General features: G+C 30.8%; 2 protein-coding genes across 2 annotated transcripts; one reads left to right on the top strand and one right to left on the bottom strand.

The window, feature by feature from the left end:
* Nucleotides 1–189,059: 189,059 nt before the first annotated feature.
* Nucleotides 189,060–189,971, top strand: LOC136221555 (glyoxylase I 4). The gene is made up of 2 exons (XM_066008930.1): nt 189,060–189,369; nt 189,448–189,971. The coding sequence occupies exons 1-2, from the start codon at nt 189,215–189,217 to the stop codon at nt 189,803–189,805; spliced, it is 513 nt and encodes a 170-aa protein (XP_065865002.1). The 5' UTR covers nt 189,060–189,214; the 3' UTR covers nt 189,806–189,971.
* Nucleotides 189,972–248,623: 58,652 nt separating this feature from the next.
* On the bottom strand, nt 248,624–249,129 carry LOC136223605 (uncharacterized). The gene has a single exon (XM_066011705.1). The coding sequence runs from the start codon at nt 248,961–248,963 to the stop codon at nt 248,760–248,762; it is 204 nt and encodes a 67-aa protein (XP_065867777.1). The 5' UTR covers nt 248,964–249,129; the 3' UTR covers nt 248,624–248,759.
* Between the last annotated feature and the right edge of the window lie 39,229 nt (nt 249,130–288,358).

Raw genomic sequence — 288,358 nt, 5'->3', positions numbered from 1 at the left:
TTTTTACTAATAAAATATATAATATAATATATAATATATTAATTTTAATTATATTATTATATTTATCTATAAAAAGATTATTTTATCTCTATTATATCTAAGAGTTCTACAGAATTTAAATTAATCCCTAAAATCTCTCTAATTCTCTGCATATCTATATCTAAGAGTTCTACAGAATTTAAATTAATCCCTAAAATCTCTCTAATTCTCTACATATCTATATATAATATAAAACACTAACGATGGAGCTGAGGTGTCACTTCCTCCTTTTTTACTGATAAAAAACATAATATAATATATAATATTTTAATTTTAATTATATTATTATATTTATCTATAAAAAGATTATTTTATCCGTACTATATCTAAGAGTTCTACGTAATTTAAATTAATACCTAAAATCTCTCTAATTCTCTGCATATCTATATCTAAAAGTTCTATATAATTTAAATTAATCCCTAAAATCTCTCTAATTCTCTACATATCTATATATAATATAAAACACTAACGATGGAGCTGAGGTGTCACTTTCTCCTTTTTTACTGATAAAAAACATAATATAATATATAATATTTTTATTGTAATTATATTATTATATTTATCTATAAAAAGATTATTTTATCCGTACTATATCTAAGAGTTCTACAAAATTTAAATTAATCCCTAAAATCTCTCAAATTCTCTACATATCTATATATATAATATAAAACACTAACGATGGAGCTGAGGTGTCACTTCCTCCTTTTTTACTGATAAAAAACATAATATAATATATAATATTTTAATTTTAATTATATTATTATATTTATCTATAAAAAGATTATTTTATCCGTACTATATCTAAGAGTTCTACATAATTTAAATTAATACCTAAACTCTCTCTAATTCTCTGCATATCTATATCTAAAAGTTCTACATAATTTAAATTAATCCCTAAAATCTCTCTAATTCTCTACATATCTATATATAATATAAAACACTAACGATGGAGCTGAGGTGTCACTTCCTCCTTTTTTACTGATAAAAAACATAATATAATATATAATATTTTAATTATATTATTATATTTATCTATAAAAAGATTATTTTATCCGTACTATATCTAAGAGTTCTACAGAATTTAAATTAATCCCTAAAATCTCTCTAATTCTCTACATATCTATATATAATATAAAACACTAACGATGGAGCTGAGGTGTCACTTCCTCCTTTTTTACTGATAAAAAACATAATATAATATATAATATTTTAATTTTAATTCAATTATTATATTTATCTATAAAAAGATTATTTTATCCGTACTATATCTAAGAGTTCTACAGAATTTAAATTAATCCCTAAAATCTCTCTAATTCTCTGCATATCTATATCTAAAAGTTCTACATAATTTAAATTAATCCCTAAAATCTCTCTAATTCTCTAAATATATATATATATATATATAGATATAAAACAGTAACGATGGAGCCGAGGTGTAACTTCCTCATTTTTTACTAATAAAATATATAATATAATATATAATATATTAATTTTAATTATATTATTATATTTATCTATAAAAAGATTATTTTATCTGTATTATATCTAAGAGTTCTACAGAATTTAAATTAATCCCTAAAATCTCTCTAATTCTCTGCATATCTATATCTAAGAGTTCTACAGAATTTAAATTAATCCCTAAAATCTCTCTAATTCTCTACATATCTATATATAATATAAAACACTAACGATGGAGCTGAGGTGTCACTTCCTCCTTTTTTACTGATAAAAAACATAATATAATATATAATATTTTAATTTTAATTATATTATTATATTTATCTATAAAAAGATTATTTTATCCGTACTATATCTAAGAGTTCTACAAAATTTAAATTAATCCCTAAAATCTCTCTAATTCTCTACATATCTATATATATAATATAAAACACTAACGATGGAGCTGAGGTGTCACTTCCTCATTTTTTACTGATAAAAAAACATAATATAATATATAATATTTTAATTTTAATTATATTATTATATTTATATATAAAAAGATTATTTTATCCGTACTATATCTAAGAGTTCTACATAATTTAAATTAATACCTAAACTCTCTCTAATTCTCTGCATATCTATATCTAAAAGTTCTACCTAATTTAAATTAATCCCTAAAATCTCTCTAATTCTCTACATATCTATATATAATATAAAACACTAACGATGGAGCTGAGGTGTCACTTCCTCCTTTTTTACTGATAAAAAACATAATATAATATATAATATTTTTATTGTAATTATATTATTATATTTATCTATAAAAAGATTATTTTATCCGTACTATATCTAAGAGTTCTACAAAATTTAAATTAATCCCTAAAATCTCTCTAATTCTCTACATATCTATATATATATAATATAAAACACTAACGATGGAGCTGAGGTGTCACTTCCTCCTTTTTTACTGATAAAAAACATAATATAATATATAATATTTTAATTTTAATTATATTATTATATTTATCTATAAATAGAATATTTTATCCGTACTATATCTAAGAGTTCTACATAATTTAAATTAATACCTAAACTCTCTCTAATTCTCTGCATATCTATATCTAAAAGTTCTACATAATTTAAATTAATCCCTAAAATCTCTCTAATTCTCTACATATCTATATATAACATAAAACACTAACGATGGAGCTGAGGTGTCACTTCCTCCTTTTTTACTGATAAAAAACATAATATAATATATAATATTTTAATTTTAATTATATTATTATATTCATCTATAAAAAGATTATTTTATCCGTACTATATCTAAGAGTTCTACAGAATTTAAATTAATCGCTAAAATCTTTCTAATTCTCTACATATCTATATATAATATAAAACACTAACGATGGAGCTGAGGTGTCACTTCCTCCTTTTTTACTTATAAAAAACATAATATAATATATAATATTTTAATTTTAATTATATTATTATATTTATCTATAAAAAGATTATTTTATCCGTACTATATCTAAGAGTTCTACAGAATTTAAATTAATCCCTAAAATCTCTCTAATTCTATACATATCTATATCTATATATAATATAAAACACTAACGATGGAGCTGATGTGTCACTTACTCCTTTTTTATTGATAAAAAACATAATATAATATATAATATTTTTATTGTAATTATATTATTTTATTTATCTATAAAAAGATTATTTTATCCGTACTATATCTAAGAGTTCTACAGAATTTAAATTAATCCCTAAAATCTCTCTAATTCTCTACATATCTATATATATAATATAAAACACTAACGATGGAGCTGGGGTGTCACTTCCTCCTTTTTTACTGATACAAAACATAATATAATATATAATATTTTAATTTTAATTCTATTATTATATTTATCTATAAAAAGATTATTTTATCCGTACTATATCTAAAAGTTCTACAGAATTTAAATTAATCGCTAAAATCTCTCTAATTCTCTGCATATCTATATCTAAAAGTTCTACCTAATTTAAATTAATCCCTAAAATCTCTCTAATTCTCTACATATCTATATATATAATATAAAACACTAACGATGGAGCTGAGGTGTCACTTCCTCCTTTTTTACTGATAAAAAACATAATATAATATATAATATTTTTATTGTAATTATATTATTATATTTATCTATAAAAAGATTATTTTATCCGTACTATATCTAAGAGTTCTACAAAATTTAAATTAATTCCTAAAATCTCTCTAATTCTCTACATATCTATATATATATAATATAAAACACTAACGATGGAGCTGAGTTGTCACTTCCTCCTTTTTTACTGATAAAAAACATAATATAATATATAATATTTTAATTTTAATTATATTATTATATTTATCTATAAAAAGAATATTTTATCCGTACTATATCTAAGAGTTCTACATAATTTAAATTAATACCTAAACTCTCTCTAATTCTCTGCATATCTATATCTAAAAGTTCTACATAATTTAAATTAATCCCTAAAATCTCACTAATTCTCTACATATCTATATATAATATAAAACACTGACGATGGAGCTGAGGTGTCACTTCCTCCTTTTTTACGGATAAAAAACATAATATAAATTATAATATTTTAATTTTAATTATATTATTATATTATTATATTTATCGATAAAAAGATTATTTTATCCGTACTATATCTAAGAGTTCTACAGAATTTAAATTAATCGCAAAAATCTCTCTAATTCTCTACATATCTATATATAATATAAAACATTAACGATGGAGCTGAGGTGTCACTTCCTCCTTTTTTACTTATAAAAAACATAATATAATATATAATATTTTAATTTTAATTATATTATTATATTTATCTATAAAAAGATTATTTTATCCGTACTATATCTAAGAGTTCTACAGAATTTAAATTAATCCCTAAAATCTCTCTAATTCTATACATATCTATATCTAAAAGTTCTACATAATTTAAATTAATCCCTAAAATCTCACTAATTCTCTACATATCTATATATAATATAAAACACTGACGATGGAGCTGAGGTGTCACTTCCTCCTTTTTTACGGATAAAAAACATAATATAAATTATAATATTTTAATTTTAATTATATTATTATATTATTATATTTATCGATAAAAAGATTATTTTATCCGTACTATATCTAAGAGTTCTACAGAATTTAAATTAATCGCAAAAATCTCTCTAATTCTCTACATATCTATATATAATATAAAACATTAACGATGGAGCTGAGGTGTCACTTCCTCCTTTTTTACTTATAAAAAACATAATATAATATATAATATTTTAATTTTAATTATATTATTATATTTATCTATAAAAAGATTATTTTATCCGTACTATATCTAAGAGTTCTACAGAATTTAAATTAATCCCTAAAATCTCTCTAATTCTATACATATCTATATCTATATATAATATAAAACACTAACGATGGAGCTGATGTGTCACTTACTCCTTTTTTATTGATAAAAAATATAATATAATATATAATATTTTTATTGTAATTATATTATTTTATTTATCTATAAAAAGATTATTTTATCCGTACTATATCTAAGAGTTCTACATAATTTAAATTAATCCCTAAAATCTCTATAATTCTCTACATATCTATATATATATATAATATAAAACACTAACGATGGAGCTAGGGGTGTCATTTCCTCCTTTTTTACTGATACAAAACATAATATAATATATAATATTTTAATTTAAATTATATTATTATATTTATCTATAAAAAGATTATTTTATCCGTACTATATCTAAGAGTTCTACATAATTTAAATTAATACCTAAAATCTCTCTAATTCTCTGCATATCTATATCTAAAAGTTCTACATAATTCAATTTAATCCCTAAAATCTCTCTAATTCTCTACATATCTATATATAATATAAAACACTCACGATGGAGCTGAGGTGTCACTTCCTCCTTTTTTACTGATAAAAAACAATATTTTTATTGTAATTATATTATTATATTTATCTATAAAAAGATTATTTTATCCGTACTATATCTAAGAGTTCTACAAAATTTAAATTAATCCCTAAAATCTCTCTAATTCTCTACATATCTATATATATAATATAAAACACTAACGATGGAGCTGAGGTGTCACTTCCTCCTTTTTTACTAATAAAAAACATAATATAATATATAATATTTTAATTTTAATTATATTATTATATTTATATATAAAAAGAATATTTTATCCGTACTATATCTAAGAGTTCTACATAATTTAAATTAATACCTAAACTCTCTCTAATTCTCTGCATATCTATATCTAAAAGTTCTACCTAATTTAAATTAATCCCTAAAATCTCTCTAATTCTCTACATATCTATATATAATATAAAACACTAACGATGGAGCTGAGGTGTCACTTCCTCCTTTTTTACTGATAAAAAACATAATATAATATATAATATTTTTATTGTAATTATATTATTATATTTATCTATAAAAAGATTATTTTATCCGTACTATATCTAAGAGTTCTACAAAATTTAAATTAATCCCTAAAATCTCTCTAATTCTCTACATATCTATATATATAATATAAAACACTAACGATGGAGCTGAGGTGTCACTTCCTCCTTTTTTACTGATAAAAAACATAATATAATATATAATATTTTAATTTTAATTATATTATTATATTTATATATAAAAAGATTATTTTATCCGTACTATATCTAAGAGTTCTACATAATTTAAATTAATACCTAAACTCTCTCTAATTCTCTGCATATCTATATCTAAAAGTTCTACCTAATTTAAATTAATCCCTAAAATCTCTCTAATTCTCTACATATCTATATATAATATAAAACACTAACGATGGAGCTGAGGTGTCACTTCCTCCTTTTTTACTGATAAAAAACATAATATAATATATAATATTTTTATTGTAATTATATTATTATATTTATCTATAAAAAGATTATTTTATCCGTACTATATCTAAGAGTTCTACATAATTTAAATTAATACCTAAACTCTCTCTAATTCTCTGCATATCTATATCTAAAAGTTCTACATAATTTAATTTAATCCCTAAAATCTCTCTAATTCTCTACATATCTATATATAATATAAAACACTCACGATGGAGCTGAGGTGTCACTTCCTCCTTTTTTACTGATAAAAAACAATATTTTTATTGTAATTATATTATTATATTTATCTATAAAAAGATTATTTTATCCGTACTATATCTAAGAGTTCTACAAAATTTAAATTAATCCCTAAAATCTCTATAATTCTCTACATATCTATATATATAATATAAAACACTAACGATGGAGCTGAGGTGTCACTTCCTCCTTTTTTACTAATAAAAAACATAATATAATATATAATATTTTAATTTTAATTATATTATTATATTTATATATAAAAAGAATATTTTATCCGTACTATATCTAAGAGTTCTACATAATTTAAATTAATACCTAAACTCTCTCTAATTCTCTGCATATCTATATCTAAAAGTTCTACCTAATTTAAATTAATCCCTAAAATCTCTCTAATTCTCTACATATCTATATATAATATAAAACACTAACGATGGAGCTGAGGTGTCACTTCCTCCTTTTTTACTGATAAAAAACATAATATAATATATAATATTTTTATTGTAATTATATTATTATATTTATCTATAAAAAGATTATTTTATCCGTACTATATCTAAGAGTTCTACAAAATTTAAATTAATCCCTAAAATCTCTCTAATTCTCTACATATCTATATATATAATATAAAACACTAACGATGGAGCTGAGGTGTCACTTCCTCCTTTTTTACTGATAAAAAACATAATATAATATATAATATTTTAATTTTAATTATATTATTATATTTATATATAAAAAGATTATTTTATCCGTACTATATCTAAGAGTTCTACATAATTTAAATTAATACCTAAACTCTCTCTAATTCTCTGCATATCTATATCTAAAAGTTCTACCTAATTTAAATTAATCCCTAAAATCTCTCTAATTCTCTACATATCTATATATAATATAAAACACTAACGATGGAGCTGAGGTGTCACTTCCTCCTTTTTTACTGATAAAAAACATAATATAATATATAATATTTTTATTGTAATTATATTATTATATTTATCTATAAAAAGATTATTTTATCCGTACTATATCTAAGAGTTCTACAAAATTTAAATTAATCCCTAAAATCTCTCTAATTCTATACATATCTATATATATATAATATAAAACACTAACGATGGAGCTGAGGTGTCACTTCCTCCTTTTTTACTGATAAAAAACATAATATAATATATAATATTTTAATTTTAATTATATTATTATATTTATCTATAAAAAGAATATTTTATCCGTACTATATCGAAGAGTTCTACATAATTTAAATTAATACCTAAACTCTCTCTAATTCTCTGCATATCTATATCTAAAAGTTCTACCTAATTTAAATTAATCCCTAAAATCTCTCTAATTCTCTACATATCTATATATAATATAAAACACTAACGATGGAGCTGAGGTGTCACTTCCTCCTTTTTTACTGATAAAAAACATAATATAATATATAATATTTTAATTTTAATTATATTACTATATTTATCTATAAAAAGATTATTTTATCCGTACTATATCTAAGAGTTCTACAGAATTTAAATTAATCCCTAAAATCTCTCTAATTCTCTACATATCTATATATAATATAAAACACTAACGATGGAGCTGAGGTGTCACTTACTCCTTTTTTACTGATAAAAAACATAATATAATATATAATATTTTAATTTTAATTATATTATTATATTTATCTATAAAAAGAATATTTTATCCGTACTATATCTAAGAGTTCTACATAATTTAAATTAATACCTAAACTCTCTCTAATTCTCTGCATATCTATATCTAAAAGTTCTACATAATTTAAATTAATCCCTAAAATCTCACTAATTCTCTACATATCTATATATAATATAAAACACTAACGATGGAGCTGAGGTGTCACTTCCTCCTTTTTTACGGATAAAAAACATAATATAAATTATAATATTTTAATTTTAATTATATTATTATATTATTATATTTATCTATAAAAAGATTATTTTATCCGTACTATATCTAAGAGTTCTACAGAATTTAAATTAATCCCTAAAATCTCTCTAATTCTCTACATATCTATATATAATATAAAACACTAACGATGGAGCTGAGGTGTCACTTCCTCCTTTTTTACTTATAAAAACATAATATAATATATAATATTTTAATTTTAATTATATTATTATATTTATCTATAAAAAGATTATTTTATCCGTACTATATCTAAGAGTTCTACAGAATTTAAATTAATCCCTAAAATCTCTCTAATTCTATACATATCTATATCTATATATAATATAAAACACTAACGATGGAGCTGATGTGTCACTTACTCCTTTTTTATTGATAAAAAATATAATATAATATATAATATTTTTATTGTAATTATATTATTTTATTTATCAATAAAAAGATTATTTTATCCGTACTATATCTAAGAGTTCTACATAATTTAAATTAATCCCTAAAATCTCTCTAATTCTCTACATATCTATATATATATAATATAAAACACTAACGATGGAGCTAGGGGTGTCATTTCCTCCTTTTTTACTGATACAAAACATAATATAATATATAATATTTTAATTTATATTATATTATTATATTTATCTATAAAAGATTATTTTATCCGTATTATATCTAAGAGTTCTACATAATTTAAATTAATACCTAAAATCTCTCTAATTCTCTGCATATCTATATCTAAAAGTTCTACATAATTTAATTTAATCCCTAAAATCTCTCTAATTCTCTACATATCTATATATAATATAAAACACTCACGATGGAGCTGAGGTGTCACTTCCTCCTTTTTTACTGATAAAAAACAATATTTTTATTGTAATTATATTATTATATTTATCTATAAAAAGATTATTTTATCCGTACTATATCTAAGAGTTCTACAAAATTTAAATTAATCCCTAAAATCTCTCTAATTCTCTACATATCTATATATATAATATAAAACACTAACGATGGAGCTGAGGTGTCACTTCCTCCTTTTTTACTAATAAAAAACATAATATAATATATAATATTTTAATTTTAATTATATTATTATATTTATATATAAAAAGAATATTTTATCCGTACTATATCTAAGAGTTCTACATAATTTAAATTAATACCTAAACTCTCTCTAATTCTCTGCATATCTATATCTAAAAGTTCTACATAATTTAAATTAATCCCTAAAATCTCTCTAATTCTCTACATATCTATATATAATATAAAACACTAACGATGGAGCTGAGGTGTCACTTACTCCTTTTTTATTGATAAAAAACATAATAAAATATATAATATTTTTATTGTAATTATATTATTTTATTTATCTATAAAAAGATTATTTTATCCGTACTATATCTAAGAGTTCTACAGAATTTAAATTAATCCCTAAAATCTCTCTAATTCTCTACATATCTATATATATAATATAAAACACTAACGATTGAGCTGGGGTGTCACTTCCTCCTTTTTTACTGATAAAAAACATAATATAATATATAATATTTTAATTTTAATTATATTATTATATTTATCTATAAAAAGATTATTTTATCCGTACTATATCTAAGAGTTCTACATAATTTAAATTAATACCTAAACTCTCTCTAATTCTCTGCATATCTATATCTAAAAGTTCTACATAATTTAAATTAATCCCTAAAATCTCTCTAATTCTCTACATATCTATATATAATATAAAACACTAACGATGGAGCTGAGGTGTCACTTCCTCCTTTTTTACTGATAAAAAACATAATATAATATATAATATTTTAATTTTAATTATATTATTATATTATTATATTTATCTATAAAAAGATTATTTTATCCGTACTATATCTAAGAGTTCTACAGAATTTAAATTAATCCCTAAAATCTCTCTAATTCTCTACATATCTATATATAATATAAAACACTAACGATGGAGCTGAGGTGTCACTTCCTCCTTTTTTACTGATAAAAAACATAATATAATATATAATATTTTAATTTTAATTATATTATTATATTTATCTATAAAAAGATTATTTTATCCGTACTATATCTAAGAGTTCTACATAATTTAAATTAATAACTAAAATCTCTCTAATTCTCTGCATATCTATATCTAAGAGTTCTACAGAATTTAAATTAATCCCTAAAATCTCTCTAATTCTCTACATATCTATATATAATATAAAACACTAACGATGGAGCTGAGGTGTCACTTCCTCCTTTTTTACTGATAAAAAACATAATATAATATATAATATTTTAATTTTAATTATATTATTATATTTATCTATAAAAAGATTATTTTATCTGTATTATATCTAAGAGTTCTACAGAATTTAAATTAATCCCTAAAATCTCTCTAATTCTCTGCATATCTATATCTAAGAGTTCTACAAAATTTAAATTAATCCCTAAAATCTCTCAAATTCTCTACATATCTATATATATAATATAAAACACTAACGATGGAGCTGAGGTGTCACTTCCTCCTTTTTTACTGATAAAAAACATAATATAATATATAATATTTTAATTTTAATTATATTATTATATTTATCTATAAAAAGATTATTTTATCCGTACTATATCTAAGAGTTCTACATAATTTAAATTAATACCTAAAATCTCTCTAATTCTCTGCATATCTATATCTAAAAGTTCTATATAATTTAAATTAATCCCTAAAATCTCTCTAATTCTCTACATATCTATATATAATATAAAACACTAACGATGGAGCTGAGGTGTCACTTTCTCCTTTTTTACTGATAAAAAACATAATATAATATATAATATTTTTATTGTAATTATATTATTATATTTATCTATAAAAAGATTATTTTATCCGTACTATATCTAAGAGTTCTACAAAATTTAAATTAATCCCTAAAATCTCTCAAATTCTCTACATATCTATATATATAATATAAAACACTAACGATGGAGCTGAGGTGTCACTTCCTCCTTTTTTACTGATAAAAAACATAATATAATATATAATATTTTAATTTTAATTATATTATTATATTTATCTATAAAAAGATTATTTTATCCGTACTATATCTAAGAGTTCTACAGAATTTAAATTAATACCTAAAATCTCTCTAATTCTCTGCATATCTATATCTAAAAGTTCTACATAATTTAAATTAATCCCTAAAATCTCTCTAATTCTCTAAATATATATATATATATAGATATAAAACAGTAACGATGGAGCTGAGGTGTAACTTCCTCATTTTTTACTAATAAAATATATAATATAATATATAATATATTAATTTTAATTATATTATTATATTTATCTATAAAAAGATTATTTTATCTCTATTATATCTAAGAGTTCTACAGAATTTAAATTAATCCCTAAAATCTCTCTAATTCTCTGCATATCTATATCTAAGAGTTCTACAGAATTTAAATTAATCCCTAAAATCTCTCTAATTCTCTACATATCTATATATAATATAAAACACTAACGATGGAGCTGAGGTGTCACTTCCTCCTTTTTTACTGATAAAAAACATAATATAATATATAATATTTTAATTTTAATTATATTATTATATTTATCTATAAAAAGATTATTTTATCCGTACTATATCTAAGAGTTCTACGTAATTTAAATTAATACCTAAAATCTCTCTAATTCTCTGCATATCTATATCTAAAAGTTCTATATAATTTAAATTAATCCCTAAAATCTCTCTAATTCTCTACATATCTATATATAATATAAAACACTAACGATGGAGCTGAGGTGTCACTTTCTCCTTTTTTACTGATAAAAAACATAATATAATATATAATATTTTTATTGTAATTATATTATTATATTTATCTATAAAAAGATTATTTTATCCGTACTATATCTAAGAGTTCTACAAAATTTAAATTAATCCCTAAAATCTCTCAAATTCTCTACATATCTATATATATAATATAAAACACTAACGATGGAGCTGAGGTGTCACTTCCTCCTTTTTTACTGATAAAAAACATAATATAATATATAATATTTTAATTTTAATTATATTATTATATTTATCTATAAAAAGATTATTTTATCCGTACTATATCTAAGAGTTCTACATAATTTAAATTAATACCTAAACTCTCTCTAATTCTCTGCATATCTATATCTAAAAGTTCTACATAATTTAAATTAATCCCTAAAATCTCTCTAATTCTCTACATATCTATATATAATATAAAACACTAACGATGGAGCTGAGGTGTCACTTCCTCCTTTTTTACTGATAAAAAACATAATATAATATATAATATTTTAATTATATTATTATATTTATCTATAAAAAGATTATTTTATCCGTACTATATCTAAGAGTTCTACAGAATTTAAATTAATCCCTAAAATCTCTCTAATTCTCTACATATCTATATATAATATAAAACACTAACGATGGAGCTGAGGTGTCACTTCCTCCTTTTTTACTGATAAAAAACATAATATAATATATAATATTTTAATTTTAATTCAATTATTATATTTATCTATAAAAAGATTATTTTATCCGTACTATATCTAAGAGTTCTACAGAATTTAAATTAATCCCTAAAATCTCTCTAATTCTCTGCATATCTATATCTAAAAGTTCTACATAATTTAAATTAATCCCTAAAATCTCTCTAATTCTCTAAATATATATATATATATATATAGATATAAAACAGTAACGATGGAGCCGAGGTGTAACTTCCTCATTTTTTACTAATAAAATATATAATATAATATATAATATATTAATTTTAATTATATTATTATATTTATCTATAAAAAGATTATTTTATCTGTATTATATCTAAGAGTTCTACAGAATTTAAATTAATCCCTAAAATCTCTCTAATTCTCTGCATATCTATATCTAAGAGTTCTACAGAATTTAAATTAATCCCTAAAATCTCTCTAATTCTCTACATATCTATATATAATATAAAACACTAACGATGGAGCTGAGGTGTCACTTCCTCCTTTTTTACTGATAAAAAACATAATATAATATATAATATTTTAATTTTAATTATATTATTATATTTATCTATAAAAAGATTATTTTATCCGTACTATATCTAAGAGTTCTACAAAATTTAAATTAATCCCTAAAATCTCTCTAATTCTCTACATATCTATATATATAATATAAAACACTAACGATGGAGCTGAGGTGTCACTTCCTCCTTTTTTACTGATAAAAAAACATAATATAATATATAATATTTTAATTTTAATTATATTATTATATTTATATATAAAAAGATTATTTTATCCGTACTATATCTAAGAGTTCTACATAATTTAAATTAATACCTAAACTCTCTCTAATTCTCTGCATATCTATATCTAAAAGTTCTACCTAATTTAAATTAATCCCTAAAATCTCTCTAATTCTCTACATATCTATATATAATATAAAACACTAACGATGGAGCTGAGGTGTCACTTCCTCCTTTTTTACTGATAAAAAACATAATATAATATATAATATTTTTATTGTAATTATATTATTATATTTATCTATAAAAAGATTATTTTATCCGTACTATATCTAAGAGTTCTACAAAATTTAAATTAATCCCTAAAATCTCTCTAATTCTCTACATATCTATATATATATAATATAAAACACTAACGATGGAGCTGAGGTGTCACTTCCTCCTTTTTTACTGATAAAAAACATAATATAATATATAATATTTTAATTTTAATTATATTATTATATTTATCTATAAATAGAATATTTTATCCGTACTATATCTAAGAGTTCTACATAATTTAAATTAATACCTAAACTCTCTCTAATTCTCTGCATATCTATATCTAAAAGTTCTACATAATTTAAATTAATCCCTAAAATCTCTCTAATTCTCTACATATCTATATATAACATAAAACACTAACGATGGAGCTGAGGTGTCACTTCCTCCTTTTTTACTGATAAAAAACATAATATAATATATAATATTTTAATTTTAATTATATTATTATATTCATCTATAAAAAGATTATTTTATCCGTACTATATCTAAGAGTTCTACAGAATTTAAATTAATCGCTAAAATCTTTCTAATTCTCTACATATCTATATATAATATAAAACACTAACGATGGAACTGAGGTGTCACTTCCTCCTTTTTTACTTATAAAAAACATAATATAATATATAATATTTTAATTTTAATTATATTATTATATTTATCTATAAAAAGATTATTTTATCCGTACTATATCTAAGAGTTCTACAGAATTTAAATTAATCCCTAAAATCTCTCTAATTCTATACATATCTATATCTATATATAATATAAAACACTAACGATGGAGCTGATGTGTCACTTACTCCTTTTTTATTGATAAAAAACATAATATAATATATAATATTTTTATTGTAATTATATTATTTTATTTATCTATAAAAAGATTATTTTATCCGTACTATATCTAAGAGTTCTACAGAATTTAAATTAATCCCTAAAATCTCTCTAATTCTCTACATATCTATATATATAATATAAAACACTAACGATGGAGCTGGGGTGTCACTTCCTCCTTTTTTACTGATACAAAACATAATATAATATATAATATTTTAATTTTAATTCTATTATTATATTTATCTATAAAAAGATTATTTTATCCGTACTATATCTAAAAGTTCTACAGAATTTAAATTAATCGCTAAAATCTCTCTAATTCTCTGCATATCTATATCTAAAAGTTCTACCTAATTTAAATTAATCCCTAAAATCTCTCTAATTCTCTACATATCTATATATATAATATAAAACACTAACGATGGAGCTGAGGTGTCACTTCCTCCTTTTTTACTGATAAAAAACATAATATAATATATAATATTTTTATTGTAATTATATTATTATATTTATCTATAAAAAGATTATTTTATCCGTACTATATCTAAGAGTTCTACAAAATTTAAATTAATTCCTAAAATCTCTCTAATTCTCTACATATCTATATATATATAATATAAAACACTAACGATGGAGCTGAGTTGTCACTTACTCCTTTTTTACTGATAAAAAACATAATATAATATATAATATTTTAATTTTAATTATATTATTATATTTATCTATAAAAAGAATATTTTATCCGTACTATATCTAAGAGTTCTACATAATTTAAATTAATACCTAAACTCTCTCTAATTCTCTGCATATCTATATCTAAAAGTTCTACATAATTTAAATTAATCCCTAAAATCTCACTAATTCTCTACATATCTATATATAATATAAAACACTAACGATGGAGCTGAGGTGTCACTTCCTCCTTTTTTACGGATAAAAAACATAATATAAATTATAATATTTTAATTTTAATTATATTATTATATTATTATATTTATCGATAAAAAGATTATTTTATCCGTACTATATCTAAGAGTTCTACAGAATTTAAATTAATCGCAAAAATCTCTCTAATTCTCTACATATCTATATATAATATAAAACATTAACGATGGAGCTGAGGTGTCACTTCCTCCTTTTTTACTTATAAAAAACATAATATAATATATAATATTTTAATTTTAATTATATTATTATATTTATCTATAAAAAGATTATTTTATCCGTACTATATCTAAGAGTTCTACAGAATTTAAATTAATCCCTAAAATCTCTCTAATTCTATACATATCTATATCTATATATAATATAAAACACTAACGATGGAGCTGATGTGTCACTTACTCCTTTTTTATTGATAAAAAATATAATATAATATATAATATTTTTATTGTAATTATATTATTTTATTTATCTATAAAAAGATTATTTTATCCGTACTATATCTAAGAGTTCTACAGAATTTAAATTAATCCCTAAAATCTCTCTAATTCTCTACATATCTATATATATATAATATAAAACACTAACGATGGAGCTAGGGGTGTCATTTCCTCCTTTTTTACTGATAAAAAACATAATATAATATATAATATTTTTATTGTAATTATATTATTATATTTATCTATAAAAAGATTATTTTATCCGTACTATATCTAAGAGTTCTACAGAATTTAAATTAATCCATAAAATCTCTCTAATTCTCTACATATCTAAATATAATATAAAACACTAACGATGGAGCTGAGGTGTCACTTCCTCCTTTTTTACTGATAAAAAACATAATATAATATATAATATTTTAATTTTAATTATATTATTATATTTATCTATAAAAAGATTATTTTATCCGTACTATATCTAAGAGTTCTACAGAATTTAAATTAATCCATAAAATCTCTCTAATTCTCTACATATCTAAATATAATATAAAACACTAACGATGGAGCTGAGGTGTCACTTCCTCCTTTTTTACTGATAAAAAACATAATATAATATATAATATTTTAATTTTAATTATATTATTATATTTATCTATAAAAAGATTATTTTATCCGTATTATATCTAAGAGTTCTACATAATTTAAATTAATACCTAAAATCTCTCTAATTCTCTGCATATCTATATCTAAAAGTTCTACATAATTTAAATTAATCCCTAAAATCTCTCTAATTCTCTACATATCTATATATAATATAAAACACTAACGATGGAGCTGAGGTGTCACTTCCTCCTTTTTTACTGATAAAAAACATAATATAATATATAATATTTTTATTGTAATTATATTATTATATTTATCTATAAAAAGATTATTTTATCCGTACTATATCTAAGAGTTCTACAAAATTTAAATTAATTCCTAAAATCTCTCTAATTCACTACATATCTATATATATATAATATAAAACACTAACGATGGAGCTGAGGTGTCACTTGCTCCTTTTTTACTGATAAAAAACATAATATAATATATAATATTTTAATTTTAATTATATTATTATATTTATCTATAAAAAGAATATTTTATCCGTACTATATCTAAGAGTTCTACATAATTTAAATTAATACCTAAACTCTCTCTAATTCTCTGCATATCTATATCTAAAAGTTCTACATAATTTAAATTAATCCCTAAAATCTCACTAATTCTCTACATATCTATATATAATATAAAACACTAACGATGGAGCTGAGGTGTCACTTCCTCCTTTTTTACGGATAAAAAACATAATATAAATTATAATATTTTAATTTTAATTATATTATTATATTATTATATTTATCTATAAAAAGATTATTTTATCCGTACTATATCTAAGAGTTCTACAGAATTTAAATTAATCGCAAAAATCTCTCTAATTCTCTACATATCTATATATAATATAAAACACTAACGATGGAGCTGAGGTGTCACTTCCTCCTTTTTTACTTATAAAAAACATAATATAATATATAATATTTTAATTTTAATTATATTATTATATTTATCTATAAAAAGATTATTTTATCCGTACTATATCTAAGAGTTCTACAGAATTTAAATTAATACCTAAAATCTCTCTAATTCTATACATATCTATATCTATATATAATATAAAACACTAACGATGGAGCTGAGGTGTCACTTACTCCTTTTTTATTGATAAAAAATATAATATAATATATAATATTATTATTGTAATTATATTATTTTATTTATCTATAAAAAGATTATTTTATCCGTACTATATCTAAGAGTTCTACAGAATTTAAATTAATCCCTAAAATCTCTCTAATTCTCTACATATCTATATATATATAATATAAAACACTAACGATGGAGCTAGGGGTGTCATTTCCTCCTTTTTTACTGATACAAAACATAATATAATATATAATATTTTAATTTAAATTATATTATTATATTTATCTATAAAAAGATTATTTTATCCGTACTATATCTAAGAGTTCTACATAATTTAAATTAATACCTAAAATCTCTCTAATTCTCTGCATATCTATATCTAAAAGTTCTACATAATTTAATTTAATCCCTAAAATCTCTCTAATTCTCTACATATCTATATATAATATAAAACACTCACGATGGAGCTGAGGTGTCACTTCCTCCTTTTTTACTGATAAAAAACAATATTTTTATTGTAATTATATTATTATATTTATCTATAAAAAGATTATTTTATCCGTACTATATCTAAGAGTTCTACAGAATTTAAATTAATCCCTAAAATCTCTCTAATTCTCTACATATCTATATATATAATATAAAACACTAACGATGGAGCTGGGGTGTCACTTCCTCCTTTTTTACTGATACAAAACATAATATAATATATAATATTTTAATTTTAATTATATTATTATATTTATCTATAAAAAGATTATTTTATCCGTACTATATCTAAGAGTTCTACAAAATTTAAATTAATCCCTAAAATCTCTCTAATTCTCTACATATCTATATATATAATATAAAACACTAACGATGGAGCTGAGGTGTCACTTCCTCCTTTTTTACTGATAAAAAAACATAATATAATATATAATATTTTAATTTTAATTATATTATTATATTTATATATAAAAAGATTATTTTATCCGTACTATATCTAAGAGTTCTACATAATTTAAATTAATACCTAAACTCTCTCTAATTCTCTGCATATCTATATCTAAAAGTTCTACCTAATTTAAATTAATCCCTAAAATCTCTCTAATTCTCTACATATCTATATATAATATAAAACACTAACGATGGAGCTGAGGTGTCACTTCCTCCTTTTTTACTGATAAAAAACATAATATAATATATAATATTTTTATTGTAATTATATTATTATATTTATCTATAAAAAGATTATTTTATCCGTACTATATCTAAGAGTTCTACAAAATTTAAATTAATCCCTAAAATCTCTCTAATTCTCTACATATCTATATATATATAATATAAAACACTAACGATGGAGCTGAGGTGTCACTTCCTCCTTTTTTACTGATAAAAAACATAATATAATATATAATATTTTAATTTTAATTATATTATTATATTTATCTATAAATAGAATATTTTATCCGTACTATATCTAAGAGTTCTACATAATTTAAATTAATACCTAAACTCTCTCTAATTCTCTGCATATCTATATCTAAAAGTTCTACATAATTTAAATTAATCCCTAAAATCTCTCTAATTCTCTACATATCTATATATAACATAAAACACTAACGATGGAGCTGAGGTGTCACTTCCTCCTTTTTTACTGATAAAAAACATAATATAATATATAATATTTTAATTTTAATTATATTATTATATTCATCTATAAAAAGATTATTTTATCCGTACTATATCTAAGAGTTCTACAGAATTTAAATTAATCGCTAAAATCTTTCTAATTCTCTACATATCTATATATAATATAAAACACTAACGATGGAGCTGAGGTGTCACTTCCTCCTTTTTTACTTATAAAAAACATAATATAATATATAATATTTTAATTTTAATTATATTATTATATTTATCTATAAAAAGATTATTTTATCCGTACTATATCTAAGAGTTCTACAGAATTTAAATTAATCCCTAAAATCTCTCTAATTCTATACATATCTATATCTATATATAATATAAAACACTAACGATGGAGCTGATGTGTCACTTACTCCTTTTTTATTGATAAAAAACATAATATAATATATAATATTTTTATTGTAATTATATTATTTTATTTATCTATAAAAAGATTATTTTATCCGTACTATATCTAAGAGTTCTACATAATTTAAATTAATACCTAAACTCTCTCTAATTCTCTGCATATCTATATCTAAAAGTTCTACATAATTTAAATTAATCCCTAAAATCTCTCTAATTCTCTACATATCTATATATATAATATAAAACACTAACGATGGAGCTGGGGTGTCACTTCCTCCTTTTTTACTGATACAAAACATAATATAATATATAATATTTTAATTTTAATTATATTATTATATTTATCTATAAAAAGATTATTTTATCCGTACTATATCTAAGAGTTCTACAAAATTTAAATTAATCCCTAAAATCTCTCTAATTCTCTACATATCTATATATATAATATAAAACACTAACGATGGAGCTGAGGTGTCACTTCCTCCTTTTTTACTGATAAAAAAACATAATATAATATATAATATTTTAATTTTAATTATATTATTATATTTATATATAAAAAGATTATTTTATCCGTACTATATCTAAGAGTTCTACATAATTTAAATTAATACCTAAACTCTCTCTAATTCTCTGCATATCTATATCTAAAAGTTCTACCTAATTTAAATTAATCCCTAAAATCTCTCTAATTCTCTACATATCTATATATAATATAAAACACTAACGATGGAGCTGAGGTGTCACTTCCTCCTTTTTTACTGATAAAAAACATAATATAATATATAATATTTTTATTGTAATTATATTATTATATTTATCTATAAAAAGATTATTTTATCCGTACTATATCTAAGAGTTCTACAAAATTTAAATTAATCCCTAAAATCTCTCTAATTCTCTACATATCTATATATATATAATATAAAACACTAACGATGGAGCTGAGGTGTCACTTCCTCCTTTTTTACTGATAAAAAACATAATATAATATATAATATTTTAATTTTAATTATATTATTATATTTATCTATAAATAGAATATTTTATCCGTACTATATCTAAGAGTTCTACATAATTTAAATTAATACCTAAACTCTCTCTAATTCTCTGCATATCTATATCTAAAAGTTCTACATAATTTAAATTAATCCCTAAAATCTCTCTAATTCTCTACATATCTATATATAACATAAAACACTAACGATGGAGCTGAGGTGTCACTTCCTCCTTTTTTACTGATAAAAAACATAATATAATATATAATATTTTAATTTTAATTATATTATTATATTCATCTATAAAAAGATTATTTTATCCGTACTATATCTAAGAGTTCTACAGAATTTAAATTAATCGCTAAAATCTTTCTAATTCTCTACATATCTATATATAATATAAAACACTAACGATGGAGCTGAGGTGTCACTTCCTCCTTTTTTACTTATAAAAAACATAATATAATATATAATATTTTAATTTTAATTATATTATTATATTTATCTATAAAAAGATTATTTTATCCGTACTATATCTAAGAGTTCTACAGAATTTAAATTAATCCCTAAAATCTCTCTAATTCTATACATATCTATATCTATATATAATATAAAACACTAACGATGGAGCTGATGTGTCACTTACTCCTTTTTTATTGATAAAAAACATAATATAATATATAATATTTTTATTGTAATTATATTATTTTATTTATCTATAAAAAGATTATTTTATCCGTACTATATCTAAGAGTTCTACAGAATTTAAATTAATCCCTAAAATCTCTCTAATTCTCTACATATCTATATATATAATATAAAACACTAACGATGGAGCTGGGGTGTCACTTCCTCCTTTTTTACTGATACAAAACATAATATAATATATAATATTTTAATTTTAATTCTATTATTATATTTATCTATAAAAAGATTATTTTATCCGTACTATATCTAAAAGTTCTACAGAATTTAAATTAATCGCTAAAATCTCTCTAATTCTCTGCATATCTATATATAATATAAAACACTAACGATGGAGCTGAGGTGTCACTTCCTCCTTTTTTACTTATAAAAAACATAATATAATATATAATGTTTTAATTTTAATTATATTATTTTATTTATCTATAAAAAGATTATTTTATCCGTACTATATCTAAGAGTTCTACAGAATTTAAATTAATACCTAAAATCTCTCTAATTCTATACATATCTATATCTATATATAATATAAAACACTAACGATGGAGCTGAGGTGTCACTTACTCCTTTTTTATTGATAAAAAATATAATATAATATATAATATTTTTATTGTAATTATATTATTTTATTTATCTATAAAAAGATTATTTTATCCGTACTATATCTAAGAGTTCTACAGAATTTAAATTGATCCCTAAAATCTCTCTAATTCTCTACATATCTATATATATATAATATAAAACACTAACGATTGAGCTGGGGTGTCACTTCCTCCTTTTTTACTGATACAAAACATAATATAATATATAATATTTTAATTTTAATTATATTATTATATTTATCTATAAAAAGATTATTTTATCCGTACTATATCTAAGAGTTCTACATAATTTAAATTAATACCTAAAATCTCTCTAATTCTCTGCATATCTATATCTAAAAGTTCTACATAATTTAATTTAATCCCTAAAATCTCTCTAATTCTCTACATATCTATATATAATATAAAACACTAACGATGGAGCTGAGGTGTCACTTCCTCCTTTTTTACTGATAAAAAACAATATTTTTATTGTAATTATATTATTATATTTATCTATAAAAAGATTATTTTATCCGTACTATATCTAAGAGTTCTACAAAATTTAAATTAATCCCTAAAATCTCTCTAATTCTCTACATATCTATATATATAATATAAAACACTAACGATGGAGCTGAGGTGTCACTTCCTCCTTTTTTACTGATAAAAAAACATAATATAATATATAATATTTTAATTTTAATTATATTATTATATTTATATATAAAAAGATTATTTTATCCGTACTATATCTAAGAGTTCTACATAATTTAAATTAATACCTAAACTCTCTCTAATTCTCTGCATATCTATATCTAAAAGTTCTACCTAATTTAAATTAATCCCTAAAATCTCTCTAATTCTCTACATATCTATATATAATATAAAACACTAACGATGGAGCTGAGGTGTCACTTCCTCCTTTTTTACTGATAAAAAACATAATATAATATATAATATTTTTATTGTAATTATATTATTATATTTATCTATAAAAAGATTATTTTATCCGTACTATATCTAAGAGTTCTACAAAATTTAAATTAATCCCTAAAATCTCTCTAATTCTCTACATATATATATATATATAATATAAAACACTAACGATGGAGCTGAGGTGTCACTTCCTCCTTTTTTACTGATAAAAAACATAATATAATATATAATATTTTAATTTTAATTATATTATTATATTTATCTATAAAAAGAATATTTTATCCGTACTATATCTAAGAGTTCTACATAATTTAAATTAATACCTAAACTCTCTCTAATTCTCTGCATATCTATATCTAAAAGTTCTACCTAATTTAAATTAATCCCTAAAATCTCTCTAATTCTCTACATATCTATATATAATATAAAACACTAACGATGGAGCTGAGGTGTCACTTCCTCCTTTTTTACTGATAAAAAACATAATATAATATATAATATTTTTATTGTAATTATATTATTATATTTATCTATAAAAAAGATTATTTTATCCGTACTATATCTAAGAGTTCTACAGAATTTAAATTAATCGCTAAAATCTCTCTAATTCTCTACATATCTATATATAATATAAAACACTAACGATGGAGCTGAGGTGTCACTTCCTCCTTTTTTACTTATAAAAAACATAATATAATATATAATATTTTAATTTTAATTATATTATTATATTTATCTATAAAAAGATTATTTTATCCGTACTATATCTAAGAGTTCTACAGAATTTAAATTAATACCTAAAATCTCTCTAATTCTATACATATCTATATCTATATATAATATAAAACACTAACGATGGAGCTGAGGTGTCACTTACTCCTTTTTTATTGATAAAAAATATAATATAATATATAATATTTTTATTGTAATTATATTATTTTATTTATCTATAAAAAGATTATTTTATCCGTACTATATCTAAGAGTTCTACAGAATTTAAATTGATCCCTAAAATCTCTCTAATTCTCTACATATCTATATATATATAATATAAAACACTAACGATTGAGCTGGGGTGTCACTTCCTCCTTTTTTACTGATACAAAACATAATATAATATATAATATTTTAATTTTAATTATATTATTATATTTATCTATAAAAAGATTATTTTATCCGTACTATATCTAAGAGTTCTACATAATTTAAATTAATACCTAAAATCTCTCTAATTCTCTGCATATCTATATCTAAAAGTTCTACATAATTTAATTTAATCCCTAAAATCTCTCTAATTCTCTACATATCTATATATAATATAAAACACTAACGATGGAGCTGAGGTGTCACTTCCTCCTTTTTTACTGATAAAAAACAATATTTTTATTGTAATTATATTATTATATTTATCTATAAAAAGATTATTTTATCCGTACTATATCTAAGAGTTCTACAAAATTTAAATTAATCCCTAAAATCTCTCTAATTCTCTACATATCTATATATATAATATAAAACACTAACGATGGAGCTGAGGTGTCACTTCCTCCTTTTTTACTGATAAAAAAACATAATATAATATATAATATTTTAATTTTAATTATATTATTATATTTATATATAAAAAGATTATTTTATCCGTACTATATCTAAGAGTTCTACATAATTTAAATTAATACCTAAACTCTCTCTAATTCTCTGCATATCTATATCTAAAAGTTCTACCTAATTTAAATTAATCCCTAAAATCTCTCTAATTCTCTACATATCTATATATAATATAAAACACTAACGATGGAGCTGAGGTGTCACTTCCTCCTTTTTTACTGATAAAAAACATAATATAATATATAATATTTTTATTGTAATTATATTATTATATTTATCTATAAAAAGATTATTTTATCCGTACTATATCTAAGAGTTCTACAAAATTTAAATTAATCCCTAAAATCTCTCTAATTCTCTACATATATATATATATATAATATAAAACACTAACGATGGAGCTGAGGTGTCACTTCCTCCTTTTTTACTGATAAAAAACATAATATAATATATAATATTTTAATTTTAATTATATTATTATATTTATCTATAAAAAGAATATTTTATCCGTACTATATCTAAGAGTTCTACATAATTTAAATTAATACCTAAACTCTCTCTAATTCTCTGCATATCTATATCTAAAAGTTCTACCTAATTTAAATTAATCCCTAAAATCTCTCTAATTCTCTACATATCTATATATAATATAAAACACTAACGATGGAGCTGAGGTGTCACTTCCTCCTTTTTTACTGATAAAAAACATAATATAATATATAATATTTTTATTGTAATTATATTATTATATTTATCTATAAAAAAGATTATTTTATCCGTACTATATCTAAGAGTTCTACAGAATTTAAATTAATCGCTAAAATCTCTCTAATTCTCTACATATCTATATATAATATAAAACACTAACGATGGAGCTGAGGTGTCACTTCCTCCTTTTTTACTTATAAAAAACATAATATAATATATAATATTTTAATTTTAATTATATTATTATATTTATCTATAAAAAGATTATTTTATCCGTACTATATCTAAGAGTTCTACAGAATTTAAATTAATCCCTAAAATCTCTCTAATTCTATACATATCTATATCTATATATAATATAAAACACTAACGATGGAGCTGATGTGTCACTTACTCCTTTTTTATTGATAAAAAACATAATATAATATATAATATTTTTATTGTAATTATATTATTTTATTTATCTATAAAAAGATTATTTTATCCGTACTATATCTAAGAGTTCTACAGAATTTAAATTAATCCCTAAAATCTCTCTAATTCTCTACATATCTATATATATAATATAAAACACTAACGATGGAGCTGGGGTGTCACTTCCTCCTTTTTTACTGATACAAAACATAATATAATATATAATATTTTAATTTTAATTCTATTATTATATTTATCTATAAAAAGATTATTTTATCCGTACTATATCTAAAAGTTCTACAGAATTTAAATTAATCGCTAAAATCTCTCTAATTCTCTGCATATCTATATATAATATAAAACACTAACGATGGAGCTGAGGTGTCACTTCCTCCTTTTTTACTTATAAAAAACATAATATAATATATAATGTTTTAATTTTAATTATATTATTATATTTATCTATAAAAAGATTATTTTATCCGTACTATATCTAAGAGTTCTACAGAATTTAAATTAATCCCTAAAATCTCTCTAATTCTATACATATCTATATCTATATATAATATAAAACACTAACGATGGAGCTGAGGTGTCACTTACTCCTTTTTTATTGATAAAAAACATAATAAAATATATAATATTTTTATTGTAATTATATTATTTTATTTATCTATAAAAAGATTATTTTATCCGTACTATATCTAAGAGTTCTACAGAATTTAAATTAATCCCTAAAATCTCTCTAATTCTCTACATATCTATATATATAATATAAAACACTAACGATGGAGCTGGGGTGTCACTTCCTCCTTTTTTACTGATACAAAACATAATATAATATATAATATTTTAATTTTAATTCTATTATTATATTTATCTATAAAAAGATTATTTTATCCGTACTATATCTAAAAGTTCTACAGAATTTAAATTAATCGCTAAAATCTCTCTAATTCTCTGCATATCTATATATAATATAAAACACTAACGATGGAGCTGAGGTGTCACTTCCTCCTTTTTTACTTATAAAAAACATAATATAATATATAATGTTTTAATTTTAATTATATTATTATATTTATCTATAAAAAGATTATTTTATCCGTACTATATCTAAGAGTTCTACAGAATTTAAATTAATCCCTAAAATCTCTCTAATTCTATACATATCTATATCTATATATAATATAAAACACTAACGATGGAGCTGAGGTGTCACTTACTCCTTTTTTATTGATAAAAAACATAATAAAATATATAATATTTTTATTGTAATTATATTATTTTATTTATCTATAAAAATATTATTTTATCCGTACTATATCTAAGAGTTCTACAGAATTTAAATTAATCCCTAAAATCTCTCTAATTCTCTACATATCTATATATATAATATAAAACACTAACGATGGAGCTGGGGTGTCACTTCCTCCTTTTTTACTGATACAAAACATAATATAATATATAATATTTTAATTTTAATTATATTATTATATTTATCTATAAAAAGATTATTTTATCCGTACTATATCTAAGAGTTCTACATAATTTAAATTAATACCTAAAATCTCTCTAATTCTCTGCATATCTATATCTAAAAGTTCTACATAATTTAATTTAATCCCTAAAATCTCTCTAATTCTCTACATATCTATATATAATATAAAACACTAACGATGGAGCTGAGGTGTCACTTCCTCCTTTTTTACTGATAAAAAACAATATTTTTATTGTAATTATATTATTATATTTATCTATAAAAAGATTATTTTATCCGTACTATATCTAAGAGTTCTACAAAATTTAAATTAATCCCTAAAATCTCTCTAATTCTCTACATATCTATATATATAATATAAAACACTAACGATGGAGCTGAGGTGTCACTTCCTCCTTTTTTACTGATAAAAAAACATAATATAATATATAATATTTTAATTTTAATTATATTATTATATTTATATATAAAAAGATTATTTTATCCGTACTATATCTAAGAGTTCTACATAATTTAAATTAATACCTAAACTCTCTCTAATTCTCTGCATATCTATATCTAAAAGTTCTACCTAATTTAAATTAATCCCTAAAATCTCTCTAATTCTCTACATATCTATATATAATATAAAACACTAACGATGGAGCTGAGGTGTCACTTCCTCCTTTTTTACTGATAAAAAACATAATATAATATATAATATTTTTATTGTAATTATATTATTATATTTATCTATAAAAAGATTATTTTATCCGTACTATATCTAAGAGTTCTACAAAATTTAAATTAATCCCTAAAATCTCTCTAATTCTCTACATATATATATATATATAATATAAAACACTAACGATGGAGCTGAGGTGTCACTTCCTCCTTTTTTGCTGATAAAAAACATAATATAATATATAATATTTTAATTTTAATTATATTATTATATTTATCTATAAAAAGAATATTTTATCCGTACTATATCTAAGAGTTCTACATAATTTAAATTAATACCTAAACTCTCTCTAATTCTCTGCATATCTATATCTAAAAGTTCTACATAATTTAAATTAATCCCTAAAATCTCTCTAATTCTCTACATATCTATATATAATATAAAACACTAACGATGGAGCTGAGGTGTCACTTCCTCCTTTTTTACTGATAAAAAACATAATATAATATATAATATTTTAATTTTAATTATATTATTACATTTATCTATAAAAAGATTATTTTATCCGTACTATATCTAAGAGTTCTACAGAATTTAAATTAATCGCTAAAATCTCTCTAATTCTCTACATATCTATATATAATATAAAACACTAACGATGGAGCTGAGGTGTCACTTCCTCCTTTTTTACTTATAAAAAACATAATATAATATATAATATTTTAATTTTAATTATATTATTATATTTATCTATAAAAAGATTATTTTATCCGTACTATATCTAAGAGTTCTACAAAATTTAAATTAATCCCTAAAATCTCTCTAATTCTCTACATATCTATATATATAATATAAAACACTAACGATGGAGCTGAGGTGTCACTTCCTCCTTTTTTACTGATAAAAAAACATAATATAATATATAATATTTTAATTTTAATTATATTATTATATTTATATATAAAAAGATTATTTTATCCGTACTATATCTAAGAGTTCTACATAATTTAAATTAATACCTAAACTCTCTCTAATTCTCTGCATATCTATATCTAAAAGTTCTACCTAATTTAAATTAATCCCTAAAATCTCTCTAATTCTCTACATATCTATATATAATATAAAACACTAACGATGGAGCTGAGGTGTCACTTCCTCCTTTTTTACTGATAAAAAACATAATATAATATATAATATTTTTATTGTAATTATATTATTATATTTATCTATAAAAAGATTATTTTATCCGTACTATATCTAAGAGTTCTACAAAATTTAAATTAATCCCTAAAATCTCTCTAATTCTCTACATATATATATATATATAATATAAAACATTAACGATGGAGCTGAGGTGTCACTTCCTCCTTTTTTGCTGATAAAAAACATAATATAATATATAATATTTTAATTTTAATTATATTATTATATTTATCTATAAAAAGATTATTTTATCCGTACTATATCTAAGAGTTCTACAGAATTTAAATTAATCGCTAAAATCTCTCTAATTCTCTACATATCTATATATAATATAAAACACTAACGATGGAGCTGAGGTGTCACTTCCTCCTTTTTTACTTATAAAAAACATAATATAATATATAATATTTTAATTTTAATTATATTATTATATTTATCTATAAAAAGATTATTTTATCCGTACTATATCTAAGAGTTCTACAAAATTTAAATTAATCCCTAAAATCTCTCTAATTCTCTACATATCTATATATATAATATAAAACACTAACGATGGAGCTGAGGTGTCACTTCCTCCTTTTTTACTGATAAAAAAACATAATATAATATATAATATTTTAATTTTAATTATATTATTATATTTATATATAAAAAGATTATTTTATCCGTACTATATCTAAGAGTTCTACATAATTTAAATTAATACCTAAACTCTCTCTAATTCTCTGCATATCTATATCTAAAAGTTCTACCTAATTTAAATTAATCCCTAAAATCTCTCTAATTCTCTACATATCTATATATAATATAAAACACTAACGATGGAGCTGAGGTGTCACTTCCTCCTTTTTTACTGATAAAAAACATAATATAATATATAATATTTTTATTGTAATTATATTATTATATTTATCTATAAAAAGATTATTTTATCCGTACTATATCTAAGAGTTCTACAAAATTTAAATTAATCCCTAAAATCTCTCTAATTCTCTACATATATATATATATATAATATAAAACATTAACGATGGAGCTGAGGTGTCACTTCCTCCTTTTTTGCTGATAAAAAACATAATATAATATATAATATTTTAATTTTAATTATATTATTATATTTATCTATAAAAAGAATATTTTATCCGTACTATATCTAAGAGTTCTACATAATTTAAATTAATACCTAAACTCTCTCTAATTCTCTGCATATCTATCTAAAAGTTCTACATAATTTAAATTAATCCCTAAAATCTCTCTAATTCTCTACATATCTATATATAATATAAAACACTAACGATGGAGCTGAGGTGTCACTTCCTCCTTTTTTACTGATAAAAAACATAATATAATATATAATATTTTAATTTTAATTATATTATTATATTTAACTATAAAAAGATTATTTTATCCGTACTATATCTAAGAGTTCTACAGAATTTAAATTAATCGCTAAAATCTCTCTAATTCTCTACATATCTTTATATAATATAAAACACTAACGATGGAGCTGAGGTGTCACTTCCTCCTTTTTTACTTATAAAAAACATAATATAATATATAATATTTTAATTTTAATTATATTATTATATTTATCTATAAAAAGATTATTTTATCCGTACTATATCTAAGAGTTCTACAGAATTTAAATTAATCCCTAAAATCTCTCTAATTCTATACATATCTATATCTATATATAATATAAAACACTAACGATGGAGCTGATGTGTCACTTACTCCTTTTTTATTGATAAAAAACATAATATAATATATAATATTTTTATTGTAATTATATTATTTTATTTATCTATAAAAAGATTATTTTATCCGTACTATATCTAAGAGTTCTACAGAATTTAAATTAATCCCTAAAATCTCTCTAATTCTCTACATATCTATATATAATATAAAACACTAACGATGGAGCTGAGGTGTCACTTCCTCCTTTTTTACTGATAAAAAACATAATATAATATATAATATTTTAATTTAAATTATATTATTATATTTATCTATAAAAAGATTATTTTATCCGTACTATATCTAAGAGTTCTACATAATTTAAATTAATACCTAAAATCTCTCTAATTCTCTGCATATCTATATCTAAAAGTTCTACATAATTTAATTTAATCCCTAAAATCTCTCTAATTCTCTACATATCTATATATAATATAAAACACTCACGATGGAGCTGAGGTGTCACTTCCTCCTTTTTTACTGATAAAAAACAATATTTTTATTGTAATTATATTATTATATTTATCTATAAAAAGATTATTTTATCCGTACTATATCTAAGAGTTCTACAAAATTTAAATTAATCCCTAAAATCTCTCTAATTCTCTACATATCTATATATATAATATAAAACACTAACGATGGAGCTGAGGTGTCACTTCCTCCTTTTTTACTAATAAAAAACATAATATAATATATAATATTTTAATTTTAATTATATTATTATATTTATATATAAAAAGAATATTTTATCCGTACTATATCTAAGAGTTCTACATAATTTAAATTAATACCTAAACTCTCTCTAATTCTCTGCATATCTATATCTAAAAGTTCTACCTAATTTAAATTAATCCCTAAAATCTCTCTAATTCTCTACATATCTATATATAATATAAAACACTAACGATGGAGCTGAGGTGTCACTTCCTCCTTTTTTACTGATAAAAAACATAATATAATATATAATATTTTAATTTTAATTATATTATTATATTTATCTATAAAAAGAATATTTTATCCGTACTATATCTAAGAGTTCTACATAATTTAAATTAATACCTAAACTCTCTCTAATTCTCTGCATATCTATATCTAAAAGTTCTACATAATTTAAATTAATCCCTAAAATCTCTCTAATTCTCTACATATCTATATATAATATAAAACACTAACGATGGAGCTGAGGTGTCACTTACTCCTTTTTTATTGATAAAAAACATAATAAAATATATAATATTTTTATTGTAATTATATTATTTTATTTATCTATAAAAAGATTATTTTATCCGTACTATATCTAAGAGTTCTACAGAATTTAAATTAATCCCTAAAATCTCTCTAATTCTCTACATATCTATATATATAATATAAAACACTAACGATTGAGCTGGGGTGTCACTTCCTCCTTTTTTACTGATAAAAAACATAATATAATATATAATATTTTAATTTTAATTATATTATTATATTTATCTATAAAAAGATTATTTTATCCGTACTATATCTAAGAGTTCTACATAATTTAAATTAATACCTAAACTCTCTCTAATTCTCTGCATATCTATATCTAAAAGTTCTACATAATTTAAATTAATCCCTAAAATCTCTCTAATTCTCTACATATCTATATATAATATAAAACACTAACGATGGAGCTGAGGTGTCACTTCCTCCTTTTTTACTGATAAAAAACATAATATAATATATAATATTTTAATTTTAATTATATTATTATATTATTATATTTATCTATAAAAAGATTATTTTATCCGTACTATATCTAAGAGTTCTACAGAATTTAAATTAATCCCTAAAATCTCTCTAATTCTCTACATATCTATATATAATATAAAACACTAACGATGGAGCTGAGGTGTCACTTCCTCCTTTTTTACTGATAAAAAACATAATATAATATATAATATTTTAATTTTAATTATATTATTATATTTATCTATAAAAAGATTATTTTATCCGTACTATATCTAAGAGTTCTACATAATTTAAATTAATAACTAAAATCTCTCTAATTCTCTGCATATCTATATCTAAGAGTTCTACAGAATTTAAATTAATCCCTAAAATCTCTCTAATTCTCTACATATCTATATATAATATAAAACACTAACGATGGAGCTGAGGTGTCACTTCCTCCTTTTTTACTGATAAAAAACATAATATAATATATAATATTTTAATTTTAATTATATTATTATATTTATCGATAAAAAGATTATTTTATCTGTATTATATCTAAGAGTTCTACAGAATTTAAATTAATCCCTAAAATCTCTCTAATTCTCTGCATATCTATATCTAAGAGTTCTACAAAATTTAAATTAATCCCTAAAATCTCTCAAATTCTCTACATATCTATATATATAATATAAAACACTAACGATGGAGCTGAGGTGTCACTTCCTCCTTTTTTACTGATAAAAAACATAATATAATATATAATATTTTAATTTTAATTATATTATTATATTTATCTATAAAAAGATTATTTTATCCGTACTATATCTAAGAGTTCTACATAATTTAAATTAATACCTAAAATCTCTCTAATTCTCTGCATATCTATATCTAAAAGTTCTATATAATTTAAATTAATCCCTAAAATCTCTCTAATTCTCTACATATCTATATATAATATAAAACACTAACGATGGAGCTGAGGTGTCACTTTCTCCTTTTTTACTGATAAAAAACATAATATAATATATAATATTTTTATTGTAATTATATTATTATATTTATCTATAAAAAGATTATTTTATCCGTACTATATCTAAGAGTTCTACAAAATTTAAATTAATCCCTAAAATCTCTCTAATTCTCTACATATCTATATATATATAATATAAAACACTAACGATGGAGCTGAGGTGTCACTTCCTCCTTTTTTACTGATAAAAAACATAATATAATATATAATATTTTAATTTTAATTATATTATTATATTTATCTATAAAAAGAATATTTTATCCGTACTATATCTAAGAGTTCTACATAATTTAAATTAATACCTAAACTCTCTCTAATTCTCTGCATATCTATATCTAAAAGTTCTACATAATTTAAATTAATCCCTAAAATCTCTCTAATTCTCTACATATCTATATATAATATAAAACACTAACGATGGAGCTGAGGTGTCACTTCCTCCTTTTTTACTGATAAAAAACATAATATAATATATAATATTTTTATTGTAATTATATTATTATATTTATCTATAAAAAGATTATTTTATCTGTACTATATCTAAGAGTTCTACAAAATTTAAATTAATCCCTAAAATCTCTCTAATTCTCTACATATCTATATATATATAATATAAAACACTAACGATGGAGCTGAGGTGTCACTTCCTCCTTTTTTACTGATAAAAAACATAATATAATATATAATATTTTAATTTTAATTATATTATTATATTTATCTATAAAAAGAATATTTTATCCGTACTATATCTAAGAGTTCTACATAATTTAAATTAATACCTAAACTCTCTCTAATTCTCTGCATATCTATATCTAAAAGTTCTACATAATTTAAATTAATCCCTAAAATCTCTCTAATTCTCTACATATCTATATATAATATAAAACACTAACGATGAAGCTGAGGTGTCACTTCCTCCTTTTTTACTGATAAAAAACATAATATAATATATAATATTTTTATTGTAATTATATTATTATATTTATCTATAAAAAGATTATTTTATCCGTACTATATCTAAGAGTTCTACAAAATTTAAATTAATCCCTAAAATCTCTCTAATTCTCTACATATCTATATATATATAATATAAAACACTAACGATGGAGCTGAGGTGTCACTTCCTCCTTTTTTACTGATAAAAAACATAATATAATATATAATATTTTAATTTTAATTATATTATTATATTTATCTATAAAAAGAATATTTTATCCGTACTATATCTAAGAGTTCTACATAATTTAAATTAATACCTAAACTCTTTCTAATTCTCTGCATATCTATATCTAAAAGTTCTACATAATTTAAATTAATCCCTAAAATCTCTCTAATTCTCTACATATCTATATATAATATAAAACACTAACGATGGAGCTGAGGTGTCACTTACTCCTTTTTTATTGATAAAAAACATAATAAAATATATAATATTTTTATTGTAATTATATTATTTTATTTATCTATAAAAAGATTATTTTATCCGTACTATATCTAAGAGTTCTACAGAATTTAAATTAATCCCTAAAATCTCTCTAATTCTCTACATATCTATATATATAATATAAAACACTAACGATTGAGCTGGGGTGTCACTTCCTCCTTTTTTACTGATACAAAACATAATATAATATATAATATTTTAATTTTAATTATATTATTATATTTATCTATAAAAAGATTATTTTATCCGTACTATATCTAAGAGTTCTACATAATTTAAATTAATACCTAAAATCTCTCTAATTCTCTGCATATCTATATCTAAAAGTTCTACATAATTTAATTTAATCCCTGAAATCTCTCTAATTCTCTACATATCTATATATAATATAAAACACTAACGATGGAGCTGAGGTGTCACTTCCTCCTTTTTTACTGATAAAAAACAATATTTTTATTGTAATTATATTATTATATTTATCTATAAAAAGATTATTTTATCCGTACTATATCTAAGAGTTCTACAAAATTTAAATTAATCCCTAAAATCTCTCTAATTCTCTACATATCTATATATATAATATAAAACACTAACGATGGAGCTGAGGTGTCACTTCCTCCTTTTTTACTGATAAAAAAACATAATATAATATATAATATTTTTATTGTAATTATATTATTATATTTATCTATAAAAAGATTATTTTATCCGTACTATATCTAAGAGTTCTACAAAATTTAAATTAATCCCTAAAATCTCTCTAATTCTCTACATATCTATATATATAATATAAAACACTAACGATGGAGCTGAGGTGTCACTTCCTCCTTTTTTACTGATAAAAAAACATAATATAATATATAATATTTTAATTTAAATTATATTATTATATTTATCTATAAAAAGATTATTTTATCCGTACTATATCTAAGAGTTCTACATAATTTAAATTAATACCTAAAATCTCTCTAATTCTCTGCATATCTATATCTAAAAGTTCTACATAATTTAATTTAATCCCTAAAATCTCTCTAATTCTCTACATATCTATATATAATATAAAACACTCACGATGGAGCTGAGGTGTCACTTCCTCCTTTTTTACTGATAAAAAACAATATTTTTATTGTAATTATATTATTATATTTATCTATAAAAAGATTATTTTATCCGTACTATATCTAAGAGTTCTACAAAATTTAAATTAATCCCTAAAATCTCTCTAATTCTCTACATATCTATATATATAATATAAAACACTAACGATGGAGCTGAGGTGTCACTTCCTCCTTTTTTACTAATAAAAAACATAATATAATATATAATATTTTAATTTTAATTATATTATTATATTTATATATAAAAAGAATATTTTATCCGTACTATATCTAAGAGTTCTACATAATTTAAATTAATACCTAAACTCTCTCTAATTCTCTGCATATCTATATCTAAAAGTTCTACCTAATTTAAATTAATCCCTAAAATCTCTCTAATTCTCTACATATCTATATATAATATAAAACACTAACGATGGAGCTGAGGTGTCACTTCCTCCTTTTTTACTGATAAAAAACATAATATAATATATAATATTTTTATTGTAATTATATTATTATATTTATCTATAAAAAGATTATTTTATCCGTACTATATCTAAGAGTTCTACAAAATTTAAATTAATCCCTAAAATCTCTCTAATTCTCTACATATCTATATATATAATATAAAACACTAACGATGGAGCTGAGGTGTCACTTCCTCCTTTTTTACTGATAAAAAACATAATATAATATATAATATTTTAATTTTAATTATATTATTTTATTTATATATAAAAAGATTATTTTATCCGTACTATATCTAAGAGTTCTACATAATTTAAATTAATACCTAAACTCTCTCTAATTCTCTGCATATCTATATCTAAAAGTTCTACCTAATTTAAATTAATCCCTAAAATCTCTCTAATTCTCTACATATCTATATATAATATAAAACACTAACGATGGAGAGTTTAGATAAATATATTATTATTATATTTATCTATAAAAAGATTATTTTATCCGTACTATATCTAAGAGTTCTACAAAATTTAAATTAATCCCTAAAATCTCTCTAATTCTCTACATATCTATATATATAATATAAAACACTAACGATGGAGCTGAGGTGTCACTTCCTCCTTTTTTACTGATAAAAAACATAATATAATATATAATATTTTAATTTTAATTATATTATTATATTTATATATAAAAAGATTATTTTATCCGTACTATATCTAAGAGTTCTACATAATTTAAATTAATACCTAAACTCTCTCTAATTCTCTGCATATCTATATCTAAAAGTTCTACCTAATTTAAATTAATCCCTAAAATCTCTCTAATTCTCTACATATCTATATATAATATAAAACACTAACGATGGAGCTGAGGTGTCACTTCCTCCTTTTTTACTGATAAAAAACATAATATAATATATAATATTTTTATTGTAATTATATTATTATATTTATCTATAAAAAGATTATTTTATCCGTACTATATCTAAGAGTTCTACAAAATTTAAATTAATCCCTAAAATCTCTTTAATTCTATACATATCTATATATATATAATATAAAACACTAACGATGGAGCTGAGGTGTCACTTCCTCCTTTTTTACTGATAAAAAACATAATATAATATATAATATTTTAATTTTAATTATATTATTATATTTATCTATAAAAAGAATATTTTATCCGTACTATATCGAAGAGTTCTACATAATTTAAATTAATACCTAAACTCTCTCTAATTCTCTGCATATCTATATCTAAAAGTTCTACCTAATTTAAATTAATCCCTAAAATCTCTCTAATTCTCTACATATCTATATATAATATAAAACACTAACGATGGAGCTGAGGTGTCACTTCCTCCTTTTTTACTGATAAAAAACATAATATAATATATAATATTTTAATTTTAATTATATTACTATATTTATCTATAAAAAGATTATTTTATCCGTACTATATCTAAGAGTTCTACAGAATTTAAATTAATCCCTAAAATCTCTCTAATTCTCTACATATCTATATATATATAATATAAAACACTAACGATGGAGCTGAGGTGTCACTTCCTCCTTTTTTACTGATAAAAAACATAATATAATATATAATATTTTAATTTTAATTATATTATTATATTTATCTATAAAAAGAATATTTTATCCGTACTATATCTAAGAGTTCTACATAATTTAAATTAATACCTAAACTCTTTCTAATTCTCTGCATATCTATATCTAAAAGTTCTACATAATTTAAATTAATCCCTAAAATCTCTCTAATTCTCTACATATCTATATATAATATAAAACACTAACGATGGAGCTGAGGTGTCACTTACTCCTTTTTTATTGATAAAAAACATAATAAAATATATAATATTTTTATTGTAATTATATTATTTTATTTATCTATAAAAAGATTATTTTATCCGTACTATATCTAAGAGTTCTACAGAATTTAAATTAATCCCTAAAATCTCTCTAATTCTCTACATATCTATATATATAATATAAAACACTAACGATTGAGCTGGGGTGTCACTTCCTCCTTTTTTACTGATACAAAACATAATATAATATATAATATTTTAATTTTAATTATATTATTATATTTATCTATAAAAAGATTATTTTATCCGTACTATATCTAAGAGTTCTACATAATTTAAATTAATACCTAAAATCTCTCTAATTCTCTGCATATCTATATCTAAAAGTTCTACATAATTTAATTTAATCCCTGAAATCTCTCTAATTCTCTACATATCTATATATAATATAAAACACTAACGATGGAGCTGAGGTGTCACTTCCTCCTTTTTTACTGATAAAAAACAATATTTTTATTGTAATTATATTATTATATTTATCTATAAAAAGATTATTTTATCCGTACTATATCTAAGAGTTCTACAAAATTTAAATTAATCCCTAAAATCTCTCTAATTCTCTACATATCTATATATATAATATAAAACACTAACGATGGAGCTGAGGTGTCACTTCCTCCTTTTTTACTGATAAAAAAACATAATATAATATATAATATTTTAATTTTAATTATATTATTATATTTATATATAAAAAGATTATTTTATCCGTACTATATCTAAGAGTTCTACAAAATTTAAATTAATCCCTAAAATCTCTCTAATTCTCTACATATCTATATATATAATATAAAACACTAACGATGGAGCTGAGGTGTCACTTCCTCCTTTTTTACTGATAAAAAAACATAATATAATATATAATATTTTAATTTAAATTATATTATTATATTTATCTATAAAAAGAATATTTTATCCGTACTATATCTAAGAGTTCTACATAATTTAAATTAATAACTAAACTCTTTCTAATTCTCTGCATATCTATATCTAAAAGTTCTACATAATTTAAATTAATCCCTAAAATCTCTCTAATTCTCTACATATCTATATATAATATAAAACACTAACGATGGAGCTGAGGTGTCACTTACTCCTTTTTTATTGATAAAAAACATAATAAAATATATAATATTTTTATTGTAATTATATTATTTTATTTATCTATAAAAAGATTATTTTATCCGTACTATATCTAAGAGTTCTACAGAATTTAAATTAATCCCTAAAATCTCTCTAATTCTCTACATATCTATATATATAATATAAAACACTAACGATTGAGCTGGGGTGTCACTTCCTCCTTTTTTACTGATACAAAACATAATATAATATATAATATTTTAATTTTAATTATATTATTATATTTATCTATAAAAAGATTATTTTATCCGTACTATATCTAAGAGTTCTACATAATTTAAATTAATACCTAAAATCTCTCTAATTCTCTGCATATCTATATCTAAAAGTTCTACATAATTTAATTTAATCCCTGAAATCTCTCTAATTCTCTACATATCTATATATAATATAAAACACTAACGATGGAGCTGAGGTGTCACTTCCTCCTTTTTTACTGATAAAAAACAATATTTTTATTGTAATTATATTATTATATTTATCTATAAAAAGATTATTTTATCCGTACTATATCTAAGAGTTCTACAAAATTTAAATTAATCCCTAAAATCTCTCTAATTCTCTACATATCTATATATATAATATAAAACACTAACGATGGAGCTGAGGTGTCACTTCCTCCTTTTTTACTGATAAAAAAACATAATATAATATATAATATTTTAATTTTAATTATATTATTATATTTATATATAAAAAGATTATTTTATCCGTACTATATCTAAGAGTTCTACAAAATTTAAATTAATCCCTAAAATCTCTCTAATTCTCTACATATCTATATATATAATATAAAACACTAACGATGGAGCTGAGGTGTCACTTCCTCCTTTTTTACTGATAAAAAAACATAATATAATATATAATATTTTAATTTAAATTATATTATTATATTTATCTATAAAAAGATTATTTTATCCGTACTATATCTAAGAGTTCTACATAATTTAAATTAATACCTAAAATCTCTCTAATTCTCTGCATATCTATATCTAAAAGTTCTACATAATTTAATTTAATCCCTAAAATCTCTCTAATTCTCTACATATCTATATATAATATAAAACACTCACGATGGAGCTGAGGTGTCACTTCCTCCTTTTTTACTGATAAAAAACAATATTTTTATTGTAATTATATTATTATATTTATCTATAAAAAGATTATTTTATCCGTACTATATCTAAGAGTTCTACAAAATTTAAATTAATCCCTAAAATCTCTCTAATTCTCTACATATCTATATATATAATATAAAACACTAACGATGGAGCTGAGGTGTCACTTCCTCCTTTTTTACTAATAAAAAACATAATATAATATATAATATTTTAATTTTAATTATATTATTATATTTATATATAAAAAGAATATTTTATCCGTACTATATCTAAGAGTTCTACATAATTTAAATTAATACCTAAACTCTCTCTAATTCTCTGCATATCTATATCTAAAAGTTCTACCTAATTTAAATTAATCCTTAAAATCTCTCTAATTCTCTACATATCTATATATAATATAAAACACTAACGATGGAGCTGAGGTGTCACTTCCTCCTTTTTTACTGATAAAAAACATAATATAATATATAATATTTTTATTGTAATTATATTATTATATTTATCTATAAAAAGATTATTTTATCCGTACTATATCTAAGAGTTCTACATAATTTAAATTAATACCTAAACTCTCTCTAATTCTCTGCATATCTATATCTAAAAGTTCTACATAATTTAAATTAATCCCTAAAATCTCTCTAATTCTCTACATATCTATATATAATATAAAACACTAACGATGGAGCTGAGGTGTCACTTCCTCCTTTTTTACTGATAAAAAACATAATATAATATATAATATTTTTATTGTAATTATATTATTATATTTATCTATAAAAAGATTATTTTATCCGTACTATATCTAAGAGTTCTACATAATTTAAATTAATACCTAAACTCTCTCTAATTCTCTGCATATCTATATCTAAAAGTTCTACATAATTTAAATTAATCCCTAAAATCTCTCTAATTCTCTACATATCTATATATAATATAAAACACTAACGATGGAGCTGAGGTGTCACTTACTCCTTTTTTATTGATAAAAAACATAATAAAATATATAATATTTTTATTGTAATTATATTATTTTATTTATCTATAAAAAGATTATTTTATCCGTACTATATCTAAGAGTTCTACAGAATTTAAATTAATCCCTAAAATCTCTCTAATTCTCTACATATCTATATATATAATATAAAACACTAACGATTGAGCTGGGGTGTCACTTCCTCCTTTTTTACTGATACAAAACATAATATAATATATAATATTTTAATTTTAATTATATTATTATATTTATCTATAAAAAGATTATTTTATCCGTACTATATCTAAGAGTTCTACATAATTTAAATTAATACCTAAAATCTCTCTAATTCTCTGCATATCTATATCTAAAAGTTCTACATAATTTAATTTAATCCCTGAAATCTCTCTAATTCTCTACATATCTATATATAATATAAAACACTAACGATGGAGCTGAGGTGTCACTTCCTCCTTTTTTACTGATAAAAAACAATATTTTTATTGTAATTATATTATTATATTTATCTATAAAAAGATTATTTTATCCGTACTATATCTAAGAGTTCTACAAAATTTAAATTAATCCCTAAAATCTCTCTAATTCTCTACATATCTATATATATAATATAAAACACTAACGATGGAGCTGAGGTGTCACTTCCTCCTTTTTTACTGATAAAAAAACATAATATAATATATAATATTTTTATTGTAATTATATTATTATATTTATCTATAAAAAGATTATTTTATCCGTACTATATCTAAGAGTTCTACAAAATTTAAATTAATCCCTAAAATCTCTCTAATTCTCTACATATCTATATATATAATATAAAACACTAACGATGGAGCTGAGGTGTCACTTCCTCCTTTTTTACTGATAAAAAAACATAATATAATATATAATATTTTAATTTAAATTATATTATTATATTTATCTATAAAAAGATTATTTTATCCGTACTATATCTAAGAGTTCTACATAATTTAAATTAATACCTAAAATCTCTCTAATTCTCTGCATATCTATATCTAAAAGTTCTACATAATTTAATTTAATCCCTAAAATCTCTCTAATTCTCTACATATCTATATATAATATAAAACACTCACGATGGAGCTGAGGTGTCACTTCCTCCTTTTTTACTGATAAAAAACAATATTTTTATTGTAATTATATTATTATATTTATCTATAAAAAGATTATTTTATCCGTACTATATCTAAGAGTTCTACAAAATTTAAATTAATCCCTAAAATCTCTCTAATTCTCTACATATCTATATATATAATATAAAACACTAACGATGGAGCTGAGGTGTCACTTCCTCCTTTTTTACTAATAAAAAACATAATATAATATATAATATTTTAATTTTAATTATATTATTATATTTATATATAAAAAGAATATTTTATCCGTACTATATCTAAGAGTTCTACATAATTTAAATTAATACCTAAACTCTCTCTAATTCTCTGCATATCTATATCTAAAAGTTCTACCTAATTTAAATTAATCCCTAAAATCTCTCTAATTCTCTACATATCTATATATAATATAAAACACTAACGATGGAGCTGAGGTGTCACTTCCTCCTTTTTTACTGATAAAAAACATAATATAATATATAATATTTTTATTGTAATTATATTATTATATTTATCTATAAAAAGATTATTTTATCCGTACTATATCTAAGAGTTCTACATAATTTAAATTAATACCTAAAATCTCTCTAATTCTCTGCATATCTATATCTAAAAGTTCTACATAATTTAATTTAATCCCTGAAATCTCTCTAATTCTCTACATATCTATATATAATATAAAACACTAACGATGGAGCTGAGGTGTCACTTCCTCCTTTTTTACTGATAAAAAACAATATTTTTATTGTAATTATATTATTATATTTATCTATAAAAAGATTATTTTATCCGTACTATATCTAAGAGTTCTACAAAATTTAAATTAATCCCTAAAATCTCTCTAATTCTCTACATATCTATATATATAATATAAAACACTAACGATGGAGCTGAGGTGTCACTTCCTCCTTTTTTACTGATAAAAAAACATAATATAATATATAATATTTTTATTGTAATTATATTATTATATTTATCTATAAAAAGATTATTTTATCCGTACTATATCTAAGAGTTCTACAAAATTTAAATTAATCCCTAAAATCTCTCTAATTCTCTACATATCTATATATATAATATAAAACACTAACGATGGAGCTGAGGTGTCACTTCCTCCTTTTTTACTGATAAAAAAACATAATATAATATATAATATTTTAATTTAAATTATATTATTATATTTATCTATAAAAAGATTATTTTATCCGTACTATATCTAAGAGTTCTACATAATTTAAATTAATACCTAAAATCTCTCTAATTCTCTGCATATCTATATCTAAAAGTTCTACATAATTTAATTTAATCCCTAAAATCTCTCTAATTCTCTACATATCTATATATAATATAAAACACTCACGATGGAGCTGAGGTGTCACTTCCTCCTTTTTTACTGATAAAAAACAATATTTTTATTGTAATTATATTATTATATTTATCTATAAAAAGATTATTTTATCCGTACTATATCTAAGAGTTCTACAAAATTTAAATTAATCCCTAAAATCTCTCTAATTCTCTACATATCTATATATATAATATAAAACACTAACGATGGAGCTGAGGTGTCACTTCCTCCTTTTTTACTAATAAAAAACATAATATAATATATAATATTTTAATTTTAATTATATTATTATATTTATATATAAAAAGAATATTTTATCCGTACTATATCTAAGAGTTCTACATAATTTAAATTAATACCTAAACTCTCTCTAATTCTCTGCATATCTATATCTAAAAGTTCTACCTAATTTAAATTAATCCCTAAAATCTCTCTAATTCTCTACATATCTATATATAATATAAAACACTAACGATGGAGCTGAGGTGTCACTTCCTCCTTTTTTACTGATAAAAAACATAATATAATATATAATATTTTTATTGTAATTATATTATTATATTTATCTATAAAAAGATTATTTTATCCGTACTATATCTAAGAGTTCTACAAAATTTAAATTAATCCCTAAAATCTCTCTAATTCTCTACATATCTATATATATAATATAAAACACTAACGATGGAGCTGAGGTGTCACTTCCTCCTTTTTTACTGATAAAAAACATAATATAATATATAATATTTTAATTTTAATTATATTATTTTATTTATATATAAAAAGATTATTTTATCCGTACTATATCTAAGAGTTCTACATAATTTAAATTAATACCTAAACTCTCTCTAATTCTCTGCATATCTATATCTAAAAGTTCTACCTAATTTAAATTAATCCCTAAAATCTCTCTAATTCTCTACATATCTATATATAATATAAAACACTAACGATGGAGAGTTTAGATAAATATATTATTATTATATTTATCTATAAAAAGATTATTTTATCCGTACTATATCTAAGAGTTCTACAAAATTTAAATTAATCCCTAAAATCTCTCTAATTCTCTACATATCTATATATATAATATAAAACACTAACGATGGAGCTGAGGTGTCACTTCCTCCTTTTTTACTGATAAAAAACATAATATAATATATAATATTTTAATTTTAATTATATTATTATATTTATATATAAAAAGATTATTTTATCCGTACTATATCTAAGAGTTCTACATAATTTAAATTAATACCTAAACTCTCTCTAATTCTCTGCATATCTATATCTAAAAGTTCTACCTAATTTAAATTAATCCCTAAAATCTCTCTAATTCTCTACATATCTATATATAATATAAAACACTAACGATGGAGCTGAGGTGTCACTTCCTCCTTTTTTACTGATAAAAAACATAATATAATATATAATATTTTTATTGTAATTATATTATTATATTTATCTATAAAAAGATTATTTTATCCGTACTATATCTAAGAGTTCTACAAAATTTAAATTAATCCCTAAAATCTCTTTAATTCTATACATATCTATATATATATAATATAAAACACTAACGATGGAGCTGAGGTGTCACTTCCTCCTTTTTTACTGATAAAAAACATAATATAATATATAATATTTTAATTTTAATTATATTATTATATTTATCTATAAAAAGAATATTTTATCCGTACTATATCGAAGAGTTCTACATAATTTAAATTAATACCTAAACTCTCTCTAATTCTCTGCATATCTATATCTAAAAGTTCTACCTAATTTAAATTAATCCCTAAAATCTCTCTAATTCTCTACATATCTATATATAATATAAAACACTAACGATGGAGCTGAGGTGTCACTTCCTCCTTTTTTACTGATAAAAAACATAATATAATATATAATATTTTAATTTTAATTATATTACTATATTTATCTATAAAAAGATTATTTTATCCGTACTATATCTAAGAGTTCTACAGAATTTAAATTAATCCCTAAAATCTCTCTAATTCTCTACATATCTATATATAATATAAAACACTAACGATGGAGCTGAGGTGTCACTTACTCCTTTTTTACTGATAAAAAACATAATATAATATATAATATTTTAATTTTAATTATATTATTATATTTATCTATAAAAAGAATATTTTATCCGTACTATATCTAAGAGTTCTACATAATTTAAATTAATACCTAAACTCTCTCTAATTCTCTGCATATCTATATCTAAAAGTTCTACATAATTTAAATTAATCCCTAAAATCTCACTAATTCTCTACATATCTATATATAATATAAAACACTAACGATGGAGCTGAGGTGTCACTTCCTCCTTTTTTACGGATAAAAAACATAATATAAATTATAATATTTTAATTTTAATTATATTATTATATTATTATATTTATCTATAAAAAGATTATTTTATCCGTACTATATCTAAGAGTTCTACATAATTTAAATTAATAACTAAAATCTCTCTAATTCTCTGCATATCTATATCTAAGAGTTCTACAGAATTTAAATTAATCCCTAAAATCTCTCTAATTCTCTACATATCTATATATAATATAAAACACTAACGATGGAGCTGAGGTGTCACTTCCTCCTTTTTTACTGATAAAAAACATAATATAATATATAATATTTTAATTTTAATTATATTATTATATTTATCGATAAAAAGATTATTTTATCTGTATTATATCTAAGAGTTCTACAGAATTTAAATTAATCCCTAAAATCTCTCTAATTCTCTGCATATCTATATCTAAGAGTTCTACAAAATTTAAATTAATCCCTAAAATCTCTCAAATTCTCTACATATCTATATATATAATATAAAACACTAACGATGGAGCTGAGGTGTCACTTCCTCCTTTTTTACTGATAAAAAACATAATATAATATATAATATTTTAATTTTAATTATATTATTATATTTATCTATAAAAAGATTATTTTATCCGTACTATATCTAAGAGTTCTACATAATTTAAATTAATACCTAAAATCTCTCTAATTCTCTGCATATCTATATCTAAAAGTTCTATATAATTTAAATTAATCCCTAAAATCTCTCTAATTCTCTACATATCTATATATAATATAAAACACTAACGATGGAGCTGAGGTGTCACTTTCTCCTTTTTTACTGATAAAAAACATAATATAATATATAATATTTTTATTGTAATTATATTATTATATTTATCTATAAAAAGATTATTTTATCCGTACTATATCTAAGAGTTCTACAAAATTTAAATTAATCCCTAAAATCTCTCAAATTCTCTACATATCTATATATATAATATAAAACACTAACGATGGAGCTGAGGTGTCACTTCCTCCTTTTTTACTGATAAAAAACATAATATAATATATAATATTTTAATTTTAATTATATTATTATATTTATCTATAAAAAGATTATTTTATCCGTACTATATCTAAGAGTTCTACAGAATTTAAATTAATACCTAAAATCTCTCTAATTCTCTGCATATCTATATCTAAAAGTTCTACATAATTTAAATTAATCCCTAAAATCTCTCTAATTCTCTAAATATATATATTGATATAAAACAGTAACGATGGAGCTCAGGTGTAACTTCCTCATTTTTTACTAATAAAATATATAATATAATATATAATATATTAATTTTAATTATATTATTAAATTTATCTATAAAAAGATTATTTTATCTCTATTATATCTAAGAGTTCTATAGAATTTAAATTAATCCCTAAAATCTCTCTAATTCTCTGCATATCTATATCTAAGAGTTCTACAGAATTTAAATTAATCCCTAAAATCTCTCTAATTCTCTACATATCTATATATAATATAAAACACTAACGATGGAGCTGAGGTGTCACTTCCTCCTTTTTTACTGATAAAAAACATAATATAATATATAATATTTTAATTTTAATTATATTATTATATTTATCTATAAAAAGATTATTTTATCCGTACTATATCTAAGAGTTCTACGTAATTTAAATTAATACCTAAAATCTCTCTAATTCTCTGCATATCTATATCTAAAAGTTCTATATAATTTAAATTAATCCCTAAAATCTCTCTAATTCTCTACATATCTATATATAATATAAAACACTAACGATGGAGCTGAGGTGTCACTTCCTCCTTTTTTACTGATAAAAAACATAATATAATATATAATATTTTAATTTTAATTATATTATTATATTTATCTATAAAAAGATTATTTTATCCGTACTATATCTAAGAGTTCTACAGAATTTAAATTAATACCTAAAATCTCTCTAATTCTCTGCATATCTATATCTAAAAGTTCTACATAATTTAAATTAATCCCTAAAATCTCTCTAATTCTCTAAATATATATATTGATATAAAACAGTAACGATGGAGCTCAGGTGTAACTTCCTCATTTTTTACTAATAAAATATATAATATAATATATAATATATTAATTTTAATTATATTATTAAATTTATCTATAAAAAGATTATTTTATCTCTATTATATCTAAGAGTTCTATAGAATTTAAATTAATCCCTAAAATCTCTCTAATTCTCTGCATATCTATATCTAAGAGTTCTACAGAATTTAAATTAATCCCTAAAATCTCTCTAATTCTCTACATATCTATATATAATATAAAACACTAACGATGGAGCTGAGGTGTCACTTCCTCCTTTTTTACTGATAAAAAACATAATATAATATATAATATTTTAATTTTAATTATATTATTATATTTATCTATAAAAAGATTATTTTATCCGTACTATATCTAAGAGTTCTACGTAATTTAAATTAATACCTAAAATCTCTCTAATTCTCTGCATATCTATATCTAAAAGTTCTATATAATTTAAATTAATCCCTAAAATCTCTCTAATTCTCTACATATCTATATATAATATAAAACACTAACGATGGAGCTGAGGTGTCACTTTCTCCTTTTTTACTGATAAAAAACATAATATAATATATAATATTTTTATTGTAATTATATTATTATATTTATCTATAAAAAGATTATTTTATCCGTACTATATCTAAGAGTTCTACAAAATTTAAATTAATCCCTAAAATCTCTCAAATTCTCTACATATCTATATATATAATATAAAACACTAACGATGGAGCTGAGGTGTCACTTCCTCCTTTTTTACTGATAAAAAACATAATATAATATATAATATTTTAATTTTAATTATATTATTATATTTATCTATAAAAAGATTATTTTATCCGTACTATATCTAAGAGTTCTACATAATTTAAATTAATACCTAAACTCTCTCTAATTCTCTGCATATCTATATCTAAAAGTTCTACATAATTTAAATTAATCCCTAAAATCTCTCTAATTCTCTACATATCTATATATAATATAAAACACTAACGATGGAGCTGAGGTGTCACTTCCTCCTTTTTTACTGATAAAAAACATAATATAATATATAATATTTTAATTATATTATTATATTTATCTATAAAAAGATTATTTTATCCGTACTATATCTAAGAGTTCTACAGAATTTAAATTAATCCCTAAAATCTCTCTAATTCTCTACATATCTATATATAATATAAAACACTAACGATGGAGCTGAGGTGTCAATTCCTCCTTTTTTACTGATAAAAAACATAATATAATATATAATATTTTAATTTTAATTCAATTATTATATTTATCTATAAAAAGATTATTTTATCCGTACTATATCTAAGAATTCTACAGAATTTAAATTAATCCCTAAAATCTCTCTAATTCTCTGCATATCTATATCTAAAAGTTCTACATAATTTAAATTAATCCCTAAAATCTCTCTAATTCTCTAAATATATATATATATATATATATAGATATAAAACAGTAACGATGGAGCCGAGGTGTAACTTCCTCATTTTTTACTAATAAAATATATAATATAATATATAATATATTAATTTTAATTATATTATTATATTTATCTATAAAAAGATTATTTTATCTCTATTATATCTAAGAGTTCTACAGAATTTAAATTAATCCCTAAAATCTCTCTAATTCTCTGCATATCTATATCTAAGAGTTCTACAGAATTTAAATTAATCCCTAAAATCTCTCTAATTCTCTACATATCTATATATAATATAAAACACTAACGATGGAGCTGAGGTGTCACTTCCTCCTTTTTTACTGATAAAAAACATAATATAATATATAATATTTTTATTGTAATTATATTATTATATTTATCTATAAAAAAGATTATTTTATCCGTACTATATCTAAGAGTTCTACAGAATTTAAATTAATCCCTAAAATCTCTCTAATTCTCTACATATCTATATATAATATAAAACACTAACGATGGAGCTGAGGTGTCACTTCCTCCTTTTTTACTGATAAAAAACATAATATAATATATAATATTTTTATTGTAATTATATTATTATATTTATCTATAAAAAGATTATTTTATCCGTACTATATCTAAGAGTTCTACAAAATTTAAATTAATTCCTAAAATCTCTCTAATTCTCTACATATCTATATATATATAATATAAAACACTAACGATGGAGCTGAGTTGTCACTTACTCCTTTTTTACTGATAAAAAACATAATATAATATATAATATTTTAATTTTAATTATATTATTATATTTATCTATAAAAAGAATATTTTATCCGTACTATATCTAAGAGTTCTACATAATTTAAATTAATACCTAAACTCTCTCTAATTCTCTGCATATCAATATCTAAAAGTTCTACATAATTTAAATTAATCCCTAAAATCTCACTAATTCTCTACATATCTATATATAATATAAAACACTAACGATGGAGCTGAGGTGTCACTTCCTCCTTTTTTACGGATAAAAAACATAATATAAATTATAATATTTTAATTTTAATTATATTATTATATTATTATATTTATCGATAAAAAGATTATTTTATCCGTACTATATCTAAGAGTTCTACAGAATTTAAATTAATCGCAAAAATCTCTCTAATTCTCTACATATCTATATATAATATAAAACATTAACGATGGAGCTGAGGTGTCACTTCCTCCTTTTTTACTTATAAAAAACATAATATAATATATAATATTTTAATTTTAATTATATTATTATATTTATCTATAAAAAGATTATTTTATCCGTACTATATCTAAGAGTTCTACAGAATTTAAATTAATCCCTAAAATCTCTCTAATTCTATACATATCTATATCTATATATAATATAAAACACTAACGATGGAGCTGATGTGTCACTTACTCCTTTTTTATTGATAAAAAATATAATATAATATATAATATTTTTATTGTAATTATATTATTTTATTTATCTATAAAAAGATTATTTTATCCGTACTATATCTAAAAGTTCTACAGAATTTAAATTAATCCCTAAAATCTCTCTAATTCTCTACATATCTATATATATATAATATAAAACACTAACGATGGAGCTAGGGGTGTCATTTCCTCCTTTTTTACTGATAAAAAACATAATATAATATATAATATTTTTATTGTAATTATATTATTATATTTATCTATAAAAAGATTATTTTATCCGTACTATATCTAAGAGTTCTACAGAATTTAAATTAATCCATAAAATCTCTCTAATTCTCTACATATCTAAATATAATATAAAACACTAACGATGGAGCTGAGGTGTCACTTCCTCCTTTTTTACTGATAAAAAACATAATATAATATATAATATTTTAATTTTAATTATATTATTATATTTATCTATAAAAAGATTATTTTATCCGTACTATATCTAAGAGTTCTACAGAATTTAAATTAATCCATAAAATCTCTCTAATTCTCTACATATCTAAATATAATATAAAACACTAACGATGGAGCTGAGGTGTCACTTCCTCCTTTTTTACTGATAAAAAACATAATATAATATATAATATTTTAATTTTAATTATATTATTATATTTATCTATAAAAAGATTATTTTATCCGTATTATATCTAAGAGTTCTACATAATTTAAATTAATACCTAAAATCTCTCTAATTCTCTGCATATCTATATCTAAAAGTTCTACATAATTTAAATTAATCCCTAAAATCTCTCTAATTCTCTACATATCTATATATAATATAAAACACTAACGATGGAGCTGAGGTGTCACTTCCTCCTTTTTTACTGATAAAAAACATAATATAATATATAATATTTTTATTGTAATTATATTATTATATTTATCTATAAAAAGATTATTTTATCCGTACTATATCTAAGAGTTCTACAAAATTTAAATTAATTCCTAAAATCTCTCTAATTCTCTACATATCTATATATATATAATATAAAACACTAACGATGGAGCTGAGGTGTCACTTGCTCCTTTTTTACTGATAAAAAACATAATATAATATATAATATTTTAATTTTAATTATATTATTATATTTATCTATAAAAAGAATATTTTATCCGTACTATATCTAAGAGTTCTACATAATTTAAATTAATACCTAAACTCTCTCTAATTCTCTGCATATCTATATCTAAAAGTTCTACATAATTTAAATTAATCCCTAAAATCTCACTAATTCTCTACATATCTATATATAATATAAAACACTAACGATGGAGCTGAGGTGTCACTTCCTCCTTTTTTACGGATAAAAAACATAATATAAATTATAATATTTTAATTTTAATTATATTATTATATTATTATATTTATCTATAAAAAGATTATTTTATCCGTACTATATCTAAGAGTTCTACAGAATTTAAATTAATCGCAAAAATCTCTCTAATTCTCTACATATCTATATATAATATAAAACACTAACGATGGAGCTGAGGTGTCACTTCCTCCTTTTTTACTTATAAAAAACATAATATAATATATAATATTTTAATTTTAATTATATTATTATATTTATCTATAAAAAGATTATTTTATCCGTACTATATCTAAGAGTTCTACAGAATTTAAATTAATACCTAAAATCTCTCTAATTCTATACATATCTATATCTATATATAATATAAAACACTAACGATGGAGCTGAGGTGTCACTTACTCCTTTTTTATTGATAAAAAATATAATATAATATATAATATTTTTATTGTAATTATATTATTTTATTTATCTATAAAAAGATTATTTTATCCGTACTATATCTAAGAGTTCTACAGAATTTAAATTAATCCCTAAAATCTCTCTAATTCTCTACATATCTATATATATATAATATAAAACACTAACGATGGAGCTAGGGGTGTCATTTCCTCCTTTTTTACTGATACAAAACATAATATAATATATAATATTTTAATTTAAATTATATTATTATATTTATCTATAAAAAGATTATTTTATCCGTACTATATCTAAGAGTTCTACATAATTTAAATTAATACCTAAAATCTCTCTAATTCTCTGCATATCTATATCTAAAAGTTCTACATAATTTAATTTAATCCCTAAAATCTCTCTAATTCTCTACATATCTATATATAATATAAAACACTCACGATGGAGCTGAGGTGTCACTTCCTCCTTTTTTACTGATAAAAAACAATATTTTTATTGTAATTATATTATTATATTTATCTATAAAAAGATTATTTTATCCGTACTATATCTAAGAGTTCTACAGAATTTAAATTAATCCCTAAAATCTCTCTAATTCTCTACATATCTATATATATAATATAAAACACTAACGATGGAGCTGGGGTGTCACTTCCTCCTTTTTTACTGATACAAAACATAATATAATATATAATATTTTAATTTTAATTATATTATTATATTTATCTATAAAAAGATTATTTTATCCGTACTATATCTAAGAGTTCTACAAAATTTAAATTAATCCCTAAAATCTCTCTAATTCTCTACATATCTATATATATAATATAAAACACTAACGATGGAGCTGAGGTGTCACTTCCTCCTTTTTTACTGATAAAAAAACATAATATAATATATAATATTTTAATTTTAATTATATTATTATATTTATATATAAAAAGATTATTTTATCCGTACTATATCTAAGAGTTCTACATAATTTAAATTAATACCTAAACTCTCTCTAATTCTCTGCATATCTATATCTAAAAGTTCTACCTAATTTAAATTAATCCCTAAAATCTCTCTAATTCTCTACATATCTATATATAATATAAAACACTAACGATGGAGCTGAGGTGTCACTTCCTCCTTTTTTACTGATAAAAAACATAATATAATATATAATATTTTTATTGTAATTATATTATTATATTTATCTATAAAAAGATTATTTTATCCGTACTATATCTAAGAGTTCTACAAAATTTAAATTAATCCCTAAAATCTCTCTAATTCTCTACATATCTATATATATATAATATAAAACACTAACGATGGAGCTGAGGTGTCACTTCCTCCTTTTTTACTGATAAAAAACATAATATAATATATAATATTTTAATTTTAATTATATTATTATATTTATCTATAAATAGAATATTTTATCCGTACTATATCTAAGAGTTCTACATAATTTAAATTAATACCTAAACTCTCTCTAATTCTCTGCATATCTATATCTAAAAGTTCTACATAATTTAAATTAATCCCTAAAATCTCTCTAATTCTCTACATATCTATATATAACATAAAACACTAACGATGGAGCTGAGGTGTCACTTCCTCCTTTTTTACTGATAAAAAACATAATATAATATATAATATTTTAATTTTAATTATATTATTATATTCATCTATAAAAAGATTATTTTATCCGTACTATATCTAAAAGTTCTACAGAATTTAAATTAATCGCTAAAATCTTTCTAATTCTCTACATATCTATATATATAATATAAAACACTAACGATGGAGCTGAGGTGTCACTTCCTCCTTTTTTACTGATAAAAAACATAATATAATATATAATATTTTAATTTTAATTATATTATTATATTTATCTATAAAAAGAATATTTTATCCGTACTATATCTAAGAGTTCTACATAATTTAAATTAATACCTAAATTCTCTCTAATTCTCTGCATATCTATATCTAAAAGTTCTACATAATTTAAATTAATCCCTAAAATCTCTCTAATTCTCTACATATCTATATATAATATAAAACACTAACGATGGAGCTGAGGTGTCACTTCCTCCTTTTTTACTGATAAAAAACATAATATAATATATAATATTTTAATTTTAATTATATTATTATATTATTATATTTATCTATAAAAAGATTATTTTATCCGTACTATATCTAAGAGTTCTACAGAATTTAAATTAATCGCTAAAATCTCTCTAATTCTCTACATATCTATATATAATATAAAACACTAACGATGGAGCTGAGGTGTCACTTCCTCCTTTTTTACTTATAAAAAACATAATATAATATATAATATTTTAATTTTAATTATATTATTATATTTATATATAAAAAGATTATTTTATCCGTACTATATCTAAGAGTTCTACATAATTTAAATTAATACCTAAACTCTCTCTAATTCTCTGCATATCTATATCTAAAAGTTCTACCTAATTTAAATTAATCCCTAAAATCTCTCTAATTCTCTACATATCTATATATAATATAAAACACTAACGATGGAGCTGAGGTGTCACTTCCTCCTTTTTTACTGATAAAAAACATAATATAATATATAATATTTTTATTGTAATTATATTATTATATTTATCTATAAAAAGATTATTTTATCCGTACTATATCTAAGAGTTCTACAAAATTTAAATTAATCCCTAAAATCTCTCTAATTCTCTACATATCTATATATATATAATATAAAACACTAACGATGGAGCTGAGGTGTCACTTCCTCCTTTTTTACTGATAAAAAACATAATATAATATATAATATTTTAATTTTAATTATATTATTATATTTATCTATAAAAAGAATATTTTATCCGTACTATATCTAAGAGTTCTACATAATTTAAATTAATACCTAAACTCTCTCTAATTCTCTGCATATCTATATCTAAAAGTTCTACATAATTTAAATTAATCCCTAAAATCTCTCTAATTCTCTACATATCTATATATAATATAAAACACTAACGATGGAGCTGAGGTGTCACTTCCTCCTTTTTTACTGATAAAAAACATAATATAATATATAATATTTTTATTGTAATTATATTATTATATTTATCTATAAAAAGATTATTTTATCCGTACTATATCTAAGAGTTCTACAAAATTTAAATTAATCCCTAAAATCTCTCTAATTCTCTACATATCTATATATATATAATATAAAACACTAACGATGGAGCTGAGGTGTCACTTCCTCCTTTTTATATCTATATATATATAATATAAAACACTAACGATGGAGCTGAGGTGTCACTTCCTCCTTTTTTACTGATAAAAAACATAATATAATATATAATATTTTAATTTTAATTATATTATTATATTTATCTATAAAAAGAATATTTTATCCGTACTATATCTAAGAGTTCTACATAATTTAAATTAATACCTAAACTCTCTCTAATTCTCTGCATATCTATATCTAAAAGTTCTACATAATTTAAATTAATCCCTAAAATCTCTCTAATTCTCTACATATCTATATATAATATAAAACACTAACGATGGAGCTGAGGTGTCACTTCCTCCTTTTTTACTGATAAAAAACATAATATAATATATAATATTTTAATTTTAATTATATTATTATATTTATCTATAAAAAGAATATTTTATCCGTACTATATCTAAGAGTTCTACATAATTTAAATTAATACCTAAACTCTCTCTAATTCTCTGCATATCTATATCTAAAAGTTCTACATAATTTAAATTAATCCCTAAAATCTCTCTAATTCTCTACATATCTATATATAATATAAAACACTAACGATGGAGCTGAGGTGTCACTTCCTCCTTTTTTACTGATAAAAAACATAATATAATATATAATATTTTTATTGTAATTATATTATTATATTTATCTATAAAAAGATTATTTTATCCGTACTATATCTAAGAGTTCTACAGAATTTAAATTAATCCCTAAAATCTCTCTAATTCTCTACATATCTATATATATATAATATAAAACACTAACGATGGAGCTGAGGTGTCACTTCCTCCTTTTTTACTGATAAAAAACATAATATAATATATAATATTTTAATTTTAATTATATTATTATATTTATCTATAAAAAGAATATTTTATCCGTACTATATCTAAGAGTTCTACATAATTTAAATTAATACCTAAACTCTCTCTAATTCTCTGCATATCTATATCTAAAAGTTCTACATAATTTAAATTAATCCCTAAAATCTCTCTAATTCTCTACATATCTATATATAATATAAAACACTAACGATGGAGCTGAGGTGTCACTTCCTCCTTTTTTACTGATAAAAAACATAATATAATATATAATATTTTAATTTTAATTATATTATTATATTATTATATTTATCTATAAAAAGATTATTTTATCCGTACTATATCTAAGAGTTCTACAAAATTTAAATTAATCGCTAAAATCTCTCTAATTCTCTACATATCTATATATAATATAAAACACTAACGATGGAGCTGAGGTGTCACTTCCTCCTTTTTTACTTATAAAAAACATAATATAATATATAATATTTTAATTTTAATTATATTATTATATTTATATATAAAAAGATTATTTTATCCGTACTATATCTAAGAGTTCTACATAATTTAAATTAATACCTAAACTCTCTCTAATTCTCTGCATATCTATATCTAAAAGTTCTACATAATTTAAATTAATCCCTAAAATCTCTCTAATTCTCTACATATCTATATATAATATAAAACACTAACGATGGAGCTGAGGTGTCACTTCCTCCTTTTTTACTGATAAAAAACATAATATAATATATAATATTTTTATTGTAATTATATTATTATATTTATCTATAAAAAGATTATTTTATCCGTACTATATCTAAGAGTTCTACAGAATTTAAATTAATCCCTAAAATCTCTCTAATTCTCTACATATCTATATATATATAATATAAAACACTAACGATGGAGCTGAGGTGTCACTTCCTCCTTTTTTACTGATAAAAAACATAATATAATATATAATATTTTAATTTTAATTATATTATTATATTTATCTATAAAAAGAATATTTTATCCGTACTATATCTAAGAGTTCTACATAATTTAAATTAATACCTAAACTCTTTCTAATTCTCTGCATATCTATATCTAAAAGTTCTACATAATTTAAATTAATCCCTAAAATCTCTCTAATTCTCTACATATCTATATATAATATAAAACACTAACGATGGAGCTGAGGTGTCACTTACTCCTTTTTTATTGATAAAAAACATAATAAAATATATAATATTTTTATTGTAATTATATTATTTTATTTATCTATAAAAAGATTATTTTATCCGTACTATATCTAAGAGTTCTACAGAATTTAAATTAATCCCTAAAATCTCTCTAATTCTCTACATATCTATATATATAATATAAAACACTAACGATTGAGCTGGGGTGTCACTTCCTCCTTTTTTACTGATACAAAACATAATATAATATATAATATTTTAATTTTAATTATATTATTATATTTATATATAAAAAGATTATTTTATCCGTACTATATCTAAGAGTTCTACATAATTTAAATTAATACCTAAACTCTCTCTAATTCTCTGCATATCTATATCTAAAAGTTCTACCTAATTTAAATTAATCCCTAAAATCTCTCTAATTCTCTACATATCTATATATAATATAAAACACTAACGATGGAGCTGAGGTGTCACTTTCTCCTTTTTTACTGATAAAAAACATAATATAATATATAATATTTTTATTGTAATTATATTATTATATTTATCTATAAAAAGATTATTTTATCCGTACTATATCTAAGAGTTCTACAAAATTTAAATTAATCCCTAAAATCTCTCAAATTCTCTACATATCTATATATATAATATAAAACACTAACGATGGAGCTGAGGTGTCACTTCCTCCTTTTTTACTGATAAAAAACATAATATAATATATAATATTTTAATTTTAATTATATTATTATATTTATCTATAAAAAGAATATTTTATCCGTACTATATCTAAGAGTTCTACATAATTTAAATTAATACCTAAACTCTCTCTAATTCTCTGCATATCTATATCTAAAAGTTCTACATAATTTAAATTAATCCCTAAAATCTCTCTAATTCTCTACATATCTATATATAATATAAAACACTAACGATGGAGCTGAGGTGTCACTTCCTCCTTTTTTACTGATAAAAAACATAATATAATATATAATATTTTAATTTTAATTATATTATTATATTATTATATTTATCTATAAAAAGATTATTTTATCCGTACTATATCTAAGAGTTCTACAAAATTTAAATTAATCGCTAAAATCTCTCTAATTCTCTACATATCTATATATAATATAAAACACTAACGATGGAGCTGAGGTGTCACTTCCTCCTTTTTTACTTATAAAAAACATAATATAATATATAATATTTTAATTTTAATTATATTATTATATTTATATATAAAAAGATTATTTTATCCGTACTATATCTAAGAGTTCTACATAATTTAAATTAATACCTAAACTCTCTCTAATTCTCTGCATATCTATATCTAAAAGTTCTACCTAATTTAAATTAATCCCTAAAATCTCTCTAATTCTCTACATATCTATATATAATATAAAACACTAACGATGGAGCTGAGGTGTCACTTCCTCCTTTTTTACTGATAAAAAACATAATATAATATATAATATTTTTATTGTAATTATATTATTATATTTATCTATAAAAAGATTATTTTATCCGTACTATATCTAAGAGTTCTACAAAATTTAAATTAATCCCTAAAATCTCTCTAATTCTCTACATATCTATATATATATAATATAAAACACTAACGATGGAGCTGAGGTGTCACTTCCTCCTTTTTTACTGATAAAAAACATAATATAATATATAATATTTTAATTTTAATTATATTATTATATTTATCTATAAAAAGAATATTTTATCCGTACTATATCTAAGAGTTCTACATAATTTAAATTAATACCTAAACTCTCTCTAATTCTCTGCATATCTATATCTAAAAGTTCTACATAATTTAAATTAATCCCTAAAATCTCTCTAATTCTCTACATATCTATATATAATATAAAACACTAACGATGGAGCTGAGGTGTCACTTCCTCCTTTTTTACTGATAAAAAACATAATATAATATATAATATTTTTATTGTAATTATATTATTATATTTATCTATAAAAAGATTATTTTATCCGTACTATATCTAAGAGTTCTACAAAATTTAAATTAATACCTAAACTCTCTCTAATTCTCTACATATCTATATATATATAATATAAAACACTAACGATGGAGCTGAGGTGTCACTTCCTCCTTTTTTACTGATAAAAAACATAATATAATATATAATATTTTAATTTTAATTATATTATTATATTTATCTATAAAAAGAATATTTTATCCGTACTATATCTAAGAGTTCTACATAATTTAAATTAATACCTAAACTCTCTCTAATTCTCTGCATATCTATATCTAAAAGTTCTACATAATTTAAATTAATCCCTAAAATCTCTCTAATTCTCTACATATCTATATATAATATAAAACACTAACGATGGAGCTGAGGTGTCACTTCCTCCTTTTTTACTGATAAAAAACATAATATAATATATAATATTTTAATTTTAATTATATTATTATATTATTATATTTATCTATAAAAAGATTATTTTATCCGTACTATATCTAAGAGTTCTACAAAATTTAAATTAATCGCTAAAATCTCTCTAATTCTCTACATATCTATATATAATATAAAACACTAACGATGGAGCTGAGGTGTCACTTCCTCCTTTTTTACTTATAAAAAACATAATATAATATATAATATTTTAATTTTAATTATATTATTATATTTATATATAAAAAGATTATTTTATCCGTACTATATCTAAGAGTTCTACATAATTTAAATTAATACCTAAACTCTCTCTAATTCTCTGCATATCTATATCTAAAAGTTCTACCTAATTTAAATTAATCCCTAAAATCTCTCTAATTCTCTACATATCTATATATAATATAAAACACTAACGATGGAGCTGAGGTGTCACTTCCTCCTTTTTTACTGATAAAAAACATAATATAATATATAATATTTTTATTGTAATTATATTATTATATTTATCTATAAAAAGATTATTTTATCCGTACTATATCTAAGAGTTCTACAAAATTTAAATTAATCCCTAAAATCTCTCTAATTCTCTACATATCTATATATATATAATATAAAACACTAACGATGGAGCTGAGGTGTCACTTCCTCCTTTTTTACTGATAAAAAACATAATATAATATATAATATTTTAATTTTAATTATATTATTATATTTATCTATAAAAAGAATATTTTATCCGTACTATATCTAAGAGTTCTACATAATTTAAATTAATACCTAAACTCTCTCTAATTCTCTGCATATCTATATCTAAAAGTTCTACATAATTTAAATTAATCCCTAAAATCTCTCTAATTCTCTACATATCTATATATAATATAAAACACTAACGATGGAGCTGAGGTGTCACTTCCTCCTTTTTTACTGATAAAAAACATAATATAATATATAATATTTTTATTGTAATTATATTATTATATTTATCTATAAAAAGATTATTTTATCCGTACTATATCTAAGAGTTCTACAGAATTTAAATTAATCCCTAAAATCTCTCTAATTCTCTACATATCTATATATAATATAAAACACTAACGATGGAGCTGAGGTGTCACTTCCTCCTTTTTTACTGATAAAAAACATAATATAATATATAATATTTTTATTGTAATTATATTATTATATTTATCTATAAAAAGATTATTTTATCCGTACTATATCTAAGAGTTCTACAAAATTTAAATTAATCCCTAAAATCTCTCTAATTCTCTACATATCTATATATATATAATATAAAACACTAACGATGGAGCTGAGGTGTCACTTCCTCCTTTTTTACTGATAAAAAACATAATATAATATATAATATTTTAATTTTAATTCAATTATTATATTTATCTATAAAAAGATTATTTTATCCGTACTATATCTAAGAGTTCTACATAATTTAAATTAATACCTAAACTCTCTCTAATTCTCTGCATATCTATATCTAAAAGTTCTACCTAATTTAAATTAATCCCTAAAATCTCTCTAATTCTCTACATATCTATATATAATATAAAACACTAACGATGGAGCTGAGGTGTCACTTCCTCCTTTTTTACTGATAAAAAACATAATATAATATATAATATTTTTATTGTAATTATATTATTATATTTATCTATAAAAAGATTATTTTATCCGTACTATATCTAAGAGTTCTACAAAATTTAAATTAATCCCTAAAATCTCTCTAATTCTCTACATATCTATATATATATAATATAAAACACTAACGATGGAGCTGAGGTGTCACTTCCTCCTTTTTTACTGATAAAAAACATAATATAATATATAATATTTTAATTTTAATTATATTATTATATTTATCTATAAAAAGAATATTTTATCCGTACTATATCTAAGAGTTCTACATAATTTAAATTAATACCTAAACTCTCTCTAATTCTCTGCATATCTATATCTAAAAGTTCTACATAATTTAAATTAATCCCTAAAATCTCTCTAATTCTCTACATATCTATATATAATATAAAACACTAACGATGGAGCTGAGGTGTCACTTCCTCCTTTTTTACTGATAAAAAACATAATATAATATATAATATTTTTATTGTAATTATATTATTATATTTATCTATAAAAAGATTATTTTATCCGTACTATATCTAAGAGTTCTACAAAATTTAAATTAATCCCTAAAATCTCTCTAATTCTCTACATATCTATATATATATAATATAAAACACTAACGATGGAGCTGAGGTGTCACTTCCTCCTTTTTTACTGATAAAAAACATAATATAATATATAATATTTTAATTTTAATTATATTATTATATTTATCTATAAAAAGAATATTTTATCCGTACTATATCTAAGAGTTCTACATAATTTAAATTAATACCTAAACTCTTTCTAATTCTCTGCATATCTATATCTAAAAGTTCTACATAATTTAAATTAATCCCTAAAATCTCTCTAATTCTCTACATATCTATATATAATATAAAACACTAACGATGGAGCTGAGGTGTCACTTACTCCTTTTTTATTGATAAAAAACATAATAAAATATATAATATTTTTATTGTAATTATATTATTTTATTTATCTATAAAAAGATTATTTTATCCGTACTATATCTAAGAGTTCTACAGAATTTAAATTAATCCCTAAAATCTCTCTAATTCTCTACATATCTATATATATAATATAAAACACTAACGATTGAGCTGGGGTGTCACTTCCTCCTTTTTTACTGATACAAAACATAATATAATATATAATATTTTAATTTTAATTATATTATTATATTTATATATAAAAAGATTATTTTATCCGTACTATATCTAAGAGTTCTACATAATTTAAATTAATACCTAAACTCTCTCTAATTCTCTGCATATCTATATCTAAAAGTTCTACCTAATTTAAATTAATCCCTAAAATCTCTCTAATTCTCTACATATCTATATATAATATAAAACACTAACGATGGAGCTGAGGTGTCACTTTCTCCTTTTTTACTGATAAAAAACATAATATAATATATAATATTTTTATTGTAATTATATTATTATATTTATCTATAAAAAGATTATTTTATCCGTACTATATCTAAGAGTTCTACAAAATTTAAATTAATCGCTAAAATCTCTCTAATTCTCTACATATCTATATATAATATAAAACACTAACGATGGAGCTGAGGTGTCACTTCCTCCTTTTTTACTTATAAAAAACATAATATAATATATAATATTTTAATTTTAATTATATTATTATATTTATATATAAAAAGATTATTTTATCCGTACTATATCTAAGAGTTCTACATAATTTAAATTAATACCTAAACTCTCTCTAATTCTCTGCATATCTATATCTAAAAGTTCTACCTAATTTAAATTAATCCCTAAAATCTCTCTAATTCTCTACATATCTATATATAATATAAAACACTAACGATGGAGCTGAGGTGTCACTTCCTCCTTTTTTACTGATAAAAAACATAATATAATATATAATATTTTTATTGTAATTATATTATTATATTTATCTATAAAAAGATTATTTTATCCGTACTATATCTAAGAGTTCTACAAAATTTAAATTAATCCCTAAAATCTCTCTAATTCTCTACATATCTATATATATATAATATAAAACACTAACGATGGAGCTGAGGTGTCACTTCCTCCTTTTTTACTGATAAAAAACATAATATAATATATAATATTTTAATTTTAATTATATTATTATATTTATCTATAAAAAGAATATTTTATCCGTACTATATCTAAGAGTTCTACATAATTTAAATTAATACCTAAACTCTCTCTAATTCTCTGCATATCTATATCTAAAAGTTCTACATAATTTAAATTAATCCCTAAAATCTCTCTAATTCTCTACATATCTATATATAATATAAAACACTAACGATGGAGCTGAGGTGTCACTTCCTCCTTTTTTACTGATAAAAAACATAATATAATATATAATATTTTTATTGTAATTATATTATTATATTTATCTATAAAAATATTATTTTATCCGTACTATATCTAAGAGTTCTACAAAATTTAAATTAATCCCTAAAATCTCTCTAATTCTCTACATATCTATATATATATAATATAAAACACTAACGATGGAGCTGAGGTGTCACTTCCTCCTTTTTTACTGATAAAAAACATAATATAATATATAATATTTTAATTTTAATTATATTATTATATTTATCTATAAAAAGAATATTTTATCCGTACTATATCTAAGAGTTCTACATAATTTAAATTAATACCTAAACTCTTTCTAATTCTCTGCATATCTATATCTAAAAGTTCTACATAATTTAAATTAATCCCTAAAATCTCTCTAATTCTCTACATATCTATATATAATATAAAACACTAACGATGGAGCTGAGGTGTCACTTACTCCTTTTTTATTGATAAAAAACATAATAAAATATATAATATTTTTATTGTAATTATATTATTTTATTTATCTATAAAAAGATTATTTTATCCGTACTATATCTAAGAGTTCTACAGAATTTAAATTAATCCCTAAAATCTCTCTAATTCTCTACATATCTATATATATAATATAAAACACTAACGATTGAGCTGGGGTGTCACTTCCTCCTTTTTTACTGATACAAAACATAATATAATATATAATATTTTAATTTTAATTATATTATTATATTTATATATAAAAAGATTATTTTATCCGTACTATATCTAAGAGTTCTACATAATTTAAATTAATACCTAAACTCTCTCTAATTCTCTGCATATCTATATCTAAAAGTTCTACCTAATTTAAATTAATCCCTAAAATCTCTCTAATTCTCTACATATCTATATATAATATAAAACACTAACGATGGAGCTGAGGTGTCACTTTCTCCTTTTTTACTGATAAAAAACATAATATAATATATAATATTTTTATTGTAATTATATTATTATATTTATCTATAAAAAGATTATTTTATCCGTACTATATCTAAGAGTTCTACAAAATTTAAATTAATCGCTAAAATCTCTCTAATTCTCTACATATCTATATATAATATAAAACACTAACGATGGAGCTGAGGTGTCACTTCCTCCTTTTTTACTTATAAAAAACATAATATAATATATAATATTTTAATTTTAATTATATTATTATATTTATATATAAAAAGATTATTTTATCCGTACTATATCTAAGAGTTCTACATAATTTAAATTAATACCTAAACTCTCTCTAATTCTCTGCATATCTATATCTAAAAGTTCTACCTAATTTAAATTAATCCCTAAAATCTCTCTAATTCTCTACATATCTATATATAATATAAAACACTAACGATGGAGCTGAGGTGTCACTTCCTCCTTTTTTACTGATAAAAAACATAATATAATATATAATATTTTTATTGTAATTATATTATTATATTTATCTATAAAAAGATTATTTTATCCGTACTATATCTAAGAGTTCTACAAAATTTAAATTAATCCCTAAAATCTCTCTAATTCTCTACATATCTATATATATATAATATAAAACACTAACGATGGAGCTGAGGTGTCACTTCCTCCTTTTTTACTGATAAAAAACATAATATAATATATAATATTTTAATTTTAATTATATTATTATATTTATCTATAAAAAGAATATTTTATCCGTACTATATCTAAGAGTTCTACATAATTTAAATTAATACCTAAACTCTCTCTAATTCTCTGCATATCTATATCTAAAAGTTCTACATAATTTAAATTAATCCCTAAAATCTCTCTAATTCTCTACATATCTATATATAATATAAAACACTAACGATGGAGCTGAGGTGTCACTTCCTCCTTTTTTACTGATAAAAAACATAATATAATATATAATATTTTTATTGTAATTATATTATTATATTTATCTATAAAAATATTATTTTATCCGTACTATATCTAAGAGTTCTACAAAATTTAAATTAATCCCTAAAATCTCTCTAATTCTCTACATATCTATATATATATAATATAAAACACTAACGATGGAGCTGAGGTGTCACTTCCTCCTTTTTTACTGATAAAAAACATAATATAATATATAATATTTTAATTTTAATTATATTATTATATTTATCTATAAAAAGAATATTTTATCCGTACTATATCTAAGAGTTCTACATAATTTAAATTAATACCTAAACTCTTTCTAATTCTCTGCATATCTATATCTAAAAGTTCTACATAATTTAAATTAATCCCTAAAATCTCTCTAATTCTCTACATATCTATATATAATATAAAACACTAACGATGGAGCTGAGGTGTCACTTACTCCTTTTTTATTGATAAAAAACATAATAAAATATATAATATTTTTATTGTAATTATATTATTTTATTTATCTATAAAAAGATTATTTTATCCGTACTATATCTAAGAGTTCTACAGAATTTAAATTAATCCCTAAAATCTCTCTAATTCTCTACATATCTATATATATAATATAAAACACTAACGATTGAGCTGGGGTGTCACTTCCTCCTTTTTTACTGATACAAAACATAATATAATATATAATATTTTAATTTTAATTATATTATTATATTTATCTATAAAAAGATTATTTTATCCGTACTATATCTAAGAGTTCTACATAATTTAAATTAATACCTAAAATCTCTCTAATTCTCTGCATATCTATATCTAAAAGTTCTACATAATTTAATTTAATCCCTAAAATCTCTCTAATTCTCTACATATCTATATATAATATAAAACACTAACGATGGAGCTGAGGTGTCACTTCCTCCTTTTTTACTGATAAAAAACAATATTTTTATTGTAATTATATTATTATATTTATCTATAAAAAAGATTATTTTATCCGTACTATATCTAAGAGTTCTACAGAATTTAAATTAATCCCTAAAATCTCTCTAATTCTCTACATATCTATATATAATATAAAACACTAACGATGGAGCTGAGGTGTCACTTCCTCCTTTTTTACTGATAAAAAACATAATATAATATATAATATTTTAATTTTAATTATATTATTATATTTATCTATAAAAAGATTATTTTATCCGTACTATATCTAAGAGTTCTACATAATTTAAATTAATACCTAAAATCTCTCTAATTCTCTGCATATCTATATCTAAAAGTTCTATATAATTTAAATTAATCCCTAAAATCTCTCTAATTCTCTACATATCTATATATAATATAAAACACTAACGATGGAGCTGAGGTGTCACTTTCTCCTTTTTTACTGATAAAAAACATAATATAATATATAATATTTTTATTGTAATTATATTATTATATTTATCTATAAAAATATTATTTTATCCGTACTATATCTAAGAGTTCTACAAAATTTAAATTAATCCCTAAAATCTCTCTAATTCTCTACATATCTATATATATATAATATAAAACACTAACGATGGAGCTGAGGTGTCACTTCCTCCTTTTTTACTGATAAAAAACATAATATAATATATAATATTTTAATTTTAATTATATTATTATATTTATCTATAAAAAGAATATTTTATCCGTACTATATCTAAGAGTTCTACATAATTTAAATTAATACCTAAACTCTTTCTAATTCTCTGCATATCTATATCTAAAAGTTCTACATAATTTAAATTAATCCCTAAAATCTCTCTAATTCTCTACATATCTATATATAATATAAAACACTAACGATGGAGCTGAGGTGTCACTTACTCCTTTTTTATTGATAAAAAACATAATAAAATATATAATATTTTTATTGTAATTATATTATTTTATTTATCTATAAAAAGATTATTTTATCCGTACTATATCTAAGAGTTCTACAGAATTTAAATTAATCCCTAAAATCTCTCTAATTCTCTACATATCTATATATATAATATAAAACACTAACGATTGAGCTGGGGTGTCACTTCCTCCTTTTTTACTGATACAAAACATAATATAATATATAATATTTTAATTTTAATTATATTATTATATTTATCTATAAAAAGATTATTTTATCCGTACTATATCTAAGAGTTCTACATAATTTAAATTAATACCTAAAATCTCTCTAATTCTCTGCATATCTATATCTAAAAGTTCTACATAATTTAATTTAATCCCTAAAATCTCTCTAATTCTCTACATATCTATATATAATATAAAACACTAACGATGGAGCTGAGGTGTCACTTCCTCCTTTTTTACTGATAAAAAACAATATTTTTATTGTAATTATATTATTATATTTATCTATAAAAAGATTATTTTATCCGTACTATATCTAAGAGTTCTACAAAATTTAAATTAATCCCTAAAATCTCTCTAATTCTCTACATATCTATATATATAATATAAAACACTAACGATGGAGCTGAGGTGTCACTTCCTCCTTTTTTACTGATAAAAAAACATAATATAATATATAATATTTTAATTTTAATTATATTATTATATTTATATATAAAAAGATTATTTTATCCGTACTATATCTAAGAGTTCTACATAATTTAAATTAATACCTAAACTCTCTCTAATTCTCTGCATATCTATATCTAAAAGTTCTACCTAATTTAAATTAATCCCTAAAATCTCTCTAATTCTCTACATATCTATATATAATATAAAACACTAACGATGGAGCTGAGGTGTCACTTCCTCCTTTTTTACTGATAAAAAACATAATATAATATATAATATTTTAATTTTAATTATATTACTATATTTATCTATAAAAAGATTATTTTATCCGTACTATATCTAAGAGTTCTACAGAATTTAAATTAATCCCTAAAATCTCTCTAATTCTCTACATATCTATATATAATATAAAACACTAACGATGGAGCTGAGGTGTCACTTTCTCCTTTTTTACTGATAAAAAACATAATATAATATATAATATTTTAATTTTAATTCTATTATTATATTTATCTATAAAAAGATTATTTTATCCGTACTATATCTAAGAGTTCTACAGAATTTAAATTAATACCTAAAATCTCTCTAATTCTCTGCATATCTATATCTAAAAGTTCTACATAATTTAAATTAATCCCTAAAATCTCTCTAATTCTCTACATATCTATATATAATATAAAACACTAACGATGGAGCTGAGGTGTCACTTCCTCCTTTTTTACTGATAAAAAACATAATATAATATATAATATTTTTATTGTAATTATATTATTATATTTATCTATAAAAAAGATTATTTTATCCGTACTATATCTAAGAGTTCTACAAAATTTAAATTAATCACTAAAATCTCTCTAATTCTCTACATATCTATATATAATATAAAACACTAACGATGGAGCTGAGGTGTAACTTCCTCCTTTTTTACTGATAAAAAAAATAATATAATATATAATATTTTAATTTTAATTATATTATTATATTTATCTATAAAAAGATTATTTTATCCGTACTATATCTAAGACTTCTACATAATTTAAATTAATACCTAAAATCTCTCTAATTCTCTGCATATCTATATCTAAAAGTTCTATATAATTTAAATTAATCCCTAAAATCTCTCTAATTCTCTACATATCTATATATAATATAAAACACTAACGATGGAGCTGAGGTGTCACTTTCTCCTTTTTTACTGATAAAAAACATAATATAATATATAATATTTTTATTGTAATTATATTATTATATTTATCTATAAAAAGATTATTTTATCCGTACTATATCTAAGAGTTCTACAAAATTTAAATTAATCCCTAAAATCTCTCAAATTCTCTACATATCTATATATATAATATAAAACACTAACGATGGAGCTGAGGTGTCACTTCCTCCTTTTTTACTGATAAAAAACATAATATAATATATAATATTTTAATTTTAATTATATTATTATATTTATCTATAAAAAGATTATTTTATCCGTACTATATCTAAGAGTTCTACATAATTTAAATTAATACCTAAACTCTCTCTAATTCTCTGCATATCTATATCTAAAAGTTCTACATAATTTAAATTAATCCCTAAAATCTCTCTAATTCTCTACATATCTATATATAATATAAAACACTAACGATGGAGCTGAGGTGTCACTTCCTCCTTTTTTACTGATAAAAAACATAATATAATATATAATATTTTAATTATATTATTATATTTATCTATAAAAAGATTATTTTATCCGTACTATATCTAAGAGTTCTACAGAATTTAAATTAATCCCTAAAATCTCTCTAATTCTCTACATATCTATATATAATATAAAACACTAACGATGGAGCTGAGGTGTCACTTCCTCCTTTTTTACTGATAAAAAACATAATATAATATATAATATTTTAATTATATTATTATATTTATCTATAAAAAGATTATTTTATCCGTACTATATCTAAGAGTTCTACAAAATTTAAATTAATCCCTAAAATCTCTCTAATTCTCTACATATCTATATATAATATAAAACACTAACGATGGAGCTGAGGTGTCACTTCCTCCTTTTTTACTGATAAAAAACATAATATAATATATAATATTTTAATTTTAATTCAATTATTATATTTATCTATAAAAAGATTATTTTATCCGTACTATATCTAAGAGTTGTACAGAATTTAAATTAATCCCTAAAATCTCTCTAATTCTCTACATATCTATATATAATATAAAACACTAACGATGGAGCTGAGGTGTCACTTCCTCCTTTTTTACTGATAAAAAACATAATATAATATATAATATTTTAATTTTAATTATATTATTATATTTATCTATAAAAAGATTATTTTATCCGTACTATATCTAAGAGTTCTACATAATTTAAATTAATACCTAAAATCTCTCTAATTCTCTGCATATCTATATCTAAAAGTTCTACATAATTTAAATTAATCCCTAAAATCTCTCTAATTCTCTACATATCTATATATAATATAAAACACTAACGATGGAGCTGAGGTGTCACTTCCTCCTTTTTTACTGATAAAAAACATAATATAATATATAATATTTTTATTGTAATTATATTATTATATTTATCTATAAAAAGATTATTTTATCCGTACTATATCTAAGAGTTCTACAAAATTTAAATTAATCCCTAAAATCTCTCAAATTCTCTACATATCTATATATATAATATAAAACACTAACGATGGAGCTGAGGTGTCACTTCCTCCTTTTTTACTGATAAAAAACATAATATAATATATAATATTTTAATTTTAATTATATTATTATATTTATCTATAAAAAGATTATTTTATCCGTACTATATCTAAGAGTTCTACATAATTTAAATTAATACCTAAACTCTCTCTAATTCTCTGCATATCTATATCTAAAAGTTCTACATAATTTAAATTAATCCCTAAAATCTCTCTAATTCTCTACATATCTATATATAATATAAAACACTAACGATGGAGCTGAGGTGTCACTTCCTCCTTTTTTACTGATAAAAAACATAATATAATATATAATATTTTAATTATATTATTATATTTATCTATAAAAAGATTATTTTATCCGTACTATATCTAAGAGTTCTACAGAATTTAAATTAATCCCTAAAATCTCTCTAATTCTCTACATATCTATATATAATATAAAACACTAACGATGGAGCTGAGGTGTCACTTCCTCCTTTTTTACTGATAAAAAACATAATATAATATATAATATTTTAATTATATTATTATATTTATCTATAAAAAGATTATTTTATCCGTACTATATCTAAGAGTTCTACAAAATTTAAATTAATCCCTAAAATCTCTCTAATTCTCTACATATCTATATATAATATAAAACACTAACGATGGAGCTGAGGTGTCACTTCCTCCTTTTTTACTGATAAAAAACATAATATAATATATAATATTTTAATTTTAATTCAATTATTATATTTATCTATAAAAAGATTATTTTATCCGTACTATATCTAAGAGTTCTACAGAATTTAAATTAATCCCTAAAATCTCTCTAATTCTCTGCATATCTATATCTAAAAGTTCTACATAATTTAAATTAATCCCTAAAATCTCTCTAATTCTCTAAATATATATATATATATATATATATATAAAACCGTAACGATGGAGCCGAGGTGTAACTTCCTCATTTTTTACTAATAAAATATATAATATAATATATAATATATTAATTTTAATTATATTATTATATTTATCTATAAAAAGATTATTTTATCTGTATTATATCTAAGAGTTCTACAGAATTTAAATTAATCTCTAAAATCTCTCTAATTCTCTGCATATCTATATCTAAGAGTTGTACAGAATTTAAATTAATCCCTAAAATCTCTCTAATTCTCTACATATCTATATATAATATAAAACACTAACGATGGAGCTGAGGTGTCACTTCCTCCTTTTTTACTGATAAAAAACATAATATAATATATAATATTTTAATTTTAATTATATTATTATATTTATCTATAAAAAGATTATTTTATCCGTACTATATCTAAGAGTTCTACATAATTTAAATTAATACCTAAAATCTCTCTAATTCTCTGCATATCTATATCTAAAAGTTCTACATAATTTAAATTAATCCCTAAAATCTCTCTAATTCTCTACATATCTATATATAATATAAAACACTAACGATGGAGCTGAGGTGTCACTTCCTCCTTTTTTACTGATAAAAAACATAATATAATATATAATATTTTTATTGTAATTATATTATTATATTTATCTATAAAAAAGATTATTTTATCCGTACTATATCTAAGAGTTCTACAAAATTTAAATTAATCACTAAAATCTCTCTAATTCTCTACATATCTATATATAATATAAAACACTAACGATGGAGCTGAGGTGTAACTTCCTCCTTTTTTACTGATAAAAAAAATAATATAATATATAATATTTTAATTTTAATTATATTATTATATTTATCTATAAAAAGATTATTTTATCCGTACTATATCTAAGACTTCTACATAATTTAAATTAATACCTAAAATCTCTCTAATTCTCTGCATATCTATATCTAAAAGTTCTATATAATTTAAATTAATCCCTAAAATCTCTCTACTCTACATATCTATATATAATATAAAACACTAACGATGGAGCTGAGGTGTCACTTTCTCCTTTTTTACTGATAAAAAACATAATATAATATATAATATTTTTATTGTAATTATATTATTATATTTATCTATAAAAAGATTATTTTATCCGTACTATATCTAAGAGTTCTACAAAATTTAAATTAATCCCTAAAATCTCTCAAATTCTCTACATATCTATATATATAATATAAAACACTAACGATGGAGCTGAGGTGTCACTTCCTCCTTTTTTACTGATAAAAAACATAATATAATATATAATATTTTAATTTTAATTATATTATTATATTTATCTATAAAAAGATTATTTTATCCGTACTATATCTAAGAGTTCTACATAATTTAAATTAATACCTAAACTCTCTCTAATTCTCTGCATATCTATATCTAAAAGTTCTACATAATTTAAATTAATCCCTAAAATCTCTCTAATTCTCTACATATCTATATATAATATAAAACACTAACGATGGAGCTGAGGTGTCACTTCCTCCTTTTTTACTGATAAAAAACATAATATAATATATAATATTTTAATTATATTATTATATTTATCTATAAAAAGATTATTTTATCCGTACTATATCTAAGAGTTCTACAGAATTTAAATTAATCCCTAAAATCTCTCTAATTCTCTACATATCTATATATAATATAAAACACTAACGATGGAGCTGAGGTGTCACTTCCTCCTTTTTTACTGATAAAAAACATAATATAATATATAATATTTTAATTATATTATTATATTTATCTATAAAAAGATTATTTTATCCGTACTATATCTAAGAGTTCTACAAAATTTAAATTAATCCCTAAAATCTCTCTAATTCTCTACATATCTATATATAATATAAAACACTAACGATGGAGCTGAGGTGTCACTTCCTCCTTTTTTACTGATAAAAAACATAATATAATATATAATATTTTAATTTTAATTCAATTATTATATTTATCTATAAAAAGATTATTTTATCCGTACTATATCTAAGAGTTCTACAGAATTTAAATTAATCCCTAAAATCTCTCTAATTCTCTGCATATCTATATCTAAAAGTTCTACATAATTTAAATTAATCCCTAAAATCTCTCTAATTCTCTAAATATATATATATATATATATATATATAAAACCGTAACGATGGAGCCGAGGTGTAACTTCCTCATTTTTTACTAATAAAATATATAATATAATATATAATATATTAATTTTAATTATATTATTATATTTATCTATAAAAAGATTATTTTATCTGTATTATATCTAAGAGTTCTACAGAATTTAAATTAATCTCTAAAATCTCTCTAATTCTCTGCATATCTATATCTAAGAGTTCTACAGAATTTAAATTAATCCCTAAAATCTCTCTAATTCTCTACATATCTATATATAATATAAAACACTAACGATGGAGCTGAGGTGTCACTTCCTCCTTTTTTACTGATAAAAAACATAATATAATATATAATATTTTAATTTTAATTATATTATTATATTTATCTATAAAAAGATTATTTTATCCGTACTATATCTAAGAGTTCTACATAATTTAAATTAATACCTAAAATCTCTCTAATTCTCTGCATATCTATATCTAAAAGTTCTTCATAATTTAAATTAATCCCTAAAATCTCTCTAATTCTCTACATATCTATATATAATATAAAACACTAACGATGGAGCTGAGGTGTCACTTCCTCCTTTTTTACTGATAAAAAACATAATATAATATATAATATTTTTATTGTAATTATATTATTATATTTATCTATAAAAAGATTATTTTATCCGTACTATATCTAAGAGTTCTACAAAATTTAAATTAATCCCTAAAATCTCTCAAATTCTCTACATATCTATATATATAATATAAAACACTAACGATGGAGCTGAGGTGTCACTTCCTCCTTTTTTACTGATAAAAAACATATTATAATATATAATATTTTAATTTTAATTATATTATTATATTTATCTATAAAAAGAATATTTTATCCGTACTATATCTAAGAGTTCTACATAATTTAAATTAATACCTAAACTCTCTCTAATTCTCTGCATATCTATATCTAAAAGTTCTACATAATTTAAATTAATCCCTAAAATCTCTCTAATTCTCTACATATCTATATATAATATAAAACACTAACGATGGAGCTGAGGTGTCACTTCCTCCTTTTTTACTGATAAAAAACATAATATAATATATAATATTTTAATTTTAATTATATTATTATATTTATCTATAAAAAGATTATTTTATCCGTACTATATCTAAGAGTTCTACAGAATTTAAATTAATCGCTAAAATCTCTCTAATTCTCTGCATATCTATATCTAAAAGTTCTACATAATTTAAATTAATCCCTAAAATCTCTCTAATTCTCTACATATCTATATATAATATAAAACACTAACGATGGAGCTGAGGTGTCACTTCCTCCTTTTTTACTGATAAAAAACATAATATAATATATAATATTTTAATTTTAATTATATTATTATATTTATCTATAAAAAGATTATTTTATCCGTACTATATCTAAGAGTTCTACAGAATTTAAATTAATCGCTAAAATCTCTCTAATTCTCTACATATCTATATATAATATAAAACACTAACGATGGAGCTGGGGTGTCACTTCCTCCTTTTTTACTGATACAAAACATAATATAATATATAATATTTTAATTTTAATTATATTATTATATTTATCTATAAAAAGATTATTTTATCCGTACTATATCTAAGAGTTCTACATAATTTAAATTAATACCTAAAATCTCTCTAATTCTCTGCATATCTATATCTAAAAGTTCTACATAATTTAAATTAATCCCTAAAATCTCTCTAATTCTCTACATATCTATATATAATATAAAACACTAACGATGGAGCTGAGGTGTCACTTCCTCCTTTTTTACTGATAAAAAACATAATATAATATATAATATTTTAATTTTAATTATATTATTATATTTATCTATAAAAAGATTATTTTATCCGTACTATATCTAAGAGTTCTACAGAATTTAAATTAATCGCTAAAATCTCTCTAATTCTCTGCATATCTATATCTAAAAGTTCTACATAATTTAAATTAATCCCTAAAATCTCTCTAATTCTCTACATATCTATATATAATATAAAACACTAACGATGGAGCTGAGGTGTCACTTCCTCCTTTTTTACTGATAAAAAACATAATATAATATATAATATTTTAATTTTAATTATATTATTATATTTATCTATAAAAAGATTATTTTATCCGTACTATATCTAAGAGTTCTACAGAATTTAAATTAATCGCTAAAATCTCTCTAATTCTCTACATATCTATATATAATATAAAACACTAACGATGGAGCTGGGGTGTCACTTCCTCCATTTTTACTGATACAAAACATAATATAATATATAATATTTTAATTTTAATTATATTATTATATTTATCTATAAAAAGATTATTTTATCCGTACTATATCTAAGAGTTCTACATAATTTAAATTAATACCTAAAATCTCTCTAATTCTCTGCATATCTATATCTAAAAGTTCTACATAATTTAATTTAATCCCTAAAATCTCTCTAATTCTCTACATATCTATATATAATATAAAACACTAACGATGGAGCTGAGGTGTCACTTCCTCCTTTTTTACTGATAAAAAACAATATTTTTATTGTAATTATATTATTATATTTATCTATAAAAAGATTATTTTATCCGTACTATATCTAAGAGTTCTACAAAATTTAAATTAATCCCTAAAATCTCTCTAATTCTCTACATATCTATATATATAATATAAATCACTAACGATGGAGCTGAGGTGTCACTTCCTCCTTTTTTACTGATAAAAAACATAATATAATATATAATATTTTAATTTTAATTATATTATTATATTTATATATAAAAAGATTATTTTATCCGTACTATATCTAAGAGTTCTACATAATTTAAATTAATACCTAAAATCTCTCTAATTCTCTGCATATCTATATCTAAAAGTTCTACATAATTTAAATTAATCCCTAAAATCTCTCTAATTCTCTACATATCTATATATAATATAAAACACTAACGATGGAGCTGAGGTGTCACTTCCTCCTTTTTTACTGATAAAAAACATAATATAATATATAATATTTTTATTGTAATTATATTATTATATTTATCTATAAAAAGATTATTTTATCCGTACTATATCTAAGAGTTCTACAAAATTTAAATTAATTCCTAAAATCTCTCTAATTCTCTACATATCTATATATATATAATATAAAACACTAACGATGGAGCTGAGGTGTCACTTCCTCCTTTTTTACTGATAAAAAACATAATATAATATATAATATTTTAATTTTAATTATATTATTATATTTATCTATAAAAAGAATATTTTATCCGTACTATATCTAAGAGTTCTACATAATTTAAATTAATACCTAAACTCTCTCTAATTCTCTGCATATCTATATCTAAAAGTTCTACATAATTTAAATTAATCCCTAAAATCTCACTAATTCTCTACATATCTATATATAATATAAAACACTAACGATGGAGCTGAGGTGTCACTTCCTCCTTTTTTACTGATAAAAAACATAATATAATATATAATATTTTAATTTTAATTATATTATTATATTTATCTATAAAAAGAATATTTTATCCGTACTATATCTAAGAGTTCTACATAATTTAAATTAATACCTAAACTCTCTCTAATTCTCTGCATATCTATATCTAAAAGTTCTACATAATTTAAATTAATCCCTAAAATTTCTCTAATTCTCTACATATCTATATATAATATAAAACACTAACGATGGAGCTGAGGTGTCACTTCCTCCTTTTTTACTGATAAAAAACATAATATAATATATAATATTTTAATTTTAATTATATTATTATATTTATCTATAAAAAGATTATTTTATCCGTACTATATCTAAGAGTTCTACAGAATTTAAATTAATCGCTAAAATCTCTCTAATTCTCTACATATCTATATATAATATAAAACACTAACGATGGAGCTGGGGTGTCACTTCCTCCTTTTTTACTGATACAAAACATAATATAATATATAATATTTTAATTTTAATTATATTATTATATTTATCTATAAAAAGATTATTTTATCCGTACTATATCTAAGAGTTCTACATAATTTAAATTAATACCTAAAATCTCTCTAATTCTCTGCATATCTATATCTAAAAGTTCTACATAATTTAATTTAATCCCTAAAATCTCTCTAATTCTCTACATATCTATATATAATATAAAACACTAACGATGGAGCTGAGGTGTCACTTCCTCCTTTTTTACTGATAAAAAACAATATTTTTATTGTAATTATATTATTATATTTATCTATAAAAAGATTATTTTATCCGTACTATATCTAAGAGTTCTACAAAATTTAAATTAATCCCTAAAATCTCTCTAATTCTCTACATATCTATATATATAATATAAATCACTAACGATGGAGCTGAGGTGTCACTTCCTCCTTTTTTACTGATAAAAAACATAATATAATATATAATATTTTAATTTTAATTCTATTATTATATTTATCTATAAAAAGATTATTTTATCCGTACTATATCTAAGAGTTCTACAGAATTTAAATTAATACCTAAAATCTCTCTAATTCTCTGCATATCTATATCTAAAAGTTCTACATAATTTAAATTAATCCCTAAAATCTCTCTAATTCTCTACATATCTATATATAATATAAAACACTAACGATGGAGCTGAGGTGTCACTTCCTCCTTTTTTACTGATAAAAAACATAATATAATATATAATATTTTTATTGTAATTATATTATTATATTTATCTATAAAAAAGATTATTTTATCCGTACTATATCTAAGAGTTCTACAGAATTTAAATTAATCCCTAAAATCTCTCTAATTCTCTACATATCTATATATAATATAAAACACTAACGATGGAGCTGAGGTGTCACTTCCTCCTTTTTTACTGATAAAAAACATAATATAATATATAATATTTTAATTTTAATTATATTATTATATTTATCTATAAAAAGATTATTTTATCCGTACTATATCTAAGAGTTCTACATAATTTAAATTAATACCTAAAATCTCTCTAATTCTCTGCATATCTATATCTAAAAGTTCTATATAATTTAAATTAATCCCTAAAATCTCTCTAATTCTCTACATATCTATATATAATATAAAACACTAACGATGGAGCTGAGGTGTCACTTTCTCCTTTTTTACTGATAAAAAACATAATATAATATATAATATTTTTATTCTAATTATATTATTATATTTATCTATAAAAAGATTATTTTATCCGTACTATATCTAAGAGTTCTACAAAATTTAAATTAATCCCTAAAATCTCTCAAATTCTCTACATATCTATATATATAATATAAAACACTAACGATGGAGCTGAGGTGTCACTTCCTCCTTTTTTACTGATAAAAAACATAATATAATATATAATATTTTAATTTTAATTATATTATTATATTTATCTATAAAAAGATTATTTTATCCGTACTATATCTAAGAGTTCTACATAATTTAAATTAATACCTAAACTCTCTCTAATTCTCTGCATATCTATATCTAAAAGTTCTACATAATTTAAATTAATCCCTAAAATCTCTCTAATTCTCTACATATCTATATATAATATAAAACACTAACGATGGAGCTGAGGTGTCACTTCCTCCTTTTTTACTGATAAAAAACATAATATAATATATAATATTTTAATTATATTATTATATTTATCTATAAAAAGATTATTTTATCCGTACTATATCTAAGAGTTCTACAGAATTTAAATTAATCCCTAAAATCTCTCTAATTCTCTACATATCTATATATAATATAAAACACTAACGATGGAGCTGGGGTGTCACTTCCTCCTTTTTTACTGATACAAAACATAATATAATATATAATATTTTAATTTTAATTCAATTATTATATTTATCTATAAAAAGATTATTTTATCCGTACTATATCTAAGAGTTCTACAGAATTTAAATTAATCCCTAAAATCTCTCTAATTCTCTGCATATCTATATCTAAAAGTTCTACATAATTTAAATTAATCCCTAAAATCTCTCTAATTCTCTAAATATATATATATATATATATATATATATATATAGATATAAAACACTAACGATGGAGCTGAGGTGTCACTTCCTCCTTTTTTACTGATAAAAAACATAATATAATATATAATATTTTAATTTTAATTATATTATTATATTTATCTATAAAAAGATTATTTTATCCGTACTATATCTAAGAGTTCTACATAATTTAAATTAATACCTAAACTCTCTCTAATTCTCTGCATATCTATATCTAAAAGTTCTACATAATTTAAATTAATCCCTAAAATCTCTCTAATTCTCTACATATCTATATATAATATAAAACACTAACGATGGAGCTGAGGTGTCACTTCCTCCTTTTTTACTGATAAAAAACATAATATAATATATAATATTTTTATTGTAATTATATTATTATATTTATCTATAAAAAAGATTATTTTATCCGTACTATATCTAAGAGTTCTACAGAATTTAAATTAATCCCTAAAATCTCTCTAATTCTCTACATATCTATATATAATATAAAACACTAACGATGGAGCTGAGGTGTCACTTCCTCCTTTTTTACTGATAAAAAACATAATATAATATATAATATTTTTATTGTAATTATATTATTATATTTATCTATAAAAAGATTATTTTATCCGTACTATATCTAAGAGTTCTACATAATTTAAATTAATACCTAAAATCTCTCTAATTCTCTGCATATCTATATCTAAAAGTTCTATATAATTTAAATTAATCCCTAAAATCTCTCTAATTCTCTACATATCTATATATAATATAAAACACTAACGATGGAGCTGAGGTGTCACTTTCTCCTTTTTTACTGATAAAAAACATAATATAATATATAATATTTTTATTCTAATTATATTATTATATTTATCTATAAAAAGATTATTTTATCCGTACTATATCTAAGAGTTCTACAAAATTTAAATTAATCCCTAAAATCTCTCAAATTCTCTACATATCTATATATATAATATAAAACACTAACGATGGAGCTGAGGTGTCACTTCCTCCTTTTTTACTGATAAAAAACATAATATAATATATAATATTTTAATTTTAATTATATTATTATATTTATCTATAAAAAGATTATTTTATCCGTACTATATCTAAGAGTTCTACATAATTTAAATTAATACCTAAACTCTCTCTAATTCTCTGCATATCTATATCTAAAAGTTCTACATAATTTAAATTAATCCCTAAAATCTCTCTAATTCTCTACATATCTATATATAATATAAAACACTAACGATGGAGCTGAGGTGTCACTTCCTCCTTTTTTACTGATAAAAAACAATATTTTTATTGTAATTATATTATTATATTTATCTATAAAAAGATTATTTTATCCGTACTATATCTAAGAGTTCTACAAAATTTAAATTAATCCCTAAAATCTCTCTAATTCTCTACATATCTATATATATAATATAAATCACTAACGATGGAGCTGAGGTGTCACTTCCTCCTTTTTTACTGATAAAAAACATAATATAATATATAATATTTTAATTTTAATTATATTATTATATTTATATATAAAAAGATTATTTTATCCGTACTATATCTAAGAGTTCTACATAATTTAAATTAATACCTAAAATCTCTCTAATTCTCTGCATATCTATATCTAAAAGTTCTACATAATTTAAATTAATCCCTAAAATCTCTCTAATTCTCTACATATCTATATATAATATAAAACACTAACGATGGAGCTGAGGTGTCACTTCCTCCTTTTTTACTGATAAAAAACATAATATAATATATAATATTTTTATTGTAATTATATTATTATATTTATCTATAAAAAGATTATTTTATCCGTACTATATCTAAGAGTTCTACAAAATTTAAATTAATTCCTAAAATCTCTCTAATTCTCTACATATCTATATATATATAATATAAAACACTAACGATGGAGCTGAGGTGTCACTTCCTCCTTTTTTACTGATAAAAAACATAATATAATATATAATATTTTAATTTTAATTATATTATTATATTTATCTATAAAAAGAATATTTTATCCGTACTATATCTAAGAGTTCTACATAATTTAAATTAATACCTAAACTCTCTCTAATTCTCTGCATATCTATATCTAAAAGTTCTACATAATTTAAATTAATCCCTAAAATCTCACTAATTCTCTACATATCTATATATAATATAAAACACTAACGATGGAGCTGAGGTGTCACTTCCTCCTTTTTTACTGATAAAAAACATAATATAATATATAATATTTTAATTTTAATTATATTATTATATTTATCTATAAAAAGAATATTTTATCCGTACTATATCTAAGAGTTCTACATAATTTAAATTAATACCTAAACTCTCTCTAATTCTCTGCATATCTATATCTAAAAGTTCTACATAATTTAAATTAATCCCTAAAATCTCTCTAATTCTCTACATATCTATATATAATATAAAACACTAACGATGGAGCTGAGGTGTCACTTCCTCCTTTTTTACTGATAAAAAATATAATATAATATATAATATTTTAATTTTAATTATATTATTATATTTATCTATAAAAAGATTATTTTATCCGTACTATATCTAAGAGTTCTACAGAATTTAAATTAATCGCTAAAATCTCTCTAATTCTCTACATATCTATATATAATATAAAACACTAACGATGGAGCTGGGGTGTCACTTCCTCCTTTTTTACTGATACAAAACATAATATAATATATAATATTTTAATTTTAATTATATTATTATATTTATCTATAAAAAGATTATTTTATCCGTACTATATCTAAGAGTTCTACATAATTTAAATTAATACCTAAAATCTCTCTAATTCTCTGCATATCTATATCTAAAAGTTCTACATAATTTAATTTAATCCCTAAAATCTCTCTAATTCTCTACATATCTATATATAATATAAAACACTAACGATGGAGCTGAGGTGTCACTTCCTCCTTTTTTACTGATAAAAAACAATATTTTTATTGTAATTATATTATTATATTTATCTATAAAAAGATTATTTTATCCGTACTATATCTAAGAGTTCTACAAAATTTAAATTAATCCCTAAAATCTCTCTAATTCTCTACATATCTATATATATAATATAAATCACTAACGATGGAGCTGAGGTGTCACTTCCTCCTTTTTTACTGATAAAAAACATAATATAATATATAATATTTTAATTTTAATTCTATTATTATATTTATCTATAAAAAGATTATTTTATCCGTACTATATCTAAGAGTTCTGCAGAATTTAAATTAATACCTAAAATCTCTCTAATTCTCTGCATATCTATATCTAAAAGTTCTACATAATTTAAATTAATCCCTAAAATCTCTCTAATTCTCTACATATCTATATATAATATAAAACACTAACGATGGAGCTGAGGTGTCACTTCCTCCTTTTTTACTGATAAAAAACATAATATAATATATAATATTTTTATTGTAATTATATTATTATATTTATCTATAAAAAAGATTATTTTATCCGTACTATATCTAAGAGTTCTACAGAATTTAAATTAATCCCTAAAATCTCTCTAATTCTCTACATATCTATATATAATATAAAACACTAACGATGGAGCTGAGGTGTCACTTCCTCCTTTTTTACTGATAAAAAACATAATATAATATATAATATTTTTATTGTAATTATATTATTATATTTATCTATAAAAAGATTATTTTATCCGTACTATATCTAAGAGTTCTACATAATTTAAATTAATACCTAAAATCTCTCTAATTCTCTGCATATCTATATCTAAAAGTTCTATATAATTTAAATTAATCCCTAAAATCTCTCTAATTCTCTACATATCTATATATAATATAAAACACTAACGATGGAGCTGAGGTGTCACTTTCTCCTTTTTTACTGATAAAAAACATAATATAATATATAATATTTTTATTGTAATTATATTATTATATTTATCTATAAAAAGATTATTTTATCCGTACTATATCTAAGAGTTCTACAAAATTTAAATTAATTCCTAAAATCTCTCTAATTCTCTACATATCTATATATATATAATATAAAACACTAACGATGGAGCTGAGGTGTCACTTCCTCCTTTTTTACTGATAAAAAACATAATATAATATATAATATTTTAATTTTAATTATATTATTATATTTATCTATAAAAAGAATATTTTATCCGTACTATATCTAAGAGTTCTACATAATTTAAATTAATACCTAAACTCTCTCTAATTCTCTGCATATCTATATCTAAAAGTTCTACATAATTTAAATTAATCCCTAAAATCTCACTAATTCTCTACATATCTATATATAATATAAAACACTAACGATGGAGCTGAGGTGTCACTTCCTCCTTTTTTACTGATAAAAAACATAATATAATATATAATATTTTAATTTTAATTATATTATTATATTTATCTATAAAAAGATTATTTTATCCGTACTATATCTAAGAGTTCTACAGAATTTAAATTAATCGCTAAAATCTCTCTAATTCTCTACATATCTATATATAATATAAAACACTAACGATGGAGCTGGGGTGTCACTTCCTCCTTTTTTACTGATACAAAACATAATATAATATATAATATTTTAATTTTAATTATATTATTATATTTATCTATAAAAAGATTATTTTATCCGTACTATATCTAAGAGTTCTACATAATTTAAATTAATACCTAAAATCTCTCTAATTCTCTGCATATCTATATCTAAAAGTTCTACATAATTTAATTTAATCCCTAAAATCTCTCTAATTCTCTACATATCTATATATAATATAAAACACTAACGATGGAGCTGAGGTGTCACTTCCTCCTTTTTTACTGATAAAAAACAATATTTTTATTGTAATTATATTATTATATTCATCTATAAAAAGATTATTTTATCCGTACTATATCTAAGAGTTCTACAAAATTTAAATTAATCCCTAAAATCTCTCTAATTCTCTACATATCTATATATATAATATAAATCACTAACGATGGAGCTGAGGTGTCACTTCCTCCTTTTTTACTGATAAAAAACATAATATAATATATAATATTTTAATTTTAATTATATTATTATATTTATATATAAAAAGATTATTTTATCCGTACTATATCTAAGAGTTCTACATAATTTAAATTAATACCTAAAATCTCTCTAATTCTCTGCATATCTATATCTAAAAGTTCTACATAATTTAAATTAATCCCTAAAATCTCTCTAATTCTCTACATATCTATATATAATATAAAACACTAACGATGGAGCTGAGGTGTCACTTCCTCCTTTTTTACTGATAAAAAACATAATATAATATATAATATTTTTATTGTAATTATATTATTATATTTATCTATAAAAAGATTATTTTATCCGTACTATATCTAAGAGTTCTACAAAATTTAAATTAATTCCTAAAATCTCTCTAATTCTCTACATATCTATATATATATAATATAAAACACTAACGATGGAGCTGAGGTGTCACTTCCTCCTTTTTTACTGATAAAAAACATAATATAATATATAATATTTTAATTTTAATTATATTATTATATTTATCTATAAAAAGAATATTTTATCCGTACTATATCTAAGAGTTCTACATAATTTAAATTAATACCTAAACTCTCTCTAATTCTCTGCATATCTATATCTAAAAGTTCTACATAATTTAAATTAATCCCTAAAATCTCACTAATTCTCTACATATCTATATATAATATAAAACACTAACGATGGAGCTGAGGTGTCACTTCCTCCTTTTTTACTGATAAAAAACATAATATAATATATAATATTTTAATTTTAATTATATTATTATATTTATCTATAAAAAGAATATTTTATCCGTACTATATCTAAGAGTTCTACATAATTTAAATTAATACCTAAACTCTCTCTAATTCTCTGCATATCTATATCTAAAAGTTCTACATAATTTAAATTAATCCCTAAAATCTCTCTAATTCTCTACATATCTATATATAATATAAAACACTAACGATGGAGCTGAGGTGTCACTTCCTCCTTTTTTACTGATAAAAAACATAATATAATATATAATATTTTAATTTTAATTATATTATTATATTTATCTATAAAAAGATTATTTTATCCGTACTATATCTAAGAGTTCTACAGAATTTAAATTAATCGCTAAAATCTCTCTAATTCTCTACATATCTATATATAATATAAAACACTAACGATGGAGCTGGGGTGTCACTTCCTCCTTTTTTACTGATACAAAACATAATATAATATATAATATTTTAATTTTAATTATATTATTATATTTATCTATAAAAAGATTATTTTATCCGTACTATATCTAAGAGTTCTACATAATTTAAATTAATACCTAAAATCTCTCTAATTCTCTGCATATCTATATCTAAAAGTTCTACATAATTTAATTTAATCCCTAAAATCTCTCTAATTCTCTACATATCTATATATAATATAAAACACTAACGATGGAGCTGAGGTGTCACTTCCTCCTTTTTTACTGATAAAAAACAATATTTTTATTGTAATTATATTATTATATTTATCTATAAAAAGATTATTTTATCCGTACTATATCTAAGAGTTCTACAAAATTTAAATTAATCCCTAAAATCTCTCTAATTCTCTACATATCTATATATATAATATAAATCACTAACGATGGAGCTGAGGTGTCACTTCCTCCTTTTTTACTGATAAAAAACATAATATAATATATAATATTTTAATTTTAATTCTATTATTATATTTATCTATAAAAAGATTATTTTATCCGTACTATATCTAAGAGTTCTACAGAATTTAAATTAATACCTAAAATCTCTCTAATTCTCTGCATATCTATATCTAAAAGTTCTACATAATTTAAATTAATCCCTAAAATCTCTCTAATTCTCTACATATCTATATATAATATAAAACACTAACGATGGAGCTGAGGTGTCACTTCCTCCTTTTTTACTGATAAAAAACATAATATAATATATAATATTTTTATTGTAATTATATTATTATATTTATCTATAAAAAAGATTATTTTATCCGTACTATATCTAAGAGTTCTACAGAATTTAAATTAATCCCTAAAATCTCTCTAATTCTCTACATATCTATATATAATATAAAACACTAACGATGGAGCTGAGGTGTCACTTCCTCCTTTTTTACTGATAAAAAACATAATATAATATATAATATTTTAATTTTAATTATATTATTATATTTATCTATAAAAAGATTATTTTATCCGTACTATATCTAAGAGTTCTACATAATTTAAATTAATACCTAAAATCTCTCTAATTCTCTGCATATCTATATCTAAAAGTTCTATATAATTTAAATTAATCCCTAAAATCTCTCTAATTCTCTACATATCTATATATAATATAAAACACTAACGATGGAGCTGAGGTGTCACTTTCTCCTTTTTTACTGATAAAAAACATAATATAATATATAATATTTTTATTCTAATTATATTATTATATTTATCTATAAAAAGATTATTTTATCCGTACTATATCTAAGAGTTCTACAAAATTTAAATTAATCCCTAAAATCTCTCAAATTCTCTACATATCTATATATATAATATAAAACACTAACGATGGAGCTGAGGTGTCACTTCCTCCTTTTTTACTGATAAAAAACATAATATAATATATAATATTTTAATTTTAATTATATTATTATATTTATCTATAAAAAGATTATTTTATCCGTACTATATCTAAGAGTTCTACATAATTTAAATTAATACCTAAACTCTCTCTAATTCTCTGCATATCTATATCTAAAAGTTCTACATAATTTAAATTAATCCCTAAAATCTCTCTAATTCTCTACATATCTATATATAATATAAAACACTAACGATGGAGCTGAGGTGTCACTTCCTCCTTTTTTACTGATAAAAAACATAATATAATATATAATATTTTAATTATATTATTATATTTATCTATAAAAAGATTATTTTATCCGTACTATATCTAAGAGTTCTACAGAATTTAAATTAATCCCTAAAATCTCTCTAATTCTCTACATATCTATATATAATATAAAACACTAACGATGGAGCTGGGGTGTCACTTCCTCCTTTTTTACTGATACAAAACATAATATAATATATAATATTTTAATTTTAATTCAATTATTATATTTATCTATAAAAAGATTATTTTATCCGTACTATATCTAAGAGTTCTACAGAATTTAAATTAATCCCTAAAATCTCTCTAATTCTCTGCATATCTATATCTAAAAGTTCTACATAATTTAAATTAATCCCTAAAATCTCTCTAATTCTCTAAATATATATATATATATATATATATATATATATATATATAGATATAAAACACTAACGATGGAGCTGAGGTGTCACTTCCTCCTTTTTTACTGATAAAAAACATAATATAATATATAATATTTTAATTTTAATTATATTATTATATTTATCTATAAAAAGATTATTTTATCCGTACTATATCTAAGAGTTCTACATAATTTAAATTAATACCTAAACTCTCTCTAATTCTCTGCATATCTATATCTAAAAGTTCTACATAATTTAAATTAATCCCTAAAATCTCTCTAATTCTCTACATATCTATATATAATATAAAACACTAACGATGGAGCTGAGGTGTCACTTCCTCCTTTTTTACTGATAAAAAACATAATATAATATATAATATTTTTATTGTAATTATATTATTATATTTATCTATAAAAAAGATTATTTTATCCGTACTATATCTAAGAGTTCTACAGAATTTAAATTAATCCCTAAAATCTCTCTAATTCTCTACATATCTATATATAATATAAAACACTAACGATGGAGCTGAGGTGTCACTTCCTCCTTTTTTACTGATAAAAAACATAATATAATATATAATATTTTTATTGTAATTATATTATTATATTTATCTATAAAAAGATTATTTTATCCGTACTATATCTAAGAGTTCTACATAATTTAAATTAATACCTAAAATCTCTCTAATTCTCTGCATATCTATATCTAAAAGTTCTATATAATTTAAATTAATCCCTAAAATCTCTCTAATTCTCTACATATCTATATATAATATAAAACACTAACGATGGAGCTGAGGTGTCACTTTCTCCTTTTTTACTGATAAAAAACATAATATAATATATAATATTTTTATTCTAATTATATTATTATATTTATCTATAAAAAGATTATTTTATCCGTACTATATCTAAGAGTTCTACAAAATTTAAATTAATCCCTAAAATCTCTCAAATTCTCTACATATCTATATATATAATATAAAACACTAACGATGGAGCTGAGGTGTCACTTCCTCCTTTTTTACTGATAAAAAACATAATATAATATATAATATTTTAATTTTAATTATATTATTATATTTATCTATAAAAAGATTATTTTATCCGTACTATATCTAAGAGTTCTACATAATTTAAATTAATACCTAAACTCTCTCTAATTCTCTGCATATCTATATCTAAAAGTTCTACATAATTTAAATTAATCCCTAAAATCTCTCTAATTCTCTACATATCTATATATAATATAAAACACTAACGATGGAGCTGAGGTGTCACTTCCTCCTTTTTTACTGATAAAAAACAATATTTTTATTGTAATTATATTATTATATTTATCTATAAAAAGATTATTTTATCCGTACTATATCTAAGAGTTCTACAAAATTTAAATTAATCCCTAAAATCTCTCTAATTCTCTACATATCTATATATATAATATAAATCACTAACGATGGAGCTGAGGTGTCACTTCCTCCTTTTTTACTGATAAAAAACATAATATAATATATAATATTTTAATTTTAATTATATTATTATATTTATATATAAAAAGATTATTTTATCCGTACTATATCTAAGAGTTCTACATAATTTAAATTAATACCTAAAATCTCTCTAATTCTCTGCATATCTATATCTAAAAGTTCTACATAATTTAAATTAATCCCTAAAATCTCTCTAATTCTCTACATATCTATATATAATATAAAACACTAACGATGGAGCTGAGGTGTCACTTCCTCCTTTTTTACTGATAAAAAACATAATATAATATATAATATTTTTATTGTAATTATATTATTATATTTATCTATAAAAAGATTATTTTATCCGTACTATATCTAAGAGTTCTACAAAATTTAAATTAATTCCTAAAATCTCTCTAATTCTCTACATATCTATATATATATAATATAAAACACTAACGATGGAGCTGAGGTGTCACTTCCTCCTTTTTTACTGATAAAAAACATAATATAATATATAATATTTTAATTTTAATTATATTATTATATTTATCTATAAAAAGAATATTTTATCCGTACTATATCTAAGAGTTCTACATAATTTAAATTAATACCTAAACTCTCTCTAATTCTCTGCATATCTATATCTAAAAGTTCTACATAATTTAAATTAATCCCTAAAATCTCTCTAATTCTCTACATATCTATATATAATATAAAACACTAACGATGGAGCTGAGGTGTCACTTCCTCCTTTTTTACTGATAAAAAACATAATATAATATATAATATTTTAATTTTAATTATATTATTATATTTATCTATAAAAAGATTATTTTATCCGTACTATATCTAAGAGTTCTACAGAATTTAAATTAATCGCTAAAATCTCTCTAATTCTCTACATATCTATATATAATATAAAACACTAACGATGGAGCTGGGGTGTCACTTCCTCCTTTTTTACTGATACAAAACATAATATAATATATAATATTTTAATTTTAATTATATTATTATATTTATCTATAAAAAGATTATTTTATCCGTACTATATCTAAGAGTTCTACATAATTTAAATTAATACCTAAAATCTCTCTAATTCTCTGCATATCTATATCTAAAAGTTCTACATAATTTAATTTAATCCCTAAAATCTCTCTAATTCTCTACATATCTATATATAATATAAAACACTAACGATGGAGCTGAGGTGTCACTTCCTCCTTTTTTACTGATAAAAAACAATATTTTTATTGTAATTATATTATTATATTTATCTATAAAAAGATTATTTTATCCGTACTATATCTAAGAGTTCTACAAAATTTAAATTAATCCCTAAAATCTCTCTAATTCTCTACATATCTATATATATAATATAAATCACTAACGATGGAGCTGAGGTGTCACTTCCTCCTTTTTTACTGATAAAAAACATAATATAATATATAATATTTTAATTTTAATTCTATTATTATATTTATCTATAAAAAGATTATTTTATCCGTACTATATCTAAGAGTTCTGCAGAATTTAAATTAATACCTAAAATCTCTCTAATTCTCTGCATATCTATATCTAAAAGTTCTACATAATTTAAATTAATCCCTAAAATCTCTCTAATTCTCTACATATCTATATATAATATAAAACACTAACGATGGAGCTGAGGTGTCACTTCCTCCTTTTTTACTGATAAAAAACATAATATAATATATAATATTTTTATTGTAATTATATTATTATATTTATCTATAAAAAAGATTATTTTATCCGTACTATATCTAAGAGTTCTACAGAATTTAAATTAATCCCTAAAATCTCTCTAATTCTCTACATATCTATATATAATATAAAACACTAACGATGGAGCTGAGGTGTCACTTCCTCCTTTTTTACTGATAAAAAACATAATATAATATATAATATTTTTATTGTAATTATATTATTATATTTATCTATAAAAAGATTATTTTATCCGTACTATATCTAAGAGTTCTACATAATTTAAATTAATACCTAAAATCTCTCTAATTCTCTGCATATCTATATCTAAAAGTTCTATATAATTTAAATTAATCCCTAAAATCTCTCTAATTCTCTACATATCTATATATAATATAAAACACTAACGATGGAGCTGAGGTGTCACTTTCTCCTTTTTTACTGATAAAAAACATAATATAATATATAATATTTTTATTGTAATTATATTATTATATTTATCTATAAAAAGATTATTTTATCCGTACTATATCTAAGAGTTCTACAAAATTTAAATTAATTCCTAAAATCTCTCTAATTCTCTACATATCTATATATATATAATATAAAACACTAACGATGGAGCTGAGGTGTCACTTCCTCCTTTTTTACTGATAAAAAACATAATATAATATATAATATTTTAATTTTAATTATATTATTATATTTATCTATAAAAAGAATATTTTATCCGTACTATATCTAAGAGTTCTACATAATTTAAATTAATACCTAAACTCTCTCTAATTCTCTGCATATCTATATCTAAAAGTTCTACATAATTTAAATTAATCCCTAAAATCTCACTAATTCTCTACATATCTATATATAATATAAAACACTAACGATGGAGCTGAGGTGTCACTTCCTCCTTTTTTACTGATAAAAAACATAATATAATATATAATATTTTAATTTTAATTATATTATTATATTTATCTATAAAAAGAATATTTTATCCGTACTATATCTAAGAGTTCTACATAATTTAAATTAATACCTAAACTCTCTCTAATTCTCTGCATATCTATATCTAAAAGTTCTACATAATTTAAATTAATCCCTAAAATCTCTCTAATTCTCTACATATCTATATATAATATAAAACACTAACGATGGAGCTGAGGTGTCACTTCCTCCTTTTTTACTGATAAAAAACATAATATAATATATAATATTTTAATTTTAATTATATTATTATATTTATCTATAAAAAGATTATTTTATCCGTACTATATCTAAGAGTTCTACAGAATTTAAATTAATCGCTAAAATCTCTCTAATTCTCTACATATCTATATATAATATAAAACACTAACGATGGAGCTGGGGTGTCACTTCCTCCTTTTTTACTGATACAAAACATAATATAATATATAATATTTTAATTTTAATTATATTATTATATTTATCTATAAAAAGATTATTTTATCCGTACTATATCTAAGAGTTCTACATAATTTAAATTAATACCTAAAATCTCTCTAATTCTCTGCATATCTATATCTAAAAGTTCTACATAATTTAATTTAATCCCTAAAATCTCTCTAATTCTCTACATATCTATATATAATATAAAACACTAACGATGGAGCTGAGGTGTCACTTCCTCCTTTTTTACTGATAAAAAACAATATTTTTATTGTAATTATATTATTATATTTATCTATAAAAAGATTATTTTATCCGTACTATATCTAAGAGTTCTACAAAATTTAAATTAATCCCTAAAATCTCTCTAATTCTCTACATATCTATATATATAATATAAATCACTAACGATGGAGCTGAGGTGTCACTTCCTCCTTTTTTACTGATAAAAAACATAATATAATATATAATATTTTAATTTTAATTCTATTATTATATTTATCTATAAAAAGATTATTTTATCCGTACTATATCTAAGAGTTCTACAGAATTTAAATTAATACCTAAAATCTCTCTAATTCTCTGCATATCTATATCTAAAAGTTCTACATAATTTAAATTAATCCCTAAAATCTCTCTAATTCTCTACATATCTATATATAATATAAAACACTAACGATGGAGCTGAGGTGTCACTTCCTCCTTTTTTACTGATAAAAAACATAATATAATATATAATATTTTTATTGTAATTATATTATTATATTTATCTATAAAAAAGATTATTTTATCCGTACTATATCTAAGAGTTCTACAGAATTTAAATTAATCCCTAAAATCTCTCTAATTCTCTACATATCTATATATAATATAAAACACTAACGATGGAGCTGAGGTGTCACTTCCTCCTTTTTTACTGATAAAAAACATAATATAATATATAATATTTTAATTTTAATTATATTATTATATTTATCTATAAAAAGATTATTTTATCCGTACTATATCTAAGAGTTCTACATAATTTAAATTAATACCTAAACTCTCTCTAATTCTCTGCATATCTATATCTAAAAGTTCTACATAATTTAAATTAATCCCTAAAATCTCTCTAATTCTCTACATATCTATATATAATATAAAACACTAACGATGGAGCTGAGGTGTCACTTCCTCCTTTTTTACTGATAAAAAACATAATATAATATATAATATTTTTATTGTAATTATATTATTATATTTATCTATAAAAAGATTATTTTATCCGTACTATATCTAAGAGTTCTACAAAATTTAAATTAATTCCTAAAATCTCTCTAATTCTCTACATATCTATATATATATAATATAAAACACTAACGATGGAGCTGAGGTGTCACTTCCTCCTTTTTTACTGATAAAAAACATAATATAATATATAATATTTTAATTTTAATTATATTATTATATTTATCTATAAAAAGAATATTTTATCCGTACTATATCTAAGAGTTCTACATAATTTAAATTAATACCTAAAATCTCTCTAATTCTCTGCATATCTATATCTAAAAGTTCTACATAATTTAAATTAATCCCTAAAATCTCTCTAATTCTCTACATATCTATATATAATATAAAACACTAACGATGGAGCTGAGGTGTCACTTCCTCCTTTTTTACTGATAAAAAACATAATATAATATATAATATTTTTATTCTAATTATATTATTATATTTATCTATAAAAAGATTATTTTATCCGTACTATATCTAAGAGTTCTACAAAATTTAAATTAATCCCTAAAATCTCTCAAATTCTCTACATATCTATATATATAATATAAAACACTAACGATGGAGCTGAGGTGTCACTTCCTCCTTTTTTACTGATAAAAAACATAATATAATATATAATATTTTAATTTTAATTATATTATTATATTTATCTATAAAAAGATTATTTTATCCGTACTATATCTAAGAGTTCTACATAATTTAAATTAATACCTAAACTCTCTCTAATTCTCTGCATATCTATATCTAAAAGTTCTACATAATTTAAATTAATCCCTAAAATCTCTCTAATTCTCTACATATCTATATATAATATAAAACACTAACGATGGAGCTGAGGTGTCACTTCCTCCTTTTTTACTGATAAAAAACATAATATAATATATAATATTTTTATTGTAATTATATTATTATATTTATCTATAAAAAGATTATTTTATCCGTACTATATCTAAGAGTTCTACAAAATTTAAATTAATTCCTAAAATCTCTCTAATTCTCTACATATCTATATATATATAATATAAAACACTAACGATGGAGCTGAGGTGTCACTTCCTCCTTTTTTACTGATAAAAAACATAATATAATATATAATATTTTAATTTTAATTATATTATTATATTTATCTATAAAAAGAATATTTTATCCGTACTATATCTAAGAGTTCTACATAATTTAAATTAATACCTAAACTCTCTCTAATTCTCTGCATATCTATATCTAAAAGTTCTACATAATTTAAATTAATCCCTAAAATCTCACTAATTCTCTACATATCTATATATAATATAAAACACTAACGATGGAGCTGAGGTGTCACTTCCTCCTTTTTTACTGATAAAAAACATAATATAATATATAATATTTTAATTTTAATTATATTATTATATTTATCTATAAAAAGATTATTTTATCCGTACTATATCTAAGAGTTCTACAGAATTTAAATTAATACCTAAAATCTCTCTAATTCTCTGCATATCTATATCTAAAAGTTCTACATAATTTAAATTAATCCCTAAAATCTCTCTAATTCTCTACATATCTATATATAATATAAAACACTAACGATGGAGCTGAGGTGTCACTTCCTCCTTTTTTACTGATAAAAAACATAATATAATATATAATATTTTTATTCTAATTATATTATTATATTTATCTATAAAAAGATTATTTTATCCGTACTATATCTAAGAGTTCTACAAAATTTAAATTAATCCCTAAAATCTCTCAAATTCTCTACATATCTATATATATAATATAAAACACTAACGATGGAGCTGAGGTGTCACTTCCTCCTTTTTTACTGATAAAAAACATAATATAATATATAATATTTTAATTTTAATTATATTATTATATTTATCTATAAAAAGATTATTTTATCCGTACTATATCTAAGAGTTCTACATAATTTAAATTAATACCTAAACTCTCTCTAATTCTCTGCATATCTATATCTAAAAGTTCTACATAATTTAAATTAATCCCTAAAATCTCTCTAATTCTCTACATATCTATATATAATATAAAACACTAACGATGGAGCTGAGGTGTCACTTCCTCCTTTTTTACTGATAAAAAACATAATATAATATATAATATTTTTATTGTAATTATATTATTATATTTATCTATAAAAAGATTATTTTATCCGTACTATATCTAAGAGTTCTACAAAATTTAAATTAATTCCTAAAATCTCTCTAATTCTCTACATATCTATATATATATAATATAAAACACTAACGATGGAGCTGAGGTGTCACTTCCTCCTTTTTTACTGATAAAAAACATAATATAATATATAATATTTTAATTTTAATTATATTATTATATTTATCTATAAAAAGAATATTTTATCCGTACTATATCTAAGAGTTCTACATAATTTAAATTAATACCTAAACTCTCTCTAATTCTCTGCATATCTATATCTAAAAGTTCTACATAATTTAAATTAATCCCTAAAATCTCACTAATTCTCTACATATCTATATATAATATAAAACACTAACGATGGAGCTGAGGTGTCACTTCCTCCTTTTTTACTGATAAAAAACATAATATAATATATAATATTTTAATTTTAATTATATTATTATATTTATCTATAAAAAGAATATTTTATCCGTACTATATCTAAGAGTTCTACATAATTTAAATTAATACCTAAACTCTCTCTAATTCTCTGCATATCTATATCTAAAAGTTCTACATAATTTAAATTAATCCCTAAAATCTCTCTAATTCTCTACATATCTATATATAATATAAAACACTAACGATGGAGCTGAGGTGTCACTTCCTCCTTTTTTACTGATAAAAAACATAATATAATATATAATATTTTAATTTTAATTATATTATTATATTTATCTATAAAAAGATTATTTTATCCGTACTATATCTAAGAGTTCTACAGAATTTAAATTAATCGCTAAAATCTCTCTAATTCTCTACATATCTATATATAATATAAAACACTAACGATGGAGCTGGGGTGTCACTTCCTCCTTTTTTACTGATAAAAAACATAATATAATATATAATATTTTAATTTTAATTATATTATTATATTTATCTATAAAAAGATTATTTTATCCGTACTATATCTAAGAGTTCTACAGAATTTAAATTAATACCTAAAATCTCTCTAATTCTCTGCATATCTATATCTAAAAGTTCTACATAATTTAAATTAATCCCTAAAATCTCTCTAATTCTCTACATATCTATATATAATATAAAACACTAACGATGGAGCTGAGGTGTCACTTCCTCCTTTTTTACTGATAAAAAACATAATATAATATATAATATTTTTATTGTAATTATATTATTATATTTATCTATAAAAAAGATTATTTTATCCGTACTATATCTAAGAGTTCTACAGAATTTAAATTAATCCCTAAAATCTCTCTAATTCTCTACATATCTATATATAATATAAAACACTAACGATGGAGCTGAGGTGTCACTTCCTCCTTTTTTACTGATAAAAAACATAATATAATATATAATATTTTAATTTTAATTATATTATTATATTTATCTATAAAAAGATTATTTTATCCGTACTATATCTAAGAGTTCTACATAATTTAAATTAATACCTAAAATCTCTCTAATTCTCTGCATATCTATATCTAAAAGTTCTATATAATTTAAATTAATCCCTAAAATCTCTCTAATTCTCTACATATCTATATATAATATAAAACACTAACGATGGAGCTGAGGTGTCACTTTCTCCTTTTTTACTGATAAAAAACATAATATAATATATAATATTTTTATTCTAATTATATTATTATATTTATCTATAAAAAGATTATTTTATCCGTACTATATCTAAGAGTTCTACAAAATTTAAATTAATCCCTAAAATCTCTCAAATTCTCTACATATCTATATATATAATATAAAACACTAACGATGGAGCTGAGGTGTCACTTCCTCCTTTTTTACTGATAAAAAACATAATATAATATATAATATTTTAATTTTAATTATATTATTATATTTATCTATAAAAAGATTATTTTATCCGTACTATATCTAAGAGTTCTACATAATTTAAATTAATACCTAAACTCTCTCTAATTCTCTGCATATCTATATCTAAAAGTTCTACATAATTTAAATTAATCCCTAAAATCTCTCTAATTCTCTACATATCTATATATAATATAAAACACTAACGATGGAGCTGAGGTGTCACTTCCTCCTTTTTTACTGATAAAAAACATAATATAATATATAATATTTTAATTATATTATTATATTTATCTATAAAAAGATTATTTTATCCGTACTATATCTAAGAGTTCTACAGAATTTAAATTAATCCCTAAAATCTCTCTAATTCTCTACATATCTATATATAATATAAAACACTAACGATGGAGCTGGGGTGTCACTTCCTCCTTTTTTACTGATACAAAACATAATATAATATATAATATTTTAATTTTAATTCAATTATTATATTTATCTATAAAAAGATTATTTTATCCGTACTATATCTAAGAGTTCTACAGAATTTAAATTAATCCCTAAAATCTCTCTAATTCTCTGCATATCTATATCTAAAAGTTCTACATAATTTAAATTAATCCCTAAAATCTCTCTAATTCTCTAAATATATATATATATATATATATATATATATAGATATAAAACAGTAACGATGGAGCCGAGGTGTAACTTCCTCATTTTTTACTAATAAAATATATAATATAATATATAATATATTAATTTTAATTATATTATTATATTTATCTATAAAAAGATTATTTTATCTGTATTATATCTAAGAGTTCTACAGAATTTAAATTAATCCCTAAAATCTCTCTAATTCTCTGCATATCTATATCTAAGAGTTCTACAGAATTTAAATTAATCCCTAAAATCTCTCTAATTCTCTACATATCTATATATAATATAAAACACTAACGATGGAGCTGAGGTGTCACTTCCTCCTTTTTTACTGATAAAAAACATAATATAATATATAATATTTTAATTTTAATTATATTATTATATTTATCTATAAAAAGATTATTTTATCCGTACTATATCTAAGAGTTCTACATAATTTAAATTAATACCTAAAATCTCTCTAATTCTCTGCATATCTATATCTAAAAGTTCTTCATAATTTAAATTAATCCCTAAAATCTCTCTAATTCTCTACATATCTATATATAATATAAAACACTAACGATGGAGCTGAGGTGTCACTTCCTCATTTTTTACTGATAAAAAACATAATATAATATATAATATTTTTATTGTAATTATATTATTATATTTATCTATAAAAAGATTATTTTATCCGTACTATATCTAAGAGTTCTACAAAATTTAAATTAATCCCTAAAATCTCTCAAATTCTCTACATATCTATATATATAATATAAGACACTAACGATGGAGCTGAGGTGTCACTTCCTCCTTTTTTACTGATAAAAAACATAATATAATATATAATATTTTAATTTTAATTATATTATTATATTTATCTATAAAAAGAATATTTTATCCGTACTATATCTAAGAGTTCTACATAATTTAAATTAATACCTAAACTCTCTCTAATTCTCTGCATATCTATATCTAAAAGTTCTACATAATTTAAATTAATCTCTAAAATCTCTCTAATTCTCGACATATCTATATATAATATAAAACACTAACGATGGAGCTGAGGTGTCACTTCCTCCTTTTTTACTGATAAAAAACATAATATAATATATAATATTTTAATTTTAATTATATTATTATATTTATCTATAAAAAGATTATTTTATCCGTACTATATCTAAGAGTTCTACAGAATTTAAATTAATCGCTAAAATCTCTCTAATTCTCTACATATCTATATATAATATAAAACACTAACGATGGAGCTGGGGTGTCACTTCCTCCTTTTTTACTGATACAAAACATAATATAATATATAATATTTTAATTTTAATTATATTATTATATTCATCTATAAAAAGATTATTTTATCCGTACTATATCTAAGAGTTCTACATAATTTAAATTAATACCTAAAATCTCTCTAATTCTCTGCATATCTATATCTAAAAGTTCTACATAATTTAATTTAATCCCTAAAATCTCTCTAATTCTCTACATATCTATATATAATATAAAACACTAACGATGGAGCTGAGGTGTCACTTCCTCCTTTTTTACTGATAAAAAACAATATTTTTATTGTAATTATATTATTATATTTATCTATAAAAAGATTATTTTATCCGTACTATATCTAAGAGTTCTACAAAATTTAAATTAATCCCTAAAATCTCTCTAATTCTCTACATATCTATATATATAATATAAATCACTAACGATGGAGCTGAGGTGTCACTTCCTCCTTTTTTACTGATAAAAAACATAATATAATATATAATATTTTAATTTTAATTATATTATTATATTTATATATAAAAAGATTATTTTATCCGTACTATATCTAAGAGTTCTACATAATTTAAATTAATACCTAAACTCTCTCTAATTCTCTGCATATCTATATCTAAAAGTTCTACCTAATTTAAATTAATCCCTAAAATCTCTCTAATTCTCTACATATCTATATATAATATAAAACACTAACGATGGAGCTGAGGTGTCACTTCCTCCTTTTTTACTGATAAAAAACATAATATAATATATAATATTTTAATTTTAATTATATTACTATATTTATCTATAAAAAGATTATTTTATCCGTATTATATCTAAGAGTTCTACAGAATTTAAATTAATCCTTAAAATCTCTCTAATTCTCTACATATCTATATATAATATAAAACACTAACGATGGAGCTGAGGTGTCACTTTCTCCTTTTTTACTGATAAAAAACATAATATAATATATAATATTTTAATTTTAATTCTATTATTATATTTATCTATAAAAAGATTATTTTATCCGTATTATATCTAAGAGTTCTACAGAATTTAAATTAATACCTAAAATCTCTCTAATTCTCTGCATATCTATATCTAAAAGTTCTACATAATTTAAATTAATCCCTAAAATCTCTCTAATTCTCTACATATCTATATATAATATAAAACACTAACGATGGAGCTGAGGTGTCACTTCCTCCTTTTTTACTGATAAAAAACATAATATAATATATAATATTTTTATTGTAATTATATTATTATATTTATCTATAAAAAAGATTATTTTATCCGTACTATATCTAAGAGTTCTACAGAATTTAAATTAATCCCTAAAATCTCTCTAATTCTCTACATATCTATATATAATATAAAACACTAACGATGGAGCTGAGGTGTCACTTCCTCCTTTTTTACTGATAAAAAACATAATATAATATATAATATTTTAATTTTAATTATATTATTATATTTATCTATAAAAAGATTATTTTATCCGTACTATATCTAAGAGTTCTACATAATTTAAATTAATACCTAAAATCTCTCTAATTCTCTGCATATCTATATCTAAAAGTTCTATATAATTTAAATTAATCCCTAAAATCTCTCTAATTCTCTACATATCTATATATAATATAAAACACTAACGATGGAGCTGAGGTGTCACTTTCTCCTTTTTTACTGATAAAAAACATAATATAATATATAATATTTTTATTCTAATTATATTATTATATTTATCTATAAAAAGATTATTTTATCCGTACTATATCTAAGAGTTCTACAAAATTTAAATTAATCCCTAAAATCTCTCAAATTCTCTACATATCTATATATATAATATAAAACACTAACGATGGAGCTGAGGTGTCACTTCCTCCTTTTTTACTGATAAAAAACATAATATAATATATAATATTTTAATTTTAATTATATTATTATATTTATCTATAAAAAGATTATTTTATCCGTACTATATCTAAGAGTTCTACATAATTTAAATTAATACCTAAACTCTCTCTAATTCTCTGCATATCTATATCTAAAAGTTCTACATAATTTAAATTAATCCCTAAAATCTCTCTAATTCTCTACATATCTATATATAATATAAAACACTAACGATGGAGCTGAGGTGTCACTTCCTCCTTTTTTACTAATAAAAAACATAATATAATATATAATATGTTAATTATATTATTATATTTATCTATAAAAAGATTATTTTATCCGTACTATATCTAAGAGTTCTACAGAATTTAAATTAATCCCTAAAATCTCTCTAATTCTCTACATATCTATATATAATATAAAACACTAACGATGGAGCTGGGGTGTCACTTCCTCCTTTTTTACTGATACAAAACATAATATAATATATAATATTTTAATTTTAATTCAATTATTATATTTATCTATAAAAAGATTATTTTATCCGTACTATATCTAAGAGTTCTACAGAATTTAAATTAATCCCTAAAATCTCTCTAATTCTCTGCATATCTATATCTAAAAGTTCTACATAATTTAAATTAATCCCTAAAATCTCTCTAATTCTCTAAATATATATATATATATATATAGATATAAAACAGTAACGATGGAGCCGAGGTGTAACTTCCTCATTTTTTACTAATAAAATATATAATATAATATATAATATTTTAATTTTAATTCAATTATTATATTTATCTATAAAAAGATTATTTTATCCGTACTATATCTAAGAGTTCTACAGAATTTAAATTAATCCCTAAAATCTCTCTAATTCTCTGCATATCTATATCTAAGAGTTCTACAGAATTTAAATTAATCCCTAAAATCTCTCTAATTCTCTACATATCTATATATAATATAAAACACTAACGATGGAGCTGAGGTGTCACTTCCTCCTTTTTTACTGATAAAAAACATAATATAATATATAATATTTTAATTTTAATTATATTATTATATTTATCTATAAAAAGATTATTTTATCCGTACTATATCTAAGAGTTCTACATAATTTAAATTAATACCTAAAATCTCTCTAATTCTCTGCATATCTATATCTAAAAGTTCTTCATAATTTAAATTAATCCCTAAAATCTCTCTAATTCTCTACATATCTATATATAATATAAAACACTAACGATGGAGCTGAGGTGTCACTTCCTCCTTTTTTACTGATAAAAAACATAATATAATATATAATATTTTTATTGTAATTATATTATTATATTTATCTATAAAAAGATTATTTTATCCGTACTATATCTAAGAGTTCTACAAAATTTAAATTAATCCCTAAAATCTCTCTAATTCTCTACATATCTATATATATAATATAAAACACTAACGATGGAGCTGAGGTGTCACTTCCTCCTTTTTTACTGATAAAAAACATAATATAATATATAATATTTTAATTTTAATTATATTATTATATTTATCTATAAAAAGATTATTTTATCCGTACTATATCTAAGAGTTCTACATAATTTAAATTAATACCTAAACTCTCTCTAATTCTCTGCATATCTATATCTAAAAGTTCTACATAATTTAAATTAATCCCTAAAATCTCTCTAATTCTCTACATATCTATATATAATATAAAACACTAACGATGGAGCTGAGGTGTCACTTTCTCCTTTTTTACTGATAAAAAACATAATATAATATATAATATTTTAATTTTAATTATATTATTATATTTATCTATAAAAAGATTATTTTATCCGTACTATATCTAAGAGTTCTACATAATTTAAATTAATCCCTAAAATCTCTCTAATTTTCTACATATCTATATATAATATAAAACACTAACGATGGAGCTGAGGTGTCACTTCCTCCTTTTTTACTAATAAAAAACATAATATAATATATAATATTTTAATTTTAATTCAATTATTATATTTATCTATAAAAAGATTATTTTATCCGTACTATATATAAGAGTTTTACAGAATTTAAATTAATCCCTAAAATCTCTCTAATTCTCTGCATATCTATATCTAAAAGTTCTACATAATTTAAATTAATCCCTAAAATCTCTCTAATTCTCTGAATATATATATATATATATATATAAAACAGTAACGATGGAGCTGAGGTGTAACTTCCTCCTTTTTTACTGATAAAATATATAATATAATATATAATATATTAATTTTAATTATATTATTATATTTATCTATAAAAAGATTATTTTATCCGTATTATATCTAAGAGTTCTACAGAATTTAAATTAATCCCTAAAATCTCTCTAATTCTCTGCATATCTATATATATAATATAAAACAATAACGATGGAGCTGAGGTGTCACTTCCTCATTTTTTACTGATAAAAAATATAATATATAATGTATTAATTTTCATTATATTAGTATATTTATCTACAAAAAAAATTATTTAAATTAAATGTGAAAATAAAATAATAATTTTTAATTTATATAGCACCTTTATATCACTAATTGTAATTATTAGATTATATTTTTGTTAATTTTTATATATTAAGATGAATCCGTACATCGCACGGGTCAAAAACTAGTAAAAAGCTTAAAGATCCCATTGAATACAAGTGATTTTAATGAGTCACCTTCTTTATATATACTCATGGTTCCTTAAGTAAAGTTTTGGCAAATAATCATGAACTGTTGTTAATAATACAATCAGTCCCACTTAAAATTTTTAACCAAATTCCATTTTTGTTTCCTTTTAGAAAGCATTAGAATCACATAAACAAAAATATATTTCTATCCCATAATTTAAAATCTTATTATGGCACACATTAATAATAAGCTTAATGCATAAATTATTTTCAGTTACTAATTAAATCGAATAATTGTAAATTTTACATATATTTACTTTTACCACAAACAAAAATAAATATTTTTTAATAAAAAACATATAATATCAAATAAAAATAAATAAATTGATAAAATTTAAAGGATATATTATATATATTATTTACGATATCATTTGATTCAACCAATCTGAGTCAGCCGGTTGAACCTATTGACCTCTAATTCAATTGGCTAACCAATTCAACTTTCGATCTGATTTTTAAAACATTGATGAAACATGTGTTATGGTATTCAATTCTTTATTGAAGAGGAGAATGTCTATTATCTTAACACTAAACAGAAGCATAAGTTCAGATGTGCCAAAACATCTAGCTTTAATTTACTACATATAATGGTTTCTTCCAACTTTAGATATGAGGCTTTAAATTATCTCAAACTCGCCTTTTATATTACACTTAATCTGTTTCATACACATGTAGTGTATATGATAATCTTGCACCATGATGAAATTGGTTTTATACCCTATGCAATGCAGCTTCTGTTATTCAACATGCTCTCGAATTGTTCAAAAACAGCCACATCCTTTTATTTGTCACCATGTGACAAAACAAGGGTAAACACTCATGTGTGTGGGCTCATTTTCTGTATAACATGCATTGTATCATATAACAGCGAACATTAACAAAAATAAATAAATATTCACACTCGTGTATTAGAAGTATTAGAGGTAGTAACAGTTAGATGGTTTACGAACTTATTCAACCAAACTGTCTCTTGAACTACTGATAAGTACGATACATACTCGACTTCTATGGTGGATAAAGCTACACACATCTATTTCTTGCTACTCCATGAAATGACACCATTCCCAAGCAAGAATATGTAGCTTGATGTGGACTTCCTTTCATCCAAATAAACAAAAGTGTATCCTCTCAGAGTGAGATCTTTGCCTTAATAACATAGAGAATAGTTTGCAGTTGCTTTAAGATATCTTAATATCTTTTTAACAACTGCCCAATGTGCTTATCCTGGATTGAATTGGTATATGCTTATCATCCCAATTACATGATATATATCGTCTTGTACACAATATAACGTACATTAGACTATCAACGACACTAGCATAAGGAACATTTTTTCATTCGTTCTTTTTCTTTTTGTGTTTATGGACACATATCAGTACTAATGGTGATGTCCTTAGTCATCAGGCTATCTATAGGCTTACAATCACACATGTCGAATTGATTGATGACTTTGTTGACATAAGTCTCTTGAGACAGGGCCAACATGTTCTCCGAACGATCTCTTGAAATCTTAACTCTAAGAATATATGCAGCTTTACCCACATCTTTGATCTAAAAACTTGTACTTAGCCAAGCTTTGATCTGGTTCACAAACCTAATGTCATTTTTTGTTATCAGGATGTCATCAATATATAATGATAAAATGTAATTTTTTTTTTGCTTGAGCATTTAGTGTAGATGCAATGGTCTTCTTCAATCAAATTGAAGTCATCGAGATAATCTTATTATGAAATCGAATATACCATTGTCTAGAAGGTCGTTTAAGGCCATAAATTGATTTATCTAACTTGAAAACCTTTTGTTCACAACCTTGTACGATAAAAGCCATAGACTGTTCCATGTAGATTTCTTCGTACAATTCTCCATTGAGAAAAACAGTCTTCACATCCATCTGATGTAGCTCTAGGTCTAAATTTGCTACTGTAGCTAAGGTTAACCTTATAGATGTAAACCTCACAATAGGTGAGAAGGTCTCCTCAAAGTATTTCTCTTCTTGTTGTATATAGCCTTTAGTAATAAGGCGAGCTGTGTACCTTTTGATACTATTATCAGTCATTCGATACACTTTGAGAACCCACTTGCTCTTAATAGCTTTTCTTCCCTCTATCATGGCCGATCTTGAGATTCGGGAGGCCTATGGGCGAAGTAGTAATCCGATCTTGAGATTCGGGAGGCCTATGGGCGAAGTAGTAATGAGGGCCCTAATAAATAAGTACAAATAAAAAATAAAGTAAAAAATCAATCATGTAACATAAAAATTACTTAAAAATGACATATTTTTATTACACTTAACGAGGAATCTAATAAAAAAATCCAATTTTATATATAAAAAACATAAAAAAAACATTTTATGATCGCATTGAATATCCAATTGCTCATACAAAACATTATCTACGAGCATTTCTAAATGCATAATCACTAAAAATAGTATCTACACCAATATGCTCTAACATATTTCTCTTAATATATAAAATTGTTAAACCATTTAAACTTTCTTGTGATGTTGATGATCTCAAATAGTTTTCAATAATTTTAACTTTAATTTTTTTCCAATAGATACAACAGTGACTGGCAAAATCATTTACAACACTTTCATTTTTGAAAAAACATCATCTGTATTAATATTCAAAAAATTATTATAAGAAAATGTAGTCATAAATTTGTGTGTTATGATTATTTAGGCTTCGGAATTATTTATTATCGTTGTGTCTTTTGAGATTTTAATTTCTGTATTTTTTATATAAAATTATGTTATGCCTAAAGGTGTATATCAAATTATTTAAGCCTAGGATTATTTCTGTAACTGTTGCATCTTTTAGGATTTAATTTCTGTATCATTTAAAAAAACTATTTTTTTTGGGCCCCTACATCCATTGGGTCCTAGGCAGGCGCCCCTCATGCCCATGCCAAAGGATGGCCCTGCCCTCTAGTAGTTCAAAGAGTTTCCAAACTTAGTTGGATCTCATAGAGTCCATTTACTATTGCATTGTTGTAATCTATTTGTCTTTTTTGGACAAGCGAGAGCCTCATTGACATTTCTAGGCTTCGCGTCGTCGTTTTGAGTTACTAAAAACCGAACCATTGACATCATGTTGGTCCCGTGTGATTAGTTCCAAAGGGGGGGTTAGGAACTAATGTAACTTTTTCGTTTAATTATGCTGACTTAATCAATTCTTTAAGTTACTTAGCTTAGTTTAGGTCAGCACGGCCGAGAAATGTAAGACAGCTTTAGTCAGATGCTGACTGGAACTGTTTTACTTGTGAGTTGGGAATTAACACTTGAGGTCAGCTTCCAACTCAGCACCAAGATTACTCAGTGTCAGCTTTTACAATTTATATTCTGAGCAACTTAATCAAGCAACACATATATAGATATATTGAGAGAGAGTTGGAAATTACTCAGCACGACTTATCCTGGTTCGGCCTCTCTGCCTACGTCTAGTCCCTAGAGCTCCTCCGGGCTTTTTCAATCCAATACTGAGCTCTTTAAAGGTAGAGCACAAGCTGTTTACAAGGCAATTGAATATGCAAGAGTACCTTCCTCTATTCGTCTACTCAACTCCTACTGAGCGCTATATCCAAACACTCAGATTCTCTACCGCTGAGTACTTAAAACTGAGTACTCATCACAACTCTCTCAATTTTACAATTGATACAAACTTGTTCTTTCTTAGATGATGAACACTTTAGATGATTACAAAATCAATCTAGCTTTTACACAGAATTGGAAATTTGGTGTAAGATCTTTTTCTTGTTTTGAATGTGCTTTTGTATGTTTCTCTTTTTTCTCTTTTTGTTTTAGCAATCGGTAAAGGATCCAAGAATGAACTTGTCCTTTTATAGTTGAGGTCTGAAGCTCTAATGATTTGAATCTGGAATTATCCGTTGGATTCAAATGGCTCTTTCTTGTGTCATTGTTCTGGTCAGCTTCAGATTTGCAGGCCAATCCTGTCGTCTGAAATTAGCAGGCGACAGGCTTGTCTTATTCCCGCAGGTGCATCTTCTAGTGCCAGTTCGTCTTTTAGCTAACGGACAGTTGACTCATGCATCTTGAAATTGACTCTGTGCGTAATTCCAAGACTTCTGTTATTGGTGCAGACAGATGTCAGATCTTGTCTTTTAACAAACGGATCAATCATGTTGTCCTGACGAACACTCAGCTTGACTTCATTGACGTTGCCTTTGTTCTTTGTTTCTGAGTCATATTCTTACTCAGCTTCCGTGGTCAGCTTCGTTTGCAAGCTTTAGTTTGAAGGAAGACTTTTCTGAGTTGCGTTCCACTCAGCGTTTGTTCTGAAGATGACTTTCCTTCTGTTATGCTGAGTTGCACTCCACTCAGCTTGTGCTGTGTTCTCATGCTGACTTCGTCCTGTCTTACTTTTTGTTTCTGTTTGCATTTATACTTATACTCAACATTGAACAAACATATTAGTACAATTAAATCAAAGCACTTAAATTTAATTGCCTCTTAATCATGGATTAACTTAAATCATTTTGTCAAATCAAAATCATGTGGAAAGGTGTTTCAACAAACTCCCCCATTTTGATGTTGGCAAAATATTTAATTATGGAACTCAGCATTGAGATTCCCCATGATTGAAATCCTTTTATACTTCTGAAGTTACTCCCCCGTAAGGGTTGCATCTATTGACTTAACTTAACTCTAAACCTTCTAAGATTTAATCGAGCAAAATTAGGACATGCCTTTACTGACTTAGTTCAATTCTAGACCTTCCAAGATCTAATTCATATGAGCCTAGGCCAGTTTTCAGAAGAGTTCAATGCTTGAAACATATGTTGACTCAGTTTGATACATAGATAGTTTAGGTATCAGAGTTTATGGAAGGATGTATCAGAGCTAATGTGTACTGAGTATGTTCCTTTTTAATTTTGTTTGTTTGTTCATTTAAGACAGATCAGCACAAAGCACAATAAGTAAGTAAGCATCATATAATATTTATCAGTTTGAATGAAAGATGCATAAATATATAGATGGTCAGCTTTAAACAGGATAGAACACGCCAGATAAAATTACAAGTCAAAAAGCTAAAATTAGCCAATCTATTTCTTCCTATTGACTTGAGCTTGGTGAGCAGGATTAACTTTGCCTTTCCCTTTGGCGGTTCCTTATTGCTGACCTTGATTTCCTGAACCAGATGCTCCTCCCATTTTCTACTGAGTTCCAGCAGCTTGCATTTCTTTCTCCCCCGTTTTGCCAGCATCAGATGAAGGGGGAATAAATGTCTCGCGAAGAACAGCACGAGCTAGTTTGGCTGAGTAGGCTTGGAGTTGACTCGTACTCTCCCGAAGACCGTCGAAGACAGCCATGCCATCGTCTAGAGTGGCAGTAAGGATGTTGGTCCCTTGTTTAGTTGCAAGTATAGTTCCAAGGGGGGGGGGGTTAGGAACTGTTTAAACTTTTTTCGCAATTTAGGCAGACTTCTTTTTCTAAAGAAAAAGGTTTGAACAGCGGCGCTGAGTAAACAGCAAGATACTGGCTTAGTCAACAGGTGACTAGGTCAGTTCCTCAGCTTGAGTCAGGAGATAACACTTGGAGTCTATTCCTGAACTCAGACGTTCAACGCGCACAACTCAACTTGACCTCTTTACTTGGTCAGTTTTGATTATTTAAAGCAAGCAATATAAATTAGGAGTTAAGGTTTAGAAATACTTCACTCAGCAGATTTATCCAGGTTCGGCTTCTTCTAAGCCTACGTCCTGTCCCCGAAACACTTCCGAGATTTCGAATCCTCTACTGAGCTCTTTAAAGGTAGAGCCTCAAACCTTTTACAATATGAGCAATTGAGTATGACAAGAGTACCTTCCTCTATACTTCTACTCAATCCTAATCTCTCCGCTGAGTACTTAAAACCGAGTACTCAGCCTCTCCTTTCTATTTCTAGAAATGATAAGTGTTTTTGTCCTAATACAAAGATGTGCTAAGACACTTTAGACGATTTACAATCACTCTAGACTTTTACACAAATATGAAAATGTAGTGTAAGAAATTTGCTTTGCTTCTTGCTTGCAGAACTTGTAGAGATTTGGTCAGCGTAATGGCTTGATCAAGTTCTGTGTATTGTGAAGCATGTGATGGCACTATTTATAGAGACGTCTGGTCATTCGGTCATTTCGAATTTCGAAATAACCGTTGGAGGGAAACGGCTATATGTCGTTGTCATCCTGACTTGCACAGAGCTCTCGGCCAATCATAATCGTGTATCTTCTGTCCTCGGTCAGCACAGTAGATGGTCTCTCCTTTTATGGTAAAGTCAACTGGACAGCATACTGTGTCGTCTGAACTTTGCCAAAAGAGGAAACACTTTGTCTGGAAGTTTTCCTTTGCCAGCTGCTGTCTTGTACGCTTTGTCGAGACTACTCAGCAGCTTCATCTTGAAGTTGTTCCCGAAGGTCTTCTAGATCCTTCCGATTGCTGAGTTGCGTTTTGAACAAAAACGGCAGCGTCTTGACATACGCGGGCCGAGTGTACTGAGTTGTTTGACTTGCGCCTTGGTTTCCGTATTGGGCTTGGGCCTTCCAATCATTATGACTTATAACATTTATACTCAACATTGAACAAACACATTAGTAGAATAAATCAAAGCATTTAAACTTAGTGTGTTTAGGATATGTGTTATAATTTATATTTAAACAATTTTGTCAAATCAAAATTATGTGGAAAGGTATTTCAACAAACTCCCCCATTTTGATGTTGGCAAAACTATTCAGCAAGGCATTCAGTATGAGCTACCCCATGATAGTTGACCTTATATCATTCAGCAAACTCCCCCGTAAGGGTTGCACTACTGACTTAGTTTTAATTGCATCATTTAAGAATTTAAATGAGTGAGTCTAAGGTCAGTTTTTAGGTGTAGGTCAGCTATATTACATATTCTATTTACTCAGTATTAAGCGGAAGTTTTAGATATACAGAGCGCGCTGAGCAAATTATTGTTCAATGAGTTCTTTATCAGAATGTTTCATAAGATCATAGTATGATGTCAAACATGTTATCAGCATATCATTTAGTCAATAAATATTATAAGTGTTAAGTATGGCTGATGAAGATACAAAGTAACTCAGTACTATAAAAGCATATATCATAACTCAGTATTGAAATCAGGAAATAAAGTATGATATATATATTGAGAGAAGTCAGCAAGTACATAGACAAAAGAAGTAAACTAGACAAAATGGGTTACACAGATGTGGCTTAAGCATGCTAGTCTATCTATTTCTTTTTCTTGCCCTGTGACTGACTTCGCTCGTACTGACGTCGCTCATGCTGAGCTCTGGCAGCTTGCGCTTTCTCCCCCGTTTTGTCAACTTCAGGGAGCTTGAACGCATCGGTTAAGACAGCACGAGAAAGTTCTTGTGAAAGCTCTTTTAGTTTGTCAGCACTTTCGTTCACGCCATCAAAAATGGCAACCCCATCAGCTGAGACTTCTACTGGTATATGAAGATCAGCAGCATTGAGCATATTTACACTGAAGGCTTGAGCTTTGGCTTGCCAGATGAGAGCTTCAGAGAGGCCAGCGAAGACTTGGTGGAATGTCTTCAGAAGTGCTGAGTCATAGTGATGTCGTTGAATATTATTATGACGGATATGGTTGAAGGATTGTTGTGCGAGGGACAGCAATTCATTCTGCTTCAACGCGTCAGTATCCATTTCTTGCTTGTTCAGGTTAAGTAGCCTGACAGCTTCACTGATTTGCTCAACTGAGCACTGACTATAGGACACCATTTGCTCATTTGTCTTGAGTTGCTCAGTATGCAGCTGAGCAAAAAGCATCTTCAGTTCTGAGGAAGTGGTGTAGTCAGTGTTCACAGCAGATAACCTCTGGACTTGCTGATGTAGCGAGTTCAGATGTTGAATTGTGGACAGTTGAATCTCTGCCAACTTGGCAAGTGAGTCTTGCTTTTCTTGCTGGGCTTGAAATGATAAGACGATATTCAGCAGGTCCTTGAGTCCCTTAACTTCGTTGAGAAGTAGAGTGACTTGGGAGAGCTGAGTTGTCTCTGGGAATGAGGATCCAGCAGCAGGTGAAGCAGACTGTTGAAGATCTTGGATGAGAGCTTGCACTGAGTCGATGAGCTTCTTGCCGGACTCAGTGGCATCCCTATGTACATCCGTATGACCAGAAGAGAATGGTGTGAGAGGAGTACCCTGGTGAGTGACAGGATGAGTTTGCTCAATCTGCCCTTGAGATGGAGGAATTGTTGTGTGATCGGCAGAGAGATTGGTTGTAGAGGTGTTAACTCGAACACTGTCTGTGCTGACGGCAGAAGGATGGGGAGTCAGCACCATGCTTGAGGAGACAGCATGAGCAGTGGTCGATTCAACCTGACTGGTTGAAGTAGTGGAAGTATGATGCTCGGCATGTTCCTGTTGAGAAGAAACAGAGGCTTGTTTTTCCAACGGCGTTGTAGTAGAGGAAGTTGAGGGCCGTTTGAAAAATTTTAATTGGACGGTAGAAGGATCCTTTGTTGTCTTGGAGAGGACAAGTTCAGGAATAGATGGTGATTGCAAAGGGGGTTCACTGACCATTTTCTCACTGGCCTTAACCAGCTTTCGCCTTCTACGTGGTCGAGAGGTGTGATGAGCAAGTTCTTTTTCCTCAGTATGGGTCTGGTCAGCTTGATCCACTTGCTCAATTCCAGCAGCTAACTCAGTGTCAGTCTGCACAGCTCCACCAGCTAACCCAGTGTTAGCGTCCTCAGCTTCAATTTCGCTGTCATACTCTTCAGACTCCTCAGCGTCATCCTGACCGCTGGTTTCATCGTCTTCTTCTTCTTCTTCAGTATTATCTCCATCAAGTTCTTCCTCAACTTGGGAGATGAAGTGGTCATCTAACTGGACCTCAGGTTCCTCAGCATCAGTACATTGGCATTGAGTGAAATGAGAATCACCCGATACAATAAAATCTGTCGGCATGACGTCGAGAGGTGCCAGTGTTAAAGACTTCTGCTTCTTCTGAGATAGCTCAGCAGCTTCCTCAGTGTCAGGCTCATCTTGCCTGCTTCTCTTCTCAGCTGACTTTCCAGCTGACCTCTGCCTCTTTGCTGGAGACACAGCATTAGGTGCCTCAGCAGATTTTCTCTTGCGAGAAACTGGGGCCTTAGTTCTTCACCCTTTCTTAGGCTCAGCAATAGTCTCCTCAGTCTGATCAGCTTGGCCAGCAGCAGCAGCAGCTTTTCCTTTCTTCAAGGGCTGTCCAAATTTAAGTGCCCTCAGCGAGGCAGCTGTGATTTCGGTTCCTCTGAAAGATTCCTCACCTTCGAGGTCAATCTTGTGGTCGATGAGGATCCTGGTGATGATTGATCCCAACCTCATTGTACCCGTGCTACGTAGGAACCCAGCAACTAAGAAAACTGGCATGTTGATGGGGGTGTACGTCAGTATGTGCCATATGAAGCACTGTTCAAAGTTGGTTGCTGATGTAGTGCAGTTGATCTTTGGGTAAATGAAATAGCTCAGCAGGTAGTGAGCCATCTTCTGATGCTGTCCCATCGAAGATGCTGAGATCTCTCATGAGTGACCCTCAGGTTTGCAGAAGGTATGGACGTAGTCGGTCTTGTCCTGATCTCCTGACTTTCTCAGCCTTACTCCCTCAGTTTTGAGCTGGAGGAGATTTCCTATGTACAGAGGGTTGATGAAGATGGTTTTCCCTTTTACTTCAGCGATCAGGTAGTCGGCGGAGTCACTGGCAACCTTGAGGTTGTGGTAAAATTCCCTCACTAGGTCAGGATATGTCTCATCCCTGACCGAGAACAGCCCAGTCCATTCATTCTTGGAAATCCACTCAGCAAATGGCTGTTCGTTCTGTACAAAGTGCTCCGAAACCCATCTGGAGGGTTCTACCTTCCATTCACGTACATTGTCGAAGACCTTTGAGTAGGTCCTGATCTTAACAGCTTTCCCTTGGCCAGAGGTTTGGCCAGTTTTACCCTTGCTCGATGTAGAGGGGTTTCGTGAAGGTTCATCGGAGCTGGACTTTTGGTGGCCGGCACCGGAGACGTTGAAGGATAGCTTAGTCATTCTTTTAAGATGGAGAGAATAGAGGTATTTGAGAGAGAGAAATTTGAGTAATTTCTTAGCCTTAAGAATTTGTTAAGCGTAAAGAGTAAAAAATGGGGAAATGCCCATAATTTATAGACAAGTTGAACGGTGTGGATCTTAACCAAATCCATGTGTCAGTTTTGCCTTGGGATCATGTACCGACAAGGATCTTGGCATTTATGACACATTACGGCGAATACGTCATCCTAGGTTATACGCGTGCTTGGCATTTATGCTAACGAATTAATCACTCAGTATTTAGAATGTCAAGCGTTTGATATTCTGAGTGGTTAGTGCATTATTTAAGGATGATTTTAAGTTCAGGTTCTAAACTAATTTACTCAGTGTGCAAGTTTACTCAGTATTGTATATTCAGTCAGTTTCAATGAGATACTCAGCAAACAATAAATCATTCAGCATGTAATTCACTCAGCATTCAATATTCATTTAGCACAGGAATTTACTGAAGAGGATTAAACATACCAATTGCTTCTCTCAGTATGCTGAACTGCTCACGTGCCAGTGGCTTCGTGAAGATATCCGCAAGCTGTTCGTCCGTTGGGACAAGGTCAGCTTAATCTCACCCTTGAGTACATGGTCTCTAATGAAGTGATGTCGGATGCTGACATGCTTCATTCTGCTATGTTGTATTGGGTTCTTGGACAGATCAATTGCACTTTTGTTGTCACATTTGACCTCAATTGTCTTCGTTTGAACACCATAATCTTCAAGTTGTTGCTTGATCCATAGGACTTGAGCAACACAGTGACCAGCAGCAATGTACTCAGCTTCAGTGGTGGACAAGGCTACTGACGCCTGCTTTTTGCTGAACCAGGATACAAGACAGCTTCCTAAAAAGTGGCATCCTCTAGAGGTGCTTTTACGTTCCAGCTTATCTCGTCCATAGTCAGCGTCAGTGTATCCGATAAGTGTAAAATCATGAGTATTTGGATACCACAAACCTGCGTTCACTGAGCTTTGCAAGTATCTAAGGATTCTTTTTACAGCAATGTAATGAGATTCCTTAGGGTTAGATTGATATCTAGCACAGTAGCATACTGAAAACTAATGTCCGGTCTACTGGCTGTTAAGTAAAGTAGAGAGCCTATCATACCTCGATATAACTTGCTGTCTACTGACTTACCATTCTCATCAGCGCAGAGGACAGTGTCAGTGCCCATAGGAGTGGATATTGGCTTGCAATTTTCCAAGTCATATTTCTTTAAGATCTCCTTGGCATATTTTGCTTGACTGATGAAGATGCAATTGTTTCCTTGTTTAATTTGAAGACCGAGGAAGAAGTTGAGTTCTCCCATCATAGACATTTCAAACTCAGTCTGCATTTGTTTGCTAAACTCCTTGCACATTGATTCGTTAGTTGCACCAAATATTATATCATCAACATAAATTTGGGCCAGCAGGGTATCTTTACCTTTTTTCTTAATGAATAAGGTTGTATCAGCTTTGCCCCTGACGTAATTTCTAGTCAACAGGAAACTGGTCAGCCTCTCGTACCAAGCACGTGGTGCTTGCTTGAGGCCGTACAGAGCCTTTTTGAGTTTGTAAACATGGTTTGGGAACTTAGGGTCCTCAAAACCTGGAGGTTGATTTACATAAACCTCCTCGTTTATAACTCCATTAAGAAATGCACTTTTGACATCCATTTGGAATAATTTAAAATTCATGTAAGATGCATATGCACATAATATTCTAATTGCCTCCAGCCTTGCCACTGGGGCAAAGGTCTCACCGTAGTCTATACCTTCTTGCTGACTGTAGCCCTGAGCTACAAGCCTTGCTTTGTTCCTGACTACATTTCCTTGTTCGTCCATCTTGTTCCGATGGTCTTTTGACTCTTTGGATGAGGCACTAACTCCCATACATCATTTCTTCGAAATTGATCGAGCTCCTCTTGCATTGCGTTCATCTAGAATTCATCGTACTCAGCTTCAGCAAAATTCTTCGGTTCTTGTACTGAGACGAAAGCAACATTGCTGAGGTACTTCCTGAGTTGATTCCTCGTCATCAGGGTATTCCCAGCAGAATCAAGGATTGCACTTTCGGAGTGCCCTCTAGGAATCCTTATTTCTTTGGGTAGATTCATGTCTTGTGCTGTTCCTGTTTCAACAATCTCTGCAGAAGTAGATGGGTCAGTAAAAGTAATCTTAGGTTCACTCTTACTCTTGGTCAGCCTTTTCGTGAATGACTCAGTAGCTGGTTCTGAGTCAGCGATGGTTACTGAGTTTGGATCATCTTCGGTCAGCGGCTGGTATCTACCTGTAGGGTCAGTTTCATCGAACTCTACATGTATTGACTCTTCTAAAACTTGAGTTCGCTTATTAAAAACTCTGTATGCTTTGCTGTTTGTTGAGTAGCCCAGAAAGATAGTTTCATCAGCTTTTGAATCAAACTTTGCTAAGCTATCTTTGGTATTTAAAATAAAACATCTACAGCCAAAGGCACGGAAGTATCCAATATTGGGCTTTCGTCCTTTCCAAAGTTCATAGGGGGTTTTCTTGAGTATAGGTCTAACTAGAGCCCTATTAAGAATGTAGCATGCTGTGTTAACAGCCTCTCCCCAAAAATACTTTGGAAGCCTATGCTCATCCAACATTGTCCTGGCTATTTCAACCAGAGTTCTGTTCTTCCTTTCTACAACCCCATTTTGCTGAGGTGTTCTAGGAGCGGAAAAATTGTGGTCAATGCCGCTGGCTTCACAGAATTCAACAAACTTTTGGTTTTTGAATTCTCCACCGTTATCACTACGGATATGAGCTAATTTTAGGTCTTTTTCATTTTCAATTTTTCTAACCAAATTTGAAAATGTCTCAAAGGTCTCATCCTTGCTGGTCAGCAAGATAACCCACGTATACCGAGAGAAATCATCTACAATGACCAAGGAAAATCTTCTTCCACCCAGACTCAGCGGCTGGACTGGACCAAAGAGATCCAAGTGTAGTAATTCTAACGGACGTTTAGTTGAGACAATGTTTTTACTGTGAAAAGATTGTTTGGTTTGTTTTCCAGCTTGGCAAGCGTGGCATAATTGATATTTTTGGAATTTAAGTTCAGGCAGTCCCTCAACCAATTGCTTTCTTGCTAGTTTGGCCAGGAGGTCCATGCTTACATGACCAAGTCTCCTGTGCCATAGCCAGGAATTTTCTTCCTTTGTTACTAAGCACACAGTTTTTGAAAACTTTTTCTCTAAGTCTAGCATAAAGACATTATCTATCCGAGGGGCAGTTAAAATTAACTCATTAGTTTTACCCTCGTATATTTTACATCCAGTAGCATCAAATATAACTTTTCTCCCATTGTCACATAGCTGAGCTACGCTGAGTAAGTTAAATTTGAGTCCGCTGACTAGGGAGACAGATTCAATAGTAGGATTACCTTCGATGGTTCCTGAGCCTACTATCTTACCCTTCTTGTTGTCTCCAAAACTTACACTCCCTCCTCGTTTACGTTCAAACGTGATGAACTGAGTTTCATCACCCGTCATATGCCTTGAGCATGCGCTGTCAATATACCACATCTTTGACTTCTCGGCACATCTCAGGCTTACCTGCATTGTAACTAGTTACTTTTAGGTACCCAATTCTTTTTGGGTCCTGACTTGTTAGGTGCAATAGGTATAACATCATATTTTATTTTATGGCGACATACATGGACAGTATGGCCATTCTTTCCACAGAAGTCACAACTGACCTTCTGTTTAGGGTTTTTTACTGACTTGTCAGCACCCCAGTGCTGAGCGTGCCAGCACACTTTAGTAGTGTGTCCTAACTTCCCACAAAAGTCACACTGGACTTTTCGCTGGGGATTCCATCTCTGCTGAGTACCTTGGTACTGAGTTCTCAGAGGAATGTTATTTTTCTTAGGAACCTTTAGTTGGTTTTGGATGGTTGTGACGTCCTTCCTCAGTTTCTTTAAAACTGTTTGGACTTCAGACACATACTCATGCATGATCTTCATGTTGTCATGCAGAGTCGAGTTGTCCTGAAGAAGGTATCTGAGGTCACTCAGTTTGACCTCTTCCACTTCGTCACAGCGCCTGCTGAGTGCTCTAACCTTTTTATTACACTTCTTAACAAGTGTATAGAGGTCACTCAGGGCATTAACCATATCGTTTCTGAGCTGGAGAAGAGAAATTACCTCATTTGATTGCTCTTCATCATCTGATGCGATGGATGGGTCAGCATGCTCAGAGACGCATGGCTCAGCAAGTTCGTCAGCCATAAAGCATATCTTCGCTGACTCGGTGGCCTCAGTTTTTGTTGATGAAGATTCATCACTGTCACTCCAAGTAGCCACCATTGCCTTCTTCCCACTCTTCTTGTCTTTCCTCAGCGTGGGGCAGTTTGACTTAATATGGCCAGCTTGATGGCACTCAAAGCATGTAATGGGCTTTGAGCTGTCCTTTCTGTATTTGCTGTCGCTTGAGTCAGCCTTATACTTATCAAACTTTTTGTAAGGCTTTTTAGAATATTTGTCGTTCTTCCTGAACAGCCTCTTCATCTTTCTTGTGAACATGGCCATCTCCTCATCATCAGTTGAACTCTCGTCAGTGGAGTCAGCCTTCATGACAAGTGACTTCTGCTTCTTGTCATCAGATTTTTCCTTCACCTTAAAGTTTTTCATGGATATCTCATGGGTCAGCAATGAACCGATGAGTTCGTCATATTTGTAGGTGGTTAAATCCTGAGCTTCCTCAACTGTTGTCTTCTTTGCTTGCCAGTCTTTTGGAAGACTCCTGAGTATCTTTTTGACTTGTTCTTCCTCAGTGAAGATTTTCCCAAGTCTCTTGAGCTCATTAATGATGTTGGTGAACCTTGCGTTCATGTCTGAAATGCCCTCATCATTGTTCATATCGAACAGCTCGTAAAGTCTCATCTGCTGATTCACCTTGGATTCTTTTACTTTGTTTGTTCCCTCGTAGGTGACTTCCAGCTTCTTCCAGATCTCTTGTGCCGACTCACAACCTGAGATTTTGTTATATTCTGCAGCATCGAGCGCACAGTGAAGCATATTGATAGCCGAAGCATGGTTTTGAAGCTTCTTAAGATCATCCTCTGTCCATTTGGCCTCAGCTTTTATAACTGTTTGGCCAGCCACAACCTCAACAGGTACAAACGGCCCTTGGACTATAGATAGCCAGGCACTCATGTTTGTAGCCTGAATGAAGTTTTTCATCCTATTCTTCCAGAAGGTATAGTTTGACCCGAAGAATAGGGGAGGCCTAGTAATAGACAGCCCCTCAGGCAGTATTTGAGTTGTTTGGTTTCCAGGGAGAAACCGAGTGCTGTTTTCGCCCATGGTAGGGATCAGCTCAAGGTTGTTAGACCTTTTAAAGTGAGCTTTTAGGCTCTGATACCACTTGTTGGTCCCTTGTTTAGTTGCAAGTATAGTTCCAAGGGGGGGGGGGGGGTTAGGAACTGTTTAAACTTTTTTCGCAATTTAGGCAGACTTCTTTTTCTAAAGAAAAAGGTTTGAACAGCGGCGCTGAGTAAACAGCAAGATACTGGCTTAGTCAACAGGTGACTAGGTCAGTTCCTCAGCTTGAGTCAGAAGATAGCACTTGGAGTCTATTCCTGAACTCAGACGTTCAACGCGCACAACTCAACTTGACCTCTTTACTTGGTCAGTTTTGATTATTTAAAGCAAGCAATATAAATTAGGAGTTAAGGTTTAGAAATACTTCACTCAGCAGATTTATCCAGATTCGGCTTCTTCTAAGCCTACGTCCTGTCCCCGGAACACTTCCGAGATTTCGAATCCTCTACTGAGCTCTTTAAAGGTAGAGCCTCAAACCTTTTACAATATGAGCAATTGAGTATGACAAGAGTACCTTCCTCTATACTTCTACTCAATCCTAATCTCTCCGCTGAGTACTTAAAACCGAGTACTCAGCCTCTCCTTTCTATTTCTAGAAATGATAAGTGTTTTTGTCCTAATACAAAGATGTGCTAAGACACTTTAGACGATTTACAATCACTCTAGACTTTTATACAAATATGAAAATGTAGTGTAAGAAATTTGCTTTGCTTCTTGCTTGCAGAACTTGTAGAGATTTGGTCAGCGTAATGGCTTGATCAAGTTATGTGTATTGTGAAGCATGTGATGGCACTATTTATAGAGACGTCTGGTCATTCGGTCATTTCGAATTTCGAAATAACCATTGGAGGGAAACGGCTATATGTCGTTGTCATCCTGACTTGCACAGAGCTCTCGGCCAATCATAATCGTGTATCTTCTGTCCTCGGTCAGCACAGCAGATGGTCTCTCCTTTTATGGTAAAGTCAACTGGACAACATACTGTGTCGTCTGAACTTTGCCAAAAGAGGAAACACTTTGTCTGGAAGTTTTCCTTTGCCAGCTGCTGTCTTGTACGCTTTGTCGAGACTACTCAGCAGCTTCATCTTGAAGTTGTTCCCGAAGGTCTTCTAGATCCTTCCGATTGCTGAGTTGCATTTTGAACAAAAACGGCAGCGTCTTGACATACGCGGGCCGAGTGTACTGAGTTGTTTGACTTGGGCCTTGGTTTCCGTATTGGGCTTGGGCCTTCCAATCCTTATGACTTATAACATTTATACTCAATATTGAACAAACACATTAGTAGAATAAATCAAAGCATTTAAACTTAGTGTGTTTAGGATATGTGTTATAATTTATATTTAAACAATTTTGTCAAATCAAAATTATGTGGAAAGGTATTTCAACAAAGGATCCTAATGTTAGCACTCAGCATGCTCAAGAGATACTCCTGGGATTTCCCGATCCAAGTTATGGATTCTGACAGCTTGGCATATGATTGATGATACATTTTGAGCAACGCAGAATTGTAGAACTGACGTTGAGCGTTTGTATGCCGGACATGTTTAAGTGTGGCTTGAGAATACTGCAGAATCTCATTGGTTTTTACTTGGTCAGTATCCATTTCTTCTTTACTCAAGTTGAGTAGGCGAATAGCTTCGCTAATTTGCTCAATGGAACACTAGGAGGAGGAGGAGACTAATTCACGAGTCCCGGTCAGCTCAGAATTTAGCTGGGTGAAAAGCTGATTAACCTTAGCAGAGGTTGCATAGATTGAGTTCGCAGCTGACAAGGTGTTGAGTTGGCCCTGGATAGCATTCATATGATGGACCATTGTCAGTTGGAGTTCAGCCAGCTTCACGAAAGATTCTTGCTTGGGTTGTTGAGATTGAAAAGATGTCATGATACTCAGCAAGTCCTTGAGACTCTTGATTTCAGTTAAAAGCTGAGTGACAGAAGAGAGTTGAGTTGGCTCAACATTGACAGACCCAGCAGCATCGACATTAGAGTGATGAATTTCCTGAAGTAATGCTTGAGCTGAGTCAATGATTCTTCGTCCAGACTCAGTAGCATGCATGTAAGCATAAGATTCATCATGATGTGATTCAGACGCCGAAAATGGAATAGCACCGGATGGAGGAGGTGTTTGGTGCTGTCCAGACTTAGATGTGCCAGCTTGGTCAGCAGCTGGGCTTTTATTCAGATCACCAGCAGGAACTGACTGGCTATCATTCTGTGATAAAATATTTGAAAGAGGAGGATCGGCAGAGATATTGACCTGCTCGGAGTCAGTCTGAAGCTGAGTAGTTAAAATTGATCTTGTTTGAAAACTATACAAATACTTTAACATCAGTATTATTTATATATAATTTTATTTTTATAATTTATTTTTCCATTCCTGAAGTAATGCGAGAGTGTACAAGATTAAGAGCCCATTTATTTTAACTACTGTTTGCGGTTGGAAAAAAAATGTTTTTTCAAAAAAGCAGAGGTTCCATTCTTTTATAAAAGGATATTTTTCAGGTGTAAAAGGCAAACATGAGGTAACTAATCAAACACCTAAAACTTTCAACTTTAAAGTGAAAAGACAAACATGAATATAAAAATGGATAACCAAACACCCCCTAAATAGGAAGCAAAGAAGAGTCATAACGAAAGTACATCCGGAGAGAGAAATAATTAAAAGATAATATAAAGAAGATAAAAAAATATTATTTCTAACAAAAGGAAAGGATGTGCATCGTTTAAAATCCTATCTCGAAGATATGAAATTGGAAGAAATTGGGAAATGTCTGTTTATGAAGAGTTCTTATATTAAACACATCGTCTTTCATGTCACTTAGAGGACCCGCAATTCATATTTGGACATATGTATTGTGACTCGATTAATAATTAAGCTAGTGAAACCTCTCATAATATGTGTAAGTTTATATTATACGTAATAATAATATGTATAAAAGATTCTCCATTTGACATAGAGAACCGAGTGCTTCTAATAATTTCCCGTTTAGAAAAGCCAAGGCAATGGTGATTATGAATGAAGTTAAGTTAGAGAATTACTAATTTTGGAATTGATGGGAATACTGCTACTACATTTGATGGAAGAGAATCATTTATTGGGCCATTAGCCTATTATGTTCCCATTAGATATTTGGGTATGGATTAATTCATTGTTGGCCCATTTTATAATAAATCAATGTTATTTTATTAATTTTAATAAAATGATCGATGTCTTTATAAATTCAAAAAAAAAGTCTATGAAAATTATTCATAAATTTGTAAAATTTACCAGTCATTAAAAGTCAAATAAAAAAAAGTCAAATAAAATATACAGTCATCCCCTTTTAAAGCACATTTTAAAGGTTTTTATTGTTTTTTTAAATCCTAATCCAATACACCCATCTAAAAAGTAGAGCACCTTACACGGCATCGGTGACAGTTACGTATAAAAACATTCCAACTAAAAAAAATAATAATATATAATTTATCCTAAAATTTAATTGGTCTCTAAACTTTTAAAATGTTTCAATAACCCTCTCAACTTACATAAAATATTATGTCAGTTCCTTGAATTTACGTAAAATATAATCAATTAATCACTCAATTGTAAAAAAAAAAAGTAAGTTGAATGCATAAAATGTATTGCATGCTTTTAAAAAAAAGTAAAATGATAAAGATTGGAGTATGTGATTCTAATATCAGAGAAAACAAATTTTACCGTTGAACAAATAAGAACTTCATTTTTAATCTATTATGTGAATTATGTAATAAAAATTTAAAACGCGTAAAACACATCTTTCGTATTTTACTTATTTTTTTTACAACCGGTTGATTAATTAATTATATTTTATATAAGTCCATTTAATATTTTATATAAATTAAGGCAAGTTCAAATTCAGTAATATATTAAGGCCTAAATTTTTTGATTGAAGACGCTAGACAAAATGTCCAAATTTCATTCTTACCATAGCAATTTGTAAGCAAAATTGAAGGCGTAGACTGGGGGCTCGGACCCCTCCGACCGCCGGAACCACTTTAATTCTGGATAGTTTCGGCCTTTCTGTTTTAAAAAAAATTATCGGGATATTGAATTAGTCCCTCAAGATCACCCATTTCTGCCATGGCGGAAACAGGTGGATCACCCATTTCTGCCATGGCAAAACGGGTGGTCCGTTCCGCCATGGCAGAAACGGGTGATCCACCCATTTCCGCCTAGGCAGAAGCAGATCCGTTCCTGCCTAAGGGGAATGGTGTGAATCACCCGTTTAGCCCATTTTAGATAAAAAAAAATTACATATTGATTGGATCGGTTAGTTTTTAGAGACAAATTTCAATTAATGTAAATAGGAACGGTAGTCAGGGGCGGAGCCAGGGGGTAGGAGAGGGTCTCCCGATTCTCCAGCCTCCTCAGAAAACCTCAGGGATGGGGTTTTCTCCCTGGCTCCGCCAGGGGCTGCCATGGCTGGAGGCCCTCCAGCCATGGCAGCTGAAGAAGAAGGTAGATAAGAAATTACAAAGCCCCTGATTATTGAAAGAGAAAGTCTTAGGTGGTGTTGACGGCGGCGGCGCTGGAACATAGAAGAAAGGAAACAGTAGGATAAAAGCAAGAGGAAGATGAAGTGTTTTGTTTTCTAAAATAAATTGAAACTCACGGTTTCATAAAATATATACCTAATATTATCCGGCTACCTTTCTTTTTTCACCCTTTTCTTTAATTTATTTTCAATTTAGTGCTATAACAAAAAAAAATTCAATTTGGCCCTTGATTAAAAAGTGTTAAATTGTGTCAATGTTTGCTTTTGATAAAAAAAAGTTTATTTCTTTATAATGACTTAAACCTATATTGGTACTATTTTCGTACAACTTAAATTGATATTTCTCTAAAAATCATAGGCATTTTTTTGATACTTTACCCATTTTTTTTTATTGATTTTATGAATTTTTTCATTAGATATTTGAGTCCCGGCTCATTTTTGCTTCTGGTTCCGTCACTGGATGGAAAGAGTATTTTGGGCCTTTCCATCTGTTTTAAAAACAACCCAAAACGACGTCGTTTTGGGCTGTTTTTAAAACAGATGGAAAGGCCCAAAATGCCCTTTCCATCTACAACTCTTTTTTATTTCCCACTTTATATCTTACGGGGAAGAAAAAAGCCTTTAGGAAAAATTTCTAAATTACTCCTTATTTTTTGGTAGACGGTCAAGCCCCTCGACCTTTAGGTAATGGCTCCGCCACTGACGGTAGTTATTCGATTTCCTCGACATTCTCGGGTTCATTTTTCATAAATCCAATTTTTGGTTTGGGAGAGAGAATATTAAGTTTTTGAATGGAAAAATGAAAAAGGTAAAAATGTCCAAGAGGAGGCGGTGATAAGTAATTTGGGAGTGGTGAATAGTAAAACTTTTTTTTTTTTTTTTAAATGAGAAATCAATATAAAAACTAGCTACTATTAAGACTTAAACTATCACGGGGCGTTTGGTATTCTATGGGAATATAGATAAGGATAAATGTTGGGATATGGATAATGATAAATGGTTGGGATAAGTATAAAAATATGATAGTCGAGAATTATTATTCAATGTTTGGTATGTGGGATAGGGATGGAGATAAAATAATACATTTTACTATTTTAACCTTATTTAAACTATATAACATTAATTTGAGGGATAAGATGGACTTTTCCATCTTATGAAAATCGCAGCAGCTTATCCCACCTCCTTATACCACTCCTCTCATGGGTATAGGATTTGAGGGATAAAAAGCTTATCTCTCATCCGTCTCACTCTTCTATCTCCTAAACAAACACAGAATAACTTATCTCGTGTTTTTTTTATCTCTATCCCACCTTCTATATCCCTTCTAATAAACATTTTAAATTGATTAATTTTTTTTTTTTTTTTAACAAACATGCGAAATACCGAGAATACATTTAGGCCAGTATTTTATTATTGCGTCTGAAATGACCAGAATAGTATGTAAGATCACTAAAAAAAGTTATGGCTATGTAATGTAATGTAGGTAATATATTTGAATAGAAAAGCGAATAAATAAAATGGAAATAAGAGTGTACTCTTTTTCAATTGATGAATGTGACAGTGTCTGTCATAGTGCATGCTGACTAGGATCAAACTCAATATGACTTGTCTTTCTATCTCTCTCACTCCTTTTATATTTCAACTTAGGCTAATTAATTAAATAAGCTTCAACGGTGGATTAGCTACTCTGATTCCTTATATGTCCCTATCCAATCACATCTCTCTCAAAATTTCAACTTACGTTCATATATATTTGATTACTATAATAGCAACGACAAATGTTTCAGACTAATTTAATTCCTACTTCTTTTATTATCAAACAAATAAAACAAAATATTCCTACTACTTTTCTAATATATGATTGTGACAATTTAAATTGATTTTCATAATAGAACTAAACTTAGGTTGTACTTCTTCTTATGCCCATTCATGATATTGACCTTTATAAACATGGCTTTCACTATACTTATTTAAATTATACATTTTCATAGACATTAACTCTAAAGGATTTCTCTTTTAACTGAAAACCAATTTTTTTAATAGTATACAAGTCCAATGAATTATTTGATTCAATGTTAATTAGATGTCATTTAAGTGATTATTCTCTAATACATGATGAATCTAGAATGAAGTGCCAAAGAAAGGATTGGAGGGTCTTGAGCATCCATTGATTACATGAAAATTCAATTAAATTAACATGTAAATCTTTAAATTTTAGGATAAAAGCACTCAAAAAAATATTTCAATTTAATGAACCTACTCAAATATATAACTTCAGTGAACTCAAAATCCAAATTATGTCACTGTTTATGTTTTTTTTAACTATTAACTTTTCCATCATTCTAAAATAATTACTTTGTATTAATTGGAGTATAATTTTTTTTAATGGAAGATGATAAGGACTAACAGTCTTTGAATAAACAAAGGAAGATTAGGAAAAAAAATCCAAATTATTTTCCTAGACAAAGGTTTATAATAAGCAACCTGACGCATGGAGTGATTTACAAAACTAAAAATACAACAACAACAAAGCTTTAGTCCCGAAATGATTCGGGTCGGCTAACATAAACCATCATATAAAATCGTAAAATCAAGTCGTGTCAGCAACACAAATTCACTCCCTCCACTCCGTCCTATCCACTACTATATTTTCCTCAATTCCCAGTAAACGCATATCACTCTCGATCACCCTCCTCCAAGTTTACTTTGGTCTTCCCCTACCCCTCACCACTACATCCCTTTGCCACTCTTCAGTTCTCCTAACCGGCGCATCAAGCGCTCTACGTCTCACATGGCCAAACCACTTTAGTCGGTTTTCTCTCATTTTATTCTCAATAGATGTGACCCCTACTTTTGTCCTAATTATTTCATTACTCACTCGATCCTTTCTCGTATGACCACACATCCATCTCAACATACGCATCTCCGCCACCGACATCTTATGGATATGACAGTGTTTCACTGCCCAACACTCCGTACCATATAACAATACTGGTCTAATTACCGTGCGGTAGAATTTTTCCTTCAATCTATTAGGCATGCCGGGGTCACAAAGGAAACCCGTAGCACTCTTCCACTTCGACCAACCAGCTTTAAGCCTATGAGCAACATCTCCATCTACTTCTCCATCCGTTTGGATCATAGATCCTAAATACCGGAAGCAATCCGAGGCCTGAACAACTCTCCCATCTAGGGTGATTGTCCCTGCCTCCCTACTCCTATGGCCGTTAAACTTACACTCCAAATATTCTGTCTTACTTCGGCTGAACTTAAAGCCTTTAGATTCTAGAGTTTGTCTCCATAGTTCCAACTTCCTCTCCACTCCTTCTTTCGTCTCATCAACCAACACAATATCATCTGCAAACAGCATGCACCATGGTATACCATCTTGAAGTGAACTTGTTAGTTCATCCATAACGATGGCAAAAAGAAATGGGCTTAGTGCGGAACCCTGATGCACTCCAATCGTAATAGGGAACTCTTCAGTCTTCCCAACACTAGTACGTACACTCGTGCATGCTCCCTCATACATGTCCTTTATGATGTCAATATGTTAAGCCCAAAATATACCTAAAATATCATATATAAATACGTTAAATTTACATTGAAATCGTGCTAATTATATTCATTTAGTTTACTTTTACGTCTTTATTTACTTCTTTGATGCAAGGTACCTAATTATTTGGTTAAATCCAAATAGGAGCTAAAACGGAGCAAAAACGAGGGAAAAACCTAAGTTACGTGCCGAAAATACGTATTAATCAAGGACCGACTCAAGGAGACGAGAAGCAGCCGAAAGACGGGGAAGAATGCCCCTGTCGCGACTGAGATTTTCAGAATCTCAGTCGCGACACGCTGATACCAGTCACCTAGAAATCAAAATTTTCAGCCTTCCTCCGTGCCCCCTGTCGCGACTGAGATTTTCAGAATCTCAGTTGAGACAGCGAAGAATTCTGCACAGTTTTCACATGTTTAAATCCAAAAAAAACGCGTCTGTTCGTTTGGATAAAAGCGACCCTTCACCAGCGGACACGACCCTTCAATTACAACCCTTCACCAACTATAAATAAGTGATCCATTTCAGAAATCAATGTTGTTGGTTAAGTTGGAAAAAATTAGAGAAATTAGAGAGTTGTTATTATGTTGAAGAAACTCTGATTCAGAAAGAGTCAGAAAGTTAGATTTCATTTTTGTATAAACAAACTTGATGTACACAAGTTGTTATTAGATTAGTTATAAACACAGTAGTATTAGTTTAGTTTCAAAGGTTGATCAGAGACAAGTTTTCATTCTGGTAGAGGACCGACCGGTCTCTATTCCGAAGATTCAGCGAGAAGAACTAACGGCTGAAGCGCAAAAGGGTCTGACAAACCTACGGAGTTTGAGGGAAAGATTGACAATCCGGATCTCAAAGATTTCGTCAAAATGCTATCCATGTTTCTTCCTCTCTGTTAACTTGTGAAGATTAACAATTCACTAATAATATATTTATTTTATTCAATACATTCTTTCTGTTGTTATTTTGATATTGTTCTGACAAAATGATTTTCAAAATGATAAATTTGTGTTTTTATTAAAACGTTTTATACAATTATATTTACAAAGAAACTTTGTTGAACACTTGAAAGAATTAGTTTTTACGGATGATATGATCGTGACCGCGGCTTATCGGATATAAAATACTAATTTGATTGAGGTAGAAATCTGCTCCGACCCAGAGAGATTTCTACGGTTCAAAGCCATTTAATTGCATAAATTCTTATGTTATTTCATATTCATAATCTTACCAAAGTTATAGTTGCTTTCTTTGCTTAATCGAAAACACATTTTATACCTTTGATTTATTCCAAATACGAAAGCGTTTGTCTTGTAATCAAAATCTTAAGACAGAATCATTCTCTAAGTTCAATATAATATTCTCATCTAATCCTAATTAATCCAAACCAATACAATCAATTAAACGATTTTCTTAAGTTAAACCTAAAGACGTGAATAAAACTGAATTAAAATAAGTTTTAGTTAAAAAGTGTTCCCTGTGGGTTCGATATCTTTTATTACTACAAGCGTATACCGTGCACTTGCGGAAATCGCTCAACACAATATATTTCCGCGAAATGTCTTTCCTTATCAAGGCCCACCAAAGTACTTCCTTTGGTACCTTATCATATGCTTTCTCCAAGTCAATGAAAACCATATGCAAGTCTTTCTTCTTATTTCGATAGTGCTCCATTAATTGTCTCATTAGATGGATGGCTTCCATAGTTGATCTTCCCGGTATAAAGCCAAACTGGTTTTCCGAGATCTTCACCGTCCTCCTTAGCCTTTGTTCGATCACTCGCTCCCAAAGTTTCATAGTGTGACTCATTAATTTGATTCCTCGATAGTTGGCACAATCTTGGACATCGCCTTTGTTCTTACACAAATGGACTAAGATACTTTTCCTCCATTCTGATGGCATCTTATTGTTTCTCCAAATTTTGTTGAAGAACGTCGTCAACCATTCGATTCCTTTCTCTCCCAAACATCTCCAAATCTCAATAGGGATGCCATCAGGTCCTACTGCTTTCTTCAACCTCATCTTATTTAATGCCATTTTGACTTCACCCTTTTGAATTCTCCGCAGGCATTCATGATTTATTATATCATGAGGGATACTTATATCTCCAACATCTTGTCTGCGATCTCCATTAAATAAGTCATCAAAATATGACCTCCATCGTTCCTTGATATCCTTATCTCCAACTAGGACTTTCTAGTCCACATCCTTCACACATTTAACTTTTCCGAGATCTCGCGTCTTCCTATCTCTCATCCGAGCAATTCTATATATGTCTCTTTCCCCTTCTTTCGTATCCAATCTTGTATACAGATCCCGATTCACCTTTGCTCTAGCATCTCATATGACCTTCTTTACTTCCCTTTTAGCCTCTTTGTATTTTTTGTAGTTCTCGTCACTCCTACATTTTTCCAATATTTTATAGGATTCTCGCTTACTTTACTGCTTGTCGTACTTCTTCTGTCCACCAAGATGTGTCCTTACCCGGTGGCATGCTACCTTTAGATTCACCTAAAACTTCCTTCGCTACTTCCCTTATACTATGATCCATCTTAGTCCATATCGAATCTATATCTAAATCCATATTACAAGTTCAAATATCTTTTTTGGTCATCTCATCCACAAATTTTTGTTGATTCTCCCCTTGCAATTTCCACCACTTAATCTTAGTCTCCACTTGTGGTGTTCGTTTCCTTATACATTTCCTACTTCGAAAATTAAGCACCGCTACTCTATGTTGGGTTGTCGTACTCTCACCAGGGATCACCTTACAATCAATATAACTCTTTCTCCAAGCACTCCTTACTAAGAAGAAGTCAATTTGGCTCGCATTACCGCCACTCCGATAAGTCACTAAGTGGGATGTTCTCTTCATAAACCATGTGTTAATGATACTCAAGTCATGTGTTGATGTGAATTCCAAAATATCATTTCTTGCTTCATTCTTATCTCCAAAACCATACCCTCCATGAACACTCTCAAACCCATCTCGCCTAGAACCCACGTGTCCATTAAGATCACCCCTAGTACCATTTTTCATCCCTAGGAACCTGTTGCACCACTTCCTCTAAGTCCTCCCAAAAAACTTGTCTTATAGAGACATCTAATCCTATTTGTGGCGCATATGCACTAATGACATTCACAACCTCATCCCCTATCACTAGCTTAACACTCATAATTCTATCGCTCTTCCTAGACACCGCTACTACATCATCAATATACTCCCGATCAATAAGAATACCTACTCCATTTCTACCCTTATCCTTTCCTGAGTACCAAAGCTTATAACCCCAAGGAGCTACCTCTCTAGCCTTGGCTCCAACCCACTTGGTTTCTTGTAGGCACATTATATTTATTCTCCTCCTCTTCATAACATCTACAATTTCAGCTAATCTTCCTGTAAAAAAACCTATGTTCCATGTCCCAAAGCGTAACCTACTACCATTACCCCTACCCCTACCATTAACGTGGACTAGCTTATTTACCCGCAACCCTTGCATATTTGACACCACGCCCGGGTCCTGGGGTGGCGCGCCGCTTCGGGGCGACGACCTAGCAACCCTTGCACATTTATCACTACACTCAGGTCTAGGAAGTGCAGTGCGTCGCTGAGTAGGGAACGCCCCAACGATATTTATATTGTGGTTCATGTCATAAGATGTGGCTAAGTTTTACGTTGGCCGCCACAAACCTACCGCAACCCTCCTCCTTTGTCCGGGCTTGGAACCGGCTGTAAAGGCCACCAAGTGACCCTCACAGACGGAGTTATTTACAAAACTAAAAATATAAAAAGAAAATGATGAATGTTAACTAAAACTCCAAATATAGTGTGATAGTGTTTATGGATCTAATTCTTATAATTACATCATTTAAGGAACCAAGTGCTTCTAATAATTTGCCTTGTAATAGGAGTTTCGATTGCTTTGTACAAAGAAAAAGGTACTCTATTATGAAGAAATATTAAAAGAGGTACTCTCAGGGGTGGAGCCAGTCCAGAGCCCGGGGGGCAGAAGCCTCCCCGGCCACCAACTCCATCCTTGAGTATCGTTAGTTTTATCTCGTGTAGCCGTCCCTAATATTGGTATATATGTAGTATTATTTCAATAGTTTAAAGTGGTTAAGTTGGTTAAGAGTTTTGTTTTAAGATGAGAGGTCATGGGTTCAAACCACACCAAACTTATTTTTTTATTTTATTTGAACTTTATTTTTTCAATTGGACTCTTTATTGTTTTATTTGAACTTATTTTTATTATATCTATTTTTTTAAGAATTTATTAGCTATAAAAAAATCAACTTCTTACTTTTGAGACTCAATTAACTTAATGTCTAAATTAAATTTTATGAAAAATATAAACAATCTATAGCTAAAAATAAAAAAAAAATGTGAAAATATTATAATTTTTAACCAACATATCAAAACGACAAAGTTTCAGTGTGCTGAAACTTAAAATTTTTTGCCCAGCCCTGGCGGGCTGAATTTCAAAAAATTACTCCTAATAATTAAACTAAAATTAGCCCCCAACTGTCAATTCCCGACTCTGCCACTGGATACTCTATAATTATATTAACCGGGAGCTTCGATTGCTTTGTACAAAGAGGTACTCCAAAGATGTACTCTTTTATGAAGAAATATTAAAATTATATTATTTTGTTTTCATTTTTATAATTTTGAATCATTTGTTTATTAACTAGATGTTCTCTCTTTCTCTAGTTTCTTTCAAATTTATACCACTAACCACTCAATAGAACATATCATCAATATAAAACCAATTTAATAAACTTTCATTCTACTGAAATATTCCCTCCAATAAATAATACTACAACCACTCAATCATATAGGACATACACTAATTAATTTAAGAATATATATTATAACTTTAAAAAAAACCCGCTTGATACATACTAAGCGGTATGAGCATGAAGAGAGTTTATTAAATTCTTCCAAATAGATCATTTCTATTCTGACATTAACCCCCATTGTAAATGCTCTAAGAATGAAGTAGTTTATGCGGAGAGTTTGAAGTAAAAAGAAATGAAGTCAAATCTGCTCTTTTTTATTTTCTCATTTTGCTATTAGTATGTTCTTTGTCTCCAAACTAGTTTTAATCTTATAAACTTCCAATTATGTAGGAGAAATACTCGAGACCTCGAAATCTCAGGAAGTCATTGGTGAGAAAACTAAAGCTTCTAGCTGTAAATGGAAACTTTGTTAGAGTATATATATTATATTATCTTGTTACCTTAAATATATATAGCCTTAGACTCTCCTTCACCGAGACCCATTTCACCCCCACCCCCTCCTTTACAAAACACGCTCTCGGCTTCTCCAAGCCCAAGCCCACCCGACACTACATCCTCCCCTCCTCCACTTGCGGATCATGTTACCTCACCTCAACATTCCCGTCGACCCATTACCCGTAGCCAACGTGGGATTTCCAAACTCAAACGCTTGTTTAACCTTCATACTACCATTAGTAAGTCTCCCTTACCTAAAAATCATGTTTCTGCATTACAATACATAAATTGGAAATTGGCAATGAAAGATAATATAATATATATAATCTAACAAACTTGGTCAAAGTTATCTGTTAACCCTAATATAGTTGAAAGAATGTTATCCTCTTTGGACTTTTGGTCTAACGACTCATTTTGAGCATACTACTGTCTAGATTACTTAAATTCATGAGGATTTGTTTTTTTTTTTTAATACTTGGTTATTTAATATAATGTCCAAGATCCGTCTTTGTTCACATCAAATTGAGAATATTGAATGGTGGTTATTTTTATTGAAGTGAATTATAAAAAAGCAAAAGATAAATTAACAATAAAAAAATATTTTTTTTCATCGTTTAGATGGCGTCTGGACAGTCTAGGCGACGTCGAGGCGGCCTAGCGACTAAAAATCATCTATGATCCAAAAACATGTCTAGAGGAACTAATCGAAGAAAATCAGTGCGAATTTTCGATTTCTAACGTCTAGACGAACCTAAGTAGCATTGGTTTTGAACATTGATTATTATTAGCTTTAAATTGTAGGTTTAGTTTAATCTATATATACACTATTAGTTCGGTTGATTTTATTATAATGGTTAATTTTACTATGGAGTTTACAAGGTGGTTATTATCATAAAATTAATTTTAGTAATAAATAATTTTAGTGATAATTAGAGTAATATAAAAAGTTTGTCCACTCTATCAAAAAAATAAAAAAGAAAAAAAAGTTTGTCGACCAAAGTACAGATGGATATAACCGTTGTTAATTCGTGGTGAAATTTAGAATAAAAAATTATTCAGCAAAGTACTTACAGATATCTGACTTGGTAATACGTCCCTAACCATGTGATGATGAAGAATTTGATGGTTGGTTTTGAGACTAGTAATTTGGTTGCAATATGTATTCTCTAACATAGCACTAAAGTTTGCTATCAATAGTTGGTTTCAGATACTTTGCAACTAGACACTTCGATCAAACGGATCCAGTTGCAAATCCAATCAATAATTTGTATTAGAGTCTGGATTACTGTTCAAATCATCGGTCTCTGATTTGTTCAATACTCGTGTTGTTAATTTTATATATATAAAAAAGGACGTTAGTATGGTGAATTGATGTATTTACTTCTTTTTATTAGTATTATTTCTAGCAATTTTAAATATTTATTTAATTGTAGTTTTTTACTAAAACTTATTCTAGAGAGTTTTTTTTAATATATTTTATTGTTTATTATAATTATTAGTGACTGTGAATGTTAATAAAAAAGATTATGGTTGATAGATTGTTAAAGCACTGAGAGCTTAACGTGTTGAATAGTTTGATTTTCAAGGTTTTGATTTTTCTAAATATACTAGAAGGATACTCATTGCTTCCCTTTGGGAAAAAAACTTGATACATTTAATATATTTAAATTAAACTTAAAAATAGCAAATCTTCATTTAAAAGAAAAATATATAAGTTATTTGATTAATAAGAATAAATTTTAAAGACATAAAACATCCTCACCTTTCGAAGTTATCCAAAAACTGCAACTGTAAACAAATGTTTAAGATTGCTTCACATATTATAAAGAGTCATATAGCTTTAGTAATGTGTGATTTAACACGCCCTCTCATGTCCAATTCATTTGGTCCGTGACGCTAATGTCATTAGGACCCCAATATTGAACCATGACTCTGACAACATGTAAACAAATGTCTAACGCATAAAACAGGTACCTTAGAGAATAAGGATTGCCTCATATATTTAAGGAGCCACGTAGCTCGAATGACCATCTGAATTTCAAAACGTTGAAACTAACTCCCTCAAGTTGCTTACTTGGAGCATGCGATTAAAACATCAAAAAGTTACAACTAAACCCCTAATATCACGCGTTGCCAATCACACACTGCTACGTGACATTTAAGAGGTTATTTGTTCCAAATAAATAAGTTGAGAGGGTTAATTATAATGTTTTGAAATTCATGACCTAGTTGCGGTTTTTAAACAATTTTAAAACATACTAAAAATTATATTTTTAAATTATATAAAAATTAACTTTCAAAAATATATATTTTGAGCAGGTATGTATTATGTATTGAAAATGTTAATCTCTATTGAAGTATTTCACTTTTTTTTGATATACTAAAAGGAAAAGCAGAAGTAGTGGACTTACACACAAGTTGAACTAAAAACTAAGAAGGCTTACACACCAATTGAACCAAAAACTGAGAATGTTACATACGACACCGTCTTATTATTAGGTAGGTAGAGGTATTTAAAATAATTGGAGGGATAAAGGTGTAAATTATTAATGAGGAGAGGAAAGGAAGCCTTTAAAAGGCCATCAAAGATACGTCACCGTTTTGATCCTAGTTAGGTTGGTGCCACAAGCTGAGAGAAATGAGAGGAGGTTATCATGATTGATGACAGGTATATAGGGACAATCCGGGAAAATAAAATCAGAATACAAAGGGTATAAAAGGAAGCAAATTTTAAGGACATAATTGGAAGAAATTGGAAAAATTATGAAATTGGCACTGTTCACTTCGTTCAGCTTTGTATATATAGATAGATAATTTTGTTGGAGTTGCATGTATATTAAGGGTAAATTACACTCATGGTCTCTGAACTTTATCCATTTTTACATTATAGCCACTACACTTCATTTCTTCCCGGTATGGTTACTGAACTTTACACTTTTTTAATATCGGTGGCCACTCAATGCTTCAAAACGACCGTTGACGGCTAAAAATAAAAAATCCAAAGCGTTAATAATATTCTAAGGAACTTTAATTTTTGAAAATTTTCATTTTGAGGTCATTTATGTGTTGTTTGGTTAGGAGAGAGAAAATGAATTTTTAGAGAGAGAAAGCTCCAAAAAATGTGATTTTCGAAAGTAAAAAATGTGGTTTCATGATAAATATCGTCCTGATCAATTTTATTCTTAAATGTTTTCATTTTGAGACCGTTAACGATCGTTAACAGACATTTTGAGAAGTTAGTTAAAATTGAGTGACCATCGATGTTAAAAAGTGTAAAGTTCAATGACCATACGGGAAAGAAATGAAGTTCAGTGGCCATAATGTGAAAATGGATAAAGTTCAGTGGCCATGGGTGTAATTTACCCTGTATATTAATGCACAAGTTCTACCAATCACATTGTCTTACTATACCTAATTAAATTAATTAGTTCTCCATCTACTTCTTGATCTTTTTATTTCGAAAATATTTAAACGGATTAGATATTATTAGAATAATATTTTTTTTTTTGGTAGGTAAAGGAAAGAAAAAAAAAAACAAAAAACCAAAACATTAACTCGGGATTAGCCTGGGAAAGCTAACCCCAACCCGATCCTCAGAAAGCAAGGAATAAAGGAAATCCGAAGGTGACGAGAAGGTAGTGACTCCCAGCATCCTCACCTGTCCCTCAGCAGCAAGGCGGTCAGCAACTTTGTTCTGCTCCCTAAAGACATGCTCAAAGTTGATGGAATCAAATGAAGAACACAACCTTTTGATTCATTTAACTAAATTTTGGTTGCTCAAACATAAGGCCTTCTTTTCAGAGATAATTTTAACTGCTTTAAGGTTATCCGATTCCACCAGAAGATTTTTTAATCCCATATTTTTAGCGAGCCTAAGCCCAGAGAAAATTCCCCAGAGCTCAGCAGAGAAGGAAGATCCCACTCCTAGGTTCTGAGCGAAGCCAGACACCCAATCACCTCCAACGTCTCTCAAGACCCCACTTTCCGCTATCCTACCATTTGACAAACAGGAACCATCAGTATTTAACTTCACAGTTCCTTCCCGGGGTTTGCTCCAGCCCAATAAGTGAACCGCCTTTCTCTGGCAAGTGTTCGGTATACCCTCCTCCTTGAAGCTATTAATAAAGGTATTAATTTTTTTGAGAAAAAAGTAAGTAAATTCGGAAAGATGACTGCCCCTTCTCCAAAGATGTCAGCGTTCCTCCACTGCCAGAGCTGGTGACAAACAACCGCAAAGAGAATAGCACCATGCTCCAGCTCAGGCAAAAGCAAACATTTAACTCCATCTATAAACCAGTCCTGCCCATGATAGTTAAAGAAATTAGTCAGTAAATGGCTCGGAATAATTTCCTTCCACACCTTTTGCTCTTCTCACAATCTCTGAGAGTATGGCAGGTACACTACAAGAAAATATCAGTTTACCTACGACACAATATCGTCGGTAATCATAAGATTTTCATTGGTAATATAAGTTACCGACGACATACAAACGAAACTAATGTCGTAGTCAGATTGCTTGTTGGGAAAATGGTTGCCGACGACAAAATCATTGTCGTTGGCATTAGCGAGAACATGGTTGTTAGTAAGTTGTAAGTGTACAACCATAAGAATCAATTGTTGTTGTTATTGGACACGACATGTGTCGTCGTTAAGTCGTCGTTAATTTTCACATTCAATTTGTCATGAATTTAGAAACATGTGTTGTAGGGAAGTCGTTTGTAATATCATCGTCAAAATGTCGTTGGTAAACTATATATATATATATATATATATATATTATACCTGATAAATCATCAAATTTAAATTTGTATACTATATTAATTTTTCAATAATTCTAGAACTAATAAATAATATCCCGTGCAATAAAATAATTAAAATAATAATTTAAATCATCAAACTAATGAGATAATATATCCAAAATTATTCCAACGTTCTAATAAGGGCTAGAGTTTTGAAAGTGATTACTAAATTATGGCTATATAAATAATATTCCAAAATCACACTAATGCAACAAAAAAAATATACAATGAAGCTAGCAAGAAGACTTTAGAGGTGTAGTTCAAATGCGAAGGATCTTCGATCCTATCATATCATTATAGTTGGCGTTGGGGTTGGGGTTTTCTTCCCATGGCCTGTGTTTTTCTTTCCTTTTCTCTTTTCCTGCATGCTGCTGTAAAGCTCCTAAATACCAAAAAAAAGAAAGAAACAACAGGTCATTCATTATTATGATTAATTTGTTCATTATTACAATTTTCTAACTGTTGGCGTAACTGAGTTTCTTCTACCTGTAGGCATCCATATTTTTCATTCAAATCTTGAACTTATTGCTCTAATTTGAGAAGTATATTCAACAAACGATGGAGGTGCAGAAATCGTGTCGTTGTTATCGCTATATAAACAAGCTATTGATCCACTAATGAACTGTCTACAAATGGTTGAAAAATTAAACATCAAAGCAGAAAAGCACAAACATAAGCTTGGATACCAAAATATAATTGCAAAAAAAAAAAAAAATCAGCAGCATTTCCTAGAATTCAATAAACAAGAAAAATTATCCAAGTCAAGGAAAAAGCAAAGATGAGAATAGCAAAAATAAAATTCTTCAAGGAATTTGTTTATTATAAAGGTACTAAAATAGGTATAAAGTTTTTGGGAAGTACCAATTTAGGCTCCACGTATCAAATAGCACCAAAATAAGATTAACGTTTAAAAAATGTACCAATTTAGGCCTTGATAATTAAACGTCACACGTCATTCATATTATTCCGTTAAGATATTTCAATTGTACATGGAGAGAGAAACCAAAACCTAACAGATTAATATGAATGGCGTGTCACATTTCATTATGAAGCCTAAATTGGTACTCCTTTTTAATCGTTAAACCTGCATTAGGCTCCACTTACAAGTAGCACCAACCAATATAGGTTTATTTTGTACATGGAGCCTAAATTGGTGCTATTTTGTACGTGGAGCCTAAATTAATACTTACCAAAAAAACCGTAAGCCTATTTTGGTACCTTGTCCCCATATCTCGTCACAACTTATATTTCCACAAAATTTCAGATTGTATATGTGAGTTTTTTGGATTATAATACATTAATCATCTTAATGAGAAACGTAGAGCATAGATAGTGTAGTAAATTTTCTTTGGTTTTTAGAATTTAACATCTTTCTTTCTTTAAATTCAATAATAAAGATATTTGATCTAGTACAAAAAAAAAATAAAAAAATCTTAAGAAACAAACTTGAATTCTTACCAAAACTTGTGAGTCAGACAATTGTATCTCTTTCACATTCTGATGTTTATTTCTTTAATATGAAGTCTAATGGTAGCATGAGACCACTAAACCCAGAAACCTGCTTGACAACTTCTTCTTCCATTTCTACAAGCCCTTGACAGAAAGTCTCAATATTGTGTGCCTCACGAAAACCCGAATTCTCTCTGTTCTCTCTGATTCCATCTGTAGATATTGGACCAGGAACATTTGACAGCATCTCGAATCCTTTGCAATCAATGGACACCATGTATGCATCCTGGACAATAGGTAAAACTTCAATAAAAATTAATGCTTCTGATAATAGATAACCAACAAACATGTATACGAAGGCCTGTGACAAAACGAATTATGTTCACTATGGTTCGATCTGAACTACCATCTTGACCTCGTTAGCAGTTAAGGTTTTCTCATATAACTCAACCAGACATCAAAATCAGAAGTATATCATCTTATTAATATGTCACAACCTACTGGTATTAGGAACATGTTATGAAAGGGCATCTTACTCTTGCGTTTACATCCATGTGTATGACACAAAAAAGAACAATGGCTCTATGTCTTACTTCGCTATGATTACTGCCATCGATTAGCTTAGCTGAAAGAGATGCTGCATATGAAATAGTTTTAGATGTTAACTACTTTTTAGATATTAAATTAGTTACAACGTATGTACACTATCGGGCTCAATCAATCGTTTTCAATGATGTCATTCTTACCTAAGGGATCTATTTTCGATCTCTCCATATCTTATAGTTCCACTCCATGAGTTCGTCCATAGCCATCAATCAATGTGCATGAACTGGAAAAATGAATCAGATTTATTGCAACCATGTCATATTCCGTGATGATAACAATTTTAACAATCCCTTAGTCACTAAATTCTCACTCAATAGCACTAGAAAATACAATGCACAATACTTGAATACCTTATATTGAACTTATAAACTCGATTTTTTTCACCTTCAAGTAGCTCGATAAGAATTTCACTTCTTGATGAGGAAATATGACCAGAAGAACTTAATACACCAAAAACTGTATAAGTGGACTCGTTTATCACACTTTGTTCACAGAGTATCACTTCTCGACACTTTTCAGAGCCAACTTAGCCTATAACAAAAATAAAGTAATAGTCAATGTTAACATCCCTTTTTTCCTACGATAAGATTCAGCAATGATATTCTACAGAAAAATAATCATGTGCAGTAAGAAGTCTGATACAATATTTAGATTCTGTCCCAGCAGTTATAAAGATAAGACTTTTGATCATGCTGTAAATACCAGTACATTAAACATAGGTTACTCTATCATTTGAGGATATACTTTCATTTTAATCAATAGTATTTGCAAGCTCTTTTTTCATATTGTTGAAGCATAAGATATAGCAAGAATATATCATTATCTATTTGAATTATCAAAGTTTCAGTCCACGAATAAATACCCCATAAGCAGATTTACAAATCTAGAATTTCATCATTATTAGAAGTTGGGTAAATTTGACAAACCTTTTCATCATTAAGAGCAACAACATCCCCATTCAAAACAACCCTAGCTGGTAACTGGACATCACACCAAATATAGATTAAATAGTTGAATAATACACAATAATGAGTCAAATGCAGCAACAATCTTCTTCACTGACTTAAGTATATTTGCTGGTGGACCTGGAAAGGGACTTCCCACAGACACTGAAGCTCTCTCATCAATGATTGTATTCTACGTGAAAAAAGAAGGAAATCCAAAAGTAATCACTGAACGGCCAATACAAATTCACGATATGAACTTTGTTGGAAGCAAAGATGCAATGTATTTACATCTCATGCATAGTTTATGAAACTGTTCTACTGCATATTAACATCTACTGTTGCATGCTATTTGAGCAAATTTGTCTAAAAGCATATAGAAATAACCCAAAGAAGATTTACTTAACTCATTAATACAATTAAAAGGACACGATAAAAATGAATATCACTGTAAGAAAATGAACACAATAAACAATAAGTCTAGCAAGGATCATACCATTAGAACATTATTAGAAGAGAAAATAGGCAGACATAGTGATTAACTCTGTTTCTTCTCATATTATTTAGTGTCAAAACCATAATGGAAGACAGAAGATGGCATCACTAGAGAGGTAAATTACTTAATTACTACATTATTATTATTATTATTATTATTATTATTATTATTATTATTTCCTTCCATTAGTTAAATTAATTTCATTCAAAGGTAAATAATTAATACGGAAAACAAAATTAAGTATATTAAATTTTTAAATTAATATGCAGGCACCGAACTCCAGTATATTAACACAAAAGTAGAAGAAACACACAAACTTCAGCCATAGCTACAATTATTGAAGTAGAGCCAAAGAATAACAATAAAGATCAAAATGGAAGCTTTTCCTATTTCAGCTTTTCTTCTTAAAAGTAAAAACTATTAAACTGTTCCCAGGAACACAAATTAAGATAATTCAAACAAACACCCAAAAATCATAACCAATAACAACCCAAACATTTTCCCCAATTTAAGCATATCAGTTGAACCCAAAACTATCATTACAACATTATAACAAATACATTACAGCCAAGATTGACCATGAAAATGAAAGCTGAAAATCATGGCCGACAAAGAGAAAAAAGGTGAAAGAAAGAATTTGTACCTGTTGAAGGAAATTAAGGCTAAGGTATAGCAGTGGAAATATAAAAATTTTAGCCTACTTCCTTTTAACCATATGATCCGTTAATCGTTATTTCATATAAAGAGGGATAAGAAGGAATACCTTTCGATGAACAATCTACCGTTGTTAAAGAAGCGCCCACAATTCTTCTCCGAGATTCCAACCACAAAGTTTAATACGGTGAGGCTAAGATGAAATCAACCCTTATGAGATGCAACCAAAATAGATTGCCTCTAATAAACCAACACAAGATCAAAGAGAAAGAGGGATGAATAAGATTAATCAATCGATGGAATGCCGAATTAATTCTTGTCCACGAACTTGGGGAATAGAATTCTTTTTCTCTCTTAATTAAGAAATTTTGAAAATCACTTAAGGGGAGGGATATAGGCTTAGTCGAAATTCATTAGGGGAGGGGTATATATATATTAGCTTGTATCTAAACCCTAGTTAGATAGGAATAGGTTACTTAATAGGAATCCAATTCGGAAAAGGATTCGTAATTATTATCTCACTATATATCTAATATATTTAGGATAATAATAAATAACCTAATTGGATAATAATAGGAGTATATTAATCTAATTAAAACTCCTAACTTAATTATCTCTTAATTAATTTAATTCATAATCCTAATCTAATTAGGATTAATGGAATAAAATTAATTCCTTACTAACATATATAAATTTCGACCCCCTCCTAGTATTTGGGCCTTACTGGGCTTAATTGGGCTTCCATCTATTAATCATATCCATCTCTCTTTTGGTTCCAAGTCTTATGTGTGATCCATTAGGTCCTTACTACTTCTGGCCGTATGCAACCTATTAAACTAATTTCTTCAAGAATTATATTTAATCCCTTGCATAACGGAATGATGTACAGAGTATGTTATTGGCAAGTCCGTAATCATTCCCCCAGAGTCCGTTAAGAAGACAGGTTGATTCTGTCGTTAACCCTTCCGTATTAGTTACGGTATAATACGATCCTTTATCAACTACATCCTTGAACTGAATCTTATGACTATGGGTAATGTCAAGTCACATATAGCGAGACGTTCGTTTTACTTGTTATTGGCCGAGTCAACTCAAAAAGATAGGTTAAGTGAAATTTGTATTTCTACTCTTAAGCTATCACCTTGCAAGGGTTTAGAGTCAAGTCTTCCACAAGCGATCCTTGGATGTATCTCCCATTAATCGGGAGTGATAAATGCTCAATCCAATGTATAACTACCCTGAAATTACTTCCTGTGACACCCAACCTTTGCAGTTCACACCCCAGAGTCATCTCTGTTAAGGATCGTGGGACCACAGGATCAAAGTCTCACATTCAGTAATTCAGGATGACCAATTAACATTCCTTTGAGTCTGAGGATTAGTTATACCTATTAATACCAATGAGATGAACAGTTGACAAGGATGAATCTACCCATCCTGTTATCTCAAGTCGGATCCCCAATCCTAATGAACAACGTTTCACCGGATCTATGTAACTGTCCAGATATCTATATATGTGAAGCTTGTGAGATCAGCTTTCTGTCGGACAGAAGACATTGTTACATACAAGTCTCAACTGTGATATATCAATCATAAATATATCACTTGACTTGGGGTGGTTTTAAGTTTATTAGTTTATTATAAAGTTTTGTCTCACTTCATGCTTGTATGAACACTTTATAATCACTTTAAACAAACTTACAGATTTCCTTTTATTAGACTTTATTTAGTGCTTAAAAGGGATTGCCTTTATATAGTTATAAAACATATATCTCATTAAAACAAATGATATAAAGAACAATTCATTTACAATAAGTTTGTATCCTGCAACAATTGACTATAGGACACAAAACCCCAACATACTCCCACTTGGACTAAAGCCAATTGTTTCTAAAACTTATCCCAGTAGAAGTTAAATGACGATCATGTACTTTCTGGGTTAAAGGCTTTGTCAACGGATCTGCAACGTTGTCCTCTGTAGGTACTCTTTCTATTCTCACATCTCCTCTAGCCACAATCTCTCTAATGATGTGGTATCGCTTTAGGTAGTGCTTGGATGCATTATGAGACCGTGGTTCCTTTGCTTGCGTAATGGCTCCATTGTTATCACAGTACATAGTAATGGGATTGACAATGTCAGGCACCACACCTAGTTCTGTAATGAACTTTCTAATCCAAACTGCTTCCTTTGCTGCTTCCGCATCAGCGATGTACTCTGACTTGGTCGTAGAGAAAGCTACGCTTCCCTGCTTGGAACTTTTCCAACTGACCGTGCCCCCATTTAGGATAAACAGGTATCCTGATTGGGATTTAAAATCATTCTCATCTGTGAGATGACTAGCGTCTGAAAATCCTTGTATTTTCAGATCTCCTTCTCCGTACACTAGAAACATATCTTTAGTTCTTCTCAAGTACTTAAGAATGTTTTTGACGGCAATCCAATGCTCGTCTCCCGGATTCCCTTGGTAACGACTCGTTACAGATAACGCGAACGCTACGTCGGGTCTAGTGCATAGCATAGCATACATAATCGAACCGATCGCGCTGGCGTATGGGACTACAGCCATGCGTCATTTGTCATCATCATTTTTAGGACATTGATGATTGTTTAACTTTACTCCATATACCATGGGTAAGTTACCTCGTTTCGATTCAAGCATGCTAAACTGATTTAGCACATTTTCAATGTATGTAGCCTGTGAAAGACCAAGCAGTCTACACGATCTATCTCTGTAGATCTTTATACCAAGTATATAGGCTGCTTCACCAAGGTCTTTCATTGAGAAGTTACCAGATAACCATATTTTCACTGACTGTAATAGAGCAATGTCATTTCCCATTAACAGTATATCGTCCACATATAGTATGAGAAATGCTATAGAGCTCCCACTTGCTTTCTTGTAAATGCAAGCTTCTTCGCAATTTTGTTCGAAACCAAATTGTTTTATGGTTTCGTCAAAACGCTTGTTCCAGCTTCTAGATGCTTGCTTGAGTCCATAAATGGATCTCTGAAGTTTGCAAACTTTATTTGCATCCTTTGATATGAAACCTTCAGGTTGCATCATGTATACATCCTCAAGCAGGTTTCCGTTTAGGAAAGCTGTTTTCACATCCATTTGCCAAATCTCATAATCAAAATGAGCGGCAATTGCAAGCATGATTCTGATTGATTTGGACATAGCAACGGGAGAGAAGGTTTCATCATAATCAACACCTTGTTTTTGACGATATCCTTTCGCTACCAACCTAGCCTTGTAGGTGCTAACCTTTCCATCCATGTCAGTCTTCTTTTTGAAGATCCATCTGCACCCAATGGGTTTTATCCCTTCGGGTGGATCAACCAAAGTCCAAACTTGGTTAGTATACATGGAATCCATTTCAGAATCCATGGCCTCAAGCCATGCTTTAGAATCTGGACTAGTAAGAGCCTCTTCGTAGTTTTTGGGTTCGTCGTCTAACACGGGAACCTCGTCATTATCTCCCACTAGAAAACCATATCTAACTGGGAGTTCACGAACTCTTCGTGATCTACGAATAGGTGCCACTGGAGTCTCATCTAATGGGACTTCTTCTGGTACCTCGACCGCCTCTGTTGTTTCAGTCGGTGTTTCTTCCTCTTGAACTTCATCGAGTTCAATCACGCTTCCCTTTTGTGTTTCTTCGAGAAACTCTTTCTCTAAGAAGGTTGCGTGTTTGGATACGATTACTTTCTGATCATCTGGATGATAGAAGTAATATCCCATAGTTTCCTTAGGGTATCCGATGAAGAAACATTTATCAGATTTAGAATCTAATTTGTCGGACGCAACGCGTTTGACATATGCTGAACAACCCCATACTCTCATGAAAGAGAACACGGGTTTTCTACCAACGAACAATTCATATGGCGTGGAACTAGCGGATTTAGTTGGTACTCGATTTAGGGTGAAGAGGGCAGTTTCTAAGGCATAGCCCTAGAACGTCTTTGGAAGTAAGGCCATGCTCATCATGGATCGTGCCATATCTAATAGGGTACGGTTTCTCCTCTCGGATACACCATTGTGTTGTGGCGTATAGGGAGGTGTCCATTGTGAGCATATCCCACATTCAGTTAGATAATTCAGAAAATCATCAGAAAGATATTCGCCACCTCGATCAGATCGAAGGGTTTTTATTTTCTTTCCTAATTGATTTTCCACTTCATTCTTGAAGCATTTGAACTTGTCAAAAGCTTCTGATTTGTGCCTCATCAAGTAGATATAACCATAGCGAGTATGGTCATCTATGAAGCTAATGAAGTATCTGAATCCTCCTCTTGCTTGGACTGACATAGGACCACATACATCTGAATGAATGAGTCCTAGAGTGTCTGATACACGCTCACCTTTATTGCTAAAGGGTGTCTTTGTCATTTTACCTTTTAAACATGATTCGCATGTTTCCAATGATTCAGAATCGATTGGATCTATAAGCCCATCTGAATGTAGCTTTTAGTATGCGTCTCTTGTTTATATGACAATCCCACAAGCAAGTTGAATTATATAGCTTATGTCTTTTGGTATCAATTGCGAAAACAGAAATGTAACACATAAATCCCATTTTGTGATATTCCTGAAAAATAGAAAATCCCATCTCTATAAAAATCGCAATGTTTGTTCTTTATCGAAATATAGAACATACCAGATGTTGGAGTACCGGCTTTTTCCCTTCTTGAGGGTAGCTAGGTACACCAAACAGTTTCTTTTCCAATGCCTTTCTTCACCACAGAAGTGGCACTCTCCTTTGGGCTTCTTCACTTCCTTTCCCTTAGTTTTGTTGGGCACGGCTTTCTTACCTTTCTTTATATTGGGCTCAACTGACTTGAGCATATTTGCAAGCTCTTCAAAAGAGGTTTGCAAGTCATTCATCTGATAGTTCATAATGAACTGTGAATAACTCTCTAGGAGGGATTGAAGAATTAAGTCTATGCTCAATTCGTTATCCATCGCAAATCCAATACTAGAAAGTTTGGTAATGTAGCCAATCATCTTGACACAATGTGTCATGACAGATGTGCCCTCTTGCATCCTACTAAGATATAGCATCTTGGATATCTCGTAGCGTTCGCACCTGGTCTGTTTCCCAAACAATTCCTTTAGGTGCATGATGATGGAACAGGCATAGTTGCCTTTGTAATTCCGATGTCATCGATGCAAGTATGATGCATCCGGCATGATCGTCATCAGCCTTGTGCTTCTGATAAGCATCAATTGGGAGCATCATCCTCAGGGATAGGGGGTATCGATGTATCAAATACATACCCTATTTTTTATCGAACTTCAAAACGATTTTGAGGTTACGAAACCAGTCGGTGAAGTTTGAACTATTCAACTTGTTATCGGTAAGTATATTTTGCAGATTGGTGTTAGTCATGATTTTAAGAGTGTTTAATTAAACTTGAGAGTGAGAAAGAGTAAACGTATGTCATTCATTTGCTTTAAAGTATAACAATCTAAAATTATAGGCCTTTTAATTTATTTCAGATTGCTCCCACTATTTTGCCAAATTAATAACCCTCCATATTAATTCGAAGAATTTCACAAATCCTTTAGTGAGCTAGGATCCTAACTCTTGAGATTTCGCCTTGAGTTTACTCAACAAGCTAGTCTCATTCATTAGGTAGATTCATACAATCAATCACATCTTTAATGTGATTCCTAGGTTATTGGGTTACTAACCACATTAGTAACTAATATGCTATTCATATTAATCCCAACCGTTTTGCCCATTAGTTTATGACAACATGAGTTTACTCATCCAATTATCATAATCTAATTTAAGTATTACCCCATATTCATGAAAAATGATTTTCGATAATTCAGGTGTTACCATAAGACCCCGAGCTTGAGTTTACTCAACAACCCAAAGGCCCCCAGTACTGCCGGCTGAATTATAATATTAGGGAGGGGCAACCGATTTTAATAACTTACTTATTTACTTAACTTTTTAATGAGGGATTTTATTTAAGTCTCATAATCTAACTTAGTCTTGATTTGCTTTAGCATACATCAAACATACATACATTCACATACATTGGCGTTATGGACACATTATCTAAATTATTCCGTCGAGCCAAAGACGGAATAAAAGGCCAAACCTAAGGAAATACTAACTATTACATATTTCTATTTAGGTCCTCCGTCTTCTCCATGGCGCCTTGAAATTACATATTAATTTCTATACTACTATAAGAAAACTTCAATTGAATTGAAGGGAATCAGATGAGAGGAGAAATTACAATAGATAGTAGAAAGGCAGGACGCGCATGCCCTATTTCAAAAATACCAAAAGACTAAAAGAGGGTCCAAATATGTCCATAACTCCAAACATGCATAGACTCGATTAAATAAATTTAATTGGTTGATTACATAACCGGCTTATGTAATATTTAGGTTAATCACATTAACTCGTCAAATTAACTTTCATCCAATTTTACTTCTAATCGTTTTGTATCTTTATATTAATCCTTAGATTAATATAACCATATAAAACGTTGATTATGCTCGTCCCATTTATTTTGATTTTAATTCATTTAACACTTTGATTTACATATTTGTAAAAACAAACATTTAAACGAATTATTCATTCGATAATCAAAACAGAAAACTATTAATTTCTGAAACATATATTTACATAAAACGATTTTAAACTTATTTTAAAATCAAGTCGGTATCGGGCCGGGCCCGAGGGCGGGCTGCTGCCGATTGGCAGCAGCCCTTAGGGCACGCGGGGCGCTGCCGCCTTGCGGCAGCGGCGCCCCTGCGCCGCACGCGGCTGCTGCCGCGAGACAGCAGTCGCGTGACAGCGGCCAGTCGCGTCGTGAGGCGCGACTCGGGCTGCTGTCATATATTATATATATATATATATATATATATATATATATATCAGTTCTAAAACAATTTTAAAACGGTTTTCAGAAATAGGATAATCTACAATAGATTTCCGTTTTATCATTTAGAATTAATAAAACTAATTTTATCAACCTAACTATAAAACTAATAGATTTTGTTATAATGATTATCAACCGAAATAATTAAGAACATAAGCATAATCAGTTTTAATTAACAATTAATCAAAACTTTATTTATCTTTAGAATTAATCAATCAATACTATTTGTCAATTAATCCTAACCATAAATATTTATTCAATCCTATTGAAAACTTCTATATTTTCATATATGAAATAACGGATTTAACGATGGCTCTGATACCACTGAAGGAAATTAAGGCTAAGGTATAGCAGCGGAAATATAAAAATTTTAGCCTACTTCCTTTTAACCATAGGATCCGTTAATCGTTATTTCATATAAAGAGGGATAAGAAGGAATACCTTTCGATGAACAATCTACCGTTGTTAAAGAAGCGCCCACAATTCTTCTCCGAGATTCCAACCACAAAGTTTAATATGGTGAGGCTAAGATGAAATCAAACCTTATGAGATGCAACCAAAATAGATTGCCTCTAATAAACCAACACAAGATCAAAGAGAAAGAGGGATGAATAAGATTAATCAATCGATGGAATGCCGAATTAATTCTTGTCCACGAACTTGGGGAATAGAATTCTTTTTCTCTCTTAATTAAGCAATTTCGAAAATCACTTAAGGGGAGGGATATAGGCTTAGTCGAAATTCATTAGGGGAGGGGTATATATATTAGCTTGTATCTAAACCCTAGTTAGATAGGAATAGGTTACTTAATAGGAATCCAATTCGGAAAAGGATTCGTAATTATTATCTCACTATATATCTAATATATTTAGGATAATAATAAATAACCTAATTGGATAATAATAGGAGTATATTAATCTAATTAAAACTCCTAACTTAATTATCTCTTAATTAATTTAATTCATAATCCTAATCTAATTAGGATTAATGGAATAAAATTAATTCCTTACTAACATATATAAATTCCGGCCCCCTCCTAGTATTTGGGCCTTACTGGGCTTAATTGAGCTTCCATCTATTAATCATATTCATCTCTCTTTTGGTTCCAAGTCTTATGTGTGATCCATTAGGTCCTTACTACTTCTGGCCGTATGCAACCTATTAAATTAATTTCTTCAAGAATTATATTTAATCCCTTGCATAACAGAATGATGTACAGAGTATGTTATTGGCAAGTCCGTAATCATTCCCCCAGAGTCCGTTAAGAAGACAGGCTGATTCTGTCGTTAACCCTTCCGTATTAGTTACGGTATAATACGATCCTTTATCAACTACATCCTTGAACTGAATCTTATGACTATGGGTAATGTCAAGTCACATATAGCGAGACGTTCGTTTTACTTGTTATTGGCCGAGTCAACTCAAAAAGATAGGTTAAGTGAAATCTGTATTTCTACTCTTAAGCTATCACCTTGCAAGGGTTTAGAGTCAAGTCTTCCACAAGCGATCCTTGGATGTATCTCCCATTAATCGGGAGTGATAAATGCTCAATCCAATGTATAACTACCCTGAAATTACTTCCTGTGACACCCAACCTTTGCAGTTCACACCCCAGAGTCATCTCTGTTAAGGATCGTGGGACCACAAGATCAAAGTCTCACATTCAGTAATTCAGCCACAAGATCAAAGTCTCACATTCAGTAATTCAGGATGACCAATTAACATTCCTTTGAGTCTGAGGATTAGTTATACCTATTAATACCAATGAGATGAACAGTTGACAAGGATGAATCTACCCATCCTGTTATCTCAAGTCGGATCCCCAATCCTAATGAACAACGTTTCACCGGATCTATGTAACTGTCCAGATATCTATATATGTGAAGCTTGTGAGATCAGCTTTCTGTCGGACAGAAGACATTGTTACATACAAGTCTCAACTGTGATATATCAATCCTAAATATATCACTTGACTTGGGGTGGTTTTAAGTTTATTAGTTTATTATAAAGTTTTGTCTCACTTCATGCTTGTATGAACACTTTATAATCACTTTAAACAAACTTACGGATTTCCTTTTATTAGACTTTATTTAGTGCTTAAAAGGGATTGCCTTTATATAGTTATAAAACATATATCTCATTAAAAAAAATGATATAAAGAACAATTCATTTACAATAAGTTTGTATCCTGCAACAATTGACTATAGGACACAAAACCCCAACACCTATAACTTTTGCAGTTTTGTCGATTTTGCTTGCATTTGGCCTCTAAAGAAAAATGATTTAAACCTTAATCCAGATTAAGGAAGCAAATCAGTTCACAGGGAACTCAAATTACACAAAGCAAAGTAAGTAGAGGATTTAATTTTTACTCACCCAAATAAATCGATCCATGATGCAGTCCTGATATTGGAAGGGTTTGTTGTTAGCTCTTTCTTTTTATGTCGGTCCGCCCATAGTTGCAACTGGTCTTGAAGGGTTCATTGCTTTGTAGGAATATTTTTGGGAAATTAGAGAGAGACCGATTGGGAAATTAGAGGATTGGGATTAGGGTTCCTGGGAAGAGAGAGAGAGAGAGAGAAAGGTACAGGTTTTAGAGAAAGGAAAATAATGGAAAGTAAAGTTTAGGGGGGAAGTTTTAGGGAAATAAGCAGGAATTTTTTTGGTACTCTATTTTTCAGTCGTTGGCAAGTAGTTGGTGTTTGTTGTTTATAATTCAGCCATTAAATAAATGGTATGAAACTTGTTTGTATTTTGTCTCTATTTTAGACGATATAGCATTGACATGCATTTGTCATTGCAATTGCCAACGACATGTGTCATTTGTATTTTCTGTCGTCGGTATGTCGATTGTATTTTCTAAGTATTTTATTTATAGATGTTGCTTGATTAATTTCGTAAGTAAGTCGTTTGTATTTTATTACTAATAACAACGACATGTGTGTCGTTGGTAAAATGTCGTATGTAAACTGATATTTTCTTGTAGTGGTAGTTTCAGCCTGAGCTTTGCATCTACTGCAGGTATCAGCCTCCACTAGAGGGCGTCTTTTCCTTTCCACGTTCGTGAGCATCCTATTTTTAGCCCCAAGCCACAGGAAGCTCCTGATGCGATAGGGAACCTTTAAGGCCCAAATGCTCTTCCAAGCGACTGAAGGAGGAGAATCTAAGTTGATATAGAAAGCCTCAAACGCAGATTTACAGGAGTAGGCTCCGTTACTTGTAAGGGACCAGCAATGACTATCTCCATCACCCTCTTCACTGCTCACTTTAACTCCCCGAATCTTCAGTAGCGTTTCCAGATTAAGGTAAGCTTCAAAGTTCGACCACCTCCACTCTCCCTCTGAATCCACCACATCGGCAATACTCCATTTACGAATCTCCGGAGGCGGCGGAGAAGTACACTCCTCTAATAAAGGCTTCACCCCCAGCCAGGTGTCATTCCAAAAACTAATGGATCTGCCATTACCCACCGACCAACCAATCCCAGAGCAGAACTCAGAGAACAATGCATTGACCCCTTTCCATAAGAAGGAACAACAAGGAACTCTCTCTTTTGGCCCCCCAAAAACCTTATCCTTTCTATATTTACCACATAATAACAGAACCCAAAGAGCCGACGGGGATTGCCACATTCTCCAAAGAATTTTCATCAAAAGAACTTTATTATTGTCTCTGGCTTGTCTAATCCCTAACCCTCCCCTATTTTTAGGTTGGCAGACTTCTTTCCAAGGAACCAGATGGACTTTATTACCATCTTCCGAGTTCCCCCACAGAAAACGACGATTGATCTTATCAAGGCCATTAAGAACAGGTTCCGACAGCTTACAAGCTTGCATTAAGTGATTAGGAGCAGCACAGTTCACAGATTGGATCAATGTAAGCCGGCCCGCTAGAGAAAGGGAATTAGCTTTCCAATTTGCACACTTCTTATTAGTTTTATCAAAGATCTCTTTAAATGAAGCCTTTGAAACCCTATCACTGTGGAGAGGGATCCCAAGATAATTGCCAAAAGCCTTGGTCAGGGGGATGCCTGAAATCTCACTCAACTTCTTACAGACACTTTGGTTCATGTTTTTCGAGCACATCATTCTAGACTTCTGGATGTTAAGCTTTTGACCGGAAGCAGAGCAAAAGTTAGTAAGGATATCCATAATCACACCAATTTGCTCCTCACTTCCATCCACAAAGATCATCACATCATCAGCAAAGAACAGATGAGTGATCGAAGGGAAGAATCTATTGATGGAGACCAGCTGAAGCCTCCCAGAGTTAACAGCATCTTGGATAAGATGAGTGAGTCTTTCCATGGCGATAACAAATAAGAACGGGCTCATGGGATCCCCTTGACGGATTCCCCGGGAAGGAGTAAACTCCTCAGTCATATCCCCATTAATCAAGACTTGAAAGACAGGAGAAGAAATGCAAACCTCAGTTAACTTTCTCCACTTGTCAGGAATCCCAGCTTTCTCCAAACTATCCATAAGAAAACTCCAGTTAATCCGATCATAAGCTTTTTCCAGATCCAGTTTAAGAGCCACAATTCCTCGCTTACCCTTCTTGACCTTCATCGAATGAACCATCTCTTGAGCGATAACAATGTTGTCCATCATCTGTCTTCCCGGGACAAAACTTCCTTGATTCTGGCTAATAATCTCCGGGAGAATACACCGAAGTCTATTAGCCACAAGCTTGGTAACCACTTTGTAAATCACATTACAAAGACTAATAGGTCTCATCTGTAAGAAAGAGGTGTTGAAACACCTTTCCACATGATTTTGATTTGACAAAATTATTTAAGTTAATCCATGATTAAGAGGCAATTAAATTTAAGTGCTTTGATTTAATTGTACTACAGTAATATGTTTGTTCAATGTTGAGTATAAGTATAAATGAAAACAGAATAAAAAAGTAAGACAGAACGAAGTCAGCATGAGAACATAGCACAAGCTGAGTGAAGTGAACTCAGCATGATAGAAGAAAAGTCATCTTCAGAACAAAAACTTAAAGATGAAGCTGACCAAAGAAGCTGAGTGGTACGCAACTCACTATCAAAGAAGAGAAGTCTTCCTTTAAACTAATGCTTACAGACGAAGCTGACCACGGAAGCTGAGTAAGAATATGACTCAGAAACAAAGAACAAAAGCAATGTCAATACAGTCAAGCTGAGTGTTGGTTAGGACAGCGCGAATGATCCGTTTGCTAGAAGACAAGATCCAACAACTGTCTGCACCAATAATAGAAACCTTGGAATTACGCACAGAGTCAATTACGCACAGACGAACTAGCACTAGAAGATGTACCTGCGGGAAGAAGACAAGCCTGACGCCTGCTAATTTCAGACGACAGGATTGGCCTGCAAATCTGAAGCTGACCAGAACAATGACACAATAGATCCGTTTGAATCCAACAGATAATTCCAGATTCAAATCATTAGAGCTTCAGACCTCAACTATAAAAGGACAAGTTCATTCTTGGATCCTTAGCCGATTGCCGAAATACAAAAAGAGAAAAAGAGCATACATACAAAGCATATTCAAACAAGAAAAAGATCTTACACCAAATTTCCATTTCTGTGTAAAAGCTAGATTGATTTTGTAATCATCTAAAGTGTTCTTCATCTAGAAAGAACAAGTTTGTATCAATTGTAAAATTGAGAGAGTTGTGCTGAGTACTCGGTTTTAAGTGCTCAGCGGTAGAGAATCTGAGTGTTTGGTTATAGCGCTCAGTAGGAGTTGAGTAGATGAATAGAGGAAGGTACTCTTGCATATTCAACTGCCTTGTAAACGGTTTGTGCTCTACCTTTAAAGAGCTCAGTATTGGATTGAAAAAGCCCGGATGAATTCTGGGGACTGGACGTAGGCGGAGAGGCCGAACCAGGATAAGTCTGCTGAGTAATTTCTAACTCTCTCTCAATATATATATATATATATATATTTGTATGTGTTGCTTGATTAAATTGCTCAGGATATAAATTGTAAAAATGACACTAAGTAATCGTGGTGCTGAGTTGGAAGCTGACCTCAAGTGTCAATTCCCAACTCATAAGTAAAACAGTTCTAGTCAGCATCTGACTAAAGCTGTCTTACGTCTCTCGGCCGTGCTGACCAAAACAAAGATAAATAACTTAAGGAATTAATTAAGTCAGCATAATTAAGCGAAAAAGTTACATTAGTTCCTAACCCCCCCATTGGAACTAATCACATGGGACCAACAAGTGGTATCAAAGTAGTGTAGCTCACTACTCAAAGATATAACTATCTTGAGCTGATCCCGATAAATGGCTGAGAACAGCACTCGTTTCCTTCCAGGAAATCAAACAACACAGATACTCCCTGAGGGATTATCAATTAGTCGGCCACCCTTGTTTTTCGGATCAAACTATACATTTTGGAAAAATAGGATGAAGAACTTTATTCAAGCTACAAACATGAGTGCGTGGCTTGCAATAGTTCAAGGCCCATACGTGCCTTACAAAATAGTTGACAATGAAAAAGTTGTCAAAAGTGAAACTGAGTGGTCAGAAGATGACCTTAGAAAATTACAAAATAATGCTTCGGCTATCAATATGCTTCACTGTGCTCTAGATGCTGCAGAGTACAATAAAATCTTAGGTTGCGAGTCAGCACAGGAGATATGGAAAAAGCTGGAGGTGACCTATGAAGGCACAAGCAAGGTCAAGGAATCAAAGGTGAACCAACATATGAGACTGTATGAGCTGTTCGAGATGAATGAGAATGAAGATATCTCAGAGATGAACTCAAGGTTCATAAATATTATAAATGAGCTTAAACGACTCGGCAAGAATTTCACAGAAGAAGAGCAGGTGAAGAAAATCTTGAGAAGTCTACCCAAAAGCTGGCAAGCTAAGAAAACAGCTGTGGAAGAAGCTCAGGACTTAACCACGTACAAATACGACGAGCTGATTGGATCTCTGCTGACTCATGAGATCTCTATGAAAAACTTCGAAGCAAAAGAAAAGTCAGAAGATAAGAAGCAAAAATCTCTTGTCATGAAAGCTCACTCAACCGAAGCTGACTCATCAAATGATGAGGAGATGGCCATGTTCACAAGGAAGATGAAGAAGCTGTTCAGAAAGAATGATAAGAACAGCAAAAGGCCATTCAGAAGAAGCGACAAATACAGAGCTGAGTCCAGTGACAGCAGATACAAAAAGGACAGCTCAAAGCCCGTCACATGCTTCGAGTGCCATCAAACTGGGCACATTAAGTCAAGCTGCCCTAACTTAAAGAAAGAAAAGAAGGGAAGCAAAAAGACAATGGTGGCCACATGGAGTGACAGTGATGAGTCTACCTCATCAGAAGCTGATGCAAATGAGACAGCAAATATATGCTTCATGGCCGATGACGCTGTTGACCAATGCCAGTCTGAGCAAGCTGACCTCTTAGATGATACTGACCAAGAGGAACACTCCAATGAGGTAACATCTCTGCTCTTGCTTAGAAATGAAATGGTTAACGCCCTGATGATCTATATACACTGAATAAAAAGTGTAACAAGAAAATAAAGGCACTCAACAGGCGATGTGATGAGATTGAAGAGGTCAAATTGAGTGACCTCCGATATCTTCTCCAAGACAACACCAGACAAGATGAAAATTTAAAAGTCATGCATGGTTTTGTCTCGGAATTCCAATCTGAGTCAAAGAAGCTTAGAAAGGACATCACAACCATACAGAACCAGCTGAGTAAAACATCATTGAGGATGCGGTTCTAGTTGCTCAGAAAAGACGGAACCATGGGCCTAAAAATCAGTATTTTTACATATTCTTATATGTGCATTAAACTGTTATAGTATCCTATATTTTATAATTTATTCTTTCTCGCCATACTTCTTATATTCATTTGCCTAGCTTTTAGTGCTGATATACGCCCAGTGGCTGACGAATGAAAAGTTCCACAGGTGGATCAATTACCTCAAAGATAGGACAATTGATCCCATCACGGGCGGATCCCCTTTCCACAAAGATAAGAAGCACAGACCCTCAGGAGCTTTCAAATGAGCTCAACTCTCTCCTCAAAGACAGGAAAAGGATTGACCACCATCAAAAGCGGGTTAAAATCGTCTCAAACATGAGATCATTACACCCTCAACTTTCTCCTCAAAGATAGGAGAACATTCTCATGGGCGGATCCATCTTTAGATGATCACCATTCGAGAAAGAGTTAAAACATTCCTTGGACGCAAGGACTTTACACTCTCTCACTCCCTTCCCAAAGAAGGGTTCACAAGTCCTACGGGCGGATCGCTTCACCTCAAAGATAGGTAGCAAGTTGATCCCCTAGGCAGCTTTACTTCATCTAGAAGGAATAGAACAGCTTCTAAACCTTCACAAAGGTTCACACATTGGGGTACGGCTGGCCACCTACCCTAAACAATCGGAGAAATCCTAAACCAGATTCTAGAAAATTACTTGCTAAAAGATATAATGCATTAGTAAAAATAGTTCTGAAAAGCAAAGGGTTCATCCAACTAATGAAGCCTCGTCTTCATCTCCAAGTAATGAAGCCTCGTCTTCATCTCCAAATAATGAAGCCTCGTCTTCATCTCCAAATAATGAAGCCTCGTCTTCATCTCCAAATAATGAAGCCTCGTCTTCATCTCCAAGTAATGAAGCCTCGTCTTCATCTCCAAACAATAAAGCCTCGTCTTCATCCAATCAATGAAGCCTCGTCTTTATCCAAACAATGAAGTCTCGTTTTCATCAAAGTAATGAATCCTCATCTTCATCATAGAAATAACAAAGTCTCGCCTCCACAAAATGCACAAAAGTCTCTAAATGGCTGATCATTCTTACTGATCCCTAAGAGCGGGTCATTCTCCTCAATATGGCAGAACTGAAGAAAATAAGTCCCTAAAGGCGAATCATAATCCTATGGGGTAGGAACAAATGGTCCCATAAAGGGCAGGTTATTCCTTTCTAAAGGAAATATAACTCTCAAGAAGCCCCTAGAGGCTAACAATGGATACGGTTGGCCACCTATCCACGAAGAAGCAAAATCCCCTAAAAGCGCATCATTTCCATATATGATCCCCCATCTAGGGCGGGTCCACTTTCCTCCAAGATAGAAAAATAAAACACCATTTAGACAGCCCTAAAGAGCTTTTTATACCTTTAGGGGGGGGGCTTCTGATAACAACCCAAATTATTCTTGAATAAGGAATAAGGGAAAATTAATAGAAATAATGGCAAACCATTATTCCTTCTAAAAGAGATATTTATACATGATTAATGTGGAATTAATGATAATTAATGCAGGGGAGAATATGCAAATAATGAGGAAAAGGAAGGAGTCTCTAGCATTATGCCACGCCACGTGGACCATGGCGAGATACGCCCGATGAGAGCGAGTAGCGGAGACCCGCCATAGCTCTCAAGGAGAGCGTACATACGCCTTGACGGATCAAAGAATACGAAAAGGGATATTCATCTTACTGACAGAATATTATCCCAAGGACCAAAAGGGATATTCACCTTGAGAACACCGCAAGAAGAACCGGATGGCGGATCTCCACGGTTCAGCTCAGTGAGATCCGCTGGCGAACCTATGAGGCGAATCTCCTCTTTCACCTGATTCATCACAGTAACGGCTAACCGCCGACTCGGCCATAAAGACCATTAATGAGCTATCAATTAGCTAACCGCCAGGTTAAAGGTAACCAGTAACCGCCAGCTTAAAGGTAACCAGTAACCGCCATTAATGGAGCATTAATGGAGACCTTCTAGTTGCTGAAGGTTACGACTTCCTAGCTATATATAGCCTACATCCCTAGGCTATCAAGGTACACTTTTACTTACCCTTTGTCAATTCAGTTTGCTCTCTTGTTCTTCCTTACTGACTTTGGCATCGGAGCTTCCCCCGTCGAACCCAACGACGCCCCCACAGAGACGAAAGCTAATCGGAAATTCTCCACGAGTTATCAGGGTTCTATCACAATGCTAAGTATCAAGGTACTGGTCAGCATAAACGGTTCACTCAGTGTGACTGTTGTGGGAAAAGAGGACACACCATTGATGTGTGTTGGTATACTCGGCGGAATGTCCAATGTGACTTCTGCGGAAAGAAAGGCCATACCACTAAGGTATGTTGGCATGCTCAGCACAATCGTGCTGATCAGAAACAAAATCACTCTCAAAGGGTGACCTATTGTGACTTCTGTGGTAAAGCTGGCCACACAATAAATATATGTCGTCACAAATTAAAACATGATGTAGCACCTGTCTATGCTAACCAATGAGGACCCAAAAAGAATTGGGTACCTAAAGATGAATGATTCAAAATGCATGTGAGCCTGAGGTGCGTGGAGAAGTCAAAGCTTTGGTATATTGACAGCGCATGCTCGAGGCACATGACTGATGATGAAATTCAATTCATCACACTTGAGCGTAAACAAGGTGGAAGTGTAAGCTTCGGAGACAATAAAAAGGGTAAGATAGTCGGTTCAGGTACTATCGGAGGTAACCCTACTATTGAGTCAGTCTCCTTAGTCAAAGGTCTCAAATATAACCTATTGAGCGTAGCTCAGCTGTGTGACAGCGGTAGAAGGGTTGTATTTGATGCCACTGAGTGTCATATACTCGAGGGAAAAACAAACAATTTGATTTTAACTGCCCCTCGTGTTGACAATGTGTACATGTTGAGTTTAAAAAAGAATTTTTCAAAAAATATATGCTTAGTGTCAAAGGAGGACAACTCCTAGCTATGGCATAGGAGACTTGGTCATGTAAGCATGGACCTCCTTGCCAAACTAGCAAGAAAGCAATTAGTTGAGGGACTGCCCAAACTTAGATTTGAGAAAGATCAATTATGTAATGCTTGTCAGCAAGGTAAACAAACGAAAAAGTTTTTTCAAAGTAAAAATATCGTCTCAACCAAGCGCCCTTTGGAACTACTACATTTGGACCTTTTCGGAGCTGTCCAGCCACTCAGCTTGGGCGGTAAGAAATTTTCCTTAGTTATTGTAGACGATTTCTCTAGGTATACTTGGATCATCTTGCTGAGTAGCAAGGATGAAACATTTGAGATGTTTTCCATATTAGTCAAAAGACTTGAAACTGACAAAGACCTAAAAGTAGCTCATATCAGAAGTGATAATGGCAGAGAATTCAAAAACCAACAATTTGACGAATTCTGTGAAGTCAGTGGCATTGACCATAATTTTTCTGCTCATAGGACTCCTCAACAAAATGGGTTGTTGAAAGGAAGAACAGAACAATAGTCGAAATTTCTAGGACAATACTGAGTGAAAATAGGCTTCCAAAGTATTTCTGGGGTGAAGCTGTCCACACAGCATGCTATATACTAAATAGGGCTTTAGTTAGACCTATACTCAAGAAAACCCCTTATGAACTTTGGAAAGGATGAAAGCCCAGAATTGGCTACTTTCATGCCTTTGGGTGTAAATGTTTTATACTCAATACAAAAGAAAACCTTGCTAAATTTGATGGTAAAGCTGACGAAACGATCTTTCTTAGGTACTCAACTGATAGTAAAGCATATAGGGTGTATAATAAACGAACTCAGGTTGTAGAAGAGTCTGTACATGTTGAGTTCGACGAAACTAACCCTGCAGGAAAGATAACTCAGTCTGCCGAAGATGACCCAAGCTCAGCTTCCGCTGACCAAAATGGAGCCGCTGAGTCGTCACCACAAGGGCTGACCAAAGGTAAACATGAACCCGAAATTACCTTTGCTGACCAATCTACTCCTGCAGATATTGTAGAAACACCTATTCCAGACAACTCAACATTACCTAAAGAAGTCAAAATTCGAAGAGGACACTCGGAGAAGTCCATTTTTGATGCTACTGAAAACAAGCTGATGACGAGAGATCAACTTAGAAAATATCTCAGCAATGTTGCGTTCATCTCAGTCTATGAACCAAAGAACTTCACCGATGCTGAGCACGACGAATTCTGGATCAATGCTATGCAAGAAGAGCTTGATCAATTCAAAAGAAATGAGGTATGGGATTTAGTACCAAAACCTAGGAATCAAAAGACCATAGGAACTAAGTGGGTCTTTAGAAACAAATTGGATGAGCAAGGCAATGTAGTCAGAAACAAAGCCCGACTTGTAGCCCAAGGCTATAGTCAGTAAGAGGGCATTGACTATGGTGAGACCTTTGCTCCCGTTGCTAGGTTAGAGGCTATACGTATATTGTGTGCATATGCTAGCTTTATGAATTTCAAACTATATCAAATGGATGTTAAAAGTGCGTTTCTTAATGGATTTATAAACGAAGAGGTATATGTTAGTCAGCCTCCTGGGTTTGAAGATTCAAAATTTCCAAACCACATTTATAAACTCAAGAAGGCCCTATACGGCCTGAAACAAGCACCACGTGCTTGGTACGAGAGGTTGACCAGTTTCCTGCTGACCAGGAACTATGTCAGAGGCAAAGCTGACACAACCTTATTCATTAAGAAAAAGGGTAAAAATACCCTGATGGCACAAATTTACGTAGATGATATAATCTTTGGTGCTACTGACGAATCTATGTGCAAAGAATTTAGTAAACAGATGCAAACTGAGTTCGAGATGTCAATGATGGGAGAACTCAACTTCTTCCTTAGACTTCAAATCAAGCAAGGAAAGAATGGCATCTTCATTAGTCAGTCTAAGTATGCCAAAGAAATGCTAAAGAAATTTGATATGGAAGAATGTAAGCCCATATCTACCCCAATGGGTACTGACACTGTCCTTTGTGTTGACGAGAAAGGTAAGTTAGTAGATAGCAAATTATATCGAGGTATGATTGGCTCTTTACTTTATCTTACTGCTAGTAGACCTGGCATTCAGTACTCAATATGTTATTGCGCAAGATATCAAGCTGACCCCAGGGAATCTCACCTTATAGCTGTAAAAAGAATTTTCAGATATTTGTAGAGCCCAGTTAATGCAGGTTTATGGTATCCAAATACAAATGACTTCACACTCATTGGATACACTGATGCTGACTATGGACGAGATAAGCTAGAGCGTAAGAGTACTTCAGGAGGGTGTCACTTCCTTGGAAGTTGTCTAGTATCTTGGTTCAGCAAGAAGCAATCATCAGTGGCCCTGTCAACAACTGAAGCTGAGTACATTGCTGCTGGAAGCTGCGTGGCTCAAGTCCTATGGATAAATCAATAGCTTGAGGATTATGGTGTAAAAACAGAAACAATAGAAGTCAAATGTGACAACAAGAGTGCCGTTGACTTATCCAAAAATCTAATCCAACACAGCAGTATGAAGCATGTCAGCATAAGTCATCACTTCATGGAGGATCATGTACTCAAGGGTGAGATCAAGCTGACCTACGTTCCTACAGATGAACAGCTTGCGGATATCTTCACAAAGCCTCTGGCTCGTAAGCAATTTAACATACTAAGGGAAGCTATCGGTATGTCTAATCCTCTTCACTAAAATTCTATGTTTAAATTGAATGTTGAGTGATTACCATGCTGAGTGATTTGTGATAAATTAGTAACCATTGCATGCTGACCTAAATATGAAGTATATCACCCTATGCTGAGTAGACATACATACTGAGTGATTAACATAAGCTGAGTTACTAAGCATAATGAAATTCTTCTACGTAAAACTGACTACTCAGAATATCAAACATTTAGAACCCCAAATACTGAGTAAATCCACTTGCACAATTAATGCTAGCACGCATATTAATTAGCCACCTAGGATGATGTAAGCGCAATAATTAGAAAACACATGCACCGACTGTGTCATAAATGCTAGAATAATTGTCGATTGATTATCTCGAGATCAAACCGCCACTTCAACGTATCAGATCAACTCGACACCTCTATAAATAGTGGACGGATTCCCACTCATACCTCTTTACACTTGCAAATCCTGGCATTCAATCTCTCTCTCTCTCTCTTGAATCCCAAAATCTCTCTAAAATCCTTTGGAAAATCATGTCTGATTCCCAGAATATCTCCGGTGCCGATTACGACCAAAATCGCTCCGATGAAAACCCTCCATCTCCTGCTCAGCAGGACTATGATGAGACTTCTATTGAGTCTCAAGGACATGGTCAGCATGACCAATCTAAGGTCAACACTCCGACCAAGAACCCTCAAGCTGACCAAGCAACCTCTTCGAAAAAGAAGAAGGAAAAGAAAGACAAGCAACCTAAAGAAAAGGAATTTCTTCAGGTTTACAACTGTGTAAAAAATTGTGAGGTACTCCATTGCTGGTGGTTCTCGCCAAGTTTTGTAACAGCTGAGCAACCGTTCTGTGAATGGATCTCCAAAAATGGGTGGTCAGAATTCTTTTCTCTCTCCGGTAAAACTTACCCCTAGTTAGTAAGGGAATTCTATTTGAATCTCAGAGTGGATAAGGACAACGCTGACCATCTAGTCACCAAGGTCACAGGCAAGGACATCACGATAACTCCATCCTATCTAGCAAGTTTGCTAAAGATGCCGAACAAAGGTAAAGAATTCAGAACCACAAACGCCAAACTTGACTACCCCGTTGAGTTCTGTAAACCGAAGGACCACAAGGGAGAAATAGCCAGCACGTGTATGGGTCAGAATAAAAAAATGGCTCATTACATCCTGACCAACTTCATATTTCCTAAGGTCAACTCCGCCTCACCAGCCTCCAATTTCGAACAGAATTTTATCTGGCACATGCTGACCTACCAACCACTCAATATGCTCGTCTTTCTTGTCGGTGCATTCCAACGGAGTACTGGGAAACTCAGGATGGGATCCCTCATCACAAGAATTCTTGAGGACCATCAGGTAAGCACGGTTGGTGAAGCTGAGTCATGGGGTATTGAAATCACAGCGGCACTGCTGTTTGGGTTAGCATACAACCAACCCTTCAAGTCTAAGAAAGGAAAGGGGATCATTGAGGAGAATGTGGAAGAAGTTAATGCTGAGGAAGGAGCACAAGCTATGCCTACCAAGAAAGGAAAGACAGTGGTGGTAAGCAAGGAACCTGCTGACCGCACTAGACAGGATAAAAAGAGGAAAGATGCCCAAACCTCTTCCAAAGATATTAACATAGCTCCGAAGAAGATTCGGGTTATATCAAGTGCGAAGAAAGCTGATACTGAGCAAGGTCAAAGTGAACCTAAATCTGCAGAGAAAGGAAAAAGGCAAGTTGAGCCTGAGGAAGAAAGTGAGGAAACCCCTGAGCAACCTTTGCAAAAGAAGAAGAAACCTTCTGGGTTAAAGCCGATTGATGCACCCCCTCTTGATTTTTTGGTCTCAGAAGACTCACACTTCGTGAGAAGTCAAGAAATTGATCTTGAGAAGACTCCTACTGACCAGGAGGAAGAACTGGGTAATGATGAAGGTCAGTTTGAAAAGACAGATAATGTTGATGCTGAGCAAAACCAAACAGTTGATGCTGAGCAGTTTGAGAATCCAACTGTGCCAAGTAAGACAGTTGATGCTGAGTCCACAGAGAAAGACAAAGTTGTGGGAGATCTCAATGCTGACCTAGGGCCGAACTCCTTGTATGAGTCTCTTGACTCCATTCCTGCTGATCCCTCTCCTCCAACTAATAAGAACAGCACTGGCAAAAGACTCAAACGAAAGGCTCAAAAATCTCCAGTTATTGACCTTCTGGATGATTCTCCGCTAAGGGAACCAATCTCTGACCTTACCACACTCCAGTTCCAGTTCTTCAACACCGTCATTGAACCAACCTTAGACCAAATCAAGAAAAAGCAAGCCTCTGTTTCTCAGGCTGAGGAATAAGCCGACCCCAAAGCTCCAAAAGGTCCTGTTTCTGCCGAGCAAGAGCTCGAAGTTCTTGCTGCTCAAGATCAAGAGTTAGTAAAGGAAAATCCTGCTCAAGTCAGCGCTGAACTACCTCAAACTGATCAGCTTCAGGCTGACTCTGAACAGGTCAATATCTCCACCGATCCACCTCTTCCAAATTCTTCAACGCAGAATGAAAACCAGTCAGTTTTTGCTGCTGACCTAAACAAAAGCCCAGCTGCTGACCAAGCTGGCACATCCAAGTCTGGACAACATAATACTCCTACTCCATCCGGTCCTATTCCATTTCCGGCCTCTGAACCACAACATGATGAATCTTATGCTTACTTGCATGTTACTGAGTCTAGACGAAGAATCATTAACTCAACTCAAGCCTTAATTCGAGATATTCATCAATCCAATGCTGATGCTGCTGGGTCTGTCAATGTTGAACCAAATCAACTCTCTTCTGTCACTCAGCTTTTGACTGAAATCAAGGGTCTCAAGGACTTACTGAGTGTCATGACATCCTTTCAATCTCAATAACCCAAGCAAGAATCTATCGTGAAGCTGGCTGAACTCCAGCTGACAATGGTCAATCATATGAACTCTCTCTAGGGTCAACTCAATAATTTGTCAGCTGCGAACTCACTCTATGCAACCTTTGCTGAGGTTCATCAACTCTTTACCCAGCTAAGTACTGAGCTGATCGGGACTCGTGATTTAATCTCCTCCTCATCCCAGTGTTCCATTGAGCAAATGAGTGAAGCTGTTTGGCTACTCAACTTGAGTAAAGAAGAGATGGATACTGACCAAGTAAAGAAAAATGAGATTCTGCAGTATTCTCAAGCCACACTTAAGCATGTCCGGCATACCAATGCTCAACGTCAGTTCTATGATGCGGCATTGCTCAAAATGTACCATCAATCATATGCCAAGCTGACAGAATCCATTACTTGGACCGGGAAATCCCAGGAGTATCTTTTGAGCATGCTAAGTGCTAACATTAGGATCCCTGCTTCCACTCTAGACGATGGCATGGCTGTCTTCGACGGTCTTCAGGAAAGTACGAGTCAACTCCAAGCCTACTCAACAAAACTGGCTCGTGCTGTTCTTCGCGAGACATTTATTCCTCCATCTTCTGATGATGGCAAAACGGGGGAGAAAGAAAAACAAGTTGCTGGAACTCAGCAGAAAATAGGAGAGGCATCTGGTTCCGCAACTCAAAGTCAGCAACACAGAAACGCCAAAGGCAAAGGATTAGCTAACCAAGCTCAAGTCAATAGGAAGAAATAGATTGGCTAGTTTTAGTTCTTGACTTGTAATTTTATCTGGCATGTTCTATCCTGTTTACGCTGACCATCTATATATTTATGCATCTTTCTTTAAAACTGATAAATCTTATGTGATGCTTACTTACTTGTTGTGCTATATGCTGATCTGTCTTATATGAACAAACAAACAAAATTAAACAGGAACATACTCAGTACACATTAGCTCTGATACATCCTTTCATAACTCTGATACCTAAACTGACTATGTATCAAACTGAGTAAACATATGTGTCAAGCATTGAACTCTTCTGAAAGCTGACCTAGGCTCATCTGAATTAGATCTTGGAAGGTCTAAAATTGAACTAAGTCAGTATAGGCATGTCTTAATTTTACTCGATTAAATCTTAGAAGGTTTAGAGTTAATTTAAGTCAATAGATGCAACCCTTACGGGGGAGTAACTTCAGAAGTATAAAAAGAATTTCAATCATGGGGAATCTCAATGCTGAGTTCCACAATTAAATATTTTGCCAACATCAAAATGGGGGAGTTTGTTGAAACACCTTTCCACATGATTTTGATTTGACAAAATTATTTAAGTTAATCCATGATTAAGAGGCAATTAAATTTAAGTGCTTTGATTTAATTGTACTAATATGTTTGTTCAATGTTGAGTATAAGTATAAATGAAAACAGAATCAAAAAGTAAGACAGGACGAAGTCAGCATGAGAACATAGCACAAGCTGAGTGAAGTGAACTCAGCATGATAGAAGAAAAGTCATCTTCAGAACAAAAACTTAAAGATGAAGCTGACCAAAGAAGCTGAGTGGTACGCAACTCAGTATCAAAGAAGAGAAGTCTTCCTCTAAACTAATGCTTGCAGACGAAGCTGACAACGGAAGCTGAGTAAGAATATGACTTAGAAACAAAGAACAAAAGCAACGTCAATATAGTCAAGCTGAGTGTTCGTCAGGACAGCGCGAATGACCCGTTTGCTAGAAAACAAGATCCGACAACTGTCTGCACCAATAATAGAAACCTTGGAATAACGCACAGAGTCAATTTCGAGATGCATGGGTCAACTGTCCGTTAGCTAAAAGACGAACTAGCACTAGAAGACGCACCTGCGGAAAGAAGACAATCCTGACGCCTGCTAATTTAAGACGACAGGATTGGCCTGCAAATTTGAAGTTGACCAGAACAATGACGCAATAGATCCGTTTGAATCCAACAGATAATTCCAGATTCAAATCATTAGAGCTTCAGACCTCAACTATAAAAGGACAAGTTCATTCTTGGATCCTTAGCCGATTGTCGAAATATAAAAAGAGAAAAAGAGCATACATACAAAGCATATTCAAACAAGAAAAAGATCTTACATCAAATTTCCATTTCTGTGTAAAAGCTAGATTGATTTTGTAATCATCTAAAGTGTTCTTCATCTAGAAAGAACAAGTTTGTATCAATTGTAAAATTGAGAGAGTTATGCTGAGTACTTGGTTTTAAGTACTCAGCGGTAGAGAATCTGAGTGTTTGGTTATAGCGCTCAGTAGGAGTTGAGTAGATGAATAGAGGAAGGTACTCTTGCATATTCAACTGCCTTGTAAACGGTTTGTGCTTTACCTTTAAACAGCTCAGTATTGGATTGAAAAAGCCCGGAGGGATTCTGGGGACTGGACGTAGGCGGAGAGGCCGAACCAGGATAAGTCTGCTGAGTAATTTCTAACTCTCTCTCAATATATATATTTGTATGTGTTGCTTGATTAAATTGCTCAGGATATAAATTGTAAAAGCTGACATTGAGTAATCGTGGTGCGGAGTTGGAAGCTGACCTCAAGTGTCAATTCCCAACTCATAAGTAAAACAGTTCTAGTCAGCATCTGACTAAAGCTGTCTTACGTCTCTCGGCCGTGCTGACCAAAACAAAGATAAATAACTTAAGGAATTAATTAATTCAGCATAATTAAGCGAAAAAGTTACATTAGTTCCTAACCCCCCCCCCCCCTTGGAACTAATCACACGGGACCAACAAGAGGAAGGCTTCTCCACTTTGGGAATCAGGACCAGAAGAGTTTTATTCACAAGCCTAATATCCTCAGAGCCTTCAAAGACTCCTTTAATAAAACTGTAAACTCCCTCCTTAACAGTCTCCCAATGCTTATGATAGAAGCCAGCCGGGAGCCCATCAACACTAGGAGCTTTAGAAGCACCAATGCTAAACACAGCTTGGCAATCTCTTTCAGGTCAGTAGGGTGAAAAGCTTCAATAACCTTATCCTTACAAACAGTCGGAAATGTAGAAATAGCTAGGGCACAATCCAAGTCCACCGAGACTTCTTTAAATAACTCTTTGTAAAAATTGAGGGCCAAAAGATGGATCTCCTCCTCCTCATAAACCCAATTACCATCCGGATCTTTAATAGCATCAATCTGATTTCTCTGTCTTCTGATAACCGTAGAAAGATGGAAGTACCTTGTATTGAGGTCTCCATCCTTGATCCAGGTTTTCCTTGATTTCTGAAACCAGAGTAACTCCTCCTGCTTCAGCACAGCTTCCAACTCATTCTGGAGGGATCTAAGAAGACAACTCAGACTATGATCAAACCTGATCTCCAAGTTACATTGGATACCTTCCATTCTTCTCAAAATCTTCTGCGTTCTTCTGATAATGTGGCCAAAAGTGTTCTTATTCCAGCTCACCACATTGGTTCTGAAACCCTCCGCAGCCAGTAAGACATTAGAATGAGGTTTCCAATTATCATGCACAAAGTTCTTAAAATCAGGGTGAGATTCCCACGCCACCAAATACCTAAAGGGTCTCTCCCCTCTCGGCCGAGGAGCTCTCACCAACCTGAGAAGGATAGGGCAATGATCTGAATGACGGAAGGGGAGATTTAACACGGCCGCCTTCGGATAAAAGCTCTGAGCAACAATATTAGCATAGACCTTGTCCAAACGAACAAAGGCACTATTACACTTCCAGGTAAACTTATGGCCCGCAGCACCAAGATCAGTTAAACCACACACATCCATATCCTTCTTGTGATTAAGACACCTATTAATATAGTGATTCCCACCCCCTCTCTGATCACTCATAACTGCAATATCATTGAAATCTCCGGCAACAAACCAAGTCTCCACCATATTCGTACTGAAAGAAAATAAGGCCTCCCAAAGACGTTTACGGTTGACTAGAATCGGATCCGCATATACAAAAGTAATAAAGAGGGGTCTATTTCCAGGGAAGGTAACTTTACTATGAATAAATTGTCTATCTATTTTGACGATATCCAACTGAACCAGATTAGGTTTCCAAAAAAGCCAAATATCACTAGCTCGGCCATAAGCCTTAGACCTGACACACTTCCAACTTCTAAAAAACTTCACCACATCATCAGCTTTAGCTCCGCTGATCTTTGTTTCCAAAAGAGCAAAACACGAAGGGTTAAACTGTTTAATCAAATCCTTAACATGGATACGGGTCGCCTTGCTTGCCGTTCCTCTAACATTCTAAACAAACAAATCCATCAAAAGAGGACAGCAAAACACAGGCCCAACCAACCTAAACCAGATATTTATTAGGGGCTCCTGCGAGCCTAGCAGAAGTACCAGCAGACCCCCTTTTCTCTATGAACCCAAAAGAGGTTTGGCTAGTCTTATGACTACCCTTAAGTTTCTTCATATTCATCTTATTAACCTTCATGGTTTTCCCATTTCTAGTCTCAATACTGAGTTTAGAAAAACTAACCTCTTTATTTAATTCTGAACCTTGAAGAGTTTGAACCTGAGGACAAATCTGTGACTCTTCTTTGGATTCAAACAAAGGGTTGTCAGTCTCCACATTATTCTCTACAGGATCAGCAGGTTCTAAATCTGGCATTTCCAACTCTGATTGATCATCAGTAGGACCTGGGTCCTGCTCTCCATCCACCGGAAGAACCCCAAAGCGAGATCCAGAACATACCTTCAAAGGGATGTCAGTAGCCACACTTCCCTTAGGGTTGGAAATCTCCTTCTTCCCATAATCATTCTGGATTCGGATATGCTCATTACTAATTTCAGGAGGGAGATTATGGGCCACAGGAGCGTGAGTCCTTCGTCTCCCAGAATGCTTTGCCACCATCCAAGGTCCGAAAATCCTCACCTCCTCATGGATATCCTCCTCCCTAGCCTCGACAGTTTCCCCTAACTCCATAGTTACCATCTTTCTTTTAGGGCATCCCTTGTAAGTATGACCAAACATCCCACATTCATAACAGATATTATGAATCCCTTCATACTCAATGTAGTAGATGTTGAAACACCTTTCCACATCATTTTGATTTGACAAAATTGTTTAAGTATAATTAAAAACATATTCTAAAAACACTAAGTTTAAATGCTTTGATTTGTTCTACTAATGTGTTTGTTCAATGTTGAGTTAAATTGTTTATAAGACACAAAGTTTAAAAGGCCCAAAGCCCAAGTCAAACAGATTAAGGCAACTCGGCCCGCGTATGTCAAAACGTTGTCGTTATGTTCAAAACGCAACTCAGCGGAAGAAGGATCTAGAAGACCTTCGTGGAACAACTTCGAGACGAAGCTGCTGAGTTGATTCGACAAAGAGTACAAGACAGCAGCTGGCTAAGAACAACTTCCAGACAAAGTATTTCCACTTTGGGTAAAGTTCAGAAGACACAGTATGCTGTCTAGTTGACATTACCATAAATGGAGAGACACTCTGCCGAGCTGACCAAAAGCTGACCGAGGACAGAAGATACTCAAATCTGATTAGCCGAGAGCTCTGAGCAAGTCAGGATGACAACGACAGGAAGCCGTTTCCCTCCAACGGTTATTTCGAAATTCGAAATGACCGACACCTCAGACGTCTCTATAAATAGAGCCCTTCAGTTGCTTCATTCAATATAGAACTTGATCAAGCCATTACGCTGACCAAATCTCTACGCAAAGTTCAGCAAGAAGAAGCAAAGCAATCTTACACTAAATTTCATATCTTTTGTGTAAAAGTCTAGAGTGATTATTCAATCATCTAAGGTGTCTTAGCAATCATTGTTTAGGACAAACACTTATCATTTCTAGAGATTAGAAAGGAGAGGCTGAGTACTCGGTTATAGTACTCAAAGAGAGATTAGGATTGAGTACATGTATAGAGGAAGGTACTCTTGTTATACTCAGTTGCTAAGATTGTAAAAGGTTTGATGCTCTACCGTTAAAGAGCTCAGTAGAGAATTCGAAATCTCGAAATGTGTTCCGGGGACAGGACGTAGGCTTGGAGGCCGAACCTAGATAAATCTGCTGAGTAACATATTTCTAACCTTAAACTCCTTTATATATTTATTGCTTGCTTAAACAAAAACTGACCAAGTAAAGAGGTCAAGCTGAGCTGTGCGCATTGAATATCTGAGCTCAGGAATAGACTCTAAGTGCTATCTCCTGACTCAAGTAAAGAAACTGACCTAGTCACTAGTTGACTAAGCCAGTATCTTGCTATTCACTCAGCGCCGCTGTCCAAACCTTTTTCTCACGAAAAAGAAGTCTGCCCTAGCTTAAAATTTTTAAATAGTTCCTAACCCCCCTTGGAACTATACTTGTAACGTTATAAGGGACCACAAGTGGTATCAGAGCTTAAAAGCTCACTGTAAAAGGTTTAACCACCTTGAGCTGATCCCCACTATGGGCGAAAACAGCACTCGGTTTCTCCCAGGAAACCAAACAACTCAGATCTTACCTGAGGGGCTGTCCATTACTCGACCTCCCCTATTCTTCGGGTCTAACTACACCTTCTGGAAGAATAGGATGAAAATTTTTATTCAGGCTACAAATATGAGTGCCTGGCTATCCATAGTCCAAGGTCCATTTATACCTGTCGAAGTTGTGGTTGGCCAAACAGTTGTTAAAGCTGAGGCCAAATGGACAGAGGATGATCTCAAGAAGCTACAAAATCATGCTTCGGCTATAAATATGCTTCACTGTGCGCTCGATGCTGCAGAATATAATAAAATCTCAGGTTGTGAGTCGGCGCAAGAGATCTGGAAGAAGCTGGAGGTCACCTACGAAGGAACCAATAAAGTAAAGGAGTCCAAGGTGAACCAGCAGATGAGATTGTACGAGCTGTTCGAAATGAACAATGATGAGGGTATATCTGACATGAATGCAAGGTTTACCAACATCATCAATGAGCTCAAGAGACTTGGGAAGATCTTCACTGAGGAAGAATAAGTCAAAAAGATACCCAGGAGTCTTCCTAAAGACTGGCAAGCAAAGAAGACCGCTGTTGAGGAAGCTCAGGACTTAACCACCTACAAATATGACGAACTCATCGGCTCGTTGCTGACCCATGAGATATCAATGAAAAACTTCGAGGTGAAGGAAAAGTCTGAAGATAAGAAGCAGAAATCTCTTGTCATGAAAGCTAACTCCACTGATGGGAGCTCAACAGATGATGAAGAGATGGCTATGTTCACAAGGAAGATGAAAAGGTTGTTCAGGAAAAATGACAAATATTCTAAGAAGCCTTACAGAAAGTTTGATAAGTATAAAGCTGAGTCCAGCGACAGCAAATACAAGAAAGACAACTCAAAGCCCATTACATGCTTTGAATGTCATCAAATTGGCCATATAAAGTCAAGCTACCCCACGCTGAGGAAAGATAAGAAGAACGACAAAAAGGCAATGGTGGCTACATGGAGCGACAGTGATGAGTCTTCATCAACAGAAGATGAGGCCACCGAGTCAGCGAAGATATACTTCATGGCTGACGAACTTGCTGAGCCGTGCGTCTCTGAGCATGCTGACCCCTCCGTTGCATCTGACGATGAGGAGCAATCAAATGAGGTAATATCACTTTCCCAGCTTAGAAACGAAATGGGTAATGCCCTGAGTGATCTCTATACACTTGTCAAAAAGTGTAATAAGAAAATTAGAGCACTCAGCAGGCGCTGTGACGAGGTTGAAGAGGTCAAGCTAAGTGACCTCAGATACCTTCTTCAGGACAACTCAACTTTGCATGATAACATGAAGATCATACATGAGTCTGTCTCTGACGTCCAATCAGATTCAAAGAAACTGAGAAAGGACGTCACAAATATCCAGAACCAACTAAAGGTTCAAAACAAAAGGAATATTCCTCTGAATGCTCAGTACCGAAGTACTGGTCAGCAGAGATGGAATCCCCAGCGGAATATCCAGTGTGACTTCTGTGGAAAGAAAGGACACACCACTAAGGTGTGCTGGCACGCTCAGCACTGGGGTGCTGACCAGTCAGTGAAAAATCCTAAACGGAAGGTCAGCTGTGACTTCTGTGGAAAGAATGGCCATACTGTCCAAGTATGCCGCCATAAAATAAAATATGATGCTTTACCTGTTGAACCTAACAAGCAAGGACCCAAAAAGAATTGGGTACCTAAAAGTAACTAGTTACAATGCAGGTAAGCCTGAGGTGTGCTGAGAAGTCAAAGATGTGGTATATTGACAGCGCATGCTCGAGGCACATGACTGGTGATGAAACTCAGTTCATCACATTTGAGCGTAAACGAGGAGGAAGCGTAAGTTTTGGAGACAACAAAAACGGTAAGATAGTAGGGTCAGGAACCATCGGAGGTAATCCTACTATTGAGTCAGTCTCCCTAGTCAGCGGACTCAAATATAACTTACTCAGCGTAGCTCAGCTATGTGATAATGGGAGAAAAGTTATATTTGATGCTACTGGATGTAAAATATACGAGGGAAAAACAAATGAGTTAATTTTAACTGCCCCTTGGATTGATAATGTCTTTATGCTAGACTTAGAGAAAAAGTTTTCAAAAACTGTATGCTTAGTTTCAAAGGAAGAAAATTCATGGCTATGGCACAGGAGACTTGGTCATGTAAGCATGGACCTCCTGGCCAAATTAGCAAGAAAGCAATTGGTTGAGGGACTTCCTGAACTTAGATTTGAAAAAGATCAATTATGCCACGCTTGCCAAGCTGGAAAACAAACCAAACAATCTTTTCATAGCAAAAACATTATCTCAACTAAGCGTCCGTTAGAATTACTACACTTGGATCTCTTCGGTCCAGTCCAGCCGCTGAGTCTGGGTGGAAGAAGATTTTCCTTTGTCATTGTAGATGACTTCTCTCGGTACACTTGGGTCATCTTGCTGAGTAGCAAGGATGAGACCTTTGAGACATTTTCAAATTTGGTTAGAAAACTTGAAAATGACAAAGACCTAAAATTGGCTCACATCCGAAGTGATAATGGTGGAGAATTCAAAAACCAATAGTTTGTTGAATTCTGTGAAGCCAGCGGCATTGACCATAATTTTTCTGCTCCTAGGACGCCTCAACAAAATGGGGTTGTTGAAAGGAAGAACAAAACATTGGTTGAAATAGCCAGAACAATGCTGAGTGAGCATAGGCTTCCAAAGTATTTTTGGGGAGAGGCTGTTAACACAGCGTGCTATATTCTTAATAGGGCTCTTGTTAGACCTATACTAAAGAAAACCCCCTACGAACTTTGGAAAGGACGAAAGCCCAACATTGGATACTTTTGTGCCTTTGGCTGTAAATGTTTTATTTTAAACACTAAAGATAGCCTAGCTAAATTTGACTCAAAAGCTGATGAAGCTATCTTTTTAGGCTACTCAACAAATAGCAAAGCATACAGAGTTTTCAATAAACGAACTCAAGTTTTAGAAGAGTCAGTACATGTTGAGTTCGACGAAACTAACCCTGCAGGAAGATATCTGCCGCTGACCGAGGATGATCCACACTCAGCACCCGCTGATTAAGATACAGCCACTGAGTCATTCCCTCAAGGGCTGACTAAAGGTAAAAGTGAACCAAATATTGTTTTCACTGACCAGTCTTCACCTGCAGAGATTGTTGAAACACAGACAGCACAAGACATCAATCTACCCAAAGAGATAAGGATTCTAAGAGGGCACTCAGAGAGTGCAATCCTTGATGCCGCTGAGAATACCCTGATGACAAGAAACCAACTCAGGAGGTACCTCAGCAATGTAGCCTTCGTCTCAGTTCAGGAACCTAAGAACTTCGCTGATGCTGAGGAAGATGAATTCTGGATGAGCGCAATGCAAGAGGAACTTGACCAATTCAGAAGAAACGATGTATGGGAGCTAGTGCCACATCCAAAGAGTCAGAAGACCATTGGAACAAGATGGGTCTTCCGCAACAAGCTGGATGAGCAAGGAAACGTAGTCAGGAACAAAGCAAGGCTTGTAGCTCAGGGCTACAGTCAGCAAGAAGGTATTGACTATGGTGAGACCTTTGCCCCAGTGGCAAGGCTAGAGGCTATTAGGATTTTATATGCACATGCATCTTACATGAACTTTAAACTGTTTCAAATGGATGTTAAGAGTGCATTTCTTAATGGAGTTATAAACGAGGAAGTTTATGTTAATCAACCTCAAGGGTTTGAGGATCCTAAATTCCCAAACCACGTTTATAAACTCAAAAAGGCTCTGTACGGCCTCGAGCAAGCACCACGTGCTTGGTATGAGAGGCTGACCAGTTTCCTGCTGACTAGAAACTATGTCAGGGGCAAAGCTGATACAACCTTATTCATTAAGAGAAAGGGTAAAGATACCCTGCTGGCTCAAATTTATGTTGATGATATTATTTTCGGTGCTACTAATGAGTCAATGTGCAAGGAATTTAGCAAGCAAATGCAGACTGAGTTTGAAATGTCTATGATGGGAGAACTCAACTTCTTCCTTGGACTTCAAATCAAACAAGGAAAAAATGGCATCTTCATCAGTCAAGCTAAATATGCCAAGGAGATATTGAAGAAATATGATCTTGAAAATTGCAAGCCAATATCCACTCCTATGGGCACTGACACTGTCCTCTGCGCTGACGAGAATGGTAATTCAGCAGACAGCAAATTGTATCGAGGTATGATAGGCTCTCTACTTTACTTAACAGCTAGTAGACCGGACATTCAGTTCTCAGTATGCTACTATGCTAGATATCAATCTAACCCTAAGGAATCTCATTACATAGCTGTAAAAAGAATCCTTAGATATTTGCAAAGCTCAGTGAACGCAGGTTTATGGTATCCCAACACTCATGGCTTTACACTCGTTGGATACACTGACGCTGACTATGGTCGAGACAAGCTAGAATGGAAAAGCACCTCTGGAGGATGTCATTTCTTAGGAAGCTGTCTTGTATCCTGGTTTAGCAAGAAGCAGGCGTCAGTAGCCTTGTCTACCACTGAAGCTGAGTACATTGCTGCTGGTCACTGTGTTGCTCAAGTCCTATGGATTAAGCAACAACTTGAAGACTATGGTGTTCAAACAAAGACAATTGAGGTCAAATGCGACAACAAAAGTGCAATTGATCTATCAAAGAACCCAATTCAACACAGCAGGATGAAGCATGTCAGCATAAGACATCACTTCATTAGAGACCATGTACTCAAGGGTGAGATAAAGCTGACCTATGTCCCAATGGATGAGTAGCTTGCGGATATCTTCACAAAGCCACTAGCTCGTGAACAGTTCAGCATACTGAGAGAAGCCATTGGTATGTTTAATCCTCTTCAGTAAATTCCTGTTCTAAAATGCAAATTTATGCTGAGTGAATTACTATGCTGAATGATTTATGCAAATGCATGCTGAGTGACTGTTATGCTGAGTACTTAACGCAAAATACATATCAATACTGAGTAAATATGCACACGGAGTAGTAATCTCAAACTGGGAAATCATCCTTTCATATACTATTGACCACTCAGAATATAAAACGCTTAGTATTCTAAACGCTGAGTGTTAGATCCGCTGCATTAAATGCAAAAGCACGCGAATAGCCACCTAGGATGACGTATGGGCCGAATGTGTCATAAAAGCCAGGATCTTTGTCGGTTGACAATCCCAAGGCAAAACTGACACATGGATTCGATAAGATCCACACTTCACCGCTATAAATAATGGGTAAATCCCCATTTTTATTTTCTTTACACTTACCGTATTCTTAAGGCAAAGCATTCTCTCTCTCTAAGACTCTCAAAGCCTCCCAAATCTTCTTTCTGAAACGATGACTAGAGTTTCCGTCAACATCTCCGGTGCCGGTCACCCTAAGACCAGCTCCGATGAACCCTCCAGGCAAACTACTGTGCCAGAAACCACCAAGGTCACTACGCCGAGCAAAGGCAAAGCTGGCCAAGCTACCTCAACTAAGGGTAAGCCGACCAAGGCCAGAACCTATACCAAGGTATTTGAAGACATTAGCGAATGGAAAGTAGACTTTTCACGATGGGTTTCTGAGACCTTCGTGACATCCGAGCAACCCTTCTATGAATGGATATCGCAAAATGGATGGACCGAGCTGTTCTCCATTAGGGATCACACCTATCCTGACCTAGTAAGGGAGTTCTACCACAATCTCCGAGTTGCTGATGATAATCAGGACTATCTGGTAACTGTGGTAAAGGAAAAGACCATTTTCATAAACCCTACTTACCTCGCTAACTTGCTGAAGTTAAAGAATGAGGGAACAAAACTGAGGCGATCTGGAGATCATGAAGGTACTGGGTATGATACCACCTTCTGTAAGCCCGCTGGCCACTCTGGTGAAATCTCAAGTACCTCAATGGGTCAGCACCAAAAGATGGCTCAATATCTGCTGACCTACTTTATTTATCCCAAGATCAACTACACTACCTCAGCAACGAATTTTGAGCAATGCTTCATATGGCATATGCTGACATACAAGCCGATCAACATACCAGTGTTCTTGATTGCTGGGTTCATAAGGAGCACTGGAACTCTCAGGCTGGGATCACTCATCACCAGAATCCTCTTAGATCATCAAATTGATCTATCTCAGGAAACTAAGGCTAGAGGATCTGAGATTACTGCGGCTTCGCTGAGGGCTTTGAAGTTCAATCAGCCACTAAAGAAAGGAAAAGCTGATGCTGAACAACAAGCTGAGGAAATAGCTCCAAAGCAAAGCCAAAGGACAAAGGCTCCAGCTGCCCGTAAGAGGAAAGCTGTTGTGACTCCTTCAAAGAAGGCTGAGCCTCAGGCCAAGAAGTCGAAGTCAGCTGCTGAACCAGGGTAGGAGAGACCTAAGTCAGCTGAGAAAAGGAGCAGGCAAGATGAGCCTGAAATTGAGGAAAGAACAAATGCTGATGAGCAACCTCAAAAGAAGCAGAAGTCTTCTACACTGACTCCTATTGATGCTATTCCTACTGATGTAGTTGTCCCTGGTGACTCTCACTACACACAGTGTCTAGGAACTGTAGCTGAGCATTAAGAAGATGAAGTGCATCTGGACGATCAGTTCATTGCACAAGTTGAGGAAGAGTTAGATGGCGATAGTGAAGAAGATGAAGAACTAGAAGTAGAAGGCGGTCAGGATGACTCTGAGGACTCTGAGGAGACAGATAGTGAGATTGGAGCTGAGCCAACCAATACTGTGTTGGCTGATGGAAATGAACAAGAACCTGACCAATCCAATGTTAATCAAGGACAAGAACAAGCTGACCAGCTTAACACTGATCAAGAGGAAACTTCTCCCTCTCACTCAGGAGAATCTATACAAGCTGACACTCCTCCTCCAAGAAGAAGATTAATCAAGGCAAGTCAGAAGTCTGTCATTGACACTCCTCCTCCAACTGTCCCTGGCTTTGTTATCCAGAAGCCGACCCAAGACCCTTCTAAACTCAAGCTGAAATTTTTCAGAAAACAACCAACTTCCACTCCATCGGCTTCCCTTGAAAAGCAAGCCTCTGTTTCTTCACCAAAGGAACACGCCGACTTAAATGCTTCTCCTAACTCTACACGCCAAGTAGAGCCAATTCCCATCAATGCTGTCACTACAAGCATTGTGCTGACTCAGAACATCCCTGCTCCAGTCAGCACAGACAGCATTAGAATTACCTCTTCTCCAATCAACACATCTGCCGATCAATCAGCTCTACCAGAACCTCAAGTGCAGATTGAAAGAACACCTCCAGTCACTGACCACGTTATTCCTCTGACTCCTCTTCCAACCGGTCATACTGATGCAACAAGGCAAAGTAATGAAGGCCCTCTTAGCTACTTGTATGCCACCGAGTCTGGAAAAAGAATCATCGACTCGGTGAAAACACTAATCAAAGACCTTCATCAAACCACTCAACCTGCTGCTGGGTCTTCTACTGCTGAGACAACTCAGCTCTCCCATGTAACTCAGCTTCTCAACGAAGTTAAGGGATTCAAGGACTTGCTGAGTGTCATCGTTACCTTTCAAGAGATGGATACTGACGCTATGAAGCAAAATGAAATGCTGTCTATCACCAGACAAACCTTCAACCACATACGTCACACAAATATTCAGCATCAATACTACGACACATCCTTACTGAAGACTTTTCATCAAGTCGTTGCTGGTCTGACCGACGCACTTACCTGGATAGGTAAATCTCAAGCTTTCATAGTAAGCATGATCAGCGCTGCTGAACTTAATATACCCGCCGAGGTATCAGATGATGGAGTTGCAATTTTTGATGGTGTCAATGAAAGCGCCGATAGACTTAAGGCGCTGTCCACGGAACTGACCAGAGCCGTCTTAACCGACGCCTTTAGGATTCCTCCTCCCGATGCTGACAAAACGGGGGAGAAAGAAGTAGCTAGAACACAGCATGAGCTTAGTCAGTCTAAGCAAAAGAAAAAGAAATAGAAGTAGGCTAGCTCAGTATATGCTATGTGTAGTCTCTATGTTCTTTCTTTTGTCTTTCATTGTATACGCTGACTACTTTTAGTAATATCAATACTTGCATCTTTTTATCCAAAAAAAAAACTGAGTTATGAGTTACTATCTATGATGCTGAGTATTAAGTTATTATGTATCTTCAATTACATCAACCATGTTTAATGCTTATAAAACTTGTTGATCGTACCCAATGCTGATAACATGTTTGACATTGACTTGTATGTTTATATAACATTGTCTTATAAAACTCATTGAACAACAATTTACTCAGCGCCCTCTGAATGCTATAACTTCCGCTTAAACACTGAGTAAAATGGAATATGTTCCATGAGCTGACCTATATCTGAAAACTGACCTTAGACTTACTCGATTAAACCTTCAAATGTTTAGAGTAAAACTAAGTCAGTAGCTCAACCCTGACGGGGGAGTTTGCTAAGTTATATGAGGTCAACTATCATGGGGGAGCTCAATACTGAGTTCTTCGCTGAATAGTTTTGCCAACATCAAAATGGGGGAGTTTGTTGAAACACCTTTCCACATAATTTTGATTTGACAAAATTGTTTAAGTATAATTAAAAACATATTCTAAACACACTAAGTTTAAATGCTTTGATTTGTTCTACTAATGTGTTTGTTCAATGTTGAGTTAAATTGTTTATAAGACACAAAGTTTAAAAGGCCCAAAGCCCAAGTCAAACAGATTAAGGCAACTCAGCCCGCGTATGTCAAAACGTTGTCGTTATGTTCAAAACGCAACTCAGCGGAAGAAGGATCTAGAAGACCTTCGTGGAACAACTTCGAGACGAAGCTGCTGAGTTGATTCGACAAAGAGTACAAGACAGCAGCTGGCTAAGAACAACTTCCAGACAAAGTATTTCCACTTTGGGTAAAGTTCAGAAGACACAGTATGCTGTCTAGTTGACATTACCATAAATGGAGAGACACTCTGCCGAGCTGACCAAAAGCTGACCGAGGACAGAAGATACTCAAATCTGATTAGCCGAGAGCTCTGAGCAAGTCAGGATGACAACGACAGGAAGCCGTTTCCCTCCAACGGTTATTTCGAAATTCGAAATGACCGACACCTCAGACGTCTCTATAAATAGAGCCCTTCAGTTGCTTCATTCAATATAGAACTTGATCAAGCCATTACGCTGACCAAATCTCTACGCAAAGTTCAGCAAGAAGAAGCAAAGCAATCTTACACTAAATTTCATATCTTTTGTGTAAAAGTCTAGAGTGATTATTCAATCATCTAAGGTGTCTTAGCAATCATTGTTTAGGACAAACACTTATCATTTCTAGAGATTAGAAAGGAGAGGCTGAGTACTCGGTTATAGTACTCAGAGAGAGATTAGGATTGAGTACATGTATAGAGGAAGGTACTCTTGTTATACTCAGTTGCTAAGATTGTAAAAGGTTTGATGCTCTACCGTTAAAGAGCTCAGTAGAGAATTCGAAATCTCGAAACGTGTTCCGGGGACAGGACGTAGGCTTGGAGGCCGAACCTAGATAAATCTGCTAAGTAACATATTTCTAACCTTAAACTCCTTTATATATTTATTGCTTGCTTAAACAAAAACTGACCAAGTAAAGAGGTCAAGCTGAGCTGTGCGCATTGAATATCTGAGCTCAGGAATAGACTCTAAGTGCTATCTCCTGACTCAAGTAAAGAAACTGACCTAGTCACTAGTTGACTAAGCCAGTATCTTGCTATTCACTCAGCGCCGCTGTCCAAACCTTTTTCTCACGAAAAAGAAGTCTGCCCTAGCTTAAATTTTTTAAATAGTTCCTAACCCCCCCTTGGAACTATACTTGTAACGTTATAAGGGACCACAGTAGATTGTATGTTGAAGACAGAATTTGGATAAAAGGGGTTTTGCTAGGTCTATATCAATACATACTCTAGCAAATTTGCCTCTTTCGGCTCCAATAGTTGTTTTATCCACATGGTGGACTTTCCCAACAAGCCCAATAATTTTTTTTAGAAATATTTCATTGTAATATTCAATCGGTAGACCCGGGAATCTTACCCAAGTCAAAATCCTATTAACCGAGCAGTCCCTAGGATTAAAGTTAGGAACCCAAGGTCTTAAGGCAAGAACATGATTGGAGATAATATAGGGGCCCCCATTAATGACCGCTTCATAATCCTCAGCTTGTGTAAACTTAATTACATAGTAGTCATTCTCCAAATCAGTGATACTGATTTTCCATTTCTTAGCCCACTGAGACCGGATTCTCTGAGCAAAATAACTAAATCCAATTTTTTTCCCTAGCACCGTTACTATTAAGGACAATTTCCATTTTGATCGAATGGATCGTTTGTCAGCCGAGGACAGACGAATCACAGGACACAAAGGATCCTCTTGTTCCTCGTCTTCCAAATCCGAGTCTGATAAAATCCCCTCCAAGTCTTCCCCTTCCATCCTTTCGTTCAGGGAATTATCCTCCTCCATAATGCCCAATACAGTATCTTTCCAATTCATCTTTATATTCCCCGGAGATGCACCTCCTTGTACCCTATTCATCAATTTTTCCCTACCCTTTAAATCCAATGATGAATTAAAATCCTCCATAGGGATCCCCACGGACGCCTTCTATTCGTTATATGAATTCAAAACCGCCTGGCCGGACAACCCGACCCCATTCTCAACACCCGATCCGGCAATAATGCCCGAACCACTGCCGTAGAACACGGCAGACATGGCTTTAGGCGGCACAGCCCCACCTGCTGCCATCTTGCTAACCTCCACAACCGGATCCACCCTAGCCGGCGCCCCCTCCAGCCTATCTCCTTTAGATTCGGCCTCCACAGAACGCACGCCGCCGGAATCAGCCACAGCCGATCTCCCGATCAGATCCGACTCCATCTCCCGAGCCAAGGAGACCCGCGCCTCCTCCGCCGGACGGGACAACCGCATCTCAGCCTCCATTCCCGGACCGCCGCCCGACCTCGACCGCTCCCTCCGCTCGCCATCGTTCTTCCGATCCCCCATCGCCCCTCTCGCCTCTCGTGATTCTCTCGACTTCATCGCTTCTCTATAATTACTTATTTATATAAAGGATTGTTCTTTAGTTCTTGTATATTAGAATAATATTAATTCAACTATTAATTTATTATTATTATGCATAGCTAATAAAAAAAAGGGTAAATTTCAAATAAAATCCATGTGGTTTCACTAATTTTCAAATAAAGGACTGTGGTTTACTTTTTATCAAAACGAGGATTGAGGTTTTCAACTTTAGCAAAATAAGGACTTTTTCGATTGATACTATTTAAAATCACATTTGACGACTTCAAAAATGACATATTTTAAGAATTACTAATATTCTAAGCAACTTTAATTCTTCAACTTTTTTATTTTGAGGTTATTTATTTAGATGAAGTTTGGTAAAGAGAGAAAGTTAATGTTTAGAGAGAGAAAGTTCCAAAAAAAAAATGATTTTCGAAAATCGAAAATGTAGTTCCATAGGAAATATGACATTGAACAACTTTAATTTTTGAAAAATTTCATTTTCAGATCGTTAAAGATAGTTTTAATAGCATTAATCCAAGTGTGAAACCTCAATCCTCGTTTTGACAAAAAGTAAACCACACTTTATCTAAAAATTAGTGAAACCACATAGATTTTATTTAAAATTTACCCTTGAAAAAATCATTGAGACTGACTCCAATTAACCATTTCTTTGGACTTTTATATATAAGAGCTTGCTCATATATTTTTATTAGTATCCTTTAGTAGTAGTGGGTGTGAGTAAGAATAGCAAAATGTTTTTATTTGACTTTTCAGATTCCTATATTTTTTTTTTCGGTTGAGCTACTATTACATGTAACTAATAATAAAAATAATATTCATAATTATTAATTTTATTAATTTATATAAAATTAAATAACCAAGTTCATTTTCAAATTAAATAATTTATTCCTTAATAATCCCTTAAATATATCTCCTAAAATCTTTATAATTGTATTTCGATTCTCTATTTTCTTATAGTATTAATAGTAGGAATATATATATATAGGGATTGAGGCGATGCTTCTTTTTTTTACTGATTAAAAAAATATTTTTAATTATTAATTTATATAAAATAATAACTAAGATAATGTTCATTTTTCAAATTAAAACCATATCCATTTCTTTTAATAATCCTTTAAATATCTCCTAAATTTTTTCTAATTGTATTTTTAATTCCCCATTTTCTTATGGTATTTAAGGTTTTTTTGTTAAAAGATTGGTTGATTAATGCACATATTACAAACGACGTGTGCACCAATAATGATTCAGGAGGTATATTTCATCTTAAATCCAAATTTCCCTATCTAAATTCGTTCGGCATTTTAAAATTTGAAGTATGCATGCTTGCCTACGAATTTAATCCATTTATTTGAATTATAAGATAAGCATATTATGTTTTTATTTTTTGTGGTTCTGCGGTTCATATCTGATGATCTTTTAAGGAGTTGTCTTGAGGTTTAACTTCCAAGTCACATGGATGCTCAAGTGGATTAAAAGCATGTAAGAATTTTTTCTAATTTTCTGTTTTCTTTAATTGATGCCCTATCAATTCATGTTTTACAAATTCAATCATTCTAGTTTTTTTAATTTATTCTGGTGCATTCATGTCCTTACAGTGTTAACATAGTATTCGAAATGGTGAATTGATTATGTACTTGATTGTAATATTATATAAAAAAAGTTATTTTTTCCTCCATTATTTTTTACTCCAATAAATATTAGAATACCAATCAAACTTAATAGAATATCCCTTTTCCACAAGGATGCATGTTGTATTGGCAAGAAGATAGTGAGTTATCCAATTGTAAATTTTGTAGACAGTCAAGGTACAAATAAAGAAGAGGTTTGGGTAAGAAGAAAGCAATTCCTTATAGACGGATGTTTTACTTTCCATTGACTCCAAGGCTGAGAAGATTATATATTTCTAAAGTGACTGCTACTGACATGACATGGCACCATGAACATGTTTGTGACGATGGAACAATGTGCCATCCTTGTGATTCAGAGGCTTAGAAGCACTTCAACGATACAGACACTTTAATTGCAATGGAGCCTTATAATGTTAGATTAGGATTATCTATTGGCGGATTTCAACCGTTTGGCCAATCTGGCGAGAACGGATGCGGCACACCGCCCAACCCATGGCGGGAACGGATGCGGCATCCCGCCCGATCCATGGCGGGAACGGATGCGGCATCTGTTCCCGCCATGGGTCGGACGATAGGCCGCATCCGTTTAGGCCAAATTTTGAATTTTCTCTCAATTTTTTTTCCCAATTTTGAAAAAAAATTTATGCCAAGGGCAAAATTGTCCAATGGGGGCGGTGATAAGTAATTTTGAGGCGGTAAATAGAAAAATCCTAATTGTATGTCTAATGTCTAAAATTATGCAATTTTATCTCTAATATTAGTAGTCTAAAACAATTTTACCCTAACATTGACAAACTATTGGATCTATTCCAGAAATAATTATAAAACACAGATATTTTGTTCCCTATGTTTATTAGTTAGTGCTAAAAAAAGATTTCAAATTTTTTATGATTTAATGATAGAATTCAAGACTAATATTTTAATTCGATGAATATTTGGATTTTTTTTCCAAACTCATACAAAATATAGTATAATTTTTTAGTTATTTTTTTTATTTTTTTCCTAAGTTTGATAAAATATTTTTGAAATTGACTCAATTTGTAAAGTTACTAATAAGATTTATACATTTTTCGAATTTAGTACGAGCGAAACGATATCTTGTTCGTGGATCAATGAATCTATATAGTTACAATAAAAGAAAGGATTCAGATCCGAATGTTCAGAATAACTTAAATGATGATGATTGAATTGCAGATGTTTTTCTATAGATTTGAATTTATGAGAAATATATATTTTCTTGTTCTTGTGTGTTTTAATACATTTTATAATTATTTTTGCTTTTTATAATCGTTTTAATGTGTTATGGATCTTATAAGATTTTATTTCTTATTTTTTTGGCTTAATACATACGCAACCCCTTGAATTTGTTCTTTTTTTTTCATTTTACCCCCTAAACTTAAGGGACAACCTATTGATCCCATAAACTTCTAAAAAGCCACCCAATTTACCCTCCTCTCCGACGCGGTGCTTGGATTATTGCAACTTTGTATTTTGCCAGGTCAGCGCCACGTCGGAGAGAATGAGTAAATTGAGTGGTTTTTTGAAAGTTTAGGGGGTCAATAGGTTGTCCCTTAAGTTTAGGGGGTAAAATGAAAAAAAAGGACAAGTTCAGAAAGTTGCGTATGTATTAAGCCTTTTTTTTCTCTACTTATTGTTTATTCATCTATCTATCGACAACATAAGGGCACTATTTTAAAAACTACTCAAGGCATCAATTCAGGGGCGGAACCAGGGGTTGGAGGGGTTCGAGCCCTTGCAGGCCGCCGGAGAATTGAGAAATTTAGTGATGGTGTCTGGTAATATTTTGAAGAGAATTATATTGACTTTATGTAGCATTATTTCAATGTTTAAAGGTAGATGAGATGATTAAGGATGCGTATTTCTATTTGAGAGGTTCTATGTTTAGCTCCCTTCAACCTCATTTTCTTTTAAAAAGTTTTTATTTATTTTAATTTTATTTTTCAATAATTATAAAAATATGTTACCATTATTAATTAATTTAAATGGACTCTTTATTTTTATTTTGATAATATTTTTGAATTCATTTTTAATATCTTTAACATTAAAAAAAATAAACATATTTAATATTCATTTTTATTATGTCTTTACATTAAAAAAAAATAAACATGTTTAATTTTCTATTAGTTCAATACTAGTTTCTAAAAAAAAATGATAATATTTTTACAGTTTTAATGTGTTGGAGGCTAAAAATTTTTTGCCTAACTTTAACGGGCTGAACTTTAAAAATTTATTGTCAACCGTATAGTTAATTTCGATTTTTTTACGTTTTAAATTTTTTTTACTGATATATTTGAATCTCAGATCATTTGGGGCCCTGATTCTGCCACCACATCGATTTAATGTGTATTTTTCACCTTTATCTCTAATAGTAATATATAATAGAAAAGCTTACGTAACGTGACCATGATATAATTGTTTCATATCCTAGTCAGCAATGGGATATAAGTGTCGAACTCATCCATATTGACACGTTGCAAGATGGAAACGTGGCAATATAAATATAGACCCCACCATAGGCTATATCGCTCTATAAATTCCAACACGTTTCCTACAATTTCTGTGCATACTGAGTTCCGTAATTGCCTTGCCGTCAATATTGAGTTGTTTAATTTCGTTTTGCCTATCGATTATTTTCTCAATTTTTTTTTGTTGTCGATTTCTATAAACCCATTTATTCTGAGGAATCTAAATTGGAGAAGAGAATGAAGGAGAATATGGGAAACCCCCTTCATCTGAAGTCGTTGAACCACATATCGCTTGTGTGCAGATCAGTTGAGGAATCCATTGATTTTTATCAGAATGTTCTTGGATTTATCCCGATAAGGAGGCCTGGATCTTTTGATTTCGATGGAGCTTGGTAATTTCAAGAAATTTGTGTATATATCTATTTGGTTATTTTGAAATTAAAACGGATTATGTTGTGTTTGTTATATAGGTTGTTTGGGTACGGAATTGGAATACACTTGTTGCAGTCGGAAGATCCGTCGAACCTACGAAAGAAAGGTGAAATTAATCCGAAAGATAATCATATTTCGTTCCAGTGCGAGAGCATGGGAGCAGTGGAAAAGAAGCTGAAAGAAATGGAGATAAAGCATGTAAGAGCAATGGTAGAGGAAGGAGGAATCTATGTGGAACAGCTGTTTTTTCATGACCCAGATGGGTTCATGATTGAAATATGCAATTGCGATAATCTACCAGTGGTGCCTCTGGGTGGCGAAATAGCAAGGACTTGCTCTCGAGTTAACCTCCAAAAATTGCAGATGGAGAAGATCCACCAAGTGGTTCAGCAGTAGTTCAGTGTCTTTGTCTCTTGTTAATTTGTGTTACTAATAAAAGATTAAGAAATGCAAATATGATCTTATTATTATAGAGAATAGAGATGATCATTTCTTCTTACTTGTTTGTTTTTAAGTGTAATATATATGAGCAATTATTCAGCCTTATTTAATGTTGGCAGTATGTATCAATTGCCAGCTAGCAACTGATGTGATCATACATGTTCCTTAGGACACAACCTAAATCTTCAAATGGCCACCGGCCCAAGTACACAAATAAAGTTACTTCTTTTTCACATCATTTTACAACTTACTTCAAATAATGAATTATTAACTTACTGTGATAATTAAAAATACAAACTCCTAGTCATGGTTTTCTGTTTTAGTGATATATTGTTCTCCTTACTATTAATGGAGTGAAAATATTATATCGTTTTCTTCTTTTTCTTTTTCAAGATCAATTTTTATTTTTATTATTATTGTAGATTGTGCTGTTTCAGCGTGTTGGTGTTTTTATTATCATTTCAAGATATTCTATTAAACAAGCTATCTTGGGATGTTTATACTTGACCTAGAGAGATTAGTGTGGAAATATGATTTTAAATTTTTATTTTCATTTCATTGTATTGTAAGAACTCACTAGCATAGATTGCATAATCTGCTTATGAGGGATTTAATTCCTAGAAAATATTATAAAATCACTCTTTAGAGCTGTAGAAACAATATTTAAAGACATTATATCATCATTCTTTCTCTTCTATTTTGTTTTATCACTATTTCTATAAGATTCTCCAGTTTATGCAAGTTGTTCTCACAATATGAATTCTAGGTTTGAGAAGTGTTCGCATTTTACACACATACACCGATAATATTATATGAAAATAATATATCATACTAAGGTGTTTTTTGATTCGTGGAATGGAATAGAATGGAATATAATAGCCATTCCAAAGGAATAAAATAGGACAGAATAGAGTAAATATTCTTTTGAAATAGTTATTCCTATGTTTGGTTGATGGAATAAGATAAAATAGATATAGGTTGATGGAATAAGATAAAATAGAATAGATATTTTTTTTTATTTAAAAGATAATAATACCTTTAAATATATATATTTTTATTTATTTAAAATTTTAATTATTACTATAAATTATTCAAATATTTAATATATTATTTTTAAAAACTATATGAAAAACACATTACTTTTCCATTGGTCTTTAACATTATAAAGATCAAATGCTAGTTCTTAGCCATCAATTATATTAAAAACATGTATTTCTGAGAAGACCAAAGGCGATTTAGCTTTAACAATATACCAAGTAAATAATAAAATCGGACCAGCAAGTAAACCCTCTATAGGAATTAATTATAATACCTAAAAACTAATGTCAAATAAAATTACCTTAACAGTAAAATCATGAGCCAATTTTGCTCCAAATTGGCCCACCATTGAATGATCGAATCTCAAAGCAAACATCAGAGGCTTAGAATGGCACATGCCTCTTCTGTATTTGGCAATGATCTTCTAAGCTCAAGAAATTAAAATGCAAAACCAAATTAGACATGGTTAACTCAAACTATAGAACCTTTCAACTATATCAACACGGTTGCTATAAGACAAAGAGAGGAAAAGAAGGAGAATATGATTTCTATATATGTGTACTGCTGATAAAATATCAGCTATTTAAACAAAATATCACGTGTTAAGGAAATGCTACAAGGCTAATTACAATATAACCCCCTCAACTATTATTATTCTCTAACACCCCCTCCTCAAGATGAAATACTTTTCATCTTCTCTTTCACAACTGTTGTTACTGGAGTTATTTCCATTTGCAGTAAAAGCAGATGAAACATCAGCACTTTGATACAAATGCATTTGATGCAAGGCTGAAGCCATCTGAGCTCCTGTAAGAGGCTTTGTTAACAAATCAGCAAGCTGATTAGCAGAAGTAATATACGGAGTATATAGAAATCCCGCCTCCATATATTGTCGAACAAAATGACAGTCGATTTCCAGGTGTTTCATCTTCTCGTGGAAAACAGGATTGGCTGCAATATATATTGCAGCTTGACTGTCACAAAATAATGTGATTGATAATTGGGGTGCAATATGAAATTCAACCAACAAATATGTCAACCATTTCAATTCACAAGATGTAATTGACATAGCTCTATATTATGCTTCTGCAGAACTTTTGCTAACTGGCCCTTGTTTCTTTGATTTCCAAAGACACAAGGCAATCTCCAACAAACACACAATAGCATGTCACCGATCGTCTAATAATTGAACACCTACCCCAATCTGAATCACAATAGCCTCTCATTTGAGATAAATCAGAATTGACTGTGTAATACAAACCCATCGTAACAGTGCCCTTCAAATATTTCACGACATGCTTGGCTGCCTCCATTTGGATACAAGTAGGAATACTCATGAACTGGCTCAATTTTTGTGTAGAAAAAGCAATATCAAGCCTGGTAAGCCTAAATATAACAATCTCCCAACTAATCTTCTATAACTATTTGGTTTTTCATAGGCAGGAGATTCTTCATCTAACTTTAACCCTATAGGGAAAGGATTATCAACACTGTGAGCTTCACTCAAACCAACATCCTTGATCAAATCCCTTATATATTTAGATTGTGAAATAAACAACCCTCTATCAGACCTTGCCAATTCAACACCAAGGAAAAATTTAGCCTCCCCCATATCCTTTATAGTAAAGCTTGCATCCAAAGCTTTTTTAACTTCTTCAATTAGCATCATGGAATTGCCAGTGATTAACACATCATCCACATAGACTATAAGTGCCAAAAAATTCCCATCTTTAGTTTGTTTGGTAAACAAACAATATTCATGAACAGACTTTACAAATCCCAACTGTAAAAGCTTTTCTGAAAAAGCTTTGTTCCATTGTCTTCCAGCTTGCTTCAAGCCATATAAGGACTTATCAAGCCTGCAAACAAGATTACAATTAGAATTGATATACCCCTCTAGTGGCTGCATATATAGTTCTTCTTCAATAGAACCATGCAAATACACGTTGTTGATGTCGATCTGCTGTATTGGCCAACCATTCGTAGTTGCCACTGCAAGAAACACCCTTACTGTTGTGATTTTAGTGACGGGAGAATAACTATCATGATAATCTACACCAATTTGCTGATCATACCCTTGAGCAACTAATCTTGCTTTGTATCGAGCAACCGATCCATCAAGAGCATATTTAATCTTAAAAATCCACCTGGAAGTAATTGTACGTTTACCATGCGGCAATTGCACCATTGTCCAGGTTTTGTTTTTCTCCAAGGCTGCAATTTCTTCTGCCATAGCTTTCTCCCATTGAGGTTGCCCTTTTGCTTCTTTATAACTTCTTAGTTCATGCTCTTTACTCATAGAGACCAAAGAAGCTTGATAATGACTGCTATATTGAATAATATTGTCATCATGAGTCACTTGATTGACAACAAAATCTTGTAACCACAGAGGTTTTTGAGTGACCCTGGTAGATCTCCTTGCTGGAATTTCATTTGCAACAACTGGCATATTGTGATCAGTTGTCGGTGAATCAGTTCTGATAATTGCCGATGAAGGCATTTGTGGTGTATTTTCTACTGAATAATCATCATTTTGAGCACTATGAAGAAGATCAGGAGGTTGTGAATGTTGTGAAGTGCTTGCTTCAGTATCAGTAAGACCTTGATCATTATCAAGTGAAGACTGAAACAACATTGGTGATGTTAAAGACTTGTCATGTACTGAAACAATAGTGTTAGACAAATAAGGAAAAATATGCTCATTGAAATGAACATCCCTAGACACACACAAACGGTGAGTTGCACATCTTCCATCCTTTTTGTCCAGTTGATAACCCAATATAGATACACTGTTCTGACCGACCATCAAATTTTCCTCTCTAGGGATTGTTTTTCAGCACATATCCTTGGCAACCAAAAATCTTCAAGTCTGTCAAACTTGGTTCTTTTCTATATAACAAAAAATGAGGAGATTTCCACTGCAATACCTTAGTCGGATAGATATTGAGAAGTGTAGTGGCATATAACATAGCTTCACCCCAAAATTTGACAGACAATCCTCCTTGCTTGAGTAATGCCCTTGCCACAGTAGTAAGACTTCTATGTCGCCTTTCTACCACCCCATTTTGCTGAGGTGTGTATGATAGGGGTAAAAAACTCCTATCTTTTAGTACGATTTTAGGGACTATTTTGTATCTTTTATTTTCTTTTTATTTACTTTAGTAGCAAGTTATTATTGTTTTGTCAATTTTAGGTTTTTAAATTACTTTTTAGCTTTTTATTATATATTCCTAACTTTTGTCAAGTATTTTGTCACTTTTAATAAATTAATCTCTATATATTATTTTGAGCTTTATCTGTACCCAAAATTAAGAAATTAACCTACCAAAAATAAATCAAAATTGGCTTGGTAATTAAAAAATGATTTTTGGTAGGATAATTAATTAATTTTGGGTGAATTATCTAAATAATATTTTATGAGATTATGTGCAGATTTTTAGAGATAAAGGTGGAGATTTTTAAGGATCAGAATCAGAGACCCACTCGGCGCATCAAAATCAAATAAAAGTCATGCAGAATATTTTGGCAGATTTTTAGGGATTATCTTTGAGCTTTTTGTATTTAAATAATTAGATTTTTATCCCCAAAGATAAATTAATTAGATAATATTTGGAGAGTTATTTTTCCATTAGAATAGCTTTTTATTAATTAGTCTTTCGTTAGGAAAGCTTTTTATTAATTAGTCTTTTATTAGGAATAGGTTTTATTAATTAGTTTTCCATTAGGAATAGGTTTTAGTTTTTCATTATAAATAGTTCCATTTGTTAGGAATTATGGACATCTTTCATTATTGTAAATTACTTTAGCCTTCACCCTTGAAGAATCCTCTCCACCTCCTCCATCTCCTTCAACCTCCATTGAAGCACCTTCGAAGCTCCGTTTATCGAGAATTATTCAAGGTCCGTCCTTAAGTCCTAGGAAGCCGGCTGCAGGGTAGACAGGTTCCCTGAAAGGGATTTTCTTATCTCCTTTCATCTAATTATGTTTTTATCCCTTGATACAGTCTATGAATCCTAGGCTAATTGTATCCCGTGACAATGTTCTTCATCTTTAATAATATTTTAGCTCTTATTTTGTTCAATGATTTATCTATTTAATCTTTGTCTTATGCTTTATTCAATTGGTTTAACTCATTCAAAAGCCCCAAAATCTAGTTGGCACATATTGTGAGCTGAATCTGACCTAGTCAGAGCCTAGGAGATTGACGACCTCTTAGTTGATTAAGCCCAAATTGCCGAGCCTTAGACCTAGTTTCGGCCTTACAAGGGAATCACGTACTAGGGACTTCAGGAGGGTAAGTAGGGTTAATCGCCTTGAATACAAGTGACTTAGATTAGGTTTTTAATCAATTGACCTAATAATCTATCTTCATTATTATCGTTCATACCATGTTCCTTCGGGTAATTGCATTAGTGAAAGATCACCTAGGAGTAGTTTAACTTAATTAGGAGTAGAATAACTTAATTAGGAGTATAATAACTTAACTAGGAGTAGAGTAGTTCAACTTAATCAAACAAACTCAAAACCCCACACAGCCTAGATAACACCTGAGACCAAGTAGCTCGATACTTGCAGGAATAAATCCTGTGGATTCGATACCTGGACTTTCCAAATTTTATTACTTGATAACGACGGTGTACACTTATCCCTTAGTGAGCCTTGCAGTACCGAACGCCGTGAGGCGCATCAGTGTACACACAAGTTTTTTGATGTGTGATGCCATGTTTTGCAAACACTAACTGTGTTGAATGCCCAACAAATTCAGTCCCATTACCACTTCTAACTGTCTTGACTTTAGTATGAAACTGAGTATTTACCATTGTGATAAAACCATCTAGTAAGCTTGACACTTGATCTTTGTGTTTAAATAAAATAGTCCATATCACACGGGAAAAATCATCAACTATAGTCAACATATATCTATCGCCACTAATAGATGTTTGTTTGTAAGGCCCCCAACAATCCACATGAATCAGATCAAACACTTGCAAGGTCTTAATGGAAATTAATCCAAAAGAATTTCTAATTTGTTTAGCTCTTAAGCAGATATCACAATCAGCAAAACTAATGATAGAACTCTTAGGCAAATTAAAAACATGTGATAATTTCTCATGTGAGATATGCCCCAAACGTTTATGCCAAAATTCGACATCAACATTATTGTCTATAACAGATAAAAACAAATCAGTTTGGCTTAAAACCTTTTGAATTACATTCCTATCAAAAGAATCTTTAGCAAGATAATATAGCCCTCTCTGCAATCTTCCAACTGCTAATCGTTGATTAAAATTCCGGCCCTGCAAGATACAATATGTAGCCCAAAAACATACTGAGACGCCTTAATCTTGTAGCAGTTTACTAACTGACATCAAATTGTATTTGAATTTGGGAACATAAAGCACATTCAATAATTTGAAATTCTCATCAAATAATACTTCTCCTTTATGACTGACTATTTGAGCCTCACCAGTTGGTAAAAATACTCTCTTAGGGACATCTAATTTGACCATATTCCTCAATAAACCAACATTATATGTCATATAAGTTGTTACTCCTAAATCAATTATCCATTCATCAATGCTAAGAGAACTAGAGCCAGAACTGTTACCTGCACATGCCCCTGCAAATGCTAAAAACTCTTGTGGAAGGTAGTCATGTGTTGTTTTCCCTTTGAGTATCCTCTGTACTTCTGTAACCCCCACACTAGGATCACATGATATCTCACACAACATCAGTTACAAACATGCTTTCAATTCTCAATCATATAAGCTTCAATCTCATATAAACTTTACATATTATACATAAGAGAAAGCATTTACAATTTACAATACACGTTTAAGTCATTATCCTACATAGAGGATTTACAAAACAAAAGTACATCACAATACTCCAAAATGCCTAGATGAGAATGGACTGACACTGCCGGTGCGACCTTAAGCAAGAAGAACTCCACCTAACCTATAAAATCTGTTGGCAAGGAGTGAGCTGCCTACTCAATAAACATATTACGAATATATGTATATACAAAAGTAATGTAAAGAACACAGATCAAAATATATCATCAGTATCAAGTTAGAATTTTCAATAGAAAGATATTCACTTGTTTCACTTATTATAGTAATACTTATTTTAGAAAGGCCTTGCTGTACTTAGACAATATATATAAAATGGTCCTTGGGCCCAATCTGTATCCCGACTCACTAAATTCGGAATACAATCATCTGTGCTACGGAGGAGTTAAACTCAATTCACGTACTCATATATCTCAACACATGTGCTTCCGGCTCACAATATTTGGATAGCACTCTCAACTTGGACCATTTCACATATCCATCTAAGCAAGCTCATATTCATATCTTATCCAGCCATTATTCAGTTCCAGTATGTGCACAAGGCTCAATATTCCGTATTTACTTATAACACTGCAACATACTCAATCATATCACTTTCTTATTAATCATAACGTATCACAACACTCAAACATTATTCACATCATTCACATCAGATTCAACCACATCTCACACTCAACAAGTCACAAGCCACAATACATTCATACACATATATAAGCAATATGCTTACCGTCGCACTCAGTTCGATGTATTCTACACGATCGGGTGTGCGTTCAATTGCACCTTATCCTCCTAATGTCACATAACATTTATACAATTAGCCATAACATAAACTTAATGAAAATATAAAGTAATAAATGCTATATGATTTACAAGACACTAACTCCACAAAGTTCATGCAATCTAATCCTTTTGTCTTAGATCATCATATGACCTACTTGCACACATTCTGACATAACTTTCTCTATATGAATCCAAATTCCCTGTTTCTTGAACCTACTGAAACTAGACATATATGGGTATAGCATATCCAAAATTAACATTAATATCACTTCTACACAATATATGGCATGCCAAATGATTATGTCCTGTTTCCAGCCAAGAAACAGACTACCCAGATTTGCATCTACCATAATTCACTCAACTTGATGCTAGTAAAATATATAGCATTTAATAGGATAAGTGTATCCTATCGCAACAAGTAATATTGTGCTAAACACGAGATCGAACCACAAAGACTATTTGTTATAACTAGCAAATCTACCTAGAATGATCTAATTGTTTAGAGGGTTGGATAATGATTTGGGTTTTTGATAACTAATCAACTAATTGAAAGGAATAACATAACAAAATAAAGTGAACAATTGACAGGGTAGAAGGTGAATTAATGGATGGCACAACCTAGGCTGAGGAGTCCTTTGATTAAATCTGATGTATGGGTTTAGGGAGTTCAGATTTATGTTTTACCAATGATTGAAGGTAATTGTCCTAAGTGAAAGACTAATGTGATCAGTATTGTCCTTCCTATTCACATGCATTCGGGTGACGGCTTGATTAGGCATATACCCTAGGTCATACAAAGCATTAGGTTTATTGACAACTAAGGCTAAAGCCGTAGCCCAGCCACAAAGCCTCATTCCTAGTGGTCTCTAGCGAAGTCAGGTTAATACAAATTCAGTATAGACGATTCCGTGGTCAGGTTCTCATCTATCTATAATCCTATTTAATGTCAGGGTCACAGGCATTAGGCACATTATATACATAAACAGGCTAGTTGATCATTATCAATGTTCATTCTAGCATAAATCCTGTTCCTAACATCATCTAGGCATTAAGCATGCATAAACCGATCAATCAAAAGGCCCTAGATCCGTAATCATACATATTAATACAATCAATTTTATCCCCATCCCAAATTGGACGGGGATCAGTTCATAGACAAACTAATCATAATAGGAGGAAATCATGAATAACGGAAAACATCCAAAATAAATTATAAAAGCAAAAGATAAAAGAGAGAGATAGAAATCTAAAACCCGCTTTGTCTGATTCGATTATAAATATAGAAGATGAGGAGCTTCTCCCATCAATCGTTCTTGAAAGAAAAGACAAAACAGAAAATAAACCTAATCTAGAAAGTTGGAAATCTAATCTAAAAACTAAAAATCTACATTGTGGAGGAGAGAAAGCCCTAACGGCTCTCTGATTTATTGAGTGGCTAATCCCCCCGAATAATGAAGATTAGCTCCCTATTTATAGAGTTAGGGAGAAACCCTAATGTCTCCGGGGGCAAAATAGGCTTTCACAAAGTGTTTTTAATGGGCTTTAGGGCCTGATCCGCACATTTCAGCAAGGGGGAAGGCGCTGGTGCACCTTTCCCCGCCTCGTCTCGTCGAGACAAGGAGTGTCTCGATGAGACGAGGGCCTGTCTCGATGAGACAGGTATTGTCTCGACGAGACAGGTTCTAAATGGGGCGATTTTGCTCCGGCTTTTATCCGTTTAGGTCCATTGGCTTTCGAAAAGTGCTCTAATGGTCCCTGATGAACCCCAAAAGTGCTCTCACGGTCCCTGAATAATCCGGAAATGCTCCAATAGGCTTGGGTCTGGTTCGGAAATGCACGAAAGGTCCCTGAAAATCCATGAAAACACCAAAAATACCATAAATAAAGGAAAATACTAAATTTAACTAAAAACTATCAAATTAATATAAAAACTTAACTAAAAGCTAATTAAAATAAACTAAATTAATCCTAAAAACCCTATATAAATGGGAGCTATCAACATCCCCACACTTGAATTTTGCTTGTCCCCAAGCAAGACAGAATTCAAAACAGAGAAAAATCAACAAATAGCTCCCTTACAAAAACAAGAATCTACTACACTTTATTATTCACAACAGTTCAGACTACTCATTTTGCAATTAAAAACATAATGAACCTCAGACGAGTCTCCAAAACTGATTAATTTGGTTTTATCGATCAACACTTCATGAAAACGAAAGAAAAGGATTAAAATTGATAGCTCACAAGTGGTCACTCTAACGCTCAAGTGTTTGGGTGTAAATTTTTTTTTTTTGGAAATGCTCTACATTTTATTGCACAAAGTGGTCACGTTGGGATTGCATCATCCATCCGGTCAAAATTAATGCATTAAAATTAAACAAAATCATAGGTCTTTAAAGGGTTGTAACATTGGCTAAAGGTTGGGGTAGGAAAAAGGGAATATATAGGCAAAAAGTTAAATGACTCAAATAGTTAAAATTTTTACAAAAAGGACACACATTTTTCGCATTAGGGAGCTATGAACTACCTCCCCACACTTAAAATCTTGTTTGTCCTCAAGCAATTCAGAATCCAAAAGGGACACTTTTTCTGCTATGTATATGAAGGTTGAAGCTCAAGGTTGTTTTAGTGAATTCGGGAAGCAACTATGGTATAAACACATCTTTTATCCTTTCCTCTATAATTTTTCTCTTTTTTTTTTTGAATTTGGTTTTTAACCATTTTTTTTTCTGTTGAATAGAGGGGAAAAAAGAGGGAAATTCAAATGGGTAAAGGTTGCTTCTTCTATCAAAATTACAACCTTTTAATGATTGCTAGCAGAAATTTGAAGGATAGATGTGTCTAAGGATTTATCAAAACTAAATTGAGTCAATTAACTTGGGTGAGAAAGGGTATCTAAGAAGGCCAAGGTTTGTAATATGGTTGATCAAAGAAAGGGGTAAAAGGCTCAAAGGGGCTTATCTAGTGGAATTGTTAAGGGATTTTGGCTAAACAAAGAAATAGGCTAAATTTCACAAAGGGCTATACCTAGGTTGCCTAATCATTTCAAGTTTAATAGAAAAAAAAATTCAACTAGTATTGGATGCAATTCCTATGAACACAAAGACAATAAATGTAATCTCACACCTAAGAGATCAATTGTTCCTAATCATGAGTCTAAAATATTGATCTTTATGGCTCTAACTCACAATTGAAGGGTTATTTGTATCAATTCTAGCCTCAACTAACGTTCCGTTCCGTCAATTTTAGGCAAATAATACTCTTTGGAGACTCAAACGTTGTTCAAGATTTTTCGCATGCATAAATTTCATTTAGAATGTGCAAATTTTTAAGCGCATTGTCAACTGTATTGCGGGATAGCTAAATGTATCAAATTCAACTGCCTAAGATTCTTTTTATTCCTAGAATTAAAAAGCAAACGAAAACAAAAAGCATTAAATCCTAAAATTAAAACAAAAACATGCAACCTAATATAAAAACAAAAAGAAATTAAAAACATGCAAATGGCAGAATAAAAAATCATCATATCCTAGTATCTCCTTCCCACACTTACAACATGCATTTACTTCCATCATTACATAAAAGTAAAACATAAAGTGCAGAAAAGAAATATGATAGAAAAACTCCCTCAGGGGTGGCTTGTTAATCCAACCCCGAATTTCTGATGCTAAATTTTCAAATCCAAGCTGCAGTCTTGAAAATCAATCCGGCGGCGGTGAGTATTCCGATTAGAGGGTTCTGCCAATAGAAAAAAAGAAACAAACATAAGAATAGAGAAAGCAAAAGAAAAGAAAAAGAAGAAAAAAAACGTTTACTTTTAATTTTTTTTTTCGTGTCCGTCTCGGCGAGATGAACAGTGTCTCGCCGAAACGAGACAAATTTTTTTTTTTACGGATTTTTTTTAATGTGTCTCGTTGAGACAGCCAGGTGTCTCGACGAGACGATACGAAAAACCCGAAAAAAATATTTTTTATTTTATATATATATATACACAAATCTGAACAATTATTTCAACCTATTCAATTTACACAGATTATAATCGAAATAGTCCCCGAAAACGGCACCAAAAACTTGATGGTGTTGTTGTCGGGTATTTCGAAATATAATCTAATTATAAATAAAATAGTTCCAAGCAAATTTAATCTAATTATAAACAAAATAGTTCCCGGCGATGGCGCCAAAAACTTGATGCTCGTAAAGTATATAGCATTTAATAGGACAAGTGTATCCTATCGCAACAAGTAATATTGTGCTAAGCACGAGATCGAACCACAAAGACTATTTGTTATAACTAGCAAATCTACCTAGAATGATCTAATTGTTTAGAGGGTTGGATAATGATTTGGGTTTTTGATAACTAATCAACTAATTGAAAGGAATAACATAACAAAATAAAGTGAACAATTGACAGGGTAGAAGGTGAATTAATGGATGGCACAACCTAGGCTGAGGAGTCCTTTGATTAAATCTGATGTATGGGTTTAGGGAGTTCAGATTTATGTTTTACCAATGATTGAAGGTAATTGTCCTAAGTGAAAGACTAATGTGATCAGTATTGTCCTTCCTATTCACATGCATTCGGGTGACGGCTTGATTAGGCATATACCCTAGGTCATACAAAGCATTAGGTTTATTGACAACTAAGGCTAAAGCCGTAGCCCAGCCACAAAGCCTCATTCCTAGTGGTCTCTAGCGAAGTCAGGTTAATACAAATTCGGTATAGACGATTCCGTGGTCAGGTTCTCATCTATCTATAATCCTATTTAATGTCAGGGTCACAGGCATTAGGCACATTATATACATAAACAGGCTAGTTGATCATTATCAATGTTCATTCTAGCATAAATCCTGTTCCTAACATCATCTAGGCATTAAGCATGCATAAACCGATCAATCAAAAGGCCCTAGATCCGTAATCATACATATTAATACAATCAATTTTATCCCCATCCCAAATTGGACGGGGATCAGTTCATAGACAAACTAATCATAATAGGAGGAAATCATGAATAACGGAAAGCATCCAAAATAAATTATAAAAGCAAAAGATAAAAGAGAGAGATAGAAATCTAAAACCCGCTTTGTCTGATTCGATTATAAATATAGAAGATGAGGAGCTTCTCCCATCAATCGTTCTTGAAAGAAAAGACAAAACAGAAAATAAACCTAATCTAGAAAGCTGGAAATCTAATCTAAAAACTAAAAATCTACATTGTGGAGGAGAGAAAGCCCTAACGGCTCTCTGATTTATTGAGTGGCTAATCCCCCCGAATAATGAAGATTAGCTCCCTATTTATAGAGTTAGGGAGAAACCCTAATGTCTCCGGGGGCAAAATAGGCTTTCACAAAGTGTTTTTAATGGGCTTTAGGGCCTGATCCGCACATTTCAGCAAGGGGGAAGGCGCTGGTGCACCTTTCCCCGCCTCGTCTCGTCGAGACAAGGAGTGTCTCGATGAGACGAGGGCCTGTCTCGATGAGACAGGTATTGTCTCGACGAGACAGGTCCTAAATGGGGCGATTTTGCTCCGGTTTTTATCCGTTTAGGTCCATGGGCTTCCGAAAAGTGCTCTAATGGTCCCTGATGAACCCCAAAAGTGCTCTCACGGTCCCTGAATAATCCGGAAATGCTCCAATAGGCTTGGGTCTGGTTCGGAAATGCACGAAAGGTCCCTGAAAATCCATGAAAACACCAAAAATACCATAAATAAAGGAAAATACTAAATTTAACTAAAAACTATCAAATTAATATAAAAACTTAACTAAAAGCTAATTAAAATAAACTAAATTAATCCTAAAAACCCTATATAAATGGGAGCTATCAACATCCCCACACTTGAATTTTGCTTGTCGCCAAGCAAGACAGAATTCAAAACAGAGAAAAATCAACAAATAGCTCCCTTACAAAAACAAGAATCTACTACACTTTATTATTCACAACAGTTCAGACTACTCATTTTGCAATTAAAAACATAATGAACCTCAGACGAGTCTCCAAAACTGATTAATTTGGTTTTATCGATCAACACTTCATGAAAACGAAAGAAAAGGATTAAAATTGATAGCTCACAAGTGGTCACTCTAACGCTCAAGTGTTTGGGTGTAAATTTTTTTTTTTGGAAATGCTCTACATTTTATTGCACAAAGTGGTCACGTTGGGATTGCATCATCCATCCGCTCAAAATTAATGCATTAAAATTAAACAAAATCATAGGTCTTTAAAGGGTTGTAACATTGGCTAAAGGTTGGGGTAGGAAAAAGGGAATATATAGGCAAAAAGTTAAATGACTCAAATAGTTAAAATTTTTACAAAAAGGACACACATTTTTCGCATTAGGGAGCTATGAACTACCTCCCCACACTTAAAATCTTGTTTGTCCTCAAGCAATTCAGAATCCAAAAGGGACACTTTTTCCGCTATGTATATGAAGGTTGAAGCTCAAGGTTGTTTTAGTGAATTCGGGAAGCAACTATGGTATAAACACATCTTTTATCCTTTCCTCTATAATTTTCCTCTTTTTTTTTTTTGAAGTTGGTTTTTAACCATTTTTTTTTCTGTTGAATAGAGGGGAAAAAAGAGGGAAATTCAAATGGGTAAAGGTTGCTTCTTCTATCAAAATTACAACCTTTTAATGATTGCTAGCAGAAATTTGAAGGATAGATGTGTCTAAGGATTTATCAAAACTAAATTGAGTCAATTAACTTGGGTGAGAAAGGGTATCTAAGAAGGCCAAGGTTTGTAATATGGTTGATCAAAGAAAGGGGTAAAAGGCTCAAAGGGGCTTATCTAGTGGAATTGTTAAGGGATTTTGGCTAAACAAAGAAATAGGCTAAATTTCACAAAGGGCTATACCTAGGTTGCCTAATCATTTCAAGTTTAATAGAAAAAAAAAATTCAACTAGTATTGGATGCAATTCCTATGAACACAAAGACAATAAATGTAATCTCACACCTAAGAGATCAATTGTTCCTAATCATGAGTCTAAAATATTGATCTTTATGGCTCTAACTCACAATTGAAGGGTTATTTGTATCAATTCTAGCCTCAACTAACGTTCCGTTCCGTCAATTTTAGGCAAATAATACTCTTTGGAGACTCAAACGTTGTTCAAGATTTTTCGCATGCATAAATTTCATTTAGAATGTGCAAATTTTTAAGCGCATTGTCAACTGTATTGCGGGATAGCTAAATGTATCAAATTCATCTGCCTAAGATTCTTTTTATTCCTAGAATTAAAAAGCAAACGAAAACAAAAAGCATTAAATCCTAAAATTAAAACAAAAACATGCAACCTAATATAAAAACAAAAAGAAATTAAAAACATGCAAATGGCAGAATAAAAAATCATCATATCCTAGTATCTCCTTCCCACACTTACAACATGCATTTACTTCCATCATTACATAAAAGTAAAACATAAAGTGCAGAAAAGAAATATGATATGAAAAACTCCCTCAGGGGTGGCTTGTTAATCCAACCCCGAATTTCCGATGCTAAATTTTCAAATCCAAGCTGCAGTCTTGAAAATCAATCCGGCGGCGGTGAGTATTCCGATTAGAGGGTTCTGCCAATAGAAAAAAAGAAACAAACATAAGAATAGAGAAAGCAAAAGAAAAGAAAAAGAAGAAGAAAAAACGTTTACTTTTAATTTTTTTTTTCGTGTCCGTCTCGGCGAGATGAACAGTGTCTCGCCGAAACGAGACAAATTTTTTTTTACGGATTTTTTTTTAATGTGTCTCGTTGAGACAGCCAGGTGTCTCGACGAGATGATACGAAAAACCCGAAAAAAATATTTTTTATTTTATATATATATATACAAATCTGAACAATTATTTCAACCTATTCAATTTACACAGATTATAATCGAAATAGTCCCCGACAACGGCACCAAAAACTTGATGGTGTTGTTGTCGGGTATTTCGAAATATAATCTAATTATAAATAAAATAGTTCCAAGCAAATTTAATCTAATTATAAACAAAATAGTTCCCGGCGATGGCGCCAAAAACTTGATGCTCGTAAAGTATATAGCATTTAATAGGACAAGTGTATCCTATCGCAACAAGTAATATTGTGCTAAGCACGAGATCGAACCACAAAGACTATTTGTTATAACTAGCAAATCTACCTAGAATGATCTAATTGTTTAGAGGGTTGGATAATGATTTGGGTTTTTGATAACTAATCAACTAATTGAAAGGAATAACATAACAAAATAAAGTGAACAATTGACAGGGTAGAAGGTGAATTAATGGATGGCACAACCTAGGCTGAGGAGTCCTTTGATTAAATCTGATGTATGGGTTTAGGGAGTTCAGATTTATGTTTTACCAATGATTGAAGGTAATTGTCCTAAGTGAAAGACTAATGTGATCAGTATTGTCCTTCCTATTCACATGCATTCGGGTGACGGCTTGATTAGGCATATACCCTAGGTCATACAAAGCATTAGGTTTATTGACAACTAAGGCTAAAGCCGTAGCCCAGCCACAAAGCCTCATTCCTAGTGGTCTCTAGCGAAGTCAGGTTAATACAAATTCGGTATAGACGATTCCGTGGTCAGGTTCTCATCTATCTATAATCCTATTTAATGTCAGGGTCACAGGCATTAGGCACATTATATACATAAACAGGCTAGTTGATCATTATCAATGTTCATTCTAGCATAAATCCTGTTCCTAACATCATCTAGGCATTAAGTATGCATAAACCGATCAATCAAAAGGCCCTAGATCCCTAATCATACATATTCATACAATCAATTTCATCCCCATCCCAAATTGGATGGGGATCAGATCATAGACAAACTAATCATAATAGGAGGAAATCATGAATAACGGAAAACATCCAAAATAAATTATAAAAGCAAAAGATAAAAGAGAGAGATAGAAATCTAAAACCCGCTTTGTCTGATTCGATTATAAATATAGAAGATGAGGAGCTTCTCCCATCAATCGTTCTTGAAAGAAAAGACAAAACAGAAAATAAACCTAATCTAGAAAGCTGGAAATCTAATCTAAAAACTAAAAATCTACATTGTGGAGGAGAGAAAGCCCTAACGGCTCTCTGATTTATTGAGTGGCTAATCCCCCCGAATAATGAAGATTAGCTCCCTATTTATAGAGTTAGGGAGAAACCCTAATGTCTCCGGGGGCAAAATAGGCTTTCACAAAGTATTTTTAATGGGCTTTAGGGCCCGATCCGCACATTTCAGCAAGGGGGAAGGCGCTGGTGCGCCTTCCCCGCCTCGTCTCGTCGAGACAAGGAGTGTCTCGACCAGACGAGGGCCTGTCTCGACGAGACAGGTATTGTCTCGACGAGACAGGTCCTAAATGGGGCGATTTTGCTTCGGCTTTTATCCGTTTAGGTCCATAGGCTTCCGAAAAGTACTCTAATAGTCCCTGATGAATCCCAAAAGTGCTCTGACGGTCCCTAAATAATCCAAAAATGCTCCAATAGGCTTGGGTCTGGTTCAGAAATGCACGAAAGGTCCCTGAAAATCCATGAAAACACCAAAAATGCCATAAATAAAGGAAAATACTAAATTTAACTAAAAACTATCAAACTAATATAAAAACTTAACTAAAAGCTAATTAAAATAAACTAAATTAATCCTAAAAACCCTATATAAATGGGAGCTATCACTATTTCACACTAAACACAATGGATTGCCAAATCCATTTACATACATATACTTCAAGTAGTTAGGAACACTTTTGTATAAATAAACTTTCCCAAATTATGACTCTAAGGTGCTCAAAATGCTACATCAACATGCCTGCCTCACATGACATTCAATTTCGAGGCAGTCATGTTCCATCTAGGTTTTCTTCATCTATATATGGAATTAAAGTCCCATATTTTACAGAGGGTTTCATAACATATATAGGAACATAGTTTATTAATATTCAAATTCGAACAATATCAAGATGAAAAACATGCTCCAATATGACTGAAAGCAGTATCATATATTTCTGTTTAGGGCACTTGATACATATCTTTCATTTGGACAGGCTATAACCACTTTAAACAACACCAAAACTCAACAAACTCAATCACAACTCATCCACAACAAATCATATGATCATACCTAGGTATTTCAGAATCTCAAACTCATAGAAAACAAGCTAAAACAACATACTAACTTTCAACTTGTGTCTATCACCTAGTATGCTTCCTAACTTGATTTGTTTGGCTTGAAAATGGAAGAAACTGGAAGATTTTTCTTTGGAGGATGTTAGGGTATGAACAAGGAAGTTTTGCTGAAGATAATGGTCGAAATTGTGGCTGAGAATGATAAGAAATTAGTTGTGCACATCCTTTTAAATATGAAGAGGTGTAATTTGTCTTACATTGGGCGACACCTCGTGCTTGCTCACAAACCTCCAATTCAGTCCTCCAAAAATGTAATTTAATCAATTAAAGATATTTTTGTTTATTCATTTAAGGCCTAACTAAATTAACCAATCGTTACATCTTAATGATACACTAATCGCCTACTAATCGCACGGTAATCGCATTACGCATATGAAACTTCTAATGACAATGCGATGAATCTAAAATGTATGTATTCAATCATGAAAAAATATATGAATGTGGGAAGACTCATATGTTAGGGTTTTAGGGATGTTACAACTTCTATCTGCACTAATTCTTGTACAGATTCTTTCTTAGCAGAACTTCTTTCACCTTCTTCAAAATCATCTACTCAAGAAAACTCTTGTTGCTCATGAGACATATGTGCCGGATGGTTAACTGGAGTTGCTGGACCTGTAACTCTCTTTCCTTTAAACCAATCAGGATATCCTTTAATACGGAAACACTCACTCTTCTCATGTCCTCCTTTCCTACAATAAGAACAAAATTTCTCCTCCTTGCTTTTCACCGAGGAATTAGCATTATTACTCCGATTACCATAATTGACACCATTATTATTACGATTCGCATTTCCAGTTTTTTTATTACTGAAATTTTGGCTTCCAATTGTTAAATTCAAAAAATCATTCTGACTAGAAGCAATGAAATTAGGATTTCTATGTTTTTCGATACGTATAAGCATCGAATAAGCTCTGTTGACTGGAGGTAGAGGATCCATCAACAATATTTAATCTCTCACATGATCAAACTCTGGATTTAATCCAGATAACAATTGCATAAGTTGCTCTTCCTGGACCTGTTCCTGTACTAATTTCCTTGCCTCACAAGAACAAGCAATTAGAGGCTTCACAATAGCATAGTCATCCCACATTCGTTTCATTTTATTGAAGAAATCAACCAGGGACATACCTTCTTGATTCAGGCTTGTTAAGCCCAAAATATACCTAAAATATCATATATAAATACATTAAATTTACATTGAAATCGTGCTAATTATATTCATTTAGAGTACTTTTACGTCTTTATATACTTCTTTGATGCAAGGTACTTAATTATTTGGTTAAATCCAAATAGGAGCTAAAATGGAGCAAAAACGAGGGAAAAACCTAAGTTACGTGCCAAAAATACGTGTTAATCAGAAAACTGATTCAAGGAGACGAGAAACAGACGAGAGACGGGGGAAAACATCCCTGTCGTGACTGAGATTCTCAAAATCTCAGTCGCGACACGCTAATCTCAGTCACCAAAATTCGACTTTTGTCAGCCTTCTCCTATGCCCCGTGTCGCGACTGGGATTCTCAAAATCTCAGTTGAGACAGCGAAGAATTCTGCACAGCTTTCACATGTCAAAAATCCAAAAAACGCGTCAGTTTGTTTGGATAAAAGCGACCCTTCAAACACAACCATTCACCAATTATAAATAAGTGATTCATTTCAAAATTCAATGGGAGTTGTTTGTTAAGGAAAGAGAGTAGATATTATGTTGAAGAAACTCTGACTCAGAAAAGAGTCAGATTCGTTTTCAAGTCTGTAAAAGCAAACTTATTGTACACAAGTTGTTCTTAGATTAGTTATAAACACAGTAGTGATTAGTTTAGTTTTAAAGATTGTTCAAAGACAAGTTCTCATTCTGGTAGTGGACCTAGCGGTCTCTATTCCGAAGATTCAGCGAGAAGAACTAACGGCTGAAGCGCAAAAGGGTCTGACAAACCTACGGAGTTTGAGGGAAAGATTGACAACCCGGATCTCAAAGTTTTCGTCAAAATGCTATCCATGTTTCTCCCTCTCTGTTAACTTGTGAACACAATTCATTAATAATACATTTATCTTATTCAATATATTCTTTCTGTTGTTATTTTGATGTTATTCTGACAAAATGATTTTCAATGTAATAAACTGGTGTTTTCATTAAAACATTTTACACAATTATTTTTACAAGGAAACTTTGTTGAACACTTGAAAGAATTAGATTTTATGGATGATATGATTGTTAGCGCGGCTTATCGGATATAAAATACCAATTTGATTAAGGTAGAAATCTGCTCCGATCTAGAGAGATTTCTACGGTTCAAAGCCATTTAATTGCATAAATTCTTGAATTATTACATGTTCATAATCTTACCAAAGTTATAGTTGCTTTCTTTGCTTAATGCGAATAAGTTTTATACATTTTTTTTATTCTAAACACGAAAGCTTCTGTCTTGTAATTAATTCTCAAGACAGAGTTGTACTCTAAGTTTAATATAATGTTCTCATCTAATCCTAATTAATCCAAACCAATACAATTAATTAAACGATTTTCTTTAGTTAAACCTAAAGACGTGAATAAAACTGAATTAAAATAAGTTTTAGTTAAAAAGCGTTCCCTGTGGGTTCGATATCTTTTATTACTACAAGCGTATACCATGCACTTGCGGAAATCGCTCAACAAGTTTTTGGCACCGTTGCCGGGGAACGCCAAATTTTTAACAAAAATTTATATTTTTCATGTTTTATTCCGAACCTTGGTTTATAGTATATATATTTATTTATTTATTTGAGGATGGTCACTAGGACTAAATCCTTGTTGTTATTTAACATTTGCATTTAGATGTTTGCAGATTAACAGAAAAAAATCCAAGTTTCTCAAAGAAGATAAACTGGAGATTTTATTATCAATGAAATTCACAGAAGAAGTCTACAGAAAAGAAAATCGGCTAGCAGATACATCAGAAGGGATAGGAAATTTTTGAAAATGCTTGTTAGACGTCACAGATGGTTTTTCTAGAAAAATTTACCTCTTCCCAAACACCTTTAACTCTTTTCTATAAACTTAACCCTTCACCAAAACATCATATCTCTTTGTAGAAAAATTTTATTCAAATCCTACATTAAAACTAAATAATTTCTTTTTGTTTATTCATATCCTTTCCTTAAAACACCTACATTTATCTCTCTAAGAAATAGCTGATCAACTCTTCTCAGACAGATATATCAGAAAGTAGGAATGGGGAATACATTCAATGAAATTATCTTATCCGTCAGGAAGGAATTGTCTACTTTTAGTATAGTTTTGAAAGTTTCGGTTCATGTGCATAGTTTTTGTTCGTGCACAGAACTAGAAATTCGGGCATTCAACCGAAATCACTAGATCCTTAATTTGAGAAAACGCTAAAAAACAGAAAAAAAATATATATATTCAAAGTTGGGGATACAGTTCTATTATTTCCAGGTAAGCTCAGGTCTAGATGGAATGGACCGTATGTGGTTATTAAAATATTTGATTATGGAGTGGAGTTAGAAAATTCCAAAGGCGATCGATTTAAGGTTAACGGTAATCGATGCAAAATTTATTACGAATGAGCTCTAATTCAAGCAATTGAATTCATGGACGAATTCTATGAAAATTAATTTATTTAGTTTTCATATTTTTAATTTTTAGTTTTTCTTATCTTTTGTTCATAATTTTTATTTTTATTTCTTTTTAAATTAATCTATTTTTATTTTCATTTTTAGTTTAATTTATTTATTTTTAATTTATTTGTGTCCAAATAAGTTTTTTGTAAAATAAAATTCTAATCTAGTCATGTTTTGAAATATTTCTTAAAGTATTAAATGTTTTTGAGAAAATATATATTTAGAAATCTCAGTTGAGATTCTCCATGTTTTAGAATTAGGGAATTCTCAGTAGAGATTCCAAAAATCTCAGTTGAGATTTTCAGTATTTTAACACTTCGAAATAACTGTAGATATTCCAGAAATCTCAGTTGAGATTTTCAGTCAGTTTTGTCCACAAGGTATCAGTTTGACACCTTTTCATTTTCAACAGACATAATTTTTATCTTAAGTAACCTATATATTCCTGTAGATTCAGAATTCTTTTATTTCGCTTCATCTCTTTCAGAATTCTGAATTTGTTTCTTCATTTCTAAAAGTTACAGACACAATTTTATTCACAAACATGACTACCTCTCTGAAAAATTCTAAGAAAAATACTTCTGCTCGTAGCAAGCGTGTTGACATTTCAAAACGCTATGGAGCATGGTTTCCCATCTACAATGAAGATGAGGGAAGACGATATTTAAAGTTTAGATATGCATAATTTTGTGGAATGCTGTATATGGACGAGTTCCTGAATGAAGAATTCGGGATCAGCGATGATATGAATCGCTATCTGACAAACTTAGGATGGACCAAGCTTGCATCAATGAAGTTTCCTATTATTGGAAATTGGATACTAGAGTTTCTATCTACTATTCGTTTCGTCAACAAGAGGCGTGTTCGTCTCAGTTTTCGTTGTGAGGGTAAGATATTCACTTTTGGATATCCTAAACTTCATGTTTGGTTTGGTTTTCCACCACGGGACACTACTCCACACCATCCTGGAAGAGATATGACTTCTACAGATATATGGAGAATATTGACGGGATTTTGGAGATTCAATCCAAGTCTTGCCTACAACCAATCAATAAATTCTAACTCCATGCTGTATCTACACAAATTTCTCTGTCATAGTCTGTTTGGTCGAGTCAGAAGCAGTGTCCTCCAAGATACAGATTTATACGTGTTAGGAGATATTTACTAAGGCAACATAGTTAATTCCTCAAAGATTTTAATGGAGGGATTAGTTGCCGCTTCCCGTTCGAAGAATCAGAAAATAGGGTTTGGGAATATCACATGTGGAATAATTCTGGGTACCAAGGGATCAGTTTCTGTTCTTGGACTGATAAGGAACCATTTCCCATACTTAATTACGAGTTTTTGGAAAGTGAGGGACTTGTAAAAAGAGTTTTTCGTTCTGGTCCAGAATTTCTTTCTCCTGGAGAAAGACAAATCTTCATACAAGCAAGGATTAACAGGGCCAATGCACGACGTATTCCAATTCATAGGGATACTGTTTAAATTTATATTGTTTGATTGTACATAGTGTACATATGTTTGATGTTTATGTACATAGTGTTAGTCCCGTGTAATTAGTTCCAGAGGGGGGGGGGGTTAGGAACTAATGTAACCTTTTCGCTTAATTATGCTGACTTAATCAATTCTTTAAATTACTTAACTCAGTTCTGGTCAGCACAGCCGAGAGAGATGTAAGACAGCTTTAGTCAGAGGCTGACTAGAACCGTTTTACTTATGAGTTGGGAATTAACACTTAGGTCAGCTTCCAACTCAGCACTCTGATTACTCAGTGTCAGCTTATACAATTTATATCCTGAGTAATTTAAGCACACAACACATACATATATATATTGAGAGGAAGAGTTAGAAATTACTCAGTAGACTTATCCTGGTTCGGCCTCACCCCCTATGTCCAGTCCCCAGAATCCTTTCGGGCTTTTTCAATCCAATACTGAGCTCTTTAAAGGTAGAGCAAAAACCGTTTACAAAGCAGTTGAGTATGCAAGAGTACCTTCCTCAATTCTTCTACTCAACCCTACTAAGTGTTATAACCAAACACTCAGATTTTCTCTACCGCTGAGTACTAAAACCGAGTACTCAGCACCACTCTCTCAATCTTTACAATTGATATAAATTTGTTCTTTCTAGATGAAGAACATTTTAGATGAATACAAATTCATTCTAGACTTTTACACAGAAATAGGAATTGGGTGTAAGTATTTGCTTTTTCTTGTTTGTATGTACTTGTATGTTTGTTTTTCTCTTTTGTACTTCGGCAAAGGATCCAAGTGAAGAACTTGTCCTTTTATAGTGAATTCTGAAGCTGCAATCATTTGAATTTGGATGTATCCGTTGAATTCAAACGGTCTTCTTGCGTCATTCACTGGTCAGCATACAGTTTTGCAGGCCAATCCTATCGTATGAATTGAGCAGGCGTCAAGCTTGTCTTCTTCCGCCAGGTTCGTCTTCTAGTGCTAGTTACGTCTTTTAGCCAATGGCCAGTTGACCCATGCGTCTCGAAACTGTCTCCTTGCGTAATTCCAAAGCTTCTGAATTGGCGCAGATCTCTGTCGGATCTTGTCTTTTAGTAAACGGGTCATTGGCGCTGTCCTGATGAACACTCAGCTTGACTCTAATAGACGTTGCCTTCGATCTTTGTCTCTAGCGAGGCTGAGTCATGTTCTACTCAGCTTCTTCGGTCAGCTTCGTCTTCAAGCGTTTGTTCTGAAGAAGACTTTTCTTCTACTATGCTGAGTCGTTTTCTGCTCAGCTTCTATGCCTCATGCTGACTTTATTCTATCGTACTTTTTATTTCTGTCCACTTATAATTATACTCAACATTGAACAAACACATTAGTACAATTAAACCAAAACACTTAAATTTAATTGCCTTAATCATGGATTAACTTAAATAATTTTGTCAAATCAAAATCATGTGGAAAGATGTTTCAACACATAGATGTTTTGTTTTTATGTATATTTCTAATGAGGTATTCATTGTGATTATCTTTATTATGACTAATAAATTTTCATTTCTTTTTCATCATTAATGTATCCTTTAATTAAGGCAAAACCTTTGGGTCAGCAGAAGTTGAACCAGGCTTCTGCTGAGTTCCGGCGGCAGGCTGAGTTATCTCCCCTTGTTTCTGCTGAGTTCCAGCAGCGCGTTCTTTCTCCCCCGTTTTGCCAGCATCGGGATTGGGAGGAGGAGGATAGAAAGTTCCATGTTCAACAGCACGAGATAGTTTTGATGAGTACATTTGGAGTTGACTCGTACTTTCCCGAAGACCGTTGAAGACTTCCATGCCATCGGACATAGTGGAAGTGGGGATCTTAATGTTGGCACTGAGCATACTTAACAGATACTTTTGAGATTTCCCAATCCAAGTTATGGATTCTGTCATTCTGGCATATGATTGATGATACATCCTGAGCAGGGCAGTGTCATATTGTTGACGTTGAACGTTGGTGTGCCGAACCTGCTTAAGGGTAGACTGAGTGCATTTCAGAATCTCATTTGTCTTCACTAGGTCAGTGTCCATTTCCTATTTATTCAGGTTGAGTAGGCGAATTGCTTTACCAATCTGTTCGATGGAACACTGGGAGGAGGAGGAGATAAGTTTGCGAGCTCCGGTCAGCTCAGAGGTCAGCTGGGGAAAATGTTGAGTAACCTCAGCAGAGGTTGCATAGGTTGAGTTCGCAGCTGTTAAGGCGTTGAGTTGACCTTGGATGGCGTTCATATGATTCACCATCATCAGCTGGAGTTCTGCCAGCTTGACTATAGACTCTTGCTTGGGCTGTTGAGATGTAAAAGAGGTCATGACACTCATTAAGTCTTTAAGACCTTTGATTTCGGTGAGAAGCTGAGTGACAGACGAGATTTGTGTTGGCTCAATATGAACAGACCCAGCAGCATCGGCCTGAGTTTGATGAATGTCCTGAAGCAGTTCTTGAGCTGAGTCGATAATCTTCCTTCCAGACTTAGAGGCATTTAGGTAAGCATAAGATTCATCAGTTTGTGGTTCAGAGGCCGGAATATTAGTAGCACCAGATGGAGGAGGTGTTTGGTGCTGTCTAGAAACAGAGGTGCCAGCGTGGTCAGCAGCTGGACTTTTATTCAGGTCAGTAGCAGGAGCTGACTGGTTATCATTCTGCGTTGAAGGATGAGGAAGAGGTGGATCAGCAGAAATATTGACATGCTCATCGTCAGGCTGAAGTGGAGTAGATTGTGGAGGTTGAGGCAATTCAGAGCTGACTTGAGCAGGATTTTCCTTTGCTAGCTCGTTGTCTTGAGCAGCATGGACTTCGAGCACTTCCTCGGCAGAAACAGGACCTTGAGGAGCTTTGGGGTCGGCTTGTTCCTCAGCTTGAGAAATAGAGGCTTGTTTTTCCTTTAGTTGGTCCTGAGTCGGCTCAGTGACAGTTGAGAAGAATTAGAACTAGAGTTTGGTGAGGTCAGTGATTGGATCCCTTAGTGGAGACTCATCCAATAAATCAATGAATTTTGGTTTCAGCGCCTTACGCTTGAGCCGTTTCCCTGTGCTGTCCTTATTTGCTTGAGGAGAGGGATCAGCAGAAATAGAGTCAAGAGACTCAGAGGCTGAGTTAGGACCAAGGTCGGCATCAAGGCCTTCAACAACCTTGTCCTGCAATGGTTGCTCAGCTTGGTTCTCAGTTTGCACAGCAGCAACATTCACACTCGGCTCAGCCGATCCTGTCTTGTCAGCTTGAGGCTGACCTCCAATATCACCCAGTTCTTCCTCCTGGTCAGTAAGAGTCTTCTCAAGGTCAATTTCTTGACTCCGCACAAAGTGTGATTCCGGAGTGACCACAAAGTCAAATGGGTTAGCTTCAATCGGCGTCAACCCAGAGGTTTTCTTCCTCTTCAGAGGCATTTCCGGGGTTTCCTCACTTTCTTCCTTAGGCTCAACTTGCCTTTTCTTAGATTCCCCTTGAGCTTGCTCAGCGGCTTTCTTGGCACTAGAAACAATCCGAATCTTTTTCGGCGTTGTGTTAATATCTCTTGCGGATTGGTCAGCTTTCCGCTTCTTATCTTGCCTTGTTCGGTCAACGGGTTCAACCATTACCTTCTTTCCTTTCTTGGTTGGCACATCCTATGCTGCTTCAACCATATTATCCCCTTCTTTATTTTCTTCTGCACCTTTTCCTTTCTTGGTCTTAATGGGTTGATTATAGGCTAACCCGAACAACAGTGCCGCTGTGATTTCCGTACCCCAGATTTCAATTTCTTCGACGGTGCTCACCTGGTGGTCCTGAAGGATTTTTGTAATGAGGGAGCCCATCCTGAGTTTCTCAGTACTTCATTGAAATGCGCCGATAAGAAAGACGGGCATGTTGAGTGGGATATAGTTCAGCATGTGCCAGATGAAGCACTGCTCGAAATTGGAAGCCGATGAGGAGGAGTTGACCTTGGGGAATATGAAGTTGGTCAGGATGTAATGAGCCATTTTCTAAGGCCGACCCATGCAAGTGCTGGCTATTTCCCCTTTGTGGTCTTTTGGTTTGCAGAACTCAACAGGATAGTCAATCTTAGAGTAGTCGTTCGTGGTCCTGAGTTCTGAACCTTTGGCAGTCAGTTTTAGTAGAGTTGCGAGATAGGTCGGAGTGATTGTGATATCCTTGCCCTTGACTTTGGTGATTAAGTGGTCAGCATTGTCCTCGTCAACTCTGAGATTTGCGTAAAATTCTCTTACCAACTGTGGAAAGGTATTACCGGGGAGAGAGAAGAGTTCGGTCCAGCCGTTTTTGGAGATCCACTCACAAAAAGGTTTCTCAGCCATCACAAAGCTTGGGGAGAACCAACGACAACGAAGTACCTCACAATTCTTTACGCTGTTGTATACAGGAATGAATATCTTCTCCTTAGGTGGCTTGTTCTTCCTTTCCTTCTTCTTTTTCGAAGGTGTTGCTTGGTCAGCTTTAGGGTTTTTGCTAGGAGTGGTAGCCTTAGATTGGTCATGCTGACCATGTCCTTGAGACTCAGTTGAAGTCTCTTCATAGTCTTGCTGAGCAGGGGAAGGAGGATTTTCATCGGAGCGATTATCGTCGTAATCGGCACTAGAGATGTTTTGAGAATCGTCAGACATGATTATTTGAGAGAATTTGAGAGGATTTGGGATTTGAGAGAAAGAGAGAGATTGAATGCCAAAGATTTCAGATGTAAAGAGGGATCAGTGGGAATTCGTCCATTATTTATAGAGGTGTCGAGTTGATCTGATAGGTCGAAATGGCGGTTTAACATCGAGATGATCAATCGACAATTATCCCTGGAATTTATGACACATTTGGCGCATGTGTTTTCTAATTATTGCACTTACGTCATCCTAGGTGGCTATTTAATGCGTGTGCTAGCATTTATTGTGCAACTGGTTTTACTCAGTATCTAGAATACTAAGCGTTTTTGACATTCTGAGTGCTCAGTTTTACGTAGAAGAAGTATTTGTATGCTTAGTAACTCAGCTTATGATAACCACTCAGTATATATGTCTACTCAGCATAAGGTGATTCTATGTATTTCATATTAGCTCAGCATGCAATAGTTACTAATTAAGCACAAATCACTCAGCATGATAATCACTCAATATTCAATTAAATATAGAATTTTATTGAAGAGGATTAGACATACCGATAGCTTCCCTTAGTATGTTAAATTGCTCACGAGCCAGAGGCTTCGTAAAGATATCCGCAAGCTGTTCATCGGTTGGTACATAGGTCAGCTTGATCTCACCTTTGAGTACATGGTCTCTAATGAAGTGATGCCGAATGCTGACATGCTCCATCCTGCTGTGTTGGATTGGATTTTTGGATAAGTCAATGGCACTCTTATTGTCGCATTTGACTTCGATTGTTTCAGTTTTTACTCTATAATCCTCCAGTTGTTGCTTAATCCATAGGACTTGGGCCACACAGCTTCCAGCAGCAATGTACTCAGCTTCAGTTGTTGACAGGGCCACTGACGATTGCTTCTTGCTGAACCAAGATACTAGACAGTTTCCAAGGAAGTGACATCCTCCTGAAGTACTCTTACGCTCTAGCTTATCTCGTCCATAGTCAGCATCAGTGTATCCAATGAGTATGAAGTCATTTGTATTTGGATACCATAAACCTGTATTAACTGAGCTCTGCAAATATCTAAAAATTCTTTTTACAGCAATATAGTGAGATTCTCTGGGGTCAGTTTGGTATCTTGCGCAATAACATACTGAGTACTGAATGTCAGGCCTACTAGCAGTAAGATAAAGTAGAGAGTCAATCATACATCGATATAACTTACTGTCTACTGACTTACCTTTCTCGTCAGCGCAAAGGACAGTGTCAGTACCCATTGGGGTAGATATGGGCTTACATTCTTCCATATCGAATTTCTTCAATATTTCTTTGGCATACTTAGACTGACTAATGAAGATGTCGTTCTTCCCTTGCTTGATTTGAAGTCCAAGGAAGAAGTTGAGTTCGCCCATCATTGACATCTCGAACTCAGTTTGCATCTGTTTACTAAATTCTTTGCACATTGATTCATTAGTAGCACCAAAGATTATATCATCTACGTAAATTTTTGTCAGCAGTGTATCCTTACCCTTTTTCTTAATGAATAAGGTTGTGTCAGCTTTGCCTCTGACATAGTTCCTGGTCAGCAGGAAACTGGTCAACCTCTCATACCAAGCACGTGGTGCTTGTTTCAGGCCGTACAAGGCCTTCTTGAGTTTATAAACGTGGTTTGGAAATTTTGGATCTTCAAACCCTGGAGGCTGACTAACATATACCACTTCGTTTATAAATCCATTAAGAAATGCACTCTTGACATCCATTTGATATAGTTTGAAGTTCATGAAACTAGCATATGCACATAATATTCGTATAGCCTCTAACCTAGCAACAGGAGCAAAGGTCTCACCATAGTCAATGCCTTCTTGCTGACTATAGCCTTGAGCTACAAGTCGGGCTTTGTTCCTGACTACATTGCCTTGCTAATCTAGTTTATTTCTAAAGACTCACTTAGTTCCTATGGTCTTTTGATTCCTAGGTTTTGGTACTAAATCCCATACCTCATTTCTCTTGAATTGATCAAGCTCTTCTTGCATAGCATTGATCCAAAATTCGTCGTGCTCAGCATCGGTGAATTTCTTTGGTTCATGGACTGAGACGAACGCAACATTGCTAAGATATCTCCTAAGTTGATTTCTTGTCATCAGGTTGTTCTCAGCAGCATCAAGAATGGACTTCTCCGAGTGTCCTCTTGGAATTTTGATTTCTTTGGGTAATGTTGAGTTGTCAGCAACAGGTGTTTCAACAGTCTCTGCAGTTTTAGATTAGTCAGCAAAGGTAATTTCAGGTTCGTTTTTACCTTTGGTCAGCCCGTGTGGTAATGACTCAGCGACTCCATTTTGGTCAGCGGAAGCTGAGCCTGGGTCATCTTCCGCAGACTGACTTGACTTTCCTGCAGGTTCAGTTTCATCAAACTCGATATGGACAGACTCTTCTACGACTTGAGTTCGTTTATTGAACACCCTATATGCTTTACTGTTAGTTGAGTACCCTAGAAAGATCGCTTCGTCAGCTTTAGCTTCAAATTTGGCAAGGTTGTCTTTCGTATTAAGTATAAAGCATTTACAACCAAAAGCACAAAAGTATCCAATGTTGGGCTTTCGTCCTTTCCAAAGTTCATAGGGGGTTTTCTTAAGAATAGGTCTAACTAAAGCCCTATTGAGTATATAGCATGCTGTGTTGACAGCTTCACCCCAGAAATACTTTGGAAGCCTATTCTCACTCAGCATTGTCCTAGCTATTTCAACTAATGTTCTGTTCTTCCTTTCAACTACCCCATTTTGTTGAGGAGTTCTAGGAGCAGAAAAATTGTGATCAATGCCGCTGACTTCACAGAATTCATCAAACTGTTGGTTTTTTAATTCTCCGCCATTATCACTACGGATGTGAGCTAATTTTAAATCTCGGTCATTTTCAAGTTTTCTGATCAGTGTTGAGAATGTATCAAAAGCTTCATCCTTGCTACTCAGCAAGATGACCCAAGTGTACCGAGAGAAATCATCCATAATGACCAAGGAAAATTTCTTACCGCCCAAGGTGAGTGGTTGGAAAGGTCCGAAAAGATCCAAGTGTAGTAATTCTAATGGACGCTTGGTTGAGATAATATTTTTACTTTGAAAAGACTTTTTGGTTTGTTTACCTTGCTGACAGGCATTACATAATTGATCTTTCTCAAATCTAAGTTTGGGCAAACCCTCAACTAATTGCTTTCTTGCTAATTTGGCAAGGAGGTTCATGCTTACATGACCAAGTCTCCTATGCCATAGCCAGGAGTTACCCTCCTTTGACACTAAGCATATGTTTTTCGAAAAATTCTTTTCTAAACTCAACATGTACACATTGTCAACATGAGGGGCAGTTAGAATCAAATCGTTTGTTTTTCCCTCGAGTATCCGACACCCAGTGGCGTCAAATACAACCTTTCTACCGCTGTCACACAGCTGAGCCACGCTCAATAGGTTATATTTGAGACCCTTGACTAAGGAGACTGACTCAATAGTAGGGTTACCTCCGATAGTACCTGAACCTACTATCTTACCCTTTTTGCTGTCTCCGAAGCTTACGCTTCCACCTCGTTTACGCTCAAGTGTGATGAATTGAGTTTCATCACTAGTCATATGCCTCGAGCATGCGCTGTCAATATACCAAAGCTTTGACTTCTCCACGCACCTCAGGCTCACCTACATTTTAAACTATTCATCTTTAGGTACCCAATTCTTTTTGGGTCCTCGTTTGTTAGCATGAACAGGTGAAGCATCATATTTAATTTTGTGACGGCATACACTTATGGTGTGGCCATCTTTTCCACAAAAGTCACAAAACATTACCCTTTGAGGGTATTTCCGCTTTTGGTCAGCACGATGGTGCTGAGCATACCAACACACTTTTATAGTGTGTCCTCTCTTTCTACAATAGTCACACTGACTGTTCTGCTGAGTGTACTGTCGATGCTGACCAGTACCTTGATACTCAACATTGGGATAGAACCTTTTCTTAGCCGATGTACTCAGCTGCTTCTGTATAGAATTGATGTCCTTTCTCAGCTTCTTAGAGTCTGATTAGACTTCAGAGACAAATCTATGCTTTATTTTCAAATTTTCATCTTGCCTAGTGTTGTCCTGAAGGAGATGTCGGATGTCACTCAGTTTGACTTCCTCGATCTCATCACATCGCCTGCTGAGTGCTCTAATTTTCTTATTACACTTTTTGGTCAGTGTATAAAGATCACTCAGGGCATTAACCATTTCATTTTTGAGCAAAAGAAGAGATGTTACCTCATTGGAGTGGTCCTTTTGGTCAGTGTCATCTGAGAGGTCAGTTTGCTCAGATCGGCCTTGGTCAGCAGATTCGTCCGCCATAAAACATATGTTTGCAGACTCCATGGCATCAGCTTCTGATGAGGTTGACTCATCACTGTCACTCCATATTGCCACCATTGCTTTTCTGCTACCTTTCTTTTCTTTCTTTAGAGTTGGACAACTTGATTTAATATGCCCAGTCTGATGGCATTCAAAGCATGTGACAGGCTTCGAGCTGTCCTTTTTGTATCTGTTGTCGCTGGACTCAGCTTTGTACTTATTGCTTCTTCTGAATGGCCTTTTGCTGTTCTTATCATTCTTTCTGAACAGCTTCTTCATCTTTCTTGTGAACATGGCCATCTCCTCATCATCTGATGAGTCAGCTTTCATGACAAGTGATTTTTGCTTCTTGTCCTCTGACTTTTCTTTAGCTTCAAAGTTCTTCATTGAGATCTCATGGGTCAGCAGAGATCCGATCAGCTCGTCATATTTGTATGTGGTCAAGTCCCGAGCCTCTTCCACAGCTGTCTTCTTAGCTTGCCAGCTTTTGGGTAGACTTCTCAAGATTTTCATCACTTGCTCTTCTCCTATGAAGTTCTTGCCGAGTCTCTTCAGCTCATTTATAATGTTGGTGAATCTTGCGTTCATTTCAGAGATGTCTTCATTGTCATTCATCTCGAACAGCTCGTATAATCGCATGTGTTGGTTCACCTTTGATTCCTTGACCTTGTTGGTACCTTCATAGGTCACTTCCAGCTTCTTCCATATTTCCTGTGCTGACTCGCAACCTGAAATTTTGTTGTACTCTACAGCATCTAACGCACAGTGAAGCATATTGATAGCCGAAGCATTATTTTGTAATTTTCTAAGGTCATCTTCTGACCACTCAGTTTCACTCTTAACAACTTTCTCGTTGTTTACCATTTTGTAAGGCACAAACGGGCCTTGGACTATTGCAAGCCATGCACTCATGTTTGTGGCTTGAATGAAATTTTTCATCCTGTTCTTCCAAAATGTATAATTGGATCCGAAGAACAAGGGAGGCCGACTAATAGATAATCCCTCAAGGAGTATCTATGTTGTTTGATTTCCAGGAAGGAAACGAGTGTTGTTCTCAGCCATTTATAGGGATCAGCTCAAGATAGTTTTATCTTTGAGTAGTGAGCTACTGTGCTCTGATACCACTTGTTGGTCCCGCGTAATTAGTTCCAGGGGGGTTAGGAACTAATGTAACTTTTTCACTTAATTATGCTGACTTAATCAATTCTTTAAATTACTTAACTCAGTTCTGGTCAGCACGGCCGAGAGAGATGTAAGACAGCTTTAGTCAGAGGCTGACTAGAACCGTTTTACTTGTGAGTTGGGAATTAACAATTAGGTCAGCTTCCAACTCAGCACTCTGATTACTCAGTGTCAGCTTATACAATTTATATCCTGAGTAATTTAAGCACGCAACACATACATATATATATTGAGAGGAAGAGTTAGAAATTACTCAATAGACTTATCTTGGTTCGGCCTCACCGCCTACGTCCAGTCCCCAGAATCCTTCTGGGCTTTTTCAATCCAATACTGAGTTATTTAAAGGTAGAGCACAAACCGTTTACAAAGCAGTTGAGTATGCAAGAGTACCTTCCTCAATTCTTCTACTCAACACTACTAAGTGCTATAACCAAACACTCAGATTTTCTCTACCGCTGAGTACTAAAACCGAGTACTCAGCACCACTCTCTCAATCTTTACAATTGATACAAATTTGTTCTTTCTAGATGAAGAACACTTTAGATGAATACAAATTCAATCTAGACTTTTACACAGAAATAGGAATTGGGTGTAAGTATTTGCTTTTTCTTGTTTGTATGTGCTTGTATGTATGCTTTTCTCTTTTGTACTTCAGTAAAGGATCCAAGTGAAGAACTTGTCCTTTTATAGTGAATTCTGAGGATGCAAGCATTTGAATTCGGATGTATCCGTTGAATTCAAACGGTCTTCTTGCGTCATTCACTGGTCAGCATACAGTTTTGCAGGCCAATCCTATCGTATGAATTGAGCAGGCGCCAGGCTTGTCTTCTTCCGCCAAGTTCATCTTCTAGCGCCAGTTACGTCTTTTAGCCAACGGCCAATTGATCCATGCGTCTCGAAACTATCTCCTTGCGTAATTCCAAAGCTTCTGAATTGGCGCAGATCTCTGTCGGATCTTGTCTTTTAGTAAACGGATCATTGGCGCTGTCCTGATGAACACTCAGCTTGACTCTAATAGACGTTGCCTTCGATCTTTGTCTCTAGTGAGGCTGAGTCATGTTCTACTCAGCTTCTTCGGTCATCTTCGTCTTCAAGCGTTTGTTCTGAAGAAGACCTTTCTTCTACTATGCTGAGTCGTTTTCTGCTCAGCTTCTGTGCCTCATGCCGACTTCATTCTGTCGTACTTTTTATTTATGTCCACTTATAATTATACTCAACATTGAACAAACACATTAGTACAATTAAACCAAAGCATTTAAATTTAATTGCCTTAATCATGGATTAACTTAAATAATTTTGTCAAATCAAAATCATGTGGAAAGGTGTTTCAACACATAGATGTTTTGTTTTTATGTATATATCTAATAAGGTATTCATTGTGATTATCTTGATTATGACTAATAAATTTTCATTTCCTTTTCATCATTAATGTATCTTTTAATTAAGGCAAAACCTTAAGTTTTCCCTCAATTTAATGTTTCAGTTTTTTTTTTAGTTTCAGGAATTAAAACTTAGCATTATCTTCATTAATTACAAAAGGAGTTGAATTAATCATGTTGATGTTGGGGTTTAGTGTCCTATAGACAATTGTTCTAGGATATGAACTAAATATAAATGAAGTGTTCTTTATGTCATTTGTTTTAATAAGATATGGTTTCATAACTATATAAAGGCAACCTCTTTTAAAGAACTAAATAAGTCTAATAAAAGGAAATCCCTAAGTTTGTTTAAAGTGATTATAAAGTGTTCATACAAGCATGAAGTGAGACAAAACTTTATAATAAACTAATAAACTTAAAACCACCCCAAGTCAAGTAATATGTTTAGGATTGACATATCACTGTTGAGACTTGCATGTAACAATGTCTTCTGTCAAGACAGAGAGCTGATCTCACAAGCTTCAGATATACAGATAATCTGGACAATTGCATGGATCCAATGAAAGGGAGTTCATTAGGATTGGGACCCGACTTGAGATAACAGGATGGGTAGATTCATCCTTGTCACCTGTTCATCTCATTGGTATTAATAGGTATAAGTAATCCCAAGACTCAAAGGAATATTAATTAGTGATTATGGATTACAGAATGTGATGCTTTGATCCTGTTGTAACACGATCCATAACAGAGATGACTCTGGGGTGTGAACGGCAGACGTTGGGTGTCACAGGAAGTAATTGCAGGATAGTTATACATTGGATTGAGCATTTGTCACTCCTGATAAATGGGAGATACGTCCAAGGATCGCTTGTGGAAGACTTGACTCTAAATCCTTGCAAGGTGATAGCTTAAGACTTAAAATACAGATTTCACTTAACCTATCTAATTGGAGTTGACTCGGCCTGTACAAGTAAAACGAACGTCTCGCTATATGTGACTTGACATTATCCATATTCATAAGATTCAGTTCAAGGATGTAGTTGATAAAGGATCGAATTATATTGTAACTAATATGGAAAGGTCAAGGACATAATCAACCTGTCTTCTTATAGCTCTGGGGGAATGTTTCAGATTTGCTAATCACATTTCGCGCACTCATTCCGTTATGCAAAGATTAAATATAATTCAGAGAAAATTAATTTAATAGTTGCATACGGCTAGAATTAATAAGAACCTAATGGGTCACACATATGACTTGGAGCCCAAAAGAGAAACAGATGTTAATTAATTGATGGAAGCCCAACTGAGTCCACTAAGGCCCAGTAAATGAGGGGGGCGATTTTTATGTAGTAAAATACATAAATAATTAATTTGATTTTTAAACAATTCTAATTAGATTATAATTGTGAATTAAATTAATTAAAGGATAAATAAGTTAGGAAGTTTAATGAGATTAAATTGCTCCTATTATTATCCTATAAGGTTATTATTATTATCTTTATATTTAAGATATAATTGTAAATAATAAATAAGAATTATATTCCGAATTAAATTCTTATTCAGTAACCTAATTCTATCTAACTAGGGTTTAGATACAAGAGAGTATTTACAACCCCCCTATTGGTAAATTTCGACCAACACATACAATCCCGGGAGAGAGAATTTCGACACCCCTTGTTGAGGACGAAATAATCCACCGCTTCCTACCGATTCAATTGATTTCATCTTTTTCTCTGTTTCCTTGATCTTGTGTTGATTAATTAGAGACAATCTACTTTGGTTGTTTTACACGGTTGAGTTCTAACTTGATTTTGAATTGTGTTTTGTTTTGTGCTCGGGAACTCAGAGTAAGAGTTGTGGGCATTACGATTGTAACGGTAGATAGAACTCTAAAAGGTATTTCCTTCTATCCCTCTTTATATGAAATAACGATTAACGGATCTTGAGTTAATGAAAATAGGTTAAATTTTTTATATTTCCGCTACCAAACGTTAGCCTATTTTCCTTCAGTGGTATCAGAGCCTGCGTTAAATCCGTTATTTCATATATGAAAATTTAGAAGTTTTTCAATCAGATTGAATGAATATTTATAGTTAGGTTAATTAACGAAACTGATTTTGATTAATTAATTCTAAAGATAAATAAGTTTTAATTAATTATTAATTAAAATAGATTCTGCATATGTTCCTGACTATTTTGGTTGATAATCATTATAACAAAATCTATTAGTTTTATAGTTAGATTGATAAAAAATTAGTTTTATTATTCTAAAGATAAAACGGAAAAAAAATCTTTAATAAGTTTTTTCCTTATTTTCTGAAAATCGTTTTAAAACACAAACACACACACACATATATATATATATATATATATATATATATATATATATGTATTTATATTTAAAATAAAAAAAAATTGATGAACAGCAGTTCGGGTCGCACCGCGCGACCCGAACAGCCGTTCCGCGATTGCTGCCTCACGGCAGCAGCCATGGCTTCGGGTCCGTCACGGGCCCGACCCGATGGGTATTTGTTTTAAAAATTATTTTTAAAATAAAATTAAGTTTTAAATATATTTATATATATATGTTTCATAAATTAATAGTTTTCTGTTTTGATTATCGAATGAAAAATTTATTTAAAAGTTTGTTTTACCTATTTGTAAATCAAAAGTATTAAATGAATTAAAATCAAAATAATTGGGATATGCATGAATATAGTTTTGTATAGTTTTATTAATCTAAAAGGTTAATATATAAGATACGAAACTAATAGAATTAAAATTGGATGAAAGTTAATTTGATGTGTTAATGTGATTAACCTAAATATTACATAAGTATATTATGTAATCAACCAATTAAATTTATTTAATTGAGTCTATGTATGTTTGGAGTTATGGACATATTTGGACCCTCTATTTAGTCTTTTGGTATTTTTTGAAATAGGGCCTGCGAGTCCTGCCTCTCTACTATCTATTGTAATTTCTCCTCTCATCTAATTCCATTCAAAATTAATTGAAGTTTTCTTTAGTAGTATAGAAATTAATATGTAATTTCAAGGCGCCATGGAGAAGATGGAGGACCTAAAGAGAAATATGTAATAGTTAGTATTTCCCTAGGTTTGGCCTTTTATTCCGTATCTGGCTCGACGAAATAATTTAGATAATATGTCCATAACACCAATGTATGTGTCTGATGTATGCTAAAGCAAATCAAGACCAAGTTAGATTATGAGACTTAAAATAAAAATCCCTCACTAATTAAAAGTTAAGTAAATAAGCAAGCTATTAAAATCGGTTGCCCCTCCCTAATATTATAATTCAGCCGGCAGTACTGGGGGCCTTTGGGTTGTTGAGCAAACTCAAGCTCGGAGTCTTATGGTAACACCTGAATTATTGAAAACCGTCATTTCATGAATATGGGGTAATACTTAAATTAGATTATGATAATTGGATGAGCAAACTCATGTTATCATAAACTAATGGGCAATATGGTTGGGATTAATATGAATAGCATCTTAGTTACTAATGTGGTTAGTAACCCAATAACCTAGGAATCACATCAAAGATGTGATTGATTACACGAATCTACCTAACAAATGAGACTAGCTTGTTGAGCAAACTCAAGGTGAAATCTCAAGAGTTAGGATCCTAGCTCACTGAAGGATTTGTGAAATTTTTCGAATTAATATGGAGGGCTATTAATTTGGCAAAATAGTGGGAGCAATCTAAAATGAACTAAAAGACCTATAATTTTAGATTGATGTATTTTAAAGCAAATGAATAACGTACGTTTACTCTTTCTCACTCTCAGGTTTAAATTAAAACACTCTTAAAATCATGACTAACGCTAATCTGCAAAATATACTTACCGATAACAAGTTGAACGGTTCAAACTTCACCGAATGGTATCGCAACCTCAAAATCGTTTTGAAGTTCGATAAGAAACGGTATATACTCGATACACCGATACCCCCTTACCCTACGGATGGTGCTCCCTACCAAGAATTTTATGCTTACCTGAAGCATAAGGCTGATGATGATCACGCGGGAGACATCATACTTGCATCAATGACACCGGAATTGAAAAGGCAACATGAGGATATGGATGCCTATTCCATGGTCACGCACCTGAAAGAGTTGTTTGCGAATCAAACTCGGTGGAACGCTATAAGATAACAAAACAGTTATATAGATGCAAGATGCATGAGGGCACATCTGTAATGACACATTGTGTCAAGATGATTGGCCTTATTACCAAGTTTTCTAGTATTGGAGATGCGATGGATCATGAACTAAGTGTAAACTTACTTCTTCAATCCCTCCCCGAGAGTTATTCACAGTTCATTATGAACTACCAGGTGAATGGCTTGCAAACCTCTCTTGTAGAGCTTGCAAATATGCTCGAGACAGTTGAGCCCAATATGAAAGAAAACGAGGGAATACCGGCCCTTGCTATTGAAGGATCAAAGAAGAGGAAAGGGAACTTCCCCAATCCAATCCATCCTGAGAAAGGCAAGGGGGCCATGCTCGCCGAAACAAAGGGAAAGGAAGTGAAGAAGCCCAAAGGAGAGTGCCACTTTTGTGGTGAAGACGGGCATTGGAAAAGAAACCGTTTGGTGTACCTAGCCACCCTCAAGAAGGGAAAAGCAGGGACTTCAACATCTGGTATGTTTTATATTGAAATAAATACAATTTCACAGTCTGAATCTTGGGTACTTGATACATGATGCGGATCTCATATTTGTACAAATATGCAGGAACTAAATCTGACTAAGGAATTGAAGAAAGGAAGCATAAACTTGCGAGTAGGAAATGGAGCAAGAGTTGCCGCCCTCGCTGTTGGAGATTATGCTTTAAGTTTGCCCTCTGGGCTTGTAATAGAATTAGGGAACTGTTTGTATGTTCCAGAAATGTCCAGAAACATTATTTCTATTAGCCGTCTTGTTGACGACGGTTTTCATATTTCAATAAAAGACAAACGTTGCGAGTTTTATAGAGATGGGATTTTCTATTTTTCAGGAATATCACAAAATGGGATTTATGTGCTAGATGACAAAATTTCTGTATTTGCAATTGATACCAAAAGACATAAGCTAGATAATTCGACTTACTTGTGGCATTGTCGTTTAGGCCATATAAACAAAAGACGCATGCTTAAGCTACATCAAGATGGGCTTATAGATTCAGTTGATCCTGAATCATTGGAGACATACGAAGCATGTTTAAAAGGTAAAATGACAAAGACACCCTTTAGCAATAAAGGTGAGCGTGTATCAGACACTCTAGGATTAAAACATTCAGATGTATGCGGTCCTATGTCAGTCCAAGCAAGAGGAGGATTCAGATACTTCATAAGCTTCATAGACGACCATACCAGATATGGTTATGTTTACTTAATGAAGCACAAGTCCGAAGCTTTTGAGAAATTCAAATGCTTCAAGAATGAAGTAGAAAATCAATTAGGAAAGAAAATAAAGATACTTCGATCTGATCAAGGTGGCGAATATCTTTCAGATGATTTTTTGAATTATCTAACTGAATGTGGGATATGCTCACAATGGACACCTCCCTATACACCACAACACAATGGTGTATCCGAAAGGAGCAACCGTACCTTACTAGATATGGTATGATCTATGATGAGCATAGCATTACTTCCAAAGACATTCTGGGGCTATGCCTTAGAAACTGCCCTCTTCACCCTAAATCGAGTACCAACTAAATCCGCTAGTTCCACACCATATGAATTGTTCGTTGGTAGGAAACCCACATTCTCTTTCATGAGAGTATGGGGTTGTTCAGCATTTGTCAAACGCATAACGTCAGACAAACTAGATTCTAAATCTGATAAGTGTTTCTTCATTGGATACCCTAAGGAAACTGTGGGATATTACTTCTATCATCCAGATGATCAGAAAGTAATAGTATCCAAGCAGGCAACCTTCTTGGAGAAAGAGTTTCTCGAAGAAACAGAAAAGGGAAGCATGATTGAACTTGATGAAGTTCAAGAAAAAGAAACACGACTGAAACAACAGAGGCGGTTGAGGAACCCGAAGCAGTCCCATTAGATGAGACTCAAGTGCCACCCATTCGTAGATCACAAAGAGTTTGTGAACTCCCAATTAGATATGGTTTTCTAGTGGGAGATGATGATGAGGTTCCCGTATTAGACGACGAACCCGAAAACTACGAAGAGGCTCTTACCAGTCCAGATTCTAAAGCATGGCTCGAGGCCATGGATTCTGAAATGGATTCCATGTACACCAACCAAGTGTGGACTTTGGTTGATCCACCCAAAGGGATAAAACCCATTGGGTGCAGGTGGATCTTCAAAAAGAAGACTGACATGGATGGAAAGGTTAGCACCTACAAAGCTAGGTTAGTAGCGAAAGGATATCGTCAGAAACAAGGAATTGATTATGACGAAACTTTCTCTCCTGTGACTATGTCCAAATCAATCAGAATAATGCTCGCTATTGCCGCTCACTACGATTATGAGATTTGGCAAATGGATGTGAAAATAACTTTCCTAAATGGAAACCTGCTTGAGGATGTATATATGATGCATCCTGAAGGTTTCATATCAAAGGATGCAAACAAGGTTTGCAAACTACAGATATCCATTTATGGACTCAAGCAAGCATCTAGAAGCTAGAACAAGCGTTTTGACGAAACCATAAAACAATTTGGTTTCGAATAAAATTGTGAAGAAGCTTGCATTTACAAGAAAGCAAGCGGGAGCTCAGTTGCATTTCTAATATTATATATGGACGATATATTATTAATGGGAAATGATATAGCTCTGCTACATTCGGTGAAAGTATGGTTATCAGTTAACTTCTCCATGAAAGACCTTGGTGAAGCAACTTATATACTTGGTATAAAGATCTACAGAGATAGATCAAGAAGACTGCTTGGTCTTTCACAAGCTACATACATTGAAAAGGTGCTAAAGCGGTTTAGCATGCTTGAATCGAAACGAGGTAACTTACCAATGGTACATGGAGTAAAGTTAAGCAATTATCAATGTCCTACAACCGAAGATGATAAGAAATGCATGGTTGTAATCCCGTACGCCAGCGCAATCGGTTCGATTATGTATGCTATGCTATGCACTAGACCTGACGTAGCGTTCGCGTTAAGTATAACGAGTCGTTATCAAGGTAATCCGGGAGACGAGCATTGGAATGCCGTCAAGAACATTCTTAAGTACTTGAGAAGGACTAAAGACATGTTCCTAGTGCACGGAGAAGGGGATATGAAAATAGAAGGATTTTCAGACGCCAGTCATCTCACAGATGAGAACGATTTTAGATCCCAATCAGGATACCTGTTTATCTTGAATGGGGGCGCGGTCAGTTGGAAGAGTTCCAAGCAGGGAATCGTAGCTTTCCCTACGACCGAGTGAGAGTACATCGCTGCTGCGGAAGCAACAAAGGAAGCGGTTTGGATTAAGAAGTTCATTACTGAACTTGGTGTGGTGCCTGACATTGTAAATCCCATTACATTGTACTGTGATAACAATGGAGCCATTGCACAATCAAAGGAACCACGGTCTCATAATGCATCCAAGCATTACCTAAAGCGATACCACATTGTAAGAGAGATTGTGGCAAGAGGAGATGTGAGAATAGAAAGAGTACCTACTGAGGACAACGTTGCAGATCCGTTGACAAAGCCCTTAGCCCAGAAAGTACATGATCGTCATCTAACTTCTACTGGGATAAGTTGTAGAAACAATTGGCTTTAGTCCAAGTGGGAGTATATTGGGGTTTAGTGTCCTATAGACAATTGTTCTAAGATATGAACTAAATATAAATGAAGTGTTCTTTATGTCATTTGTTTTAATAAGATATGGTTTCATAACTATATAAAGGCAACCTCTTTTAAAGAACTAAATAAGTCTAATAAAAGGAAATCCCTAAGTTTGTTTAAAGTGATTATAAAGTGTTCATACAAGCATGAAGTGAGACGAAACTTTATAATAAACTAATAAACTTAAAACCACCCCAAGTCAAGTAATATGTTTAGGATTGACATATCACTGTTGAGACTTGCATGTAACAATGTCTTCTGTCAAGACAGAGAGCTGATCTCACAAGCTTCAGATATACAGATAATCTGGACAGTTGCATGGATCCAATGAAAGGGAGTTCATTAGGATTGGGGACCCGACTTGAGATAAGAGGATGGGTAGATTCATCCTTGTCATATGTTCATCTCATTGGTATTAATAGGTATAAGTAATCCTAAGACTCAAAGGAATGTTAATTAGTGATTTTGGATTACGGAATGTGATGCTTTGATCCTGTTGTAACACGATCCATAAGAGAGATGACTCTGGGGTGTGAACGGCAGACGTTGGGTGTCACAGGAAGTAATTGCAGGATAGTTATACATTGGATTGAGCATTTGTCACTCCCGATAAATGGGAGATACATGCAAGGATCGCTTGTGGAAGACTTGACTCTAAATCCTTGCAAGGTGATAGCTTAAGACTTGAAATACAGATTTCACTTAACCTATCTAATTGGAGTTGACTCGGCCTGTACAAGTAAAAACAACGTCTCGCTATATGTGACTTGACATTATCCATAGTCATAAGATTCAGTTCAAGGATGTAGTTGATAAAGGATCGAATTATACTGTAACTAATACGGAAAGGTCAACGACATAATCAACCTGTCTTCTTATAGCTCTAGGGGAATGTTTCGGATTTGCTAATCACATTTCACGCACTCATTTCGTTATGCAAAGATTAAATATAATTCTGAGAAAATTAATTTAATAGTTGCATACGGCTAGAAGCAATAAGAACCTAATGGGTCACACATAAGACTTGGAGCCCAAAAGAGAAACAGATGTTAATTACTTGATGGAAGCCCAACTGAGTCCACTAAGGCCCAGTAAATGAGGGGGGCGATTTTTATGTAGTAAAATACATAAATAATTAATTTGATTTTTAAACAATTCTAATTAGATTATAATTGTGAATTAAATTAATTAAAGGATAAATAAGTTAGGAAGTTTAATGAGATTAAATTGCTCCTATTATTATCCTATAAGGTTATTATTATTATCTTTATATTTAAGATATAATTGTAAATAATAAATAAGAATTATATTCCGAATTAAATTCTTATTCAGTAACCTAATTCTATCTAACTAGGGTTTAGATACAAGAGAATATTTATAACCCCCCTATTGGTAAATTTCGACCAACACAGACAATCCCGGGAGAGAGAATTTCGACACCCCTTGTTGAGGACGAAATAATCCACCGCTTCCTACCGATTCAATTGATTTCATCTTTTTCTCTTTTTTCTTGATCTTGTGTTGATTAATTAGAGACAATCTACTTTGGTTGTTTTACACGGTTGAGTTCTAACTTGATTTTGAATTGTGTTTTGTTTTGTGCTCGGGAACTCGGAGTAAGAGTTGTGGGCATTACGATTGTAACGGTAGATAGAACTCTAAAAGGTATTTCCTTCTATCCCTCTTTATATGAAATAACGATTAACGGATATTGGGTTAATGGAAATAGGTTAAATTTTTTATATTTTCGCTGCCAAACGTTAGCCTATTTTCCTTCAGTTGATATAGTCAAATTTATCAACTTTTAGCCAGCAGTTCCGGAATCTCGGTTGAGATTCTGAAATCTCAGTTGCACTAGCAAAACGAACCAATTTTCAGGAGCAATTAGTCCCTTGTCAGGCTTGCTATCACGGCTGAGATTTTGAGAATCTCAGTCGCGACACGCGATCTAAGTGACAGGAATGGGACTGAGTTTTGAGTTAATTCCTATTCCTACTCAAATTACATACATATTAATCTATCCTATTTAATACCTATAACTTACACCTATATACATCACCTCTATTTACACCAATCAATCATCTTTTACTCTTCCCAAAACCAAGATTCACTCACCTTCCCAATATATCTTTACCCTATTCATCTTCTTCTTCCCTAAACCACAACCATTATCTTTACTCTCCCATTCATCTCTTTCAAATCTCTTCATCTCTTTCACCAAAATCACACAAAAATGCCTAGACAAAAGAGAGTTGCTAACAAAACCAAAGCAACTGAAGCCAATAGATTACGAGTTCATTATGGAGCACCGTTCGATATTGAAATGGAGGCGGAGGGCCGAAAATTTCGCCACTTTTCTCATCACAAGATAGAGTTCATCGCCATGCCTTTTATAGATACTGAAACAGTAAACAAATTTTCTTTTACCGAACGTATTGATGAATTTTTAACCGTTCTTGGTTGGACAAAATTTGCTAGCGTGCGTTTTCCTAGTAGTGAATCGCATATTGTGGAGTTTTTAGTCACTCTCAATTATAACAAGAACCGTGGTATTATTTCTTTTCGAAATAATGGTGTTCGTTTTGAGGTCGGGTATGAGGAGATGAGAGAATGGTTTGGTTTTCCTACTCAAAACTTTTATTCAAAACCAAAGACGTTTGATGCACACACGGTTTGGCACTCTTTAACCGACTTAGATGTTTTTTATCCGAAGAACACGTCTAGTAAGTTAATTATGGATAGTTGTATCTTTTTCTTTCACAAATTTTTATCCTTTTCTTTATTTGGTCGGGTTGAAAGTTCAAAGGTGCAAATCCGTGACTTATTTGTGTTAGATTATATTTTTAAGAATTTGACCATCGATAGTATTGCAATGATATTTACTAATTTGGTCTGAGCTTCCGCTTCCCGTAATAAGCAAGTGCCAATGGGTAATTTAATTACCGGTATTGTTTTGGGTGCTCGGGGTGAATTAGCAGATTATCAAAATTTGCCTCATGTTGGTTTGCCTTCCTTGGATATCACGGCACTTCAAAGATCCCATTTGTTGAAAAAATTGGGACCACCCGCATTTATATCATACGAGGATCGTACAAGACGTATTTTTGCTACTTTGGGTGGTGAAGCTTCAAGTTCTCAAGGATTAGGTGCCCACGAACATGATGAGGAATTTTATGAAGAAGAGGAGGAGGAGAATGTTGATGCAAATGCCCAAGAGCAAGCAAATGAGGAACCAAATATTGAAGAACAGGTTGGATGGCAACGTGTTTTGACACAAATGAACGAGAATAACCGTCAAATGCATTTGCGATTAGATGAAGTCGTTGCCAATAATACCGAAATGAGTTCGAGGATAAACACGGTGGATGCCAATATCACTACTTTGAGACGTGAGCACAAATCTACTCGTCGCCGATTGCTCTCATTCTTCCGACGCCAAGGCATTGAGCCTACGCCATCACCATCGAGTTCACCTTGATAGGTTTTATCCTTTCTTTCTTTAACTCATTTTCGTTGTTATTATTATATTATGTTACGTTTGGTACAATTTTATTTATGTTTGGTACAATTTATTATTTTGTTTGAATTTTTCTTACCATATTTTTCATTCTAATTCGTATGATTTAATTTCGTACTATTTTTTGTGTTTTATCAATTTTTGCACCAATGAGAACATGGTCCAAATTAAGTGTGGGAGGAGATATTTCATATTCGTTTTAATTTTAAGTACGAATGAATGCTATTTATTTAAGTATAAATGCATGTTGTTATTAATGTTTAAGTAATGTATATAATGCAACATTTTTATAAACAGAAATGCAACGTTTTTTGTGCAACATTTTTCAAAAACAATGACATTTTCATAAACATAAATTTTTGTTAAGACTATATTTCATATGTTTCAACAATTCAATTTTCAAAATAATGTTTAACATATTTTAAGGTTATCATTATCGTTAGAAATAATATTTCTATACGGGCAATATCTTTTTGAAATATTTTTACAAATCTCCGAAACGATTTTATCAAAACAAAACGTCTCGAGTAAATATATATAAGTAAAATTTTTTTAGTTTCAAATCTCTATTTTATATCATGAGTACATGATAGATATAAATTTTATTTTCAATTTTCAATTAGGTTTATAGGCATAAATCGAACTAACAACTTTAGCTTTTTAGCTCGGTATGATTTTCGTCTTACATTAAAAACCAATTGAAGTTTTTAAGGAAACTTTAGCCATAATACATGTTGAATTTCAAGTCAATATAGGATGAATGTGCTATTTTTCTTTCCCAATTTTATTTACATGTTAATTAAATCAAGTAGTCGTATTCTTAACTTTTGGCCACGATTGAGACCAACCTTATCACAATCGAGGTATGAAAGGAAAGAAAAAGTAAACAAACGGTACTTTTGGCCACGATTGCGACCACCCTTATCACGGTCGAGGTATGAAAGGAACGTTAGAAATTAAAGCAAAATTAAACGTGTTTAAAGTTTTAAGTAACGATTGCGTCCACCCATGGCATGGTCGGTACCTCTTAAACGAACACAAAAGCAAATTAATTCATATAAAGTCACGGACGAGACCACCCTTATCACGGGTGTGACTAAGTAAATATATTAAACCTAAGTCCTTAATAAATCTATATTTGTAATAGTTTAGGTTTGGGAAAGGAAATTTTGTGCTTTGAAATGTCTTGAGATGAAAGATTCAAAAACATGCGTGCTTACACCGTCCCAAATACTTCAATATAAAAATTGAGATACAAGACGAATGATATATCTCTTTTACACTAGCTAGTTTGATACTTTGCGTATAAATTTACCATGAAAAGTTTTTCTTTCGGTTTAACTAATTTAAAGAGGAATATATGGATATATGTTCTATTTATAAAGAGATTGATTAAAGAATAAATTCAGTGAAATTTTTCTCGGGACTAGCAAAAGCTTAAGTGTGGGAGTTTGTTAAGCCCAAAATGTACCTAAAATATCATATATAAATACATTAAATTTACATTGAAATCGTGCTAATTATATTCATTTAGAGTACTTTTACGTCTTTATATACTTATTTGATGCAAGGTACTTAATTATTTGGTTAAATCCAAATAGGAGCTAAAACGGAGCAAAAACGAGAGAAAAACCTAAGTTACGTGCCAAAAATACGTGTTAATCAGAAGACCGATTCAAGGAGACGAGAAGCAGCCGAGAGACCGGGGAAAACATCCCTGTCGCGACTGAGATTCTCAAAATCTCAGTCGCGACACGCTAATCTCAGTCACCGAAATTCGACTTTTGTCAGCCTTCTCCCATGCCCCGTGTCGCGACTGAGATTCTCAAAATCTCAGTTGAGACTGCGAAGAATTCTGCACAGCTTTCATATGTCAAAAATCCAAAAAACGTGTCTGTTCGTTTGGATAAAAGCGACCCTTCATCAGCGGACACGACCCTTCAAACACAACCATTCACCAATTATAAATAAGTGATTCATTTCAAAATTCAATGGGAGTTGTTTGTTATGGAAAGAGAGTAGATATTATGTTGAAGAAACTCTGACTCAGAAAAGAGTCAGATTAGTTTTCAATTCTGTAAAAGCAAACTTGCTGTACACAAGTTATTCTTAGATTAGTTATAAACACAGTAGTGATTAGTTTAGTTTTAAAGATTGTTCAAAGACAACTTCTCATTCTGGTAGTGGACCTAGCGGTCTCTATTCCGAAGATTCAGCGAGAAGAACTAACGGCTGAAGCGCAAAAGGGTTTGACAAACCTACGGAGTTTGAGGGAAAGATTGACAACCCGGATCTCAAAGTTTTTGTCAAAATGCTATCCATGTTTCTTCCTCTCTGTTAACTTGTGAAGATTCACAATTCATTGATAATATATTTATCTTATTCAATATATTCTTTGTGTTGTTATTTTGATGTTATTCTGACAAAATGATTTTCAAAGTAATAAACTGGTGTTTTCATTAAAACATTTTACACAATTATTTTTACAAGGAAACTTTGTTGAACACTTGAAAGAATTAGTTTTTATGGATGATATGATCGTTAGCGCGGCTTATCGGATATAAAATACCAATTTGATTAAGGTAGAAATCTGCTCCGATCCAGAGAGATTTCTATGGTTCAAAGCCATTTAATTGCATAAATTCTTGAATTATTACATGTTCATAATCTTACCAAAGTTATAGTTGCTTTCTTTGCTTAATGCGAATAAGTTTTATACATTTTTTTTATTCTAAACACGAAAGCTTCTGTTTTGTAATTAATTCTCAAGACAAAGTTGTACTCTAAGTTTAATATAATGTTCTCATCTAATCCTAATTAATCCAAACCAATACAATTAATTAAACGATTTTCTTTAGTTAAACCTAAAGACGTGAATAAAACTGAATTAAAATAAGTTTTAGTTAAAAAGCATTCCCTGTGGGTGCGATATCTTTTATTACTACAAGCGTATACCATGCACTTACAGAAATCGCTCAACAAGGCTATAGATCTCACGACGCAATTGAAAAATCAATGGTCCATTACTCTCGCCATATCGTTCCTCCAGTTCCGTCCATAATTTTCTGGCTGTTGGTGCATACAAGAACACATCGGCTAAATCTCTAGACATCGCATTTATAATTCAGGAAAAAACAAGATCATTCTCCTATTTCCACTTCTTGTATGCATCTGATGTCTTATCTGTTGGTTCTTTATCTTGAAGAATATGATTTGACTTGCGTTTGGCGCTCAGAGCGAGAAACATCGATCTCCGCCATGGTATGTAATTAGATCCATTCAAAATCATGCTGACAATAACAAGTCCAGGATTATCATTGCTATTGTTAATAGTTGATGAATTCGAGTTTGAATTCATTGTTGAATCACCTTCTCCTTCCCTGGAATTTAAGTTGCGATTATTATTGGAATCGCTACTTTCAGATCTCCAATCGCTACTTTCAGATCTCCCTTCAGATCCACTCAAATCTTCTTCTCTTATGTTCTGACTGGAATTCAACGCATCAACATACAATTTGGGTTTTCTAGTCATGAGAAATCTTAGTGATGAACATCAAAAGATCTACCATTGTTGCTCTGATACCATTTAAGAAAAAAGAGAGGAAAAGAAGGAGAATATGATTTCTATATATGTGTACTGCTGATAAAATATCAGTTATTTATACAAAATATCACGTGTTAAGGAAATGCTACAAGGCTAATTACAATATAACTCCCTCAACTATTATTATTCTCTAACAGTTGCTTTAATCAAAAGTAGAAAAAGGGAACAAAAAGTGAATGATCCACAAAATGGACATTAGAAACTTTACCTCTTCAAGATAAATTCTAGGAAGATCAAAATTTGGCATATATGATCGACATGCATATCTAATCAGTTCAATCTTAGTTGGTCAATGGAATTCTAAATGAGAGAACTTAAAACTACCACAAAACTGCAAAGCTAAATGATAATTATACAACAAATAGAGAAGGGAGATTAAAAAAAACAAGGAAAAGGGAATGGAGTGAGATTACGTAGGTTGAAATTTTGAGATATTAATTTGAAATGCAAATGCAAATTTGAACCGAGAGATAAGAGTAAAAAAATAATTTAAATATAGTTTAAAGAGAAAATTACAACTCAGCTGTGACATTGATATTGAGCCATATCAATAACTTTTTTTTGGATATTTGTCATTATATTTTATTTATTGTATTATCCAATCTGATTTTTTTTATTAAAAATAAAAGAAAAGTTGAGGAGTTAACCCATCAACTCTATCGTTACTGTTTTATATTATATATAGATTAAAAAATGTCAAATAGAGTAGAAAAATGATAAGGTTGTGATTTGAAGTTGTTATATTTGTTCACATTTCACATTTCACATTTGTTTCCATTTGATTTTTCCACTGTCCAACTAAATGTGATGGGTAGTATAGAGGAAGAGAGAAATTTGAGGTTGAGAGAATAACCTCTCAATGAGATTATTGAGAGAAAATGAGAAGATCAATGTAAGCATTTTGGAAAACCACTTGGTTTTCGTAGGAAAGTTATTGTGTTTGAGGTTTCATAAATTATCTTTTACTTGTTCTTAGTTTCTCCATTAATAAAGTTTTTCATCACCCATAGATGTAGGTAAATTGGTCGAACATGTTATGATACACCCCTTAGGGATTATTCTGTCAGATGAGATGAATTTAGGGAGAGGAGAAGAAGAAAGATAGGAAGAGAGTGAATAAGAGGAGGTAAGTAATTTTTTTCCTGCCTCAGAACCTTTTCATTAAATCTATAAATAACCACAAGGTAACCGAATACAGTTACTAATACTGCCAGCTAATCAAAAGGAAATGATTACATCAAAAGGGAATGATTCTATCAATCACACGTATTCTTTCAGCCATTCTGGTGGTCGAGTAATTCTGGTCCTTTGTCTTCCAGGTTGTATAGCAATTGGTGGGCTGGAGTGAGGATTGGTTGGGCCTATGTTTGATGTATCAGTAAGGCCCGTAACATTACCATCCGCATCAAATAGAACCTTGTCCTCAAGGTTGAAAGATGGGAAATCAGCTAGGAAAGTGGAGGTGTCCTCCCAAGTGGCATCTGAAGGAGGTTGATGCTGCCACTGGACTAGTAGCTGGGGACAGAAACTGTTGCCGACGCGGTGTTTGCAAAAGCCTAGAAGGTTGGCTGGGGTAATCAGTGGTTGCGAGTCAGCGAAATGGGGAGGGAGAGCAACCTGTTGTGAGGAAGGGTCGCCTCTGCATAATTTGAGGACAGAAACATGAAAGACATTGTGTATTTTGGCTGTGGGTGGAAGGTCGAGGCGATAAGCAACAGCGCCAATGCGATCAAGGATAGGGAAGGGGCCAAAATAGCGTTTGGTGAGTTTGTTGGATTGACGGTGAGCTACTGAGGATTGGCGGTAATGCTGGAGTTTCATAAAAACCTAGTCACCGATATTGAAGATGGTATCTGTGCGGTGTGCATCGGCTTGATTCTTCATGCGGAGTTGAGCCCTTTGGAGGTTAGCCTTTAATGTGGAGAGGATAGAAGTTCGGGCTGAGAGGAGCTCATCTAGGGAAGTTATGTTGGATGAACCTTGTATGTAATCTGTCAGGGAAGGTGGTGGCCGGCCGTAGACTGCTTCGAAAGGTGTCATTGCAATGGCGGAATGCCAGGCGGTGTTGTAATGCCATTCGGCCATAGGGAGGAACTGAACCCAAGTTTTGGGGTTGTCTAGGACGAAGCAACGAAGATAGTCTTCGAGGCAGCGGTTGACAACTTCTATCTGACCGTCGGTTTGGGGGTGGTAGGAGCTGCTGGACGAGAGGACTGTTCCCTGAAGGCGGAATAGTTGTTGCCAAAATTGGCTCATGAAGATTGGGTCACGATCAGATACAATATTGGAGGGAAAACCGTGTAGTCGGGCATTGTCACGAAGGAAAATGTCCGCAACGGAATTAGCAGTAAGATGTGGTCCTAAGGCTGAAAAGTGAGCGGCCTTTGTGAGACGATCGACCACGACCATGATTGTTTGTTTACCTGCAGAAGAAGGAAGGTTAGTAATGAAATCCATGGAGAGGAAATCCCAAATTTGGCCTGGGATAGGCAATGGTTGTAGAAGGCCTTGGGGGGCTGAGTGTAATGGTTTGACTTGCTGACATGTTGTGCATTTGGTAATATAAGTGTGAACATCCTTCCGTAAGGAGGGCCAATAAAACTGGGCAGCCAGTCTAGAGGTGGTGCGTTTAATACCCGCATGTCCGCCTAGGGGGGAATCATGGAATTCGTGAAGGAGGAGGTCTTGTAATGCTGATTCTGTAGGGATAAGGATTTTGTTTTTGTAGAAAATGAGGCCATCGCGGGTGGAATAGGAGGGATAGGAGCCTGGGTTGGATTGAATAGTCTGTAAAAATGAGGCAGATGGGGGGTGTTTAAGGTAGAATTGTCGTAAGGCATGGATGAGGGCCAGGATAGGACGGGATATGGCTGATATGTGGTGGTAATGGGAGTCGGGTAAGCGCGAAAGAGCATCCGCGGGCAAATTTTCACGGCCAGGTTTGTATAGGATCTGAAAATCATAGCCGAGGAGTTTCACTATCCAGCGCTGTTGTTCAGGGGTTTGGATGGTTTGGGTAAGTAGGGAGGTGAGGGGTTGGTGGTCGGTTTGAACAATGAATCTTTGGCCCAAGAGATATTGGCGCCATTTGGCTATAGCGAAGGTAAGAGCGTATAGTTCACGAATGTAGGTGGATGAAGCTTGGAGTTTGGGGGAGAGCTATTTACTGTGGTATGCAATGGGGTGGTTTTGTTGGGATAATACGGCACCAATGCCCATTCCTGAGGCGTCTGTCTCGACTACAAAAGTTTTGGAGAAATCTGGTAAAATAAGGACCGGGGTGGCGGTTAAGGAAATTTTGAGCATGTGGAAGGTTGTATCGGCAGTGGCATCCCAGCCAAAGGCATCTTTGCGGAGGAGTTGAGTGAGAGGTGCAGAGATTTGGGCGTAACGGGCCACGAAGCGGCGGTAGTAGCCTGTAAGCCCCAAGAAGCCACGCAATTGTTTTATCAAGGTGGGGGGAGGCCAATCCTAAACGACTTTGATTTTGTCGGGATCGACAGAAACCCCAGAGGCAGATAGAACATGGCCCAGATAGCCAAGTATGGATTTCCCAAAGTCACATTTAGAGGATTTAACAAAGAAGGAGTGGGAGCGCAGAATCTCAAATACCTGATGTAGATGGTTTAGGTGGTCATCCCAAGTGGGGCTGTAAATAAGTATGTCGTCGAAAAAGACCAGGACAAATTTGCGAAGAACATGCTGAAAGGTGGAGTTCATTTCAGACTGGAATGAGGATGGTGCGTTGGAGAGGCCAAACGACATGACGAGGAATTCGTATGCCCCTGGTGAGTACGAAAGGCTGTTTTGGGAATGTCCGGATCGGCTACTCGTAATTGAAAAAATCCTGCTCGTAAGTCCAGTTTAGAGAAAATGGTAGCACCATGCAGTTCGTCGAGTAACTCATCAACAGTGGGAATGTGGAATGTATCACGGACAGTGACGGCATTGAGGGCGCGGTAGTCAACGCAGAAGCGCCAACTGCCGTCTTTCTTTTTGATGAGCAGGGCCGGTGAAGAGAAGGGACTTGTGCTGGGGCGGATAATACCATCGGTAAACATTTCGGATATGAGTTTTTCCATGATATCTTTTTGGAAATGAGGGTAGCGGTAAGGTTTGACATTGATGGGGGAAGTGTTAGGGAGAAGGGGAATTTTATGGTCGGAGAATCGGTTTGGAGGTAAACCATGAGGAATAGAGAAAATCTGACTGTAATTTTGGAATAGAGAGGTAAGAGCTATAGATTTAGTTGGGGAAAGGGAAGTATCAAGAGTAGGGAAGGTGCTAAGGGTTGAGGGTGGGTGGATTGGGTCGATTGTGACGAGGTAAAATTGGGCTGTGGCTTGGGTGTGGATGTCGCGGGTAAGTTGGTTCAGGGTCATTGTAGATAGAGTTGGGTACTTAAGCCCATGGAATTGGATTGGGATGCCCTCATAAGTAAAGCTCATCCAAAGGGCTTTATAGTCGAAAAGAACAGGCTCAATAGAAGCCAACCACTGGACTCCCAAAACGATGTCGGCTCCGTATATTGGGAGGAGATGGAGGTCAACAGGAAAGGAAGTGGATCCGATAGTGAGGGGAAGTTGAGGGCAAATACCACCGCAAAGGAGAGAGTCGCCGTTGCCGACTGTGACTTTGAGATGTGCAGAAGGGTGGATAGGGAGCCCTAATTTCTTAGCGACTCTGGTTTGGAGGAAGTTGTGTGTTGAACCGCCATCAATCAAAATTATGACCGGAGTGTTTTTGATGGAGCCTTCTAAACGAAGGGTGGAGGGAATGAAGTGGGCTTCAAGGGCGTGGAGAGATATGGTGGGTACTGTGTCTGTAGTAGGAGGGGGAAGATTATCTGGTATAGGTGGGGTATAACGGGTGAGGGGGAGTGTGATGTCTGTGGAAGTGTCGGAATAGGTGGGTTCGTCAAATGGGTCAGGTTCGTCGGCTAGTAAACAGAGGAACTGAGGGGTTTTACAGCGGTGGCCAGGCGAAAAAATTTCATCGCAGTTGAAACAAAGGCCTTTGGCACGACGGGCAGCCATTTCGGCTGGTGTTAAGCATTTGATGGGTAGTTTGGTGGTAACAAGGGACTAATGAGGTATAAGATATAGTTTGGCTGGATTGGGGGTGTGGATGGGAAAAGGTATTGGAGTGTGCGAGTAATGGTTTTGGACAAGTTTGTCTTCCAGGATCTTAGCTAATCCTATAGCTTCATGGAGGGTGGGAGGTTTGTGGATAAGCAATTCTCGGCGGATATGGGCTTTAAGGCCGGAAATGAAACAATTACGGAGATTAAGGGTGGTGAGGCCTGTGGTGCGGGTGGAAAGGGCTTCGAATGTTTGTATATAGGCTTGAACGGATGTGGTTTGTGAGAGTTTGTAAAGTGTTTCTTCTGGGTTCATGTAGGTGGAAGGGCCAAAACGAAGTTCAATAGCCTTGACAAAATTTGGCCAAGAGGTGAGTTGGGTTGTGGAATGCATCCACTGATACCACTGGAGGGCAGCGCCAGACATATAGAAGGCGGCGATGGTGAGTTTTTGGTCAGGTGGAGTATTGTGGTATAGGAAGAATCGATCAAGCTGAAATAACCAGCCGATGACGTTTTCGCCGGTGAAAAAAGGAATTTCTAATTTAGGGAGGCGAGGTTGGTTGGGAGTGTATGGTGGGGGTGAGGACTGATTAGGAGTAGGAAGGATGGGAGGTTTTACCTTATCCAGGCGGTGGAGGATGTCGGCCAAAGCTTGTTGGATGGAATCCGATTGATTGGTCTGTTTGGCAATGTTCTCAGAATTTGCACAAACAGAATGAGAAACTTCTTTGGGGTCCTTTCAGTTCTATGTTTCATAAATATTGGGCTTTTTTAGTGGATTGGTTAATTATCTAGTTAAATTAGGAAAAATTACACAGAAATTCATTTTTTAACAACTATATCAATTCACAATTTTGGATTATGTGAAACTAGTAAAATCAGTACTTTTAATATATTTTAAGGATTAGAATTTGTAAATTAGAAATCTAGAATATATTTTCTAGGATTTATGATTTATGTATTGGAGTCTAAAATTTTTAAACTATGGTGTAAAATCATAATATATAGAGAATAATGACATATTAAAAATTAAGTTTGGTAATATGATTTATTTGTAATTTTGTACTTAATTATGATATTCATATATTTAACTCATAATTTTTTCCATGTATTAAAAATTGTATTGATTTCATTATAACCAATTCAATAAAATAAATAAACTAATAAACTAGTTAGTTTGGTTTTGGATAAAATGTTGAACACCCTTAACTGTCGCGAATCTAATCACTCTCATCTTTCACGTCAAAAAACCGTGGATCAAGGTTAATACAATAATTATATCTACAATTTTCGCTTTTTTTTTTTTTGTTGTTGAGAGATTGCAATGAAAATGTCGAAGGATTTCCTAATTTTGTATTATTATTTTATTACTTTCATAGCAACCAAAATAAGCTTCCGTTTGTATTTTTGTTTCTAATTTTGTTTGGGTCTAAAAAATGTGGGCTGGTTCAAGACGATTTGATATATATTTTTTACTTAGAGCATCCACAATGGTTGGTTATAACAATTGTGGATTTGAAGATGAAAGTAATAACAATGTATAACATCCCACTAGAAAGGGGTTGTTATTTAAAATTTTATAGGGTAAAAAAATATCAATTTTTTACATAGAGATCAAACCTGTAATTATCCATGAATAAAAACTATAATTATGTATACTAAAAAAAGCAAATCTGCTTTTGGGTGGAGGGCGCCTCAAGCGCCTGATCAGACGCGTGTAATGCATGCGCTAAATTTGGCGCTTGTGGTGAACTTCTTGTGATATATGTGCCAGAAAATTTGTATGAATTACCGGGAGATTTATCTGGTTGTAACTAAAATTGGTAACATACCAATTTTAGTTACAACCCCTCTAGTGCTTGGTTGTTACCAAGCAAGAGAATGTCACAACTAAATTACAAGCACTAGAGGTGCTCTTATAGGTTGCTTTTTTATTATTGAAATTTCAATAAAGTTGTCACTAATTTTAGTTACTTTAAATTTAAGGATTTTTTTTAATTACTTTGGAGTGCCTAATTACTTGTCTAGTATTAATCCGATACATGTTTTGCTTCCAATTTTGTTGTCGAGACAGAGGGAGAAAAGAAGAGAAATAAGGAGAGAGTAAAGGGTGATATAGAAAAAGCCTAATACACAAATAACTCCATTAACTTGTTTAAATGTTGCAACTGTCCCTTTGAACTTTCAATTGTAACAATTTATCTCTTAAATTTGTCTAATTGTAAAACATAATTCCAAATTACTGACATGGACTGCAATTGAAGAAACACGTGAAATGTAAAAGCTGCAACGCTCATGGAGTATGATAATCAGATCTTTGGCGTGATACGAATCCGGAGAAATATTTTTACGGTTGCTTCGAGTATGGGGTAAAAAAATTCCCAATTTGGAGTTATGTTTTATAATTGGACAAGTTTAAGGGGTAAGTTGTTACAATTGAAAGCTGGAAGAGGCAGTTGCAATATTTAGACAAGTTCAGGAGGTTATTTGTGTATTAGGCGAATAGAAAACAAAGAGGGAGATGGTGATGATGTGTTATTTAGAAATTGAATAAAGGTAAAAAAAAAAAAAATTAGTAAGGGTCAATTTTTTTTTTAATAAATAGAACGATAAAAAAAATCCTTTATTTATTTATTTTTTTTTTATAAGAATAAAAAAAATCCTTTATTATTTGATTAAGATGATAAAAATATCATTTTAACGGTGTTAATAGTTTGGACTATTTTTACCTACAAAATGAAAGTATCCATTTATTAATTTTTAAACCATAAAAATTTATGTTTGAAAATCTATTAAATTATAAGATTTATTTTTATATTTTGACCGTAGTTTTTGGATTTGAACCAAAACTTTTTTTCACTTTGCTTCTTGATTTACGAAGTTTATTTACACAACGTTGTTAAGTTTGAGTAGTCATGGTAACGGATAGTGTATCTGCGGGTACCCGACACTACCCGACCTTAATGGGACTATCCGTACCCTATATAAAAAGGTATGAGACGGGTATGGGATCAAAATCATTATCCGTTAGGGTAATGGGACGGGTATGGGAATACCTAGGAGTACCCGGTACCCGGTACCCGTTACCCGTCATAAAAAAAATTATATTAATAAATATCATTGTTTTTTAGATGTAAGACATGAAATTTAAACCCCAACCATTTATTTTTCAACAATTGAGTGATACCACTAAGCTACTTTATTCTTATTAATTAAGGTTCAATTTATTCAATTTTTAGATTGATGATTTATTAAATTTATAGTTTGTTAAATTTGTAATATTTTTTATTTATTTATTGATTCTTAACGGGTAAGGATACCCGTGGGTACCCGCGAATTAAATGGGAAGGGTATGTGATGCAAAAAGTATACCCGTTAGGGTAATGGGACGGGTACGAGTAATTAAAAAATAAAAGGGTAAGGGTTTGGGAATGGCATTACCCGCGTACCCTACCCGTTGCCATCCCTAAGTTTGAGCTAAAGTGAAATTGAAAACTAGCTTAATTTAAGTAATATTTTTTTTCCCCCTGAGGAATTGAATAGTTTGTTTAATACAATAAATTGATTTGATCCAAATCCAAAATTTAAGATAATTAAAAATTATATGTAAAGTAAAAGTTATTGACATTACTGCTATATATATATTTTTTAAGTGAAATGACAGCTTCATAAGCTACAAAGAGAAAAGATCATACAACTGGTAATTAATGGAAAAATGAACAAGGTGATGACATGGAGAATATATAAAAAGAAAGAATGAAGCAAATCCTCAACTCAAGAACGGAAAAGAGGGAGAAGAAAAGAAGTAAAAGAGAGATTTCCCTAGATGGTAATATCACCGGAGATGAAATAGTGGCTGGAGATGGGAGTGGAGAGGAGAAACTGTCACAACACAAGCAAAGAAAGAACTTCTCCAAAGGAGCAGACAAGTGATAAAGAAAAAGGAAGTGGCAAGCATATACTTTTCCTTTTTCTTTATTTTTCTTTTCATTTGTCAATTTTTTTTTTAATGAAAACGGGAACCAATGGAAAGAACTTACAGGATTAATTCCAACTAGGTTGACACCAACGGAGCTTCCGAACAAATCAAAGGACCAAAGATTATTATTAAAATAAACTGAAGAATACAGAAAGGAAAGCAATGAAACAACCCTATTACATGAAACGAAACGGAAAACTTCGGTTCGATTAGCGTCTTTAAAAACAAACTGAGAACAGAAACTAGGGTAGGAGTTCCACCAAGTGTCCGAGTTCACGGATAACGCAAACTTCGATAAACAATCAGCAATATTACTGCTATATTTCATTTGTTAATAAAAATAGCTTAACAAAAGAAATTGATAAATGTATAAAATAATAAATAATTATTTATTAGTATTGGTAGACGTACATGATTACTCTCTAAAAGAATAGAGATATATGGTGATTAAACAAGTTGAAGAAATAAAATAGTAGTAGACAGAAAAGAAATAAAAGTAAAACTAAAGACCTCTTGCAAGCATATTCTCATAATTTTCAATGGATTGAAGCCTTTGAAGCATGAGTTGCTTCCTGAAATTGTTTATGAAATTCTCAGCACTTTGATTAATATCCATTGATGCCTTCCTCTCTATCTTCTCTGCTGCCTTATTATGAACATCATCATCTTGTTTGGCTTGATAAGGATAGCTATTGTTCTTCTTCATTATATTTGGTTTTCTTTTCTTGGAGAAATCAAAAGCAATCGATAGAGTTTATTTCAGAATATGAAAGGTAATGGGCATTGAAGCCTCCTTTTATATACTAATATATGGGAAATGGAAAAGGAAGTGAGGAGGAAGTGCAAAGTTTCCATCCACCGTCCCTTTTCCTAATCAATAATCAAATCAAGGGCCTAATAAAATATATATGCCACATGGGTCAACCTGTTTATGCTTTTACGTCTCCTTCTCATAGACTAGTCAATATTTGTAGTTTCTTCCCTTTAAAATCCTTTAAATATTTGTAACAACTATTCATATCGTGTGGAATATTCTATGGACACATCTCTTACACGTAGATTAGTATCGCTCTTCGAATAAAAAAAATTAATAGATACCGTCCGATCAAAAGAAAGGAATATTTTTTAAAAATGAAAACGCTATCTCCAACCACATGGATGAATATCCACCGTCCGATCTAAAAAAATAAATATTTTCTAAATATGAAAATGATATCCTCCAACTACATAGTTGAATATCCACTGTCCTTCCTAGTAGTCATACGACTAAAAAATATAACCGTTAGATCAGGATAAACGATTACGCGAAGGACGTGAGGTACATGATATAACGCGTTGCCGCATACCACAATGGTCCAAAGGCTTTAGACCCAATGAAACAGCTACACTTGGCAGCATGCTTGTTATATGGTAGGATGCACCACCTGACGTTGTTATAATCTGAAGATTACAAACTCAACCAAAGGTTGACACGTGTCCGATGAGTTATTAGGGCACATTTATAAGATTACGGCAATTATCTATGATAGCCACTATAAATAGATAAGATGTGTATTCTGGACGATGTATGTAAACGCTACACAATTAACAATATTTCTATTGCCTTCAACCTTTGTTAACTTAAGCATAGGAGTAGGTTCGCCGGATGTCGGCCCCTCTTTGACCAGCTGTTATTCTCATTTCAAGTCAATGAAGAAGGTTCCAGAAAATTATACATATTATAAGACATCATTTGTGCGGTGAATATGGACGGGTACGTATTCCAAAAGAGCAATGTTTCCACCTACTAACTTGGGTCAAGGAGCTTCGACCATCCGACCTCTGGGGTCTATCATCCAAGGAGAAGGGGTGAAAAAATCTCAACCAGATTCTTGACAGATCTCCCACGACCAACACCATCAGGATCCTATAGACCCTTAGCACAAACGGTTCCTCGATGAAATCAGCGAGCAATATAGTCAGAACCTCAACCAGGTTCAACGTGATATGGATGGCATCAGAGCAAAGCAAGCAGCGGAAATGACCGAAATGAAGGAAAAGCTAAGAGTGAAAGAAAAAGGCTATACATCGTGCAAACCGAGAACACATTTCTACCACAGTGCAACTTTCCCTTCAATAGACTGACCAGCATGTGAGGATTTAAACTATTAATAAATTTAAGGCTTTATCAATATTCTCACAATTAATTGGATAGCACGAGGCACTCAGAATCAGAGGCAAACTTAGTTAGCTGTTTTGAACAAAAGCTAAGCTTAATGGATTTAAACACTTAGGCTGCGCAACTGAGTGCAGCCTCTATGTGACTTGATTAAGTATGCTATTGAGTACAATAGTCAGAAGCACAAGTTATGTAATTTAAACACAGAAGCAAGCAATACAATTATATCAGAAGAAAAGGGTTAGAGAAATTGTTACACAATGATTTATCCTGGTTCAGCCTCCTGCATACATCCAAACCCTAGAGTATTTTTCTCTGAGTTTTAATCGACTAGTAAACTCTTTCCAATAGGTAGAGCACAAACCCTTACAATAGATACAAAACCTCTATAAAGTACATTCCTTTACACTCAACACTCAGCTATCTATTCTCCTCTCTTTCTGTCTACTTATCACCGAAGCAAATAGAAGAGCTTCTGAACTTTCTAAGCCATAGGTTTTGTTCTAACTTAGAACATAATGAATGAACTTAGAACTTTTACACAAATGAATACAATGAGTGTGTATATAATCTTGCCTTGATTTTGGAACTTCAATAATGATTCTCTCTTGAATTTAACATTGACGATCAAGTCCAAATGTAGCAAATGATAAGGCTTTTATAGTGACACTTTGAAGGCTGGTTATTTCGAATTTTAAAATAACCGTTAGAGGGAAACGACTCTTCTGTCCCTTTCACCCTCAAAGCCCAGTGTCCTCAGCCAATTGTATTCCTTCTCCTTTCCATTATTTTGTCTAAGATGCCACGCTTCTGATCTTGGACAGAGGTAATCTATTTGTCTAACCAAATCAGGCAAAGATTCTAGGTTGACCAGGAAACAAGCCGTCTGACCTTCTGCTTTTTTCTTTATTTTGTTATACTTTGTTAGTTGCACAGAGTCAGCGTCTAGTCTTGTCTCTTGTGCCTTGATCTTCTGTCCTCTTAATAAGTCTTCTCTTGAGGCATGGCCTTTGATCCATCTTTTAAGGCATTTGATTATTTCTTTTAATCTTACACTTAATTTATCAAAACACTTAACAACCACATTAGTCCAAATAAATCAATATTTAATTTTAATATGTTATTAATTATGGGAATATTAATTTTCTTTAATATTTTTGTCATAATCAAAATTAGTGTGGAAATGTGTTTCAACATAGTCCATCCACCATGAGGCCAAGTAATGGTGCACGTAATGGGCTAGTGCCAGTCTCCAAGGCGACCATTACATGGATTTGACACAATAAATCCCTAGAAGAAGAGATGAGCCGAAGAGGCGACAAAGGGAGGAGGATGATAAGCCCATTAATAAACTTGAGATGTATGTATAGCATACAAAAATCACCGATCCCTAAGATCTAGCATATAATGTAGAGATTAAAATTAGGGAAAAATACCTTTCACCTTTCGTGGAGTAGTTAAAATCCTTTGAACGATAATAAGGAGTTGAAGAACGAACTCTCTCTATTTAGTCATTTGCGAAATAGGATCTACCCCTTGCAATCATTGGAATCAATATTCACTTATCCATATCAAGGTCCTAAGTTGAAACATATGTATAGGGGGCGGTTTTAGTTTTTGAAAGGAAGAACAATTTTCTTCTTTCTATCTCTGATAATAGTTTTTCTGTCTACTTGAAACTTTCAGTTTTTGTGTTGATGTATCAAAAACTATTTCAATACCAAGTCTAATTAGAGGGAGGGGGGGATACTAAGTGATAGGGATAGGGAGTGTGTAGTTTTTTCTCCTTAAAACACACACCCATTATCCATTAATCCTTTATTTAATATTTTGTTAATTAAATAGTTTTTAATATAATATAATTATCTTATAATTTAATTATCAAAACATTTAACATAATCCAAAATAAATTTATATATATATAACTATTTCTTGGAGTATTCGACAAGCGTGGTTGCATTGTCTCAGCATTTGTTCTAGGATGAACATTCTCTTTTCGCACATCTTTAGGGAAAGAAATATAGTTGATGATGCATTGACAAAATTTGGAGTCTCTTCCTCAGTGATCAATTGGTGGCCTTCAGCTCATGCTTTTTGTCACAGATTTATCAATGATGACATTTGTAATATTTCACATTTGCGTTTTTCTTGACTTTTCCTAACTTTTCTCCTCCCCCCTTCTTTTTGTTTGTTCTCATTCCTCTTCTCTTGTTCAAACACTCACTCTTTTCTTTTATTAATATATTACGGGTTTGACAGTTCTTGGGCCATGGATGCTATCCCCATCCAGGTTGTCTCGTCCCAATTTCTATAAAAAAAACCTTTAACCCAATTACTTTTAATCAAATCCAATTTGATTAAATATGTGCCTAATTATAAATAATATCCAAAATATTGTTTGTCTTTTAACTAAAGTATTATATTAGAATTAATTATATATATATATATTGTTGGGGTTTAGTGTCTTATAGACAATTGTTCTAGGATATGAACTAGCTGTAAATGAATTGTTCTTTATATCATTTGTTTTAATAAGATATGGTTTCATAACTGTATAAAGGCAATTTCTTTTAAAGAACTAAATAAGTCTAATAAAAGGAAATCCCTAAGTTTATTTAAAGTGATTATAAAGTGTTCATACAAGCATGAAGTGAGACGAAACATTATAATAAACTAATAAACTTAAAACCACCCCAAGTCAAGTGATATGTTTTGAATAGGGATTGACATAACAATGTTAAGACTTGCATGTAACAATGTTTTCTGTCGAGACAGAGAGATGATCTCACAAGCTTCAGATATGCAGATATATGGACAGTTACATGGATCCAATGAAAGGGGTTCATTAGGATTAGGGACCCGACTTGAGATAACAGGATGGAGAGATTTATCTTTGTCACCTGTTTATCTCATTGGTATTAATAGGTATAAGTAATCCTCAGACTCAAAAGAATGTTAATTAGTGATTCTAGATTATGGAATGTGATGCTTTGATCCTGTTGTAACACGATCCATAACATGGATGACTCTGGGGTGTGTACGACAGACGTTGGGTATCACAGGAAGTAATTGCAGGATAGTTAACATTGGATTGAGCATTTGTCACTCCTGATAAATGGGAGATACGTCCAAGGATCGCTTGTGGAAGACTTAACTCTAAATCCTTGCAGGGTGATAGCTTAAGATTTGAAATGCAGATTTCACTTAACCTATCTAATTGGAGTTAACTCGGCATGTACAAGTAAAACGAACGTCTCGCTATATATGACTTGACATAATCCATAGTCATAAGATTCTGTTCAAGGATGTAGTTGATAAATGATCGAATTATACTGTAACTAATACGAAAAGGTCAACGACGGAATCAACCTGTCTTCTTATAGCTCTGGGGGAATGTTTCAGATCTGCTAATCACAGTTCGTGCACTCATTCCGTTATACAAAAATTGAATGTAATTTTGAGAAATTAATTTAATAGTTGTATACGGCTAGAAGCAATAAGAACCTAATGGGTCATACATAAGACTTGGAACCAAAAAGAGGAATGGATATTAATTAATTGATAGAAGCCCAACTTAGTCCACTAAGGCCCATATATGGAGGGGGTGGGGGGGCGAAATTCATGTATTAGGACACATGTGGGAATTAATTTAATTTCAACAATTTTAATTAGATTATAGTTATGGATTAAATTAATTATAGGATAATCAAGTTATAAGGTTTATTGAGATTAAATTGCTTCTAATTATTATCCTATTAAATAAGTTAATATTATCTTTATATATTTAGATATAATTATAGATAATAGTAACAAGAGTATTATTCCGAATATAACTCTTAATAGGTAACCTAATTCTATCTAACTAGGGTTTAGATACAAGAGGTTATATATAGCCCTTCCATTGCAAATTTCGGCCAATGCTAGTCTCTCTCGTAGACTGCAAATTTCGACCCCTAGAGTAGAGGACGGAATTCCACCGATTGATTCCATTCGATTGATTTTATCTCTTCATCTTTCTCCTTGATCTTGTGTTGATTAATTAGAGGCAATCTATCTTGATTGCTATTACTTGGTTGAGTTCTAATCATTTACTTATATGTTTTTGTTATGTTCATGAAAGTAGAAAAGACATACAAAAGGAGAAATTCGTTTTGCTCCTCCTACATCGGGTCAGTTCACGATTTCGCGGATTCCCGGAGATTTAACCGTCGGATCGTCACGAATTTTGGACAGGAGATTCTAGACATATTCTTCCTTGTTTTCACCGTCGGGATTGTCGTTCGGAGGTCTAGAAGGTCTGTTCGGGTAGGGGCAGATTGGTAGACAGTTTCCATCTCTTTTGAAGTTGTGGGCACTTCGTTTGCAACGGTAGATTGATCGTCATAAAGGTATTTATGTTCAATCCCTCCTTATATGAAATAACGATTAACGGATCTTGGGAAAAGGAAATAGGTAAAAATTCTATATTTCCGCTGCCAAACGTTTGCCTATTTTCCTTCATATATAACATCTAATGTTATATTATAAAATTCTAACTATAGTATTTAGTATTGTTATATAAAACTATATATAAGTATATAAATGTATATTATCCAATAATATATATTCTGAATTTATATTTCCAATTTAATCTAATTAAACCGGAAACTAAACTTCAGATTAACCTCACCCTTATTGTTTCTTTGATTTGTGCCAAACCAAAAAACATTGTTCAGTTGGGCCCAAAAAACACTATTCTATCATTTCTTAAGCAACACCCTTCATTCCATAGTCATTCCATTCCACGAGCGATCTATATAGGTATATCTCGAGGTGGTGGTTAAACCAAACTTTTCGTTCGTCTAATCCATCGGTAGGTTTTAGCTAACCTCTATGACCATCCAACTTAGATATTTATCTCGTGTTCAAAGAATGAGACCTAATAGTAACCTTATAGTAATCCTTACTAAATGATATCACATTGAACGTGAGGCATGGTACTGTCATCCTCATATAATAATAAAAAATTTCTTGATCTCTTAGTAAATTGATAAGTTCGAATATGCAATATCCATTAATTCATTCGGATGTGGCCACGCTCTTTTCAGTTTCACTAATCAAGTGGTAGGTGATATCTGCTCTCTTTCAGGTGAGTAGCAATCCCCGCACTTCACTCATGGTCCCTCAATATGATTCAATGCATACCTAGCTAACCCATACCTGGCACCAAGTTACTAGCCCATTAAGTAATAACAAAAGCACGCATTGTCTCATCCATATCCCATAGTGACTTTTGGTCTAAGGATTCATCTACGACCGCTACATGAGAACCACATATGACATTGATAGCCATGTGGTGTTCTCATAGCAGATCAATCCATAGTTTACTTAATGCCATTGGTTTGACACTCCATGTCTCAAATCGGTAAAACAACATCACAACTAATGCACATAATAATCTTTAGTTAATTTTTGTTCCCATAATAATAACAAATTGGGATATTTAGATTAGTATCTTATTGCCATACGATTTCACTTGACCAAGCCCTCAACCCGTCAAAAGTGTGCAGATCATTAATCTTGGATACTTTGTTAATCATCTTGCACAAGTAAGTATGACTTGACAGATTATTGCCTTACAGTTAACAATACCATTAACTATAACGTCTCCGGACTAAGGTATACCCCAACACAAGATCATTTGAAGGGAGTTCTAGGATGCTTAGGTTGAGACTAGGGTTCAAATAGGACCTCTAGAGATAACTAATACCTTCATTCCACTCTCTATAGAAATCAGGCATCAACCAATGCCTAGGGGATTCCGTATCCCTACCTTCAAGGAATATGAAGGTGGGGGAGATCCAAGAGCCCATGTTAAGAACTTCAGAAGAACAATGGAAGCAACAACTACAACTGATGTTGTTCTCTGGCATATTTTCCATACCTCCTCTGAAAGACTTGACAACCTACTGGTATGAGCATCTGCTCCCAGGTTCAATTCAGAATTTTAACTAAATGGCGTCATCCTTTTTTAAGCACTTCATAATGTCCATCGTCGAAAGGAAGACGATGCAAGATCTGAATAGGGTGGTCCAAACTAAATGGGAAAATTTTGCCTAATTTATTGAGAATTTCCAGGCTTTAGCCATCCCAATCAAGGAGTTTAAAGTCAAAGGCGCTAGAGACTCCATGGCAGGAAACTTCTAAAGTCGAGCCTTGCAGTAAAGTATTGTGTCGTCCAGAACTCGAGACTTCTAGGACCTGGAGAAGGAAATAAGCTATACTCGTTGGGACAAGCACATGTTGAACCATTTACTAAAGGATCGTTTCAATCCGACCAATGACAAGAAGCCTTCGAAGGGGGAGAAAGATAAGGATCAACAAAAGCATCGGGAGCAAATAGACAATCCCTCTATCATGTTTAATGCTTCTAGAAAGGAGGTTTTGTATTGGGTAAAAGACAACAAGCTGCATATCTAGTACCCAGCCAAGCATAAAAAGACCTCGAGACAAAGTAATGGGACCTTCTACGAGTTTAATAAGAGTGAAGATCACGCTATAGAGAACTGTAGGCAACTGATTGCAAAGCTAGAAAAGATGGACGGAAGTGGCAAGTTGGATCACTTCCTCAAAAAGTATAGAGAAGGCTCCTAAAGGGAGAAGAAAGCTAAAGTGAAGGTACCGAAAGGTGTCATCAATGTAACAGTGGGAGGACTAGGCTCCAAGAGGAAGAGGGAAATTTTGCAGTCTAGAGAAAGTACGTGAGTCTCGGTCAAACTTCTACTTTGGCAACCTAAAAAACAAGTCGAAGGCTCCAAGAGGAAGAGGGAAATTTTGCAGTCTAGAGAAAGTACGTGAGTCTCGGTCAAACTTCTACTTTAGCAACCTAAAAAACAAGTCGAACCAATGGCATGATGACACATTAGTTATTGAAATGATAATCACAGACTTTAAGGTTCGGAGGGTCTTTATGGACACTAGAAGCTCGATCAACATCATTACAATAAAGGTGGAAATAAATAGGGTTTTGTGCTTAAAAACGAAGAATGTCTGACAATTCATACTCCCTTATTAATCATCTTAAACATGTCTTGCATCTATTGGAAAAGGAAAATTCTCGATGTTAGGGTTTTATATTTTTGAGGAAGAAGTAAGTGACTAAACCTTCATCAACCTTAAAAGGATTTTCCATGTCTTGAAGAGGGCTTTGATAATAACAGATGTTTTTTCTGATCCCACAGGTATTTGCATCGAACCTTTTAAAGTGAACCGAAAGTTGGAGTCAGACGTTTCCTCAAATATTCCTTGTCCTATCTCTCATTCCTGTGGAAATAACAATGTCATGCATTACTCCTAAATATAGTCCATACCCTATTGATAAGCCCAAAATATACCTAAAATATCATTAATAATCACGCCAGTTTTATTTTGAAATTGTACTAATTATATCCATTTAGAGTACTTTTATTTCTATATTTGTTTCTATTGTGCAAGATATTCAATTATTTGGTAAAATCCAAATAGGAGCTAAAACGGAGCAAAAACGAGAGAAAAATCTAAGTTACGAGCTAAAAGCACGTACAAATTCAGAAGACCGATACGTTGAGACAGGAAGCAGTCGAGGACCGGGAACAAACACCCGTGTCGCGATCGAGATTCCCATATCTCGGTCGCGACACGCTAACTTCAGGCACGAAAATACACTTTCGTTCAAGCATATCTCTCAGCCCCAGGTCGCGACTGAGATTTCTAAATCTCGGTAGCAACAGCAGCATTTTCAGCACTGATTTCACATGTTCAATTTCCAAATAACGCGTATGTGCGTTCGGATAGAAACGACCCTACACTAGCGGACACGACCCTTCAAACATAACCCTTCAGCAACTATAAATAAGTGCTTCATTTCAGAATCCAGAGTTGTTAGAGTTTTGGAGAGAGTTAATATTTTGTTGAGAAGAAACTCTGATTCAGTGAAGAGAGTTAGATTTTAGTTTCAATTCTGTAAAAACAAACTTGTTGTACACAAGTTGTTCTTAGTTTAGTTTCATACACAGTAGCAATTAGTTTAGATTCAAGAATTGTTCGAAGACAAGTTTACATTCTGATAGTGGATCTAGTGATCTCTATTTTGAGGATTCAGCGAGAAGGATTAGCGGCTGAAGCGCCCCAGGGTCTGACAAACCTACGAAGTTTGAAGAAAGGATTGACAAACCGGAACTCAAAGTTAAAACGCTATCCATGTTTCTTCTTCTTTGTTAACTTGTGAAGATTCACAATTCAATAATAATACATCTTTTATATTCAAGTTATATTCTCTGTTGTTATTTTGATATTGTTCTGACAAAATGATTTTCAAATAATGTACTGGTGTTTTCATTAAAACCTTTCACACAAATATATTTCTAAGGAAACTTTGTTGAACACTTAAAAGGATTAGGATTTATGGATGATATGATCGATAGCTCGGCTTATCAGACATAAAACACCAATTTGATTAAGGTAGCGATCTGTTCCGACCGTAGAAAGATCGTCTGCAGTTCGACGCCCGTTAATTGCGTTAAATTATGAATTATTACATGTTTATAATTTTACCAAAGTTATAGTTGCTTTCTTGCCTAATGCAAGCAAGTTTCGTATATTTCTTATTCTAAACACAAAAGTTCATGTCTTGTAACTAAGTCTTAAGACGGATTTGCATTCTAAGTCTCAACAATATACTTCCATCTAAACCAGACCAATCCAAATAATTAAACGATTTTCTAAAAGTTAAACCTAAAAACGTGAATTAAACTGAATTAAAATAAGTTTTCGTTAAAAAGCGTTCCTTGTGGGTTCGATATCTTTTATTACTACAAGCGTATACCGTGCACTTGCGGAAATCGCTCAACAACTATCCCAACTAGGATTCCTATACTAATCTCACTTTGATTAGGGCTATTAACCCCTTATATCAGCACCTTTGAACATTCAAAATACTTTTATGTGATATTTAATATACTATTTGATAGTGTTGGCGCTAATTTTATTCACTAAAACAAAGTAATTGACTTTAGTATTGAAGCTCCTATTGTCGTGCGATCAGTGCTCTTCTTATTTTATAGGTTGATCAAATGTACGAACTATATATTTGATCTGACTGAAGTTAAAATACTCTATTTTTTTATCAATTGTTAATTAATAACATGCTATTATAATATTAATATATTGAACTATAATATCAACTTAAATTATGCGCATTAAATTTTAACTGTTAGATGAGCTATTTAAAAAGTTTTTGATCAATTTCGAACTATTTAATCAAGTATAATACGAATTATATCAAACACAATCCAAAAAATTAATCTGAACAAATGATAAGGTCGAGTTTATTGATATGGGAAACCAAAATTTAGAATATTTCTTGGTAAAGTTAACTTGAAGTTTCCGGGGATTGAAAATCCTCATATATCAAAAGAGGAATAATATATATAAAAGTGAGCAAACATTGTTGACCAAACACACACAAAAATGAAAGTTTACCCTCATAAACAGCCTTAAGATTAGTAACCAGGTTGGTCGGCCCAACAAGTTAGCTCCAATCTTGCCCACTTGTCCCTAATTAACTTTGTTCATGTATCCCTACAAATATGATTACTCAAAATTAATTTTCCTCAAAGTAATTATAAGCAAAGATATACGTTCATTTTTCAAGGCTTGTTCAACTCTAGAAAAATCTAATAATGAAAAAGAAGTTAAAATGGTTCAGCATAATGGAATCGTTTCACTGTCTAACCCAAAAGTAGAACAATACTTTCACTATGTCTGACGATTTATGAATAGGTAATATTTATTTTTTATCTTCATTTGCGGTATTTAATTTTTTTTTATTGATCGCTGATTTTAATATAGATGTGTATTCAGAATTGATCCTAATATAATTCAATCGGAAAAGTCAATTCGAAGATTGGATTATAACGAATAGAAAAATAATTAGGTCAACCCTTGAAACATGTGGATTACTTAATGTATGTACTTGAATTATAGTAAAGAAAGAGAATGGAATCTGTACCTAAATTAATGCCAAACAGTTAGCTTCGTTAGGTACAACATAATGGACATTTTTAATACTATCCCATCCCATTCCACATGCTACACATAATTTATTTCGCAAGTTATGGCGTTTTGTCCCTCTTATGTATGGGCGACCTTACTCAAAAAAAGAAAAAAAAAATTCAGATTAATTATTTTGCCTTTCAAAAAAGGGTTAATACACATATTTGCCCTTGTATTTTCTCGAAAAAACAGATTTGCCATTAAATCAAATAAACCCACAAAATTATCCCTGAATTTTCCATAAACCTGCAATTATACCCTAATCTGACGGAGCTGCTAAACGGCGATGACATCAAACCTTCTTATCTCCAGAAAAACTTCAGAAAAGAACAACCAATCACAAACAGAAAAAAATATGCACATTCAATTTTGATTAAAAGCAAGTTAGAAGAACTGATTGGTCAAAATTCATTTTCATAAAAGTTCAATCAACCTAATAAAATGGCGTCTAAACCTCCTAATTAATCCAAAAGCAATAGCAATAGAAAACAATAAGAAACCAAATGAATTTTAATTGTCGTTATCCAATTTTTTTGGAGACAATAAGGTTTGATGTCATCGCCGTTTAGCAGCTCCGTCAGATTAGGCTATAATTGTAGGTTTATGAAAAATTCAGGGATAGTTTTGCGTGTTTATTTGATTTAAGGGTAAATCTGTTTTTTCGCGCAAACACAGGGACAAATATGTGTATTAACCCTTCAAAAAAAATATTAATATAAGTAATATCGTATAAAACAAAGCAGACATGTGACACTATAGAAGCTTTTGGATTAACTACCACATATTACAATTTGAACCTTCAGATCAGTCAAAGAAGTTTCCATGAAACGTTTCTTCTATAAGGAAAACCCCTATATGTGGCTAAGCATTATGAAGGACTTATCCTAACGCCAGATTCCTAGTAGCAGAAGGAGTCCTAGTACCAAAAGGACTCCTAGAAGAAGAAGAAGGGTTCGGCCAGCCTTATAAATAGACAGGTATGAGCACTACAACCTACCACTAGTCCTTACTCTTCAACCATTCCTAAGCACCCACTAGTGGAGAAAAGTTCATTTCCGACCGTTTAAGGCTATTTGTGTCGACCATAGTGCGATGCAAAAACCCTTGACGCAAATGTACTTGCATTATCGGCCGATGCAAAAGAGTTTATCATTTGCATCAGCCCCTTAGAGAGGCCGAAGTAAATAATATCTATATTTGCGTTGGTCCTTAGTAGAGGCCGACATAATTATGTTAGTCTTTTGTTATCATTTAACAATGGGTCGATGCAAATAATAAAGTATTAGTGTCGGTTTGTATTAAGGGGCTGATGGAAATACTGAATCTCATGACAATTCCGTCGGCCCTTAGTAAAGGGCCGATGTAAATGTATTTTTTGCATGGCAAGTTATAAGGACTTACACAAATACGACGATGCATCAGAGGGGGTTCGTCGGACTCCAGCCCCTCTCTAACTTTTGGTTTTGTTTTACAGGTTAAGTGTGGAAGACTTGGTAGGACATTTAGACTCTCAGTGTGCAAGTAATAAAGTATTAGTGTCGGTTTGTATTAAGGGGCTGATGGAAATGCTGAATCTCATGACAATTGCATCGACCCCTAGTAAAGGGCCGATGTAAATGTATCTTTTGCATGGCAAGTTATAAGGACCGACACAAATACGACGATGCATCAGAGCGGATTATTCGGACTCCAGCCCCTCTCTAACTATTGGTTTTGTTTTACAGGTTAAGTGTGGAAGACTTGGTAGGACATTTAGACTCTCAATTACAAGTTCACATACATAGATATCAATAAGTATTTTTCTTTATAAAATTATATATCATTCAATTAAAACAAAAATAGCATCTGATTGAATAAAAGTCTATATAAATTCAGGTTAAAACCGATACGAAATCTATAAAAGATAAAAAGTAATCAATAAAGGGGGAAAATTTATAAAAGGTAAACTAAAACAAGAAAATAAATCACAAATTGAAAAGCTAATATATCTCACAAAATCAGAGTCGTAAAAAGGCAACTACAATCAAAATTCCATTATTGAAATCATTCAAGATAAACAGATCTGTAGTGATTATATTCAACTCAAGTAGATCCAACAATCTATGTTGCTTACATTATCCATGAATTGTTGAGATAAACTGTTTCCGTTTATGTTAAATTTGGAAATGAACAAATAATTTTTTGTACGGGTGACAGATGCAAATCAGATGAAAATGAAATCTAATGAGAGATATGAATTCCAAACGATATAAGAAGGCACAAAAATACGAAAACACAAAAAGTATGCGAATAAAATAAGAATGGTAAGGGAAAAAAAATTCATTATTCCTTCTTAAAAACAAAGAGCGACAGTGATTTTCTTGTTATAAAAAGAGAAAAAATTAAGTAATTTAGTCCTTTAGGATGTTATATATGGTGTCCCGAGAACTTCAACGATGGACTGGGTGCAATGGATCCAACCAATGAAAAAAGAGAATCATACTATCTAATTGGGAGATGATTGGTGTAAGGAAAGAAAGTATACAATTGTCACGTTTCTATTTGCAAGGTCCAATGGACTAAGACCATAGTAGAATTTCTCATAGTGTCTGTTATGCTTTGTATAAAACAAAGTAAACATACTTTGTTTAAAACAACCAATGGGATAGTGACCTTGTTAAATTAAAGGGATAATTACAAAAATGGGTCAAATGAGAGGCTCATTTACATATTTAACCCATTTACTCAACCTACTGCACATCTAGACTGATTTTGTGTGACTTTCCCATAATACCCTCAATATTTACGCGCGTCTGTCTCCCTCCCGTCTGACTTCACAGATTCGATCTTATGCGAAGCCTGCGAAGCTAATGTTTGGGTTTACTTGATGAATTTAATTAGCAAATGCGAAGCCTGCGGAGCTAATGTTTGGTTTAATTGATGATTTTGATTAGCATATGCGAAGTCTGGATGTGTTTTGAAGCTAATTCGTGAAGTGGTATATAACAAAAAATGCCAAACGAAAATGGATTCTAACATTAAAATCATAATATTATCAAAATTTACAACAAGCTTGCCACTATAAACTCCTAACAAATCACTTCATAATACATAGGATCCTATTCAATACCGATGGATGGATGGATGTGTCTCACGGTACATAACAAGATTGCCACAATAAACTCCTAACAAATCACTTCATTATACATAGGCTTTTATTCACCACCGATGGATGGATGTCTCACGATACATAGGCTCTTATTAACCACTGAGGGATGGACGTGTCCCACAATGTAGACTCATATTCACAATCGATGGTTGGAAGTCCAGGCCTTTTGGAATGGATGTCTCTCATGGCACCATAGCAGGCCGGCTTCCAGGAATGAATATTATGTATTCAACCACCTTCAGAAAAATTTAATCGTGTTAGTAAAAAAAATGAAGATTTGGCTTCGCGAAACGATGATTCGCTATGCGAACATAAATGTGCAAGGAAGAGGGTGATTTTACTTAGCGAAATAATGATTTCGCGACATCTGCGAGGAGGAATGTGACGCTCTGACTTCGCAAAACGATGATTTCGCGGAGTCTGCGAGACGAATTTATCGAATTACCTCACAAATTTCGCGTAATCATCGTTTCACGAAGTGAAATCGATAAATTTCTCCCCATAGACTTCGCGAAAACCGCATATGCTAAGTGGATTTATGGGGAAAACGCAGAAAAAACAGTATATACTTACATTTTTCGACGAAACCAATATGATAAACTGGGAAAAACGATAAAAATAACATACAATCACCATTTCTTCGATGGTCACAAGAAGAATGAAACCAAGAAACGAGCAGGAAATGGAAGATGAAGAACCATAGCTTCGTTTTCTAGGATTAGAAAGTTGCAGAATCAAGAGATGAAGAGAGGAAGAAGAGAAATACATTATGATTTGGAGAAATGGTACAGATTTCGTGCAATTTAAAGGAAGATAGGAAGATCAAAAGTCTTGGAATCATTAATGGAGGAGCTGCCAATCGTTTCGCGCAACCAAGGAGAAGAGGGGAGAGACCGTTCGTGTTTGGGGAAGTGGGAAGGTTAGGGGTATTATGGGAAAGTCACACAAAATCAGTCTAGATATGTAGTAGGTTGAGTAAATGGGTTAAATATGTAAATGAGCCTCCCATTTGACCTAGTTTTGTAATTTACCCTAAATTAAATCAAAACAAAACAAAAGGAAAAGTACAAAAATAAATCTTGTGTTTGTGTCATTTTCAAACATAAATTACGTGGTTTAAAAGTTTGCAAACTGGTACCTTATGGTTCATTCTGTTAACAAACACAGTCCAAACTGACTAACGGTGTTAAAAAAAAAAGTCAAAAGTCAAATGGAAATAGCTATTTTTATCATTATATTTATTTATTTTATAAATTCAACCCCTTATTATCTAATTATCACAAACAAATCCCAAAACAAAAACAAAATATCAAATTCATCATTTTCTCCTCTTTTACATCTCTTTAATTTATTATCTTTCTTTTTTTTTTTTGATAAATAATTTATTATCTTTCACTCTCTAAACATACTCACCCTCAGCAAAAGTCATGAATCTTGTGGAAACAGTCCTCACTAGCAAAGAAGGGGTTTGCGTTTGAATCATCGATTACAAGACGTTCATCACAGGATGCCATTTGAACAGAAAAATCACCCATATATAGGCCTCAATAAGAACACACACAAAAAAAGCGCAATTTAATCGATATGAAACACAAAAATATATATAGAGCAATAAAATTCAGACACCAACCTAAGGCCGTCAAGGGAATCGAGATCCAGTGAATATAACTCCTCAACCTGCCAAGACATAAAATGTGGCAGACAGGTACTAATTAGTTAACATTGTAACATGCCATAACAAGTCTTAAAAACCCAATGAGATTGACAATTGAATTTGCAGTGCAGTGGTTTAATTGTTAGGCAAACTCTAGTTACCACTCAATTGAAAGACAAAAATAAAACATGAAATATGGTTATCATGTAGATTGAAAGGTTCATTCTCGAGCAGGAACTCATAATAAAAAATTCCAGAAACAGTGACATCGTCATAAAATCTTTCAAATATCAGTATGATGACTCATTGCGAAGTATTATTTTTGATATCCATCCCATTGTCCTTAAGAAATATGAAATCGTAACAGAAAGAAGAGATAGTGAATATGTTATGGGTTTGTTTGTGATAAGTATATAATAACATGGTTAATTTATAAAATAAATAAATATAAAAATAAAAATAGTTTTTTTACCATTTGATTTTTTACTTTTTTTTTAACACTGTTCGTCAGTTTGGGCTGCCTTTGCTAACGGAATGAACCACAAAGTACCAGTTTGTAAACTTTTAAACCATATAGTTTATGTTTGAAAATGACATAAACTACAAAGTTTATTTTTGTACTTTTCCCCAAAATAAAAGCATATTAAAATTTAACATGTATACAACGTGTGTGGGATTGAGAGTGAATATCTATTGGTGTTCCTTTTTGTGTTTTTCCTACGTCTTTTTTTAGTTTTATTTTGTTGTTCTTTATTAATGTTAATAAGTTTTATACTTTAATGAATATAAAGTAGTTTTGGTTCAACTATTTCTCTTGTCAAATTTTAACTGAACGTTCCAAGTTTTTGCTTCAATCTTTATACTATAATTTTTAATCGAATAGATATAGAGGTGAGCCTCAAAGGGTTTGAAGTCGTTTATTTGTTCAATAGAGTTTGTTACGTATTTTTGACCAGAGATTGTGATTAAAATCATTGTAGCATGCATAGGATTAACCTTTAGTATCTAAGGGAACTTTAACAATCACACTAAAATCGAAGTGAAGATAAAGAAATGATGTAATTTTTATTATTGTTTTTTATTATCTGTGTAGATAAGAAGTTGAAATAAAAATTACAATAAAAAATCTTTATATGGAGAGCATGAGACGGTTTGAGAAGGGCCTTCATTGGTAGAACTTTTTGAGTGCGTTGGTGTTCCAGGTCCGGGGGGACTGGCATGCTATCCAACCGTTTTAATTTGTATATGTGCAAGTTTACAAATTCTGTTTATGGTAGGGTGTGCATCGGTACCGAACTGAACCAAAAAACCGAATATCGAAATAATCAAAATAATTCACACCGACACCGAACCGGATAATAGGTAAAACCCAACCGAAATATGCGGTTCGGTTTGGTAAACCAAACAAACCGAATTAATTTAAAAATAACAAATAACAAATAAAAATGACTATATTTTCTCATAAAATTTACCCCAACAACAAAAAAAAAATTTCCAAAATATATCTATATTGGTTATTATCTCAACAATAATAAAAAAAAATTAAACTTGTATAATCAAATATATGTGTGTGTGTATGTATATATATATATATATATATATATATATATATATATATATATATATGAGAGATTAGGTGTGACACATTCCTTATGGTATGACAATGCTTATTTTGTGATCAGTGCAAGTACACCATCTGAAGAACAAGGAGAAGATGAATATGTTGTTTCTGGCAGTGATGGAAAGAAAAGAAATGTTAGAGTTAATTTGAAGGGAGATGGTTCTTCTAGATTGAAGAGGAAGAAGGTTGAGGTTGTGAAACGATATGGTGGTTCTAGATTGAAGAGGAATAAGGTTGAGGTTGTGAAAGGAGATGGTGGTTCTAGATCTGGTTCTAATGCTGTAATTCTGAAAGAAGGATGGTGAAGAAGGACATTCTTTATTATGTTATGGAGGAAGATTTTTGTGCTGTAGGATTAAATCAGAGGGTTCGTCCAACAGCTTTTATTAAGTTTGTTAAAAGTATACCAGAGACACACAAAGCTGTTGTTAGGAATATAGGCTTTCGTGGTTTTTTGTGTCTAGATATTGGCAAGCTCAATGCATTGTTTTGTGCCAAGGTTGTGGCTTCTGTGGATCCTGACAAATGCTGTTTTATTCTTCCTGGAAATGACCGTATTGATTTGACTGAAGAAGATTTCCATTATGTTTATGGCATGCCTTATAAAGGAAAGGAAATTCAGGAAGGGGATAATAACAGTGGGGAGAGTTGGTGTATTTTTTTAGAGACATGGAGGAAGTCTTTTGGCCTAAAGAGTGGCAGTCCTATAGATGTGCTTGATAGGCTGTCAAATCTGTTGATGGTGGATGTTTGCGATGAGTTCATTTGGAACTTTATTATTATTATTGTCAATTGTTGCATTCGATCAACAAAGAATAGGGCGTTGTACCATAAGCTTTTATTCAGTTTCATGAATGTGACTGAAATTTCAAAGTTGGATTGATGCCGTTTTAGTTTTAAGCATCTTATAGATTCTGTTCGTTCTTACAAGAACGATTCTAAGCCATATTTTTTCACAGGCCCTCTTCCATTTATAATGGTAATTGTTTTAATATGTTGGAACAGTTATTAGAACAATTTATGTTTTTATTTTGAACAATTTATGTATTTGCTTATAATTTGTTTTTCTCTTTTGTTTTATTGTAGATATGTTATTTTGATCGTTTGCAACGTGGTGTTGATTTGAGGCCACGTTCCTTTCCACTAACCTCTGTGTGGAATAAGGTTTTAATCTCTGAAAGAATTAAGTTGGAAAAGCCAGTGGTTTTGGCAATGAGATTGTTTTGAAGAGATTAGTGGAATCTGAGGCAGAGGTAGAATGTGAAGCCCCTAAGGTAGAAGGTAAAAAGAAGAATACGAGAGAAGAAGTGAAAAAGAAGCATGTAGAAGAAGGAGAAGAAAAAGATACTCAAGAAGGAGTTTCTGGCTGTCCCAGTTACTTCATGGTATGCATCTCTGTTTTTCTTTTATATAGAAGATTCTGTTTCTTTTTGATAAATTAGTAAATAGTGTTTTTCTAAATGCAGGAATTCATGAGCAAGTTTAAATCAGTGGCTAAGAGTTTAGCTACTGATGTAACTAAGATGTTTATGTTGCTGGATGAAGCAGAAAGTATGTTTGAGGAGAATGATTTACCTGTACGAATGAATACATTTGTTGAGAAAATTTTTATGAAGTACAGAGTGAGGAAGGAAGAGAGGATGAGCCAGCATTCCGAGCGAATGGCAGCAAGTCAGCATTCGAGAAAATTATTTAAAGAATCTGATGAGGATAATGATTTTTTTAATCTTCCTGGTTTTTGGGAAGAATATAATGTTGTTGATGAAGAATACAACAAGCAGGTAGAGAGAAAGAGAGCTGAAGGTTTAGAAAAAGAGAGAGGAGGAGCAGAGAAGGAGAAGGAGAAGGAGAAGAAGAAAAAGAGAGGAGTAGTGAAGAAAGTTAGAGGGAAAGTAGAGTCAGCTGAAGGACTGAAGTTGAAAATAAAGATGAATTATGCTCCTCAATTTGAGTTGTTAAGCCAATCCTTAGCTGATGAAGCTGCTTCATCTGAAATGTAATTTATTTTGTTGGAATAATTCTTGTTTTTTGTTTTGGAACAACTCAATTAATATTTGTGGATTAATTGATGTTTTATGTTGTTTGTAGGCCTAGTGATATAGTTTGTGGGCCTGGTGCTTTAGTTTGTATAAATGAAGATCAAGGCGATGAGGTTGTTGATTGTACTGATGAAATTGTGTAAGTGATTATGTGTGGAACAAATGGTTCAGTTGTTTGGAACCTTTCTTATATATGTGTGGAACAATCTATTTTTTTTGTTATATATTTGAGTTGTTTTATATTTTCAACAGTGATATCGATGATGGAATTGAGACAGAGATGTCCGATGATGATGATGTAGACTTGGAGTCTTTGCCTGAAGATGTTCCTGATGAATTTGCAGATATGTGCAGATGGGTTAACAAGTATTTATGTCATGGGAGGACAGTTTACACCACTTTTGAAGATTACATTTTTGGTCACGAGGTGAATGCAGTTATTTTGAGGAGGGATATTCGTGATTTGGCTCTGCAATAGGGTGTGGCCCAATTGTTTATTACATGAGATATTTTTTTAATATATGATTCCATGTTTGTATTAGTGATTATATTTATTTTTTTTTGAATGGCATGTTTACTGTAAATGTTTTGTGTGTGTTTTGTACAGGCACCTCTATGATGTGATTCTGAATAATGATAGATTGGATACCACCTTCTCCCTTGTGGATCCAAACAGAACTAATAGAATTGAAAGAGTTAATACGATAGGGGAGAAGATCAAGTTTTTGACAGAGAGATATGAACAGTGCGGCAGCAAATGTTTGTATCTGATACCCCGAAACAAACAGTATGCATTATTTTATCTATAATGATGATTTATTTTATTTGGTTAATAATGTATTTTAGTTGTACTAATGTGTTTGTTTTCTTCAGGTATCATTGGACTTTGACTGTCGTTGATCTTGAAAGGAAACGTGTTTTTGTGTTGGATCCATTGAAATCTCGTTTGGGCGTGGAAAATGATCAATGGAGATTTGTTGTTGATGAGTATGTTTAATAATCAAATACCTTTTTATAATGTATTTTATTTTTTAAATGCAATAGTTTGACATATATATGAATTTGTTTTGTATATCTATTAATTCTTTTTATCATCAGAAGTTATTGGTACAATGGATTTGCCCTGTGGTACGTCTTTAATTTGTATTTTTGTTTTATTGTTTTTAAGTTGTTTGTATTTTATTTTGCAGAATATTCCAACTCAGACAGATACCACAAGCTGTGGTTATTATGTAATGAAGTAAATGCATGATATAGTGTCTGAGAAAGTGTTGAAGATTGATAATATTGTAAGTGTTTATTCTTTGAACAATTGGTGTTTCTTCTTTGAACAATTGATGTTTATTCTTGGAACAATTAGTTTTATTATATGACATGTTGAAATTATAGTCTTGATGCATGATTTTAATTGTGATATGTTTTTTAGTGGGATAAGGATCATAGGAGGTCGGGATACAGTATAGATGTGATAAACGAATTACGTCGAGATTTGGGAGAAATTGTTTTGAAATTTGGTATTGATAATGAAAATGGTGGAGGAGGGCGTGTAAAGAGGACTGTTAAGGAATCTAAGTATCTCTGTTCTCCTTTTATTTCTCGGCATCCAAAGTTGCTGGAGAACATCGATAGTCGTAAAAGGAGAATTGTTGAATTTGCACTTAGTCCTGGTGAAAGCAGGTAAGAAGTTGAAGCTATGTTGTTATATGAATTTATATGTTATTTTGGCATATACTGGTAGTTTTTTTCCTTGTTTTGAAGTGATGTATTTTTTAGTGATGGACAAACGTTTATTAATAAATATGAGATTCTATCACTCTCTGGCAATGAGCATCTTGTTAATAATGTTGTGGATGTCTGGAGTTCAATTTTGAACAATGAAGAATTGAAGAAATATAATGGAAAACTGAAAAGATTTTTTTCAGTACATATGTTTTTGTATGTTTCTTAACTTTGTAAGTTTGTTTTTTGTTTTCATTTTGTAAATAATTGTTGTGCTAACTGTTGTTTTGATTATTTTGTAGAATCTTCTGTTTTCTGGAGTTAGTAGATCAAAAGAACGTGATTTTAAGGAAAGGCTTCAGACTGAACTTGATTTTTGTCAATTTTAAAAACTTGGTTGATGTTGAATTGGTAAGTTTTATGATGGAACAACAGCAGTTGAATAGTATAAAATGTATTGAGATACTAATGTATTTTGGTGTTTATTATGTCTTTTTCCCTGTTATTTCTCATGCACATTTTTATCTGATTGTTATCAACAATCTTTCAAAGACTGTTGAAATATTGGATAACAAAATACTCCATCGTAACATCAATCGTGTTAAGAAGTATGAGGATTGCCCAGAACAAATGGTATGTTGTAACATGATTTACTTCATGCGTTGGATTTTTTGCATATGTGATAACATATTTTCTGAATTGTTTATTGTAGTTAAAATCCTATGCTGATTTTGTTTACAAAAATGATGCTTCTTCATTCAAACGAATGTGTGCATACAAAGTGCATGTGGTGAAGATGAAGTGGAGAAGTGATGCACGTTTTTATGTATACGTGCATGTGAAGGCAAGTGTACCTTAGTCGTGTATCAAGTAATAAAGTGAAAGTAGAGTATCGTTCCCACGAGGATGGTGATTATAAGTACTAATCTTTTTGCTCACTAACTATTATTTAAACAATCGAAAGGTAGAGTTTGGTGGGCACCAAGTTAAGACTTAATAAACAAGTGAAATGAAAATTAGAAAAAATTAGATAAGAGAATACTTATAGTGAAAGAAACTAAGGCTTCAAGATTCACTTAACCTCTTTGCTTGGTAATGACACTTAACCCCTTTTAAGTTGTTTTATCCTTTTTAAGATGGCGATTCTTTCTTATTAACTAATAGTTCTCGAGATTGGTTCTAAACTCTCGACTAATTACTTTCCCTTGGTCCGGCTCAAGTAATTAATCAAGAGAAGCATTAAGTTTTATTAATCTAAACCTTTTTAACCTACTTTACCTTGGTCCGGCTAAAGTGATTACTTAAGATTCAAGAAAAACCGCTCGAGTAATTAGTTCTAAACTTTCGATTAATTACTTTCCCTTGGTCCGGCTCAAGTAATTAATCCAAAGAAGTATTAAGTCTTCTTAGTTCCAAACCTTCGATTTATTACTTTCCCTTGGTCCGGCTCAAGTAATAAATCTAAGATTTGCAATAAGATTCATGAAAAAACCTTGGAAAACCAATAAGCCACACTAAATGGTCATTAGGTCCAACTTATGAATTTCGATTAATCAATTAAATCACGGTCAATATAAACGATTAATTATATTCAAGTAGAGAGTTGGCTCATCTCCTACAAGCATTAAGAATCATAAGTTAGTTCTTAAAAATGATAAACGCACTTAAATAGGTTAATCGTAATTACCACATAATTAAGGTTAAGATCCACTTTTAGCCTTCGTTAAGGAGGTTTTAGCTCATGGTTAGATTAAAACACACCTTAAAAAGATAGATAATAGAGTTCATAGTAATAAAAGAGATTAAAGTTTAGAAGAAACCGTAATGACGATTGTCGAATGAACTTCTTCGATAACTTAAAACTTACTTTTATGGGTAAATTTCATCAATGGTGTACAACCTTTGCCCCATTTCACACTTTGGTGTACAACCTTCAATTTGTCTCACTAATATGTACAAACTTATAGGTGACCTCCCACTGTGGTATACATCAGGTAAAAATGACCAGTCAACGCTCAGTCAACGCGCCACCTCAGCTTTGACCGGTCAAAAAGTAAAAGAAATTCAAATACTTAATATAAAATTACTTATATGCCCCTATCTCTCCATCTATTCATCTTCTTCCCTCAATTTCTTTCTCTCTCTTCAAATTTCTTTCTCTCTCTCTTCAAATTTCTCTCTCTAACTCATCTCTCTCTCTAACCTCTTTCTCTCTCTAAAAATCAAACTCTTATAATTCTATTTTGCAAATGAGTAAAATTTCAAAAAGATTCAATGTAATAATAGTCACCAAATGTAACAAAGTCTAAATCAGTAACCAGTGAAAATGTTCAAAATGGGATTTTTTTTTTAAGAAAACACAATAAAAATAAAATCTATTTGGTTTTTCTAGAACCATGTTATCATAATTTAATATCAAGCTCTTCCAACCAAATAACAACACTTCAACAGCTGAAACATGGTAAATCAGAAGGTCCATTTCCATTTCTTGTTCTTCTATGCAATTCTTCTCACCTCATCTTGTAGGCAAAGAAGCGTTTTGTCAGCAAAGAATCATGTTGGTGTTGGCTTATTCATCTTTGGAGATTCTGTATTTGATTCCGACAACAATAACTATCTCAAAAATGTTGTTGGTCGGGCTAATTCTATCCCTACGGCCAAACGTTCTTCAACCGAAAGGTTCTCTGACGGTGGATTAATTCCTGATTTTATTGGTAAGAATCAATTTGAAATTAAGACTCTCCAATATTAATACTCTTCATTGGCCTTAGTTTTCGCACTTTTGCAGTTGAGTATTTGAAGTTACCTTTAATTCCACCATTTCTTCAACCTGGAAGTCACCACTTTACAGATGGAGCTAATTTTGTATCTGGTGGGGCTGGTGCTCTGGTGGATACTTATCAAGGAGGAGTTATGTGATTTTGACTCTTTACTTTTCTTATTCATAAATTGATTTCAACAATACCTCTGCTCTTTCCTTTTGTAGATATAGTAAAAAGTAGTTTAGAGAGGGAGAGAGGAGTTAGAGAGAGAAATTTGAGGAGAGAGAAAGAAATGGAGGGAATAAGATGAATAGATGGAAAGATAGGGGCATTTAAGTAAAGTGGTTGAATTTTTTTGAGTTTTTGACCGGTCAAAGGTGAGGTGGCGCGTTGACTGAGCGTTGACCGGTCATTTTTACCTGATGTACACCACAGTGGGAGGTCACCTATAAGTTCGTACATATTATTGAGATAAATTGAAGGTTGTACACCAAAGTGTGAAATGGGGCAAAGGTTGTACACCATTGATGAAATTTACCCTTACTTTTATTGAATGAACTCTTGCACAAACAACAACTTGAGCACAATAACAACAATTATAACAACACAAACAACTGATTTTTGAAGAGAAAAATCAGCAAAGTAACATTATAGAGGGAGAAATTAAGCCTAAGCTTGGTGTGTCTTCAAATGGCACCCAAGGCCTCCGTTTATAGTAAAATGGCACACATAATTCCAAATACCAAGTCATCTTTATGGCCTTCCACTCCTTATCATCTGAATTTAGCATTTAAGAGAGCATGGGAGAAGATTTTAATAATTTAGGAGTTGAAATGTGTAAAGATGTGAAAGGAATCTTAGGCTTCAACATATTCATCAACTTTGGATAATTTTCTGGGCCTGATGCACTTCGAATTTGGAGATGATTATCATTAGTCATTTGTTCATCTTTCTCTTAGCTTTCCAACGCATTTTGAATTTCTTCCATCCGAGTCCGTATGAGGGAGATAAGTTGAAAATACGAAAATGTGTCAAATCCGTCCTAGTGTGAACAATTGGATTTTATCTTACAGCACCTATCTGCGACGAAGTGCACGCTGGGTGTCGCTAAAATTCCCCTTTTCTGGTCCCTTTTACTCCCGAGTTGCCGCCTTAAGCCCCGACTTGGTTATTTGTGCCGAAAACCTTGCGAAAGTGCCTAGAAAACACACAAATTGGCTTAGATACATAAAATGAAGAAAATATACAAAAACCATTATTAAAATTTATTAAAATGGTACAAAATAACAAGTAATTAAATACTAAAAATGCTATAAATTACGATGATAACAAGAAGCAACAGTAACCACAATGATTGTGGTATTTTTCTTTTGAAGCATATGGAAACATACATGGGTCAGAGTGTGAATGAGTGGGATATTGGATTGACAAAGAATTCTAAGGTATATGTTGTAAATTCTTTATGTAATAGTTTGTATTACTATTATTCTATTTTCTTATATCATTTTTTTTGCAGGGAAAAGATTTTAGAAAGCTTAGAGTTCATTATTGCTGGTGCATTATATTGAATCCAAGAAATGAGCTTATTGATGAAATTGATAAGAAGTCAAAAGAATGGGCTGTTGGAGCTGGACTGAATTTAGAATAGCGTATTTGTATCTTACATTTGTAAATATATTTTAGAATTTGTAAATATACTTTAGAATTTATATATATTATTTTATATTCAAAAAGGTTTTTGAAATTATATTTGTTTAGTGTTAACAGATGTCAATATTTTCAATATATAGCAGATATAATTCACTCGGAACAAAGCTTACATTTAGTTGGAACAAATGGTACATTCAGTTGGAACAAATGATATAGTTACATAGAACAAGTGGTACAATTTGGTAGAATTCAGTCTACAGCCTTTGTCAATACTCACAACCACTTAATGGTACATTAAGTTGAAACAAATGATATAGTTATATTAAACAATTTGTACAATTTATGTATACCTTTGGAACAATATAAAAGCATATCCAATGGTTCATACTCACAACCACTTTATATACATCATCCATTTAATAAACATGATTTTATTAAACAAATTGTGTTGGAACATAGTACTAATTATGTTGGAATGAGAAATGAATTTAGATCACATAAAAGTAATTAAAAAGAATGTAACTATTTCTGTTTGAACAACCTATGTATTCGTTTTGAACAATATAGGTAAAAGAATGGAACAAATTATGTATACCGTTGGAACAATATAAGAGTATATCCAATGGATCAGTAAGTTTGTTTTTGAGGCTTCATCCTGTAAAATAGAAAATGAAATGATATAGTTACATTTGTTTTAGTAATAAGGGATCAATAAGTAATCACTGTTTGTTTGAATATAAATAATACATGGTATATGTTTCATTAAAGTTGTAATTGTTAATAAAATGAATACAGTTTTATTTTAATCTGATTTTAATTCATCCCCTTTGCAATAATAAATAAATGAGGAAATAATTACTGATTCTGATAATTTATTATTAAATTTCAATTAATATAGGAAATAATACCAATAGCTGAAGAGACTAATTAACAGATTGATTTTAGTTTGCATTAAATAAAAAATTTGATATACGTAATAATCTTAAGACTGATGAGATTCCCAATATACATTTATTTTGAATGAAATAACGTGTTTCATTGTAGAAAAAATAGAATTTGAAGAGACTCAATAAATTAAAGCTGTTGAGTTTCCCAATAGATAATCATTTGAATGAAAGAAAGCGTGTTTGACAATAGGATAAATAGAAGTTGAAGAGACTAAATAATCTTCTATAAATAGTATCATTCTCTCTATTGTTCGTATTTTTTTAGCAGAAGTTGAATTGAAGCAAAGATGTCAGGAAGCAGTTCGAGTTCTTTGAAGAGAAAGAGGTCTTCTTCACCTGTTGAACAATCAGTACGTAAAGCAGGGAGTAAAATTCCTGATGAGCTATTTAAAGTTATTGAAGATATGGAGGAAACTTTTATGGAAGGGGATATTGACGACATCATAAAGAAGCTGAAGGGCATGAAGGCTTTCATGTCTTTATTTTGTGACTCAATGATGTCTTTCATTGAGAAAGAAGAGGAGGAGAAAGCGGAGTTGAAGGAGGAGATGGAGGAAGTGAAAATGAATCTGAAGAACAAGATTCAGCAATATAACAATGAGATTTTAGGTCCTGATAGTGATTTTATTTAATGTTTTTTTTGTGAACAATTGTTTTGATTTTGATGTTTGCATGTTTTTATGTTTATGTTTTTATGTTTTTTTATTTAATGATATATTTTGCTATGTTTTTACTTATTTCTCCCAGAAGTTGCATTTTTTTACTGCTATATATTATTGATGTCCATATATTATTAATGTAAACACATGTTGTTCGAAATTAAAACACAGGATTTCGAAATGAAGTGAAATAAGAAAATATACTGCTAGAGGAAAGAAAGTTTAGACATAGGGAATTTACCTTATTTCTTTGCTTTTTCTGGACAGTTTCTAATGTCGTGGTGGCACAATTGATTACAACCTTTGTACATCCTTTGTTTTTTTTTTGTGTTTGTTCAATTGCTTTCTCTTTTTCTCCCTTCAATCTTTTCTCACTGTTTGTAACATGAATCCCAGTTCCTTTGTTTTTTGAAATTTTAGGTTCTTTAATTAGAACTTCAGAGTGCCGACTTGTTCCAACCAACATCTCTATGTCTTGAATTTTAGTAGAATTGTTGATGTTCTTTCTTTTCTTTGCTTCCAACTCTGTCCTCAATGTTGAATGTTTCTTGTGAGATTATTTAGTTCCTCTTCATCCCCTTCAGCCAAGCACACAGTCATGTGAATCTCAGACTATAAGTTATTCAACATTATTTTCTTACCCATTGTTCTAGCACATTCTTCTATAACATTATTTTGCAATGTTATCTCTGGTAAGATTTTCCATCTGTTTAGGACATACTGCTCAGGAATTCTCTCCAGCATTCTATCTTTCCATACGAACACCATATGTCTACAGGGAATTCCTGCTCTATTGAACATCTTGCACGAACATGTTGTGTCATTATTGTCTGTATTATAAACAACTTGATATGTTATTTTTTTACCTTTTTCCCTTACAGTGATTATGCATTTGTCATTGTATTTCTGTATATCATCAACTCCATAATTAAAGGAAGCATCTAGCACTTGTTTTTGAAATTCATAAAAGATTGTTCTTGTAAATACTTCTGATCTATGTTTTTCAATAGGAATTGGTGTTTGAGATATAGGTATTGAGTGTTTGGAATCATTGTCATTTTTACCTTGTGCATGTCTTTGTGCTTCCATTGCACCCTCAAACCGGAGGAGGAATTCTATGAGAGTTAAATGACTTTTTGTGAAAGAAGTGAAGAAGTGATTTTCACTTTCTGACCTTGACGTTGTTCTCATTAAGCCGGCTAGGAATGAATCTCTGAAATAAGCAGGAATTCATGTTGATCTTATATCATACATGTGTTTCAGCCATCCATGTTCTTCTAAATTGAATTCCAAAATAATTCTCATCCATTTTTCCTCAAACTCTTCTGGTTCCAATTCTACACTCCACACGCAAGAATTTATCTTTAAAAAGAGTTTTTGAAATTCATAAAAATTGAATTCATCTGTTTCTTGCATTATTTTTCGTCCTGTATTAGTAACAAAAGAGTTTTAGAAGAAATTGAATGTATGTATATTAAACAACACATATATTCTGTAGGAACAATTTATGTATTCTTATGGAACAACACATGTATTATTTGGGAACATTTTATTTATTGAATGAGATAATATAAAATAAAAGGCATAGAACCATTTTTCATGCCTATTTTGTCTGACATCTTCTTCATAATGTGCCACATGCAAAATCTGTGTTCTGTTTTTTTGAAAACATTTTTATTGCAACTATCATTGCTGAATCTTGGTCTGTTATCAAGCAAGTCGGCTCATTGTTGTCCATTGCTTTGAGAAATGTTTTAAAAACTCACTCAAATGATGTAATATCTTCGTTAGCCACGAAACAAGATGCAAATGTAATACATTTTTTGTGGTTGTCAACCCCAGTAAATGGTCTAAATATCATATTGTACATGTTCAGTGTAGCATAAAAATAAGTTTTTTGTTTGAAGAACATGACATTTGTATTGGAACAACATAAGTTTTCTGTTGCAACACCAGTATATGAAGGGCAGAAACCAATAATTTTATGTCAAAGATTATTATGTAGTACCTATTTGTGCTATATGTGGTGTCAAATGAGACCATATCACCATAAAGAGCATAGTTTTTTATACATACAGGGTCTGTCCATAAAGTTCTACACAGTCTGCCGTCTTGATCTATTTCAAATTTGAAAAATAATGCACTCCATAACTCCTTTTTTCTGAAAATTATCTACGAACATTTGTGCATCTGAATCCTTAATATAGGCTTTCAAGTCTCTCTGGAAGTTTTTAAAATCTATCTTCGATGCACCAATATTTTCATATCCTCCATAAAGTTCATTTGCTTGTCTCAGAGGACCAACATTCATCTATTCAACCAAATCAGATTTTTTATTTTTAGATGAAATGAGAAAAATTATATAACTAATCAGTTTAGTATTTACAATGCATAACTATTTTGAAGAAGATGGTTTACCTTTGCATTATTAACTACCATCTTTTTTTAGTAGAAGGTTCATGTTCCTGCCATCTTTTTGAGATTGTACACATCTTGGAGTGTAAAGAATATGATTACGTTCTTCTTTGAACTGTGTCACTTCATAGATTCCATTGTCAAAAAGTTTGATAATCATTTTAGCACTGCATCCTACACGACTGAGTGTCCTTTTTCTGGTTTTTATATCATTGGATGTCCCTTTTTTTCTATGATATTTGTAACCTTCTTTATTGCGTACAAAAAATTTTTCTTTTATAACACCTTATTTTTTTCTTGATGTTGATACTCTACTATTAAATCCAGCAACACGTGCATATGATTTGTAGAATTCTTGAGCTTTATCATAATTCTCAAATATCATTCCAAGAGCAGGTTTTAACTCATTTGAACAATTAGGCGCCCATAATTTTGTTCCGTTAGGACTGAGTCTTGTAATTACTTCTGGTGTATAAGGTACAATTGCAGTAGAAGAGTAACTAGGCGAAAGCAAATCTACAAAACAGGTAAAAGAATCGAGATTAGGACAAAGATGTACTTGAAACAAATGGTACATTATTTCGAAACAAACCATACACTTATTTGGAACAGTTGGGCCATTCATTTGGGACAAATGATATAGTTACATGTCAACTCCGAAATCAGCTATTATTCAATAAACTTCCATTGTGTCACATTTTTATATCTTTAACCAAATATCCTAAAACTAATCATAGCTATTATTCAATGATATAGTTACATGTAACAAGTGGTACAATTTGTTAGAATTTAGACTACAGTTTTTGTGAATAATTAGTGTAAGAAATCTATTATCAAGACAGTGAATAAATTGTTAATGTAAACAGATATCAATATTTTCAATATATAGCAGATATAATTCATTCGGAACAAACCATACATTTAGTAGGAACAAACCATATATTTAGTAGGAACAAATGGTACATTCAGTTGGAACAAATGATATAATTACATTGAACAACTGGTACATTCAGTCTACAGCCTTTGTGAATAATTAGTGTAAGAAATCTATTATTAATGTGAACAGATCTCAATAGTTTCAATATATATCAGATAAATTTCGAGTTGCAGATATAAGCAAAATACCAGAAGATGATGTTGTTCTTTGTGTCATTTTGGACTGATTATGGTCTTCATATTCCATATTTTGGTGTTCGGATTCCATATTCAAAGTCAATTATATGAATACAGATGAGAAATCGATTGATAATGTTGAGGAAAAAAGAATCAATCAGTAATGTTGAGAGAAGAAAATCGATCGACAACTCAGAAGAGAAGAAAATCGATCAATAATGGTGAGGAGAAGAAAATCAGAGATTAATCTGAATACAGATTACAAATCGATCGACAATGGTGAGGAGAAGAAAATCGATCAAGCATGGTGAAGAATGAACTTTGATTCCCGCGTTTTTTGGGTGAGGAAGGCAGGAGAATGAAGTTGACGCGTGTTTTTTGAATTGAATTTTGTTGCCAAAACTACGTAGTTTTGTTATGTCACACAATAAGCTTCTTGTCGCACCGTAAGCCCTTGTCACACTGGATCTCACCCCTATATATATATATATATATATATATATATATATATATATATAATATGTGTAATTCGGTGCGTTTGGTTTTTTTACATTTTCTATCAAACCGAACCGAATACCGAAATACACTTAAAATTAAAACCGATACCGAACCGAATTGTTAAAAAACTGAATTCACTTGGTTCAGTTTGGTATGTGGTTTAAACCGAACCGATGCACACCCCTAGTTTACGAGACTTCCCATCAGGCTCCTAGTATGCCTTTGCCTTTTTTAGATTGTGATGCTTCGGTGCTAGCATCATGAGGTCGCCCAAGAAGAATTGATGTAGATCATGGACGGACTTAATGTTTTGCATGTATGCCTCCATGCATATGAGGGCTATTTCTCTCCTTTCTTCGAGAAGATCCAATTGATGCCTCATATTGGCCTCATTGTTTCCATCGAAGTAAAAAGTATGGCGGGGATTGACCGCTCCTATCTCAACTAGGACGAATTTTTTGGTCTCGTATGTGAGTGAGAAGGGTGTTTCGCTCATAGTTGTTCGGGGTATTATCTTGTAGGCCCGTAAGACAGTGTAGTTGTTTAATCCCAGTTAGATTCGATCCTTTCCAACCTTTTCTTGAGGTCTTACACGGTGGTTTATTTATGACCTCGATCATTCTGAGACAGAGAAAAATCGAGCTTGATTTGTAGGTTTTTGCAGTAGGTTCTGAAATTCATATAGTCAAACTGTTTCCTGTTGTCCATACTTATAGTGTGAAGGATGTCGAATCTGCTTACGATTCGCCTGTTGACGAAGTTGATGATCTGAGTCGATGTAATGTTGGAAGTTAGATCTACTTACCCACTTGATGAAGTGTTGTAGTGTGACGAATCAGATACTTTCGTTGGTAGCAAAAACTCAGAGCGGGCCCTAAGCACATATGGGCTAAGTGTCACAAAGTCCATCAAACCAAGAGTTCTCATGGAGGATTGGATAGTTCATCCTACCAAACCGTCAATGGTCAGTTAATCAGCCAATGTTCGGCCAATTGTTGTTGGATTGTGGGTCTTGGTCAAGACAGTAAAACATATCACCAATAACGAATTAATTTGATTTTTGGCTTAAGCCTTTTATTCTAACTCTAATATAATTTTTCCACGTAGATGAATCTCCACATCAAGTTACATAAAAGAAAAAAAAATGGTTGTAACAAGCAACAATTCACTCAGACCATTTCTAGAAAAGAAAAAGCTTTTAGGAACAAATTTTCTTGACTAGTGTAAGAACTTGCAAATACTATAAATTTATTAAATCAGTCCCACAATGATGATGTATCACTGATTTGATATTTTTATTGAATGTTTGTGTCTCATAGTATTAGAGATGGAGTTTGATTAATTAGAAAACACTAAGGTTGACTTATTTATAAGAATGTGATATTAATTTTCATTAATGAATGTTTATATAATATCTCAAAATAAAAGGAAAGAATCGTCTAATTAATAATATCTCTACGCTGTATAATTACAATAAAGATAAATGGATAGAAAATTAGAAGATAGAATACATAGGATTTTTTTATTAGCTAAATAGACTATTCTAACCTTAAGTAATTCTACATATATATTTTTTTTAAAAATTTATTGTTATGGGGAATAGAAGAATTTATGATACTTACGTTTTTTACTCTTATTTATATAGAATGCGATTAATTATTACTTTTTCTTTTTAATAAACTGCTACTTTCATCTTTGTATCAAGTTTCATTTTTTTAAAGATTTTTTTAATTAAACTTTAATTCTATGAAAATACATGTATATAACAATTCTTATTTAATAGTATTTGCATAATAGGATTTTCAAATTAAGGTACTTTAAATAATTAAAATCATCAATTTGATCCTTAGATTATGCAAAAATTATTAATTGAGTCCTCATTCCAAGTAAAAAAAAATCATTAATTAAATCCTCATCGAAAATCATTTGATTGAACAGTTTTAGACTTTTTTTACTCGAATCTTTTTGAAGCAACACACAAATCATGACAATCAATGGCAAATAATCACAGTTTCTGATTTTAAGATATGATAAAATTTTAATTTAGGAGCCAAATGAGTTTTATGACTTTAATATTTTAAGACTATCTTTTTTTCTAATATTTTATTCTTTATCAAAATTTTATTCATTTAATTATATTGGAACAAAATATAAAATAAACTTTATGGTTTAGTCGATTTGTAAGACAGTCATCGTGATTTAAAAGTTTGTAAATAATAATTCGTATTTGTATGAGTTTTGCAGTTATATCATATATGAGTCACTTTGGACCAAACAATACTTGTGGTTTAGTTAATTTACAAAGTTAGAACTTAAATTTTGGATAATTTGTAAAGCCCGTGTTTTTAATTTCCTAAAATTTCTCTCTTTTAGGGTAAATAGTCACGATAAGAATTTCTACATGAAATGATTGAGTTTATAAACCACAAAAAGCACATATTCGTACTTACAAACTTTTAAACCACGTGAATTGCCTTTACAAATCTGTCAAACCAGTTTTGTATTTTTTTCCTATATTTTATATAGTGTTCTAATTAGGGTTTTAAATGACCTGAGCCTTTCATAATTAGCTCAGTAGTCGAATCGATAAAAGCTCGGGTCTACTCGGTTCGATTTTTAAACAATTGGCCCATGACACGGTTTACAGGCTCGATTCGTAAATGAACCGAACTTGAGCATAATAAAACTCGGCTCGATAGCTCACGAGCAGGCTGGGTTATAGGTTGACGCACAAGTTCATAAGCAAACTCAATTATAATGTTGACAAAAAAAATTGATTTAGGTTTTTTCTGAATCATCATCAATCACTTCATATCTTCATCACATTCACTTCTCATCCTCCCATGCCTCTTATCTTTTTCGTCTCCATCGCCTTGCAATGTTTTTTTATTTAATGACTAAAATGAGGTTTTTTTAATGTTTATTCATGTACAATTGTATTAATTCATTTGATATTATTTCATTTGGGAACAAAAGAAATGAGTTGCTCGCAATAAAGATCGTGATTAAAATAAATGAGCAGCTTATGAGCTAAACTCGTGAACAAGATAAACGAGTTGGTTCATGAGCAGCTCGTGAACAAACAATCTTCTGAATAAGCAAACTTGAAACGCAAATTTATGCTCGAACAGAGCTCGAAGCTCGACTCGAGCTCATTAATATTATAATGAGCCCGAGCTTGAGCATGCCAAAGCTCAGCTCGGATCAGCTCCATTATAGTCCTAGCTGTAATAGAGTCAAGCTTTGGCCTGCTCATGTTCGGCTCATCAGAATATTGACAAGTTCAAGCTCAACATTTTGTTTGTGAGCTGATCACAAACTTTTAACGAGCTTGTTCACGAGCTGTGTTACCACTAGCTCGTAAGTTTTCTCATAAGTTTATTCATGACTCTATAATCGAGTTTACTCATAAGCTTTTGAGCTGAGATTCCTCGTGCTTAAACTCGTCTTGTTTATAAATCAAGTCAAAACTAATCAAACTTTTATCAAAACAATATGTACATGGAGATAAATCCTCTAGAGAAAGCGATAACATGGAATATATATGCCTCATTGACAATCCTAATTACATCGTAGTGCTTTAAACCTTAATTTTAAATACTTGAGCTACTCCATAGTATAAATGTAAATCAGATATAATTGAATGAATTAGGTCCTGTTATTTATCACTTAATTTCAGTAACAATCAGTTCAGTTCAGTACAGTTCAGTTCAATTCAATTCAATTCAATTCAGTTCAGTTCAATTCAATTCAATTCAGTTCAGTTCAGTTCAATATTCAGTTTCAGCATTCAGTTTCAGCATCCAGTTTCAGCATTCAGTTTCATTATTCAGTAGTTTATCATTATTTATTATATTATAATTATTTATATATAATTTATTATAATAATTATTATTATTTATCTATAATTTATCATTATTTATTATTATTATTTATAGTTTATCATTATCTATAAATTAGATAAAAGTCAAGAAATGATAATTTATTAAAGTATATATCGTTTAATAAAAAAAATTAAAACTAAAGTATGCATCCATATTTAAAAATTAGGAATTGCATCCATATTATGAATTATTTCTCAAATTTACTGAATTTATCAATGTTAGGGATAAAATTGCACCATTTTAGACGTTAGAGTTAAAATTACTCCTGACCCAAAACGTTATTTTTGCACTTTAACCCTTAATTAAAATAAAAAGTTAAGAGTTTATATTCATATGAAGATTTGTATTTAATTTCATACGCTTTAAATTATATGTAAATTTGTGTTTGTATGTAATTTGTATTTTTAATTTAAATTAGACTCATTTTTATTTAATTTCATAGGCTTTTATCGAGCCAAGATTTTATCAACCCGGACTTTTATTTGATATTCAATTTAGTTTTATCTTTAATAATATGTTTATTTATTATTGATATTATTAAATTTATTAAATTTATTAGAACCATTATTATTATTATAAGTTCATTAATGTCCAATATTATCATGAAAATTATTTTAAAGTCTAATATCATCATTATTGTTAAGTTTGGTTAAGTTCGGTAGCATTGAGTTAAGTTCAGTAGCATTCAGTTAAGTTCAGTAGTATTCAGTTAAATTCAGTTCAGTTCAGTTCAGTTCAGTGTTTAGTAGCATTCAGTTTAGTTCAGTTCAGTTCAGTTCAGTTCAATTCAATTCAGTTTTTTTCAACGATAAAGAACAGAACCTTATTCTTGAGTCATTCTATTAGTGTGAATTGTCAAATTGGACCAAATAAAATTTAAAATAGCACTATTACTATTTAGTCCTTCTATTAGTTTACATTTATAATTTTATGTTAATTTTATCCACTAATCTTATCATCTCATCAATTTTTCATTCATTTTTATAAAAATTTACTCTTGAATCCTTTTATTAGTGTGTATTATCAAATTATACTAAATAAAATTTAAAATAACACTATTACTATTTAGTCCTTCTATTAGTTTACCTTTATAATTTTATATTAATTTTATCTCCTTATCTGATAATCTTATCATTTTTTCCAACTTCCTAACACTTAAATCACTAAAGATGTGATTTTTACTATAATTAAAATTAAATGAAATGAACAAAAAAAATAAAAGAAATACAAATATATCAAATAGACTAAATCATTATTTCTATATATATTTTTAGAAAAAATTATATCCGTAGCAACATTTCATTGATTGTTCTTGAATTAATTGATGTAGCTTTTATTTTTTATTTTTTGGTAAAAAAGGAAAGGAAAAAAACAAAACCAACAAAAAACCTACACTGGGATCAGTCTAGGAAGGCTGACTCCAATCCTATCCTCTAGGAGAGAAGGCAAAAGAAAAGAAGGAGGAACAGATAGGGTAGAAACACCTAACATTCTCCCATGCCCAGCAGCTGCTAAGCGATCCGCCACGCGGTTTTGCTCCCTAAAAATATGGGAGAAATTAAGATACTCAAAGGCAGGACGAAGCCTCAAAATAGCTTTGATGAGATTCTGGCTCTTCAGACAAACAGCCTGGCTATCTGAAATCCTGTTAATAGCCTCCAGATTATCAGATTCCACCGAGAGCTTTTTAACACCCATGCGAATGGCGAGTTTAATACCTGACAAGATACCCCAGAGCTCCGCAGAAAAGGAGGAGCCCGTCCCCAAGTTATGGGTAAACCCCGCCATCCAATTGCCACCAGCATCCCGAAGAACTCCTCCAGCATCAATTCTGCCATTGCTAAGGCAGGAGCCATCAGTATTCAACTTAGCAAACCCTTCTCTAGGCTTACTCCAGCCAACTAGTAGGATCTCTTTATCCGGGGAGGGGCGAACAAGGGAATCTCTTTCAAAGCTTTTAGTAATAACAAAGAGCTTCTTCGAGAAGAAAAATAGTAAATCAGGAATAAGGACAGCCTTACCCGCAAATAATTCTTCATTCCTCCACTTCCAGATTTGGTGACAAGTAATAGCAAAGAGGATGGCACCGTGCTCCATGTTGGCCAGCAAGTTCCCCTTGGCTCCTTGAGAGAACCAGTCCCCTTCAGAAAAGGCCATGAAGGAAGGGAGGATGTGATGAGGGAGGATCCCTTCCCAGATCTTCTTACTATTTGGGCAATCCCTCAAGGCATGGCACAAGGTTTCCACATTGCCTCTGCATCTACTACAGGCACTAGACTCAGTCAAGTGCCTTCTGTGCCTATCCGCATTCGTAAGGAGCCTGTCTTTGATACCCAGCCAAAGGAAGCTCCTGATACGGTAAGGGATCTTGAGGGACCATATGGACTTCCAAATCTCCAAGGGAGGATCAGCCCTATTAGGGGTAAAAGCTTCATAGGCCGATTTACAAGAATAAGTACCATTATTCGTCAAGGCCCAACAATGTCTATCCTTATCCTCCTCTTGATTGCTAATCTTCACTCCTCTAATGTTAAGAAGGGTCTCCAGACTAAAGAAAGAGTCGAACTTTGACCAGATCCAGTCTCCCTCCGAGTCCACCACATCAGCAATTTTCCAGGAAAGGAGATCAGCCGACGGATGGGCATTACACACATCAATCAACGGTTTATCACCAATCCAGGTGTCATACCAGAAGCTAATAGATCTACCATTACCCACCTCCAGGCCAATCCCCGTACAGAATTCAGCAAACACGGCACTGAGCCCTTTCCAGAGGAAGGAACAGCTAACAACCCTCTCCTTCGGGCCACCAAAGATTCTATCTTTCCGATACTTCCCGCACAAGAGACGGACCCAAAGAGAGGAGGGGCATTGCCACATTCTCCAAAGAAGTTTCATTAACAGGACTTTATTATTGTCCTTTGCCTGCCTAATACCAAGACCCCCCCTGTTTTTAGGCTGGCAAGCTTCCTTCCACGGGACCAGGTGAACCTTTCTCCCATCTCCAGACTCACCCCACAGGAAACGCCGATTTATCTTATCCAGGTCACTAAGGACAGGCTCAGGAAGCTTACAGGCCTGCATGATGTGGTTCGGAGCAGCGCAGTTAACTGACTGGATCAAGGTAAGGCGACCAGCAAGGGAAAGAGAATTAGCTTTCCAGCTAGCACACAAACCATTAGTTTTGTCCAAAATATCCTTGAAAGAGGCTTTGGAAACCCTGTCACTATGAAGAGGAACCCCAAGATACTTCCCCAAAGAGTTCGTTAGAGGTATGCCAGAGAGCTCACTCAGTCTTCTGCACAAGCTATTGTCCATATTTTTGGAACAAAGCATACGGGACTTTTGGATGTTAACCTTCTGGCCAGAAGCCTCGCAAAAACAATCAAGGATATCCATAACTGTTTTAATTTGCTCCTCATTACCCTCAACGAAAAGCATGACGACATCAGCAAAGAGTAAATGGGTAATAGGGGGGCAATGTCTGTTGATAGAAACAGGGTGGAGAGTCCCTTTGCACACCGCCTCTTGGATCAGGTGAGACAGTCTTTCCATGGCAATAACAAAGAGGAAGGGACTCATAGGATCTCCTTGACGAATTCCTCTGGAGGGAGAAAACTCATCCGACATGTCCCCATTGATCATGACCTGGAAAACAGGAGAGGAGATACACTTCTCAATCAAAATCCTTCAGTTCTCCGGCATGCCAGCTTTGGCTAAACTATCCAGAAGAAAGCTCCAATTCAATCTATCATAGGCTTTC

This window comes from Euphorbia lathyris, chromosome 3 (genome assembly GCF_963576675.1).
Source record: "Euphorbia lathyris chromosome 3, ddEupLath1.1, whole genome shotgun sequence".
Lineage (NCBI taxonomy): Eukaryota > Viridiplantae > Streptophyta > Magnoliopsida > Malpighiales > Euphorbiaceae > Euphorbia > Euphorbia lathyris.
This window is presented reverse-complemented; position numbering and strand designations above follow the sequence as displayed.

Excerpts from the sequence above, each read along its gene's own strand:
- LOC136221555 (XM_066008930.1), top strand. The coding sequence starts at position 189,215 with ATGAAGGAGAATATGGGAAACCCCCTTCATCTGAAGTCGTTGAACCAC. Across the intron at positions 189,370-189,447 it reads TTTGATTTCGATGGAGCTTG|GTTGTTTGGGTACGGAATTG; the intron begins GTAATTTCAAGA and ends TTTGTTATATAG.
- LOC136223605 (XM_066011705.1), bottom strand. The coding sequence starts at position 248,963 with ATGAAGAAGAACAATAGCTATCCTTATCAAGCCAAACAAGATGATGAT.